This window comes from Aythya fuligula, chromosome 26, assembly GCF_009819795.1.
Source record: "Aythya fuligula isolate bAytFul2 chromosome 26, bAytFul2.pri, whole genome shotgun sequence".
In the NCBI taxonomy this organism is placed as follows: domain Eukaryota; kingdom Metazoa; phylum Chordata; class Aves; order Anseriformes; family Anatidae; genus Aythya; species Aythya fuligula.
Genome location: NC_045584.1, coordinates 4,182,632 through 4,400,125, shown reverse-complemented (window position 1 = coordinate 4,400,125; position 217,494 = coordinate 4,182,632). Strand labels below are relative to the sequence as shown.

At 55.0% G+C, this 217,494-nt stretch overlaps 15 protein-coding genes across 21 annotated transcripts; 7 read left to right on the top strand and 8 right to left on the bottom strand.

Moving 5' to 3' along the window:
* The first annotated feature begins 1,259 nt into the window (after window positions 1–1,259).
* On the top strand, window positions 1,260–2,180 carry C26H19orf71 (chromosome 26 C19orf71 homolog). Its single transcript, XM_032203481.1, has 4 exons — window positions 1,260–1,333; window positions 1,422–1,648; window positions 1,835–1,960; window positions 2,038–2,180. Exons 1-4 carry the CDS (start codon window positions 1,260–1,262, stop codon window positions 2,178–2,180), a joined length of 570 nt encoding a protein of 189 aa, XP_032059372.1.
* Window positions 2,181–8,424: 6,244 nt separating this feature from the next.
* Window positions 8,425–17,204, bottom strand: MFSD12 (major facilitator superfamily domain containing 12). Its single transcript, XM_032203949.1, has 10 exons — window positions 16,877–17,204; window positions 13,110–13,320; window positions 11,888–12,011; window positions 11,449–11,643; window positions 11,270–11,362; window positions 11,074–11,166; window positions 10,222–10,392; window positions 9,942–10,036; window positions 9,452–9,582; window positions 8,425–8,874 (listed from the first exon to the last, which is right to left on the bottom strand). Exons 1-10 carry the CDS (start codon window positions 17,202–17,204, stop codon window positions 8,780–8,782), a joined length of 1,536 nt encoding a protein of 511 aa, XP_032059840.1. The 3' UTR covers window positions 8,425–8,779.
* Window positions 17,205–19,598: 2,394 nt separating this feature from the next.
* Window positions 19,599–25,969, top strand: HMG20B (high mobility group 20B). Its single transcript, XM_032203816.1, has 10 exons — window positions 19,599–19,651; window positions 20,496–20,564; window positions 22,577–22,682; window positions 22,855–23,058; window positions 23,376–23,496; window positions 23,585–23,637; window positions 23,777–23,852; window positions 23,943–24,158; window positions 24,555–24,687; window positions 24,811–25,969. Exons 2-10 carry the CDS (start codon window positions 20,527–20,529, stop codon window positions 24,821–24,823), a joined length of 960 nt encoding a protein of 319 aa, XP_032059707.1. The 5' UTR covers window positions 19,599–19,651; window positions 20,496–20,526; the 3' UTR covers window positions 24,824–25,969.
* On the top strand, window positions 25,242–28,303 carry GIPC3 (GIPC PDZ domain containing family member 3). The gene is given in 8 exon segments (XM_032203948.1): window positions 25,242–25,332; window positions 26,240–26,344; window positions 26,347–26,495; window positions 26,588–26,773; window positions 26,981–27,161; window positions 27,771–27,886; window positions 27,995–28,076; window positions 28,152–28,303. Coding segments are annotated over 8 exon segments (1,062 nt in total).
* A 358-nt stretch (window positions 28,304–28,661) lies between these two features.
* TBXA2R (thromboxane A2 receptor) lies at window positions 28,662–35,210 on the bottom strand. Of its 2 annotated transcripts, none has more exons than XM_032203822.1 (3): window positions 35,118–35,210; window positions 29,677–30,596; window positions 28,662–29,128 (listed from the first exon to the last, which is right to left on the bottom strand). In XM_032203822.1, the coding sequence occupies exons 2-3, from the start codon at window positions 30,499–30,501 to the stop codon at window positions 28,859–28,861; spliced, it is 1,095 nt and encodes a 364-aa protein (XP_032059713.1). In that variant the 5' UTR covers window positions 30,502–30,596; window positions 35,118–35,210; the 3' UTR covers window positions 28,662–28,858. The 2 variants fall into 2 exon arrangements, with proteins under 2 accessions (XP_032059713.1, XP_032059711.1); XM_032203820.1 differs by lacking the exon at window positions 35,118–35,210 and adding an exon at window positions 33,172–33,234.
* A 2,399-nt stretch (window positions 35,211–37,609) lies between these two features.
* CACTIN (cactin, spliceosome C complex subunit) lies at window positions 37,610–42,966 on the bottom strand. The gene is made up of 10 exons (XM_032203819.1): window positions 42,742–42,966; window positions 41,653–42,139; window positions 41,021–41,116; window positions 40,437–40,582; window positions 40,191–40,353; window positions 39,981–40,098; window positions 39,546–39,738; window positions 39,097–39,219; window positions 38,687–38,955; window positions 37,610–38,284 (listed from the first exon to the last, which is right to left on the bottom strand). Exons 1-10 carry the CDS (start codon window positions 42,933–42,935, stop codon window positions 37,794–37,796), a joined length of 2,280 nt encoding a protein of 759 aa, XP_032059710.1. The 5' UTR covers window positions 42,936–42,966; the 3' UTR covers window positions 37,610–37,793.
* Window positions 42,967–46,775: 3,809 nt separating this feature from the next.
* PIP5K1C (phosphatidylinositol-4-phosphate 5-kinase type 1 gamma) lies at window positions 46,776–86,340 on the bottom strand. Of its 4 annotated transcripts, XM_032203831.1 has the most exons (19): window positions 86,192–86,340; window positions 67,539–67,570; window positions 65,156–65,242; window positions 64,687–64,817; window positions 63,949–64,066; window positions 61,873–62,025; window positions 59,463–59,762; window positions 58,768–58,973; window positions 58,011–58,094; window positions 57,424–57,472; window positions 56,324–56,408; window positions 55,858–56,019; window positions 54,783–54,921; window positions 54,458–54,490; window positions 52,110–52,214; window positions 51,697–51,829; window positions 49,869–49,943; window positions 47,557–47,640; window positions 46,776–47,163 (listed from the first exon to the last, which is right to left on the bottom strand). In XM_032203831.1, the coding sequence occupies exons 1-19, from the start codon at window positions 86,286–86,288 to the stop codon at window positions 47,161–47,163; spliced, it is 2,076 nt and encodes a 691-aa protein (XP_032059722.1). In that variant the 5' UTR covers window positions 86,289–86,340; the 3' UTR covers window positions 46,776–47,160. The 4 variants fall into 4 exon arrangements, with proteins under 4 accessions (XP_032059722.1, XP_032059724.1, XP_032059723.1 ...); XM_032203833.1 differs by lacking the exon at window positions 47,557–47,640; XM_032203832.1 differs by lacking the exon at window positions 49,869–49,943.
* A 4,818-nt stretch (window positions 86,341–91,158) lies between these two features.
* Window positions 91,159–97,829, top strand: TJP3 (tight junction protein 3). The gene is made up of 19 exons (XM_032203718.1): window positions 91,159–91,223; window positions 91,302–91,426; window positions 91,582–91,684; window positions 91,919–92,387; window positions 92,621–92,724; window positions 93,345–93,507; window positions 93,597–93,687; window positions 93,939–94,003; window positions 94,111–94,189; window positions 94,326–94,482; window positions 94,700–94,808; window positions 95,267–95,486; window positions 95,759–95,955; window positions 96,057–96,152; window positions 96,437–96,507; window positions 96,638–96,949; window positions 97,093–97,317; window positions 97,546–97,595; window positions 97,714–97,829. The coding sequence occupies exons 1-19, from the start codon at window positions 91,176–91,178 to the stop codon at window positions 97,811–97,813; spliced, it is 2,784 nt and encodes a 927-aa protein (XP_032059609.1). The 5' UTR covers window positions 91,159–91,175; the 3' UTR covers window positions 97,814–97,829.
* Window positions 97,830–98,293: 464 nt separating this feature from the next.
* On the bottom strand, window positions 98,294–104,739 carry APBA3 (amyloid beta precursor protein binding family A member 3). Its single transcript, XM_032203705.1, has 10 exons — window positions 103,825–104,739; window positions 103,446–103,485; window positions 102,863–103,008; window positions 102,663–102,749; window positions 101,943–102,101; window positions 101,428–101,607; window positions 100,979–101,191; window positions 100,367–100,486; window positions 99,434–99,574; window positions 98,294–99,264 (listed from the first exon to the last, which is right to left on the bottom strand). Exons 1-10 carry the CDS (start codon window positions 104,737–104,739, stop codon window positions 99,193–99,195), a joined length of 2,073 nt encoding a protein of 690 aa, XP_032059596.1. The 3' UTR covers window positions 98,294–99,192.
* A 133-nt stretch (window positions 104,740–104,872) lies between these two features.
* MRPL54 (mitochondrial ribosomal protein L54) lies at window positions 104,873–106,587 on the top strand. The gene is made up of 3 exons (XM_032203737.1): window positions 104,873–104,965; window positions 105,930–106,086; window positions 106,308–106,587. The coding sequence occupies exons 1-3, from the start codon at window positions 104,890–104,892 to the stop codon at window positions 106,438–106,440; spliced, it is 366 nt and encodes a 121-aa protein (XP_032059628.1). The 5' UTR covers window positions 104,873–104,889; the 3' UTR covers window positions 106,441–106,587.
* Window positions 106,588–108,336: 1,749 nt separating this feature from the next.
* LOC116499183 (mucosa-associated lymphoid tissue lymphoma translocation protein 1-like) lies at window positions 108,337–113,853 on the top strand. The gene is given in 17 exon segments (XM_032203847.1): window positions 108,337–108,473; window positions 108,673–108,839; window positions 109,358–109,488; window positions 109,589–109,739; window positions 109,868–109,956; window positions 109,958–110,050; window positions 110,535–110,631; window positions 110,866–110,913; window positions 111,001–111,036; window positions 111,253–111,456; window positions 111,609–111,786; window positions 112,038–112,112; window positions 112,529–112,656; window positions 112,734–112,880; window positions 113,100–113,257; window positions 113,352–113,486; window positions 113,581–113,853. Coding segments are annotated over 17 exon segments (2,247 nt in total).
* A 2,983-nt stretch (window positions 113,854–116,836) lies between these two features.
* Window positions 116,837–119,216, bottom strand: RAX2 (retina and anterior neural fold homeobox 2). Its single transcript, XM_032203887.1, has 2 exons — window positions 118,974–119,216; window positions 116,837–117,280 (listed from the first exon to the last, which is right to left on the bottom strand). The coding sequence occupies exons 1-2, from the start codon at window positions 119,214–119,216 to the stop codon at window positions 116,837–116,839; spliced, it is 687 nt and encodes a 228-aa protein (XP_032059778.1).
* Window positions 119,217–126,792: 7,576 nt separating this feature from the next.
* On the bottom strand, window positions 126,793–128,124 carry LOC116499193 (complexin-3-like). The gene is made up of 3 exons (XM_032203860.1): window positions 127,973–128,124; window positions 127,350–127,437; window positions 126,793–127,011 (listed from the first exon to the last, which is right to left on the bottom strand). The coding sequence occupies exons 1-3, from the start codon at window positions 128,122–128,124 to the stop codon at window positions 126,793–126,795; spliced, it is 459 nt and encodes a 152-aa protein (XP_032059751.1).
* Window positions 128,125–129,376: 1,252 nt separating this feature from the next.
* Window positions 129,377–136,335, bottom strand: MATK (megakaryocyte-associated tyrosine kinase). Its single transcript, XM_032203788.1, has 13 exons — window positions 136,243–136,335; window positions 133,511–133,567; window positions 133,193–133,306; window positions 132,929–133,044; window positions 132,432–132,651; window positions 131,240–131,333; window positions 131,075–131,140; window positions 130,823–130,922; window positions 130,629–130,713; window positions 130,433–130,506; window positions 130,150–130,345; window positions 129,667–129,753; window positions 129,377–129,559 (listed from the first exon to the last, which is right to left on the bottom strand). Exons 2-13 carry the CDS (start codon window positions 133,517–133,519, stop codon window positions 129,377–129,379), a joined length of 1,344 nt encoding a protein of 447 aa, XP_032059679.1. The 5' UTR covers window positions 133,520–133,567; window positions 136,243–136,335.
* Window positions 136,336–176,504: 40,169 nt separating this feature from the next.
* On the top strand, window positions 176,505–217,083 carry ELAVL1 (ELAV like RNA binding protein 1). Of its 3 annotated transcripts, none has more exons than XM_032203539.1 (6): window positions 176,505–176,589; window positions 187,534–187,717; window positions 203,541–203,644; window positions 204,485–204,638; window positions 208,075–208,300; window positions 215,689–217,083. In XM_032203539.1, exons 2-6 carry the CDS (start codon window positions 187,546–187,548, stop codon window positions 216,011–216,013), a joined length of 981 nt encoding a protein of 326 aa, XP_032059430.1. In that variant the 5' UTR covers window positions 176,505–176,589; window positions 187,534–187,545; the 3' UTR covers window positions 216,014–217,083. The 3 variants fall into 3 exon arrangements, with proteins under 3 accessions (XP_032059430.1, XP_032059431.1, XP_032059432.1); XM_032203540.1 differs by lacking the exon at window positions 176,505–176,589 and adding an exon at window positions 177,056–177,118; XM_032203541.1 differs by lacking the exon at window positions 176,505–176,589 and adding an exon at window positions 177,311–177,378.
* Window positions 217,084–217,494: the final 411 nt, after the last annotated feature.

Genomic DNA, 217,494 nt, shown 5'->3' with positions numbered 1-217,494 from the left:
GCCTCGCGCTACCTCCACACGTCACAGGTACCCAGGGGCTTGGCTCCCACCTGCACCAACCCTCCAAAGCCACCATCGCATCCGACAGCCTCACCTGCCCCCCAAAATGCAATTTCTGTGTAATTTCTCAGCACGACTGCATTGTGGTTCTCGCAGCAGGAGCGTGGGGCTTGGTTTTCAAACCTGTCTGCTGGCCTCCTGCTGCCTTCCCTGCTGCTTGTTGTACGTTCACTGGCACTGTTCAATGTCACGGTGTGGAGGGCCCACTGCAGAGCACCGAGGAGCTGTTACTGAAGTCAGGTCACTAAGCTGGCAAGTGGCTCGAGGCCACCTGCAGCAGGACGTGGATGTCACGGGTGTCTGTGGGTTGTCACCTGCGGGGCAGCTGCACCTGGGGACGGGGCTGTTGGGGCTGTGTTCTCCTCTGGGAGGCAATCAGCGATGGGGTGGGGGCATCGGAGAGGTGTCAGAGCTGGGAGGGCTCACTGGTTTGTGCCTGGGGGTGGCACTGGGTGAGTGTGGGGCTGTGGCTGGGGGCTTTTGGGGGCTCCCACGCTGCTGCTGGTGGTTGCTGTGCGGTGTCAGCGTCCCCCCCAGGGGAGGGGGCAGCGTGCTCAGCACACGCAGCCCTTGGGCCACCGCTGCTGCTCGTTGCTGCCTGTGCTCCTGCCTCCAGCTGTGCCCCTCTGCTCACAACCTGCGCCTCTTGCTCTGCCTGGTGTGCGTGAGGGGTGCTCGTGGCTGTGTGCGTGACACCGGCGGCTGGGGCGTGCTGAGGGTGTTCCGTGGGCAAAAGAGCAGAGCCTGCGTGCTTGTGTTGTGTGTGTGTGTGGGGTCTGCAAGTGCTGAGCTGCGCGGGCGGGCTGAGCCGAGGGGTCCTCCCCGAGTCTGCGACCTTGTGGCGTTGTTGTGTATAAAGCATCACATGGTGGAAAAAAAATATAGAGCGTTGTAACTTTTCCATGTAAAGCGTTCGAACTGGCATTAAACACATCGTGAATTTACGTCTCTGTGCCTCCGGCTGGTTTTTCACAGGGGAGCAGAGGCTGCCCCGTGCAGGTCTCTGCTCCGTGGCTGCTGCCCAGCTCCTGCCACCCCTGTTTGCTCTCCTGGTGCTGGCCCCGCAGCAAGGAGCAGCCCCGGCCCTTCCCCTGCAGGGCACAAAGGGAGCGAAGGTGCCTCGGCCCCCCTGCCCCACCCCAGCCCCCCGTTGCTTGGCGCTGATTCCAGCACCGCTGCGGCCTCGCCTAGCGCCAGGCATGGAGCTGGGGGCGCACAGACCCTGGGTGCCGCAGAGCACCCTCGAGACCGACTTCCCCCTGCCCCTCTACAGGTGAGCCCCTCACTCCGTGGGACCCCTGTAGGGGCCATACGGGTGGGGGCACGAAGCCCTGATGCCCCCCTTCCCTCGCTGCCCGCAGTGACCAATATGTGACGCTGCGGGGGCCCCGGCAGGCCCCCGTGCTGAGGCAGGCCGTGCGCTGGAAGACCACCCCCATGGGCTGGGACGCCGCGGGGCAGAGCTGGGCCACGGGGCTGAGCGGCTGGGACGCGCCGGGGGACCCCTGGTACAGCCTCACCCGCGGCATCGCCCGGCGCCGATGGCAGCGCGTCCACGTCCCCCGTGAGCTGGAGCCCCTGCCCCCGGGTATGGAGCTGGGGGTGGGGGGGGGACACGTTGGGGGGTGCTGGTGGTGGAGGGAGAAGCCGGGGGGTGACCCAGGAGCATGGGGGGGGAGGAGAAGGGCTGGGGGTGGGCTCCTGGGGGTGCTGTGGGGGTCCTGCTGCAGGGTGGGGGTCCTGCTGCCTGGTCCCAGCTCTGCTCCCCCCCCAGTTTACGCCCAGCACCTGCGGGAGGTGGCGTGGTGGGACCCCATCGTCCCCACTGCCTACCCCGGACCCCGCACCCGCTGGGGAGCCTTCCTCTGGCAGGAGCGACCCGTCCTGGGCAAGGAGTACGGTAAGAGCTGGAGGGGCACCCGGGGGGGGGCACCTCCCAGAGCCCCCCTCCTCACCCCTGTCCCCTCCTCTCCGCAGTTGCCACCCGCAGCCAGAGCTCCGGGGAGCTGGGGGGCAGCCCAGGGTACGTCCCCCTGCTGTCCTCCTGCCGCCCCCCTGGCACCGCCCGCGACGTCCGCACCTGGAGGCTCCTCCAGCACCAGCCCTCCACCCGCCAGTAAAGGGCACGGCGCCTGCGGCTCTCCTGGCTCTTTTTGGGGTCGGGGGGGGCTGAGCGGGGGTCGTCGGGGCCAGGCCTGGGGCTCAGCGCTGGATGCTGCCCCACCCCACCCCAAAACGCCTCCCCGGGGTTAGGGGAGCCTCACAGCCTCCCTGCGCCCATCCCAAGGAATGAGGCAGCCTTGGCACAGGGTGGGGTGAGGGGGGGTCCTGTGGCACAGGCAGCGCCCCCTCACCTCTTTATTAATTAAATAGCTCGGTGCCTTTATCCCCATCAGCCCTGCAATACCCCCCCCCGGGGGGCTGTCCCATGGGGGGAGCTGACTCCAGACACCCCCTGGGTCCTCTCTGCCCCCCAGGCCGCTGCCCCTGCCCCCATGCAGGAAGCTCGGGGGGGTGAGGTGGGGGCAGTGAGATGGAGCCCCACGGCCTGCGGGGGCTCCTGGGGGGGGGCTGGAAGGCGCTCGGGCTTGGAGCCCCCCCCAACTCCTGCTGGTGACGACCAAGTCCCTGCTGGTCTCCTTGCCCCTCCTGGGGGAGGCAGGGTGAGGGGGCTCCCGTTGTGTCATGGAGATGGAGGAGGGGCTGCTGCCCCCCGCCCCCCCCTCACTGGTGCAACAGGTCCAGGTCTGGCCAAGCCCCTGCATCCACCAGCTGCTGCTCCAGCTGCAGGATGCGCAGCCCGATGTACCCCGAGGTCAGCAGCAGGGCCACCATCCTGGGGACAGGGCGGTGTCACAGCCGGGAGGTGGTAGCTGGGGGCCACCAGGGCTGGGGGGTGCAAGGGGGGGCCCTGCCCCAGGACTCACAGCAGCAGGTAGATGAGGATGATGGTGCCGAAGGGGCTCAGTGGTGCAGCAGTTCGGGTGCGGGGCGCTGGGCTGGGATCCCCTGCCAGGACAAGGAGGTGTCGGGGACGGTCCTGGAGCGCCGTGGCCAAATCCGGGCAGCGTCAGGGCCCTGCTCCGGCCACGGCTCCGCCGAGGGCCCCGCTCACCTCTGCCTGCAGCCGCTGCATCCTCTGCTGTCGTTGCTGCCTCCTCCTTGTCTTGGCTCGCCTCCTCTGCACCCAACCAGGAGATGGTCATTGAGTGCCTGGGGTGCAGGTGGGGGCCCTGGGGTCCCCGAGAGGCCCCTGCACTCCCCGGTGGCCCAGGAGAGGCTGTTCGGGTGCCCGAGGGGGGCTGCGAGGGCCTGTCGGGGTGTGGGGGCGGCCGCTCACCCGGCGGCTCCAGGAGGCTGTCAGGCTCCGCAGGGCTCTCCTCCAGGTCCGACTGGCTCGAGGTCTGCAGGAGGACAAGCCCAGGTCGCAGGGCACCACGTGGGGACACAGGAGAGGGTGCCTGTGCTGCCCTGGGCTGGGGGTTTTCACCACAATATCCCCCTAATCCCCCCCAAAATAAGCCTTTCCCAGGTGTCACCACTGCATCCATCCCTGCGGCTGTGCCTCCCTCTGCTGCCGGCCCTTCCTCAGCCTTACCAGGGGCTTCTTCAGGCTTTGCTCGGTGCTGCCGTTGAGGGGAGAGGCCAGGGGGCTCCAGCCGTTGTCCTGGGCAAGGAGAGATGGAGCAGGGCACCGGGGGGGGGCACAGAGCCAGGCCCCCCACCCGGCACAGCGCCTACCTGCAGGTGTTTGCAGAGAGACCTCAGGAGCTGGAAGGTGGCCTCCCGCTGGCGCAGCGACACGAAGAGGAACTGCGGGCGGGGGGGACAGGCGGCAGTGTCCTGGGTCAGCCTCAGGTCCCCCCCCCCGACCTCCCCCCAGCCCCCCCAGCACTCACCTTGTCCCCCTCGGCCGTGCGGATGCTGAGCGCGTTGGGCACCAGCAGCGCCGTGTTGGTCTTCTTGAGGGCGCAGATGGACGTGACGGGGACGATCGCCTGCGGGGAGGGGGCAGCGTCAGGCCCCGCGCCCCCACAGCTGCCCCACGTCCCTGCGGCTGCCCCCACCTTGATGTCCTTGAGCAGCAGGCTGGCGTGGAAGCAGACGTGGCCGGAGGAGACGTAGAGGCGGCCATGGTAGGGCACCTCTCGCTGCCAGGCGCAGGAGAAGCAGGCCAGCAGCGCTTCCCGCCCGGCGATCTCCTCGAAGGCTTTGCGGAAGCTGGAGCTGCGCTTGTTCAGCTGCAGGGGGGGAAGCCGGGACGTGGGGCCGAGCCCTGGCACGGTGGGCACCCCGTGGTCCCCACTCCGACATCGGCCGCCAAACCAGGACAGCGCCCGTGGTGCTGGGGTCCCCTCTCCTCACCCCGGCGCCCCCAGACTCACCGAGGAGGACAGGGACCCGTGCCGGCCTCCAGCCCCTTCAGCCTCCTCCGTCTCCTTACAGGAAGGGTCGTAGGTTTTGGACCTGGCAGGGAGCAGCAGGCAGGGTGAGCCGAGGCCCCTGGTGTCCCCGGGACGTGAGGACACGCAGACGCGAGCAGCACCCACCTGGTGAGTGCGGGGTGCGACCCCGGCTGGGTGCCCGCGCTGCCCCTCTCCTCCAGGCTCTGCCACTGCTTCTCCCCCAGCGCCGCCCTCCTGCTCTTCTTCAGCTTCCCCGACATGAAGGAGGAGCACGGCACGCTGCAGGGTGATGGGGCAGCTGAGGGGCCATCGGTCCCTGCTGGGACCAGGAGAGCAAAACCCACCCCGTGCCTGCACCGTGCTGCGGGTTTGGCTGCGGTTATCTACAGCTGATGATGCACGGGGCGCCCCTTGTCCGTCTGTGCCCCGGTGTCCCCAGGCAGGGCAGGGGACACCGCCTGTCTCCAGGAGCAGGGCAGGTCCCCACACCTCTCTGATTAGCTCCCAGGTCTCACCGGGACATTTCGGGGGGCATCACAGGCATTGCAAGCCCCCTTTGCGGCATCTCTGGATGCCACTGGCCCCTGCTGGCCCCCATGCCCTGGTGTCCCCATCCCCGTGGCCCCACAGGGCAATTATGGCCCCGCTGCCCCGCTCCAGGAACAGCCGCACCCCAGCCTCGCACTCTCCTCATGGCCACAGCACCCCTGCGGACAGCAGCCGGGTCCCCGAGGTGGCCGCAGCACCCCCAGCACCCTGCTCGCAGGCAGGAGCTGGCAGCAGGTGACAGCTCCTGGGTCTTTCCGTGGCTGGCCGAGCTGGCTGAGCAGACAGACACGTGGGGCCGGTGCTGGATCAAAGTGCATGGAGCAAAACCCCCAGACCGGGGCTGCTGCTGCCCACCCCAGGCAGTACCTGGTGGCGGGGAGAGCCGAGCCCTCCCGTCACGTCCCGTCCCGTCCCGCTGCGCCGCAGCCCCTCGCTCGCCCGGCTCCCACGCACGCTCCTTGCTCCTTCCAGACCTGGCCCTCAGCCGCCGTCTCCTCCTCCTCCTCCTCCTCCTCCCAGTGAGGAAGGGCAGGCAGGCGGGGCTGGGACCGGCTGCAGCAGGTTTGCAGGGAGGCGTCGGGGCAAATACCAACTCGGGGCTGCTGGGGCAATTACCACCTGGGGGGAGCTCTGAAGGGTCAGACGGGCACTGCCACCACGATGGCACGGCCATGGGGGCCCCAGCACCTGGTGGGATGCGGGTTGACAGGGGAATGCAGGATCCCAGTGCTGTGCCCATCCCACTGTGCCCACGGGACAAAGATCTCTGCATGCAGAGTCCCTGGGGCGTGCTGGTGCCAGCACTGATGGGGTGACCGCCATCACCACCGTCTGCCCCTGATAACGGGAGCGCCTCGCAGCGCCCACCATGCAGGGGGTGGCCAGGGGCACGGGGCTCCCTCACCCCACAGCTGCCATGCAGCCCACAAAGGGGGCTGGGGCTCGCCAGTTGCCGGTCCCTCTGCGGCCCCGGGAGTGTCCGCGCCACCCCAAAACAATCTGTAAACACAGGGCCAAGGGCAGGGGCTGGGCCGCCCCAAGGACAGCAGGGAAATCCCTTGCCCCTGCCCGCTGCTGACTGGGGCATGTGCCAAGGCCGCCCAGCCCTGGCTCACCCTTGCTCTCTGCCCTGTGCTGACAAAGCCTTTCCCACAGCTCCACGGGGAGCAGTTGTAACCCCAGGGGTAGCACAGCACCAGGGTCCAGCAGCACAGCACCAGGGCACTGCAATCCCCAGCCCTGCACCCCCACGGACCCCCAGGTACAGCACCAAGAGCATCACCAGCCGCCCCGTGCATGCCCCATGCTCACACCCACCCCATCCTTACACACCCCAATGCACATCCCCACTTCGCACGTGTCATTTGTGTGCCCACACCCCCACGTGCACACCCCCTGCACACCCACTGCACGCTCACACCACTCCTCCCAGGGCTCCAAGCACCCCAGGCACCGCCCTCGCAGGGTGTGCAGGTGTCATCGTCATGCACGTGCACAGATCAGAGAATCACAGAATTGTAGGGGTTGGAAGGGACCTCGAAAGATCACTGGGTCCAGCCCCCCTGCCAAAGCAGTTCCCTAGAGCAGGCTGCCCAGGGAGGCGTCCAGACGGGCCTTGAATATCCCCAGAGAAGGAGCCCCCCCAGCCTCCCTGGGCAGCCTGTCCCAGCGCTCCGGCACCCTCCCCGGGAAGAAGTTCTTTGGCGTGTTGGTGCGGAACTGCCTGGGCTCCATTTGGTGGCCACTGCCCCTTGTCCTGTCCCCACAGAGCCCTGAGAAGAGGTTGGCCATGTCCCTCTGTCTGCCACACCTCAAGTATTTACAGACATTGATCAGATCCCATCTCAGCCTTCTCTTCTCAAGGCTGACCAGACCCAGGTCTCTCAGGCTCTCCTCCAGGCCCCGTATCATCTTTGTGGCTGGCGTCTTTCCAGGAGATCCCTGTCTTTTTTGTACCGGGGAGCCCAGAACTGGACCCAGTGCTCCAGGTGAGGCCTGCCCAGGGCAGAGATGGGCGTGCACAGGTGTGCAAGGCACACGCAGCACCTGCAGGCTCACGCCTATGCGCAGTCCCATGCTCACGTACACGCAGCACAGGCCGGCCATGCACACACACACACACATTGCACACGTCTACACCTGCTCACACGCAGCCCCTTGCACACCCTCCAGGCACCGCTGCCCTCCTGGCCCCATGCACGCACAGCCCTGGTGTGCCCGTGGCGCTGGGTGCCAGGGGCTGGGTCCCAGCGGGCACTGGGTGGGCTGGCAGGGGACACACAGCGGGGGGCAGTGGGAGACACTGCGGGGACACCATGGGGACACTGTAGGGGCACCACAGGGACACGATGGGGACACCACGGGGACACGATGGGGACACCACACCCCCTGGCCATGCCCTGGGCCACGTGTGCAGCTCCCAGCCCCAGTGCCTGGGGCTCTTGCTGTTCAACACGGCCACGGCCCCATGGCCCCACCAGCCTCTGCAGGTCCCCGGGGGTCCTGTGGGGTCCTGCCTGCAGCCAGCGCCTGCCCCAGGCTCCAGCCCCCGTGCAAGCCCCTGACACCCATGCCCAGTTCAATTTTGGGCCCCTCACTACAAGGACATCGAGGCCCTGGAGCACATCCAGAGCTGGGCTGAGGCTGGGGAAGGGGCTGGGACACGAGTCCTGCGAGGGAGCTGGGGGTGCTGGGGCTGCAGCAGGCTCAGGGGGCCCTCCCCGCTCCCTGGGGGCTGTGGGGAGCTGGGGCCGGGCTCTGCCCGCAGCAGAGGGAACGGCCTCGGGGGGGGCCCGGCTGGGAGCGGGGAGACATCGCTGGCAGTGCTGGGACAGAGCCCGGGGAGCTGCTGGGGTCACCGGCACTGGGGGTGCTCGAGGAGGGGCTGGGCGAGGTGCTTGGGGACACGGCTCGGGGGCGACACTGCTGGGGGCCGCTGGGGACAGGCAGCCCCGCGCCCCGTCGAGGCCGGGCAGCCCCGCGGGCCGCTCCCCGCCGCGCTGGCACCAGCGGCCGCCGGCCCTCATTGGCTGCCCTGCCTTGGGGGGTGGGCTCCCCGCCGCCGATAACCAATCAGCGCGCTCCAGCGCCGCTGCGCCGCCACCATTTTGTTCGCGGGCGCGGGACGTGGCCGCCATCGTTGTTGAGGGCGGCCATCTTGCGGGCGGCCCTGGGGCACGGGGGGGGGGGGCGGCCACAATCCCCCGACCCCCCCCCGGCCCCCAGGGCACCAAGGGGGGGCTCCCTCCTCCAGAATGTTTTTAAGTCTCACGGTTGTTTGTTTGTTTGTTTGTTTTTTCTTTTGTTGTTGTTGTTGTTTTTGTTTGTTTGTTTGTTTGTGTTTGTTTTTCAAGTTTAATTTTTAAATTTTTTATTCAAGTTTCGAGGTGGGTTGTGTTAGGTTTTTTTGTTTTTTTTTTTTTCCTTCTTTTAAAAAGTGCTCTGCGTACACACTGACCTTCCAAAAGCAGGTTAAAACCAAGGGCTGGGTGCCCCCCGTCCCACAGTGCGGGGGCCGGGCTGCGCCGCCCAGCCCCGGGCCCGTAGTGTTCAACTTGTGCAAATGCCCAGGGACGGCCGAGGGACGCCCTTCACCGCGTCCCCGGCACAGCAGGGGGGTGACAAGTCCTATGTGAGGTGCCCGAGGCGAGGCAGTGCCCGGACCCCACCCTGAGTCCAGCTCCCCTGTTCTGGCGCCGTCCCCATCCTCGGGGTCCGTCCCAGCAGAGCCCGGCCGTCAGCATGGCCGAGGACGCGAGCCCGGCTCAGTTGACCATGCTGCTGGGGCTCCTTTCCTCCGTGCTCTCCGTTTCGTTGTAGGAGATTCTGGCCTCATTCAGGCCCTGCAGGGAGACATCATCTGCAAGGACGAGAGGGATGGGTCAGGAGCCCTCACAGTGCCAGCCCGGTCCTCGGGGGCTCTCCAGCCCCCAGCACGAGGCGCCCTGACACGTCCCAGGGCAGCAGGGGCCCTGCACAACGCTGCCGAGAGCCCCACCCGTGGGGGCTCCGCGTTCTCCCCCCACCCAACACAGAACAAATCTGGACAAGGCGAAGGACGGAGACAGAGCTGACACTGAGCAGCCTGGCAAGGGGCAGCCGGGCCCCTGCGTTTGTCCAGCAGCACGAGCAGCAGCCCCTTCACCCCTTCACCCCTCGCTGACCATGGGGCCAGGGGCAGTGTGGCTGGGCAGGGGGGTGCTGCCCGCCATGGGCACAGCGAGCGGGCACAGCCCCAGCTCTGGGGCCAGGAGCAGCAGAAGCACGAGGAGCTGAGCCTGCCTACCAGGAGGGTCACCCCGCAGCCTGCCACAACCAGGGCCATCTGGAAAGACACTTCTGCTTTAGCCGGGGCTGGCACCGGACCCGGGTCTCCCTGTGCCCCCAGCCCCATGCCTGCCCCTTCCCAGCGCCCCCAGCCCCGCGGCCACACTCACGGAAGCGGACCCGGATGGGCCAGATCATGATGCAGCACAGGGACACGGTGGCAGCCATGGCAATGCCCCCGGTGACCAGCACCATCACCCAGTGGTAGAAGCTGACGCAGGCAGGGCAGCAGAGCTCAGTCCTGCAAGGAGAGGACACGGCTGAGCTCGGTGGCGGGGACCAGCGCGCTCCCCAAGCACCCTGGGGCTGCTGCCACCCTCCCGCTGCCCAAAGCAGTCCCAAATCCTCGCTACCAGGACTGGGACACGGGGGAAGAGCCCAGGGCAGCAGCGTGGACACAGCGATCCCCAGCCCCTTCAGGAGTCTGAGATGCAGAGGGCAGAGGAGAAGGCGAGGAAGGATTTAGGATGAATTGTAGTTTCCACCAGTGCCTCTCAGCAGGGGTGTAAGAGCGTGCCCCCACGGGCTGTTTGCTGCCAGGATCCCAGCGGTCTGTGTGGAGCTGTCCTTAAGTCGTTTGTGCTCTGCAGGGACACTTACGGGCACGGGTGCAGGTTCTGGATCGCCATCACCGCCAGGCCGTTGGCCATCTTGTCCGTGAAGCTCATGGCCCCGTAGACAAACGCGCCGCTGTGCTGCGAGGGGAGAGGAAGGCTCACCCGGTGCCACGCAGCGCAGCGAGCGAGAGCCGTGTGCCCTCTCATGGGCAGAGCCCTCATTACAGCACGGCCCGGGCACGGCTCGGGGCTCTCCGCCTGCCCGGGGACGCGTCTCCTGCCCGCCGGGCTCCCAGCCCTGCCGGGACGGCGGGGCCACGTACCGTGTTGGTGCCGATGAGGTCGGCTGTCATGGACAGGGAGGTGACCAGGATGGTGGCAGAGCCAGCGCCGAGCAGCGCGGCCGCCCCGTAGATCTCCGCTCCCATCGTCCTGGTCAGGGTCACCCAGGAGGCGAAGGCCAGGATCACCAGGATGCCCACGAAGTACGTCAGCTGCTCCGGGATGGCGTGGGGACAGGCAGGGGGGAAGGCAGAGCTCAGCACCCAGCGCTGGCTGTGCCCCAGACCCCGGTGACATCCCACCCGCAGGACATCGGGGCCAGCCATTGCCTGGGCTCACAGGGACGTCCCTGGCTCGCTCCCAGTGGGTTCAGGGCACTGTCCCCACACAGCAAGGGCCTTGCAGCGACCAGCCTGTGCCCGGAGGAGCTGTAGGTGCCTTGCAGGGCATGGGGACAGCCCCAGCCGTGCCCTGCACCCCATGGCAGGAGCAGAAGCTGCAGGTCTGCCGGGGCTGCAGACCCCACACCTCCGGCATGCTCAGGGTGGCTCAGCCAAGTCCCCCCTCGGCCTCTCCTGGGCTCCTCGGGGCTCTCCCAGCCCTGCCGGGGCTGCTCAGGACCAGCTGAGCTTGGGCCAGTGTCACTTTCCCAGACCTCAGCACCCTCAGATGTGCAGGACAGGCCCATGCCACCCCTCGCCCTGCCCTGTGGGACCGGTGCTGCAGCAGGAGGATTCCTGAGGGGTCCCTGCTCTGCAGCCAGGCTCCGGTGTGCCCAGTGCTCTGCTCCCCGGTGGGTTCAGGACCTGCCTTTGGTGCCCAGCCCCTGAGCTCAGGAGCAGGTTGTTACGCCCTGGGTCTAACTCAAACCTCGCCAAGCCCCCAGGACTCACGTTTCGACCTATCCACTTATTCACAGGCTTCATGAGGAAGGAGGACAGGAAGCCGCTGACGTACAGCACCAGGGGGATGGTGGCGATGTATTTCTGTGGGCGACAAGCACGGGGAGAAGATCAGCTCCAGACCACTCACCCAGGACCCCTGCCCGGGTGACCCTGCCGTGCGGGCAGGAACCTGCCCCGTGCCCACCTTGGGCAGCAGCAGCGAGTTGGTCAGGTACATGGCGATGTAGGTCTGGGACAGGTTGACGATGAGCCGGGTGGCCATGTAGAGCACCGCCACCTGCAAGGGGACGGAGAGAGCGGCCCTCAGCCTGCGCCGGCTGGAGGAGGGGGACGGGGCATGGCCGTGGCCCATCGTGCTCCCACCTGGTAGAAGGCAGGCTCCAGCAGCCAGTCCTTCCAGGCCAGCAGCGGGCGCGGGCACCTCGCGGGCTCCTTCTGCAGCAGGGGCGTGCTCTCGGGCTGCGGCAGGGAGCCCAGCGGGTACGGCTTCTCTTTGGTGCCCAGGTGGAAGATGAGGGAGAAGACGGCCCCCAGCCCCACCACGATGAGGGACAGGTTCTAGGGGAGGCAGAGAGGGGGTGAGCATGGCACAGGGTGCCCTCTGCCTGCTCGCCCCTCCCTGCCCCAGGAGTTTGGTGGAATAAAAGGGGGTCCCAGAACCAAGGGGGAGTTGGTGCAGCCCCTGCCCAGTGCAGGAGGTGGCTCTGGGGTGCTGCCACTTCACTCCCTCCAGTGCCTCCCAGTACAGCCACATCCCACGCAGGGAAGGAGGGACCCCAGGGACCGAGCCGTGCCCACCTACCCGAAACACGGGGACATCCTGGATGCCCAGGTGCTCCGTGCGCTCAGGCTGGTCCACCTGCAGGTTCAGCAGCAGCCAGGCCAGGCCGTACACGGTGATGTTGGCCATGACGGTGAAGGCATACCTGGGGGAGATGGCACGGCGGGGTGACACAGAAGGATGAGCACAGTTCCAGCCACGGCAGAGACACCTCCACACACGGCTGCCCACCAACCCAGGCCCGCTGCAGCCAGCTCTGCACCACAGCACCGCTGCGGAGGTGACAACTCCAAGAGCACGCAGGGACAGGCCAGCCCTGGCGGTGCATCAGCCTTACTGGTGCACCTCCCAGCACCCCCAGTCCAAGCAGGGGGCAGGACCAGAAGGAAACCAAGCCCCTCTGGGCCAGCCTGCCCGGCCCCAGCCCACCCCGAGCCGCCTGGCCCAGCACCCCAGCGTGGGGCCCCTTGGCCCTGGGTGACCCGACACCTCCCTGCGTGCTTCCAGCATGGGCGCAGCGCTGAGCCTGTTACCTGACGGAAGGGGAACTTCCTCCCACCGGGGCAGATAACGAAGCCCTGCTCCAGCTGATAAAGTCCCCTTCCTGCAGCCCGGCCCCTCCAGATAAGCAGCGCAGGCTCTGGGGCCGCACGCACAGCCCTGGGGAGGCTGCGGCCTCCGGGACGGCCAGCACAGGGCAGTGCCCGGCCCTCCCCTCCCTGGGGACACCTGGGGACACATTCCTCCTGCGTGAGCATCACCCTCCAGTTCCAAAGGAAAAAGTGCCCTGTGGGCATGAGCTCCTCTGTGCCGATGCACCCTCTGAGGCTGGGGCAGGGGGTTTGGGGACCTGGCACCCCAGTACCAAGGGGGGAAGGGAGCTGGCAGACAGCCCTGCCTCTGCCTGCACCACAGCACAAAGCCCGGCTGGGCTTGGTGGGTCGCTGTGAGTTCTCTCCCATCACCACAGCACGGTGCTGGCTGTGTCACCAGCATCCTCAGCAGCAGCACCTTTGCCCCGGCACCAAAGATTTTAGGCCAGGAACCCAGAAGATCGGTGTCACCTGGATGTGTCCTGCAGGACACCCACATGGCCCCAGCCCCGTCCTGCCAGGTCAAGGGCTCCAGCGTGCCCAAGGTGCCCGTGGCAGAGCAGCACACGGAGCTGTGGCACGCAGGGGACCTGTCACCACGGAGGCAAAGGGACTCGGCTCAGGGGACAGCCAGGGCTGGCCACGCTCACCTGAAAGCCGTGAGCTCCACCTTCTCGTGGTCGCTGGTCACCAGCTCGGGGATGAGGGACAGGTGGGAGATCTGCGTGGCCGCCCAGCCAAACTGGAAGATGACGATGAAGGGGAGGTAGTAGATGAAGGCTGCCCACTGCGGCGTGTTCTCCTTGCAGCCCAGGCAGGGGCTGAAGATGAAGGGGAAGGACACGAGGACGCAGGTGGTGCCTGGGGAGAGAGGGGAGCGGTGAGGGGCTGCGAGCCCAGCGCCCTGCGACCTGATGGCCACAGCTGGCTCCTATCCACGGACAGGGCCTGCCCCAGGGCTGCAGGGGGGGGATCAGCTCCCCCCGGTCGCTGCCCACCTCCAGGCCTGCAGATAACCGGCCCCAAGGCCACGGTGCTGCGCCGCCGCCTGCCTGGGGGTGATAAGGTGCCCTGAGCACCGGGACAGCCCCAGCTCCTGCAGGCACACAGCCTGTCCTGTCCGTCTGTCCCCTCGCCCCTTCTGCTGCAGGGAGCCATGCAGAGCAGCAGTCGGGGGCGTCCCCAGCGGCCCCCAGCACAGCGGGGCAGGAGCAGATCTGTCCCCACGCTGGCGTCAGACGCCGCTGCCCTGATGGGAAGGTCCCGGCTGAGTCAGTGACACCAGAGCCAGGTCCCTGCCTCCACCACAGCCCAGCAGCGTCCCCTTTGCACGCCACGGGGACGCCTGCGTGGAGCAGGCAGGGACAGGCCGGCTTCTCCCTCCTCTTCCAGAAGGTTACGGATCAAATCCAACGAGATGCAGGCCCGGGCGCCGTGCCCTGCTCCGTCCTGTCCTGCGCCGGGCGCTGCCAAACCCACGGCACCCGCTGGCCACAAAACCACAGGAACCCAGGCCAGGGGAACCCGCAGCCGCTTCGCCAGGTCCCCAGGCTCCCCTCTCTGCAGGACTGTGCAAGATCCTTTTCCTGAAGAGAGATTTCTCCTTCCTTCGGCCACAAGGGCAGCTCCTCCCCGGCACTGCCACTTGAGGAGGATGCCCGAGGAGCACGCAGCTGCAGGGGCTGCCAGGAGCAGAGCAGATCCCCTCGCCCCATGCCCAGCAAGGGCAGGCAGCGATCCCAGCACAGCCTGGGTGCCCGTGAGGACCCCAGCAGGGTGCTGGGTGCTGCCCTGCACCAGCCCACCACAGGCTCCAGTGTTCCAGGAGCTCTCCGAGGGACGGGGCTCAGGCACACTGCGGTGTCCCTGTCCCACCCAGGGCAGGGAATGGTCCGAGAAGGTGCAGAACTCAGACCAGAACTAGTGCCCATGTTAAACACCAAAGAACACCCAGGATCACTGAGGCTGTGCCCCCTGCCCAGCCTCAGGCCCCACAGACTCAGGCTCTGCAGTCCCCGAAGGGCTGCGAGGGACTTGCCCACGTCCCCGGGGAGCGCTGGGGCAGGAGCTGCAGTCCCTGGGCCTGGGGTTGCTGCAGCTCCCACATCCGCCCCGACACCCCCGTGTGCCAAAAGCTGTTTGTGTCACGCCTGTGCCTCCATCCCAGAGCTGTCCTGGGGGCCCGGGCTTGTCCCAGCAGGACCACAGGAGCCCCCCAGGGGCCCAGCTCCGCTCCTAGCCCAGACCCAAAGGCCAGGAGCTCACAGTCTCAATACAACCCCAGCGTGCTTGCACCACCCCATCCCCACCTCATTGCTCCTCCGCCCTGCAGCAGACCCATGTGCAGCATCCCCTCCCCAGCAGGGCCACCAAAGACCACCCAGGGCCACCAAAGCAGCCAGCGGGGTGCAGCCACCATCCCCACGGGGGCCACCACGGCCCCACACAGGGCTCCAGGAGCACCCCAGCACCCCGTGCAGGTGGCAGAGATCCAAGCTCTCATCTCGCAGCCCTCCGGGGCAGAGTCACGGGAACGCCGGCTGCAAGTGGGCGAGCGCAGCGCAGCCGCTGCAGGCGGGGGATTTGGGGCAGCCCAGCCAGACTCGCTCAGCAGCAAAGCGAGGAGCTGCTCCCACCCCATGGCTGCAGGGAGCTGCCCCGAAATCCTGCGGGCAGGGTGAGCATCCCGCAGCAAGCCGACTTCTCAGGAGCATCGGCCCCGGCAGCCCCGCCGCCAACCAGCCCAGCACCGCGGAGGGGAGATGGTGCCGATAGCAACTCGTGGTATCTCCCCCCGCAAGGCTGTGGTTTCACGACGTTTCCTCCGATCTGAGCATGGGTTGCTGCCAGATGGGCCACCCCCTCCCACGCGCAGGAGCATCTCCCCACAGCGTGACCCAGGAGCAGGACCAGCAGGGCCAGCCTGGGACCGGGCTGAGCTGCGGTGGGACTGGGAAGGTGGTGGGGTAGCACCCACCTTCCAGGAACAACCCGTGCTTTGGCTGGGGAAACGAAGTTTCAGCCCGTGTCCCCAGCCTCAGCTCGTGTCCCCAGCCTCCCCTGTCCCCCTGAAGCAGGCAGGGCCATGCTGGAGCTCAGCCCCAGGCCCTCGCGGTGCTCCCTGCAGCTGCAGTGGGGCCGGCTGGGGGCAAGCACGGCCCCCGAGCAAGACGTGATTCAGAACTTCCCCTTGGGTGCACCCGGCCGAGGCAGCGCTGCCCATGCCGGAGTCACAGCTCCGGCCACTTCCCTAAATTCAGGGCACAGATCTCACAGATGGTGCGGCAGGGGGTGAAGCTGCCCCCCCTGCACCCCCTTTTCTGGCTCATTTCAGGGCTGGGGGGCCAGGCCAAGCCAACCGCCGGGCAGCCCAGCTGCCTTATCGGGTTGGCAGGGAGAAATTCGGCATCAAGATAACGGCACCCACAGCACAACCGTCCTCTCCCCGCATGGCTCCACGGGCACCCTGGGGTGCTACCAGGAGGTGGAAGCGCCGAGGGTCTCCATCTCCTGCCCACGGAGGTTTCCCCGCTCTCACCGCCCCATTCCCCGTCACCAGCCAGGGCAGCAGGTTCAGGGCAGGCTCCTGCGAGTGCCACGGCTCCGAGGACCCTTCTCCAGGTCTCGCTGTCCCCTCAGGGAGGGCCCCCGACGGCAGCGGGGCAGCCCCAAGCCCTTCAGTGCCTTGCTCACCCAGGATGTGAGCTGGGCACCCGTTAATCATTCACACGGACCTGGTGCTGCCTCCCCCTCGTCCCCACGGGGCCCTTCCACACCCGGAGCAGAGCCCACGCGTGCCCCAACCCGGGGAGCCCCAGCCTGGTCCCCAGCAGCGGGAGCAGCCCCGGTGAGCATCCCGCACCCCAAGGTCACCCATCACTGCTGCTGCACCGGGAACCTCCTGCTTGAGGCAAGCCCCAGGTAAATCCCCGTGCTCGTGGGAAAGCCCAGATTTACCTTTCGGTCTCCTTTTTACCCCTTTGCCTTGGTGCCACCCCCACCCGGGGGGACACGGGGCCACCCCACACCACTGCAGGGGGACGGCACCCGGGCAGGTCAGGGACGTCACACTGCCCCTTCCCCTGCACCCCGTTACCCCCACGGGGCTTCCCCACGCCTGCTCTGCCCCGTTCCCACCTCAGTGCCACGGGGGGGGGTGTTACACCCCCATCTGGGGCACCCCAAAACGGCCCCTCCAGGCAGCTTTGGGGCTGGGGACACTCACCAGCATCGGGGCTCCAGCAGAGCCCCCCTGAACCCCAAAGCTGCCGGGAGCAGCGCCTCGCCCTCCATTTGGGGAAACCCCACCGAGCCCCTGGGGGAAGCACCCCCAGCCCCCCAACCCCTCTCCGAGACCCCCCCCTCGCACAGCCCCCCCCCGGTGGGGTTGTGTTTCCTGCAGCATCCCAGCCCTTACCAGCCAAGTGCCAGGATTTCCTCCGGCCGTAGCGACCGCAGCCGGCCGAGCGATCGGCTTCGTAGCCGAGCAGCGGCGTGCACAGCCCGTCGGCCACCTGCCCGGCCAGCAGCAGGCCACCGGCCAGCCGGTGGCTGTAGCCCAGCACGGCGTGCAGGTAGAGCAGCAGGTAGGTGAACCAGAGCGAGGCGCACAGGTCGTTCAGGAAATGCCCGGCCGCAAAGCTCAGCCGTGCCCGCAACGGCAGCGCCTCCGCCACCGCCACCGCCGCCGCCACCGCTGCCGAGCCGCCCGCCCCGAGCGAGCTCCTCCGCGGGGGCTCCGCCATAGCCGGGCCGCTCACACCGGCCTCGGCCGCCCGCTTATAGCGCCCGCCGGGCCGGGGCGGGGCGGGGATGGAGCCGGGGCGGGACGGGGCCTGCGGCGGGGGGAGCAGCAGCAGTGGCGGCGGTGTCAGTGGTAGCAGTGGTGGTGGCAGTGGCGGTGGTGGCGGTGGTGGCCCCGCTCGGGTCCCCGAGCAGCGCAGGCCGTGTCCCCCCCGTCCCCGCCATCCCCGCTCCCCGGTGCTGCCCCCCCAGCACCAGGCCTGGCCGAGGAATGTCCGGCACCAGTGGTTGGGACCGGGAGCCGTGCAGCTGCTGCGGGGCCCTGCCTGACTTGGTGCAACCCCCCCGTGTTGGGGACGTGCTGGGGATGTGTTGGGGGCACACTGGGGGCACACTGGGGATATACTGGGGGCGCACTGGGGGCACACTGGTCCCCAGTGGGATCCTTGGGGTAAAAGGCTGGGTGCTGTGGGCACGGAGGGGACACGCAGACTGTCCATGATGTCCCTGGGTACAGAGGGGGGGACACACACGCTGCCCGTGATGCCCCCACCACTGCCTTGGGCAAAAAGGGGTGCGAGGGTGTTGGGTCCTGCCCCAGCGCTTCGCCCCCTCTGCGAGTCCGTTTGCACCCCAGCCCCACAGCACCCAGCGCTGTTGCTGTGCCCCTGGGCACCCAAAAAACCTGGGAGCCCCCTGCCCCAACATCAGCCCCCCCTTCCCTAACACTGGCCCCCCCTTCCCTGTGTCCCTGCTATCCTCGCAGCCAGCCACCAGCGGGGACATCCCAGATGTGCCCCCCCCATGGGTCCCCAGGGACAACCCCAAGGGTGCTGTCAGGCCCCCATCACCCCAGCCCCTGGGAGCACCCCCCCATGGGTGCGTGCCCACTGCTGGGGGGGTTTCTCTGCTGCGGGGCCGTTTCTGGGCATTTCTGGGGAGTTTGAGGCTGCTCCAAGCGGGTTCTTGGTGGCTCTGACCCCAAAGGCACAGTGGGACAGAGCTCTGCCTGTGGGGTGGGGGCGAGCATCCGCAGCCCCCCCGGTGCCACCTGCTCTGCCCATGGGGACGCTGAAATCCCGGGAACGAAACCAGGGGCTGGGGGGGCATCGGGGGTAACCCGAGCAGGTCGGGCACCTCCGGGAGAGCTGGGCCAGGGGCTCCCAGACCGTGCGTTTTTGGGGAACCCTTCCTTGGATGTGCCCCCCCCCTGCTGCTGGCAGCACAGGGGTGACGGAGCCCCGGGGCCGGGATGCTGCGGATGAACAATTTGCCAGGTCTTGTGATTCCCACGGCAGCTCCGTGGCGAGGGCCGGGGGTGGTGGGGGCCGCGCATCACCCGCCAGCCCCCGGCCCCCCCCCGTCATGTGAGGGCACGGCAGTGACTCAGGGACGGGGAGGAAGCGAAAATCCAGGCCGATGGGCGAGCAGCCCCGGGGGGGGACGAGCCGGGGGGGTTGCCACAGCTGCCCCCCCCAGCTGGGAACCGGCTGCCCCCTCCTGTGCCTGCGCCCCCCAGCTCTGGGCATCGCCTGCCCTGGGGTTTGGGCACCCCGGACACTGGGTGCTTTGGGCACCCAAGGGTGCTGGGGGGCACCGTGGGCATCGCGTGCTGTGGGGCTCCCAGTCCTGCTCTGCCTCTGCAGCTCCGTGGGGTGTGGGGTGAGGGCAGGGGGTGCCCCAAAGCTGTGTGGGGGGGTGCTGGGGCACTGGTGGTCCTGGGGGTGGGCACTGGGGGGCACTGGGAGCGCTGTGGGGGAGTACTGGGAGCACTGGGAGGGGTGAGTAAGGGGGACATGGGAACCCCCACTCCAGCAGGCACTGGGGGTGCTGGAAGTAGTGGGAGAGGGCGGCTTGGGGCCATTGGGACCCCAAAAGGGAGCACTGTGGGCACTGGGAGGGCTGGGGAGGGGTAACTGGGAGCACTGGGACAGCACTGGGAGCACTGGGAGCAGTGTGGGGGGGTCCTGGGGTCACTGGGACGCCCCTGAGCTGGGCACTGGGGGCACTGGGGGCACTGGGGGCGTTCTGGGGTCTCGGGGCCCCCCCGCGCCGCTTGGCCGGGTGGGCGCTGGGGGGGCACCCGAGGGGGGCCGAGTGCGGTGGGCCCCACTCCTCGACTGGTGCCGTTGCCCCTTTAAGGCGCTGCCCTCCCCTCAACGCTTCCCCGTCCGCACGCCGGCTCCTGATTGGCTGGCCGGCCGGCGGCGCGCGCCGAACCCGGCGCACGCGAGCGCGCAGCGACGGCCCCCGGCCTCGCCCCGCCCCTTCCCCACCTCCTCCCCGTGACGTCAGCAGCTTCCAACCAATCGGCGCGGGGCCGCGCGCCCCCAGGCCCGGCGCGGGGAGCGAATCGGCGGAGCGGAAGCGGGGCGCTCATTTGCATAATAATAGAGGGGCGGGGCCCGGCGAGGAAGGGAGGCCGAGGGGCCCGGCGGGGACAGGGAAGGTGGGGGCGGGGGGGGCCCAAGATGGCGGGGGGGGGACCGGGGGTAACGGGGGGCGGGGGGGGCCTGGAGGTGATGGGGGGGGGCCTGGAAGGGGCCTGGGGGTACTGGGGGGGGTCTGGGTGTGTAGAAAAGGGGATTGGGGGGGGCCTGGGGGTGCTGAGGGGGGCATGGGGGGGTCTGGGGGTGCTGGGGGGGATCTGGGGGGGCCTGGAAGAGGCCTGGGGGTGCTGGGGGGGGTCTGGGGGGGGTCTGGGGGTGCTGGGGGGGGTGGGGGACTTGAAGGGGGGTCTGGAGGGGTTCTAGGGGTACTGGGGGGGGTCTGGGTGTGTAGAAAATGGGATTGGGGGGGGTCTGGGGGTGCTGGAGGGGGTCTGGGGGGCCTGGAAGAGGCCTGGGGGTGCTGGGGGGGTCTGGAGGGAGTTTAGGGGTACTGGGGGGGCTTTGGGTATGTAGGAAAGGGGATTGGGGAGGCCTGGGGGTGCTGGGGGGGTCATGGGGGGGGTCTAGGGGTGCTGGGGGAGGGTCTGGGGGTGTAGGAAGGGGTAATGGGGGGGTCCTGAAGGAGCCTGGGGGTGGTGGTGGGGGCTGGGGTTGTGGGGCAGGGGTCTGTGAGGGTTCAGGGGGTGCTGGGGGGGTGCTGAAGTTGCTGGGGGTGCTGGAGGGGGCCTAAGGGTGCTGGGGGGGGGGCTGGGGATGCTGGGGGGTTGAGGAGGGGCGGCCATGGGGGCCTGGAGGGAAGGAGTTGGGCAAGGGGGGGCTTGGTCCATGGGGTAGGGGGGGGGCTTGCTCTGTGGCTTCGGTGGCCCCCAGGGCCCCGGTGACACCCCCGGTTTTGTCCCTCAGGCTCCTGCTCTGAGCTCCCCCCCCGCTGCCCATGGCCCACAGCACGAAGCAGGCGCCCGCTGGGATGCTGTAAGTGCCCCCCCCCCAGCCCGGCACCCGGCCCCGGGGGGTGACAAACCCCCCAGAAGGGGGATGGGGGTCACGGGGGGGGGGGGGTGACAAGCATCACCATGCCCACCTTGGGGGCCTTTCCTGTAGGGCCTGGGGTAAAAACCCCCAAAATATGCCATGAGTTTTGAGTCATCTCAGCCTCAGCTTGTTTGGGGCGCACCACGTGCGGTCCCTGGGGGGTGATGCCCCCCCCCTGGGCTGTTCCTGCTGTGTCCCGGGGAGCCAGGTCCCGGAGCCGCTGCGGCGCCAGGAGGTGGATGCCCAAGGGAGCCGAGATAAGGGGAGGAATGGTGCCGGGAATAGCTTTACTTTTTAAAGCATCCTCAGGCACGAAAGGAATCCGCGGCGCTGCGTGGGGGAGGCAGAGCTCCCCGTTGGGGGGGTGTCAGCACATTCCCCGCCGCGCTGCGGGATGTTACCGGGCTGCTGGGGCCGGGTGCTGTGTTAGGGCTCATACAGAAGGGCTGGGGCCCGCTGGAACCACAGCAGTTGTTATTTTCTGGGAGGCTGGCGATGTTCTCACAGCTTCCCGTAGCCTCAGTGTGAGCGGCTGGGTCCCGGGGAGGGTCAGCATTAGAAATGGGGTCCCCAGGACTCGCAGGAGGGGGACGGGAATGAATTGTCAGGTGAATTCTGGCTCGTGCAGGGCTCTGTGCGGAGATCTGGGCTCACACCGAGCGTGTGAGGTGAGCGAGGGACGCTGAAAACCAGGGAGCGAGTCCGGATCCGCCGGGCTGTCAGTGCGCAGCCAAATTCCCTTTCCCTTGGGGGGCTGCGCCCAGCCCCTCGCTATTAAACGGATCTTGTGACTGGGATGAAAGCACAGCCCGGCCGTGCCGGCCGCTCCGCTCGCACCCTCTGTGTCTCCCCGTGTCCGGCAGTCCCGGCCGTGCTCTGGTGTGGTCGGCGGCTGTGTGACCGGCTGGGCCGCCGCCAGCAGCGATCGCTGTGATGGGGCCATCAAAGCCGGAGGATCAAAGGGGCGCAGGCGGGACGGGGGCTGCACCGTGGGAAGGAGCCGGGGACAGCCGTAGGAGCCCCGGGGAGAGGCTGTGGTGGGGCTGGGGGGCGGTTCCGAGCCCGGTTTAGTCCGTGCTGGGGCTGCGTGAAGATGTGGCACCGCGCTGGGAAGCTGCCTCGGGGCTCCCAGCCGCTCGTGAGAAACGCTGGGTGCCTCCGGAGGTGGCTCCGTGCACCAAAGGAGCGGTTTTGGCCCCAGCTCGTCTGGTCCCCGCGGGGGTGCTGCCACCAGGAGCTGTCCCTGTGGCGGCTCCCCCCTCACCAAGAAGGATCAGAAGGATCGGCCGCTGTGTGAAGGAGGCTGTAGCGAGGTGGGGGTTGGCCTGTTCTCCCACGTGCCTGGTGACAGGACGAGGGGGAATGGGCTTAAGTTGAGCCAGGGGAGTTTTAGGTTAGATGTTAGGAAGAACTTCTTCACTGAAAGGGTTGTGAGGCACTGGAACAGGCTGCCCAGGGAAGTGGTGGAGTCACCATCCCTGGAAGTCTTCAAAAGACGCTTAGATGTAGAGCTTAGGGATATGGTTTAGTGGAGGGCTGTTAGCGTTAGGTTGGAGGTTGGACTCGATGATCTTGAGGTCTCTTCCAACCTAGAAATTCTGTGATTCTGTGTTCCTCAGGACAACCTGCCGCGCTGTCTGGGTGTCACGTGGGGATGTCCCCGAGTGTTTTTATGGTCACCTTCATTGCTCGCTGCCACCCGGAGCGGTGCTGGCAGCTCCCAGCCTTGCTCAAAATGTCACTGAGGGGCCTTGGGTGGACCTTGGAGCAGATTTTGTGTGCCCGGGGTCGTGTCCTGTCCACCTGGAGCTGGGCTCTGCTGAGCCCTGGGGTCAGGATTGGGTTTGGGCACCGTGCCCGGGTGGGAGCCGGGGGTCTGGCAGTGCTGCAGGGGGGCTGTGATGGATCCAGCGGGTCCCCAGCCCTCTCTGAGGGGCTCTCTGTGTCCGCAGGCACGCCGCAGGCAAGGCTCAGCATGGGAACTTCCTGGTGGCCATCAAGCAGGAGAAGGGGGAGGTGGCACGGGCCAGCGGCGAGAAGCCACACGGCGAGGAGGAGGTGAGCCCTGCTGCGGCCCCAGGGCTTGGGGCTGGTCCCCAGCTCGCCCCATTGTGCTGTGGGACCCGTGGCGTGACCGTGGTCAGGGAAGGGCTGAGACCTTGCCCCGAGGGGTGCGGGTCCTGCCCCGCCGTCGACGCCAGCTTGTCCCTTTCCCTTCTCGGGGTGCCAGCCGGTGAAGAAGAGGGGCTGGCCCAAGGGCAAGAAGAGGAAGAAGATCCTGCCCAATGGCCCCAAGGCCCCCGTGACGGGCTACGTCCGTTTTCTGAACGAGCGCCGCGAGCAGATCCGCACGCAGCACCCTGACCTGCCCTTCCCGGAGATCACCAAGATGCTGGGAGCCGAGTGGAGCAAGCTGCAGCTGTCGGAGAAGCAGGTACCGGGGTGGGGGGGGGCTCATCTTCTGGGGCTGGCAGCTCCCCCCATCCTGGTGGAGCCTCTCTGGAGGCTTCTGCACCTGAACCCCCTCTGCTCGCAGGCTGGGAACGGCCCCATCACACCTCGGTGCACTTGGAAGCCAAAATCTTTGTGCACTCGAGGTCTGGGCACAAAAAGTGTCACAAGGGGGTTACCGGGGGGCCCGTCTCGGTGCTGGGGAGCAGGAGCTGGGCCTCGGGGGGTGGGAAGGGGTCAGCAGCACCACGGGGAGCCCGCTGTGGGGCCGGGCCAGGCTGAGGATGCCTGTGACTGCAGCGGTACCTGGATGAAGCGGAGCGTGAGAAGCAGCAGTACATGAAGGAGCTGCGGGAGTACCAGCAGTCGGAGGCCTACAAGATGTGCACGGAGAAGATCCAGGAGAAGAAGATCAAGAAAGGTGGGCTGAGGGGCCGGCGGCAGCTGCCCTTTGCTCGGGGTGGGTGTCGGGGCGGCTCGTGGAGGGTAACCCCCTGCCTCCTTCCCAGAGGATGCCGGCTCCGTGGCGGTGAACACCCTGCTGAACGGGCACCCGCACAAGGTAAGGTGCTGGCAGCTCCACGGCCCTGTGGGGAAACTGAGGCACGTGGCACTGCGGGGTTTGGCTTCCTGGGTTGAAGCAGAGCTGCAGGAGGCAGCGCGTGGCTGTCCCCTCAGCCCCGTCCCCTCCTGTCCTCCAGGCTGGGGAGTGCAGCGACTCCTTCTCCACCTTCGACGTGCCCATCTTCACCGAAGAGTTCTTGGACCAAAACAAAGGTGAGGGGCTGAGGAAGGGGCTGAGTTTGGGGTATTGGATGGGGTCACCGTTCCCCCCTGACCCTTTTTGACCCCGTTTGTCCCCGGCAGCCCGGGAGGCCGAGCTGCGGCGCCTGCGGAAGATGAACACGGAGTTCGAGGAGCAGAACGCCATCCTGCAGAAACACACGGAGAGCATGAACTGCGCCAAGGAGAAGCTGGAGCAGGAGCTGGCGCAGGAGGAGAGGCAGACCCTGGCCTTGCAGCAGCAGCTCCAGTCCGTGCGCCAGGCCCTCACCACCAGCTTCGCCTCCCTCCCCATCCCTGGTGAGCTCAGGGCAGCCCCGGGGACCGGCCTTGCTGTCCTGGGACACGGTGGCCACGTGGAGGGGGCTGAAGCCAGCGGGGGCTGTAGCAGGGATGTCAGTGGGGTGGTGATAACTGCTCGTCTGGGGGGGGGAGGATCACAGAGCACTTGGGGTTCTCCAGAGAGCGCAGACGTGCCAGGCAGCTCCTCTGTAGCAGGACAGGACAAACTGGGAACTGTCCTCGTCCCTAGATGCTGTCACAGCTTCCTCTGGGGAGGTGTTAGGAAGAGGAACAATCCTGTTGTTCCTGGCTTTGTATCAGTGGGAGCTCAGTGCTGCAGGACCTCGTTCAGGGTCTCGTCCCCAGCACGGTGCACGGGGCTGGGTGGGGACTTACCGGGCTGCTGCCCCGTAGGCACCGGGGAGACGCCGACGCTGAGCACTCTGGACTTCTACATGGCCAAGCTGCACAGCGCCATCGAGAGCAACCCCCTGCAGCACGAGAAGCTGGTGGTTCGCATCAAGGAGATCCTGTCCCGGATAGCCAGGTGAGCAGGACAGGGCAGGCGGCACCTGGCGTGGCTGCAGGGGGGGCTCGGGGCTGTCTCCACGCGGTTTTGGGGAGGAGAAGTCAAACCCAGTCATTTGGCCTCGTTTTCCACCCCCTGCAGCGAACACTTGTGAAGAGGACCAGTCCCTGCTGGAGCCCGGGGCCGGCCGGACCACGGCCCTGTCCCTTGGAGCCCCCACAAGGGACAGTCCCTGCTGCTGGGCCGGCTGCTTCCCCCTCCACATCAGCGGGGGGCGACCCCGGCCCCGCGGCGGTGACATCTCCGAGGACCTTGAGCTTCTGGGGACCAAGCGGTGCCGTGGTTGAGCCCCCAGCACGAGCCCCCCCTGCTCTCCTGTGTGCTCCCCAGCTCCCGCAGCCCCTGGGCATCGCCTGCAGCCCCGGCTCGCTGAGCCCTGGTGCCAGATGCGGCACCACAGCCTGCGGGTGGAGGGCCTGGAGGACAGCAGCCTCTTCCACGGCGACCCCGGGGCTGTGGGGCAGCTGTGACCGGCCCCTAAAGCAGGAGGGCTGACACCCAGCCCCTCCTCGATGGCCTCGCCTCTCTGCGGTGGGGACAGGACCTCCTTCGAGCTGCCCCTCTGCATGTTTGGCTCGGCTCGAGGCTCCTGTCCCCGACGTGGTGAGAGTGGCCAGGAGAGGCAGCCGTGCCCCCTGGGGTGCGTGGGGAGCCCCCGGGGCTCAGTGCCGCATCCCAGCCCCAAAATCAGCCCAGGGACCCCCGGCCTGCCATGGGGGAGGTGACAGGCTTCCTTCCCCTCTCTCTTGTTTTATTTAATCTGCCCTTTTCCCCTCGCTGCTGCCCCTCGGGTGCCTTCAGCCCCTCAGCCCCATGCACCCCGCCTGCCCCCTCTGCTTCCCCCGTGCCTCTGGGGCCAGGCAGGGCAGCCCCTTCCCCACACCCCGGCAAAGGCAAAACTGTGCTGAGGGGGGAGTGGGGCCGGAGCCCCCCCAGCCCTGGGGAGCCCTCGTGGGACCACCGTGACGGCAGCCGCGTCCTCGCCACGCCGTGCCGGGGTCGGACGACCCTGGGGCTGCCAGTCAGAAATCTCAGATTGTGTAATTAGAGAGCGTCTTATTTTCTTACTAGCACTACGTGGATTCGGCCCCGGGTTTAACCCGGGGCAGGGGTCCAACCCCCCCCCCCCCCCTCTTGCCTGCGAGGTCGGTGCTCTGTAGACGAGTCTCCTGGTTGCCATCTCCCGGTGGCTGCTGGGCTCGGGATGGAGATGGGAGTGAATAAACGTGGGAGAAACCAGCGTGGGCTCCGTGTGTTTGTGCTTGGGGGGCGGCTTCAAAGGCCCGGAGCCGCCTGGAGCAGCTTCATCCCCGTGCTCTTGGCTCACAGCCGTGGGGTGTCCTACAAGGGTGATGGCCCTGGCTCATCGCTACCACCCCATCCTGCGCCCCGGGGGGGTGCGGTGGAGCCGTGGTGCTGCTCACCCGATCCCGGGGGCTGACCTGCGCCACCAGATCGGGTTCCTGGCCCCCTGGGGATCGCCTTACGCTGGTGCCCATCTATAATTCAGCGGCAGCAGCGGGATGCAGCGGGTGAGCAAGCACGGCCGGCAGCCCCGGGAGGACGGCCCCATGGAGAACGGCGTGGGGCAGGAGCCGGGGGGCCCCGAGCCGCCCCCAGCCCCGCGGCCCCCGCGCGTCCGCCCCCGCCTGGTGTTCCGCACCCAGCTGGCCCACGGCAGCCCCACGGGCCGCATCGAGGGCTTCACCAACGTCAAGGAGCTCTACGGCAAAATCGCCGAGGTCTTCAGCATCTCGCCCACCGAGGTGAGGCAGTGTGGGGGGGGGGTGTGTCGGGGGGGGTGTTGCTGGCACTGCTGGTGTCCCCAGCCGCGGTGACGATGGGGTGCCGGTGGCAGATCCTCTTCTGCACGCTGAACACGCACAAAGTGGACATGCAGAAGCTGCTGGGGGGGCAGATCGGCCTGGAGGACTTCATCTTCGCCCACGTCCGGGGGGAGACGAAGGAGGTGGAGGTGACCAAGACTGAGGACGCGCTGGGGCTCACCATCACGGACAACGGGGCTGGCTACGCCTTCATCAAGGTGAGGGAGTGTTGGGGAGGGGCTGGGGGGGGGTCTCTGCATCTACCGTGACCCTGGGGGTCCCCCTCTGCATGGTGCATTTTGGGGGCTCCCTGGCTGGCCCCATTGCTAAAGGAAATCGGTGCCAGGAGGTGTGGGACGGGGGCTGTGTCTGTCTGTCCTCCCGATGTCCCCCTCCCCTGTGGTGTCACCGTGTCCCCCCCCCAGCGGATCAAGGAGGGGAGCATCATCAACCGCATCCAGGCCGTGTGCGTGGGCGACAGCATCGAGGCCATCAACGACCACACCATCGTGGGCTGCCGGCACTACGAGGTGGCCCGCATGCTGCGGGAGCTGCCCCGCGCTCAGCCCTTCACCCTGCGCCTGGTGCAGCCCAAAAAGGCCTTTGGTGAGCGGGGAGGGGGGGGCTGCTCTGCATGGAGACCCCCGGGAAGGGGCATCCAGACCCCTCCTGCAATGCGCGTGGGCCGTGCGCTCACCCCATGGTCCCGTGGGTGTGCAGACGCCTGCGGTTGTGTTGTGGCACCCTGAGCAGGGTGCTGGGCTCCTGCAGCCCCCCTCAGGATCCACCCCACTGTTGGGCACCCCTGTGTACCCCTACAAGCACCCCGCACCCTTGCAACCCCCCCAGGGCTATGGGTACCCCTGCAAACACCCCACCTCAGGGCGCACCCCCACACCTGCCTGTGCGCCCCAAGCTGCCCCTGTGATCACGCTGAGTCCTCTGCATGCCCTGCCCTGGGCACCCATGGGCACACCATACACATGTGCATCCCTGATGGGCACCCATGGGTGTCCTTGGCCACACACGGGGCCCTCCTTGTGTGTCCCCTGGGCTGTTTGGGTAGCCTTGGCTGGCCACCCTTGGGTGTTCTTGGTCACCCTTGGCTGTCCATCACCGACGTTCTTGGTTATCTTTGGCTGCCCATCCTTTGTCATCCCTGCCCTTCCACCCCCGGGCACCCTCCCTGCCCCTCGCCCCCACCCCGGGGTGCAGACATGATCGGGCAGAGGACGCGGAGCAGCAGCAAGTGCCCCGCCGAGGGCAGAGTGGCCAGCGGGAAGGAGACGCTGCGGCTGCGGGCACAGGGCCCGGCCACGCTGCAGGAGGGGGTAAGGCACCCCCAGACTCATGGGCAGGCACCGTGCTGGGCTGGGGGGGGGGATGTACCCCCCCTTTGTGTGCACCCTGCACTGGGTGCCCCCCGCTCCCACCCACAGCCCAGCGCCACGGAGGAAGAAGCCGCCCGCCGCGTGGACGACCTGCTGGAGAGCTACATGGGCATCCGCGACAGCGAGCTGGGTGAGCCCCCCGTGCCCTCCCACCCCCCAATTTGCCCCCCCCCCCTTGCTGCTAATCCCCCCCTTCTCCCTGCAGCTGCCACCATGGTGGAGATGGCGAAGCAGAGCCCTGGCACCACCGCGCTCGCCCACGGCCTGGACTCGGTGCTGGGGGAGTTTGCCTTCCCCCCGGAGTTCGTGGCCGAGGTGTGGGCGGCCGTCTGCAGCACCGGGGGGGCGCAGGAGTAGCCGGGGGGGGGCAGTGCCCCCTGTCCAGGTCCCCGCTCTGTGTCCCCCCTGTGCCACTGCCCTGTGTGAGGCTGGCAGTGGCACTTGGGGGTCCCCATCCCGTGACTGTGTGAGCGCTGCCGTGCACCCACCCCGGGCTGGGGGGGGCTGCAGAGCCCACTCCCCACCCATGGGTGCTAGCCCCTGCCTCTGGGTGCCAGCCCCCCCTCTCAACAGGACCCGAGCACCCACAGCAGAGCCCGGAGGAGCGGGGCTGGGGGCACCCAGCAGGCACGGAGAGCTGCACAAGCTGCGCTTTATTGGGGAGGGGTCACACGGGGGGGTGTGGGGGGAGCACCCCCATGCCTCCCACCCCCCCAATACCCCACCGGGCACCGCATCCCCCGGCCTCATGGGGCCCGGCGTGGAGAGCACTCATCAATAAACCACTGCACCCCTGGCTGTGTGCGCCCACCTCCCATGGCTGGGGCGGGGGTCCCGCTCACCCCCATCCCTGTTTCCCCAAAATTACATCAAAATTACATCAAAATTACATCCCCCCCCAAAAAAAAAAAATTACTGCAGCCGGGCCTCCTGGGCGAGCTTGCGGCGCAGCGAGGGGTTGAGGACGGGGTAGAGGGAGAGCAGGGAGGGCCGGGCGCGCAGCCCCGGGTGCACGCGCTGCAGCACGGCGCGGCGGAACAGGATATAGACCCAGGGGTCCAGGATCTGGTTCCAGGTGACCATGCGGATGTAGATGAGCAGCAGCTTCTGCGTCTCCGTGGGCAGCGTCCGGGCGCGCTCCCCGGCCGGCAGCTGCTGCAGGATGGTCTGGATGATGAAGATCTGGGGGGAGAGGGGAGGTGTGAGATGACCCCGGGGGCTCCCCACTGCTCCCTGTAGGGTTTGGGGCAGGACCTGGGGGTCCCGCGTTGGGCACCCGCGGTCTTGGGCACCCGGTGGGACTGCAAGGATGAGGAGGGGAGGGCCGTGGGGTTGCACTGAGGTTGAGGTCCCCAGGTGGAGAGATGGGGAGGGGGCACGTCCAGACCCAGGGTCTCTCCAGAAGGGATGTGGGGGGGACGCCAAGGGCTGGGGCCTCCTCTTGGGGCACTGGGGGAGGGCACCAAGATTGAGGGGCTTCACCAGGAGGGGCTGGGAAGGGGCGCACCAAGAGCTGGGGCCTTGCTGTGAGTGATGGGGGGGGGACACCAGGACCTCACCAGGAGGGACACGAGGGGACAGCTCCCAGAGCCACACCATGAGGGACAAGGAGGGGGGCACCAAAACCGTGTGGCCTCACCACGAGGGACACGGGGGCACCAGGCTGGACATGGGGAGGACACTGAGACCTGGGCCCCCCAAAAGAGCCACGCCAGAAGCCAGGGCCTCACCAGGAGCGGCATCCAGCAGATGGTGGCGATGATCATGATGCCCACCAGCTGCACCATCATCTCCACCTCGCTGTCCCGCCGCCGCTGCACGGACTCGCGGTCGTGGTAGACGCGGCAGAGCGTGACCACGCTGACCGTGTTGAAGATGAAGGAGAGCACCACGGAGAAGATGCCCAGCAGGGCGAAGAGCAGGCAGAAGATGGCGTTGCCGGTGTCGGGCAGGAGGGTGAGGAAGCACCAGGAGCCGGGGTACTGCAGCGTGTAGCGGCCCAGCCCCAGCACCGGCAGCAGCCCCAGCAGGCAGGAGAAGCCCCACACCATCCCCACGATGGACCACGCGCGGCGCTTGGAGATGCTGGTGGAGCGGGAGAAGGGGTGGTTGATGCCGAAGAACCTCTCGCCGGCCATGGTGGCCCCCAGCAGCAGCGGGCACTGCCCGAAGAAGACCATGGAGAAGCCGAGGAAGTTGCAGAGGTGGCAGCCGGGGTCCACCTCGGCCCAGTTGAACTTGATGAAGTGGTAGGGGATGATGACCGAGGCCGTCACCAGCAGCCCCATGAAGTCTGTGACCACCAGCCCGCAGAGGAAGACGAGGAAAGAGGAGCGGGACCGGCTGGTGAGCTTGCGGGAGGAGCTGAGCAGGACGTAGAGGGCGAAGAGGTTGGAGCAGAGGCCGATGAGGCCGAAGGCGGTGGAGAACCAGGGCGAGGCGATGGCTTTCTTCTGCGTCTCGTTGAGGCTGCTGCTGAGGTTCACCACCCCGAAGCAGGTGTCCGGCCGGGCAGCCAGGCTCACGTTGGGGAACTCCGCGTCCCCCCACCCCATCCTGGTCCTTCTGCTGGCTTCAGGCACCCCCCAGGCTCAGCTCCATAGCACGTCCTGCCCCCAGGTCCCGGCACCGGCTCCGATCCCACGTGGCTCTATGGGGACAAAAGCAGTTTTAGGGACAGTTCCCCCCATGGCCAAGACCCCTGCCACCCACCCACAGCCTGTGGATGTGGGGTGCCCCATGGGATACCGTGGTGGGGGCCTGGGTGCTGCCCGGCCCCAGCCCCGCAGCTGGCCGGGATTAACCGTCCCCGGCCGCGAGCCACGGGGCCAGCAGCCACCAGGCCCTAATCCCCTCGTGCTCGTTGTTTGGCGACGCGTGCTGCTGCCAGCTGGGCTCCCTGACGGCTCCGTCCCAGACTGGGGTGTCCCAGCCAGACCCCCCCCAGAGACACCATGGGCATAGGGCTGGGTGCCTGTGCCTGGGACGGATCCTGACCACGGGCAGGGGCGCTGCCAGTGCCCAGCATCACCAGGAACCTTGCAAAACCCCTGCCCCAGCCTCACATTCCTGCAGCGGGGCGGGGAAACTGAGGCACTCATGAGGCGGGGGCTCTGTGCAGCCTCTGGTGCTCCCAGGGCCAGCGTGGTCATGGTCACCGTATCCGTCCCCAGGGGTTCCCAGCCCCGCAGCACCCAGGCGGGCGCCCTCCCTGCTGCACCCCAGCTGTGTGCCGGGCACGGGGCCAGCTCCGCGTGCCGAGCCGGGATCAGGGATATGGCCGCATCCTCCACGCCCGCCGTGGGGCTGGAGCAGGATTAGTTTAAAAGCTTCTCCCCCCTCCCTGCGCCCGTGGCCGCCTGCCCGCGTGGCTCTCGCTCGACCGCAGATGGGACCTTTGCGCCCGGGGACACGCGGCGCACGTGGCACCCACGGGGGGGGGTCACCCCACGATCCTGGGTGTCCCCCCCACCCCAGCACATCCACCCGCAGGTGTGGGGGATGCAGCCAGGTCTCGTGTTCCCCCGTCCTGTCTGCCGGAGCTGTTGGCCCGGTGGTGGCATGGGGACAGGGGAGGGCGCGCTGCCCCGGAGGCCTGCTGGGCTCCAGCCTCTGTCCGGGGAGCATCTGGCAGCTCTCACCATCGCTAATTAGTGCAGCCTGTTTGCAACGGGGTGATCCGGGACAGGGTGGAGCCGCTTCCAGAGAAAGCAGAGACACAGCTGGACCCGACCCCAGCCGGAGGGACGTGGACACTGGGCCCATTCCTCAGGACAGGGATGTCCCCCCCACCCACCTGCCCCGTCCCCAGGCTGCCCGGCACCACCTCCCCCTGCCCGGCCGCCCCTCGGGACCAGGGCACTGCTGAGGCCGCTGCCGCTGGCCCCATGGCTGCGATCCCGTCACCCCCGCATGCACGGTGCCACCGCCACCTGCCCCATCCCCGGCTCTAACCTCAAGCTGGCCCCAACCAGCAGCGGCAGCTCTGGCACCCGCCTGCCCCGCGCAGCCCAGGGAGCCCGGCTCCACGTCAGCCGCTCGGCGCCCCGACCCGCCGCCCCCTTCTTGGCCCTCGGAGGCAAGGCCCGGCCGCGCCGCGCTGATCCCAGGGCTGGGATGGGGCCAGGGATTGCAACACACGGCGTGGGGCGGGCGGTGGGGTTGGGGGTGCCGAGTGGCACCGGCACGGCACGGCAGCACCGCCGCCGGCTCCGCTGCCGTCCCCTGGGGAGGACGCTGGGGTGGTGGCGGTGTCGTGACCCTGTCCCCATCCCCGACCCCGTCCCCGTCGCCATGTGGGGCTGCTGGCAGCGCATGGCGGTGACTCACTGCTGAAGGGTGAGGACGGCCCCAGCTTTTTCCATGAGACAAGAGTGAAAACTTGCCGCTGTTTGTTTGCTCCTGGCCCTGAGGGACCGCAGCAGTAGCCCCAAAGGTGTTGGTCCCCTTGGGACTGAGTCAGGCCCCGGTGGGATGGGGCCGTGTCCCGCACTCCTGGCCCTGGTGAACTCATCCTGGCCCCACGGTGCTGCCGGCTGCTGTGGCAAACCACCTGCCCTGGCCCCACGCAGCCTCGGCACTGCCAGAGCCCAGCAGCTCCCCCCTGAGCCGTGCCTCAGTTTCCCCATCGCTGCCTGCAGGGAGGGCTTGGGGGAGCACTTGGCCGTGTCCCCGCTGCTGTCCTTCCTGCTAACGAGACCGCCCAGCCCTGGCAGCACAGCAGGAGGAATTCAGTCGCTTGGCAGAACAGGGGCTGGGTGGGCACCAGCACCATGAAGCACAAAGCCAGGCTGGTGGCGTGCTGTGGGGGGGCTGCAGGGCCCCCAGGGGCGTGCGGGGTTACATTGTCCCGAGGTCTTGTGGTCATGGGATGTGCCCGGCTGCCGAGCAGCTTTGTAGGGCACCCACAGCCCCAGCACAGCAGGGTCCGAACCCACCCGAAGTGGAAGGAGGCGAGCCCATCACGCCCTGTGGCAGGCCACAGCCCCAATACCGCCAGGATCCGACCCCTGCAACGTGCCAGGATCCGACCCCATCCTGTGGCAGCCTCCACCACGGGGCGGCAGCAATGCCAGCCCGAGCAGCCGGTGCCACCCTGCACAGGGCCGGGCAGCACTTAGAGGGAATCAAATATTAAAGAGCGCCCATTTAGAGCTCGCAGGGCTGTCACCGAGCCGAACCCCACCAGCCCCGGCTGCTCTGCAGAGCAAAGCAGAGGCACTTACGGGAAGGGACTCATGAGCGGGGCAGAGGCTCCTCACTTGCCATCTCCCCCCATCCGGGGTGGCCGTCGCACGAGGAGGCGCCTGTGGAGGAGACACCCTGAGTCCGCGCCTCGGCCCCGCTTTGGGGGTGCTGGAGCCAGCAGGAGCCCCAGCGGGGAGATCCTGGGACAAAATCCCGGAGGAGAGGAGCCGGCTCCTAAATGGGCTGCTGCAGGCTGCGTTGGCAGCCCTGGCGCGGGCACTAATGGGGTTTCTGGCGCCGCGTGAGCCCCTGGGCCGGCGTTTCGCCAGGGATGCGCCGCGTCTCGCCTGGCCTCTGCCGCTTTCTGCCCTCGCCACCTCTGAGGGCAGTGAGGAAAAGGCGTCACCGACAGCACGGGGGGGACGCAGAGGGGTCCTGCTGCTGCCTGGGTCCTGCCCCAGTTCACCACTCCCATGGGTGCTGGGCAGGGTTGGGAATGGGGGCGGGCAGGACAGGGGGCATCCTGCGGGCACACAAAGCAGCGGGTTCCTAAAGCAGGGCCTGGCAGATGGGAGCACGTCCCTGGGCTGAAGGCGCTGCAGCAGCAGGGCTCTGGGACAGGATCATGCTGGGGGGCAGGAGGAGAGGGGGAGCACTGCGACCCCTGAGCTCTGCCCCACTGGGTGCAGTGCTGGGAGCTGCAGGGTCCCTGCTGCGGGTGTTTGACTTTGTCCCGTGTGTGTCCCATCCCTCTCTGCTGGCTGGACCCCTCCAGGGATGGCCCCAAATTTCCGTGCAGTGTCCCCAGCCCGATGTCCCCAGCAGGTGGGCCCACGGGACACGGTTGGGCTCAGCCGTCCCTGCCAGGGCTGGACGTGACCCCAAGGCAGCTGCCCCCGGACTGCTGCTCTCTGGGCAGATCAGCTCAAGGACATCGGCCGAGACGGGAAATGCGTCGGCCACGTCATGGGGATGGGGACCTGGCAGGGCTCCAGGGTCCCTCCCTGGACCCACAGCCATCAAAGTGACCCGCTGCTGGGGGCGCCTGGAGCGGGGACTTCCCCGGGGGCTGTCCGGGAAGGGGATGGCCACGGGGAGCAGGGACACAACCGGCGGCAGCCCCAGCCGGGCACCTGTCCCTGTCCCTGTCCCTGTCCCTGTCCCTGTCCCTGTCCCTGTCCCTGTCCTGTCCCACAGCAGAGGTCCCCAGCTGCAGGTCCCCAACCTGCTCGGAGTCAGGGCTACCTGGGGCTCGTCGCTGTCCCCTGGGGATGCTGAGCACGGTCCCTGTCCCATCTTGCTCCCAACCTGTCCCTGGGAGCAGGGCAGGGGGTGGCAGCTCCCCGGACACCCTTGGGAGCACGAGCTGGGGGCCGGGTGGTGCAGGGAGCCCCCGCCCCAGCATCATAGGGGTGTCAAAGTCCCTCCCCTGCCCCGTCCCATCCCGCCGCACCTCCACCCAGTGACAAACTTGGCGGTGGCAGCGGGGGGTGGGTGGCAGGAGGCAGCGCTGCCCGGCCCCTCGCGGGGTCTTCCCAGGCGGTGCCGTGGGGGGTGTGGGGGGCACCGCTCCCCCCGGCTCATCCAGCCCCGCTGTGTGTGTAAGGCAGCCCGTATCGGCCCGGCCAGCCCCGTGCAGCCCCTCTGTCTGTCCGCCTGCCGTCTGTGCAGCCACCTCAGCCCCTTCATCACCCACCCCAGCCCCCCCGTCCGCCTGTCCCAGCCCTGGGGTCTGTCCATCTCTCCCAGCCCCTCTGTCCGTCCGTCCCAGCCCCTCGGCTGAAGCCCCCCGCTCTGCCCCCCCCGGCCCCTCCGCCCACCCCCTCCGTGTGCTCTCTTTGTCTGATCCCCCCCCTCCGTGCCGCACCCCCGCGACCCCTCCACGGCCCCTTTCCGCCCCCCCCCCCGCCTCGGGGCCGCTCCCAGGACAGGCGGGGGGGGGGGACGCCCCCAGCCCGGCCCCCCCAGTGCCCCCGGGCCCTACCTCGAGGCGATGCGCGGAGGCTGGACGGGGGGGGCGCACCCCGGCTCGGTTCAGTTCATCCCCGCACGGCTCCGTTCAGCCCCGCTCGGCTCAGCCCCGCGGGGGAAGGGCCGGGCTTGGAGCCCCCCCCCCTGCCCCCCCCCCCCCCCCCCCCCCCCCCCCCCCCCGGCCCCCCCCCCCCCCCCCCCCCCCCACGAGCCCCGAACGGGGCCGGACCCGGCACCACCGCCCCCCCCTCCAAGCACCCACGCGTGTCCCCGCGCCCCCCAACCCCGCTCCCCCCCGGCCCTGCCCCGGGGCCGCCCCCGCTGCGCCCCCCGCAGCATCCCCGGTGCTGAGTCAGCGGGGGCTGAGCCCGGCCCGGCCCCCACGCGTGGGACACGGACACGCGTGGACGTGGCCACGGCCTCGCCTGTCCCCACTGCACGGCTGCGGCACCCCCGGCCCCACCGAGCTGCCACCGCCGAGGGGCCACCGGTGCCACCCCCGGGGAATGGGGAGGCTGCGGGATGGATGGGGAGGGGACGGGTTTTTGGGTGTCCCCAGCAGTGTCCCTGCGTGTCCCACATCAGCCCAGCCAGCCAGGGTGTCCCCACATCCCGGGGGTTTGTCTGGGCGCAGTGTCCCCACGCTGTCCCAAACCTGAGGCCGTGTTGTGGCACGAGGGGACGTGACCCCCTCCGCTGTCCCCTCGTGCCCACCCAGCCAGGCCCCCGCGTGCCACCGGGGAGCTCCTCGCAGCGGTGTGTCCGTCCTGCGCCAAAGCCAGCGAGTGACACGGGAGCGTCCCTCGTGCCCACGGTGCTGTCACAGCCCCAGAGCCACGAGGCGTGGAGCTGCGAGGCTCTGCTGGCAGCGGATGCCGCTGGGGTGTGACCCCCACAGCCCGTGCGGGGCGCAGAGGATGTGGGCTTGGGGTGCGGCAGGCAGGGAGCCTCCGGGTGCTGCAGCCACCCGCTGCTGCTGGCTCTGGGAGCAGAAGGAGTTCGGCCCCCACAAAGCCAATATGGGGCTTCACCACGGCACACGACGAGGCAGAGGCGGGCGGTTGGCTCTCAAATACTGGAGAGGTGGGGAAGGGCACTGAGAACTGCCAGGGCAGCAAAAAGCCCTGGGCATCAGCTGGACCCGGCCCCTGGAGGGGCTGCGGTGGCTCCGGCAGTGCCCAGGAGGGGACACGGTGACAATTCAGGGGCAGCCAGAGCAGGACAGAGCGTTTCCCCCCACCACATTGCTCACCCAGGCACCAGCCCTGTCCCACTGCCCCCAGGCTCCCAGGTTGCTCCAGGACCAGCACAGGCACTGTCAGGACTCCGTGCCACCTCAGGGGACATCCAGTGGCAGCAGGAGACCTGAGAACGGCCCCCCCCATGTCCGTGACGGAGAGCGCAGGGGCTGTGCCGGGTGGTTAAGCACAGAGGCCACCTAACCGCTGGTTTTGCTTCTTTTTTTTTTCTATTTTTTTTTTTCTACTTTCTGCTCTGAACCCATCTGTCCCGGCCTTCACACGCTTCCTGTGCTGACCTCAGGATCTCAACACCCCCCCACCAAGCAGCCGCTCCACGGCTTTAAATAACGCACAGGAAGGAGAGGCCGTGGGGACATGTCCCGGCGCTGCTGCCGGCCAGGGGATATCCGGCAGGCTGGGGACACGCGGGGCTGAGGTGATCGGGGTCCATCCCCCCTCAGTCCCGGGGGCAGGCTGGGCTCCTGGCATGCATGGTGCCTGTGGGACGCTCCTGAAAATGAGTTCCCACAGGGCCGGATCCTGCCAGCAGTGCCAGGAGAAGCAGGATAGGGTGAGCTACGGGGGGAATCGCCAGCTGCGAGGCAAAACCCAAGGCCAAGAAGCCCCCGCCTGGTCCCCATGAAGGTCCCGGGAGCCCCATCTCAGCCCTGGGGTACTGGGGAGTGCGTCTGCCCAGGGCAGTAAGCACCACTCAGGGACAGGGGGAGGGACCGTGTGCCACAGAAACCAGATTTTCCCCTGTAAGGAGATGTCCTGGTCACATCTCACACCCCGCTCCTCCTCCCCGCTGGAGGCTGACGCCTTCTGGCCACCAAACCCTTTCATCCTGCAGCCAGGGTCGAGGGAGGTGGCGGTGCTCCCAGGCTGGGGCAGCAGGATGCCAGGCGGGGGAAGGCCAGAAACGGGGCCTGTGGGGGCGGCGCAGGGCCGAGGGAATTCGGCAGTGGTGGGACCGTGGGCAAGGGGCTGTGCTCACAGAGCAAAGGGCACCGCGGCTCCAGCTGGGGAACGTCACGGCTGGACAGGTCTGGCACGAGCAAGGGGAGGGCGTGGGGCTGGAAGAGGCGTTGGGAACCCACAGGGCGGACAGCATGTGGGGCTAGGGGCACAGACAGCCCCCGCCCCCACCACTGCACAGCCCCAGGGGAGCTCCCAGTGCTGGCCCAGGAGGATACTGGCTGCTGGCAGCGTACAGCACAGCCCCAGGGGACAGAGGGACATGGGGTGCTCAGGCAAGGGAGGCCACGGCTTAAACAACCCCAATTTATTTGTGTCAAAGTCTCAGGGTCCCTCGGGATAAAAGCCATGAGGAAAATGGTCAAAAGGCTGCGCTGGGCCAAGCATCGGGCAGGTCCATGGAACAGCGCATGTGGGACAAGGGGACAAGCCCCCTGCCCACCCTCTGTGCTGGCGGGGAGAGCAGCCCCTCATCTGCGGTAACGGTAGCGCTTGAAGTGGAACCAGAGCTGGAAGATGCCGTTGGCAAACTGGCAGCGGAAGCCGTGGCGGTGGGAATACTCCCACTCCCGGTTGACGATCTTGAAGGCGATGTCCTCGTAGGGCGGCCCGGCGTGGAAGCGCAGGATGGCAAAGTCCTTGTTGTCCTGGCAGGCCTCCAGGAAGTATTCGGGCGTAGAGCGCTTGTCGATGAGGTCGGGGTAGAAGATGTTGAACTTGTAGCCCTGCACGATCTTGGGCGGGGGGTTGTCGAAGTCGTAGTGGGTCTGGTTGTACTTGTTCCACTCGAAGCCCGTGTGCACCCGGTTGAAGAAGCGAGGCTTGCGGGGCCGGTACTTGTCAGCCCAGAGGTAAGCCTTGCCCGTGAGGGGCATTTCCACGCTGAACTGCGCCTCGTCCGCGCCCATGCCCTCCTTGGCCTTCCTGAAGAAGATGTCGTCGGTGCTCTCGGTGGCATCACCTGCAGGGAGGAGAGGTGAGGGCTGGCCCCGCAGCGCCGAGCGGGCCCGGGGTGTGTGGGGAAGGGGCAGGAGGGGCCGGGCTGGGGATGTGCTGGACATGGAGACCTGGTGGGTGCTGGGAAATTCATCCAAAATACCCTTCCCACTTGTCTGCAGCTTGAATGGTGTGTTGGGGAGAGGGAGGGAGCTGATTTGGGCACCCACAGGGAACGCCAGCAGTCCGGGCTGCGTCCCCCTTCAGGACCCGGTGAATCCCTCTGCTGGGCCAGCTCTGGGTGCATGCTCCAGCCCCAGCATTTGTCCTTTTCCAAGAGGAGCATCCCCCCCCTCCAGCCCTGCACCCCAGGGCACGCGTGTGCCCCCCGTGCCAGGCGAGGCCACGAGGCCATCGGGGCTCCTACCTGTGACCTGGAGCTGCTGGCGCAGCAGCAGCAGCCGGTGCATGTCCTCCTCAGCCTCCAGCACGTGCGCGTCGAAGGGCAGCTCGTTGGGGCCCAGCAGCCGGGGGCTGTACTTCCCCGCATCGTAGTCGTCCAGGCTCTGCTGGATCAGGTCCTCCTCCATCAACACGGCTTCCCCCTCTGCCTCTCCTTTGACCTCTGCATCCTGCTCAGCCTCTGGCTCTGAGGACGGCCCCGGCTGTACCACAAGGCTCTCCTCTGGGTCCAGCCTGCAGGGAAGACAACGGGGGATGGAGACGGTGCCCTTGGCTCCCCGAGGTTTGTCTGTGGGAGCACGAGGCTGCACCTTCTGTCCTGGGTGCCCGAGGGGGAGGCTGAGGGCTGTGCTCCCCAAGGAGGGGGCTGCATACCTGTCGCTGGGGGAGACCGGCTCCCGCTTGATGATGGGGAAGAGCGGCTCGCTCTCCACGCCCTGCTCCTGCTTCAGCTTGTACAGCTTCTGCCGCAGCACGTCCTGGTGCCGCTCCCGCAGCCTGCGAGGGGTAGATGAGCCATCAGGTCACACCCTGCATGCCCATGGCTGGGACACACACCACTCTGGCCTGAAATTTGTTTTTTTACAGTTCTGGGCTGAATAACCCTCCAGTCAGCTTCCCCCCTGAGGATCTCACCTTAAACATCGCCTTTTGAGAAGGGACTGATTGTCCTGCCCTTCTTCCCACTTGGAAGAAGCAACAGCTTGGAAAAGGCATAATATCCCCACACCGTGACCATGGGTTTGGGCCTCCCCAGCTCTGCTCACGGCAGCTCTGCGCTGTCCCCTTCCACACCTTTGACCCGGCACCGTCCCTGCTCTCACCTGGCCCGAGCCATGTAGGCCTTCAGCTGCTGCAGCAGGCTCTCCCAGTATCCGATGTCGAGGTTGGGCCCTCCTGCCCGGATCTTGCTCTCGATGCCCTGGTACAGCACCTGCAGCTGGTTGTAGGTCTTCCCCTTGAACACGGACTGCACGTCCGAGCTGACGGAGGCGTTGACGCCATCCCGCCGCTCCCCTGCACAGGCAGGCAAGGGCGACCGGTCAGCCTCTGAGCGCTCACACACTCAGGCGCTCCTGGGCTTCACCGAACAGCTGGAGCCCGGCAGGGGACGGCTGCCACATCCACAGCCTCCATCCATCACATCCTCCAGCAGCAACTCTGCAAGCCTGAGAGCCTGCGGCAGACCCCGCGCCGTTCGTTACCCGCTGTTCTCACTCCCCCCAACATCCACGCCAGGCTCTTGGCCTCCTGCTTACCTGGGCCTCCTTTCCCAGAGGCCTCCAGCTTGCGGAGCTTGGCTATTTCATCCTCCGTGATGATGGTCATGTCCCTCCAGAAATCCACGTTCTTGCCCTGCTCCAGCTCCATGTAAACCTGCAGGCAGGGGACAGGAGACATCAGGGACCCGCTCCGTGTCACGGCCTGAGCTCAGCCACAGGCAGGGCGCAGAGGCCACAGAGCGGTACCTGAATGTCCTCCACCAAATCCTCCATGTCAGAGACGGTCAGGCCGTTCAGGAAGGTGTAGGGCTCGTGCATTTCCACAGCCAGATCGTCATCCTCCGCACTGATGTACTTGGCCAGGAGGTCGATGGGTTTCGCCCTCCCGTCCCGAATCCGGATCTTAGACCTGTGTGAGAGGAGAGGCACAGTGAGCGGTGCCTGCCGACCTCTGCTCCCCACCAGCCTGACCCCACGAAGCTGCCCACCCACCGCAGCTTGGCCTGCTGCAGGTGGAAGTTGTCCTCCTGCTCCTCCCAGGTTTTGAAGTGTTCCGCCTCCTTCTCCCGCTGCAGCATCTCCAGCTCCTGCTCACGCATCGCTTTCTCCCTCTCTCGCTCCAGGCGCAGCTGCTTCACCTGCTCAGGGACAGAGCGAGACGTGAGGCTGCCAGCCTCCTGCAGGACACCACCATAACCACACTCACTGAGCTGCCTCAGCCCCCACAATCATCCCGGAGAGCCAGGAGCTCTGCACCAGGAGAGCCAGCACCAGAGCCAGCTGCCCACTGCTCCCTGCCAAACCTTCGGAGGACAGGGGACATGGGCACGACCACGCTGCACTGCAGTGACCTGGCATTTGTCTTCACCAGCACCTCCCGAGCTGGTTTCAGCCCCAAGGAGAAAATCTCACCCCCGAACAGAAGTGAGGGCTGCGTGGCACCCACGTCTTATAGCCATGGGCTCCCCCAGAGAGATCAAGGGAACTTTCAGGATGGGCCGGGAGCAGCTGGAAGAACTGGGCTGTCCATGGGGACCTGTGCCAGGCAGTGGGAGGGAGGGGGCTTCTGCTCCCACCTTCTGCAGCTCCAGACGGTTGTCCTCCTGGATTCGTTTGTTCCTCTCCTTCAGGTCCTTCTCGTCCAGGTGGCTGATCCCCTTTTTCTCCAGCGCCTGAAACAGAGTGGCCAAGAGGAGTCATGAAACCAAGCAGCCTCTACAGCCTCTCAAGTGGCAACAATCACCCATTTGTGCTGCTCTAATGGGCTCTCATCCTGTCAAGACCCCTGACTCCCTCAAATCCTACTCCTGCAGCTTCTCAGCAAAACCCAGGTTCACCCAGGATGTCCACCCCACCTGGTGAGCAGCAACACGAGCAGGGAACACTCCCCAACTCTCAGCTCCCAGGCAGCCCCTCCTGTACCCTGACCCATCTCCGCATCCCACAGCCCTGACTACAAACATTGGTCTTCACAATAACAGACGTGAAGCCCTGCAGAGTTTTTCAGGAACATGCAGCTGCTGCCCTAGATGACAGCACTGCTCTCATGTGGCTCCTTGTAGTGTTTCAGAGATTCCCACCTCAAGCAAAGTCCCTCCTGACACCCCACTGCTCTGTGGACCCCCCACAGCAGCCACAGGAACACAATCTCCTGTAAGCCAGCGTTCAGAGCAGCCTCTTGTGACAGAGGTGTGGACTGGGCGCTCACCTTGCTCCAGATGAAAGTGCCCAGCAGGTTGTTGTCCCCAAAGGGATTGTCGGTGTTGGTGTAACCCATGTACTCCTCTCCCCACCCCATCTTCTCCCGCTTTTTCCTCTCCTTGGCCTCCTTCTTAGCCAGCCGTCGAGCCCGCTTCTCCTCTGGGGTCTCCAAGGCCTTCATGAGCGCAGCCTGCTTCTTCTTCTCCTCCTTCATCCTCAAGCGCTCCTGAAGGCTCAGCTGCTGCCCCGACTCCTCCCGGCCGCGGGAACGCGGTGGGGAGGGAGAGCTGACTGAGGACACGGAGGACTTGGAGCCATCTCTTCTCCTCCGCCTCTCTCTGCTCCGGGCTCGCCTCTTGTCTCGCTCTCGCTCAGAGCCCGAGCTGGAGGAGCGACCCCGGGACCGCGAGCGGTGTTTCTTCTGGCTTTTATGGTGCTGGTCCCTGCTTTTGCTTTTCTTCTTCCATTTGTGTCTCTCATCCTCAGAGTCCGAGCTGCGGGAGGGGGGAAGCCACATTTCAATTGACGATTGCAGGCTCGGTGCAGACGCATTGCCCCAGGAGGGGAGCGCGTTGCCCCACCACGGGCAGGGCACGGCCTGTCCTGAGCCCCAGCAAGACCCAACAGCGGGGCCGAGAAAACCCAAACAGGCTCCGAGCCCGGTACTCGCCCCCCGCACCACACTCCCACAAAGGCTCCGTGCCCTCCCCGGGGGGCTCCGGGGCCGGGTGGGCGCCCGGCGGCTCCTGCCCCCCCTGGGGCCTTCCCTGGGGCCTCCCAGGCCCGGCTGGGCCCGGCCGAGCCCCCGAGCTCGCTGTGTCCGGTGGGAGGCCGCTGGGGGCCGCGGTCACGGCGCCGAGCCCCGGCCGCACCGAGCCGGGCTCCCTCCGGGCCCGGCCGCAGCCAGGCCCCGCTCCCCGCCGCCCCCGGGACAAGGCCGCACCGGGCCCAGGCCCCGGCGCAAGGCCCGGGCCCGGTCCCCCCCGGCAGGGCCCGGTTCCTCCCGCACGGCCCGGTCCCGGTCCCGGTCCCCGACACGGCCCGGCCCTCCCCCAGCAAGGCCCGGCCGCCCCGGGCCCGGTTCCCCCCCGCTCACCCCGAGCTCTGCTCCCGGCGGCGGCGCCCCCCGCTCCGGCTCCGGCTCCGGCTGCGGCGCCTCCGCCTCTCCCCGCTCCCGGAGCGCTCCCGGTCCCGGTCCCGATCCCGATCCCGATCCCGATCCCGATCCCGATCCCGATCCCGGTCCCGGTCCCGGTGCCGCCGGCCGGGGCTGCGCGACCCGGAGCCCATCGGCCCCGCTCCCGGCTGGGCGCAGGCGGCCCCGGGCAGCTCCGCCGCGAGGCCCCGGTGCCAGGCCCGGCCCACGGGAGGGGCGGGCCCGCGATCGGTGTTTGATTTATTTATTTATTTATTTATCTGTTTATTTATTTATTTCCCTCCCCCCTTTTTTTTTTTTTTTTTTTTTTTTTTTTTTTTTTTTTTTTTTTCTCGTTTTTTACCCCAAAATGCCCGCGCGGGGCGGGGCGCGGCAGTGAGGGCGCTGAGACGAGGCAGAGCCGCGCGCTGTGCACAGCACACACAGAAACGCTTTATCACAGAGCCGAGGACAGAAAGCATCAACTTACAGTTCTCTGGAAAAGGGCTCCCCACGAGGAGGAAACGAAAAAAAACCAACCAACCAACAAAAAAAAAAACAACAGAACGAGGAAAAGAAAAAAACCGCTCATGACGTAACCTTTCACCCCCCCAAAAAAAATAATAAAGAAGAGAGCCATGACAACACCCCCGGTCGGCATCCCATTTCGGCCCCCCCTAATTACATACATTCATTACACGGTGCACGCACGGAGCGGACGTGGGAAATGAGCGGGAGCACGAGCATCCGATAGAGGAGACCCGGGGCTAATGTCGACAGCAACAGAGAGAAAATCAGACACGAGCCAGGGCCTGGGGGCCACGGCTTTTGTCCGGCTGGGCAAAGAGCTGGAGGTGACGCTGAGCGGGGAGCGGAGGGTGCTGTGCAGGGCCATGGCACATTTCGGGAGCCCAGCGGGCACCGAGGGTGACCCAGGCCCTGCCACAACGGTGCCAGCCCCGTGCCCGGAGCCAACGTGCACACGTGGCTGAGCCAGGCATCAAGGAGGCGGCGGTGGCTGAAAGCAGAAACAGCCCTGGAGCCCTCGAGTCCTGCGCCCGTGGAGCAGCAGGAGATGCGGTGCCTTTTTCGAGATGTAGGGGTACGCTGGTGACAGCACTAGGCAGCGATCTTCTGGGGCACTAGAGAAAGCCCTAGCAAAAACACACACGACCTGCTCCGCAGGTGAGCTGGGCACACAGCTGAGATGCTCAGGCCAAGGAGGGGCAAGGGCTCTCCTCCCCAGAGAAGGGCTGAGGATCTTTCCTAAGGGCAAGACCCAGTCCTTCCCTTCCTCCGACTCTGCTATGCCCTGCAAAGGCAGCACTGACAAGGCATGGGAAGTGTCCCCCAGTGCCCCAGTGCTCCCCCACTGCAGTGGGCAGGAATAGCACAGAGAGGTGGGTAAGGAGCAAGCTTTGAACCCCAGCGTCCTGTAGCCTTGTGAAGGCTCAGCTGCTCTCCAGCACAGACACCTGCGCAGGAGATGATAGCAGGAAGTGTGCATGGGCCTGGCAAGGAATAGTTTCCATTTGGGATCAGCATCTCCCTAAAAGAAGGCTCTTTTTTCCCCACTCACATTGACAAAGTTGCTCCCATCCCTTTGCTCTCATCTTTTACAGACCTGCTCGCTCCAAAGGGTTCAGCATTGTAGGATTGCACACAGAAGGATTGTCTCAAAAAGCCTGGACACCTGAAGAACGACAACAGTTGGAATGAACGTGCTGCAAAAGGAGATTTGGGCTTCCCCATATCTTCTGGGACCAAGCTAGCTTGAGCCTGCAAAGTTCATTCACCGGGATACTCTATGAAGGTTGGGCTCAGACACTTCCTGCACAGAGGCTAAGCAGCTTTAGAGACCCCTGAAATGCAGGGAAGGAAAGAAGTCCTGATTTCAGTGATGCCTGAACCATCTTTAACAAGATGCTTGATTTTCGTTGGTGGGAAAGGCCTGCTGCAGCTAACCCCAGGAGGTGCCCGTGCAGCTGGGGCTCGGCTGAGCCCAGCCTCCCGGCTCCCTCCCAGGGCTGCGTTCCCCAGCGCAGCGCCCGAGAACGACACCTGAAGATGCAGAAGGGACACGGCCTCCTCCGGCCTCTCCAAGTGCAGCATCGGGCTTCTGGAGGAAACAAAGGCTGAATTTCCAGCATTTTGCAGCCTCACGCTTTCAGCCCAGAGGCACGTTAGTCTGTAGGTATTGCACTACTCCCGGCTCCCCTCTGCCCAACTACTGAGCCCCCCGCAGCGCCGAACACGCAGCCTGCAGCACCCCCCCGGGCTGGCACAGGGAGATGGGGTGGGTTGGGAGCTGTTCCCCAGCCTACTGAAGGGGCTGTCATGGAGCGATGCCACGAGCTGGATGAACAAGCTGTCAAGTAGCGACTGAAAGGGGAGAATGTCTTGAAAGACTTTTGATAGATTATTTGGTAAATACATGGATACATCTAATGGCAGCAGCTTGCAAGACCCCCAGCCTGCACTCCGAGAGCAGCACACCGTACAGCCTTCAGCATCTGCAGGCATGGGGTGAAGTTTGGGTCCCGTACTTCTAGGCAAGAAACAATGTCAATTCACAAAGATCCTCGCCAACTTCATCACCTCGCAGAGGGGAAGAGCTTCCCACCAGCCTGGTTACCTTCTGGGACCTGAATGAACCAGTCCTGAGTGCTGCTGCGAAGACAGATGGAAAGGGACAGAGCCCCAGAAGGAGGGTTCCTCTTCTACACTCCTCTACAAGGAATCCCAAGGACAGCTGAAGATTGTGATGAGAATAAAGAGATTTTGACCCCCTCTCTTGGCATGTAAAGCACACAAACAAGACCTGTCTCCTCCTCGTCTAAAGGGTTCCATTTCTTCTCTCTGGGAGAGGATGGGACTGCTGGAGTTCAAGATGCTACGGTGTCCTGCTGACAGAAGGACGAGCCTAAACCGAGCACTGCCAAGTGACACCAAATCTTGTCTTGGCTACAGCGCGCAGCCCTCAAAGAGCAAACTATCCGTGTCTCAGACATCCGAAGCAGCGATTTCCAACAGCAGACACTGCCACAGACAACGTCCGAGTCACCCAGCTGTCTGTCCAACAGAGTCCATGCACACAACACCGCCCGGCGCACCCGGGTGCTGGAGCCAGGTGCCTGGTTTCTGCCTCCAGCAGGCGTGGACGTGCACGCAGCTCCCTGACTGCCCTGAGGTACGGAGGATACGTGTGAACCCAGTGTCCGCGACCCCCGAGTCACTGGCGGTCGGATACACCCGTGAGCATGCGAGGTGCTAAGTGGCTCCAGTGGGATGCGGGGTCCGGGCGAGCCACGCCGGGGCTGGCAGAGCGGGGACGGTCCCTGGAGGCGCCCAGTCCTCATCTGTCCATGCCTGGCGCGGCCGGCGGGACGAAGCGTGGGCTCCCAAGCACAGAGGGACGGGGTGACAGCAGCGTGAAGGTGAAGGCTGAAGCCGTTGCGACGTCCAGAGAGCCGAGGTGACCACATCAGCGTTGCCAGGAATCGCTTGCTTCCCCCACACAGTGTCACAGATCTAGAGAAGTCACTAGCGATTTTTGAATCCAAGTGAATTGGCATGGCTACTTTGGACTACTGTAACGTGGGAGCAATTCTACTCGATGGCCTTTAATACATGGCATTTACATAGCACCTTTCATCCCAGGCTTTAAGTGCTTTAACGGAAGTGGGAACTGCACACCCATCAGCACAGGGGAACCGAGGCACAGAGTGGTTAAGTGACTTGCCTTAGGTCACTCGGCAAAACCGTGGCAGAGCCTGGACAGCCTCACACCTCCCGACTCCATCAGTTGGTCAGGCCACGCTGCTGCCACTCCGGTCCCTGCCCTCCCCAGCAACGTGCTCCTACCAATTAATTCTCCAGTGAGGTCTCACCCTCCTTTCTGATGCACAAATATATGACAACCAAAAAAAAAAAAAAAAAAAAAAAAAAAGTGCAGTAAACTAAATGTTTAAAAAAGCACATTTGTGCTGTCTCTGTGCAAAGATAAAAGAAATAAATACATGATTAAAAAATTAAAAAGGTTCACAGTATTACACATGGATAGGTAGCTACGGTAGTGCACATCTGGAAAACACTGTGTTACTACCCAGGATTCTCTACACCCAGCTGGATGTCTCCGTTGGGAGCTGTGGGTGAGGTGAGTGGGTGGTTTCTTTGCTGCCCACATCTGGGATAAGTAGAAATAGACGGTTATAGTTTTGCTCCTTTCTGAAATGCAGTGCCCGGGATCCTGCAGTGCAGCAATACTGGTGTCGGCAAGCTCTTCCCCATCCCACTGGAACGGCTGCATCAACGAAAAGGGAACACATCGACCTGCAGAGGGAATCGCTGCTCTCTGGGGCTTCTGTGTCTGCATAGAGATTACTGCAAGAGGCAGAGAAAAGAGAGTCAACACCCGTGCATCCGCCCTGCATCTGGTCTGAGCCCAGCCAAATCCCCAGAGCCACAACGAGCACGAAGAGGGCAACTTGCTTCTTTTGCATCCCAGTAACAACAACGCGTCTGGAGAACTTCAGACCCCCGAGCTTTCACTGCACTCAACCCCTGCCGAGCCGAAGGGGTCTCTGCCAGCGCAGCAGCCCTCACCTGCTGCCACAGAGCTGAGCCGAGCTGCAGCAGGGCTCCGCCGCGGCCATGCAAGAGCCCCATGCTGCACAGAGGCCACAGCAGCTCCCCCTGCAAGGCCAGCTTGCAGAGGGAGCGCAAGGTCCGACCTTGACCCACCGGGCACCCAGCACGTGCTTCTTGTACACTTACTGTATCGCTCTCCTCATCGGAGACAGAGTGGAGCTGAGCGCTATAGTGGAGCGGGGAGTAAACCCAACTCCTCTCGTCTGTCGGCTGCCAGAGTGGCCAGAGACGGCGGGGAGAATGCAAGGAGAGCAGCAGCAGAGCAGGGAGCAAAGGAGAGAAGAGGAAAAAATAAAAGGAGAAAATAAAAGAGTAGGAAACAATACAGTAAGAACAGCTGTCCGCCTGGAGGGAGAGAACTGAGCTCAGTGCTGGGTCTCAGCAGAGGAGCCTTCCTCAGCCTCGGTACCTACCTGCTCCCTACCTTCTGGGACATGGGACAACCTCTCCTCGTGCAGGGACAGATCTGAGTGCTTTGGAAATGCCAGGGAAGCCCCAGCTCCCTGCCACAGCATCACCCTGACCCCAGAGAAACCAGGAGACACGGCAAGCGACTTACCTAGGGGCAGGGACAGAGCTCCTGGTTCCTGCTACCCACTCTCAGCTACCAAACCCCATCTTCTGAGCCCCAGGCGTGCTACAAATTGGCATCTCGAGTGTCCAGGAGGGCTTTTACAGTGGAACCTGACCTGGTTTGCTGTGCCTTCCCCCTTCCCTGCAGGCCAAGCAAGGCAGCAGACGGGTGGGTTGGATCATGGTGGGTGGTGGGCACAGAAAGGAACCAGTTAGTTCCCACTGAGAGCCTTGGAGACAGCAGAGGGGGTGATGAGAACAGGTACAACAAAGGAGGCAAAACACAACTGGATCTTGGGAATAATGTGGGGGAAGGGGATGTGTGTGGTGGGAGCCAGTTAGCACAGCTCTGGGCACCGGTGTGACAAAACGCTTCTGCTTCTGACTCAGCACAGAAATCCTGGCAGGTTCAAGGGCTGGTGACTCCTGGGGGACCCACCTGCACTGCAAAGTGGCTCTGCTGGCTCCAGAGGTGCCCCCGTATCAGGGGTGGAAGCTGGCCCCATGGCCCAGCCTGGGCTTGCAGAGGAAGAGGAATGGAACTGGGTGCTTGAAAGAAGCCTGGGGGGGTCCCGGCCTGGGAACCAAGCGGAACAGTCTACGGTGTGCAAGAAACTACAAGAAGCTAGAGCAGCTTTGAAGCACTGGGCTCCGCATGCTGGACCCCATCAGTAAGTGCAGCTGCGTTAGCAGAGACCGCTGGGAGGAAGGAAGGAAGAGAAAACCTTGCCTGGAGCTTTTTGCAGGGCTCTGCTGAAGGCGCAGCAACGTTCAACGCTGCACCAAGTCTGCCCCACATCCTGTTTTTCACCCATCCTGACCCAACCACATGCTCCAGCCAGCCCCTTTGCGAGCCTTCTGGGAGTCCAGATGCATGCAGGGAGCTGCGAACCCAGCGGGGAGATAAAAAAAAAAATAAAAATAAAAAGTAGGAGCATCCGGCGCTCGGCATTAACCCTGCTGGTGCTGGGCCAGCCGAACCCAGCATGGGGGCAGGAAAAGCTGCCAGGAGGAGCTGGCTGCCTGTTTGCCCACACTGTGCAGCACTTCTCAGTGCCCTCAGCCAAGCTCAGGAGCATGCCCCTGCTTCCCCGTGCACCCTGCCTGATGCCTGCTCCCCTGCCTGGCTCCAAGGCGGCAGGCGCTGCGCCAACCACGCTATGCAAACGCTTGTGCCGAGGCCCTGACAGTGCTGTCACTACCCTCTGAGGAAGACAGCAGCTCTCACACACCCTGAGAAAGGGAATGCCAAAACCCAGAGCAAGCCCTAAACACTGAACTGCCTCGCTGCACCTTCTGGAAGGGAAAGGGAAACTCCCACAGCTCACAGAAACCTGCTTGAGGAGGGAGCCCGTGAGTGATGCCAGCAAGGGCTGGGAGCAGAAACCATCCCTGATCCATCAGTAACTCAAACTCCTTTGGCTTTACGAGTGCTCAGCCTCCCAGCCACCAGAAATAAGACTGGCCACAGGCCTAAGAGGTCAAAACTGGCTTAACAGCAGCTCCAGAGCATCTCAACAGCCTCTCTGGAACCCAGTCTGGCTTCCTGAGCCAAGGGAGCTGTGCCTAATGTCACCTACAAATGGTTTGTCTGCAGGTTTGTCCAAGGGCTGGGTGATGCTGTGGCCCATCCCATGCCAGGAGCTGTGCCTTTGGCCTGCAGAAAAGCAGGGCAGAGTCTTCATTTCTGTCAGATCCTACAGAAATCCATTTCTGCAGTTATGATCTGCCTCCCTGGTTTCTACTGAGCTGGTTCCTAGCAGCCACAGAGGACAGAGCTACAGCATCCAGGGAAAAAGGAGCTGCTGGACCCAGCGTTTCAAAGCTGCAGCTCTGCTCCCCTGTGTGCTAGCACGTTCACTTACAGTCCCAGAGGAAAGCGAGGTGGTTCGGAGTCTGCGCTGTCGGGGAGAGTAAATCCAGTACCTCCCATCTGTGAACTGGATGGCCCCAGGGCAAGTGAAGTGAGAAAGGAAACAGAGGAAAAAAAGATGATGTGAAGGACAGGATGAAAGAGAAAGCAAAAGAAAACCACAACACCAACAAACAAAGCAAAACAACAAACAAAGAAACAACAACAAAAAAGAGAACAAGGGGTTGTGCAACTCCAGGGCTGAACGGATCAGCGGGCAGGGAAGCCGTGCGTGGGAAGAGCGGTGCCCGTGCCTGGGACAGTCTCTGCGCCTTTATTCCCCTGAGGGTGAGCAGGAGGATAAAGCACTCTCCTTTCAGCAGCAGATTTCCAAAGAACAGACCCCAGTCCCCTGGGACTCGACAAATCGTTCTCTGTACGTCGTAACCCCCCGACACGGCTCCTGGGGCAGCCCTGTGGGAGCAGCCGTGGGTGCTGCCTCCCTGGAGCTGCAGTTCAAGTGGTTTTCCAAGAAAAGTGCCTGTGGGAGCCCAGGTCAGCTTTTCCCTTCATCCCAGCAGTGACAAACGCTGCACGGCACACGACACACATTTAATGCAAAACTCAAGGACTCGGATGAGGTATGAGATGCTGATGGGCGGCCAGTCACGCTCTCCGGGAGCACACACTGCACACAAATGGTTTCTTCTCGACAGGGAGGAACCCCTGGGAAGCTGGGGGGAGTCCATGTGCCCACGGCCATGGAGGGAGAGGAGCTGCCCCCTGCTAGGAGACACTTGCCAGCGGAACCGGCAGTATCTGAAAGCAGCTTGCACACAGCTGCCATCCACAGGCAAAGAAAGAGCAGCCAGTGTTAGAGGGAGCTGTTTGCATTTTGAACAGCATGCACAAAAACCCAAACAGACAAGCTTTTAAAATGGAGCCGATTCCTTCTGCAGCTCCCACGAGCCTCCAAATGACTCGGCAATGAGTGAGCAGCTCTGCAGCAGAGTCACGCAAGCCCAGGGAAAGCCAAACGCTGCCTGTTTTAGGTTTGTCTGAAGGAGTTCACAGGGCACAGCTCGTCTCCACTGCTGTGTAACCCACAGCGAGGCAGAGCGGGGCACCTTTTTTAATGAGAAGATGCCAGGACACAGGGAAGAGCTGCCACGGGGCAGACCCTCAGCTCTGCTCTGGGAATCCACGAAGCAGGTACGTGTTGCTAAAATCTCTTCTCCAGCCTGCAGACGCTGCTCAGACATTGCAGAAGCTGGCTGAGGAACACGGCCCCCGGGCTCCACAGCACTCTGCTGCCAACCAGCAACCACCTCACTTACTCCCTGTCTCAGTACTAGATTTCCACTGCACCACCTACTGCATCTGCCTGCGGGGAAAGGAAAAGCCAGAGTTCACCAGAGCCCGAGGTCAGCCCCACTGCAACCGCCTCTGCTCTGGCTCTGGGCAGCTCCGGCACACGTCTGTGTTGCAGCTCCAGCTGAGGGAGCCCCTGCTGCACCTGCGTTCACCTTGGCTTGTCCCAGGAGTGAACACGCTGGCCTAGATAAGCCCTTCAGTGCTCCTGCTTGGAAGTAGAGCAGCACACCTACGGCTACCTCCGCAGCAGCAGCACCTGTTTGAGCCCCACTAGATGCTGCTCTCTGTTCTCCAAGGGCTAGGCTGGTTCCCTGCATTCAAAACCTGTCCAGTGTTAAGATCTGAAGGCACTCGACACAAGGGCAGACTCTACCCTGTGCACCCAACTGCCAAAATAGAGATTATTACAGCCTCGTCCAAACATTTCCCTCACACCCCTCACGGGCCAGGCAGAAAGGGTATCTTACAAAGTATATGTCTGTGACTGGCACATCATCTTCATCCGAGGCCTGGCTGGCCGGTTCGGAGGCCTGGCTGGCCGTCTCCACCTCTATTGTAGCCGTGGATGTTCCAATGGCACAGGCTGAAGAAGCCGCCTCCCTGGAGGGGGGAAGAAATGACAGCACCGAGTCAGCACGGTCAGAAAAGAAGGAACAAGGAAGGCTCGGTGATTTAGTGCAGAGGATAATTTGCTCTAACATCCAGAAAGATCAGGTCAGGTCAGAAGGAGCATCACTCAGCAGCGTCTCACAGCTGTGTGAGAGCCTCGCTCTCCAGGGAAGTCGATGCCCCAACAAGACCAGCCTCTGGCAGAAGCAGCCACAGACAGAAGGCAGCGGGCAGGGCCCTGTGCAGCTGCTGGAAGCTCCAGAGCACTCACTCTTTGTCGTCTTCTTCAGGAGCTACGATCTCAACATCACACTTGGGCTCCAGCTCTACGCTGATCTGCTGAAGCTCCTCTTCAACCCGCACCTCCTCGTGTGACCTGGGAACCAAGGACACAAGGAGCGAGGCTCAGCCAGACCCGAGGCTTGGGGTAACCAAACCTCCCGGGCAAAAGAGTCAGTCCTGTCAGGACTGCAGTGCTCAAAGCCAAAGAGGTGGGAAAAGAGGGCAAGAGGAAAGGGATTAGATAACCAGTGCTGCCTAAAAGATGGCAATGTCAACCTGAGTACAGAGCAAAAAGGAAAAATTGGCCTCTGGGGAAAACCCGTGCCCAGAGTTATCCATCAGCTGCACAAGGGGCAAAGCCTCCAACCTCTTCTGAGGCTCCCGGTGCACTGAAGCTGCTCCGGCTTGCTCTGGGGTTAACATCCTATTTATCTGCACGCTCAGGAGCAGTTTGTGACAGTCTTCAATTTAATACCTCATGCTATTAAAGTAATTGCTTGTGTTAGCAGGGCTGGCTCTACAGCCCTCCTGGGAAGGAGAAGCTGGTGTTTGCCAAGCCAAGGGCACGGGCTGGGGCAGGGAGGAGCTTCAGGTCTACGAGGAGCCCTGGCCAGCTCTGCTCCATCCCTGGCTGGTGCTCGGCCGAGAGCTGCAGCCAGCAGGCAGCACCACTCCATCCGGGTCGGTGCTGCTGTAGGGGTGGATTCACAAACCTGGAGGGAATTCCCCAGCAGATTAGGGTAATCAGAGGCTTGCCACATTCCAGGCTCAAACAAATTGGAGAAGGGCTTTTTCATTTCGACTCAGGAATGTAAATTCCCAGAGATTCATGCTTTAATAACTTTGTTTTCGCACATACACACAAAGGTCCCTGTTCCCCTAGAAAGGATGTTGATACCATCACAAGAAATGGAGAAATTAGGCAAAAAAAAAAAAAAAAAAAAAAAAAGCAAAGAGGGTCACACTTATGTGAGGTGGCTGTAGTTGTGGCAAGATCTACCTCTGACCAAGTCATTAAGCTCCCTGGACAGTCTGGGGACACTCACTTCTAGGACATGATTCACCTGACCCATTTTCTGATCAGCAGTCACATCTTGCAGTGACTCCCTCCATGACGTATTGAGGGAGCCTGGAGTAATTCAGGTGAAGTCACCGCATTTTGCAAAGTGGGTCCTGTCACAGGTGCCTGAATTTAAGTCTCCAATATTCAGCAGTTTCAGACAATGCATTCTGCAGGAGGTGAGATGCCTTACAGGTCCCTGCCACTTGGATGGGTGCTGTAAATCAATAGCAACTTGCCCTCTAGTGACAGGAACTTCCCAATATTCATTAAGAAATACCCCAGAAAAGGACTTTTTCCACAGGCTGCATGGTGTGAAACTCAGCAAATCGCTAAAAACTAGGAGCGAGGGGAGATGTTTGTGGGATGCTGTAAACACCCATCTTCCCAAGTCCCTGCCTTCCTCTGAGGCACCAAACATTGGCTGCACAGAGAGAGGACATCAGTCCGTCCAGCAGCTCCTCTGGCTATGGCGTGTCCCCAGACTGAGTTTGTGATGTGCATTTCAAAACCTGTACCTACAACGCTTACAAGATGTCCTAGAAACCTAGGGCAGAGTGAGCAGCAAGTGTAAGGATCCTCATTCAGGTCCCACTGACACAGGCAACAGGGTTATTTTTACTGGTGCAAAAGCATGCAAGATAATTACACGACGTGAGATTCTAAATCCAGACGCTCTTATGCAGCAGGGAGTTTTGTCCCACCTTGCCCTTGGCTCTGAGCCACCCATCACCACAGGCCAGAAAAAGCCTCAAAGCACCCAGGTTTCTGAGAACACTGAAGTTCACGCAGCCTCCACGCTACATCTCTGGTGGTCTGAAGGTGCTCAGTACCTTGCAAAGTCAGAGCCCTCTCTTATATTCGTGTCCACTTCACCACGGCAGATGCACAAAGGAGGATTTTTCCTGCTTTTAAGACTTGGTTACTGAGAGGGGGGGCGTAAGGGACCATTTTCATTGATTCAAGTGCTGGTTGAGGGGATAAGTTTGGACAACTCAACCAAATTAAGTTGTCCCCTTTCCCATCAAACAACAATATTAAAGATTCCTTGCAGAACACTGGGAGATCTGCTATAGTGAGGATTCTGTTCAAGAAATGGGGATCATCTGATTGCAGGAAGCAATTCGTCACCCTGCAGAAGACCACCCCAAAGTCTTGGGGCTGCCAATATTCACATTCAGCCCTCCAAGAGGCCTTTGCACAAGGACAAAAGTGAGGTGGGACAAACGTGACGTCCCTGTGCAGCAGAGCAACAGGAGACGAGACACTTTTCTCACCTGCCATCCTGCCCTGAGGAGTGTGTGCGCCTCCTGCGGAAAGAAACCAGGATAGTAGTTAGAGGAGGGATTTAAGGCAGAAATCCTACGCTGCCCCCAAATCTAACTCCCTGCCCCATAAGGGAGATGTTCTACTTAACAGCTGACACTTCTCCCAGCAATAATTAATCCCATCAAAGCTGTGTCTGCTTGCTCCCAGGAGAGATTTAATTAAAATTGGTCATTAGCATTCCAGAGCATAGGGCAGCCTACCGAGAGCTGCAGCACGAAGAGGAACGGCAGCCACTCGACACCAGTGGGAGCAGGGGCTGGGCACTGTCCTCACCTGTACCTGGGCTGCTCAGATGTCTCCGAGGGGGATCGCTCAGGAACAGAGAGAGATGTTGAAGAGAGTGTTGTGGCTATGGAGGCCGTGGTAGCTTCTTCAAAGGAAGGAGGTGTGCAGGGGAGCAGGTCTGGCCTGCCTGCTGGCCCAACGCGGACAACAGGAGAGATGTAGGAAGAAAAAGAAGAGGTCAAACATCTACACCATCCCAGCGTGAGGCTGTTCTACCTGCACACCCTCACTGGGACTGGCCACTTGAAGGCTCAGGCAGGCAAGTTTAGCTGGTTCATGAGAGCAACAGCTTATCCCAAAGCATCCTCTAGAGAGAGCCAGTAAGCACCACTCCAGCACGACAGATAGACACTACAGAAAATGTAATGCCAATGAAGATATCTCACTGGTAACCAAAGCTGGATTAAAGGCTTGGATTGCCAGAGATAAATAACCAAGTGAATTAAGAGATGAATTGAGTGCTCACTGCTTTGCATGGATAGCAATCTAACACTTCTGTGCTCCAGAAGCCTGCCTTTCACCACTTGTCTGTAAATCCAGCCCAGATGGAAGTGAAGAAAAGGGCAACGAACCAGACCTATTTACCTTTTTCCTTTTCTCCCCCAAATGCAAGATCTTGCCCCATTCAAACACTGACACTGAAGTCCTGCAGTGCACAGTCCCCTTTTTCTACAGGTGGAAACCTCAACTGATTGCTTTTGGGCTGCAACCACTGCTGCCAGGTGGAAGTGCCAGTTGCAGCCGTGACCCAAGAGACCATTTTTACTGCAGAACCATACAGGGCTGCAAAGAAAGGATTTGGTCTTCTTCAACTCAGAGATGTTGCTTCCCAGTCAACTAACTGCTAGCACTGTGACAAGACAGTATCCTCTTACCTTGTCCCCTGTCCTGGTTAAGTTTAGTACCTGCAAAGCACAGCAAGACAGGGAATGAAGAGCTATCCATCAAGGAGGATGCGTTTGGTGCACAGTGGGGAACACAACGAGAACTGAGGAGCATCCTAAGGAACTGCTAAGGAAGAAGAGGGTAATCACACAGCCATCACCACGGACAAGACTACTACCTTCATCATCAAGGGTGGGGTAACTCCTGGCTGCACGGAGATCGTACTGCGTTTCGTCCTTTTCAGAGGGGAGCTGGCTAGCTGAGAACGCAGCTGTTGGACCAGGCATCTTGACAGCTAGCAAGGCACTACGCCCTTTCTTTGAGGGAGATGACTTCAGAGCTGGACGAGAACAGTGAAAGAGAAGATGAAACTACCACCACCACCACCAAAGGCACCCTGCCATTCACAGGCCTTTGCCCTCCGACACACTGCATGGAGAGCTCCTGGGCAGGAGTTTGGCAGGCCACAGAAACCGTGACACCCAAGGGCTCTGCAGCTCCCCAGCTTTGCTTCATATTACAGCAGAAAAGCCTGCTCAGATTCCTGCCCAGAAACTCTCCATGTGGACGCAAGCAGCGGGATGGAGATAAGGCTCTGACTCTCCCATATCACAAGGACAGCGGTTCCTGGGCCATGTACTTACAGGAATTTTTTCGAAACACCGTGTTGGTCATGAATTTGAAGAATCTCTCTGCATAAAAGCTGGGTCTGTGTACTGACACTGTGTCCTACAAAGGCAAGAAGCAATTGTTTCATTTTAAAATTACCCCTCAAGGCAGAATTTCTATAACAGCCAATGCAATCTTTTTTATTCCAACATTTAGCACTCATAGATCCTTAAAATGGAAAGGCTTAACTGAAATGATCTGATTAATGCTATAAATAAGCCTGAAGCGTTGCCTTTGATTTGATTGCATTTGATTACATTCTCACTGTAATTTTATAATGGATTTTGGTGATTTTATTTCTTTATAGACTTTCTGGATTTTTCAAATATTGACCTGATTACATATATGGAATTTCTTCTGGCTTTGCTGGTTGACATTCAAAGCACACCTGGGTATAATTGCAAATGACACGGACACCAAAATTCAGCCAGAGGTCCCCATACATTTCAAATATTTTGCACTTTTTGTTTTAAATAGTAAAACTGAGCCGTCTCTGCTTCCCATGTTCAACTGTGCTCCTGTGACTTAGCATCCATGCAATTCCTTTGCCTTATATTTTAAGGGAAGGTCGGATATGCAATGCTGAAGAAGAGTTTTTCACAGCTGAGATTGTTCTTCTGTAAACACGCAGCTGGCTGCTGCTAGGGACAAGACAGCAAGGAAATACTGAAAGGGATTTATTAGCAGGCAGCTTACTGAAGTGGAACTGCAGTCAGTCACCAAAGAGCAAACGCAGGGCTCCTCAACTCATACACGAAGGCACATGCCCTGTGCATACAGCTCCTGGTATTGTGGGGAGGAGGAAAATGACAGATGGGAGCAGAGGAGGAAAGCTGGTGGCATGACAGCTAAGCATGAGAGGAGGTGGAGTGAGCAAGAGAACCTGATTGGGAATAAGTGGTACTACACCGCTGTGGAGGCATAAGAGGCAAGAACTATTCCTTTCATCAGCTTCAGCTGTACCAGTTCAGGCACTATAAATAGCGAGGTAATTGGCACCAAGTAGCATAGATGAAGCTGAAGCAGGTAACCCTGCTGAGACCTGGACAACTCCTGCCGCTGTACAGACACTCACCCCATCATGGACAAGGGCCTTCCAGGTATGTTCCAGCTTCTTGATGAACCTAATTTAAGGGGAGAAGCAGAGAGAAAGAAAGAATCAGCTGCAGGCATGTACTCCATGTCTAAGACACCTTTTGTACTCCGCACAAGAGAGATCGCTGAGCTGCTAATGACATCTTCGTCTGGAGAGCAGCTTTCCTCCAGCCAAGAGGTCAGCTGAGCACACTGTCAGCTCGGCAGCTGGGTCAGGACTGCCTGGGAACCCTCCAGGGAAGGAGGCGTGGGGCTGTAAGAGGGGCAGAAAATCACCCTCCACCCTTGGATATATGCTGTCTGTCCCAGGCACTGAGACAGGGAACTTCTTTATGAGCATTTACCTTACCTTACTCTCATTATACCTTTAAAAAATGGCTCTGTGTCACCAGCTGTTTAAAGGACAAGAACAAAATCCACAGCCCCCAACGTGCATCAACAGACAGCTTTAGGTAGCGTGCCTACTCATTATCAAACTCTTCAGGAGAGGAAAATCTTCCTGCTTTCATTCAGCATTAAAATAGATGTTAACACACTTAGAGGATAGATGACTGCAGAGATACCTGCCTGTATGACTGAAGAATATCTATGATTCCTACATGGAGCAGGAGACGCTCTCCTTTGCCATTCACTGCTGGGATTCCTCCCATCCTGCAGGTAAGACAAAACCCCAGTGAGCACGGCCTTAAAACCAGCTGTAACACCCCGAGCGAGACCTGTGGAAGGGCAGGAGGCAGCACTGGAAACAGGACCCTGCGATGTGGTGGTCAGACAACCCAAAACCTGCAGTCCCTTTGTCAGCAAGTCACCTACTGACCCAGAGCTACGGGCTGCTCAGATCACCAAATATCAGCACAGGATCTGTGTTGCATGCCAACACCTCTACCTGGGCCAGAAAGCACCATGTTTTTTTACTTAGCTAGAGAATATTTTATTCTCGGGACCCAAGAGAGCATGAACTGCCTGCCTGTTAGGGCAGCAGATGTTTAAGAATGAACACATTCCCAGTGCCATCCCCACTAATACCAGTCAAAGGTGCAGCACCACCAGCACGAGCACACAACGAAAGCATGCAGGTAGCAGGCAGGCACTGCAATTAAGGATGCTGTTTGAAATGCCGAATATTTCCTGGCTCCACCGTGACTCCACCGAAACCAGAGCAGCTGGTTTCACACGCCACGGCCGCTGGGACAGCTGAAGGCAGCAGGGCCATAACCCCAGGAGAGATGCCCGTATGGCCCACAAGGGCCTCAGTCAGGGATTTCCTGCTCCAGCCTCCACCTCCACCCCTGCAGCAGCACAAGAGGACCAGGTTTTCACCTACGTGTCGTCTGTGTCTATGGACTCCCCCCGGGCAGCCCCCCCCTGGATGGACTCCATGGCTGTGGAGTAAAGTGCCTTCTGCCCCACGGGGCGCTTCTCATCCGACGTGCTGTGGGCTCCCTCGGACTGCCGCTCCCGTTCTTGCTGGTCTATGTTATGAACCCCGAGCAGGAGGCTGTAGTCCATGATTTTAAAACTTTCCAACACCTACAAATTAGTATCGGGTATGAGAATAAAGACAAAACATCAGGCCAGCAGTTCAAACAAAGCACAGACCCCAAAGCATGGAACAGCCCGTCCACGTTTATGCTAACAACTCCGTTGCCAGAGCTTGAACATTTCTGAGCTTGTCTGCATAGAATTTCCACAACCCGAAGGGCTGAGGGCACACAAGTAACATTGCTGTACCAGGTATCTGTTGCACACAGCGTAAGAAAAATGTATTTATTCCCAACAGCCCAGCTACAACTGGCAAGAATGCTGCAATTTTAGGCATCAGGCAGAGGGACACGGGCTTAGTCCTTGGAGACTGTCACAAGATCCAACTCCACTGCTTTGCCTTCAGGGTAAAGAGCAGCAGAGGACTTATCCTGCTTTGGGGTTAGCAGATTAGTAAGGTTCTCAGTCATATGCTCTTCCTCATGCCTGAGAGCCGCAGGCTTTGTTAATCTGCTCCCCAAACTGCCCCCTCCTTACCAGACAGTCTCGCTGCAACGTCTTCACCAACGCACTGAAGGTGTCTGCATCCAACATCAGGCCCTCGGGCATGTCTTGGATGAAGTCTAGGTCTTTGTATGTGGGGCTGGACTTTTCTTTTTCCTTCTTGGATGCCCGGCGCTTATAGGTTGAGCCTTTCAAGTCAAATTTCAGGTGCATTTTCACCACGCGAGGCAGAATGTTGTTCATCACCACCACGCGGATATTTTTGCCCCCTGATTGCACACAGTACAGTCCATAAAACTTTGGCAGCAGCGTCCGTGGATTCTGGTTCAGGTTCTGAAATGGGGTTGGAAAAAGCATCAGCAGGGGTCATTTTGAAGAGGATTCCTGCTGTTTTTGCTGTTTTCAACACAGAGCACATTAGTGGATCTTGGAGCAGACAGACTAGGGGTTCTTCACCTAGAGATTTTCTGAACTTTACATCAGAGCTTACTGCACACATCTGACAAACCCTTGTGTTGCAGTGGCTTTAGGACCTGAAAATACCACTCTGCCTTGAATACAGGGAATGAGATGTTCATCTCTCTCTGGGCAAATAACCAAGTCCGGAAATTCCCTGCTTTCCCCACCAACAGCAGCTAAAAAAGGGAAACCAAACTGGAAGAGAAAAACATAAATAAGTGGGAACTTCAAGTTTAAAAATAACAGCTATCTTCATCTCTTCAGAAGTGTCAGAAATCAAGAGCCGTTCTCTGGCCCAGAATAAACCAGGGACACAGTACTTTTTTTAAATTTTAAACAAAACAACATCAATTTCCTCCTCCTTCTGGAGAGTTGCTTTATAAAAACACAGTTGGCCAGAGAGCACGGATATCCTGCTCTGCTATCATGTCCTTTTTTTAGGCAGCTGCATTATTAGGAACGACATGACAGACACGAATTGCTTGTTCAGCTTTGGGAAGAAATTTGGGAAGGAAACAGAACATCTCCGCATGCTGTGAAGGGAAGGACGGGCCTGACAGATTCTCTGACAGATGGGAGAAGCACAACTGCATTACAATTTCACGCCCCACATCTCACCTCACCTAGCTGGACTCACAAGCGAGCCCTCCTTGTGAGCGTGCTGTTCAGCACAGCGCAAGCTAAAAGCAACAGAAGGAGCCGAGACCGAATGCAAACAGCTCTTGCCCAGCTTGAAAGTGACTCAGGTAAGACCCCTCCGCTTCCTTTTTCACCCAGTCCGTTCACACTGGATGGGTTTCCCAAGAACAGTGTGTGTTAGCACCACAGTAACCACAGACGTGTGAGTGCTACAAGCAGCACGTCCCTCGGCACAGACAGGCACCTCCGTGTAATTCTTTAACCTGGTTGCTAGCCAGGGCAACTGCAGAACTCAGGACCACAGTGCAGCTCCTTTCCCATTTATTTTGTACATTAGACAACAGCAAGGCTTTCCAAAATCGCTCATCCTCTCCAGGAACTTCACTGCCACTTCCAAAATCACGCAGCTGGCTGCCACATACACACCACAACCCAGACCCTGCATCGTTCGAGCAAGTTTTCCCCAATGTGCAGAGCAAGATGAGTCTTTTCAGAAAGAAGAGTGTACAAACACATAAATCAAACCCACTGCAACGCGCACACAGATGGGGCAGCATTAACATCACCTGCCATAAACACGACCTTCTCCTCGGCACCTCCATGGCAAACAAATCCCTGGGTGCTCCTCAGGGAATCGCAGTGCCCTTAGGTATGAAGCTGGATCCTTCAGCACAGCTATGCAGGGAGGCAGCTCCTGGTTTATACGCCTCTCTGGGTGCTGGGCTTTGGTTCTGATTTACTGCTTGTCATCCCATGCGAGTGGGCCTTGGTATGTCAGCTTGCTAGCCCTCAGATTTAGGTTACAGCTACCTGCAGCAGGCTGGGTGTGCTAAGCTGGCTGGTACTGCAGGATTCCTGAGCTTGGTACCGCAGCCAGCAGGAGCCACAACAACTGACAGCTGCTTTCAGAGTAACTGTTCAATGGCACACGTGGGACGTACCTGGGGCAGCAGTGGTTACCCCATAAAACCAAGCTGGTTGCATTACTGCAGTCAGCAACCATCCTCAAAGCCAGGCAGAGGCACGGTGCCAAGCAAACTAAGAGCTAGTGCTGGGAAAAGGGCACCCTTACACGGCTGGGAAACCATTTTCAGGCCAGAAGCTGTCGACAAGCTCACAGTCACCTCCCTCCACCCCCTCCACCCCTCCCAAATTTACCTACAGAGCTTGCAAATAACTGGCAGGATTTGTGCTTCTGGGACTGGCTTTTGTGACTGTTGATGTTGTCAGTGGCACAGGGTGGGCAGGCCTCCAGAAACTGGGGTGGGTGACGTGCCCTGTGCAGCACCTGGGAGAAAAAAGCTGCCGCTACAAACGCAGGTCCAAGGAGCTGAGTGATACCCACCATGTAGTAGCCAGGAAGGAGCTTCTGGAGGAATTCAGCTTCCTTGTGCATCACAGTTTTTATGATGAATTCATCATCGCTGGTGACATAGAAGAGAGAGCCACTGGCACCAGGGTTTGACAGCTCTATCAGAGGCTCGTTACATAATGAATACTAGGGAGGAAAAGGGAAAGAAAAAAGAAAAAAAAAAAAAAGATGACGTTTTTAGCCCCAGCTCATTGCACACCGAGCTCTAGGCCCTTGAGGTCTTTCCCCAGCACACTGCCTCATTGTGAGATTATGGGGTAGCAAAGCTTTAAAGGGAATTATTTTCATTATAGGCTAGGTCTAAGCAGCAAAGCTGATGGACAATTTACAATTAGAGAGTGAGATTACAGTTCAGAGCATCCCAACTGTTCAGAATCAAGCTAATCTGCTGCTTTCAGTAACATCCAGGCTTCATAATGACATCTTATCTTTTCCCATTGTGCATGTACGTGCGTACCACATTTAGGCTTCTTTCAGCACATTACTGCAAGCGCAGACAGAAAGATAGGATTTTAAGAGACATGACAGTCTGCTGAGGGCACCGCGTATCTCCGTGCTGGAGGGAACACGATGCACTGGCTGTTCTCAGCAGCCTCCTCTGCCCTCGTGCTCCCCTGCTACAGATGTGTTTTACAGCCACATCTCACCCCCAATCTGTTGGAAACGCATGAAAAGGATGAGACCAGGTGTCCAAACAAGGAGAGGGATCAGCGCTAAGAACAGCAGGGGGTGCCGCATCGGGAGGACATTGCTAGATAACAGGATGCAAACAGCAGGTCCTCGGTTGAGGACATGCCTAGCAGCTGCAGAGAAATAGAAAGCAGAAGTGTGGACGTGCACTTTGCAGCGAGGGACCAACCCCAGGGTATCTGCGTAGGCTGAGCAGGTTCAGGGCAGCTCGTGTCAGAGCTGCCACAGCAAGAGGTAGGATGGGGAGAGGAAGGTAGGGGTACGTAAGGGCCATAATCAGAGCAATAAATTAAATGCTCATCATTACACACTGAAAACAGCTTTCAGCACTGCTCAGATTAATGATCCAAGACTTTATCAAGTTAATTATCTCATGCATAATTAAAGGCATTTGCTGCTGTGGCAGGCAAGAGAGAATCAGGGGAAACAGAAGCAACAAATCAGAGCTGTGACCTTTGCAACTGAGGCAGGCTCTTTGCCTCACCCGGGTTTTGAGCCACTCATCAAATCAGCCAGCATTATCTCAGATGGCACAGATGGGGAGCGCCGTTACTGTCAAGCCGTGCAATGGCACAGACTTGTTTCTTCTTGTGTGTTTTCAGCTATGGTTACCCCTGCCTACTGCTGAAGTCAGAAAAAAATGGCTATCCGAAGGGGGAGGGCATGCACTCATTTAATGTGTCCTCCTTCCCAGTTCCACAAGTGTCCTGCTCCAAAGAGCGGGGTGTCACAAACATGCAGGGGGACCAAATTCAACCCCAGTGCACTCCAAGCCTCACCAGCCTGTATTACTAGGTAGTTTAGAAAACAGCTCCAAGGAGCTTTCTGAGCACAAGAACAAGCTGTGTTTTATTCCGTCTTCATAAGATGATTAACATAGCTACATTCACATAGTTCTCAAGTGAGTGCACAAGGACAAATTCCCGTCTTTGTCCTCAGAGCCCCAGGGGACATTACAGGGTTGCACCCAGCCGAACACAAACCCCTTTTGCTTGTAAACACAGCAAGTTATTGTCACCACCAGCAAGAGAGGGAACCCCGTAACCCAGCTTAGCAGCACACACTTAAAGCAGATCATTTCCTCTCCCTCCAGTGTGAGCTAACAGCTACCTCTGAGCAAACGAGGGTTTTGGCTGAGTGGTGCTGCTCTTACTGGGACGGTCACTGGATCTCCTCCAAAACAGAACCCCCTAAAGCCACAGCCTGTTCCCACTCCTTGCTGGGATCAGAGAGATTCCTTGGCTCTTCTCTGTCCCTTTTAGGCAAGAGGAGCTGACAGCCTTGATTTAGGGGCAGATTTGCTGTATTGCTCCAGATCATCTCGAATAAAATAAGGAAGACAGAAAAATATATCCATACCAAATAATCATCTGGACGAATCCCAAAGAGTTCTCGGAAGTACCGAAAAGCCACTGGTGCATAGGTTTTGAACCTGAAGTCAGCGTAATGGTGAGCCGGGGTAAGATTACTTCCTTCACTGCACAAAACAGACATAACAGATGAGTGACCCTTTGTATCACCATTCGACAGATGGGTACAGCCACATCGAGGCTGCTGTATATGAAACTGAGCCTTGCAAAAATACCTCTTAGGAACAAAAAAAGAAAAAAAGCCACCCATAACAAAACAGCTTTCTTCTGTGGCAGAACAACAGGAAAGTCGGTTTAAAATTATCTGCCAAAACCTATTTCCAAAGACTGCAAGGAATAGCCGCTTGTAAAGCTGAATGCATTTAACAGGGAACATAGCTTTCATGAGATTTGTTACAGAGAGTTAAAGAGCTCCCAGAATGAGCTTCCCCCTTGAAATTATACCGTGTTTGAGATAAAAATTCTACAGACAGGTAGAAAGAAAGCACACAGCAAGACTAACAAACCCAGCCATACAGCACTGTACCTTACATTGTGCTTCCTTGCAAGTCAGTGTTCTGCGGAATCTAACACTTCCCACTGCTATGTTTGTATGAAATAGATGCATATTTAAAACATTCAGAGCATCCATCTCTGTGATCTAAAGACAGATGGAAGCTCTCTTGAAAAATCAGCGAGAGGAAAAGAAATAAATCATCCGTCCATTTTGTTTCCCTGTCTCCTTTACCTCGGGAAAAAAATGCTCTCCACCACGTAGAAGTCCTGCATCAGGACATCTCTCTCCGGCTTGGAGCTCAGATTGCCGACAGTATATCCAATCCCTAGCTGGATGGCCCCCTTCAGAGTGGATGAAGTGGTCTGGCAGAAAGGAAAGAGCCATCAGTGAGCATTTCCCAGCAGATTAGAACAAAAATATTCCCTGTATTACAATACAGCCAAGTCTGTGACTTCCATTGGGTCATCCTGAGCAGCATACACCGCTAAACAAGTTCAGCTGACTCCTGAATAGGTGAATTCAGAAGGTCTGTAGTTTACAAGACTACACAGTCCAAGGGTGCTGCATAAAAGCTAAATCAGATTGGTAGCTATTAACAAACTAAACCAGGAAAGCTCAGCTGTGCCATTTCTACTCCTGGCCCCAGCTTCTCAGCCTACCACTGACATCGCTACCGCCCTCCCACACCCCAAAACCAAACCTTTTTGTAAGTGGTTTCACCAGAAGCATCAACACCTCGATGGCCTATCTTCTTTCCTTGGCCGGGCTGTCCTGGAAGCGATGGTCCCTGCAACGAAAGGGCACGGTGACTTCCCAGCAGAGCAGGTGACCCGGCTGACACCAACAGGCAGAACAGCACAGGCTGGATCACATCACCACGACCATAAAGGATGGAGCGATCACTACTACTGTGGAAAAATCTGCAACCAGGTCTAATTGGCACTGGCAAGCTTTTAACAAGGCTGTCTGAATTATTTATTCATCCTTCAAGACAGGAGGGGTGAGAATACCCAGCCGCTCCACCCGACACCCTCACTACTAACGGGGCACAGACCCTGAGCCAGGAAAGGTCAGCGTTGCCTCCCAGCTGCCAGGATTCCCCGGTTGCTTGCCTTTGGTTTCTCATCGATTAAAAATAGGGATGTATTAAATCAAACTGCGAGAAGCATATTTTTGAAAAATCCCATGCCCTCAGGTTTCATACCAACGCCTCACACTTGACTTGAGAAATAAAAGGCGGATAACACGGATAACGCAACCCCACTCCTGTGTTCACACGGAGATAATCCATTTAAGCAAGATCTCATTTGTTAACAGTTCAAAGGACAAGCCCACACAGGGTGAACTGCAAAAACAGCTCTTCCTGAAGTTTTGCAGAGTCTACAGAAATGCTGTAGGGCTGCCAGCACTTCAGAGGGAGAAGAAATCTCCTCCTACCCCATCTCCACCTCTACTTCTGAGTCCATCCAGGCCTTTTTTGCTGATCCAGGAGGGAGCAGACGGCAGCTGTACCCTTACCACCTGATGTGACCACGTTTGGTGAGGCTGGACACAGCTCCTGATGCAGCCCCAGGGCTGCGACTTGTTTGCTGTGCCACGGGGCAGTGTCCCACCTGCTGCCCGCTGCCCCAGCACCGCAGAGCCCATCAGATAGCTGCGACGGTCAGCGAGCACCAGAGACTTTTGGGGTTTTGTTACATTACGGAACAGCCAGGCCTTGGATGCACTTTAAGCAGCGTGCAGCGAGACCCAAGGTCATTTCCCAAGTGACAACATTATATCGCTCTCTCTCTAAGCGCTGCACACAGTCATCTCTCAGAACTGATGTCTACAGCAGACAGTGTATAATTTTGTTCAGACTACAGAAGCTCTTTGTGTTTTAGCTTCTAATCAGGAGCTTGCAGCTATTTCTGGACAGGCTGCCTGTACTTCTGCAACTAAGGGGCAGCCTGATTTCTCCTTCAGAGCCTCACTTCCTACTCTGTTCTAAACATTTAGCACAGCCGAGCTCGCATCCAAACACTCCTTCTCCAAGGAGGTGTGATCAGCAGCAAAGATTTCCTTGCAGCTTCGAACCAGGGAGCTGCATCCTCTTACACGCAAGCCCAAGCTGCACTGTCCCACCTCTCCTTGTGGCTCATCACCATCCTCAAAGCATTAACAGAGGTGGGCATTGGTTAGGAAATCACTGCTGTATGAAAATCAGCGACTGAAGTCTTTCACAGCCCCTCACTCTACTTCTACTGCATTTCCAGGGAAAGAAAGAGGGGGGCTATTTGCGTGTTGAAAAAAGCAATTATCTTTTACAGGATTTGAGTTTTCTACTACGCATATTTCTGAGCAGTCAAAAGGAATTAAGTGCCACATTCCTGGCAGCTTAGGGGAAGAGTTTTCTATTCATGTATACTAACGTTCAGCATCTCAGGTGAGAAATATGAAGGGCTATGTCAGAAAATCATATAAAACAAAAACCATTTGAACACGGTGCCCTAAACCACAAGTGTGGGCTTCAGGGAACAGCTTTCAGCCACAGATCCTCCCACCAGATTCCCTGCTGCCAACTGTGAAGAGTTTTGCTCCAGAAGGTACCAGTGATTCAGCAACCTGAGACCTGGAGATGTGCAGAAAATCAGCCCCTCAAGATGCTCCCACCTCGGGGCTCCCTACTTTACAGCCACCTTGCCCCCTCCCAAAAGGGGACGAGACCCAACACAGAGCCCTGGAGGTGCCCAACATGTGGAGTCTCCATCTGGAGACAGGAGGAGCTCCAGGTGCTGGTATGGAAGAAGTGTCCCCAGCCAGATCCAGCCTCTCACAGGCAGATGTCACGGAGCCACGGCCCAAACTGGCCACAGGGAGGGCAAAATCCCTTCCCATTTCTCTGTGGCTGTGGTCACACCAACACACAGACACCAGAGAGCTGCCATTAATTTTCTGTCTCCCAAATAACCTTACCAATACCAAATTCTCAGTAAACTTAAATGTATTTTAAAACCTGGCCCTGTTCAAAAAAGTCATGCGGAGGCATTCTCAAGAGCTCTGCGTTCTCATTTCTCAGCACACGATTTTCAAGAGCATCTCACCTCAGTGATGGCTGCTTTCTTTGGTGCCAGACCTGAGGAGAAAAAGGGAGAGCATTAGTAAAAGTAGTCACATGAGATTAAAACTACTCAGACAATAGCCTAATGCTTTGTTCCTTCAAGCAAGCTGGAAAGCCTTTAAAGCAGCTGCTTTTGCTCGGTTTTCAGTTTCAGTAGCGCAGGAACCTGAAGTTATTGGGTTCACCCAATTTATAGCAGCACAAAGGTGCACCATTTTTCCTAGCAATATTTTTTTCCCTGAGGTTTCAGTACAGAGCTCTTCCTAATCCCTGCTGCACTGCGAGCAACAGGCCCACGCCACGCCGCAGGCGGTTACACACAGTGGCCCAGACACTTACGGAGCTGTTTTCCAGCCTCTCAGAAGGCCCTTGACAAAGCATATCGATAATTGAACCTATTTATAGAACACGAGGTCCAAATATATCACAAAATCAAATCCATCATTTATTTCTACCCCTGCCTTTGGGAGAAGCCACCACTTCTCCATTACAGCGAACGGCAAAAAAAACCAGCATTTTGCCTGAAGCTTTCAGATACGTGACCAGAGCTGGAAGCACCAAGCCATAACCCACAGCCCTCCTCCGACACGAGGCCAGCTTCTGCTCCCCTGCCCCAGCCGTGGCGAGCGCTGCGAGGAGTTTGGTGACCGGGGAGGAAGCAGCGAAGCCACACACGGGTCCTGCGGCTCCAGCCCAAGCCCCTCAGGAACAGGAGCGAGGACCTGGAGCTGCTGAGGAAGGCGAGGAGCTGCCCGCCCAGGAGGAGGTTGTGCAACCTGCAGGCCTGCAGCAGGGGCTTCGTTTTGCAAGAGGCCAGGGAGCAAAACTCGAGAGCTGTGGCCGTGCAGAAGCGGGGCTCTTCATGAGCCCTTGACCGTTCCCCACTTAGGGAGAGGGGTGGGTTACACAAGCGCCTGTCGGCACACGAGCCCTCCAGCTCGAGAGGAATATCTGCTCGAGCTGGGGGCAGTGGGAGGTGTCCAGTCCTTCAGGATAGAGAGCAGGGAAAGCCCTGGAGGAACCAGCCCAAGGCTCTGCTACTTCAGCATCTCCCCAGCTGGCCAAAGAGGATTTAGGATGGTTTAACCGGGGCAACCGCTCGCCCTCCTAAAACACAAGCCGAGATGCTTCAGGGCTTGTTTCCAAAGGAACCTGAGCAAGAAGTGAGGCGTAAGAGAGCACGCTGCTCTGCAGCTGAGAACAGCGATTCGGGTATATTTCAGGAAACATTTCGAGTGGGAAGCAGAATAAAACCAACAAAAACCCCTGGCAGGCACAGGGGAGATGGAATCGCGCTCAGGCAGAAGCGCTGAGGTTATCTCACGGGCCTGGGCAAACTGGGGATGCCCCAATGCAAACAGGGCACGTCCACGGGGTGTTTTCAGCAGTCAGCAATGCAAGCCCCCAGCAATGTGAGCCCCCCGACCCCAGGCTTTGCCTGCCTCTGTCTCTCTGGTGGTGAAATCTCCCATCACCCCGGGACCACACCGTGGCTCAGCTCGGAGAATCGCTGCCGCTGGGCATCGCCAGCTCAGACACTGCACAACGCACGCTTGGGTCCTGAGCTGGAAATTAGATCTTGGGCCTAGGACAAATGATTTTAAGGTCATTCAACACGAAGTCCAGCAAAGGCAGGGGAGCCAGGGCACTGGGAGCTCCCCGCTGAGCAATGCATCAGCTGGGAACGGCGCAGGCTGCTCTGCTCTCCGACTGCCCCACGCTGCTGACGAGCCGCAGTAATCTCTTTTCTGCACTTTGTCACAATTCCAGAGCAGGAGATTATCTTTAATTTTGTGATAATTACCACAAGCTGCTTTCGTTCTCAGCTTGTAAGTGTCTGCTGCTGTACACGTACCAAGTGTGGAATCAACACCGGCGGCGTGCTCGCAGGGAGGGTGCTGGGGCGAGAGCCAGGGGTTGTCAGGAGGAACGATGCTTCAGGTGGCCAAGGGCATCACCAGCAAAACCTCTCCAAAGAGAAAAATCGGCTTTATGAAATCAACCCGTCTAGGCAGAAAATGAAAAAAAATCTTCCGCTGGGTCCTCAGCACACGGTGCTCGGCTGTGCTCGTCTCAAACAAGCTGACAGATGGCCTTGCAAAAACTGATTTAGCTCCAGCTTCGGGGTTATACACAGCCACGAGAGCTGGCGCTCGGGTCTGCGGGGCAGCGGAGCTCTGCCGGGGGAAGTTTCAATACTTAGCAAGCTAATTGAAATGATTCTTATCCGATTTGGTGCAGCTTAACAAGGGGGCACTCAGGAGCGTGAGGAGCAGCTCCAGAAGGAGAAGCTGGGGATGGAAGCGCAGCTCTGGGCGCTGGTGGTGCTTCACGCGCGCCTGCCCTGCTGCCTTCAGCTCCTCTCCTCACCCTCACACCGCTTCTGTTCGACCCCATGCAGACCCACGTGCTGCCCCTCAGAGCTTCAGCTGTAACGCCAGGCCATTCCCATCTGATTTAACACCTGTTTTTTTTCCTTACACCTCTGTCCATGGCCGCAGCTGGGTGTCCATCCCAGCAGGGTGCTCACGCACCGCGGGCAGGGAGGGGACTCCCCAAACCCCTCCGTGCCCCAAACTCTGATTTCTCTGGATTTAGCTCTACCCCTCCAGAAGAACCTGAGCCTCCACAGGATCAGACAACCCGTCCCTCTTCTCGTGCAATGTGTTGTGCCAACAAGTTGTTCAGGCATCTTTAGGCCCCTCGCCCCCGTTTACATCCTCTTGACCTCTCACTCCCAGTAAGCGGCACACGACGGGTGGGCAGGGGCCTCGTGTACATCCACCAGCTTCATCACCCTCAGCAGTGAAGGGTCGGGAGCACAGCGGCTCCTGCATCCCCCAGCCTCTCTAGGTGCTGCCAGCTGGGACACACAAGTGATGCCCGAAGTCAGAAAGTTGAAAATTCACCAATCCTTCAGGCCTAAAAGCAAAGCTTCCCAAAAACCAGAAGATCTGGTCCTTGCTGCCCGTGACCTATACTGAGTTTAAGGTAAAAACATGGGTTTCAAGTTTGACTCATGCGCAGAGAATAAATTAAAAAATAAAGCCAAGTAAACAGTCCCTAGGATCTCTCAAAACCAGCTAAAGCTGGTGATTCCAGCCACTGAAGAAGAATTTCCTAAGGAAGTTTACAAACAACCAAGCAGAGCTCTTATGTAAGACCTGACAGAGCAGACTTCTTTGTAAGACATATGCATAATCACACAAACATTTATAACTTATAAATATTTAATGCTTCAGTATGCACTGGAGAAGCAGTGGGAGCAGACTCGAATAGCTGGTGAAATTATCTGGGCTCCTCTGCCCAGCAGAGAGGCTGCTGCATCTTCAATAAAAGCTTCAGTTGTTTACTGGGAGATACACACGGTGACTGCAACTAAAAACACATCGGGAATAGAAACACCACGCCAGCTCTTCGGCTGGAAGCTGGGAGATTCTGGAGAGCCCCCCCAAATGTCTCCGGAGGTCTGGGTCTGATTTCACACTCATCTGACGAAGAGCAAGAGGGCACGAGCCACCTGAGCAACCCGCTGGGACAAGAGGAGGGGAAGGCTGCCGGCAGGGTGCGAGGATTGATGGTGGGATCGGGCTGGGACCCGCATCCTGCGGGGAGAGGGCTAGGGCACGAGCTGTGCGCGGCGAAGGCTGTGTGCATGGAGCAGATGCGTTGCGGGAGAAAGACGGAGAGACAGGCTGGAAGCAAAACACATCCGTCAGGAGAGACAGCTGTTACTCTCCATAAGGGACTGCTGAGAAAATTGAAGTTCAGGAAACAAAAAAGCGACTCGGAGAAGATGCCAGAAAACTCGACGCGGCTCAGAGCGGCGCCTGAACCGGCACGCAGCCAGCCAGGGTGGTGTGGAAGGAAGGGCAACCCGGCCAGCAGGGAGCAGCCCCTCAACTTCTTGCACCCAAACTGCACGGCTCCGGGTCCCAGCGAGCAGCACTTGGGACCAGGGCGATGAGCAGGGTGGAGGAGAAACCCCAGGAGCAGCAGCAGGGCTCCGCAGTCACCCTGAGAAGGCAGCTGCTTGCAGCCTGCCCGCCCCAGGCACCCAGGGTGACCTGCTCGGGCCTCACACGCTGCCTCCCCGCGTGACAGCACCGGTTGATTGGGATGAGAAGCATCCAGAGGATGCATGAGATGCTCAGAGGAGGTGTGGCGGCTGCTCCCCCTGCGATGCAGGGTCTCTTCCCAAGGAGCTGTACCCGGCTGCTTTCAGAGCCTGCAGTGCGCAGGGTGCTGCTGGAGAGCTTGGAGCAATGAAAAGGAAAATGAAGCAATCTGAGATAAATTCCGCTTGTTGGATGGAGTCTGTAAGAGCTTTAGAAAAGCAACGCAAGCTTTGACACCAACACGAATCCCTCAGGATGGTTTAGACCCCATCCAAAGCCCAACAGTTCTTCACAGGGAGCCGAAACGCTGGCGTTCAGCAGCATCACACTGCGCCAGCATCGAAAGCCGGAGATCAGCAATCCCATCTAATCCCTCCTCGACACCCAGGGCCGGGGTCCTGCGCCTCCCCACACCTCCCTTTGCCGTTTGGAGCCCCCTGGAACCAGCCCCGCTGGGGGGGAAGGATGCTGGCGGTCACACACCGTGCTCTGCTGCACCATCGCCATGCCCCACGCTTTCCCCATGCTCTTTGTCTCGTTTACTTGAGCACAAACTCATCAGGGAAAGGAACAGCAGGGCCTGTACAAATTAAGGGAGAGAGCTTAATGTACCGGGGCAGCAGGACGGGGCCTCGGGGCACTGAGGTGGCACACATAATGTGCTCCCTGCCTCCCTCCCCGGGCACTTCCATAGCTGAGCTCCTCGAGCACCAAAGACACCCAGCCCTTGCTTTTCTCTTTAATAAAAGTTTTTATGCAGAAACTCCTCCTGCCTCAGAAATAACCCATTTACCCCAGAGCAGGAGGCCGGGCACAAGCGGGAGGCAACGTGCTCCTGCCCGGGTGCCGGATGGGATCAGCTCCTCGGGATGCGGAGTGCTGAGCCAGGACGTGCCCTGCCGGAACGTTCCCCTGACAGCTAACCAAAATGTGCTTGCAGCAGGGAAGCCCAATTACAGCGGGGAACGAGCAGGACAAGACAGGGGAAATGAAATTTAAAAGGAACTGATTTGTTTCCTTGTCTCGGATCAGCTGCACGCAGAAAAAAAAGTACAATTTCCGAGCGCCTACCCCGAACCGTGTGACACATCTGACAACAAAGCAAAAACAAAAACCTCATCAAGAGCAGCGCGCACACAACAGCTGACGCCCAACAGCGGAAAAAGGCTGCAGCCGCTCGGCTCCACGCTGTAATTATGCAATCCAGTGGGACGCTCGGGCTCGCATCTGCTGGGTGGGAAAGGTGCAGCCTTATCTGAACGCGGTGTTCCTGCCGCCTTCCACGCCGCCGGTGGCGGGAGGAGCGAGCAGAACGCGCTCCCCGGCACGTCCGGGCGCCCTCCCCGCGGGGCAGCGGGCGAGACGTGCCCAAGGTCGGCAGCCGGCAGCTGCGGCGGGGACGCCGGCCTCTTCCTAGCCCCCGGCTCCGCTCCTTATTGCGGCCTTCAAGCCTGAGTCTGCCTGCCTGAATGCAGAGCAAAGCTTGATTAGGATTAATTACAGGCGGCAAGCGGCGCGCCGGGAAGCGCACCCAGGCCGGAGCCAGCTCCCTGCGCCCCCGACACCCAGCAGCGAAACCACGACGCCAATTTAGAGCCAGCCCATCAGAGGCCGGCACTTTGAAGCCACGTTCCTTCGGGTCGCTCAGCAGAGCTGTGGCATCCAGCAGCCTCGGCTCGGGGCAGGACGAGCCCTGCATCCCCCAGCAGAGGTCCCAGCCGGCAGCGGAGCTGTAGCTTGGAGTGAAAAGGCAAGAGGAGGCAGAACCTCTCTCCTGACGTCCTCCCAAGCTGTGCTGCGGCACAAAAACAGGGACCTGAATGCAGTGCTGGTCCCCGTGCGGCCACCACCAACCACCCTTTGCTGCTTTAGATGTGGTTTTCTACAGCCACAAGGCCCCGGAGAGCCGTTTCCCCACCCAGGCCGCAGGAGCACAAGGCAGCACAGCACAAGGGCTCAGTCCAGAGCTCGCCCCTGTCCCCTGAGCACCATCAGACATCAGCCCAGCAGACACCGAGAGCTCAGGAATTTGGGTTATAGGAGACATCAGTCTGTCCCCCACCTCAGCCCTCAGCCCTTTCTCAGTGCTCCGAGCTGGGAATCCCTCCCAGGCTGTTCATGGCTTGCACCACTTCACAGCACCTCCCTGTCCGTGTTACTTGACAGAGCTTCGTCCCATTGCTCGTTTACTGCCGGGAATTATTTCCAGGCTAAATTAAGAAAGGTATCTCCCTCCCATTTTTTTCCCCACACACCCCATTTTCAGACCTTTTAGAAGAGGTGGAAGTCCATTAATACAGTCACAGCGAGTAAAGAAACCTGCCCCAAAGTTCCCAATCACGGCCCACCCCAAAGCCAGGACACGCAGAAGTTACACAGAGAGCACAGCTTTAAGGCTGCGGGAGCTCGGCACCACAACCAGGAGCAAACCCCAAAAGCCCCAAAAGCAGAGGCAGCCCTGGCCAAAGGGCACACAGCTGCCCGAGGGCCACCCTTCCCGAGCCGTCCTGAAGACGCACCTGGAGTTTTAAGGAGCAGGCTATTTCCTGATCTACTCTGCAGCCAAAGCTGCTCGGCTAAATCCTCTAAGGTTTAATTCCACTCCTGCTAATGTCACTTGACAGAGATTTTCCTGGGGTGCTCAAACTCCGAAGACTAAAAGGGGATTTCAGAACGGGGTCGCGCACAGCGTGCGTCACTGACACAAAGTCCTTCGGGCCGCGGGCACCAGGTGGAGCGAGCCCCCCTTCCCCGGGCACTGCGAGGGACACGGATTCGGTGTCACGGTGCCGAGGACAAGGCCTGGGTGGGAGAGGAAAGGGGAGACACCTGCAATTTCTGCTGGTTTCAGACCCAGGTTTCAAAGGCAGAAGTGGCAGGTCACGGTTCCAGACCTGACTGCTTTCTGAGCTCGGTGTGGGACACAGCCCCACGACAGCACGTCCCCCCGGCAGGGATAACAGGCACGGCCCTCGAGTTGACAAAGATCCTGGAGGTCTCTTCCAACCTAGATGATTTTGTGATTCTGTGAAAAACCCGCAATTCCACAGATGGGATAGGAACAGGGTACCGCTGGCGCGTCTTCACTCCGGGTCTCTGCGTCCGTACAAACCTGAGCTTTTGCTGCTGTAACAAGGAGAACTTCCAAGGGCTCAGGCTGTGTGCAGGTCTCATCCGAGCCCGCCAGGCAGCGAGCGATCAGATTTCTTGGCCTCACACAACACTAACGATGCCGACTCGCGTGTGGCTGAAGGCCAGGTCTGGCTGGCGTTGTGCTGCTCCCCAGCACCACCTCCATCCTCTCTACGTGGCTCCACACAACCCACCCAAGCCCACCAGCAGCCCCGAGGCTGGCCTGCCTTGTAGGGCAAGCTCTGCTCAACCCATCCCAGACACCACAAATCCTTTCCTGCAGGTGGATCCTGGACAGCCAACAGCCCCAGAACGAGGAGGCACCAACGCTCTGGTCCTCACCTCGTGGCTGTGAGCAAACCTCACCGACAGCAGCAGCTCCATCAGACCGCGTCCCCACACCGTGAGGCCAAGGGAAGGCCTCCAGGGAGAAAACTGCTGCTGCAAGGTGCGGGGGACTGCAGGTTAAAAATGAATTTAACTGCTGCTCGCCACCCCATTCTCTTCTCACCTTGTTACGGCCACTTGTGCTCTCTGTGACCGGAGTGTTTTGGTCTGATGCTCCCGCTCTGCTCTAACAAAGGCACCTGAACAGATGGAACAAAACAAGCCACGGCAGGACAAGCTCAAAAGATGAAGTGTGCTGCCAAAATCCCTAACTCCAAGTTTCAGCAACCAGCCTCTTCTCTCCCCGGGAGCCTGGCCGTGGCGTGGCAGCCAGTGACTCAGCTACTCGCTGAAAATAAGTAACCTGGAGAAAATAAAAATCAACAAAGCTTTTGAAAAGACTTCTAGAGCTTGGCATAAATACAAATAGGTGAGACGGGCCTAGAAGGCAAGAAGGAAACCTGCTGCCTGTGCTGGGCTGCAGGGACGTCGCCGTTGCATTACGCTGGAGATCAGGGACAGCCTCCTCTGATGCTGGGAAGCACAACGTGGCCAAGAGGCTCCTCCTGGCACGGGTCTGCAGCTGGCTCACGACCCAGGGCAGGGAAGCAGCTTCTCCAGCCCAGCCAGGAGCATCTGCACTGGGAGGCCAAGCCAGGCACTTGCTGCTGCTGTATAACGACGAGCAGCTCCAGCCTTTTATTTCCTCGTTTGAGAGCAAGATCTCTTCCACCCTAAGCACAGGTACGCACCCTAAGCACAGGCAGAGCAGGAGCTCGCTGAACACAAAGGTGGACGCGGGGAGCATCGGGCTGCAGATGAGCACACCTGGGGAGAGCCCAAGACACACGTGCTGAGAGGACCACGTTCAGCAGGCACAAATCTGAGGTGCAACTGGGAAAACTTCTTGTCTCGCAGGTCCTGAACCGGTCCTGAACCGTGAACAAGTTGATGCTGAGCCCATCTCGGGGCTTCACTCAGCTTCTGCCTGGTACAGGGGAAAACTGGGGCTCCTCTATGGGGAATAGGTATGGAAAACAGAAACTGAAGACAGCAGCATTGAGTGAACCAAAGCCCACCACTTCTGAACCACACGGTTTTGTAAAAAATGTCTTTCAGGAGCTTTAAAACTGCTCACCAAGACTTCAGTAAAGCCTGAAACGAAGCCGTGCACCTGAACCTTAACACCACAACACACATCAGCCACACACACGCTGCTCCCAACTTGGAGGAAGCTGGGACTGCACGGACTGCTCCTGGGTTTGGGGAGAAACCGAGGAGTCAGCCGAGCAAACATCACACGGTGACCCCACAGCACACGGGGGAGGTTTGGGTTCCTGCTCCCAGCTCAGGCGGCAGAGACCTGCAGGAGCTGAGCCGTATGGCAGTGGTGTGTGTTGTGGGGTGGGAGGAAGAAAAAGAAACGGGCAGTGCTGCTGGCTGACAGCTCCTGAACAGCTCTCAGCAGGGAAGGTAAAACCCCAGGTAAGAAGTCCCACCAGTTCAGCTTCTCCTTCCCCAGCTCCCAGCCCAGCAATCTTCTCGCACACCACCAAGCAGCAGGGCTCCTCCGCTGTCATAGCTGAGACTTCCAGGAGTTATTTGCACAAAGCGCAGCAAAATGCAAGTCGAAAGGCTCGGAGCTGATGGATGTCCGTGGGAAGAGCCAAAGGCAGCTCTGAGGAAGCAGAGCCAGCCGGGGGGCACGGCGAGGTCGTTCAACGATGGCCATGGCTGAGCCGAAGGGGTCTGATGCTCCGAGCAGGGACAACGCTTCTCCAGTTCCTCTTTGCTGAGATGTGTGCCTCAGTTTTGCCAGAACTTAAAGGCCAACCATAAGGCAAAGGACATATGGAGACCGCTGTCTTGGCAAGTCAGAGCAACCCAAAGCAGAAGCTCTAATAGAAAACACGAAGTAAGAGGCAGCACTTGCCACTTCTGCCGGTAATCTCTTCGTTTTTCCTTTAGACGAGCAGCTGCCATTCAGGCACGTCTCATCCTGTCCTCCCACAGCCCTTGGAGAGCCCCGCGTTGTTACCAATTCAGTAGTTTTTCACCCCACCTCAGAGAAAATCTGCATTTAAGTTTTGTTTTTATTGGATGGTGCGAAAAACCCACCTCGCCTCTCCAGGTGACATTTTGCTCTGCATGCTGGTCATTCCCAGCCTTCTCCTCCTCCTGGCTTTCAGTTTAGGAAAAAAAAAAAAAAAAAGAAGAAACACTCAGAATAAAATTACTCTTTGGGTTTTCAGTCCTGGGAGCTGGAGAAGCCGTTTGACCTCCCTGAGATCAGTTAGGAGCCCTCAGTCTCTACACTTGCCTTCCCACCAACACGAGAGCAGTTTGCAGGCATCAGTTCCTCCCAAACCAGGCTCTGAGCAGCAGCCAGAGCCCTGCCAAGCAGGGCACGCCATCAGCAGATCATCCCTGGAGGCTCCTCGATTTAACACCAGCCCGTATTGACCACCTCTGGAGCTGGCACACAACGGGCAACCGAGTTCACTGCGTTCCAGGGAAACGGATCCGGGCGCGGCTGTCCAAAAAACACGAGTGCCCTGCCTGGTCTTGGTCTCACTTTACAGACACAGCCCCACCGCTGTCAGGGCTCTGAGGGTTATACATGAGAAACGCCGGGGCTGGGCAGCGAAGGAGCCACAAAAATCAGGTAGCAATTTCAGGGTGCTCGCTCCTTCAGCTTCTCATTTGCTTTAATAAGCATTTCCTGGCATTACCGGGCTGGAAGCCTGGCTCTCGGCGGAGCGTCCCAGATAGTTAATCCACCAGGGACTCCTGCTTAGCACCGAAACGAAAACAAACAGCCAGCCCTCGGAGACCGAGGTGGAGAAAGACCATGTCATCATTTTTCTTCCATCCAAATGAATTTAAACCCGAAGAGATGCCGGCCTGAGCGGAAGTATTCTGGGATTAAAAGCAGCACACGCATCAGAAAAGCACCTTTAAGGAATTAACATTTCAGCTTCTCCCAAGCAGAGGCTTTATAAACTGTTACTAGAAAAATCGAACGCAGCACAATCTGCATCCCCTAGAAAAAGTTATCTTGGGACATAAGTTAGCATTACAGGGAAAAAAGAAAGTAATAAAGGAAGAATAAATGAATAAATGGCTGCTCTTCCAGATTTCAGCCCTGATCACCGAACAAGCAGTCCTTACAAACACGAGAATTATCCCCTGGCAGGTGCTATCTGAGCCCACAGCCCACCAGCACCCACGGGCCCCCCTTTGCCTTATGCCCGGGTCCCACCTGGGCAGTGCTCGCGCTGTCACGCAGCGCACGGCACTCGGCGCCGACAGGCACAGCTTCGAGACGCTCTCATTTTCTGCTGCCTTCGTTCCAGCTTTGAAGTTCGGGCCTGTTTTACATCTCTATAGCTTGCTTCTCTGCCAGCAAACCCTGCGTTTTGTACGCTGCCCCCATCACCACGCGCCCAGACAGATGGCGAGAGCGGCACCGAGGCTGCACGGAGGGAGAGCTGTCGTTTCAGAGCCACTGATTTACCAGGGACATTTTGGGTGGTTTCAGGTATTGCAGCTGCCCTCACAGAGATTCCCGATTGCATCCCTCTTCCTCTTGGCGTGGGGATGCATGGGATGCAGACAAAAAATAGGGCAAAACCCAGGAAACTGGAGGGACCCGAGTTTCACATCAGCCCCCAACCCCAGCGGCTGCCGGTGCAAAGCCTCTCTGGACGCGCTGGGGAAGGTGGTGATTTCAGCCAGCTGCCTCCCTTTGGAAAATGCTGCAATGGGCAATTCTGCCTTGAAAAGTCCACGGAATTTGGTCCATCAGAGAGACTACAGGGAGAGAAGTGCTGCAGCAGCTGTACCCTGCCTGCGCTAGAGGCTTTGGTAACGTTTTGCTTGTGCTGCTGAACGCACCAGCAGGGATCAAGCAAGCATTAAGGTACAGACAAGTTTTCCCTCGCCTTTCAGAGGGGTCAGCAAAACAAAACCGCTTCTGCCTCGTGCCAGAGCCTCCCCTCTGCCCGCAGTTCAGCACCATGAGCTTCACCTTCCCCCTCGCCCCAACGAGGCGCTCTGCAAAAGGAAACCAGGCCACCCAGACGGTGGCAGCGAGAGACTCCAGCTAATCACCTTCATTTTACTTTGCAAACTAGAAACTTGGGTTTCTGGGCCTCACGCCAAGCCCGAAGGCTTTCCTTGAATCCCTCAGATCTTCAGGACCTCGAGTAAAATCCTGATCCAGTGGACATCAGAGGCAAAACCTAAGCAAAGTTTGGCTTCTGCATGGCCAGAAGCTGCCCGGCCTCTGATAAAGCCGTATAGAAACGCACTGAAACCAGGCAGGATCCAAGAGAGGAAGAGCAGCAGTGCCTGACCCCAGACCCACCAGGATCCCACCGTTTGTGCCGACCCACAAGAGAGCAGCAGCACGTGCTGTGTCGGTGAGATCGGCCACTGCAAGCCCCCAGCCCGCCTCAAGCCTTGCAGCCTTCAGAGCTGTGTCTTCGGCTTTGGAAAGACTTCCCCAAATCTTTCCCAACCTACCAGTTACATAAAAATATTTCTCAGACGTTCCAAAAGCTTTGTGAGCTGCACCGACGTGCCAACCTAACGCTCAAGTTTCTCAAATTGATGTAAAGTGACCTTAATTACCTCAGCTCACACGGCCCTGAGTGATGTCTGAAAAACCATGCGGCCCTTCCAAGCCAAACCTTCCTCACCAGCAGGCTGAAAGGAGCAGTTTTGGGAAGATGTTTACGCAGCTCCTTGCACAGTGACTGAGGCGTTACCGTAACTGCACCGCTGCCCAATTCCAACCGGAGAAAAACACGAGTAAGGCGGCAGGAGCTCGGGAGGATGCTATTAACTCGCCCTTCAAACCAAATCTGTTCCACCCACAAGTCAGAAATTCCACCCTAAAAACCATAATTGGGAACACCTTGAAGCCATTTAGCTTAAACACAACTGCTGCTGTTTTGCTCCAGTGGTGGAGAGGTTGTTTTTTTGGTACGAAACCGGCAGAAAAGCCTGCAAAGGTCACAAAACGCTCTGAGGGTAAAAACAGCAAAGCGGGGCTGTGCCAAGCACACATGGCTGGGACTCTGCAGGAAAGGGAGAACAGAGTGAGACAACCACGTTACCTCTGCGCTAAACACGTGGTCTAACAGCAGTGCTGCCCAGCTCCTTGCTCCCCATCCTTCCTGCCCCACCAGACCCCGCGCTCGATGGCACGCACACGGGGTGGGCACCCAGCCCTGGGCAGGGAGGCTGGAAGCAAGCCCACACATCAGGTTTGAACTCACAGGGTGTGACTTCGCAGGCGATGCTATTTTACTGGAGATTCCCCGTGTTTGCCATGCCAGCCCTCAATTCCATCAGGCTGTGTCACCAGCCCCCGCAGATCCAGACCTCAACTCGCTCGGGGCAGCAAAACGAAGCAGCAGCTGAGCACAGCCAACGCCAATGGGGAGAGAAAGGTGGAACTGGCAATGGAAATAGCAGCTTGCCAGGCAGCAAATGAAAGGGAGGAAATGATCCCGGTTAATTCTACTCTTGCAGGATCCTAACACGGTCACAGCAGGGCCTGGCGCATCCCAAGTGCCCGTCCTGAAGGGCAGCACCCGACGTGTGCTGAGCCTGGGGTACGTGGCTGCCAACACCAGCCCTGCAAATGGCTGCGTGAACACAGCTACCTGGGCTCAAGAGCAGATCTCTCTGCCTCCTATGGAAAAAAACAAACAAACAAAACAAACAAAGCAACGAAACAGCTGGGGAGTTACTCTTAAGTACTAAATTCTGTACAGGAGCAGACACCCACCTAACTCAAAGCATCCTCGGAACAAAAGACCCAAAGCAGAAATTTGTAGATGTCTACCATAGCACAGGGACACAGAACAGGTTAAATAAACCAGAAGTTTGACAGAGCTCCATCAGAGGAAGCAGTGCAAGTTTAAAGGACAGGAAAATCCCTGCTTTGCTACGGGGACCCTCAGAGCCAGGTCTGCAGGAGCCAGCGAGCCCCACGCCAGAGCACGGCTCAGCAGCTGCCACCAAGCACAAACCCCGAGCAGCCAGAGCACAGGCAGAAGCCGAATTAAACATCGTGCCCCTGAGCGGCGGGGAGAGATGTAACATCGTGCAGTAAAGTGAGAAGCTGCTTCAGAGCACCGGGGGTTTGGCCGGCACCAAGTTCCCCACGCTTGCAGCGTGCCCATGCCCGACACATCCCCAGGCTCCTCCAGCAGCAGCAGCGAATCTGCCCAGGCTGGAATTGTGACAGTCCCCAGGCTGTGACACCGCTGCCTGTGCCGGAGCAGCTACAGGTGGCAGCACCCCACACGTCCCCTTCCTCCCCACAGCAGTGGCGCCGACCCCGGGCAGGCAGCTGGCTTCCCGCTTCTGTTCTCTCCCTGGGAGCCTTCCCCACCCTCTCCAAGTTTCATAGCAAGCAGCAATTTCCGCAGAGAGAACATGCAGATTCTGCTAATTACAGACGAGAGGAGGGCTGTGCCCCCCCGTTCCTCGCTCCGGATCCCAGCCGTGCAGGCGGTGATTGGGCATTGTGAGGTTCGCTTTCTGCAGCTCCGGATCTGTGCAATTATCCAGGGGCAGTTCTCGTTACAGCCATTTGCATAGTCTGTCAATTGTGTCTCCACGCTGTAAAATAACGCTGCCCGTCCTCAGAATCACAGCCTCTTCCTGGGCACCAGGGAACATTGAAGAGACCCATTCACAATGCACGCTGCCTCTAAGTTTGAGGCATCTGCAACCTTTAAACGGCGCTAGGACAGAGCGGTGGCTTTGCTTTCTTCAAGGAAAGGGGGAAGAGAAGCCAAGGTGCAGGCTGTGACGGCGAGCTGCTGCAGAGGTGCGAGGGGAGCGAGGCACAACACCATGGGACGAGCCGTGAGCCCCAGGGCAACCGAGGGCACCGGGGCCTCCCGATTTCCTCCTCGCCGCTGCAGCACGTGCTCTGACTCAGCCTGGGTTATTCACCACAAGCCAGTGCAAAAACCCACACGTACGCCGGGGAAGCCACAAAAACACACGATGGAAGACAACGACACTTAATTAGGGGTTGACAGCGTCTTCTGCTCAAACACGTGGGTGAGGAGAGACAAAGTGACAGAAATGCTGCTCTGATTGCTTTTAGCTTTTTAATTACAGAAAACGTTTCCCAGAAAAAGTTCTGAGGTTAACTCGGCTACTGGCAAACGCTGAAAGACACGACGAGTGCCAAGCTGCCTAGGAACAAAGCATTTCGGAGACCTACCTAAAGGAGGAAAAACCACAACGTCACCTTTTTGTCAGTGGCTCTTTCAGGGCTGCTCGGAGAGGCCAGCCGCCCCTGCCACAGCCTCCAAAGCGCTCAGAGAGGAGGTGGGAAGCCTGAAAAGCCAGGACACGCTTTCCCTTTCAGCACACAGTGACCCAGGCGGGCAGGTGAGCGATGCTGGGCGCTCTGCTGAGACACTCAGTGCTGATACAGATCAGGACCAAATTCACTTCTCGCAGACCATCGCTTTTAACTTGACCCTCTTCTTCCCTGCGCTTTTGCGCTTCAATTCCAGCATCAAATGGCCTTCTGTTCGGCATCCCTCGCAGTGCCTTGATTTACCTTTCAGCTGGGTTCCCGTTGTGTGATCGCTGTGGAAGCGGCCGCACGCAGGCAGGGGGCATGGCACGCGCCTTCCTTGCAGCATCCTCCCCTCAGGGGACAAGGCGAGCGGCTGCGCCTGTTTGTTGAAGGCAGAGCGGTGCAAGGCAGGCAGCAAACAGGGAGAAGGTGCTGGTGCCAGCAGCACAGCTTTGCCAACGACTTACAGGAAACGACAACGTTGTGCTCCTCTCGGTGCCTGCACCAGGCACGGACGGGTGAGGACGCAGCAAGCGCCGTGCAGGGCTGTCCCCCTGCAGCAGCTCCCAGCTGGGAGCCTGTGCGAACAGCCGGGGCTCTGCGCCTGCACAGGGCTGCCAAAATCAGCTTCTGCCTGGTCTGTGGTCACCCACATCCAGCCTGATGTGACTGAGATCAATCCTGTTCTTCAGCACGTCCACGAAGCGACCCAGCTCGCAGGCCTAGAAGACGACAGCTTGGGAGGCAGCAGAAGGGAAGCGGCTCCGTCAGTTGGGTCACCAAACGAAAACTGAATTTAAAGGAGACTACCAGGCTTTAAAAATAAATAAATAAGAGACCTGGGTTTGGGAAACAGGAAAACCCACCTGGGACTTTTTCTCCTGTTCTGCTGCTATCTGTGAGCTCAAACACAGCCACCCCCCTGCCCTCCCCGACAGCGGGGCGTGCGAACCAGGCTGCTGAAGGTCACCGCCACCCAAACACTCCCAGCCCTCGCCGTGCTAGCAGCTGGCACGCGTTTCCCCTCCAGCTCCACTGCTGATATTCCCCTGCATGGTATAAAAGGTGCAGCGTGCGGGTTAATTGACCCCAGGGAACTCCTGAAGCTCCCCTACGTGCAGATGGCACCAGCCCTGTGCTCCCGGAGCAGGTACAGAGGTGAGGTTGGGCGCGAGGCACCTGCTGGGCCTCCACAGATTAATACGGGGTCGCAGGAACATGCTCGGCAGCCCAAAGAGGGAATAATCGAATGCGACAAAGCCGGGAGCAGCATGTGACGAGAGCAGCTCCCCGCGCCTTCGTCGGGGTAGCGCCCAGCCTCGGCAGACCTATTTCGGGACTCAGCCGGCAGCGTCTGAACGACGTGTTGGTGAAAAAAAAGAGAGCGCTGGAATTCCTGCTTCTGCTTTCCAGGCTGCAGCCACCTTATATGGGAAAACCGTATTTAAGGTTGTGCATCTGGCGAGAGCCCACAACGGTCGTGTCAGCGATCCGCTTCGAAAATCGGTCCCAAACCACGCGCTGGGTGCTCCCAGGGGAGCCCTCCTGGAGACGCTCGGCGAGCCAACCGGGACACGTGGGCAGGCCCAGCGCCTGCTGATTGCAATTAGATCAATCTTACATCGATCGCTCCCCTCCACTGGTTCTCCAGCCTGGCTGGACACCCGACAGGACTGCCCCTCGCACCCCTCCCGGCCCCCACGGTCCCAGCTTCCCTGAACATTCCCAGCCCGGTCACATCTTAAAGGCCAATTAATTTGCTGGAGCAGCCCGAATGCCATTTTTGCTGCTTTCCTCCCCTTGCCTGCAGCTGAGCTGTGACTTATTGACTGTGAAGTAACTGCAGGGTCTCCAGAAGTTCAAGGCACAGGGTGTTTTTCTGCGTGTTTTTGCCTAGCTGACTCCCCCTGTCATCATCTTCGCTAGCACCATTTCACAGGGAAGAGGCACGTGACACCCAACTAAGCTGTGAACCATAATCATGCTGGGGATGATGTTTACATTTGATTTTTCCTCAAGCTGATAAGCTCTCTCCAATTTCCCTCTCCATCACGTTGGTATGGATCGAGCTGCTCGTGCCCCACAGGGTGGAATTCTTCCTTTATCTCTAATCTGCTCACTGGGAAAAAAAAATAAAAATGCTTTCAGCAGCCCTTCAGAAGTCACTTTGTGGTTATCATGGCAAAGAGGGAAGAGCCGTGGTGCTGCTCCTCGTGTCACAACCTGCGCTCTCCTGGCTGGTCTTGGGGGCTCCATCTGCACCCAACGCACCCAGCTGGGGTCTCTGCTGCAGGTACGGGGAGACGGCTGCAGGGCCAGGGCACAGACAGCGCCCTGACATCGCTCCAGCCCCTAAAACAGGGGATCTCGGCCCCGAGGAACACGCTGTAGGCTTCTGCCCAGGCCCTAAGCCGTAAGCGAAGGGCAGGCCGCAACCCACGCAACGGGAAGACAGGAGGAATGGAAAGAAATCGTAAGTCAACTCTTCAGCCCTCCTGGGACGAGGATTTGCAGACCCCAGCTCTGCGAGGAGAGGGGCGGGGGGCAGCCCTGCTGTCAGTTTGCGCTGACAGCTCTCCAGCAAGGCGAACCCCCGGCCTCCAGCCCTGCCAGCACAGGTATCCGGGCAGCGATCCCTCCTCACCCAGCCGCCTGGGGATGAGATATCCCAGCCCCAAGGGGTCCACAGAGCCCCCGACCCCCCCAGCACAGCCCCTTCACACCCCTGCGGCCCCTCAGAGCGAGCGCCTTCAGGAAGGGGCTCAGCGGCCATTTACAGGCGGCAGGTTTTGAAACTCCTTTTTTTCAACCACAACAGTTACAACACCTTCGAAAGCCCCGCGGTGAGGCTCTCAGGACGGGACGGGTCAGCCCTGCACGGCCACCAACGCGCCCGGCTGCTGGCCCTGAAGGTTTTGTTCCTCAGGACACGTCCCGAGGCCTCCACGAGGCCTCCCCAGGCCAAGCGGCTGCAGATCCTCGCCGACCTCCAGCTCCCTGCTGCCGGGGAGGGTCCCCTTCCAAAAACCGCTCGGGGACCCCCCGGGAGCCGCTGTCAGCAGCGGGGCCGGGGCTGAGGGGCCCGGTTTGGCTCCTAAAGGGGTCCCCATCCCCAAAACGAGCCCCCAAAGGCGTCTCCGGCCCCAAAACAAGCTCCTAAGGGGGTCCCCAGCCCCAAAATGAGCTCCCAAAGGGGTCCCCAGCCCCAAAACGAGCTCCCAAAGGGGTCCCCGGCCCCCAGATGAGCTCCTAAGGGGGTCCCCGGCCCCCAAATGAGCCCCAGGGGTGGCGTTGAGGGGGGGGGGGGGCCAGGGCCCGGTGCGAGGCGGCGCCCCCCGCAGCAGCCCCGACCACCGAGAGCCCCCCCCCCCCCGCGGACGGAACCATTCCGGGCCCCCCACTGCAGGGGGCGGCGGCCGGAGCGCACCACGCGGCACTGGGGGGGGGAGAAGGAGGAAGGGGGACAGCGGAACCCCCCCGGTGGGGGGGCAGCGAGGCACCACCCGCACCCGGTGGGGAGGGGAGGGGGGGGGGCTGGGCTGAACCACTGCGGGCTGGGGGGGGGGGAAGGGGAGAAAGGGGAGGCGGACACGGGCCGGGGGGGGGGCTCTGAGGGCTCCGCGCGGGGCCGGCACCCCCCGGCGGGGCAGTGGCCGTTACCTCCTGCCGCGTCCGGGCCCTCCGGGCTGATGGCGCCGGCACCGGCCCCCGCCGCGGCCGAGCCCTCCGCCGCCTCCTCGGGCACCTCCAGCTCCATGGCGGCCGCCGAGGGCGCGGACAGGCCCGGGGCAGGCCGAGGCCGGGCCCGCGCCGCCGCCCCCCCCTTCCTCCTCCTCCTCCTCCTCCTCCTCCGCCGCGCTGCTCCCGGCTCCGGCCGCCGCCGCCGTCGCTGAGCAGCCTGGGAGCGGCGGGGCCCATGGACGGGAGGGCGGAGGGGGCGGGGAGGGGAGGGGAGGGGGGGGGAGGCCGGGGCCCGGCGCTGCGCAGAGCGGCGGGGCCGGAGCGGCGGGGGCCGTGCTGCCCCCTGCGGGCCGGGAGGGCCCGGACGTCGCCATGGCAACGGCGGCGGGGACCCGGGGTGGGCCCGGGGTGGGGGCTCCGTGAGGATGGAGGTGGGGGGGGGGGGCACCGGGCACCGGGGGGAGGCCGGGGGGCGGCAGCGGGGGCCTCGGGGGAGCCCCCGGGGGTGTCCGGGAGGCCTCCGGGACGCGCTGCCCTCCCCACGCCGTGCCCCGGGGCTGCGGAGCTGCTGGGAGGGGAGCGGCGGCGGGGGGGAGGCACCGGGAGCTGCCCCGGCCTCCCCTGGGCGGCTGCGGGCCCGCCGCTGAGGCCCCGCGCTCGGCACCATGGCCCCGGGCTGGTGGCTGGCGGCGGGGGGGTTCCGCAGGGTCTGGGCCCCCCGGGATGCCGGGGGGGAGAAGGGCTCGGAGCTGCCGCAGCACCCCCGGTACAGGGCCCGGGCTGAAGGCTGGTCCCGGAGCAGCGGCGTGGAGCTGGGCTCCGTGGCCGGGATCCCCCCGGGAGGCAGGAGCAAGGAGCCCCGGCCGGCAGCGAGGTGGGGGCACAGGGAAGGGGTCGGGGAGGGAAGGGGGAGGCAGCCCCCGGTGGGCAATCCCCCCCCCCCCCAGGGCTGGGTGTCCCCGCGGGGCTGCTGTCCCTGGTCCTTCGGGTGGCGCTGGGTGAGGATGTTCGGTCCCCAGGGACAGCCCGGGGAGGGTCTGGGGGCTCAGGGTAGTGTGGGTGGCGTGGAGCCCCCCTCACCTCCTTGGAGGGGGCCAGGCTGGGAGGAAGGACCCCCTGCTTGGGCACTGCCACCCCCAGTGACCCCGAGCATCCCGTGTGTCCTGTCCGTGCCCGGGGCTGGGTGAGACACGAGTGGATGTGGCTGAGCCACCAGCCCGGGGGGGGACAGCAGGGACAACCCCCCTACAGCTCCCGCTGTGCCCGCTGGAGCTGCCCAGGGACCCCTTCCCCCTGCCCTCTCCCTCCTGCAGGCAGCGTCTGGCCCACAAAGGGTTACGCAAGGCACCCGGGAGTGACACCGCTGCCACCAGCCCCAGAGCTCAGCTCCTTCCTGGTCGGATCCAGCCTCCGCTGGGGCTGAGCCACCGCTCGGTGAGTCCTGGGGGACGGGGATGGGACCGGGGGTCACCCCTGCCTGGCAGCCCCGGGAGGGACGGGGGCTGGGGACCCTCCTGGGGTCCTGCCCTGAGCACACGGATGGAGCAGGAGGAGAGGCCCCGGGGGTCCCTACGTGCTGGGGGGGGGGGACTTGAGCAGGGCATGGTGCAGAGCCCTCGTTGGGGTGCTGCGGCTCTCACCCTGTGGGCTTGGGGACACGGAGTGGGGACCCTGCCATCAGGCTCTGCGCCCTGGGGCTGGAGGTCGTGCCTCCCTTTCCCGTGCCTCCATCCCACCCGTTTACACCCGGCCGGGGCAGCGCTCCCCAGCACCTGTATGGGGGGGGCAGCAGGATCAGCCCACCGGGACGCAGGTGGGGCTGGGTTTGGGGAGGCGCTGGGGGGCTGCCGGCAGGGCACGGACCCTTCCTGCACAACTGGGGCAGGACGAGGGATGAGTGATTTTGGCAGAACTGGCAGGGACACGGGGAGCCAGCCCCAGGGGAGACCAGAATGGTGCGAGGGGGGTGTGTGGGGCTCCCACGGGGCTCCCACGGGGCTCCCACGGGGCTCCCACGGGGCTCCTGGTGCATCGGGCTGGGTGCATCGGGTTGGGCCACGGTCAGCTCGGCCCAGAAACTGCCTCTCCCGGCGGGGCCATTTCGGGTGCGGGTTGGTTTCTGTTGGAAACCGGCAGAGCCGGCTCCTCCGGCTGCCAGCCTCGGCCTTTGGCTCGGGGCAGGGCCCCCGGGGAAGGCCGAGGGCAGGACCGGGGCTGGCCGTCCCCGCAGGCACTGCCTGGTGAGCTGCTGCTGTCCCCATGCTGTCCCTCTGTCCGCCCCCACCCTGGCCCCACCAAGGCCACGGAGAGCTGCAGGACGCAGGCGTGGGACTGATTCACCGAGTCCCGGTGATGGGACAGAGGCGTGGGGCTGGCGAGGGGACAGCACGGAGCAGGAGCTGTCACCTGCAGGGGGGGACACTGGCTGTCCCATGGCTTGTGGGGTCTGTTGGGACCTGTGGGTGCTGTCTTGTCACCCGTGGGTGTCAGGGGGCCCCGTAAGCACCAACCAGCTGATGCTGGTGATGCAGCTGCCTCTGATCCAGCAGGAAACCTCCCCACCACCACGGCATGGTCCTGTGAGCATGGGGACAGTGTAGGGGGGACAGGACCATGACACCACCGAACCGGGATCCTGCCTGGCCCCAGCCAGCCCCACAGCTACACACGTCCCTGGGTGTCAAGCACCAGCGGCTGGGCACGGGGGCTGGTGTTGGTGGCTGGTGAGGCCGGGTGGTGCGGGACACCCCCCCGGACTCTGCCCTGCGCTCTCAGCCCAGCCAGCCAGCTTGTTCCTGGGCCCGGGTGAATGATTACCCCTGCCTGCTGCGCTGCCGGCTGCCCTGCCATGTTTTGGGGCTGTTTTGGTGCAGCTGGGGCTGCGTGCTTGCCCCTGAGCCCACTGCCAGCCCCACCACCGTGGCTCTAGGCGCTCTCCACGGGTGTCAGCGCTTGCCTCAGGTGCCCCCACCCTGCTGGAACTGCCCTGTGGGGATTTCCAGCGGGGCCGTAGGGTTCCAGCCCTTGGGTGTCAATGCAGCGGGTCTGCTGCGGGGCTCAGAGCAGCTGAGCTGTGATGGGGGCCGGGACAACCCCGCAGCACCCGGGGGGCGTGCGGGTGGCACAGGATGGGGACACACAGGCAGTAGGGCCAGAAATGGGGGCTGCTGCCGTGGCAGAGCTTTAGGGCTGTTGGAGCCCAGGAGAGCTGTCAGGGCAGAGCTGTTGGGCACACGGATCCTGCGCTGCCAACGCTTGGAGAGATCTCCCCCCGCCGAGCTGCCACCACGGGCTGTGCCGAGCCGTGTCCTGGCCGTGCCATGTCAGGGCTGTGCCATACCATGCCATGCCATACCGTGCTGTGCCATGCCGTACCGGGCCATATCGTGCCATACCGTGCTGTGCCATACCGTGCCGTGCCGTGCCGGGGGGGTACCGAGGCTCCGGTTCCCGAGCGCGCCCCGTGCCCGCCCGCCCGGCCCTACCTGGGCACGCCCCGGGGCCGGGTGCGGTGCGGCGGGAGGCGGCCAGGGCCGGGCCATACCGTACAGTACCGTACCGTACCGTACCGTGCCGTACCATACCGTGCCGGGCCGGGCCGGGCCGTGCCGGTGCAGCGGCGCCCCCCGAGGGCCCCTTGCCCTCCCCCGGGACGTTCAGCATGGCCGTGCGGTTCCAGGTGCGCTGCGCGCCCGGGCGGGACCGGGGGAGCCCCGGGGAGGTCACCGCGGCGGGGTCGGGGTCGGGCGGCGGGGACAGCTCCATCCCACCCGGGTCAGCTCCATCCCACCCGGGTCAGCTCCGTCCCACCCGGGTCAGCTCCGTCCCACCCGGGTCAGCTCCGTCCCAAATCGGCTCCGTCCCAAATCGGCTCCATCCCACCCGGCCGCTGGCCGTGGGGAGCTGTGGGGTGGCCGTGGCACCGTGCCGGGCTGCTTGCTGGCCCGGCCCCGTCACGCAGCAGGACGGCAGTGGGGCCTCTCCGTGATTTCCTCATCACGGATAAAACCACGCGCTTCTATCGCCGGTCGCCGTGCCCCCTGCCCTGCCTGGCACTGGGGGACTGTGGGGTGCCCTGGGCACGGTGGAGGCAGCGGGAACCTTGTGCCACGTCCTGCACCCCGAGCAGGAGGCTGGGGCCGGCTGCGGGGCGGCTGCAGCTGATCCATCACGGCATTGCCTGGCGCTTTCAGTTTGTTTTTCCGTATCCAGATGACCCTTGAGATAGAGGTTGTAAAACACAGCTGTGGGAGCCACCGCCCCATGCCAGGTTCTGCAGCTTTGTTTCTGGGGATTTTCCCTGCACGGCGCGCGGATCCTGCGTCTCTTGGGGGCACTGGGAGCTGCTGGAGGGGGATCCTGATCCCATGGCCTGTGCAGGGCAGCGTTTCAGCTGGGATGAACATCCCGATGAGGCTTGTCTGTCAGAAACTCTTGGATTTGGGGAAAACCTGGGGAAAATAAACAAAGGGTGAAGGCAGAGGGTGCCCCTCACCAAAAAAAAAAACAACAAAGGGTGGCTCCAGCTATGGGGAAGGGTCCCCAACCTACCTGCTCTGCCTAAAACCTCTCTTTCCGTGGCCACACGTCCAAGGGGACAGAGCTGGATGTCCCCGTCGTGCACTGGAAGGGGTTTCACTCTGCACAGAGCCAGCTCTGGGTTTTGGGCACGCTCCTGCACAGGGAGTGTCCCAGCCACCGGTCCCAGTGCCCTGGGTGGGTGCCTGGGCACCGCGGGGGGCTCTGTCCCCCTGTGCCCTCATGGTCCCTGGTGCCTGCAGCTCAGCTGATGCTGCAAGCGCTCGCCTCACCTCTGTTGCAGCCCAAAGCGGGACTCGGGAAGGGGCCGGCGGCTGCGGAGAGGAACCGGAGCCAATTCGTGCCCCCGGCCCCTGGGCTGGAGCAGAGGCACCGGTCAGCCTCAGCGCTCACCCCCTCTCGCTTGTGTTGGCAGGTGGCCGCCATGGAGGAGATGGTGATCTGGGAGCAGCACACCGTGACACTCAGCAAGGTGAGTGTGGCCTTGGGATGGCCGCGGGACGGTGGCACGGGGTCAGGGTCTGATCCCCTCCCTGCTCATCCCTGCTAGGACCCTCAACGGGGCTTCGGTTTTGCCGTTTCGGGAGGCCGGGACCGTCCCAACAAGGTGACCGGGGACACCGCGGTGATTGTTTCCGATGTGGTGGCTGGGGGACCAGCGTTCGGCCAGCTCCAGTGAGTTCACAGGGACGTGGGGACACAGGGCGTCCTCACTGGAGGACTGGAGGATGGGGTCCCCCTGGGGCAAAGCTGCCCTTGCTGCCCTGCCAACCCCAACCCGGGCTGAGGGTTGCAGCTGGGGCAGAGCCGTGGCTGTGTTCCCTTCGCAGGAGGAAGGATCAGATTGTGATGGTCAACGGCCTCTCCATGGACAACGCCTCGTCCTCCTTCGCCATCCAGACGCTTAAGACCTGCGGCAAGATCGCCAACATTGTGAGTGTGCCCCGCGGTGGGACCGCTCCGTGCCTGTCCCCAGCTCGCTGTGGCTGTGTCTGGGGTGGGTGGTGGTGCTGGGCAAAGCCCTGCTCCTCTTGCAGCCGCTGCAGCACTGTGCTCTGCTCCCCCGGGGTGCCCAGGGCTCCTGTTCTGGGCTGGGACATTGCTGTAGGAGCATGGGGCAGCGACAGCCTCATTCACCATCCCTTCCTTCTCTGTTTCTGCCTGCAGACGCTGAAGAGACAGAAGAAAATTCACGTTCCCGTGAGCAAGAGTGGCCCTGGGTCCCCCGCGGTGCAGCGGCGCTACGACTCGGATGAGGACGACGGGTTGCGTGGTGGGGATCTGGCCCTGCGCAGCACCCGGCGGCACCGCTCCCGCGATGACCTGGACCACAGCCGGGGCTATGACGGGGACTCGTCCAGCGAGAGGAGCTCTGGTCACCACCGGGACGAGCGCCGCCAGCACAAGTCGGTGTCCCGCAGCCGGAGACGAAGCCAGGACAGCGGCCACTGGAGGCAGAGCCCCGACAGCGGCTCGGATCGCAGGGGCTACAGCCGGCGCCGCTCCGCCAACGGCTTCGGCCATGAAGGGGACACCAATGGGCTGGAGCTGGTGTCGGGGTTCAAGCGGCTGCCACACCAGGATGTGCTGATGAAGCCCATCACGTCAGTCCTGGTGAAGAAGAAGGAGAGTGAAGGTAGGGCCTTCCTGACCCCTCTGTCCCTGGGTCATCACCTGAGCAGTGGCCACGTGCTCTGGGGGCACTGAGCCCGCCTGGCCTGCCCCCAAAGGGTGGCAGAGCTCAGCTCTGGGGCTTGCAGATGCCCAGTGGGAGCTGGGGTGGGCTTGTGGGGATGGTGGCAGGAGGAGCCCCCGGCGGGTCCTGCTTCTGCCCGGCTCCAGCGCTGTCACGGGCTCTCTGTGGTGCAGAGTACGGCCTGAAGCTGGGAAGTCAGCTCTTCATCAAGCACATCGTGGAGAGCGGGCTGGCGGCGAAGGGCAGCTCCTTGCAGGAGGGAGACCTGATCCTGAAGGTGCGGGGTCCCAAGGGGAGCACGGCGCTCGCGGAGGGACTTGTTTCCCCTGGGTTGGGTGTCTTGTCCCTGAGCAGTGTCTCTGCGGGGGACAAGGTGAGGGCATGCTGCTCTTGGCCAGCTGCGAAGGACAGCTCCTGGGCTGGAAGCAGCTCCGTCTGGTGCCCGCATCCTGCCCCAGTTGTTCCCTAGGGCCAGGTCCCCAGGATGCTGAGGTGGTTTGGTTAAAGCAGTGGTGTTCAGCTGGGGATGGCAGCTCATCCTGCTGCCACAGTGGGGTCACCAGCCTCCTCCTGTCCCTGTGGCGCTGGTCCTGTGCTGCATGTGGGTGTCAGGTGCTCAGGGCGTGCCAGGTGAAACGGTGCTTAAGGAATTTGGGGAGGATAGAACAGAGGGATGGAGGTGCTTTGTTTGCACACACAGGCCAGGCAAACCAGTGGCCACTGGGAACCAGAGCCAAAGTGACTCTGGAGCAAACAAAAGCTGGGGCTGGGGCCAGCAGGGATGGGAAGGGACCTGGGGATACAGTGGTGGGAGTGTCCCCGTAACAAGCGGGGTTTTCCTGGGAACAGCTTGCCCAGGAGCGAGTGCACTGAGGCCTTCTTGCTCTGCCCCTCCAGATCAACGGGGTGGCCAGCGAGGACATGTCCCTGGCCGACACGCAGCAGCTCATTGAGCGGACAGAGGGGACCCTGACCCTGCTCGTCCTCCGGGACCACCGGCAGTTCCTGGTCAACATCCCTGACATGGAAGACATCCAGAGTGACAGCTCCCGGATGGACGGTAAGGGGACAGGGTGACAGCACCAGGGTCCCAACGCTCAGCGTGAGGACCGGATGGTCACCAGTGTGTCTCCCCTTCGGTTGCTGCAGATATCTCTGACATTGAGTCTGACCTGTCCCATCCGCCATCCCCCCAGACCTCCCCACGACTTCCAGCTGCTGCCAGGATGAATTCACCACCGTAAGCCCTGCCTTGCCCCTGTCCCTGCATCCCCATGAGCCCCTCTTTCCCCCACTGACCACCAGACCCCCCATTCTCTCTGCCCATCTGGAGTGGCTTTTTCTCCTCCATCCTGGAGCCAGCTCACCATTTTGGTCCCCAGCTTGCCCCGCTGTCCCTGCTGCCTGCTCAGCACTGCAGGCTCTGCCTACTTGTGCTGATCCAGCACCCACCTCCGTGGCCACCCTAAATCCTGCCTGACTCTGTTCCAGAGAGAGGAGACGAGCGAGTAAGAATGCCGCAACCAACACGAACACACACGATGTTCTGGGCCATGGTGGGTGAGCTTGGATCAGGCTGGGGGGAGCCGAGGGCACTGAGCGGGCTCTGGGCTGTCCAAGCACAGCCACTGCCACCTCCTGGACGTGTCCTCCTTCCCTGCAGATGTGCTGGAAGCTGTGGAGGGGGACGGCCACCACAGCCCCCGCACCAGCCCCGCTGCCCAAGCTGCCTGCAAGAACGGGTGCGTCTGCAGGGGCTGGTGGGGAAGGGCTGGGCAGATGGGAGCTGCGCGAGGGCAGGGTTGGGGTCTCGGAATCAGCGACCACCGGCGTGTCCCTGCCTCACTGCCGGGCTCACTGCAGCCTCCCCCGTGGCAGGTACAGCCCCGACACCAGGATCGTGCAGTTCGTGAAGGCCAAGAGCGTGGGGCTGCGGCTGGCTGGCGGGAACGACGTGGGCATCTTCGTGTCGGGCGTGCAGGAGGGGAGCCCGGCCGACTGCCAGGGCATCCAGGAAGGGGACCAGATCCTGCAGGTACCCAGTCCTGTCCCCAGCACTGTGCTGGCACCCCGCAGGGTGCAGGCGCCACCCAGAGGGGCTGTCCCCAGGGTCACCCGGGGCTTGTGGCAGGCACTTGGGTGGCAGGGACCCTCTCCCACCCTGCCCTGGGCACTGCAGTCCCCAAGACCCTGCTGGAACCCCATCCCTCTGTCCTACCGGTGGGTCATGTCTGAGCGTTTTTCCACGGCAGGCGAACGACACCAGTTTCCAGAACCTGACCCGTGAGGAGGCCGTGCAGTATCTCTTGAAGCTGCCGCCGGGTGAGGACATCACGCTGCGGATCCAGAGCAAGCAGGACAGTGAGTGACAGCTGGTGTCATCCCGGGCTTCTCTCTCTCCATCCTCTGTCTTCTCTGAGCAAGCATCAGAGCCGCTCGATGCCCCACAGCTCTTTCTGCCCCACAGGGTGGTCCTTTTTCCCCACACCCTTCTCCTCCTTCTGAGAGGTGATGGGAGGGGACCGGGCCATCCTGGTGTGCAGTTTGTGCCATGGCATCCAGGAGCACGGGGCTGTCTGGCACCATGGCTCAGCCCAGAGGGGCCAGCGTGTGCTGGGGGGTCGGGTCCCGCTGTCCCCAGCATGCCCAAGAGCACCACACGCAGATAAGGTGCCTCCACTGCCCTCTTTGGCATCAAGGGCTGCTGTGGAGGATCCCGGCCAGCCCAGCTTGTACCTAAATCCCTCCAGCACCTTCCTGTACCCCTAATTCCTCCTCAACCTCCTCTTCCCTGATGGTCCTTTTCACCCGGGCTCCAGTTTTCAGAAAGATGATCTCGTCCAACGTGGGTGACTCGTTCTACATCCGGACACATTTTGACTATGAGAAGGACACGCCGTCAGGGCTCAGCTTTACCCGTGGGGACATCTTCCACGTGCTGGACACCATATACCGGGGCAAGCTGGGGAACTGGCTGGCCGTGCGCGTGGGCAGGGACCTGCAGGAGCAGGACAAGGGCATCATCCCCAACCAGAGCAGGTAGGCACAGAGCCAGAAACGGGCCTAGGGTGAGCAGGGGGCAGGGGATGAGGGGGATGTGGATGGTGGCCCCAAGTAAGAGGCAGGGCAAGGGTGGATGGAGTGGTGGTGGGAAGCACTAGCTGGTGAAAAACCTTCTTGGTGCCCAGGGCAGGTTGGCTTGGTTGATGCTCTGCTTGTCTGAGGTCCTGGAGGGAAGGGGCCTCCACAGCCCCATGCAGCCAGGCTACCGAGTAAATCCAGTCAGAATTCTGAGCCCTTTCCCCTCCCAGGGCCGAGCAGATCGCCAGCCTGGAGTCAGTGCTGAAAGCCTCATCCGGCACCAACCCCTCAGGGGCACGGGCCGAGTTCTGGAAGCTACGAGGCCTGCGGGGAGCCAAGAAGATGCTGCGGAAGAGCCGGGAGGATCTGTCTGCCCTCACGAAGCAGGGCCACTACCCCCCGTACGAGAAGGTGGTTCTGAAGGAAGGTGGGCACAGCACTGAGTCAGCCAGACCCCGCCAGGGGTCATCAGACCTGGGGCTTCCCGTGCTCCCAGTCTCCCTGAGCCGCTCTGTGTTCACCCCACAGCCAGCTTCAAGCGGCCGGTGGTGATCCTGGGCCCCATCGCGGACATCGCCATGCAGAAGCTGAGCACGGAGCTGCCGGCGCTGTTTGAGATTGCCCGTGAGTGCCCTCCACACCGGGGTGAATTGTGCTCAGCAGCTGGGCCCTTGGTGCTGGCGGCTGTGGGAGCTCTTTACTGATGGTTCAGATCCTGCCTCGTTGCCCCCTCGTGACACCCCAACTCCCTCCTGGACTCAAGCACCCTCTCCCCACGCAGCGTGGGGCAAGCTGGCTGCAGACATCCCCCTTGGAGGGTCAGAGCCCCATGGCCAGACCCCATCTGGGACTGCAGGGGATGTCACAGCTGCCCCAGCTGCTCTCACGCCCGTCTCCTTGTCCTGCAGCAAGCGTGCCCCGAGACGGGACATCATCCAAGGTCATCAAGTTGGATTCGGTGCGGCAAATTGCAGAAAAGGTGAGAGCCTGGGGGATCTTCCCCACATCCCAGGGGCCGGGTGGGCCAGGGCCAGGCAGGGGGAGCCCTCAGGGAGCCCCCTGCCTCCAGCACTGCCCTCAGTGGGCTGAGTGCTGGTGCCCTGCCCCAGGACAAGCACGCCCTGCTGGACATCACCCCCTTGGCTGTGGAGCGCCTCAACTACGTGCAGTACTACCCCGTGGTGGTGTTTTGTGAGCCCGAGAGCCGGCAGGGCATCAAGGCCATGCGCCAGTGGCTGGCGCCCGAATCCAGGAAGAGCTCCCGGCGCCTCTACGCCCAGGCCACCAAGATGAAGAAGTACTGCAGCCACCTCTTCACTGCCACCATCAGCCTCAGCGGCAGCGGCAACGCCTGGTACGAGCAGATCAAGGACATCATCAGGACGCAGCAGAGCCAGCCTGTTTGGACGGCAGCAGAGCAGGTACGGGGCAGGGGGTCCCTCGGGGCAAGACTCAGCCTTGCAGGGGGGCAGGCAGGTGGGTAACGGTGCCAGGGCCCTGTGGGGCTGCACGTCCATCCTCTCCATGCCCAGGGTCCCAGGTCTCCTTCATCCCCTCCCCACAGGTGGACGTGGCTCTGGAGGACAGCCTGGACCTGCTGAACCCACCAAGCAGGGCGGCCTCGGGCTACCTGACCTGTGACAGCCACGCCAACAGCGACTACGACGACACGGATGGCGAGGCGGGTGCCTACACCGACGGCGAGGCAGAGGATGCCTACGACCAGCCCGCCCTGGCCCGCTCCTCGGAGCCGGCGCAGACGTACCCCAGCCATGGGCTGAGCGAGCAGGTGGGCGCCCCAAACCTGCAGCAGGGGCTGGTGGGGCAGGGGGGGCCAGAACCCACCCGTGGGGCTGAATTCCTATCTTACTGTGGTACTGGCGGGAGAAGGGCTGTCGCCTCCAGCTCTGCAGGGTCTTTGGTGCCTTGGAATGTTTTCCTGTGGGGAAACAGCCCAGCCCCGTGCTGGGCACAAATCATGCCTGGCCACCTCTGATGCCTGTCTCTTTTTACACAGGTGACAGAGCAGCACCCGCAGGGACAGTGGACGCAGCACAGCAGCATCAGGTACCCCATGCCCCAGGGGGGGGATCGGTGCCAGCTCTGCGCAGCCTGGTCCTGCACGGCGGTGACCGTCTCTGCTGACCAAGTCACAGAGGCATCACCGCAGCTCCTTGTCCCCCAGGGAGTACGAGCACGAGGCTGTGAGGAAGAGATTCACACGAGCCAGAGATGACTCGGACCAGGACGAAGGCTACGAGTGGGGCCCTGCTACGGACGTGTAGTGGAGCAGGCTCAGCGCCTGCCCGGGACCCCCCCACGCTGCCGGGCCAGCCTCTGCCCTGCTGGGCAGCCAGGGCCCCTTGGGCCACCCCTGCCACAGCCCCAGGCCACCGGGGCCGGGTGGCAGCCCCAGCAGTGCCACGCAGCATCCCGCAGCTGGGCCAGGTTGCGCCTGCGCCCATCACCAGCCACCACCACCAAGTGCCTCCTTCCCCCTTTCATCTGCAGCTGAAATAAAGGGGACGTTTTGAGTACGACGGGCTGTTTCTGCGTGTACTGCGTGGCAGCCTGCAGGGGAGGTGTACAGCAGGGCAGCCTTGCTGGCATCTGCACACCTCTGTGGTCAGAGCCCCCTGATCCCTGTCCCCAGCGGGTGCAGGACCAGCCTGGGGGCAGCGGGCTCACGGCTGCATCCCCCAGCCCGAGCTTCCTCCACTGCAGCCCAGCCACTGCTCCTGAAACACAGCCTCCAACGTGCCCCCAAACTTTTATTTTTACATCAACCACGCACACAGGCAAAGTCACGTCAGGCTGCCTCAGCCGAAGGATCCCAGCTATCCCCTTGTGAAGGACACGGCCCCACGGAGCACTCAGCTGCAGGCTGGCCCTCGGGGCTCATGTCCCCACGCTCCCTGGGACGTGGCAGTGCCGTGTTCCCTTTTGCTGCGCTGAGGAGCAGCCCCGAGGCTGGGACCCAGCTGTGCATGCAGAGCAGATAAAGGCAGCACTGGAGAGGCAGAGGTAGTTTCCCAGCTTGGTGCAACAGAGAGGTTGTTTGTGCCCCACCAGGCCCCTGGCAAAGCCCGGGAGGGGCAGTGGGTGCTGAGGGTGCTGCTGCCCTTAAGGCTGAGCCTGGGAGCTGCCGGCTCTCCCTTGGGTGCTGGCGTGAGCCCACACCCTGGTGTGCAGGGGCAGCGCTGCTCAGGGCCCCAAGCTGTGCTCAAACTCCATCCCCACCTAGGGAAAGGCACCAGCGGCAAGTGTAAGAGCACGATCTGCAGTGACTGGAGGGGGTGGCCCCTTCACAGCGGGTCCCTTCTCCCCTGCCAGCACCGAGCCAAGGCGAGGGACCCTGAGGAGCAGGGGGATGGTGCCGTGCAGGCACTGTGAGGCAGGGAGGGGTGAGCAGAGGCAGAGAGGGAGTCACGGGCCTGAGCTGGGCACCACAGGCCCTAACACTGCTCGAGCTGGGCATCGGCCCCCCGTCTCCCACTGAGTCCTGAGTAAAACCAAAGAGGTGCAGGATTAGGCCCTGCGGGGGGCCAGAGGGTTCTGATGAGAGCCCTGGGGCAGGAGGCAGAGCCTGTCCCACCCTGGAGGCCCCGGGCTCGCTCCTGCCTGGCCCCAGGCACACGCAGCAACAGCCGGGCACGGCCACTGCTCAGAGGAACACGGGCTGCTCCTGCCCCGTCAGCAAGCGGTACGTGGAGGCCGGCATGGTCTTGATGTGGACCTAGGCAGAGACACGTGGATCAGCTGGGAGATGCCAGCCCCAGGCGGGAGGCTGCTGGGGCAGAGCCCCGAGCCCAGCCCACAGCGTCTGCAGGGAGCAGAGGGGCAGTCACAGCCCCCCCCCCCAGCCACAAGGACCTCGGTGGTCCCCCAGCTGGGGTCTGCCTTACCTCGCTGACGGCCTGCGTGAGGATCTGGATGATCTTCTCGTGCGGCGTGGCCACCACGCTCTGCCCGTTGATCTCGATGATGCGGTGCCCCACACGGATGCCGCCTTTCTCTGCGATGCCCCCGCGCATCAGGCTGCAGATCTGGGGAGCAGGGAGTGCTGCTGAGATCAGAGCCGTGCTTGTACCCCGGGGAATGCACCACAACCACCCCAAATCCCCTCCTCCAGCAACAGCTCTGGGCTTGGGGCTGTCTCCTCCAGCCTGAGGGCCTGCAAACGAGCACAGGGACGGCTCCTGGCACTGCTGTGGCAGGATTCGTGCTGAGCAGCATGGCAAGAATGCTCCACAGGCTTTAGGCCCCCTGGCCTGCACAGAGCTCCTCTCCCCACATCCACACGTTGAACCTCATGCTCCTGTCCCTGGCTGCAGCTCCTGCATGCTGGTGGGGTAACCATGTCTCAGTACGAGCAGGAGCATGAGCTGGTGGGAAATGCAACCACGTCTCTGCTGCCCACCCACCCCATCCTCTCCTGCTGATCCTGGAAACGCTCCTCTCTGCCTTCCCGGGGCGTTTCAAACACAGCCACCGTGCAGCTCAGAGCAGGGAGTGGCCAGGGCACCGGGGACGGTGACAAATGTCACAAAGGACACGTCAAGGTAGTCAGGAAGAAAGCACCACCCCCAAAGCAAACAGCTAAGGAGCTCCAAGGAGACAAACCCAAACAGCAGCGCCGCAGGAGAGCTACAAGGAGCCTTTCACCTCGGCACTGCAGACACCCTTGAAACCTCAGCCCCAGCAGAGGCAGGGAGCATCGGTGCCGCGTGCTCGTCCACGCAGACACAGCCAGAGCCACGCGTCCCCCTGCCAGATGGGCAGCACAAGCCCTCGGCTGACCCTGGCCTGGCTCAGCTGCTGTCCCTGCCAGCACTCACCACGCCGTTCTCAACGCAGAAGCCCAGCTGGTACTTGGAGTCGGGGCGCCGGATGACAGCCGTGGTGACGGGGGGACAGTGCACTATGTTCAGTGTCACCTCCGTCTGGTGCTTCAGCTCCTGGAAGATGGGATGGGGACGTGTCAGACTTCAGAAAGCCATTTGGAGGGGCTGAGAGGGGCGACGCGGCCACGTTGCTCATGGGGTGCTGAGGATTAGCACCCTGTTTGCAATGGGGAAACTGAGGCACGCACAAGAATACTGCCGTGCTCAAATCCTGGGAGAGGAACTTACAAACCAGCCCAAGACATCCCACTCTGTCCCTGAGACCACGCTGCTTCCAGCTCAGGAGGCTGAAGGCGCAACAGGATTCCCCCAGGGTATTTGGCCACCTCCCCACCTCCCTGGGCAGGGCCCTGCCCACACCCTGCTGCAGGTTCAGCCCCAGCTTTGTCACCGCCTCGTCACATCTCCACCTGCCAAACGTGCTCCTACCACCCATCCATCCCCTCCCCGGGAGCATTTGGGGGGAACACCCCAATATCAGACACCGTGGACGCGTTCAGGCCGGTCCCCGGCTCTGCCCTGGCAGCGGGAGCACCCCGGGCTCACCCGGATGATGCTCTGGCAGGTGGTGAGGGGCAGCCCCACCAGGCTCGTCCCGTTGACGGACATGAGGCGGTCCCCGATGCTCAGCTCGCCCGAGCGCTCCGCAGGGCCCCCGTGCATGAGGTTGGCGACCACCACCGTGGGCAGGATGGAGCCCCAGCCCGACTCCACGATGGCGATGCCCAGGATCTCCCCCTTCTGCTTCCGGATGCAGACCTGTGGGGGTGGACACGGGGAGGTGGTGGTCACGAGAAGAGGGGTGCTGGGTCACGGGGCACGTGTCACAGCCCCAGCACGGGGGTCCTGGGCTCCAAGCGAGCTGCGAGGGGGCCCCGTTCTGTAGGGAGCACCTCAGCTGCTCAGGGAGCCACGGTGAGGTGCCACAGAGAGATGCCAGCAGGCACCGTGCTGATACCCCAACTCTGTCTTCACCCCTCCAAAGCAGCTCTTACGTCCTTGCAGTTCTCCTGCCGGGAGAAGTGGGTCAGCTCTGCATTGTACTGCTCCTGGTCCTCAAGGGCACGGCTGTACTGGCGAGGGCTCAGCTCACTCGGGTCGATGCTGTTGGCCTCCAGGAAGCGCTGGTAAGCCACACCAAATGCCTGCCCGATGGCCTGAGCGATGATCTGGGCCTGGGGATAGAGAGGGATCGTTCGTGCCCACAGCTTGGGGCCATGGCCTCATGCCAAACTGGGCCCAGCAGCTGCCAGCACCATTCTGCCCAGTGCAGCCGAGGTTTGGGAGCTGCAGAGCATCCTGGCTCCTGCCCCGCACCTTTTTGTGGTGCCAATCCCATTCTTTTCTCACCGGGACCCTCTACATGGGGGGGGTGCCCAGGCTCCCTCCTCCTCTCTCTGACTGCATCAGAAGCCCCCGGTGCAGACACCAAGCACCCGGTCACTACGGCAGGATGGGGACCAGGACCCCAACACCACCCTGCCCTCCCGGGGGTCTCGCTTCCACTCACATCGGCCGAGTGGAAGACGTGGCAGATCATCTTGTAGAGCCGCTTCTCCTCCGCCGCCTCCGCTCGCCGAGGCAGCTTGCGGCGTGCCATGAGCACCACAAGGGAGCCGATGTCGGCAATGTAGGAGATGGTCTGCAGGGAGTGATCCATCATGGCCTCCTGGCAAGGGGGACACAGCAGAGACCTTCAGCCCTCCCCTCTGGGCAGCCCACGGGCCCGCCAGGCACCGCTCCACGTCAGAAGGATTTGGGTGAGGTCTGGTTCAGCCCCCACACTGCTGAAACGTGGCTCAAGAGCCTGGGAGAAACCCATGTATTTGCTAAAAGCTACAAACAGCTCCTTCAACCGAGGACTCGTTTGTGTCTCCAGGTGTAGTCACGGGACCACACAGCCCTTCGGCCTCTTACTGTAAGGCAGAAAATAATCCTACAGCAAAGAGCTGCAGAGACTTTAACACCAGCTCCCCTGGAGCTCAGTTTGCTCCCGCGAGGCGTAGTTTGCATGAGAAGCCTCGTGCAGCCAGGCAGCCAGCCGAGGGATGCACGGCACGCGTGTGTGGGATGGCTGTGGAGTGACACGTCTCCTCCCAGCTGCACGGCCTCGCCCGTGGGCCATCCCTGTGCATGACCCCACCGGCATGGGCAGGCAGAGGAGATCCCAAGGAGGATGGGAAGGTCTCAGCAGCCCCGGGGCCACGTGGGCATTCCCGTTTCTTCTCACCTGTGTGTCAGCCGTGAGCACCTTGATCCTCTGCGTGGAGACAAACAGATCCACCTCCGTCATGGGTTGGGACTCCCCCTCCGGTGCCTGCAAAGTGCCCCAGTGAGGTCCCTGCCCCACAGCTGGGATTCCCCCTGTTCACAGCCCCGGCCTGAGCATTGCCCTGCACCCACAAGAGGCCAGGCTGTGTCCCCACACACCTTGATCCTGTCCACAGCCTCCTGCGCCTGCGCCATGCGGACGCTGGTGGGGGGGTTCCTCTCGGAGACCAGCTGCGTGGAGCCCAGGTACTTTGCCCCAAAAATCACACCGTCCAGCAGATCCTCTGGGTCGCAGGGGCCTGGAACTGAGATATTGCGAGGGATAAAGCAGGGGCTGGTTCCCTCCTGACTCTGAAGGCTGGGGGCTGCCAGCTGCCCCTGTATGTTTGCTGTGCTCCTACACATGGCGAAGTGGCTCAAGTGCCTGGGAGATGGGCTCCTGGCACCACAGGGGGACCAACGCTGACCCCAGGCCTGCCTCCTCCTTCACTGGGCACCACCCCAGATCCTTGAAGCACCCCATTGACACAGCAGAAGGTGAGCTGTGAGCAAACCAGCCACCCAAAGTCTGCAGCCATATGCTCCAAAACGTGGCAACAGCGCCTCTGCCCAAGGGGCCCCTTCTCCTGGGCACAGAGCCGAGCGCTTCTTCCCCAGCTGGGACCCGCAGCCACCCCTGTGTTCACATCAGTGCAGGAGGTGATGCCTCAGGACTCCTGGTTCAAGCAGATCTCCTACTCACCATCTTTGAAGGCTGGACAGGAGGAAGGGGATTCCTTGTTCTGCAAAGCAACAAGAGAGGGGGGTGAGACCCTGACTGGGAGCCTGGGGAGCACCAGGAGAGCATGGGCACAGGGTCCTGGGGCTGAGGGACCTGTTCAGACCCACCGGCTTCCTCCCCAGGGCATGCACGCCTCAGGCAGGTATGAACGTCCTGCACATTCAGCAGGAGCCAGAGCTGACACTGAGGGATTGTCCAGGCACCCCAGCAACGTAAGGCTCCGCAAGCCCCAAAGAAAAGCCCTCCCTTGCTCCCCTCTGCCACCTCCCAAAATCCCACGAGGAGGCAGAGCCTGGGGGCACATCCCGGCTTGCTGCCACCCCGTGGGCCATGCACTCACAGTCACGCTGCCTTGGGGCAGCTGCTCTTTCTCCGGGGCCGCAGCAGGAGACAGGGCCGCCCAGGCCGGCTCTGGCGAACTGTCCCGGTTGCCCTCGCAGGTGGGGTCAACCTCGCCGAGCCCCTCTCCATAAAACCATCCACCTGCAGGTCCCCCCTGCGAGCCGCCCGGCCCTCCGGGCTCCACCACCGCCGCCACCGGTTCCTCGGGAGCCTGCAGCATCTCCAGGCTGGTCCCGGCCAGCACGTCGGAGCGGGCCAGGGGCGTCTCGGCGCCAGCTTCGGGCAACCCCCCCTCGTAGCTCAGGAGGCTGAGCAGATCCTCCCGGTCGGCCTCGGCGAAGAGCAGCCCGTGGCAGGGCCGGGAGCAGGCCGAGTGCTGGGAGCAGCAGGGCCGCGTCGCCAGGCCCCTGCCCGTGGCCACGTGCAGCGGGCACGGCCGGCACCCGCCCCGACACCCCGCGGAGCCCCGTGGGTGCCGCTCGCCCACCGCCGGGGCCGTGCCGGGGCTCGAGGCCAACGGCGGGTCCGGGGCGTCGCGGAGGCTGGGGTCGAGGGTCTCGAGCTGTGCCAGCAGCCCCTGCATCTCCGCCGCCTCCGCGTCCTCGGGGGCTTCGTCCAGCTCCATGTCCCCGCTGCTGGGGGCGCGGGGCGGCCCCGCTCCCCGAGGGGCTCCCCCCACGCCGGGCTCCTCCGCCTCCTCTCCCCGGTCACGTCCCGAGGCCTCGCCGGTGCCGGTGCCGGTGCCCGGGGCTGCTTCACCCCCTCGCCGACCCCCGGCGGTGCCGGTGCCGGTACCGGGGGGCTCCACGCCGGGCCCCGGGGCTGCGGGCTGCCCCCCCGGCCCTTCCTCCGTGTCCATGGCCGGCGGCTCGGGGGCCGAGGGCTCAGCCTGGAAGTCCATGCTGCTCTCCATGGCGGCTGGGGGGGGGGACGGGGGCCGGGGAGCGGGGCACGGAGGGGCCCTGGGGTGGCGCTGCCCCGGGCCCGGAGCGGAACGGAGCGGGCCCGGCCGGGGCGGAGCGGGACGAGGCCGCCGCCATTTCCGGGCCCGCCCCCCCCCGCCATGGCCGCGCGGCTGCTGCTGAGGGCGGCCAGCGCCGTGCGGCACGGCCCGGCCCGGGGGTACGCCAAGAAACCGGGTGAGGGCCCCGCACCGCGCCCCGGCCCCAACCCCAACCCCAACCCCAACCCCAACCCCAACCCCAACCCCGTCCTCCTCCTATCCCGGCCCGGTCCCGGTGTCTGTGCCCGGTCCCAGTGCCCCAGCCCCGTGTCCCAGCTCTGCCCCATGCCGGCGTCCCAGCCCTGTCCTGGTGTCCTGGCCCCATCTCCCAGCCCTGTTCCAGTGTCCTTGCCCCGTGTCCCAGTCTTGTCCCATTCCAATGTCCCATCCTCCTCCCATCCTGTCCCGGTGTCCCAGTCCCACATCCCAGCCCCATCCCAGTGTCACAGCCCCATATCCCAGCCCTGTTCCAGTGTCCTGGCCCCATGTCCCATCCTCATCCCGTCCTGACCCCATCTCCTAGCCCTGTCCTGGTGTCCTGGCCGTGTCCCAGTCCTGTCCTGTCCCACTGTCCCATCCTCCTCCCATCCCGTCCCAGTGTCCCGTCCCCATGTCCCAGCCCTGTTCCGGTGTCCTTGCCCTAAGTCCCATCCTCATCCCATCCTGATGCTATCTCCCAGCCCTATTCCAATGTCCTGGCACCATATCCCAGCCCTGTTCCAGTGTCCTGGCCCCGTGTCCCATCCTTGTCCCATCCTAGCTTTGTGTCCCGGCCCCATGTCCCATTCCCATCCCGTCCTGACCCCGTCTCCCAGCCTTGTTCCAGTGTCCTGGCCCCATGTCCCAGCCCTGTCCCAATGTCCCAGCCCCATATCCCATCCCCATCCCCATGTCCCGGCCCCACATCCCATCCCCATGTCCCGGCCCCACATCCCATCCCCATCCCAATGTCCCAGTCCCATGTCCTATCCTCATCCCAGTCCTGGCCCCCAGTCCTCCATCCCCTCACCCCGTGGCCTCCTCCTCTTGCTCTTGCCCCAGCCCCACTCCTCAGCCCCATGCCCGTGTCCCCCTGCCTGACCGTGCCCCTGTCCCCACAGGCGGAAAGGTGAAGGGTAAGAGCGTGCCGAAGGAGGAGCTGAAGGGGCCAGAGGTGTGCACAGACCCCGTCAAGCTGGCCACCTATGCTGTGGGCGTCAACTACCACAAGGACAGCCCCGACGTGGCCCTGAAGCCCGACTCCGAGTACCCCGACTGGTAAGTGGGGCCTCCCTGAGATGCCTGGCCCCAAAAGCCCATCCCGAGGACACCATTGGGATGGGAACTGCTCTCCTCCTTGGAGCTGGGGGCTCGGGGACTTGCCCTGGTAGCGGTGGATGTGGTGGGTGAGGGATCCGTGCCCTGATCGCACGCTACTGCCCCTCCATCCTCCTTTCTCCTCCTGGTTGCAAACTCACATCCTCTGCGTTCGCCCCCAGGCTTTTCCAGATCCACCTGGGCCCCCCCAAGAAGCTGGAGGAGATGGACCCCGACTCCATCGAGTACTGGAGGCGCCTGCGGAAGTACAACACGTGGCAGCGCAACCGGCTGAAGAAGGGCAAGAAGCTGTAGGTGCTGCAGACCTCGCGGCACCGCAGCTGCCCCGGGTGCCGCACGGACGGCACTGGGACCAGCTCCCGTTGTTGGTCTCTTATTCTTGCTGTGAACTGGGAATAAATCTCTGGCGAGGCTGATGCCTCTTACTGAAGCTGTGGCAAACCCACGTCCTCTGCAAGCTCAGTGTGGGCCTCCCCTCCTGCCCAGGGTTGGTGGAGGATCGAGGCCCTGAATTCTTGGTGTTTTTGCTGAAGCAGAAGCTCTGTTTATTGTTCACAGAAGGAGCCCAAGCTGCCAAATCCTTCCCGCTCCCTCTGTCAGTCTGCGCTGCAGTGTTGGGGAATACAGGCAGTGCTGGGAGGGCGGTGGCGTGGGGTGGGAGCGACTCCACCGGTGTCACCGTGTCCCCCAGGAGGGAGGTGTCGGGGGGCAGCCAGCACCCCTGGGGACGAGAGGAGGGAGGTCAGGGTCTGGGGGTGCTGGTGGGTGCAGCGAGCAAGTTATGGGGACACCGCAGCCCCTTCTGCAGTGGGAGGGCTCACAGCACCATCCCCACCCTGTGTTCTCGCCTCCTCCTCTGTCTCAGCATCCCGAGGGAGCAGGGTGGGCTGGGGGGCGCAGCGGAGGGGGGCACATCCGTCCTGCTCAGCCGAGCCCCTTCCCCTTGGGGAAGTCGTAGCTTCCAGCCTGCCCTTCCAGCAGGGTCTGCAGCCACATCTTCCCCAAGCACCGGGGGCTTTGCTGCCCCCTCCCCACGCGTCCTCAGCCTGGCAGAGTCCAGCATCTCCCCGCAGCCCCAGTCCTGCCTGTTTGGTGCTGCAGGGACAGGACGGGCAGTGGGGCCGCTGCCACCCCGGTACGGGGCCGTGCCCAGCTCCCCGCAGCTGTGACGCCCACGCTGTGCAGCACAGGAAGCGGTGGAGGAAAGCAGAAGTGCCATGCCGTGGTGCTGGGGGGGGGGAGCTTTTGTTTTTAACCTTCATTTCCTCTGCGTGGGGCTTGGTGCGCGCTGAGCTCAGAGCTGACGGCTCCAGGCAGGCTCCTCCGGCAGGAGCTGCCCCGAGGCTGGGGCCAGGCCGTGCCAGAGGTGAGTGCCCTGCGCCTTCCAGGCCCTGTCCTCTCCGTGCCCACCCCGGTGCTTGTCCCCATGTCCCCCGTGGCCCCGTGCAGAGCCGGGCAGATCATGCACAAGGGGCAGGGTGGTTGGTGCTGCGCTCCCTTGGCTGCCAAAGCCCCGTGTCCCCGTGTGTGGTGCCCAATTCCTGCCCCCAGGGCTCGGATTCTGTGCTCCACTCCCCTTGTCGTCCCCCGGGGCTCCTCTTGGTGGCCCAGCAGGGTTCAGGCCACCTCCAGAGCAACCACCACGGGGTGACAGTGAGGGGGCTGCCCCCCACCCCTGAGGTGCAGACGCCATGCGCTGTCTGTGCGGGAAGGAGCGGGGTGCCCAGGCTGTGCCGTGCCTTGTCCCGGCCCTGCTCAGCCTGCCACGATGGGCCCATCCTCCGTGTCCCCTAAAGGGACAGGAAGGTGGCAGGGGACATCATCCCCCTTTTCCAGTTCCTTGGACCCCATCCTGCCAAGGTCCCAGGGGCTGCCCCACTGCGGCCCTGGCCCCTTGCCCAGCACCAGGGGTGGAGCAGGGTCCCCGTGCCACTGTCACAGCTCTCGTCCTCTGGGCTCAGAGGGGGATCTTGGGGCAATCTTGGCTGGTGGCCGGATCCTGCAGACCCCGGGATGGGGCTGGGAGGTGACACAACACCAGCGGGCTGGCACCAGTGCTCTCCATCCCCGTGCCAGTGTTGCTGCACTGGGCCACCAGCCAGCAGCTCCTGAGGGTGCCCAGTGGGGCACGGGCACTGTCACTTCATCACCCGCTCATGTCCCATCCTCTCCACACCCTCAGGGGACGGGATGGGGGACTGGAGCTTGCCCATCAGCTCGCTGGGCGAGGAGGTGGTGGCCCGGCTCTGCGAGCTCCTGGACAACGCCAGCCGGGGCTGGCGCAAGCTGGCCGAGGTGGCCGGGGCGGAGAAACGCTTCAAGTGCAGGTAGGAGCAGGATGGACCCTGCAGCGGGCACAGCTGGGCCTCCGTGTCCTGCTGGGTGACCAAACGCAGAGACGGGGCAGGAGATGGGGCAGGGCTGAGCGGGGGGCACCCCCTGCCCCGCTGTGTCCCCGTTTTCCCATGTTGAGCCCCGGCCGTCCCGGGGGAGGCCGTGGTGCTGAGCCCTGCGGGCGCTCCGCAGCGAGGAGGAGCTGGAGGTGTGCTCGCTGAAGGTGCTGGAGCCCCGCGGCAGCCCCACGCAGTGCCTCCTGCAGCTCCTGGCCGAGCGCGACTGCAGCCTCAAGTACCTGCTGGGCTGCCTGGACAGGATGGGGCACACGCAGGCCTGCCAGGTCCTCAGCAGTGCCGGTAGGGACGGCATGGGGGGCATGGGGAGGGTCACCAGGGGAAGGGGGCTCAGCAGGGAGGTGAGGGGCAACTCTTCCTTGGGATGGGATGGGATGGGATGGGATGGGATGGGATGGGATGGGATGGGATGGGATGGGATGGGATGGGATGGGATGGGGTAGGGAAGGATGGATGGGACCTTGTGTGATGAGGTGGGGCAGGAGGGGCTGGGAGGGGACAGGCTGTGATGGGATGAGGTGTGATGGGTTGGGACGGCATGGGGTGGGCTGTAGTGGAGCAGAGGGGATGGTATGGGGTGCCACAGGGTATGGTGGGACAGGAATGGTGCAGAACGCCAAGTGACAGGACAGGCTGGGGTGGCGTTGAATGGGACGAGGCAGGATGAGATGGTCGGGGTGGGACGGAGCAGGCTGCAGGGGGACGGGGCACAACGGGACAGGACAGGACAGGGCCGGGTGTGACGGGGTGGTGCGGGATGGGGCTCTCAGCCAGCCCGGGCTCTTCTCCCTCTCCCGCAGTCCATGACATGATCCGCATCACGGTGCAGCCGGAGTCACAGGTGGTGGCGGAGGGTGCACGGGTGTCCCTCACCTGCTGGGCCACCGGCCCGCCGGGGCTCACCTACCAGTGGTTCTGCGGGAAGCAGGAGGTGAGTCCCACATCGCCACGTCAAGCTGGTGGCCCAGGTCCCCTCCCTGGCCTAGCCCCCACCCTGAACCCCTGTCCAAGCCCCCCACCTCATCCTGTAGGTGCCTGGAGCCACGGCCCCAGAGCTGGTGATCGACATGGCCGCCCCGCCGGGCCCACCCCGGTGGTTCATCTGCCGCGTGAACTGCGGGGCCGCCTTCGCCTTCTCCAGGTGGGCCCACATCCAGGTGGAGAGGAGCAGCAGCCCCAGCTCAGGTGGGCCCCCAGCTCCCTGTGCTGGCACCCACGAGGCGTCACTCGCCTGCGGGACCAGGGGGGCTCGCACAGGGCGTCACTTGGAGCCCGGGGGGCCCCTGGCAGACCTGCTGCCTGTCCCCTCCCCAGCCAGCGGTTACTGCCCCACCATGGCGGGGCTGCAGATCCTGCGGCAGCCGCAGCCGTGCTGCCTGGCTGAGGGGGACACGCTGCTGCTGGAGTGCAGAGCCATCGGCAACCCGCCGCCGCAGTACCAGTGGTTCAGGAACCGGCGTCCCGTGGAGGGTGCACGGGCACCGCAGCTCCAGGTACCGTGGGGCCCCTTGCCTGGTGCAGCACGGCACGGCATGGCATGGAGCAGTGCTGCATGGCACGGCACAGCATGGTGGCACGGTGCAGTGCACAATGGTGCAGCACAGCACAGAGTAGCACAGCACGGCACAAAGCAGCACTGTGTGGCACGGTGCAGTGCAGCATGGCATGGCATGGCATGGCACGGCATGGCATGGTGCACTGCAGCCCGGCACAGCATGGCACACTGTGGTGCAGTGCAGAATGGCACGGCACAGCGTGGTGCAGCACTGCATGGCACGGTGCAGTGCTGAGAGGAGCAGCACAATGCAGCACGGCACAGCGTGGTGCGGTGCAGCTTGGCATGGTGCAGAGCAGCACAGCGTGGTGCAGTGCAGTGCAGAATGGCACGGCACAGCGTGGTGCAGCACAGCACGGCGTGGTGCAGCATGGCACAGCGTGGCGTGGTCGCCCTAGCTCCTCTCTCCATCCCGGCGCCAGGTGCAGCTGGTGACGACGGCCGAGCGAGGCAGCTACTCCTGCCGCGTGTTCAACCTCTTCCATGAGGTGTGGAGCCAGGAGGTGGACGTGGAGATCGGTGAGTGGAGGGGGGCAACCTCCATGTCCCCTGCCCCCACCCCGTGTCTTTGTCCTGGCTCTTCTCACCCCCACAACGCCCTCCCATGGGCTCTCTGCTTCCTCACATTTTGGGGGGCTTCAGCACTGCGCTGTCTGGGTGCTACAAAATGGGGTTCCCTCCAGCCCCATAGCCCCCGTGTGCCCCTGCTCCCTCTCTCCTGACACCCCCCCCCCCCCCTTTGTGCTGCCCCAGGCCCACGGCTCTTCGCCTCTGGAGGCTCCTGGCAGGATGGGGACAGAGGTAGGTACAGGTGGCGTGGCTCTGTCCCTGCTGCTCTGCTCAGGGCACCGCACTCAGGGCCATGCCACCACGCTTCTCTCTTTCCAGCCCCCCCAGAGCCCGGCAGTCCTGACCAGCTGTACGGTAAGAGCCCATCCATGAGGGGTTGGGGACCCTGTGGGGCTGTGGCCATCCCCATTGTCACCCCCAAGGCCTGCTTTGCTTGGCCAGGCTCGATCATGGGTGCACCACCCTGGGGAGAGAGGCAGGGGCTGGTGTGCATGGTGACACCGGGAGCATCGGGAGGGGTGGCAGGGACAGCAGGAGCATCCTGAGCGTGCCCCTCTCCTGTCCCGGCAGCCACGGACAAGGTGGCCCTGCTGATCGGCAACATGCACTACCTGCACCACAAGCACCTGAGGGCGCCCATGGTGGACGTGCACGCGCTGAGCTCCCTCCTGCGCCAGCTTGACTTCAAGGTGGTCTCGCTGCTGGACCTGGGCAAGGACGAGATGCAGATGGCTGTCAACGAGTTCCTCCTGCTCCTCGACAAGGGCGTCTACGGTGGGGCAGCTTCGGGGGGCACTGGGGAGGGGCTTGCACTAGTGGGGTTTGGGGGCGGCGGGGTGAGAAGCCTGGGGTGAGGACTGGGGAGGGCCCAGAGGCTTGGGGATGTGCATGGAGGGACGTGACCCGCTGCTGTCCCCTCCCGCCAGGTTTGCTTTACTACGCCGGGCATGGCTACGAAAATTTTGGCAACAGCTTCATGGTGCCCATCGACGCCCCCAGTTCCTACACCTCCGCCCACTGCCTGTGCGTGCAGCGGGTGCTACGGTGCATGCAGCAGCGGCACACCGGCCTCAACATCTTCCTGCTCGACATGTGCCGCAAGAGGTGACCGAGCCCCCCCGGCACAGAGCGGGTCCTGGCACCGGGTGCCTGTCACCCATGGGTGCTGGATCCTAGGGGAGCAGAGCGAGGTGTCCCCCGTGCCCCAGCTGTGGCGTTGTGTGGATGCCCCGGGTGTCACTGCTCCAGTTTAACCCCACTGTGGTCAGGGTCTGGGGTGCCTCGGGTGGATTTGGGGGGCTGCACCCCCCAAGGGTTCTCACGGCACCCAGCCCTGCCCAACTGCTCTCTTACAGGAACCTCAACGACGACACCATCCCGCAGGTCGGGGCGCTGCAGGTGACGGCCAACATCGTCTTCGGCTACGCCACGTGGGTCCCCTTCCCACCGCCCTGGTGCTGCCCCCGTCTTCCTCGCTCCAGGGCCAGCGGGACACATCCTGCCTGGGCCTGGAGCGGGGCTGGGGCTCAGCCCCATTTGTACCACATCTTGCTTCAGGCTGCCGGCTCCCCCTGGTCGATGCTGGAGGTGCTGGGAGTCACAGCCCCCAGTCCCCTACGGGGATGGGGGATGCTCGCAGCCCTGCTCAGCTCTGGGCAGTGCCCGAGGGGGTCAAAGCACTGAGGCTCCTCAGGGATTTGGGCTGAGGATGCTTTAAGCATCCAGGATCTGGCCACAGCGCTGTGGCTGAGCTTCCCCAGGGCTCAGTGGGGGCTGGTTTTTGGAGCAGCCCCCCATGAATGGAGGGGTCCCATGGATGAAGCCCATCCCTGCCCCATCCCCGCAGGTGCGCAGATGCCGAAGCCTATGAGCTGAGCCAGGGCGAGCTCTCCAATGGCGTCTTCGTCAGCTTCCTCAAGCGCTGGCTGCTGGATGACGAGAAGATCACAGTGCTGCTGGACAAGGTGGCCGAGGGTGAGTGGCGAGCAGCGGGGACCCTGGGGACGGGAGCGTCCCCCACCGACCCCCCTGTCCCTCTCGTCCCCCCGCAGACATGGGCACCCTGGAGATCACGCGGGGCCGCCAGGCGCTGGAGCTCCGCAGCAACCTCTCGGAGAGGAGAGCACTGACAGACCCCATCCGCGCCCCGGGCCGGGACGAGACCTCCGCCAGGAACCTGCAGTGGGCCAAGGCCCACGGTGAGCACCGCGGCCACTGCACCCAGTGCTGGCACCTGTGGGGACATGGAGGGGACGGCCCCGAGATGTGGGGCGAGGTGGCAGGCAGCAAATTCAGTGCCCAGCGGGTTTCTCTGGTGCAGCACCACCAGCCCTGAGCTTTGCACCAGGGCTGCCCCGAGGGTCACCGCTGTGGTGGTGACCGAGGAGGTGCCAGCCCTGTGCTCGCTGTCCCGGCAGTGCTCCCGGAGAGCCGCCACCTGCACTTCAGCTGCGGCATCACCGTCCAGCTGGGCTTCGCTGCCGAGTTCTCCAACATCATGATCATCTACACCCGCATCCTGGCTGCCCCCAGGGACATCACCGAGTGCGTGGCCAAGCTCACCGACATCCCCGAGGTGGGGCAGGGCGCTGACGCCCTCGGCAGGGTGGTGACGGGGGGGGGTCCCAGTGGGCTGTGGGTTTTTCAAGGTCGCACATCGCCCACGGCAGGAGCTGGACGTGGACCTCAAGTGCACCAACAGGGAGAGCCCCGAGGAGGTGGGCAGCCCCTTGTCACCCTCCTGGAGCCCCGGCTGCCCCTCCTGCTGCCTCTACAGCCGCCTCTGCGGCCTGCAGAAACTGCGGGTAAGGCTCACGCTGCGTGTTAAGGGGTAGGGGGGGGGATGACGCCACCTCTCCCAATGCTGCGGGTGGGTGCCCACGCTGCCGTGCCCCGCAGCAGGAGCTGGCCTTCACCGTGTGCCTGCAGTACCGCTACCGCGGCATGGACGACTTCGTGGAGGAGCGGCGGGCAGTGAGCGTGGGCAAGCCGCTCATCGCCAAGCTCAACCTGCGCCTCGGCCCTGCCGCCGCCTCGCAGCCCCCCTCGCAGAGCTCCCTTAGCCCCCTCTCCAGCTCGCCCCCGGGGAGCTGGGGGGTGGCGGGGGGCTGCTGGGGAAACACCCCCGAGGAGAACCTGAGCCCCAAGGGGCCAGGCTCACACAGCCTGTAGATGGGCATGCGGCCCCCGCTCTACACCTCATGCCCCGTCTGGCCTGGAGGGGACAGAGGGGATGGGGACGGAGCTGGGTGCTGAGGGGCTGAGCCCTGTCCTGCCCTGCACCAGGGATGTGGGGCTCACTGCTTGGCACCTTGGGGGGGGGCAGCACAGTGCAGGGCACTGCCCCCTGCCCCGGACAGGGACAGCCCCACGGATGGCACATCGCCACCCCACAGCTGTACAGGGAATGCCAGCCCCAGCCCCATGGCACTGCCAGCCCCACATCGAGGACACGGCCCCATATAGAGGACACGGCCCCAAATCCCCAGCTGTACCACTGCCACCCCCAGAGACAGGACGCTGTCCCTGGCATGGCAGTGCCACCCCTGTCCCCCCCAGGGCTCCCCGTGGCCGTGCCCACTTGGCGTGGCGGTGGCATTGCCCCTTGCTCCATGGGGCGAGGAGGGGATGGAGGCAGGGGGCTCAGTGAGGCGTCGCACTGGGGCAGGGTTGGGCTCGTTCAGGCCTAGGAGAAATAGAGAGAAATAAGCAGATTAGGGGGCAAATCCTGAGGGGAGGATTAGGGGGGAGCAAAGGGCTCCTGCTTGGCTGGGAGGCAGCTCTGGGGCCATGGGAGACCCACCTGGCCCCCCAGTGCTCCCAGTGGGACACTGAGTGCCAGCACTGGCCAGGCCTTGAAAGATTTCAGGGTATGGATGAAATCTGGGGGGGGGGGGAAATTGCCATCTGCTTTTTTTTTTTTTTTTTTTTTTTTTCCATAATGTACGAGATGGGGGCACAGGGTGTACGCGTGCTTTGCTCGGCCCCATGTGCCAGCATCTGCAAATGTCTCCTTTGGGTCTCAAATGGGGGAAAACACCAATAAAACAGTGAAAGCAAGATGGCTCAGCACTTCTCATGGCTCTTCGTGTTCAGGAGGCTTTCTTGGCCAGAAACATTGCCCGTTTCTGCACTAATGAGAGCGATGAGGCTCACCACGGTGACACCCAGCACCGCCGGGCACCATGCCTGGCCCCGCACAGCATCGCCACCAGCCACGTGCAAATTAGCTCATTTACATAATTTGTATAACGCCCTGCGCCTCGACAGCACAGAGGAGACGCGTCCTCACCCAGGCACACCGAGGCCGGCCTCGCCCCGATGCACCCACGCTTTCGGGTGGCGGTGGGGGCCCCCCTGACCCAATTAGTCTCGGATTGGGGAGGGGGCAGCCCCCTTCTGAGCCCCCTCCCCGCGCCAGCCAGCTTTTGTTGGTGCTCGTAGGGCCGAGGGGAGCCCGGCTGTCCCGGCGGGGCCGGCGCCAGCCTCTGCCATTATGTCATGCGAAAACCGCAGCCCCCATTCAGCGCGACCCGTCCCCCAGATCAAACCCCATTACTTCCGCGGCCGTTGCTTCATTATCTCCCGGGCCCAGTATGCCTCTGCCTGCGGCCGGTTAATCTAAGCCCGGTCCCATTAGCTGGGCTGGGGAAGCCGGGGGAGCATCGATTATGCGTTTAATGGGTTGTTAAAGGTTTAATTATCACTAACGAAGCAGACGAGCAGCAGCAGCCGGGGGACGGGGACAAGGAGCCGGGTCCCCTCGGGGTCAGCGCCTTGCCTGGCCCAGTGTCACCGCCGCTGCTCTCACCTGACCCCAGTGCCACCAGGGCTGTGGGGATGTCAGCGCTGTCCCTGGGGCTCCCGAGGGGCTGGGACCCTCCGGGGCCAGGCTGGGGGCTGGGGGTGCTGGTGCTGAGCGGGGTCTGCTCCCTTCTGGGCCTTGGAGACAAGGTGGGGACACAGTGTGGTGGTAGTTGTTGGTTCTGTAGCAAGAAATATTTCTGGGGAAACGTCCCCTCTCGGTCTTGCTTTCCCAGGAGCGTCCCCTCTGCCTCCATGGGTGACAGCACGTCTGTTTGCCTGGACCAGCCCCTGCCTGTCCCAGCCATGAGCCTCCTAAAGCCATCCTGAGCTGCCCGGTGACGGTGACACCGGCCACATGCCCTCCCCAGTGCCACTGCGAGGCCCAGCTGGGGACACGGCACATGGCCACGCTGCAGTCCCTGCTCCCACCTGGCACTGTGGCCCCCCCAGGGACCCCACAGGGACAGTGCAGCCCCACTGCCCCCCTCCCGGCGGGCCCCACTGGGGGCCGTGGGGCCGCCCCCTCCCCGGCAATTATGGCAGCTTTGTGCCTCCACCGCCGGCCCCGCTGGAGAGCAATTAGGGCGGCGCAGCGTGGAGTGACGGCGGAGCAGATTCCCCCTGACAAGCAGCCGGGACGCGGAGCCAGGCGGCGGGGCCGGATCCGGTCAGCCGGTGGGGACCGAGCCCTGCGTGCGCTGGCTGGGTGCAGGACGGAGGATTTTCCCTGCAGATGCCGAGTGTGGGCGAGGGAAAAGCCGATTTCCCTGGAAAGCTCCTTCCTGCATCCCGGCTGGAGGCAGTGCCCGACTGGAGCGCGACGCACCCGTTCAGCTCATCTCTTTACTGGCCATACACCCGTCTCTCGGCGCGCAACCAGCGTTGTGCCCCGACGCAGCTAACCCCCCCCCACCCCCCCCCGACATTCCCTACGAAACTAGAGCCTTTCTGTTCATTTGTGTTCAAATCTGCAGCATAAAAAAAAAAAAAAACAACCAACAAACAAACCCAACATTAACGATAAAGGGCAGGGCTGCGGAGCCCCGGGATGGGGTCTTCTGTGCACGGCTGCACGAGGGAGGCTGAGCGGGACGTGGGTGGCTGCTGGGGTGCTCCCCACGTTGGGGGGGGTCCCGCCAGCACCCTGCCTCGCTGCCCTGTGCCCACGGTTGCTGGCGCAGGGGGGGTGCAGCCACAGCCCAGCATCTCTGCCCCGTCCCTGCCCCGCACTGGCTTTGGTCCTGCTGAGCACCCCGCCGTCACCCCCGGTGTCACACGGCCTGGGGACGGGAGCCTTGGGGAGGGGGGGTGGGCAGTGGAGGGGCCGGGGAGGCGGGGGGAGCGTTCATCAAATGGGCTGCCAGGTTTTGTCAATGGTCTGAATGTGCTCCTTGGCTTTCATGCGGAGCGAGGCGATGCTGGAGCTCCTCTGGTCGACGTCCTCCAGCGGGTACTTGTCCACAAAGGGGGGGCCGCACTGGTAGGGCGCGGGGGCCATGGGCTGCATGCCTTGCGCCATCCCCGGGGGGGTGTTGAGGAAGGAGTGCCCGCCGTAGGGGGGCTGCAGGGCCTGGGGGGCCCCCATGAAGCCGGGGATGCTGTGCACCGGGGTGGCGCTGGAGATGGGCGACGTCAGCCACGGGTCGAGCGGGAGGGAGTTGCTCATGGGCCCCACGTTGGCTGTCATGGGCGGCCGGTTGAAGGACAGCATGGGGGTGTCGTGGAGCTTCATGGAGCTGGCCTCCATCTTCTCCTGACGCCTCCACTTGGCTCGCCGGTTCTGGAACCAGACCTGCCAGGGGACAGTGAGAGTGACCCCGGGGTGCATGCCCCATGCCCGGCCTGGCCCTTGCAGCGTGCCCCACGGGGAGTGCCCCACGTGCTGTGTCCCTTGTAGGGTGCCCAAAATGCTGTGGCCACGTGTGGGATGCCCCATGTGGCATGTCCCATACAAGGTGCCCCATGTGGCATGTCTCATATAGCGTACCCATGTGGCATGCCTTATTTAAGGTGCCCCGTGTCCCACGTCCCATGTCAGGTGCCCCATGTGGCACACCCCATGCAAGGTTCCCCCCATGCTGTGTCCCGTGTAGGGTGCCCCGTGTGCTCCGTCCCGTGCGAGGTGCCCCCCGTGCTGTGCCCCGTGCGGGGTGCCCCATGCAGGGTGCCCCGTTGTGCTGTATCCCACGCGGGGTGCCCCATGCAGGGTGCCCCACACAGGGTGCTCCAGGTGGGACGCCCCCCCGTGCCGTGTCCCATGCGGGGTGTCCCCAGCAGGGTGCCCTCGTGCTGTGTCCCCCGTGGCTCCAGCAGTCCCTGTCACACCACGCACCTCTGCTAAACCTCTCCTGCAAACCCCAGGAACCGAACCCATCTCTGGCGTGGGACGGGAGCGGTGGCCCCGTGCAGCCCCTGCTCTTGCTGTGCCGTGGGGGTGCTCCCATTGGCCCTGCAGCACTGCACAGTGCCGGTACAACGCTGTGTGGTGTTCAAAAGCCACTCGGTAAAAGCTTTTAGAAGCTGAATTGCACTAAAACCCATCCGGACCTGGGAGGAGCTTCTGCTTAGAGCACTGGTCCCCACTTCCCAAGTCCCGAGCAGCATGGGACACAGCCCATCCTGCCTCATAGTGCAAAGAGGCAGCAGGTGTCAGCCCCTGGGCTGAGAAGGGGACAGCTCCTACTGGGATCTACTGGTGCAAAATGGTCGCTGCTCAGGCAGCTCAGCACAGGCGTCCCCGTGGTGTGGAGCTCCAAGGAAAAGGCCACATTGTCTTGGATTTGCTCGATGTGCAAAAAGGAATGGAGTCGAGGCCTGGAAAACTCAGTTCACGTGTCAGTGGATTGCTCTTCTGGCCATCTCACAGTTTTTCTGTCACTTCTGATCGTTTTGGTTTCCTCTGCCCTTTCTCGGGCTTTCAGGCCCGGAGGCAGGAGGCAGGGCACCCTCACTGCCCGCGCTCGCAGCAGGGGCTGCTCCAGGCTGAGCCCCCCTCCAGGGCAGGGTTTTGTGCTGCAGCCTGGGAAGCCAGAACTTCCCATGCCCCATGCTCTGAAAAGCCTAAAACCCCCAAATCAATGAGAATTTTGAGCTTTCCCTGGCTCTGAGGAGCTGCAAGTGGTCACAAGCTGCTGAGGGTTTTCTCCTTGCCCATGGGACCAGCTGAACCCACACAAGCATCCCTCACCTCCCTGTGCAGTGGGGGAAAATCTCCAAAACCCATCTCCCCGGCCCCAAACTGAGCGTGGGGACACACTATTTGAACTGGGGAGCCCCTGGGGAGCAGGACGCAGCCAAAACCCCCAGCCCCAAGACCTGACACTTGGAGCAACGCAGGACAAGTGGCACGGCCCCGTGCGCCCACCCCACGGCTGTGCCACGGCCCCTGTCTTGAGCAACGGGGAAACTGAGGCACGGAGCTGGGCACCGAGCAAAGCCCTCCAGCACCCAGGGGACACGTCGGGGCCAGCAGGTGCTTTCCCTACCTGCACGCGGACCTCCGGCAGATTGACCTTCATGGCCAGCTCCTCGCGGCTGTAGACGTCGGGGTAGTGGGATTTCTCGAAGGCGCGCTCCAGCTCGTGCAGCTGGTAGGTGGTGAAGGTGGTGCGGTTCCGCCGGTGCTTCTTCTTGGGCTGCTCCTCCTCGGTGGCAGCCGGAGGGGTCCCCTCACCGTCCCCCGGCTTCCGCAGCTCGCCCAGGTCCCCTTCGCACTTATTCAGGAACATCTCGGCGCCTGCGAGGGGACGGAGGGGTTGGGGAGGGTGGGGACATCGCAACCCCCCTTCCATGCATCCCGGCTGGGACAGAGGGACAAGCGGATGGACAGGAGGATGGGCCAGCCCCGTGATACCTGCGTGGGGATTTTATGGAGCCACCAGCTCTGAAAACCAATGCAACCCCCTCCCTGCCTGGCCTGGAGGTGACCAGAGCTGGCCAGGTCCCCCTGCCAGCCCCACTCCTCTGCTCCGTGCCTCGAGACCAGCCCCACATCACTGCAGGAACCCGTTCTAGACCCCAAACAGTGCAAGAGCAGCCCAGCACCGTCCCCCAGCTAATAGCCTTTTTTCTGCATGTTTATAAGCGTTTTCAACCCTTACAATATCGCATCTTTAAGCTTTTTATCCAGCTTCTGAAATCTTCCTGTGGTATTCACCAGGGATTAAGGGCCCCTTTCCACCGTGGGGATGTGGTCAGACATGGGAATCAGGCAAAAAGCCATAATCCTGGGGTGTTTCTGTGAGAGGAAGGTATTCAGCCCTGCATCACCCCAAAAATTCAGCAAACACCCAAGCAGGCACAAGGAGGGAGGGGGAAAATCAATTAATTGACTAAGGGAATAACTGGGGATCCCGGGTGGGCAGCTGGTGGAAGGAGCTGGGGGCTGCTGGCACTATGCACACGCAGGGGGTCTGCGTGCACCGTGCATGGATTGTGTGTGTGTGTGTGTGTGTGTGTGTGTGTGTGTGCAGCCTGCAGCGAGGCTGCAGCGTGCAGTGCATCGGCAGCACGCACTGCAGGCAGGTGTAGATGCTGGGGGTGTGTGTGCAGGGTGTGTGTGCATGTGTGTGTGGGGGTTGTGCTGCACACACACTGCATGCAGAGTGCACCGCATGTGCCCAGTGTGCAGTGTCCACGTGCCACGGGTGCAGCGTGCAAAGGCTGCACGTGCAGTGCACAGCTCACAGGGTGTGCAAGGAGCGCAGTGCATGCACGTGTGGGCACAGCATGAACCAGTGCACAGTGTGTGCATGCAGCGTATGCAGTGTCTGTGCACAGTGCTTGCAGTGCCTTTGTGCTCAGTGCACACAGTGCATGCAGTGAGCACATGTGCAGAGCATGCAGCACGTGTTGTGCAGTGCATACTGTGCACACAGGTGTGCAGCAAGTGCAGTGTCAGTGTGTGCAGCATGTGTCCAACGTGTGCCATGCATGCCCAGGGTCTGTGTGTGCTGCCCAGTGCACACCATGCTCAGAGCACACACCGTGCACGTGTAGCGTTCGCACTGCACAATGTGGGCAGTGCCCCTCTATGCAGTGTGTGTAACACGTGCAGCGTGCTCACAGGGGCTGCGTGCACTGCCCAAGGCATTTGCAGCATGCTCAGAGCATGCAGTGTGTGTGTGCAATGTGTGCACTGTGTGCAGCACCTGTGTCCACAGCACATATAAGGCATGCAGTGCATGCACAGGGGCTGTGTGTGCAGTGTTTGCAGTGCATGGCATTGCCAGTGTGTTGCATGTGCAGTGCATGCAGTAAATGCACAGGGTCTGCATGCAGCACATGCCACATGGGGTGAGACCCCATGGCCCCACGCAGAGTGCCCCATCACCCCGAGGTCTCTGGCTGGGTCTGGGTCTGGCCACACTGCCCCAGGCAGCACTGCCTTCGTGGGACCCAGGCCACTGAGTGCTGCAGCTCTGGGGTGCTCTGCTGGGTGCTGGGATGAGCGGGGCCCCAATGTCACCATACAAGGGTTGTGGAGTGTCCTGGGGCTGGGGACACAGGGAGGGGACAGGACCCCCGCCGCCATCCCGCTCATGCTCACCCGCTTCTCATTTGCGCAGCTCCGCACCTGCAAGGAGAGGGGAGAGGGGTGAGCACCTGCAGCCCCCCCAGGACCCCACAGAGAGGTGCAGGGTTAGGGTGAGCTGGGCAATGGGGGCTGGGGACAACTGAGATGGGGCCGCGGGGGACACAGCGATGAGCTGCATGGTGGCAGCGAAGGGCCGAGGCTGGAGGCAGCCCCAAACACCCTCTAACCCCACCCAAAAGCAAAGGAGGCCACGGAGGAAAACAAAACAAAACAAAACAAAAAAACAGGAAGAAGAGGAAAACAAATCCTTGGAGTGGGAGTGGGAATCAAGGGCGATAAGAGAAGAACGGAAAAAACAACAGAGCCAAACAAAAGCAGAAGTGACAAACATGGGAATTACAGAAAATCACAACCATCTGAGGGGGATGGCAGCACTGCAGCCTGTGGGTGCCCCGTGGCTGCCCCCGCCCCGCCTCATCCTTGTTGGCATCACACCACGGCCCCCCAGCACCGCTCCCCGGCTGTGTCACCCTGACGGGTGCCCGATGTCCCTGCTGAAAGAGCAGGCGGCTCCCCCCCCGGCCCTGTCCATGCGCCCCCATGGCCAAGCCAGAAGACCCTGGTTTTGCTGCTGGCCCCAAAACCCAGCAGCTAAAGGGGACCCCGCAGCCCCCGTCCCCCAGGTGCACACCCAGCTGGGCGGCAGGGCGGCTCGCCCAGGATTTTGGGGACCACAGGGCTTCCCGCAGCCGTGGTCCCGGCGGCAGCAGTCTGGGGGTTTTCAGCTGTAAAAAATTGCACTGGGCAGTGCCAAGGCGGTGTTTCTCTGCTTTCTGCCTGCACCCGCCATGGCCTCAAGCCGGAGCGGAGCTGTCTGCTCCTCATCACAGACACCAGAACAGCAAACAGCAACAGCGACAAGCCCCGAACCGGGCAGTAATGACCCCAAACTGGGCAAAACCCAGCTCTCCCACTGCCAGAAAGACTCGGCGAGATGAATAAAGCACCAAACCCCTCTGTTCAGGCGGTGCTGGGGGCCGTGGGTGCTGCAGCCTGCCTGAGGCCGCCCCGCTTTGCCCCGGCTCCCGTTCCCCTTCTGAGCCCCTTTGGGTGCCGGTGGGCACCGGGGTCGGGGCCGGACCCTGAGGGCAGTCAGCACAGCGTGGGCCGGCAGCGCGGAGCCCACCAGGAGCGGTGGCACTCGGTGCCCTGACACCGAAGAGCAACCAGGGGTGCAAGGAGACGGTTTTGGGGCACCCAGCGCCCACCCCCACACCCCCGGGGCAGGGCCCAGGATCCGGCCCTGGCCGCAGGCGCACCCCAGGGCCGGCCCGTTCCTCTTTGGAGCATCTTCCCCCGGCGCTTTCTCCCGAATTCGAATAAAACGGTGTTACCTGCTGGGCCCAACTTGGCTTTTCCAGGAGTATTTAACTTTGTCAGCCCCTCCTGGGAACCAAACAAGCGGCTCAACCTCACCAATCTTGCAGCTTGGCAGCCAAAGTTGCCTCTAGTCTTCTTATTTGTCACAGAACCGCCGTGCTAAGGCTCGGGAGAATCTTTATTTAGTGTTGCAGATGTCACCAAGGCCCCGCAGATTGGAAATGAGTCCAAAGGATTAAGACGAGGTTATTAATTGGAGGCCTTCCCCTCTAAGAATGATTGACAGTTACTTTCTGGACAAGTAATTGCTCTAAATGTCCCCCCAGCGCCCGGCGGGCCGGGGGGGCCGCGGGCGCACAAAGCCCCGCGCTGCCTTCCCCGCTCGGATTGTCTCCCCACAAAGGCGTCCTGCTGGAGTTTTCCTTGTAATCCCCTCATTATGGGAGAGGAAAAAGAATTAGAAACACGGGGCGAGGAGAAGAAAGGCAGAGGATGGGGGGGGAGGAGGGAGAGAAACAATTTCCTTTGGCTCTGCCAGCACCGCAGCCCAGGGATGGGCCTGGGGGCTGCAGCCCGCGCCCGGCCCTGCTGTGGTGGGGACACTCCAGTGGCCGTGTCCCCCCAAGAGGGGACGGAGACACGGGGGAGGCCCTGGGGGCCGTGTGTGTGGCCCCCATGGGTTCCTTGAGATGCTGCATGCTTGGGTCCTGGGTGGGGACGGGCGATGGGGACCAGGCATGGGGACAGGTGTGACATCCAGCCATGGCACTGGGAGTGGGGAGAGATGTATGGGGACCAGCACCGGGGGGCGAGCACCATGGGCAGCCACGGGGAGTGGGCGTGGGGGACCAGGGGGAGGCCAGGTGTGGGGACCAGCTACGGGGACCACCATGAACATCAACACAGCCATGGGGACCAGCCATGGGGCCAGCTTTGGGCACCAGCAGTGGGACTGTCCATGAATGTCACACCAGCTATGGGACCATCCACGGGTGTCACATCAGCCATGGGGACCAGCTATGGGCACCAGCTATGGGACCATCCATGGATGGCACATCAGCCATGGGGACCAAGCACAGGGACAAGCCATAGACGTCGTGCAGTGCACAGGGACTGGCTGTGGGGACCAGGCACGGGGACAGGGCATGGGGACCCACTCTGGGGCTATCCGTAGGGTTGGCCATGGGCTGGGGGGGGGGGGGGAGGGCAGAAACACCATCTCTCAGTGTCCCCCTGTGTCCCCTGGGGATGCCAATCAGGCTGTGAGACCCCAGTTGAGGTTCCCCGTCAGGCTGTGAGCATTGTGACCAGGTCCCCTCCCTGCCACCCAGGTCCTCGGGGTGCTCAGTGCTGCCTGAGGTCAGCCCCTTCCCCGTGCTGCCCACCCGGCCTCTGCAGGGTTTTGCCCTTCTCGTCCTCCGCACACTTTTACTTTCTCCCAACAGCCTCTTCCTTCCAGCTGTGAGCACTGCAGCTCTCGGCCGCCGTCTCGGCTTCCTCCCACTCCCTTCCTCTCCTCGGCCCAGTTCCCCTTTCGGATGCCAAATGTAACCACAAGGTTTTCAGTCAGCCCTGGTGCTGGTCCCGCATGCCCCCCCTGTGCCAGCCCATGGAGCTGCCCCCGGTGGGACACTGCCACCACCATTGCGTCCAGGTTTGGACCCTAAAGCCATCTCTGTGCCACTTCCCTTCACCCTCCTGCCCTGTCTGACAGCATCTGGGGACAGCGTGACACTCTTGTTGGGGCAGCGTGCTACCAGCGTGGGGACAGCGTGCCACCACCACAGGGACAGGCTGACAGCACCACGGGGACAGCGTGGCACTGCACTGGGGACATGTGGCCCCCTGGGGACAGGGTGACACTGCCGCACCGGGTGGTGCCACGAGGACCCCTCTGCTGCCTGCTCCTGCGTGGGGGGTTCCAGCTCCAGGAGCGCCCCTGAGTGCTGCTGGAGGGTGGTGGGGACGTCCCCAGGTCAAGGGGACATGGGTGCAAAGGGGCCCCTCTAGCCCCTTGTGCCAGTGTGCCCTCGCGTGGGCCACCATGGTGGCAGCGAAAGGACCCCAGTCCCCTGCTTTGGTGGCCCACGGTGGCTTCCTGACACAGACATGGGGACATGACATGCGGAGCTGTCCCAGGAGCACCCCACCAGGGTGACCTGCATGTGCGGACCCGCATGGAGCTTCTCAGAGATACCCAACGCTCCGAAAGCCCCAAAGGGACCCAAAGTGCGCCAAGCCCCCTGAGCCCCCTGTGCCCGAAGGTGCCCCACCAGGACCACCCGTGGGCTGGTTGGAGGCGCGGGCACAGCCGCCCCAGCTGCCCGGATTTGGATTTACCCACCAGGGCCGTGTGCGCGGAGCCGGCCCCGCTAAACCGCCTTAAGGTGTTGGCTCACACGGGCGGGGGAGGCCAGCAGGCTGATTTGACAAATGATTATAATTGCCTTTTAGGAGCAGATAGCAAATTGATTTGCTTCCTCGTCCAAGGCCCGTAATCGCTTCATCACTTTAAAATATTAATGCTATACTTCTTTGCTAGTTTCCCAATTACCCTAATTGAAGGCAAATTGGTTAAGAAGGTGCAATGCAGAGTATCAGGGGGTTTAGTTCACTCAAATGACAGTTTTAAACCTCCCTAATCCTATTAGCGGGCAAAGCTGCTAACGCTTAGAGACGCTGCGTCAGCTTACCGGGGCGGTGGGGCCGGGGCGGGGGTCGGGGCCGGGGGCCGCCGGCCGCACGTGACCAGCTCTGCCGGGGATTTGTCACTTTTTTAGTTCATTAAGAGGCCTGGGGCGGGCGGGTGGGCGGCAGGGGTGACCCAAAAGGGTGCCGAGGCACAGGTGGCGGTGTGGGGACAGCGGGGGGGCAGGACGATTAGCTGGGGAGACCTGGCAGAGGGTCCTGACCTGGATCCCAGCCGGCACTGGGAGCCCTGTGCAGCCCCGCTGGGAGCACTGGGAGCTGGGCTGGGGATGGGGCCAGGCTGCCTGGAGACCTTGGTGCCGCCGTCCCAGAGGGAGCAGGGACATGGGGTGGGAACCTGAGCTGGCTGGGGGCTGCTGGGGAGACATGGCCCCGTCCCAATCAACACAAGTTGATTTTTATGCCTGAATGAGAGACGCTGCGAATCCTGCAGAGTAGCTGGATGGTGGGGACAACAGGGACAGGAGGGGTGGCGGGGACAGTAGTGACAACAGGATGGTGGGGACAGCAGGGACGGCAGTGCCACGGCCACGCCTGGATGCTCCAGCAGACACCAGCCCCTCGCACCAGGACCCGAGGGGCCGAGCACCACGCGCCCGGGGACCCCCCACGCCACCGGGGTAGCCGAGACCCGCGGCACTCGCAGCCACCGGGCTCCGCGCCGCGCCGCCCACCCCACCGGCACCGGATTCAGCCCCGCCACTGTGGGCAGCCTGCGGCAGCGCTGTCCCCGTGGGCATTTCCGGAGCAGATGGCCCCAGCGTGGGGAGGACGGAGGCAGCTCAGCGCGTCCTTTCTTTCATGCACACACAGCGTGACTCCTGGGCTGGCTCCGGCAGGGCGGTGGCGTTCGGGGCCAGTGCTGCTGGTGGTACATTTTGCAAGGGTTCAGCTAGCTTAGTCCTCGGGGACAGGCGATTCAGGCAGATTAGACCTCACTAAAATAGGCAGGTATTAGTGATCTCAGCAGCCTGCAGCCTTCCGGCGCGGGTGCCCGCGTGGCGGCGTTTAAGCCCGCGCTGCTGCTGAGCCCGGCAGTGGGGAGCCCCTGGGGTGGGCAGGAGGCAGCGGGGACCCTGTGCCCGGGGATGCCCTGGTGGGGACACCGGGTCCTGCTGGTTCCTGCTGGGGGCAGCTGTGCCTGGGGGCTGCTGCAGGAGCTGGGGACAGATCCTGCAGGTTGGGGTTGTGGTGACCAAGGGTAATGATGTGCTGGGCATGGGGCTGTGTCCGGCATGGGGACACAGCGGGCTGAAGGGGTGTCCCTGCCCTGCCCACCCTTGGGGTAGCCCTGGGGATGGTGGCACTGTGCAGGTGGGGGTCACACAGACAGCATTGTATGGCACAAGCATCAGACCGGTCCTGCAAAATACCACTTTTATTGATCCAAACAGTGTGGGCAACCCCAGGGCTGGTGAAAGATGTGGCAGGAGCATTGGGGACCACTGCCTGCCCTGGCTGGGGGGTGGCACCTGGGACACTGGAGCTTGGCCAGTGTGGCAGGAGGGGACCCAGGTGTCCCTGCCCAGTGCCCCAAAAAGCCCCATGGAATGATTTGGGGGAGGAAAACCCCAAATGCAGGCAGCACAGTGGGGCACATGGCACGCAGCACCGGGCACCCGCAATGCCCACATCCCGCCCGCTCCCTGGAGCTGAGCCCAATTCTGTCAGTGCCAGCGCTACATCAGGGAGCATTTCTCCTTCACCTCATCCACGGTGCCCAGCGCCCGGCCCCGCAGTGCCGGCAGATCGATCTCCCGCAGCTTGGTCAGGAAGGCGAAGGCCCCTTCCTCTTCCTCCTCCTCCTCCTCCTCCTCGCTGCGCACCATGGCGGCCAGCTCCTGCGGCAGCTCCACCGTGCCGCCCGCCACGTGCAGCTGGGCATCGTCCCGCTCGTCCTGCACACGGGTGGGAGAGGTTGTGGCCAAGGATGGACCGGGTGCCACCGGCCTCGGGGGGGGGACAGGGAGGAGCAGGGTCCCTTTGGGATACCCAGGAGTGGGGATGCTGGGGGACACCGGGGGTGCTGGGGCTGCCCAGTCCCACACTGGGACTCCTGGGCACACACGTGTGCGGGCGGACGGGCGGATGGACGGAGACAGCAGCTGTTTGCTGCCCTCTTCAGGAATCATCTCCCATCCCAGGGGACCAGGGTGGTGGGGGAGGACAGCAGCCACCCAGCCCAGGGCTATCGGGGAGGGTAGGGGGGCTCAGGGCACCCCGTGTGTGTCCCTACCTGGGCCAGGTGGTACTTGTCCCGCAGGTGCATGCGCACGGCCGCCCGTTCTGCCTTCTTGTGTGCGAAGGCCTTGTCCCGCTCGATCCTGCATGGTGGGTGCCACGCTGTCAGCCCTGCCCCAGCCAAACTCCCCCCATCACCCTGCACCCTGGCCCTGCGGCATCGCTGCACCCGTCCAAAGGCACAAAGGTCCACGTGAGGCAGACATTGAGGGCCACATCCTGCCCCTCCAGCCCGTTGGTGACACTTGTGGCAGGGACTTGCTGCCCCTGTGACCTCTCGCTTCCCTGATGCTGTCCCAATTGAGGCCCCTAAATCACCCAGATCTGGGGAGGGGGTCCGTGCTGTGCCCATTGACCCATGGTGCCATGGGTGCTGGGGTGAGGGTGGCACCAGGCACCTACCCCTGGTCACCTGCAGTGTGCCGAGCCCCTGTGCCAGCACCCATGGGGACTTCCTGCACCATTGGGACCTCTCGTACTGCAGGGATCGCTGAGCACCCACTCTGCTCCCATCCCCTGCCTCCCTGTCCCTATCCCATCCAGGCAGGGGACAACCCGTGGTGGGTGACACCCTGGTCCCAGCGCGTGGGGGACCCCACAGCCCCAGCAAAGCCTTACTTCTCCTCCAGCAGCTGCCGCTGGTACTCCTCAAACTCCTCGCGGGACATGCCATTGGGCAGAGTGGCCGCTTTGGTGTCCTTGGGGGGTGCCTGGGGCTCCTCCTCTCCCCCCCGCAGGTTCTTCAGGGCTGTTGTGAAGAAGGAGGCCATGGGTGGGAGGCTGCGGTGCCCTGTGCCCCGTGGTGCCCAGCCGGGTCCTGCCCGGGGCCGGTGTCTGCAAGGTCAGCAGGACCCAGGGGCGCTGCGGATCAGGGCTGGATTAAGGCATTAGGAGGGGAAGGCACAGCCACCGGGGTGGGAAGACCTTCTTGTGCCTCTCGCTGCACCCAAGGGTGCTGGGGACCCGTACCTCGCTGAGATACCCCATTGCACGGGCTCTGATGGAAGGTTCAGACCCTGCCTGGCACCATGGGCACCCGGAGCCACTCAGCTCAGCGGGGTGAGAGGTGCAAGAAGTCGGCGCAGAGGACACAGAAGAGGATTAGCCGAAAAACTCAATCAAGGGTTGAAGGACTGGGAGGGAAACGAGGAAGCAGGCGGGCGCACACATACGCGCAGCCCTGTGGCCCCGTTAATCCCTGCTCCACCAAGACATCAAGATTGCCTGCGAGCCAGCGCGGCTGGGGGCTTCCCACCACTGGAGGACGAGTCCAGCTCCCATAATCTATATGCAGCAATTCCCATACAGACTCTGATTAAAAGAATAATCCCCGGCTGCATGCAGAGCCCCGAGCAGAGCGGGGCCGGGCTGCACGTGGGGGTCTCCGAGGGCCGAAGCTCCTGCCCACCCTTCCCCGTGCTTTGGTGCACTCAGCCCCATGTAAGAGAGAGCACTAATTTGAGACTGGAGACTTAAAGATGCTGTTGAACTAATTTCTCTGGTTTAATAAAAAAAAAAAAAAAAAAAAAAAAACCAAAACACACACACACACAAAAAAAAAAAAAAAAAAAAAAAAAAATCCAGGCGGTTGAGCTGGCTGTGTTTGGTGCCTTCATTTTGTGCCGGCGTGGGGCTCTGCCGGGGTTGGGGTTTCATTTTCCAGCAGGCTGGGATGTCCCGTCCTGTCCCATCACCTGAGGGGGGGGTCAAAGGGACCCCAGAGGGGGCCATGGGCACAGCACCCCCGTGGGGCCGCACTCTGCAGCCTGGCAGGTTGGGGTCCCTGCCGCCGCTCCAGGTGGCCCCAAGTGTGGCTGGATGAAAGCCCCATACGGTGACGGTGGGAGGTTGTTGCATCCTCTTCGGCCACCCCAGGGGAGGAGGGCACCCTGCTACACCACTGTCCCATCTTCTCTGGAAGAAAGCAGCACGCAGGTTGCCTGGCCGCTCATTTCCATGCTGCTCCCTACCCCGATGGGTCTGGGGGGCGCCTGGCCACGGGTTCTGGGACCAGGACGCAGGTTAAACGTCCCTTAGGTGCTTCAGCTCCTTCTGCAGCTTCTCTGTGAGTTTCTTGAAGGACGGCCGCTTGCCTGGCTCCATCTCCCAGCAGCTCTTCATCAGCGCGTAGATGGCAGGCGGGCAGCCCTCGGGGGGGTCCATGCGGTACCCCTCCTCCAGCAGCTCTGTCACCTCCTTCAGGCTCTAGGGATGAAGGAGGGAGCTGGGACCCCAGTAGCCAGGGGGAGCTGGGATGTCCCCCTCCCATCTATCCCCTGGGGACACGACCCAGAGTGTCCCTTAGCACTCACCAGCTTGGGGTAGGGTGCTCGGCCGAAGGAGAACACTTCCCACAGGAGGATCCCGTAGCTCCACACATCCGACTTGGAGGAGAATTTCTGCCACGGCACGAGGGGGGGAGGCTGCAGCTGGGTGGGGGCTGTGCTGGGCTCCCCAGGGCTGTGCCCTCACCTCCTGCTGCACCCGGGGCTGTCCTCCCCTCATCGGGCTGTGACCTCCCGGCCTGGCCCTCCTTCACCACCAGGACTCCAGCTCCAACCCGGCTGTCCCAGCCCGCCACATCCCATAGGAGATGCCCTAAATCCTCCCCACGCCCCAGGATCAGGACAAAAGCCAAATTTTGGGAGACATGGGGCTGGTGGCACCAGGAGCTGCCGTGGGGCAGGGATAAATTGGTGGGAGACAGTGGGTGGGTATGGGAAGGGGGACCCAATGGGATGAGCTGCTTTAGGACACCCCACACCACCCCCAGACCCCTTCCCTCCATCACTCACATTGTGCTTCAGGGCCTCGGGAGCCGTCCACTTCACGGGCAGCAACGTGTTGTCCGTGCCCTTGGGATTGACCCGGGCTAAGCCGAAATCGCTCACTTTGGCCACGTGCTCCTCGGAGATGAGGATGTTGCGGGCAGCCAGGTCCCTGTGCACCAGCTTCTTGGACTCCAGGTAGTCCATGCCTTGGGCCACGTCCCTGTGGTGGCGAGGCAGTGTCACCGCGTGCCTCCCAGTGGGATGCAGAGTGCTGGTCCCAGCGGTGGGGAGGGCAGGGGGCACTTACAGAGAGAACTGGAGGAGCTGCTGGGGAGAGACTTGCGCGCGGCCCCGTGTGCGCAAGAAGTTCACCAGGTTGCCCTGACGGAGGAGGAGAAACACCTAAGAGCTGCCCGGTATCCACCCAGTGCAGCCCCAGACCAGGGATTTTGTCCAAAAAACTGAGCAGCGATGAGTCCCGCTGGCCGAGGACACGCTCTCACCTTGCTCATGAACTCCATGACGATGTAGAGGCCGTTGTGCAGGATGACGCCGAGCAAACGCACCAGGTTTTTGTGCCGGACCTTCCTGAAAGGAGGCGACCGTGGTCAAGGGGGTGCTTGTTTGTGCCTGGGTCGTGGGGCAGGGCCTGGCCATACCCCCGCAGTGTCCCCTCAGTCTCCCCCCAGGCACTCACGTCATGGCAGCAGTTTCAGCGAGGAAGGCCTGGGCGGTCACATCACACTTGATGTTCTTCACAGCCACCTTCTGCCCCATGTACTCGCCCTCCAGGACATCTGGGAGGGGACATGGGGCATGTGTCATGGGGCTGAGCCCTTGGCTGCATATCTCACCCCCCAGGCTGAGACCCCAAAAGCCCCAGGACAGTGCCCAGGAAGGACACTGGGGGATGTCCTTCAGGGATCTCTGTCTCCATCTTCTCACCTACCTCCAAACTCGCCTTGCCCGATGCGGTCTCCCAGCGTGAGGTGCTGCAGGTTCAGCAACCAGCCGGCTGAGAACAGGCGCAAGGACAGGTCAACAAGGCCACCAGAGGGGCCGTGCCACCTCCTTCCTCAAAACCCAGACCTGATCCTCTCCCACCATCCCCTACCTTTGGCCAGCTCCTCCTCGGCTGACTTCATCCCTGTCTTTGGTTTGGGCTTCACCAGCTTGGTGCAGATGGCTCCCTGCTCCTTTGTGTAGTGCTGCAGAAGGAGGGACAGACGGGGCTGGGGCAGGTGGTGGGTGCAGAGCCAGGAAATGGCTTTGGGGTGCTCCATGGGCCCCTGCCACCAAAGCTACCACCTCCATCTAGCCCAGAGGTGCCCACAGCCCCTCCTGCTCAGGCTGCGTGAAATCCTGCTTTTCCCCCAGCACTGCAGTTCCCAGCCTGCATCTCAGCCCTGGTCTCCATGGGGAGACACCATGACCAGGCGAGGATTTGGGATGCTACCGGCGAGCCGGGCAGCAGATGATGGGGCTGAACCCTGCGGGAGCTACGGCCCGGCCCTGGGGGGAGCAACATGTCCGAGTTGGGTTTGCAGAGGTGAAGCGGAAACAGCAGCACGGCCGTAGTGGTTACAGAGCGAGGCTGGGGCAGCTGGGCGGGGAAAGGGCTGGTCTGAAAGCAGAAGTTGTGTCTAAATGAGGAAAATATATGGCAGTACAAAACCCCAGAAATGAGGCATGGAACAGTTATGAGACAGGGCAGAGGCAGATCTTGAGGAAGAGCCTGCTGAAAGCATGAGCTGGTGATAAACTCAGTGACAGCAGGAAGCCTGGGAGTCCCACAGGGCGAGCGGGTGAAGGGAGAGCTCAGGGGAGAGAACTGCAGCAAAACGCCTCTGAGCCTCAGCACTGCTCAGGCCTCAGCCAGAGTGTGGGGGCAGAGGCTGCCAGGAGCTTTGTTTTCCAAAATGCCCCAAGCTCTGCTGCTGCACGAAGCACCAGAGGAGCAGGGACAGGGGACACACCACCCTGGGCAGGGCACGCTGTGGGCACAGCTGGTTTGTGGCCCCCAGGGCATCCCGGATCCATCCATTGCACCCCAAACTGAGCGGGGAACTGGGAGAACGTCCCGGGGTGGAGAGCTGCACTGAACAAAACCCAGCAAAGAACACAGGCAGCAGCAGTGAGCTCCCAAGTACCACGGGACGAGGTGACCACACTGTCACATGGATGGCAGCGCTGGCACGAGGTGGGTCAGGGATCACCCCACAGGTTCTCCATCACCATGTGCTGGGCTGGCTGGACCGGCCCTGGAGCCCCCCAGTGCAGCTCACTGACTGGGGGGGGACTCTCACCTCGATCATGTCGATGAGGTTGTAGAAGCGCTGCTGGCTGTCGATGCTCAGCATGTTCTCCTCGTGCACCACGCGGTAGTGGATCACCTCCTTGCCAAAGCTCACGCACAGCACGTAGTCGCCGGGGTGCCGGATGGACTCGCGCACCAGGAAGAGCCCGTCCTCGGCAGGCTGCAGCTCCTGCACCGCCTCCACCCCTGAGATCTTCCCGTGGAACCAGCTGGGGACAGGGGACGTGGGGACAGAGACCATGGGAACAGGGGACATGGGGACAGGACACCAGCAGCAAGACAGAAAGAGCAGAGACCCCACCAAGGCTGTGCCAAGCCCATTGCACAACCCCCCTCCCCATCAGGCCCATCCGTGCTGGGTGCGCACACCTCTGTGAAGCCAGCTGTTGCCCCAGCAAATCCCCCCACGGCCAGGGCTGAGGGCTGCTCTGTCCCCACGCACATCAGACCCCTCTCTGCCACCCCCGGGCCCCTCGCTGTACTCACGGCATGAGGCTGAGCTTGTGGTCGGCACGGATGGCACCGCGCTCCCGCAGCACACTACCCGCCAGCAGCCCCTCCTGCCCGCTCTCGTTGTGCCTGGCACGGTACCAGCCCTTGCCCTGGGGAGGAGAGGGTCTCAGGGCAGGGGGAGGCAGGGGGCACCTCAGGGAAGGTGGTGCCGGCTCTGGCAGCTCAGCCGATGGCCCTGGGGTCCCCTCCCCTCCGTCGCATGGCCACGGCTGGCCCCCACGCGCCCCTCGGGTTCACCTCCACGGCCTCGATGATGGTGACCACATCCCCCTTGCGGAAGGCCAGCTCGCCGGCCTTGGGCTTGTTATGGTCGTGCTTGGTGACGCACTGCGTCCCTGGGGGCCAGTGTTTCTGCAGGGGAGGAAGTGGCATCAGCAAGGGCAGCGAGAGCAGGGGCAGCGAGGCCTGTCCCCCTCCACCTCCCATGGACATCGGGGCCAGCCCTGGGGACCCCCTGCTCCCTGGTCAGAATGACTGCACTGGGGACATAGGACCTTGGTGCCCCAAGGTCCCCACAGTCAGGAGCTGTCCCCTGCAGCTGGCAGCCCCACTCACCCCAGACATGCTCGGCCGTCAGTGCATCAGGGACTCCCCGTCCTCTGCCGCTGTCACCTGTGGAGAGGAAACCAAGCAGGGCTGTGGAGGGATAGGGCCAAGCCCATAGCCTGCACCATCCCAGGCCACCGCCGCTGTCCCCACCTCCACCAAGGGCCTTTATGGCCCAGGGCAGCCCTGCACCATGGGAGTGGGCTGCAAAACCACAGCGTGTGCTCTGGGGACTCTCCTGCCCCAAACCCAGGTGGGAACAGGAGGCAGGTGTCCTGCTCCCTGCCCCTTCTCCCTGCCTCGCGAAGCAGAGAGGTGCTTCACCGCCCACCGGCACTGCGAGGCCATCAGAGCGACAGCAGGAAGATGCGGTTTTACCAGAAACTGGCAATTTCACCTCCTGTTTCTGCAGCTCCCACTCATCAGGGCCACGAGATCCGGGCCTGGGAGAGGCACAGGGGACCCACAGACATGGGATGTGGCAGTGCTGATGTGGGGGCTGCCTGCCTGAGGGGTGAGGCTGGTGGGCAAGGCTGGGATGAGGTGGGACTGTCACATCTGCTGGCCCCGGGATGATCACACAAGGTCCCCATGGTCCCCTGCCACCAATCTGTCCCCCTGGGAGCCCCTAGTGCCTGTGGGCACATTGGGCAGAGACCCTCAGTCGTGTCCAGTCCCCAGGGAAAGCCCCAGGCAGTGAAAGCAGAGCCTGGAGGCAGCACGGATGGCTGAAGGGGACAGAGCAGTGCCACAGGACAGACCATGGCACTGGTTTGTGACACCGAGCCTGCATCCTGGGTGGCATGACCCAGGCTGCCATGTGTCCCCAGACCATAGCACCATCCCTCAATCCATCAGGGTCCTCATAATAAAGCATAGCAAAGCGCCCTTTCTCCAGATCCATCATGCTGGTAGAAATTTCTCTCCATCGCTGTAAGGCAGATGTTTTCATTCCTTTTCTAAGAGAAGGTGGGATTCCTCAGCACACAAATGACTCACATGCTTCAGGCTCTACCAAGGATGCCACCTGATAAGACCACATCCCACGTAGGCAAAGCTGCTTCATGCCCACCTTGCTCCTTCCTACCCAAGAACCAGAAAGCACGGAACTGTCCCAGCAGCGCCACGCTTCTCTGCTTCCAAGACCTCAGAGGAGCCAGAGAGGCGTTGGCTTCCCGAGAAGAGAAATATCTGAGGAGGGGGAAAAGATTTTTGTGGTGCTCACTTGACATGAGAGCACGGGCAAGGTGGGTCTGGGACCAGCAGCACCTGCACCTCCTGAGCAAACCCAGAGCTGGCCCTGTGGGAACCTCCAGCCAGGGCAGGATGATGCCTCCCCGGCTCTGCCGGCCTGGGGGAGGCGTGGGGCTTGCTCAGCACCTTGCAGCAGCGATGTCACCCTCCGCTCTATTCCTCTTTCGGAGGGTGAGTCATGGTCACTCCTCTGCACCACCACTGGCAATCCCCAGCCTGATGCTGTGACGACAAGGATCTGAGGACTCGCTGTGCCCGTCCCCATCCCGAACAACAAAAGAAAGGGACAGCTGCAGCTGTGGCAAGCCTAATATTAGCAGGCAGCAGTTTTATCTGCCCCAGAAGCCATCTTTAGCTATCAGAGACCTCCCCTTGTCCTGCCCATCCATGCCACACATTATTATCCTGCTGGACTAAAGCCTTTGAGCAGAGGTGCAAAGAAGGTGGCTGCTCCCTGGAGGGCTTAGCCAAAGCCCGAGGTGCTGGGATGTAGCTGAGCTCAAGTGTAACACGTCCAGGGTGGGTGAGGACCTCCTGGGCAAGGAACTGAAGGACGGGCTCCGCTCCATACCCCTTGCCACAATGCAACCGGCACAGGGACGTGCCAGCAGGCATGACAGTGGCTCCGACAGTTGTCCTTCATTTTCTGCTGCTCCAGGACAGCCCCAGCTGGTGCAGCCCTGCCCATGGGTGCAGATGGTGCTTGAAGGGTGGGGTGCTCTGCTTGGGGCGCCCGAAGGCTCCACTTCTCCTCTCCCCCACTGGCACTGGGCAGCCTGCGAGGCTCGGGGTGCCCAACCCATGCCAGCCAGCACCTCCACCCAGCAACCTGGGGCACGCCGGTGAGTCACGATCCTCTGGTGCCACTCACACGCCTCATACTGGAGCAACTGTTTGTTCGTGGAGATGTCCAGCCCGTCAAGTTCCCACCACCAGAATGAGCATTCCCACAAGCACGGTGCATGGGCAGAAAGCCTAGGAGAATACATTTGCCCCCCTCTATTTTTTTTTTCTTGTTGTTGTTCTACACTTTTTTTAACCAGTTAACCTAAGCATTTGCAACAAAGATGAGAAACACAAAAGCCCAGTGGGGTTCCTGACCCCAAAACAGATTTCAAGCTTGTTTCCAGTGCTCAGAGTTACTCTAGCTGGAGGAAGAGCTGCCACAATGCGACAGCACAGAGGTGGAATGGGCGACATACACGCTGGCAGATTGCACCTCTGTACTGCAATGTGAACCGGACATATTGCACACACCCCTCTGAAACACGGGCCGGAGAGGTTCCATTTTACCAACACCTGGCTGCACTAAGGGTCACCAAGACAAGTGGTAGATGTAGATCACCTGTTGAAAAACGGGCGACACATGGCCATTTTCCCCACCGACTGCAGTCCTCGTAACACAACATCCATCCCTCCCCACCGGCAGAGCAGACACGGCAACGCATCACCTGCTCTCAGCAACTCCAGCAGTCCCTTGCACTTACCTCCCAGCCACGTCCATGCAGGGCCTTGGTGGCAGCGATGCCTTGGAGCTGCTCGCAGCTAAGTCTGGACTCAAATTCCCAAATTCCTGGAGAATAAACTCCCTTTCACACGGAGCAGCAAAGCTTTATTTTCAAGGGCATAGTCCCAGAAAGAGACACTGCGTTATTTCCTGATTTCTCTTCTGGTTAGGGCTGCAGAAGTAACATCCTGGAGGTCCTAGTGCCTGCCTCCTGCACAGTCAAACATTAATCAGAGCTGACTCATTATTTGACAATGCTTAAAACAACTTCTACCCTTTGATGGCACAAATCCACACCCTTGCTAGAAATGATCATCAGAACTTATACCCTGCAGCACTGCGTAGCTCTCACAGAAAATTAATGTTCCACTATGCAAATGAGAGACCTGCTGCTACCGCTGGAAGCTGCCACCAGTGCATCCACCCAAGCTGCAGGTGCTCGTGGTGCCAGCAGCTCTCTGGGGAGACTCAGGAGTGGACGTGGTGGGACCAGGGACCCTGGAGCCTAATTCTGTCTCAGTACCAATTTCCGTCAGATTTAGGGGAGGCTGCTCCAGGAGAATGACTGTGCCTTGTTGCTCTACTAGGGATAAAAATGCACAGACACATGGCAGGCTGGGAGGGGCAGTTGTACAACCCAGAAGGAGCTTTAAATGAACACCACTGTCAAAGGGCAGTGGCTTATCTACATCCTCCAGCATCCAGAACTAGGGGAGAGGAAGCAATTGCCTCTGTAGCTCATCAGAGAGACCAGTTTCATACTTATGTTCAACATTTCTAATTTTCAGGGCCAAATGGTGAGAAAGAAGAAAATGCAGTTTCAGGCAAACACATTCCATTCAAGTTTTTATTTTATTTTTATTTATTTATTAATAAAAATTATGCTTACGCCTTTTAAAATACTGGCAGTTCAAGGAAAAAGGCAGTGTAGAAGTAAGAAAACTATTTGTTTAAAGAATGACCCCAAGGAATTTCATTTCTTTGGGTACAATTCCCAGTACAGCTGAGAAGTCCTTCCAAATGAGCCAACAGTTTAAGCTCCTGGTTATATTTTTCCACCAACAAACTGCTTCCTCAAACCACTGGGACAGATGTGTTCATAGGATTCTTAGGGTGTGTTTCCCAAGAAACACTCCTTGCACTCCCAAGGAGTGTTTCCCAGGAAGCACTCCTTGCATTATTCTCTGGAGTTGTATGGATGGATCCTTAGATGCCAGGTCTGTTCAAGCTAGAGAGTAAACACGTGTGCATCCTCACCATCCCTGTGTCACACTGCTGCGTCTCAGTGTCAGATCTCCTGGGGTCTAAGCACTACTCTTGGCAACAAACAGAGGTGTTTTGTACTTCTGTTTTTTGTCACATCCAGTCATTGTTACAGACGTGACCACAGACCAAGAACTCAGCATCACACAGAGGGAACAATGTGATCAGACGTAATAAATGGGCCCTCCCTGTCCTGCTGTGTGGGCCACAAAGACTCCCACTGCTTCTGCTGGAGCTGGACTCATCTCCCATTTTCTTTCTCAGGTATCTACCAGCCATCAAGTGCCTCAGTCTTTAATAGTAATGCTCTAAACCACCTTTCTCCCTTCTCTGATGCAGCAGTTCAGTTATCTGTGCTGCACAGCCCTGTTTAGTCCCATACGGCTGAATCACTGGTGTTCCCAGGTACCTCTAACACAGCCGACAGCAAGCCAAAGCAGAAAGAGTGTGTTAAAACTTCCAGAGCTGCTGAGTTACCTTGCAACAGTATGGGAAAAAGTTCTTCTCACATGCTGGGCTGAGGCTTTAACCACTTCTCAGTCTTCCTCTTGGTATCCTTTCTGTGGGTGAGTCCCACACGCGATGTCCTGCACAACAAGCTGCTGAGTGATGTCGTTCCTGGCAGGACTGAAGGAGCAGCAATACAAAGGGCAAAAGTTATCCGAGGAAGCAGAGGAAGGACATGCAGCAAGATTTGTTAGGAACAGCAACACATTTTATACAGAAAAAGCAACTGCTTTCCCAGCACAGATTTGGACATTAGCAGACTGCAGCCTGTGGGCTCTTCTTTGCCTGTCCATCTATCCTCAGTCTGTGCTGAAAATACAGTTGAATTCACCAGAAATGTGACGTAGCCTGAGAAATCTGCCCTGCACTTGAAGCCTTTAAGAATGAAGTTGGAAAATGGCAGCACATGTGACAAAAACAGATAACTCTTCCCTACCTGGCCTCTGTGATAATTCAGGGGGATTCATTTTACCTCTCCTTGCAGTGTCTAAAGCCAAACATCCCAGTACCCTTTGTCTCCTTCCACAGCCAAAGGAAAATGGGTACCTCCAGAGTGCAAGTCGGCTGACCTGGTTTCCCGTGCTGACCTCGAGTAAGCCAAGTGTGTTGGGCTTACGTGGCAGGGGGCTGGTGAGGGGGGCTGCAGGGTAGCCTCTGTGAGCAGAGCTCAGCACCTGCCCAAGGTCAGATCAGAGCCAGCTCCTGCCAGCTCCAAAAGGGACCTGCTGCTGGACAGAGTCAAGGCACGAGCAATGCTGGTTGTGCCTCTGGGAGAGCAATTTGCAGAAAGGGGAAAAATGCTTAACAGCAGCTGGGAGAGAGGTGTGAGGAATGAGAGCGGAGTCCGCAGCCACCAAGGTCAGTGGAGGGGAGCAGGAGGTGCTCCAGGCAGGCAGCAGCAGTTCCCCAGCGGCCTGTGGAGAGGCCCCTGGTGGAGTAGGCTGTCCCCCTGCACCCATGGGTCCCACATGGAGCAGATCTCCACGCTGCAGCCTGTGGAGGAGCCCCCGGTGGAGCAGGTGGATGTGGCCTGGAGGAGGCTGTGGCCCATGGAGAGCCCCCGCAGGAGCAGGCCCCGGGCCGGAGCTGCAGCCCGTGAAGAGGAGCCCACGCAGGAGCAGGGGTCTGGGGGGAGCTGCTGCCCGTGGGGGACCTGTGCTGGAGCAGTTTGCTCCTGGGGGATGGACCCCGTGGGACGGAGCCGTGTGGGAGCAGTTCTTGAAGAGCTGCTGCCTGTGGGCAGCCCCCACAGGATCCATTCGGGAAGGACGGCATCCCATGGGAGGGACCCCATGTGGAGCAGGGGCAGGGAGTGACCATGAAGGAGAGGCAGAGATGAAGCATTATGGACTGACCACAGCCCCCATTCCCCTGTGCCACTTGGGGGGAGGATGTAGAAGTGTGTGGACGGGGGAAGTTGTCTTTAGTTTGCTTTTAATCCTTACTGCTCTAGTCAGTTAGCAACAAGCAATAAGTTACAATGATCTCCCTTATGCTGAGTCTGTTTTGCCCATGACAGTAATAGTTGAGTCCTTACCTCAGACCATAGGATTTTTTTCCATCACATTTTCTTCGCATCTTTTTGAGGAGAAGGAGTGAGAGTGCAGCATGATGGTGCTGAGCTGCTCCTCAGTGTTAAACCATCACCCCGATATTGAGGAAGGCTGCTTGCTCATAAGGGCAGCATAGAATGCTATCAGGGTCTTTGAGATTCAGCCTCCAGCATTTAGAGACAACACCACTGAGATCAAATGCCTCTTTTCATAGCTAAGATTTCTATTCAGCACAATGGTGCTGTTGGGTCAGCTGTACGGAGGATCATTTGGAAGGCTATTTCACCCTGGCTGTCAGCAGGAGCTTTGAATTATTCCTTACCCTGCTCCAAGCAGCTGCAGAGAACATGGGATCCAGGTGCTGCAATACACCCGAATACCCCTCACTGCATCACCAGGAGCCAGAATGACGCTTCCAAGAGGGATGCCCCTTCTTGCCCAGCAGCCCCAAGGAACAGCATGGACAGCAGAGATGTGGCCACTAAACTGTTACAGGTCAAAGACTTTTGCACAAATCTGTGTCCCAGTGAGAAAGCAGATTCAACGTGCTCAAGGGACAAGTGTAAGTTATGTTGCTACAGCTGCCGCCTCCGTCCGTTAACCCAAACCACGCTGTGGTGGCAGCTGTTTCACACAGCAGGCTTCAGTCCACGCTTATTGTGATTGTTGTGGGACACAACAAACAACACTTACAAAGATCACCCACAGCTGAGTTCTTGGTCTTTGCAGGAATCCATGCCACGCTGGATCAGGACTGTCGCATCAATTAAGCCTTGGCAATTTGGTATCATAGTGTGGCTTTCAACTCTGGCAGCACTTGTGGCAGTGTCTGATTGATGGTTTTACTTTCTACTTTCTGAGTGAAGGTTTTTGGAGTGGAAGCTTTTGGGATGGGCTGGACTGTGTGGAACTTCAGGTTGGTGATGGCAAAGTTGAGAGCCTCTGGGTAAGGATTAAAGGATGAACAAATAAAGGGGATGTCGTTGTGGGAGTCTATTACAGACCACTCGGCCAGGATGACAACGCTGATGAATTATTCTTTGCAGAACTAAGAGATGCCTCAAGATCAACTCCCCTTGTCCTTATGGGGGACTTCAACTTGCCAGACGTCAACTGGGATCACCACGAGCAAGTCCATGAGGTTCATAAAGCACCTAGATGATAACTTCTTGGTGCAGGTGCTAAGGAAGCCAACTAGGAAAGGTGCCCTCCTAGATCTGTTGCTGGAGAACAGAGAGGATCATGTGGGGGATGTGGCAATTGGCAGCCATAGTGACCATGAAGTGGTTGAGTTTAAAATTTTTGGTGACAGAAGTAAAACTGCCACCAAAACTTCATCCCTGGATATGGGGAAAGCAGACTTCAGGCTGCTCAGGGAACTAGTTAGCAAGGTCCCCCGAGAAACTGCTTTTGAAGGCACTGGACATACAAGTCCATGGGTCCAGATGGGATTCATGCCAGGGTGCTTAAAGAGCTGGCTGACATCACTGCGGGACCTCTCTCAATTATTTTGCAATGATCTTGGGAATCTGGAGAGGTCCCAGTAGACTGGAAGCTGGCAAATGTTGTGCCAATTTTCAGGAAAGGCAATGAAGAAGACTCTGGCAATTACAGGCCTGTCAGTCTCAGTGCCTGGTAAAATTATGGAGATTATCCTTGAAGTTATTGAAGCACACCTGGGGGACAATGCAGTCATTGGTCCCAGCCAGCGTGGGTTTATGAGGGGTAGGTCCTGTTTAACACATTTGATTTCCTTTTATAAGATCACCCATCTAGTTGATCAAGGGAAACCAGCTGATGTGATCTTTTTGGATTTCAGTAAAGCTTTTGACACAGCTTCCCATAGGATCCTACTGGACAAAATGTTCAGCATACAGCTAAACAAAAACATCATACGATGGGTGAGCAATTGGCTGACAGGCAGGGCTCAAAGGGTTGTGGTAAATGGGGCCACATCAGGCTGGCAGATGATCACCAGTGGGGTCCCCCAAGGCTTCATTTTAGGGCCAGTCATCTTCAGTGTTTTTATAAACTATTCGGATGTAGGACTAGAAGGTGTTTTGAGCAAATTTGCCAATGATACTAAACTTGGAGAAGTTGTTGACTCCATTAAGGGTGGAAAGGCCTTGCAGAGAGATCTGGACAGATTAGAGAGCTGGGCAATCACCAAGCACATGAAGTTTAACAAGAGCAAGTGCTGGGTCCTGCACCTGGAATGGGGCAACCCTGGCTATACATATAGACTGGGTGACAAGATGCTGGAGAGCAGGCTTGCAGAGAGGGATCTGGGGGTTGTGGTTGACAGCAAGTTGAATATGAGCCAGCAGGGTGATCTGGCAGCCAGGAGGACCAACCATACCCTGGGGTGCATCAAGCACGGCATCGCTAGTCGGTCACAGGAAGTGATTGTCCTGCTCTGCTCTGCGCTGGTGCGGCCTCACCTCAAGCACTGTGTGCAGTTCTGGGCACCACAGTACAAGAAAAACATTAAACTGCTGGAGAGCGTCCAGAGAAGGGTGACGAAGATGGTGAAGGACCTAGAGGGGAAGACGTATGAGGTGCGGCTGAGGGCACTGGGCCTGTTCAGCCCGGAGAAGAGGAGGCTGGGGGGGGACCTCATTGCGGTCTACAACTTCCTCACGAGGTGCAGTGGAGAGGCAGGTGACCTATTCTCTGTAATTGCCAGTGACAGGACCCATGGGAATGGTGTCAAGCTGAGGCAGGGGAGATTTAGGCTGGACAGCAGGAAGAGGTTCTTCACTGAGAGGGTGGTCACACACTGGAACAGGCTCCCTGTGGAAGCAGTCACTGCACCAAGCCTGTGGAGTTTAAGAAGCATCTGGGCTGTGCACTTAGTCACATGATCTAAAATTTTGGGTAGACCTGTGTGGTGCCAGGGGTTGGAGTCGATGGTCCTTATGAGTCCCTTTCAACTCAGGATATTCTACGATTCTATGTACTATTTCATCCTCTTTTGATTATACTTATATCTGACTAAGGTCAGATTGCTCTAGATGAAAGGCTAGAAATCACTCACATTTCAACACCTGAAACTCTTTCCGATTACCAGAAGTAGACAAGATAACCATACAGCAAAAGGAAGATAAGAACTTCAGCGTGAGGTCACAGCAACACTAACCGCACGGCAGGATGGCAACAGCTGCAGCACAGCCAGGTAGCTGCGAGCAGTTTCCATTTCAGAACACACTGCGCTGTACTAGTGAAATACAACAACGCCTCTAGTTTAAACATCTGTGGAAGTACTGAAAATGCATCCCTCTTCAAACATATGTTTTTAAATTGCTTATAACTGTTACCCCAGGATATTTAAATGGTGCCTGCTTTACACCCAAAACAAAGATACCTAAGAAACAGATTAATTTGACAATAAACAATCCAGATTTCTTTTTCCAAGAAGTCTTAAAAAGCAGAGGTCCAAAATTCTCTAAAAATCTGAAAGAATGTGAAAATCAATTTGAAAGCAAAGTTTAAGTGATGAATGCGTGTGAAGCTGAAATCTGTGACAATCCAGTGGCTAACTGGCAACACCACATCGAAAAACAAAGGTGTGTAGCTCTGTTTTTCACCATTGTGCCCTGTTTCCAGTTAATGTTATGACAACATTAAAGCCATGTTATAGGCTGTCATCTGCACTTTTGCTTGGCTAGCTTTGCCAAAACCACCAAAAAGGCCCTACACAAGTTACTTATCACTGTGCGATCGATCCCACACCCACCCCACTGCTCCCAGATAGTAGGCCCTAAAGTGTAAGATCCTCTCTTCAAAAGGGGTGGGGGAACATGCGTAACAAATTGGGAGTTTCAGACACTTCAGACCAGGCTAGAAACTGCCTCCAGTTTGAGGCTTGAAATCTACAGTAATAAAGCAAATGCACAAAGAACCCACAACAGCCTTGTACTTCCTTTTGTATGCCACACTGCATACTGGGTCTGGCTGGGATGTTAACGTTCCCTGCAGCAGCCCATGCAGGGCTGTGCTCTGCACCTGTAGCTACAACAGCAGTGGTCTCACACTAGTGTTGGGTCTGCTGCTGAGCAGTGCTGGCACAGCATTAGGACCCTCTCCAACCCTCCCGGAGTCAGCAGGCCGGGGGTGGGCAAAAGGTGAGAAAGGAACATCCCCCAGGGCAGCTGACCTAACCCAGCCAAAAGGATATTCCACACCCTATGATGTCACACTCAGCAATAAAAGGTGGAAAAAGGAAGAAGAGGGGAGGGTGGGCTCTCGTTGTGAAAACGTCAGTCCTCCCAAACACCGACTATGTGCATTGAGGCCCTGCTTCGAGGACGTGGTCAAGCATCACTCATTTGTGGAAAGTAGAGAATAATTTCTTTCCTCTGCACTTCCACACAGCCTTTATTTGTTGTGTGGTGTTTGTTTGTTTGTTTTTTATCCTTCCCTTTAGTTAAATTGTTTAATTAATAATAATTTTTCCTTAATAATTATTTTTCCCTTTAATTATATTATCCTTATCTCAACCCACAAGTTGTTCTTTCCTTTACTTCTTCCCCTCCTCTTTTGAGGGTAGGGTGAGAAAGTGGTTGTGGTGGAGTTCAGCTGCCTAGCAAGGTAAAACCACCATACACTGATAAAGATGAATACCCCCGTACCCCTCCCCCTTATTTATTTATTTTAAAGTATGTGCCTGTTTACCTATTTTGCTATGGGAAGTTTCTGGTGTGAGGGAGGGGGAGGAGAAGGAGACATAACAGAAGGCAAGGAACTGTTGCTATAGGCAACTTCACTATTATAGCATAGTGCAATTTCTGTAGTGATTGTAGTACAATTTAAAATTATCTACAGTATATGATTTCAACAAAAAGTTATCAAAATTATCCAATATGACACTAAAACAGGACCTCTTTATATAGAAAAATTGGAACTACATGAGCACTTCTATATATGCAGTAGCATTATTAGGCAGCTTCTTCCTCTTTTTGCTCCTTCTTTGCACTTCCGTCACCCTCTGTTGCTTTTGACGTCTGTTCTTTTATTGCACGCAATAAATGTACTTATGGGAGATAGCAAGAAGTTCATTCCAAGTACTTTTCACTACCCCCCCCCCCCCCCCTTTTTTTTTTTCCTGCAAGGCAGCATTTTTAAAACATGTTAGGAGAAGAAAGAGATAAAATGGTAACAACCCAAATGGAATAAAGACAGTTGTATGAAGAAAATACACAGAAATATGCAGTTCTCCACACACACACTGGAAGCTAGAATTTTAAGTTATTTAGAAGATCATCATCATCCACGGCAATTAGGCTTATATTGTAAAAAGCTACTCAACACTCACCTGAAGCTAAGGTAGCCAGCTACTTTGAAAACAAGAAATTAAAAATTTGGTGTCGGAGCTGAAGTTGCTGAAGTTCTATTGAGAATATAACAAGCTTTTGACAAAAATGTTACAGCCAGAAATTGATGTTTCAAATGAGGTTTCCTTTTGTTTGTTTGCTTTAGGGGGTGGGGGTAGGTTAAAACAATGAGTTTAATTGTAAGCTGTAGTTTTCTACAGAAACAGTTTCCTTTATGCCATGAGGAGAAAAGTAAGTTTAATTGCCTCCAACCTCTTGAGTTTCTTCATTTTGTAGAAGTAGTTAGGAATGAAGTAGGAAATGCTGTAACAGACCACAGCAAACAAGTAACAGAGCTAAGGAATAGGTAGGACAGAGAGATGCAAGCTCAGTGACTGTACTGGTAAAACAGTTCCACATACTATCCAGTAATGCAAATTTTTTATTCACACTTCTGTAACAAGCCACGGAAGTTTCAGGCAAGGCTCACTACAGGAACTAAACTAGTCTAGTACTCAAATCTCTTCCACTACATTTAACATGAATAACTGTAGGATCTTAATGTTTGCTTATTCCATCTTGGTCAAGAAAATAAATGCTTCACTGCAAAGAAACAGCACGATCACGGAAATTTTAAATGTTAATGAAGAAGTAATTATATGTAAATGATCCACCTATCTACCAAACCAAGAATAACTGAGTAGACAGAATGGAAGAGGGCTTGAGTTACACACTGCACAATCCCACGTGTTACATTAAGTTCTATGGTTTTCTACACACGGAACACAAATTGTGACAGAGGACAGAATGGCAGATAGGAACACTTAAAACAAGTAACTTATTTAAAGACAACTGGACCCTCATTTGAAGTACTCGTTCACAAATATATTCATAAATAAAATGCAGATCACATCTCTCAGTACTTTGAAAAAGTTATTTGCAGTTGTGGTCTCCAGTATACCACTGCCAGGTACCTTGGCTCAGGTGTCCTCCTCAACTGTTATTAACTGCTCTTCTTTTCTACTGGTGCACAGGCAGTGCACATCATCTTACTGCCAACTGGTCATATTCTTCAAAGCATCCAACTTATCTGTTTAAGGGACATGCTGCAGCCCAGGTTCATCTGATAGTGTAAGATACGAGGAAAAAAAGACATCACAAAAGTAAACATATTGCACTCAGGTTTTTAACAGCAAAGCTGAAGGAACAAAGAAGTTTTAAAACAGTTTAATTACTTCTGGCATTTTGCTTTACCCTTAGGTAAGACAATGTGACAAACTGATGAAGCTTTAGCTACTCTGGAATGAGCACAGTTACAGCATTGGAGACTTCCCTTAAAAAGCTTTTCTATAAATAACGATGCAAGTATTCAGAAAATCAGGATGAGCTTTGTAAAAGCCAAGTGCAAACGCCTGGGGGCCTGAAATGCATCTCTGACAAATTCAGGTGTTTGTCTTTCCTTATGAATCAGAAAGTGAAGACAGGTCTCTCCTTCCTGAAGAAAGCGTTGCTATCAGTATTATTTTAATAGAGCAACTCAGCAGTGCAGCAGACACAAACTGTGGCACTTAGCAACACTGCTGTAAGAAAACAAACAAGAGGAGGCAGAACTGAGGAACAACGTTCATGACACAAGTTGCTTTGCCAAGGGTTCCCGTGAGTCTTCTGGGTACTGATGTGATGACACCATGTGATTACACGGATTAGTGGTAGACTCGGCCGTGCTCAGTTAACAGTTGGAATTGATGATGTTAGAGGTCTTTTCCAAGCTAAATGATTCTATACCCACCATCCAACGGCATTCCTGACGCACCACCTTCAAGAAGATGCTGCATGGCATTGCCAGGATCTAACAGGCTCAGTGCCCTGTTTAAAGCTTTTTTTTTTTTTTCTTTTTGTAAAAAGTCCCACTGCCTATGGAGAGGATAAGTGCGATCCATTAGAGGGAATAAAAACAAGCAAAAATAGCCTTTAACCAAACCTTACTGCTTCTCTAGACACACTCCCTTTCTCAGGACAGCAGTGATTATTTCAGCACTTTGAAATTAGACCTGTAAAACCACCAGGAACATATCAACTTCTGTGATTATTTTTATTGTGCAAATAGCCCAGTAAGAAGTTATTTTGTTACTTTATCATCAAAACAGCCAAACAAAAACAAATATTATGAAATGCAGTAATGACAAATAGAGCTTCTTATGGATGAATTTAAAGTGAATGAAGAGCTCAGTTCAGGGCTTCTTTCTAAAAATGTTAAAAGATCTGAGATAACCGAATGTATGCAGAATTTTATGGCTGCCTGGTAATCTTAACTGCAGTAAATGCACAAGATGTTTTCCCTCATAAGCACAAAGAACAGCAGAATATATCACCTCTGTCATTTAGATTTGGGTTGAGGTGGTCGCCATGGATATTTCTGTTATTTACTGGCACTTTTCCATCATTTATATGTGAGACTGTTTCAGTTGTATGGGTCTACGCAAGAATAGATCTTTTTCCCCACCTCCTATGCCATTTTTTATTTTTGTGGTAGGATTCTAACACTACTGTCTGAATACTATTAATTAAATGCTGAATGCTATTAATAAAAGCTTTACAGAAGTTATTCTAGGCATTGCCAATTTTCAAACTTCCAGTGTAGCACGAGCATGGCTTAGCCATTCCAAACAAGAGAAAACTTGAGCTTAATGAATGAAACCACCATAACTGATACTGGAGGTTCAGTTTTACTGGAAAAAAAATAAATATATATTTGTTACATGCTTAGTAGCCTTTTTGGCCACCCACAAGACTACAGACATTGTATTATAACCAGTTACCCGAAGTGGTGGTTCCCATATCTCTGTGCTATAGCAAAGCCACTGTGTTAACACAGTTTGAGAAGTACCTGTATAACTCAATGCAGAAGTGGAAAATTCTGATTTAACATTATTTCTGTTAGCTAGTCACATGGACTAGCTATACTTCTCTATAACACTCTATTCTTTACACTTTCTACACAGGAAGGCTCTCTCATCTTGAGATCTAACTAACTAGCCAAAGTTAGAGCAGATACACCCCACTGTGCGAAGGGGGGCACCTCACCTAATTTTACTTATTTACATACCTTTCTCCTTTACAGTTGAAGAGGAAGACTTGCAATTCAGCAGGTCTGCTCTTGAAGTCAACCTTAGAAAGAAATTAACCACACCCCAGAAATGCTGACTTTTTTCCATAGACTATGAGTTCCTCAAACAGCCTGCTCACGTTTTGAATTTCTTACCATCCTTCTAAGCAAGATACTTTATCTAGGGCTACAAAAAATAAAAAAGCAAGGATAGATGTATAATAGATCTTGCATCCTACTGAAGTCTGTGATCTTTAGCTTGGATTTACTACTATTTCCAGTTTACTAGTGTGATTTACTAACTGGTTTTGTACTTCACTACAGCCCCTCAGATAATGAGCATTGCTGCTCCTTAATGTTACATCACATCTTTCTTTTAACTGCTGTTATGACATGACAGAGAAGGTTTATGTCTTCACACCATCCAGAAGAGCCCCTCAGGTAGGTACATGCTGGTAAAGGTCTTTGCAGAACTTCAATGACAATCACATTTAACTGCAGACCTTTAGCCTTTATGGGGAAAAGAGAAAAGTCACCAGTAAATATAAAAACAAACACAAACAAATAAGTTGTTTTGCAAGCACAAAGCCCACAGATGTTAATAATGACTTTGATCTTAAGCAACTATAATATTATATGAACAGCATTTCGTGGAATTTTTCTTCAATGAGAAAAAAGATGCAATACAGCACTGTTCCTTGGTGACAGAAAATACGAAGGGGATGAAACAACTGATCTACACAGTCACCCTGATTTGCACGGTGAAGTGATGGCTACTCAATTACGCTCAGTATCTGAGCAGCTGCAGAATAAGCAGAAATATTTATGGATTCAGGGATAGCAGAAGTACATACTGTCTCAATAGTCTGTTCAAGCCCTTTTGTTTTTGCTGAGACTGAATTAGTGTAGCAAGTACTTACAACTTCCTTAAGAAATTACCACCTGACTTGAAAACCTGCATTTGAAAGTTATTTTTTTTGGATTATCAAAGGAGAGTTCTTGTTAGCCATTTTCTGAGAAACAGAAAAACAGCTACACAATCTTCACAGCCTGAAAGATGAAAAAAAAGATCTTTTGGACTTCAAAGACAGCTTTAGGAAAACTTAAGAAAAATAGTAACAAAACAAACAAAAACAATGGCCCTGATTGTGTCCTAGAAATATTCTGGCCACAGTATAGTAGCTTCAGGCCAGATTGTGCAGGTACAAGGTACAACTACTGAGAGCTCAGTAAAAAAAAAAAAAAAAAAAAAAAAAAAACCCACACCACAGAATACTCAGTGACCAGAGTTACACTTTAACAAGCACGGTCAATTTGGCAGTATAAAGCCATATCTTCTTTTGTCCTGCTCTGGCATGTTTTCCTTCAACAGCGAGACAGATCAATGCTGCAGAATAAACACCATGCTTCAACTAAATGCACTGGCTTGGAAGGCATTCACACTGCAAACATTTAAGACAATGAATAGCAGCCTGCAAGTCTAAGTGTTTCTGCTAATTTGAAGTATCACTCAGATCAGGCTGAAAGACTTTTGCTACCTCTAGGAAAAACACAATTTTCTTTGCATCTTAATCTAATTTTTATGATCCAAAATAGTACAGGAAATAGCCTAAGCATACACTTAAAATTTTGTTTATGATATAACAGTTGCTACCAAACTAGCACCAAATTGATCTATGAGATCTGCAGTCATGGAGTACAGATGCTGTGAGCACTGTGATCACTGACAGTATCTCTCACTAAGTCAGCAACACAGCTTTTCAAAAGTCATTGGCTCTTGAACTACAGCATCAGAATCCCTATTTAACAGATTGTTAATAATTAAGATTGCTTTAAAACGTCCCACGGAGGAAGCTGTTAGGGTGAAAGTATTAGGCCACAAGTTTTAGGAGTATTTTAGGTTTGAGATGCAGTCACTGTGACAAGTATTTTCACATAAGCATCCAGATAACATCCATTTCTATCAACACAGCAACTTTTAATGTATAACAATTATCAAATTTATTTGTCATATTAATGCTTTTTGTCTACTCTGAACAATAATTTCCTTACTTCTGTTAGGAGTTAGGAGTAGTATTTTCTTGCACAGGAGCAGAGGTCACTGAAATGCTGACCTGCATTGTTGGCTCATTGCAAGAAGAGGTAACTATACTTGCTCCTTCAGCATCAGATGAAATTTCATATTTGTCCTCTGTTAGTAACTGGAAAGTAACCATTAAAAAAAAATCAGCCTGTTTCTCTCATGCTTATGCATCAAAACCCATCTTCAAAAAAACTACCTACAGCATGCTCTTGCTCTCCAGCATGTCATTCCTTTAATTGGAAAATTTTCTGTTCAAGAAGAGATTGCTTAATCCACATGAATGCAGTGGCACTTATTTTCCACTTTCTACTTCTGATGTATTGGCCTCTATGAGCCATGTCAAAAGGGCAGAGACCTTACTTTTCATTACATTTCTGTACACAGCCTGGCAAAACTTTATTTTAAAGAGGAAAGCATAACTCATTCTATGCTCTAGATGACCATTTTTCCTATTTTAGGATAATGAAAAACTGAACCAAACAAAACTGCTCCATAGGCAGCCTGAGATATCCTGTTAAGAGGAAAGTTCACATTTCTGGGCAGATAACAGGATAATAGGAACATCCCTGTGTCCTCAGAGGGGAAAAAACAAGATACTCTTGCAATTTACAACTTCAGAATTCAGGGCTCAGTTTCTACATTTCTTTGAAGATAAGCCATGGGAAAAACCCTTCCCGGCAGCCCTGAATCTACTTTGTATCAAATCACAAGCAACTCCAAGCCATCTGAAAAACAAAACAAAACTTATCTATTATTAATGTGCTCAAGTGAGACTGGGCTGTATTTCTGATGACAGGAGGACAATGAAACCTCCATATGGTGTCCCGAGTCTGCATTATTCATTTGAAGAATGTAATGACAATTGCCATCTAGGTAACGTGCTATGAAGACAACTACGAAGCTTACACTTTGTTTGTCCTTTTAAATGTTTCTACTCAATATAAAAGCATAGTTTTCAGTCACAGCTAATGCTGTTCTATGGACTATTTTCATAGGAATTGAAGAGACAAGTTTAATACTTCCCTGTGGAAATGGACAGATGTTGCAGCATTTTATTTACAAATCAGACATTTTAAGTCTGTATACCTAGCATCAGCAATACAGCGAAGTGTTTAAGAACTATGAATACAAATACAGTTTTTCCTGAAGTTGTACACAAAAGCACACCAGGAAAAATAAAAGACCTTAGCTACCTAATGTTATTTTTTTCCTTCCTTTTAGTGGTGTAGCACCACTCCTCATTCCCTTGGGTGTTCTACATATAGCCCGACACTGCAGCTTTTCCACCAGTCTCACTTTGCCATTACCTCATGGTAACTTTATAAAGAAGTTAACAAAAACGCATTACCTTTTGTCTTCATTTTCTTCCCCTTTCTCCAAATCTTGCAAAAGTGCACATTCCAAATGAGGAATGTATCTGGATTGACTACAGTTCTGTAGAGTGGGTGCTACAGCGGTTTGTCATATGACATGAGTCATCAGATGAGTGGACTTATCTTGTAGACTGAGGAAAAAAAAAGAAATGTAATGGTTATTTGGGTATCAAAGGTATCCTAGCAGGTGTGGTATCTGTGATAGTTCTATGTCATAAGGTTTGCATGAACACAACTGTGGTAAAGCAATTTCAGCAAGGAAGTTTGAGCAAGCAATGGAGATTTTTTTTGCATGTCTCATTACAGATTACCTAGGCTGCATGAAGAGGAAAAAGGAAGTGGAGTTCAGCAGTTACGTAATCACTAATTTCTACACAACTTTGTATCCTATATGTCTTAAAAATTGTTTGAAGTTAATGTCTTGAGTCATAGTACTACCATCAACATATAGATGGACAGACTTGCACAGTCTGGAAGGAAGGTTTTGCAATCAGTTTAAACTGGCAGTGTGCCATATATTCTGTAATCCAGCTTTCAACAAAGGCCCATGAAAGCTGGTGCCAGCAGCAAGTAGACAGACAGGCAGCACTGCTTCATTCAGCAGTACCTTATGACAGTTCAAGTTGCTTATGAAAATACAGCAAAAAAGTTCATAAAAATCGACAAATAAGACTTTTTGATATTATGACAGTTGTGTACTGCAACAAAAGCAGCCTTCAAATATAAACTCGGTCTATCTTATTGACTGCTTGTTGAGTATTCTCTTTTACAAAAAGCACTGATCTCTAGGGAAAGACACAGCATAGACACATGCAGCAAGAGCTTCATTTCTCTAAATGTCTTTCTCAAGAAATGAAGAAGAAAAAACTTCCCAGGCAGACTGAAACAAACTGAAAAGCCACTCAAGTTCCCTGAGAAAACCATACTGCTGTATATTGTACACCAGCTGTCTGAGCTGATTGTACTGCCCAGCTGTAGAATTGATGATGCCAAAGAAATCACACTTGGAGAAAGGGGTTTAAAACTGCTCTTTGATTATACTCTGTCCTGGGAGTGCTTGGCAGCAAGTTTCATGCATGCTGCAGTGCCAAGAGATGAAGGAGCAGGTGAATGCCTCAGGCAAGCCTGCTGATTAGAAGTCAGGGACTGCTTGGCTCCAATGCAGCCAAAGCCACCACTTCCCAAACCAGTTCCAGTAGGGAGCCAGAACACACAACTTTGCAGCACTTTCGATGCAGAGGTGGTGGCATTAGCAAGGATATTCTCAATGCTACAAGACCTATCTTGCCACTAACATCATATGCTGATTATAAAGGCCTAGGGCTTCCCGATCGGTATGACATGATCAACAGAAGATAAAAGAGAAGACAATTACTTTCTACAGGCTGTCCTGGTTTTGCTGGGGATAGAGTTAATTTTCTTCCTAGTAGCTGGTATGGTGCTGTGTTTTGGATTTAAGATGAGAATAATGCTGGTAATACGCTGATGTTTTAGAACCATTAAGGTTGGAAAAGACCTCCAAAATCACCTAGTCCAGCTGTCCACCTACTAAACCAGGTCCCTAAGCACCACATCCAACCTTTCCTTAAAGCTGTTGCATTTCAGCACTTACACAGAAGCAAAGACTTCTCAGCTTCTCATGCTGCCTTGCCAGTGAGAAGTCTAGGGGAGCACAAGAGTCTGGGAGGGGACACAGCCAGGACAGCTGACCCCAACTGGGCAAAGGGATATCCCATACCACGTGGCATTATGCTCAGCAATAAAATCACGGGGAGTTTACTGGGAGGCTGCCATTGCTTAGGAACTGGCTAGGCATTGCTCAGCTGGTGGTGAGCAACTGCGTTTTGTATCACTTGTTTTTTAGGAAAACAAAACCAAAACTTTATTACACTGTACTTGCCTCAATCCTTAAGTTCTTGCACTTTTACGTTTTTCAATTCCCTCCCTCATACCACTGTGGGAGTGTGAACAAGTGCCTGTGTGGTACTTAATTGATGGGTTAAATGATAACATAGGCCTTCAAGCAACTCCGGAGTATGAAGAACTATTACTTCTGTCCGAAACTTTAAAAAAACATCAGTGGTGCCAGTATTGCGCTGGAACACCTCTTTAAGAGGCTACTACATCTGAAATCCATTTGGGAAGACCGAACATAAATCTCATGGGTTGTACAGGGTCAAAAATAAGCATCACAACCCAGAAGTAAGTAAAACATGGGTATGTAGAAAGCCATTACCTCGTGTAGCACTAAGAACTAGGCTGTTACAATTAACTGAAACTGCAGAGGACACAACACGTACATTCTAAAATGCCACTCAAGATGGAGGACATGCTTTGCCCACACTGTAAAGATATAAGCCTTTTGTCTTGTGTCACAACAAAGACACCTAGTGTCAGAACGCATATGAAGACTCATACTCCAGAGGGCTATATGAAATAAGGATCTCATTAGTACAGGGAATATTGATTACTCATACCCTACCAAGCAGTCCAGCACTTCAAAATATATACAAGATGAAAAACTAACTAGTATTACATAAAATCAAGACAGAATAGACCTCTGTACTTTTTTCACTCTAAAGTCCTGGTGACAATTCTGTATAGATGGAGAAATACAAAGTTAAACTTTTCAGTAGCTAGGAAAACTGGTGTATTCTGTTCTTGAAAACTCTAAGTAGTACTAGTACAGATACATTTTTAAGAAAGACAGTCAATGGTCACCCACCAGGAAAGGTAACAGCATGTCAGGTCTGCCCATGGGAAGCTACTGCCCTTCCCATCGTAACTCTCTTCTCCACCTCTATCTGCAGTACAGGTCTTCTTTGAAGAACCTAATAGATGTACAAAAAAAAGTAAAAGTTACACAGTTCCGTTAAATACAGTTTGAAAAATGTAAAGCTAGTCCCAGTCTCAAAGGAGCTGTCCTCTGGTCAGCTAAACACCAGACTGTTTGCAAACAACATTTAATCGCTATTCATGCTCTGGTCAACAAGAAAGCAGAGGAAGATGTAGGAACACACCTAAACTATGCATGCTGATTTCCAGCCTGAAGTAGCTGTGTATTACCCAGGCAAGTGCCAAGCGTGGTAACAGAAGTGTCTATTGATCAGAGTACAGCACTGTGATTCATAAGTCAAACTTGATCGGAAAGTAAACACAAACTTTCCTCTTTTGATTGCTGTACACAAAATGACTCACATTGAAACTGGTGCCCTTAGTGATTTCTCAGGATAATCATTTGCTGTTCTGCCACTAGAACTCATCTTTGGACTCATCAGCCATCATCTTACCGGCACTTTTGGAAAACGTATGGAAAGCATTCGTTCCTTTGCTGCATTACAGCTCGTTGTGATTTAACCCAGCAGGTAACTAAGCACCACGCAGACATTCACTGATCTCCCATCCCCTTTGGGACGGGGGAGAGAATTTAAAAGAAAAATGCGAGAATTCATGGGCTGAGGTAAGGACAGTTTAATAAGAAAAAGAGAAAGGAAGACAAACAAACAAAAAAATACACAACCCAAGCGATGCAAAATGCAACTGCTCACCATCACTGACTGATGCCCTGCCAGACCCTGAGCAGCCACACCAGTCATCCCATCCAGCCATCCCATATTGTTCAGCATGACACCACGTGGTGTGGGATATCCTTTTGGCCAATTGGGGTCAGCTGTCCTGGCTATGTCTCCTCCTCTTGTGCCAGTGAGGAGGCTGGGGGAGCAGCACCATAAGCTGAAAAGTCTTCTGTGTAAGCTCTGCAATGCAACAAATGAAACAGTGTGTTACCAGCATTATCCTCATCTTAAATCCAAAACACAGCACCATACCAGCTACTAAATTAACTCCAGCCCAGCCAAAACCACAACACAGCTATAGATTCCCCTCTTCATTTAAGAAGCCCAGGTGATAACAGCTGGACAATACATTTAATTATGCTGTCTGTTCCCTCCACTGACTATGTAAGAACATCTCTCTCATACACGAAGACACAAGTAGCACGTGTTGAAGCACTGTGTGTTCAATTACAAAGAACTGAATAACAGCCACTATGGACAAGCCAACACATCACCTTCTTCATTTAGAAGGAATAGTCCTAGAGCAATAAAACTTAAAACAATGATAACAAAAATATGTATACTTCTCTCAAGGGATATGGCTTTGCAGCAGGCCTACGAAGGAGCCATTCACCTCCTCTTTTTCAGACATGACCAAAGCATTTTGTGCATTACTTCTAGTCTCTGGAAGAAGAAGGTAGAATATTTTCTTAAATTATTTTAAAAATATATAATAATTATAAATATTTTTTTAAAATGGAAATGGGCAACCATTTGGCAAATCTGAATTCAGGGACACTGAAAAGAAACAAATTTGTAACCAACTTAAAATCCACCCAGGTCAAGAATACCTACATTAGACAAAAAAAAAAAAAAAAGAGCTAAATAAGTGAAAGATAATTTCAACTTCAAACTAAAAAATAAAAAAGAACAAAAGCAATTCCAACAGAACCCCAGGAAAAGCCATTTTTGTATGGGTGACTTGCCTGATTCCTATGTGTCTGTGCTGCTTTCCCTCACTGTCTCTGTATCAGAATCTTTTGGTTTTGCTTTTTCATCATCTCCTCATATATTAGATCTGGAACCTTTTTTTCTAAAAGTAAATCATAAATCTCTTTAGAAAAGCCTCCAGAGCTATCATATAAATGGACTAACAATATGAAAAAAGACGTCTCCTACTGCAATAAAGAATAAAACTGATGTTCAAGCTTGAACTTTTGGATATAAGAAAAAGGAAGTTCTAGATGTGCTCTTAGTCCTTTAAATACAGCAGCTGCATATTCTCAGTTGGGTATGTAGGGTAAGCATGTCCAAAAGAGGCGTCAGACAGACCCCAGGCCCTGGTGGCACATAAGCTCTGTAAAGTATTTAACTAGATTGTTGCCTTCATTCAAGCTGAAGGAGACAAAACTTTCTAAACAGTGGTTGGACAAAAGATGGTGTGTTCCCCAGCTGCGTTCCATGCAAGAAATCCTTAAAAGCAAGGGAAAAGGAAAGATAGGAAGCTAGTTCTACCAAAACCTATTAGCCAGTTTTATCATGAGACAGCTGGAATATAACATACTTCAATGAACACACTAACTGATTGAGTCCATCTGTATTCTTGGGGTGTACAAGGAATTCATCCTGGTGAAATAAAAAGAGCTCAGAGTTGTTTTGAAGATCTCTAAGACATTTCATTTCAGTTTTTGAAACAAGACAATATTTGCCAGTTAAGCATTGACAAAATGCAGAAAATCCACTTGAGTCACCCACTAAATATTCATGGAATGCTAAAATTCTCTCATTCTCCTCATCAAATTAAATCAGATAGAAGTCTTGATAATATGATCTATCGAGTGCACAAAACACAGGATTCTTTTTTTTTTTTTTTTTTTTTGACAACAAGGGAAGGAATTGCTATCCGATAGTTTAGTTTACCCTACTCTTTTCTACATTTGATAAAACATTACATTTTACATTCAAAAAGTAATGCATTGGCTAGTGGTCTCCTTTGGTATTCTGGGCACTGCTAACCAGAATCACTTTGGCTCAGCATAACAAGACGACATCTCCATTCATACCTGGTATTGCAGTCTGTTCCTCTCCACTGCTTAACATGCATATCCTCAGTACTGAAGCCATCAAAACTGCACTCAGAGCTCACAATGAAGTCAAATATTTTTCCTTCATTATTTCCTGTATGAAAAAACATGTTGTTCAGGGTCTCTACCCAGGACAGTAAGAACTATTTTGCATTTAGGAGTTTTTCAGCGGAATGTATTTTTAAAAGATACATGTACTTATTCTCTATTAAAATTGTGCCAACCCACTGTGTAATTTACAGCAGCTACTTCAATAGCATTGTTACACTGCTATTTAAGACAAGAAAGGAGCACAATATCCCCTTAAGTTGCAAAGGGCTCTAGAAGGACTGAAAACCTCACATGGAAATTTAACTAGAGTATGGTCAGTTCACATGCAGTGACAAGACAGTACCTGTCACCGTAATGAAATTAAATAGCATGGAATAAATTCAACAAGCAATGGTCATGTGTTGCTGAGAAAGCAATGTTGAAAATACATTAAAATAGTATGTCTGAAATTAAAAACCTCACATAGCAATTTACCTTGAGAGAAAAGATGTTAACATCTTCTACATGGTCTTGTAAAACAGGTTGTGAATCCAGCAGCTCTCCAGGTACATCTTCAGAAACAACTGTAGCTCTGCTTCTGGTTTCATCATCTTCTGTTCCTTGTTCCCTGTATTTCAGCAGTGCATGAAGAAAATGGATTAGTAGTCCACTTTGTTACTATTTAGGAAGACATTCTTAACAGCATTTAAGTTAAAAATTCATCATGCTATTGGCAGTTACTTGTCCCCAACATAACCTCCCCCAATTTGTCACTGTAGCAATTATTATAGTATCTGACTGTAGAGGATTAAATTTATCACTGAGCTTTACACTCCTAATGCAACACAAAACCAACATTTATGCTAAAAGATTTGCATCTTTACTTAAATACAGACAACTCTGAATGACCGACCACATGAGCCACTCATAAGTATGTAATCTTGTCTTTCACTAGGCCAGGTGAAAAACTTGAAAACACTCAGATATTTTCATAGTCATAGCTTAGATGAGACAAAGAACTAACACCGAAGATGGCTGAAAACTTGAAGGAGGTTTTTAGAGGTATTGGCTTGAACAGTCATAAACAAGTTTTGATTCTGCTGTGTTTAGTTGTTCTTGTGTGTGTGTGTTTTTGTTTTTAAGTGATAGAGTTATTTCCCTGTTAACTGTAAAATCACTTCAATATAAGTTTAGAGAAAAAATAAAATAAATGTTTCTGTATCATTTTATTTTATTTACAACAGTAAAGCTTTCTCTGTGTACTTTGCAGTTTTAGAGGAGGGATGTTTGGCAAAGCTGAGCAACACACATGCTCAGATCACATTTGGCTATCCCAAGAGTTCATTCAGTGCAGCAAACTGACTTAAAGCACATCTGTATCACAATTTCCCTTTCAGAAATATTTCTTAAAGATCTTTTACTTGCTACACGCATGCTCTGTTGCATTCTTAACATCAAAACCTATCTTGCCTTCTGAAGGTTCCCCGGATATGTGCTACACATGCACCTGCTCCTGTGCAAGGGACATCACAGAGCTCACATTGAAGCTGTTTTTGAACCCTGCAGGGGCTCCTGTTTCCTTGGTTTCCTGTCTTCTGAACAGCTTCTTTCTTTCTGTGCTTTTGTCATTCTAAGCGCTCCCGGTAAGTCTGCAATCAAACAGGGCAACACTTTCATTTTGCTTTCAAAGGCAGTACTGTTTTTTCCTACAGATACACTAAATGTCTTCTGAAAACAAATGGAAAATTTCCAGAAAGTCAAATTTAAAAAAAGAATAAAAAAAAAAACTCACTTCAGAGTCCCATCCAAACCCACAATATATAAAATGCTCACAAGTGCTAACAGCTTGATGAATCGCCCTTTACTGACTCACACTGCAATAGGAACTCACATGCAACCTAATCATCTCAGGCTCCTTAAACAATCAGTCTGCTTGGATGTAAGACTTAAATACAACTAAACATATCTGTCTAGTTCAATTAAAATGATTAGCTTTTTGTTGACTGTGGAGCACATCTAACACAGCTGATTTAGATTCAGGTTACTATACTGTAGGCATGTGCACTTGGTTAGATGTGTGTCACCTCACCGAATACAGAGAGCTAAGGTCCCTTTTGGAAGGCACTGACTAAGAATCATAACTGCTGTGGACAAAAGTTCAAAGAAGTCAGGCAGTTACAGGCATATCACATGCTTGCTTCTGAAAATCTGTAGGAGTTTTGAGTGTGGTAACTTCTTGGTTGGTATGTATACTCTTTGTAAGACATTACAGTACTCCGCAAGAATTTGTTTCACTTCACTAAACAGAAGTAAAGTGAGAGACCACAGCTGTGCTCAGAAGTCCAGTGGTGACATCACCTTAAATAACCTTGGACATTGTGCTTCTGACTAATAAGCTAATGAATTAATAAAAACATGATCCTGGCCACCAGATTAGATCTTTAAAAAAATCCACAAAACTACTCAGCAAATTTTCTCACTTATTCAAAATTCAACTCATCCGAATTTAGAAAAAAAAAATAAAATAAAAAAAAACAGTTGGGCTTAACTGGATAAACCTTAACCTTGGAAAAACATCAACATTCTTCACATTAGCAAACAGTGAGATGGGACGGACACTTCATCCTGGTAAGGGTGGAGTAGGGAGGGAGGTGGTTTCCCAGCTTTTATTAAGGTTAAAATTTAGTGCTAACCACTGATCCACCATAAGATCCACACATTCTTTAATGGGAACAGCTAGCTCTGATTTCAGACATTAAATTAACATATTGGTAACTATCTGCAGGACAAAAAGCACCCTAGACCTATTCACAAGCTTTCATATAAATTAGTCAGGAAAAGATGTTTAGCATATCAATAAAACACACTTTCTTCCTAAAACAGTAAAAGGTTGTCTAAGAAACATCTTAAGAATACAAGTTGTTAGTTAGATACATTAGACAGGACTATTGGAAGTTGACTGTGCCGAGGTTCTGGGCTACCAGATACCTGTCTCAGTAAATAACCATACAAGTTGTTTGATTTCACAGATAAATGCTTAAACAAAAACAAACAGAAAAAAAAACAACCAACCAAGAAAACCACAATGATCCCATAGATTTCACCTTGAACTTCATGCTGTACCTACTTTCCTGGAGGCTTTTTCATGTTATCAACGTGATAATCTCATGTTCTGAATAACGTAAACTGAGGTTTGTGAAAACCAGGGGCAGTGCTTTGTATTCAGCTTCTGAATTCAGACTTTAATTCTAAGCCTTATCTTCCCATCTCAGAGAAGGAAAAGACCAAACAAAATCCAAATATGTATGACAAATCTGGACGAATTTTTAAGAGGCTCAAACTAACCTCTCTAGCTCTTCTGAGGATAAATGATGGCACACATCATGATTCTGATTGATAAAGGGTAAAAGGTGAAAGCTTCTGGAATACATCCTACATCCTTCTTTACCTTCATAAGCTCAAGATAATGTCTTTAGTTAATCATCTGCCAAATCACCAAAACATCAGATACATCGATGAGATTGCATTGCAATGAGAGCCACATAGACTTGTGCTTGTTTAGTTTCATCAGGTGGTCTCAGACCTGCTCTTCACTTACAGCAGGTGGGACTTTGCTCCCCCAGCCTCCATCTGCAGGTTCAGGGAAACAAGAGACTTAGGAAGCCTGACTGGCAGTGAAGACTGAGGCAAAGAAGTTGTTGAGTATCTCAGCCTTCTCCATGTCTGTCATTACCAGTTCACCCTCCTCATCCAGCAGAGGGGGTACATTCTCCTTGGCCTTTCTTTCCGAGCAATGTATCTAACGAATCCCTTCCTCTTACTCTTTGCATCCCTTGCCAAGCTCAGTTTCATCCACGTCATGACTTTCCTTATCCCACCCCTGCACATCCAGACTGCATCCCTGTATTCTTCCCAAACTATGTGTCCCTGCTTCCACTGCCTATGCCTGATCACTGAGTCCAACTCCTGGCTCATACAGGACCACCTAAAAATCAGACCATGTGTCTGAGAGAGTAGTCCAAATGCTTCCAGCGGGCTCGGTGCTGTGACCACTGCCCTGGGGAGCCTGCTCAGTGCCTGACCACCCTCTCAGTGCAGAACCTTTCCCTAACCCCCAGCCGGACCCTGCCCTGTCCCAGCTCCATGCTGTTCCTTCAGGTCCTGTTGCCATCCCCAGAGAGCAGAGCTCAGCGCCTGCCCCTCTGCTCCCCTCGTGAGGGAGCTGCAGGCTGCAAGGAGGCCTCCCCTCAGCCTCCTGTTCTTTGGGCTGAACAAACCAAGGGACCTCAGCTGCTCCTCATACGTCTTGCCCTGCAGACCCTTCACGCTCTTTGTAGCCCTCCTTTGGGCACTCTCTAGTAGTTTTATGTCCTTATATTGTGGCACCCAAACCTGCCACAAAAGTACTCAAGATGAGTCTGCACCAGTGCAGAGCAGAGCTTTTTCCTCCTAAACTGATTTTTATCATTATCATTTTGCAAATTCTCCAGGTTATGATTTTGTTCAATTTCATAGTTAAGTGAACAGAATAAGGAAAAGTTGTTTTGCTTTTTCTGCTTCCACTTTCCTAGTACTAAGCAGACCAGGAACAGCCACTGCCAAGTACAGTACTGTGGCCACAGCTCCTTTGGTGCTGAACCAGCTTACCACAGGCAAGCACATCCATTGAGGCACCATTTCAACACAGCAGGTGTTTCTTCCATGGCATAAAAATCAGGCTGCAGATTAGAGTAAAAAGGCTTGAGAACTGAACAAAGTTAACCAGCACCAGGAACAAACCTGGACAAGCTGAGAAAAGCTTCAGAAAAAGGGGAGCTGAGTACAAGATCGGGATAGAGAGGCTGCTCTACTGCATTTTGTATTTGAACATCATCCTCTTATTAAAATTTAAGGTAGCTGCTTCTATAGATGAGAGGGACCTACTTAGCAGTAAGTCTGCTGAAGTCCAGAAGTGAGAAGTGCTTCTTCAAGCAGCATGTAGTTAACCCACAAAATTTGCTGCCAGAGGAGGTCAGAAAGCTAAGTGTTGAATCAGATAATTCAGCCAATAGTAAGTTTGTGTTTCAACAAATACAACTAAATGCAATTACTTTCAACTGTCAAGTATTGCCGTTGAAGCCAAGAATAAACCCTCCCCTCACACCATGACCACCAAATGATTAAGCGAAAGTCTGTGTGACTTCAAGCTTGTCCTAAAGCTTCCAATATCATTGCTGGAAGCAAGGCACCTAATGTGATGCCTCATTAAGGCTGAATAACTTATATTTTAAAATGCTTGATGTAAGAATTCCTGCTGTATTTTTTCCTAGGGGCTAAATTTTAAACATTACTTCCTGTACAGTCACTGTAATTTATTTTATTATTTCATATTTCATCAATATTAAGGGAAAATGTTTGTCGGAAAAGAAAGTTTCAGAACACACTCTCTTCACCTCCAATTACCTGCAACATCTGTTTTCAAGTTCATAGATTTCTAGCAATCTTGACTTGAAAAATCTGAAAAGCTGAGTGAAACTTCATTAAAAATTAGTTATTTTTATCCATTTGTTCTCTGAAGCGTTCAGTAGATTTTTAAAACATGGGAAAATTGAATCAAAGATAAGCAACTAAAAAAACAGATGCTCTTCTCTCAGATAAATTTGACACACACCATACTTTGAGAAAAGTATGATGCATTTATCATCAAAATATTTACATTTTATCTGGAGAAGAAAGCTTTTATCAGCACTTAAATATCAGAAGAAAAAAAATAAGGATTAGCAAAATATAAGCCAGTTTTTAGCACTCCTTGCTTCCTCAACAAGATAATGTTACCCAACAATTTCAGATATGAATACACAGTTCAATATTTTAAGTTTCTAAATATATAAATATGTCCAGGAGGTTGAGGAATATGTTTTACAGGCTCACAAACTGTTTACCTATTCCACCCCCACAAAACAAAAAAGAAATCGATGATGGAGTCACCCATTGAAAAGGTGAAATACTGATTCTGTGATAGTTTCATTTTGATTTCTCACATGCAATGCTGTAAAAATATCACTTTATCTAGTATAGTTTCAAGGAATTCATGAAGAATGTTTATGATGATATGAACTGTAGATTATACTTTCTCAACAGATAAATAAATATTACTTATGCATTCAAGCTACTTCAACAGCTACAAGTAGTGGCCTCAGTTGTTTTTTGTTTGTTTGTTTTAACTCTTGTATTTGAAAACAAATTCTAAATCTACCTATACTACAAGAACTTTAAAAATAAAACATACATACAGAAGACACGACTGCTGGATTCCAGAAGCACTCACTTGGTGGGAGTATGAATCTCTGGCAGGATGTTGCAGCTGAACAGGCAGGTGCTGGCTGGTAGTACTGCTTGCTCTCACAGTTGCTTGCAGATGTTTGTTGTTTGTAACTGTAATTATAATGCATATGGAATTCCAACAGAGCAAAAAGATTAAGAAAACACTGTGGTAAAAAATAATTTATAAATAACTGATTTGACAGACGGCAGACAATTCACATATTTGATATCTTAATAGTAGATAATGAGGTTATTTATAGAAAAAAAACATTTAAGGGCATTTTGGTGGTATTGGCAGGGAATGATGTGGGAGCAGGAAGCAGGCTAATTGTGCTTTCTCTAGGAGAGCTCAGCTGGAGGTGCAGGGGAAACAGCAGGAATCACTGACAGTAACTCACTACAAGAAGGCAGTTTTAATTCTCTCCTTTGAGAGGTTTCATTCCAATTACAACACAGTGCTCAGTTTGAGTCACACCAAGATTAGGGTATGCTGCAAATTTCTAAAGCAAGATACAAGACCTCATTAAAAAAATACAAAATCCCATGCTCTTGCTAGTACGACAAATACACATTCAAGCTGTATATTCATGCAATGGGGAAGAAAAGAGTAAGATTTAATTATTTTGACACTCTATAAACATCTAGAAAACTGATAAATAAGAAACATCTCTTACCATTCAAAAGGAGCAGATGACATGCTAAAGTCTAGAAGCATTTATCTGAAATTCACCAGAAAGTCAAAGCTGATTCATTAATAGCAATATCCAGAAATACTTGTTAAGGACTGGGACACATTGTATAGGGGAAAAAATCATGTCCCTCAAGAAATAAGTCTTAGGTCAGTACAACGTGCAATAACTTTTTAGTCATCCATTTACCCTGACAGATGCCTGGGGTATGCAGGCTTCCCACCAGTGGCAGGTCAAAACAAAGTCCCTGGTACTGTGACTGTCTGTTGGCCACCATCCAGAGGACATGCAAGCTATCAAGTCTGTCTGCTCTCACTGGTCAGAGAGAAACAGGCACCTTCAAAAGATAACTCGTCACAGCTATTGCTTTCTGTTGCCTACAGAGGGAGTCCAGACCAGCTTACACAGAAGGCAGAGACAACTTCTGGAAAATGAATCCCATACAGAAAAGAAAATCACGCAACAGTGATAAAGCAACTGCATTAAATCTATCAGAAAGGTTACTATCTGGCAATAAGACCATTCAGGATTATATAGTGCATTATCCTGTCTCCAGTGGTGCCCACAAGCAAATGCCAAGGGAGAGGTAGTACAGAATACTCCCTTGCAACTCTTTCTGCTTCAATTATCAGCTTTGTGAACATCCCAAGCCTGACATAACTTGTCCTTTGGTTACTCTCAAAACACCTTTCAGATATTTGCCCAGTCTCCTTTTTTTTCCCCCCTTTATCTTTTTGCAGACACAACATCCTTGAGCAAGAACTTTCCCTGACCTAACATGCACTGCAAGAACCATCACCTCCTTTTGTTTGCTTTGAAGCTAACTCCTAACAGCTTCAATTGTAAACCTGAGCTTGCATAGCACTGGAAGAGACAGTGAACAGCCAGTTCCTATCCAGCTGCTTCTTGCCACTTCAGATCCAGTAAACATCTAGTATCCGCTTTAAACCATCTCTCCCAGGCTGAGGAGTCCCAGCCCACTCAGTCATTCTTGCTATGGAAGCTATGCCATGCTTTAGATCACCTCTGTCACTAGCCTCAGGCCCTTTCCAAGTCCTATCATATCCTTTCCAAGACAATAGGAACAGAGAATTGCATACAATCAGTATCCAAGCAAAGGGCAAAGCCACTGCCATTATTTGAAACAGGAGCATAAAGTTGTCTTCTGTTTGCTATTTTTGTTCTTACTCTTTAATATTTAATAAACTCCTGCTGAACACTATAAAACTCCAAATTTTTGCTCCTGAGTAGCCGTCACAGTCTATTACATTGTGGAAACGCAAGAACAATTTACAAAAGTAAAAACTGGGGGAAAACTAGCTATTCAGACACGTACTGGGGCTTCCTATAATTCCTCATTGTTCTGCCCTACCTAACTTAAATCCTTCCCAACTTTTTGGGGTGCCTGAGACCTGGCACTGCCAGCTGGGCGAAGGAAGGGATTGTCCTGCACCGCTCTGCCTGCTGCGGCCTCGCCTCAAGCGCCACACACAGGTTTGGGTGCCACAGTATAAGGACATAAAGCTATCAGAGAGCTTCTGAAGGAGGACTATGAAAATGGTGAAGGGTCTGGAGGGCACGATGTGTGAGGAATGGCTAAGTTCCTGTGGTTTGTTCAGCCCAGAGCAGGGCAGGCTGAGGGGAGGCCTCATGGCAGCCTGCAGCTCCCTCATGAGGGGAGCAGAGGGGCGGGCGCTGAGCTCTGCTCTGGGGACAGCGACAGGACCCGATAGGACAGCATGGAGCTGGGACAGGGCAGGGTCCGGCTGGGGGTTAGGGAAAGGTTCTGCACTGAGAGGGTGGTCAGGCACTGAGCAGGCTCCCCAGGACAGTGGTCACAGCACCGAGCCTGCTGGAGTTCAGGAAGCATTTGGACTATTCTCTCAGACACGTGGTCTGATTTTTAGGTGGTCCTGGGTGAAGCCAGTAGATGGTCTCAAGTATCCTTGTGGATTCCTTCCAACCCCGGATATTCAGTGCTTCTTTTTCAGTTCAGAAACTTAGTTTTCCTTTTATTCTACTTGTTATAACTCAGCTTTGCATTCCTCACAGCAAAAGCTGAACTAGATGATAAATAAGTATATCAAATGCTAACGATAGAATGGGTCAACATAGACCATGGTCTGTGTTGATGCTCAGCCTAGGAAGTTTGCTATACTCTCAAAGCTTCAGAAGTTGACCTTTCTTCTTCAAGATGCCCAGTCTACTACTCCATCAGAGCAACCAACCTGCATACCGTGCAGATAAGTCTTTTTCAGGCGGAAAATAGAACCACTGACATATCTACATAGATTAAAAGGTGTTGATGAATCTATTCTTCCTTGATGCCAAAGCACTATACCTATAAAAATAAATCACCAAAAAGCTCCTGTGAGCTCCATTGTCTGCTGAAGTGTGTTCAGTATATAGATTAAAAAAATAAATCAAAGCAACTCCCTGGTTAAGCAAACTCTCAACCAGCCTACTAGTTCAAAGCCACCAGTCTGAACAAAAGATGTTTTTTTTCTCAGAAAGCATTAGAGATATATGTCTATAATAAATCACATGAGATGTAAAGACAATGACTCACTTCATTATCTTTAAAGCATGAGAACGGAATACTCTAGTGAGACAAAAGTCCCTACAAAATGCTGATATCAGCTGCACTTTGCTCTCTCGTAGTAGTCTCAGCAAGGTAGGAACAATAAAGAGATTATGACAAACTACTGCAGAAACAGTAATGCAGAGATTATATGATTTTAGACTGAATTTCTACATTATACATGCTCACTTTATAGTTATAAAAAAAGCTCCCTTTAAGAAGCAGGTCTGCAAATTCAGCCTATGTCTCAAAATTAAATGTGGTACAGAATCAAGGAACAAATACTCCAGCAAAACAAATTCTGAGTGCCAAAAAGACAAAAGTAACCTATTGGGATGTAGTAATAATTTCTGCTGACAAATCATAGCGGTTAAAGTTAAATACATTCTAAAACTGACACTTTACTATGAGTAAGAAAAAAAGTTGTAAGATCTTAATATGTTGATACTGTGCCAAACAGAAAATTCTTATTTTAATTCACCTGGAGCACTCACTGCCTACAGGCCACCTCAAAAATAAGAGGCCACATCCCTTTTTTCCTGATGCAGCCTGAATCTTCATTGCGAATAGGTATGTTTTATCTGCTCTATCTGGCCGTCTAATAGCCACTGATGAATCACAGAATTTTCTAGGTTGGAAGAGACCTCAAGGTCATCGAGTCCAACCTCCAACCTAACGCTAACAGCCCTCCACTAAACCATATCCCTAAGCTTTACATCTAAGCGTCTTTTGAAGACCTCCAGGGATGGTGACTCCACCACTTCCCTGGGCAGCCTGTTCCAATGCCTCACAACCCTTTCAGTGAAGAAGTTCTTCCTAACATCTAACCTAAAACTCCCCTGGCTCAACTTAAGCCCATTCCCCCTCGTCCTGTCACCAGGCACGTGGGAGAACAGGCCAACCCCCACCTCGCTACAGCCTCCCTTGAGGTACCTAAAAAGAGCGATAAGGTCACCCCTGAGCCTCCTCTTCTCCAGGCTGAACAAGCCCAGCTCCCTCAGCCGCTCCTCGTAGGACTTGTTCTCCAGGCCCCTCACCAGCTTTGTCGCCCTTCTCTGCAACCGCTCAAGCACCTCGATGTCCTTCTTGTAGCGAGGGGCCCAAAACTGAACACAGTACTCGAGGTGCGGCCTCACCAGAGCTGAGTACAGGGGGACGATCACCTCCCTAGCCCTGCTGGTTACGCTGTTCCTGATACAAGCCAGGATGCCGTTGGCCTTCTTGGCCACCTGAGCACACTGCTGGCTCATATTCAGCCGACTATCCACCATCACTCCCAGGTCCTTCTCTGCCTGGCAGCTTTCCAACCATTCCTCTCCCAGCCTGTAGCTCTGCTTGGGGTTATTGCGCCCCAGGTGCAGGACCCGGCACTTGGCCTTGTTAAACTTCATGCAGTTGACCTCAGCCCATCGGTGCAGCCTATCCAGATCCTCCTGCAGAGCTTTCCTACCCTCAAGCAGATCGACACACGCACCTAACTTGGTGTCATCTGCGAACTTACTGAGGGTGCACTCGATGCCCTCGTCCAGATCATCGATGAAGATATTAAAGAGGACTACAACCAACTCCTCCTAAAAGGATCAAAAATCCTGGCTTGAATCCAGGAAATAAATGTAGGTGATGGAAGCTCAGAAACACATCCATAATCTGGTATGCACACACACCGTACAGTCACTGACTGAAATCCAGTGCTGATGGCAAGACTTGAGAATTACTTGCATGAGCATAGACCCAAAGCTCAGCTTTATTAGTCCTGATGCACTGCCTAGTACTTCCAGTTACCTGAGGAGGAATATTCAGAGGTAAAATTAAAGTTCCATTAAACTGCTGCATGGCAGAGGATGCTCAAGAACTGGGTTTTCTTTTCATTACCCTGTTACCTGAAATCAATATTTAAGTGCTGAAATGAAGTGCATGGGCATGAAGAAAACTGAAGGTAGTGATGACCAAGACTCTTCAATTAGAGACTAGACACACGGAGAATAAAGAATCTTAAACATTACTGTCTCCACTGTGCATTTTCGATAAACAAATACTGTGAATACAGGTTGCCAACTAAAAACTCCCAGATACTAAATCATGGCCCCTTCCTGAAAGCTTGGTGTTTTGACAGTCTGGGGAATGATTTTCTATTAAGCACATCCTCAGCCATAGTCCTGCCCTGACTGTGCCTGATAGAGTCCAGGGGCAAAGGCTGCAAGCGGCCTGTCAGCCTGTGCTATGAGTATGAGAGATGCCAATGCAGGACTTTGCTGCGCACCATAGCTCACTCCACTGGTTGCATGTGATTAAAGTGTGGCTGGCTGAGCACTGTAAAACAACAACAAAACCCCCAAAGTTTTATTTAGCAGACCCAGCTTCCATGCACAGAATCTACTGATACCACATTTTAATACCGCCCTGCAGGTCAGTCTGCTTATGAAGACTGAGTAATGCTGCACTTCAGGTCTGTGTTATAAAATTAAGGCCATGACTGATTAGAAGCCAAGCGAAGATATAGTCATGTGAAAAATGTGAATATGCCAATCAGTAAACAAACAGCTGTTGACTTCATAGTAACTAAGGATTAATGTCACTCAAAACTGCCAAAGGGCTTCTGCCCGGCATGACAAGCCCAACATTATTTTATTAGTTAACAAATCAATGCGGAATTTCTGTAGGTATTTCAATCACAATAAAAGCTGCTCCTTTCCTTTGTCTGTGTGGTCAAAGCAGCAGTAGCTCAGGCCCCATGAGTTACCATAGCTGATGCTGTTCTCTCATGAAAAAAAAGAAAAAGCCGGACCTACATCATGGCCTTTATTTCAGTTTATTATCAGATTGAGCTCTTGAAACAAGCTACAGCACTGAAGTGGAGGCACCTTCTAGACTACAGGTGAACACTTAAAAGTTTAAAAAAATTTAGTAATGCATAGGTGAACATGTCGTAACTTTTATCAAACATAAATTATTTAGTCACAGACTTTGCTATACATTGTTTTCGGTCATACCTGAGTGCTTGTACATGATGGCAGATATGCCTGAACCGAAACCGCATATGAATTTTCCTCAGTTCAGTTTTGACTCCAGTACTTTTCATTATCTTTAAGATGTTCCTGGGAAAATTCTTTGAAAGATAGGGCTTGGGTTGTTACTATGCCTACAATACATGTCATACTCGAAAACGAATAAACAACTGTCAGACACACAACTGGATAACCACACATCTGTCCGTCAGTTAACTGATCAAAGTGCCAGCAATCTCCACAGACAGATCTTGCACGTCACTCTATAACGTATTAAGTGAAAGGATTATCTAAAGCACTTATCTCCTTTTGCATTTTCAAGATATGTTCACGGATAAAAGCCGATCAAGACTACAGGTTGCTTTGCCAAGTATTTGTCACAGACTGGTGCGCTTAGTTCAACAATTACCTTGTTCTTCTTAGCTAGGATTCTGATCTAATTTGTTGCTTAAGCTTCCTCCAAACTTGGTCCCTGTAGCAACTCATGTTACTACCACACCAAATCCAACCAGGCTTTGATGTTTTGAACTTTCACTTACAAGAACAGGTACAAGCAAGCCTTCCTCCATAAAACCCTGTCTCTTTACAGTCTCTCCGAGAATTTGAAATATATCCTTGAAGTACAAAGACACTCAAAGTCTGATAACACAGTAATTCTGTAGCGCTTTATTGCTTCCATGGTGGTGATAAGAGACAGTGCCATAAATGTTCAAGCCAACCAATTACTTCAGAAAACCTGGGAGATGCCTTAGCCATTATGGTGTTCATATCACCACATTTTCCATATTAAGACCATCAGGAATACATGCTCTGGAAATTATAAACTTCTGTCAGTGAAGGGAAACATTCATGTCAAACATTAAAAGCACAGCATGCTATGTTATTATTGTTGGTGCTAGTCCAAATAGTTTTAGTTTGGCAGCACTATCAACGGGCTTTCCATTGCTGATGTATGCAAACCAAACCTATGGTTTCAGTAAGGCAGTTATATCACTGTACACATCTGAACAGGTCAGTACATCTATCCCTATGCGTTTGTTTTTGTGGCAACAAATACTTAATCTCAGGGATAAGAAGCTATTCTCAAATAACCATTCTTAAAGTACCTATCGAGCTCTTCATAACTCCCTACTACAAGTTCACACACAGCCACTTGAGCAGTATGCTTTGCTAAACGCTTCAAAATACACAGAAAATTGGTGACTTTGGGGAAATAAAAACAACGTAAACAGAATGTTTACTGTGCATTTATTATTTCTTATAATCATCATGAAGTTTAAAGGACTGGAAGATAAGAAACGTAGTTAATATTGTCTTAATGACAAATGTAAAGTCTTCACACCAGCTGAGACTACAGAATGTGGTTGGTAAGCTCAGCCTAACTTTCTGGGCTAAGCAAGGCTACAGGATGCAATGAGGTCAGGCATGGGCCACGGCTAGTAAGCAACATGCAGTGGTGATATATTCTATTACAAAAACACTTCATCCTTTACTCCTGTACACCAGAAATTGAGCACATGAAAGCATGCTACTGTGAAAGCAAGTTACTGTGATTTAAGAAGGGATCTGAAGTGCCAATATTTAAACACATAAACAGATTTGTCAAAAAGTATTCCATGTACTTCCCAGACACAAGCTTCTCTGTTTAGTCTGATATATGCAGTATGATTAACAATAAAAACTGTTATGCTTTTAGATTTGAATTGCAATAGAAAATTAACAGATCACTACACAAACAGAAGTATGCTACAGATAAGCACTGCATCAGCTTAAGTAATTTCAATATTCACAACCAGTATGAAACTATACACAACCACAAGCTTCATAAATAATGAGCAAAGAATAAAGACAATTACTGGCAACCAGAAAGCTTCCATTTAGCTTCCCTCCACTTTATTTCACTGTAGAAGGATCTTATTGTCTACTAAACTTTACAGGACAAGAGTTCAAAAGCTAGGCTAATAAATAGCGTGACTACTGTTCAACAAATGGGGGGGGGGGCTTACAAAGGCTAATTTTCATATATGCATGAATAAAGTGGCAGAGAAAAATCAGCTTCATTAAGATTTTATAACAGCATTTATTTTAAGTTATATTGTAACTTAAAATGAGACATCACAATTAACCACAAGGAAGGTAACTGCTATGGGAGCGAAACACTGGATACAACTTCATCCTTCTGCAAGCAACCAGCAGAAGGAGCTTCTGAAAAGGATGAAGCACTATGAACAACTGATATTACTAGGCCAGATCCCTGGGGAGGAAATTACCCTCAAGAGCAAAGCTGAAAGCAGAGAGCTCATCAGAGCCCCAGCATACCAGAAACAGTGAGCACAGAGAAATGCCACAAACAAAACCCAAAAGGTATTCCTGGGAAGGATGCTGACAGCAGAGCAGCACAGGAGCCCTCAAGCGTGCCTGATGAGATCACCGTGTTGGACCACAAACCAAAAGGAGAGTAAAGCAGGGCATTAGGTAACCCACACCTTGGGGCAACGCCAGGGCATTTGCTGGAAGGGGGAGCAAGGAGAGAGCACAAGGCTGGTGGCTGAGACCTGAGGAAAGAAAGCAACAGGAAAGAGCAAAGGCGGCAGCGTGAACAGCAGGCAGAAATCAGAAAGCAACGCGAGACCCCAGAGGAAGGGAAGGAACACGAAAAATGAAGACACCAGGAGGAGCGCAGCAGGACACCTTTCACCTCGACACCACTTCACGAGGGAAGGGCAGAACCCCAGGGCAGCTGGAGCGCTCCTACAGGGGGACAAAGCCCTGCGGGGGGACAAAGCCCTGCAAAGCCCCGAGGCCAGAGCAGGAGCAGCAGCAGGAGGAGGAGCAGAAACCCAGCCCCCTGCGGGCCGCCCAGCCCCGGGCCGCGCCGCCGCCATTTTACCCACCCCGAGGGCCGGGCCGGGGGCGCCGCGGCCGGGCGGGGCCGGCCCCGGAGGCGGAGAGGGGCGGGCGGCAGCAGCGGGGCGGCGGGGCCGGGGCCGTGCCCGCAGCCCGTTACCTGGCGGCCGCCGCCGAGCCCCGCCAGGCCCCGCGGCGCTGCCGGCCGCCATTTTAGGCGAGGAGCCGGGGCTGCGGCGCTGGTGGCTGCTCGGAGCGAGCCCCGAGTGAGGCGGGGGTCACAGGCGGCGGATCCAGCCTGTGGCTGTGGCCATAGCGTACTGGAAGCAAACCCTCTTGCAGTCAGGGAGAAGATAAGCCAGTTTTGTGAAAATCGTGGTGATTTTTTTTTTTTTTTTCACAGCACTGAAAACAACATTAAAAAGGGGAGTTAAAGAGCTGCCTAAAGAGTCTGTAGAGGCTGACTGAGAAGGCTGTCAGAGCCTTTCACTGGTAACGGCTGGTCTGGAGCTACCTTCCAGGTCACAGAATCACAGAATGGTTTTGGGCCTCTTGTCCCCCAGTCTGTACAAATCCCAGGATATAGAATCCGTCACTTGCTCTTAAATTTTATACTGTTGCTGATTGGCCAGCCCTCTGGTTTATCAAGATCTTTCTGCAAGGCCTTTCTACCGTTGCAGTCAACAGTGCCGCCTAATTTCATATCACAGAACCATGGAGTGGTTTGGGTTGGAAGGGACCTCGAAGCCCACGCTGTCCCACCCCTGCCATGGGCATGACCCCCCCAGCAGCCCAGGCTGCCCCCAGCCCCATCCAGCCTGGCCTTGGGTGCTGCCAGGGATGGGGCACCCACAGCTCCTCGGGGCAGCCTCAGCCAGGGCCTCACTGCCCTCGGGGAAGAATTTCTTCCTAACAGCTCATCTGAACCTACCCTCTTTTAGTTTAAGTCCATTACCCCTTCTCCTGTCACCACATCCCCTGACAAAAGAGTCCTCCCCAGCTTTCCTGCAGCCCCTTTAGGTACTGGCAGGCTGCTGTAAGTTCTCCCTGAAGCCTTCTCTTCTCCAGGCTGAACACCCCCAGGTCTCCCAGCCTGTCATAGCAGAGCTGCTCCAGCTCCTGAGCATCCCTGTGGCCTCCTCTGGACTCGCTCTAATACATCCACAGCCTTGTGCTGGGGCTCCAGAGCTGGACACAGTGCTCCAGATGGGCTCTCATGAGCACAAGGTCACAATGTCATGAAGTCCTTACAATGCTGGCAGCTGAAAGAGTGTGCCAGGACAGCTGCTGCTTCTCAGACATCTTCCGTGTATGGCTGCTGATCACTGGTTTTAAATTAGGAGAGCATACTTGAGTTCAGTTGGCCTGCTGCTCCCACCTGTTAAGCATTCTTACCTTCCATAATACATTCACATTGTCAGATGGCTCTGCAACTATCTTTCTCCTTCCATAAACTGAAGTTTCTAGCAGGTTATAATATGGCCAGTTATAATAATCATTTGTCCTTTTGGCAGCCAATTCAATAACTCACTTTGCACTGATCATTTTCCTGCCATATTTAAGAAACGTATTGACAAATGGCTTCCAGTATTACCATTTGCATTGAACTTTTTTCAAGTTTCATACATCAACAAGCAGCATGACTCAACATACCTGTGAAGAGCCTGCTGTCACTTATGTTGTATCATCATAAGATGATTTCACCAGGACACCTAGCTTCACATTTCTAAAATTCTAAATTAACATGAAGCCTTCTGCTTCTGACTGATGTGTTTTCACATGAGTTGAAACACTGCAATGGAAATTAATATATTTCAGTAAAATGAGATAATTCCTTTAAAACTGGCTTACAGTTTAGTGGGATAACACCTTCTAATTGTCATCACAGTTTTAATAACAAAATGTTTATATTGATAAATCAAATGATGAGATTGAAATGTGCTGTTGTGAAATAGAGGCATCAAAGCTCTGTGCAGCAACGTCTTGTGTCCATGGCCCTATTTTTTAGAGATCTGAGATCCATCTTAGGCCCAAGAATGAGTTTGCTTAATTAAAACCTGTGTGATAGAAGAAAAAATATATAATTTGCAGTAACTGAAAGCTGCCGTTGATGTGAATGACAAAATTGAGATATTGTGGCTGGCATACATAGCAGCATGAGCAAATAACAGATGTACAAACATCTTTAATGTTTTATGGGGCCTTGAAGGATATTTCCAGACCTGTCAGGCTTGGAGTTTACATGTGAGGATTCCCCATCTGGCACTGAAAGCTACGAAAAAGAAAAAAAAAAAAAAGAAAATGGCAATGTCTCTAACATCATTTAGTCACTAACCTCCTTGATGGACTCTTGATGCTGAGTGTTACCTTCTGTTTGATACTGTGCTGTTCAGGTCATACTGTATGGAAGATGAGGAGCCTATATATAGAGGCCAATATAACAAGACCACTTGAAAGTGAAATCCAATCTGAAATGGATTTCTGGGCAGATAAAACAGATACCATCAGTACAACACTGTTGGGAATTTACTATAAGGGGCCTTGCAGAGGCCAAGTGAAGGTAGGTGGAGAAAAGATATTTGCCTTTTTATTATGTAAATTTCCATGTGTCCCAGTGTAATTATTACTTTTCTACTCAGGCTTTGCTGCTATATTGCAAGTTTCTGTCCTCCAGGTGGATATTATTGCTCTTACACTGGAAAAGGCTCATTAACATGTTTTTTAGTTATACTACTCAACTAAATAAAGCTCAAATTATGAGTTGTCTATGAATGGCAAATAACATCACCTATTTTAATGTAGCAATGTTCTGATGTTACTTTTTGAAATTTTTTTTGGCCAAAGCCAAGTATCTTGACATGTATACAGGATTTACTAAGTCTTGCAAGCTTACAAGTATGTCACACACAAAATATACTGCTTTGTACTACGGATCTTATTGCACAATGCTGTGTTACTGACAAAAGACATTTGTTTCCTGCAGAATGGTCAAATTTTACACTTACAGACTCCAGCACAGCAGAAAAGGGTAGATAGAAAGGGATGCCCTTTCCTATCAAAAATACACTGGCAGTGGATGGATGGAAAATATGTGACAAGTGGGGCCCCTAAGGCCACTGCAGGACTTAGAGCATGGGAAAGAGCTGACCATCGTAGCTCCTGCTGCAGATCATCACTAGCATTTCACTTGCACAGGAACAGCTCACATCCGAGCTGCTCACAAACGCTCCTTTGTGCTCCTGCTCAGCGAGGCTCTCCCATGTGTCTGCGCTACAGCTGGCTCCCCACGTCCGTGCGGCGGAAGCCTTCAGCTGACCACAAGCACCACAGCGCCTGGGGCTGTCCTGCTGGAGCTTCTACTCAAGCCCTTGCGCTTCCCCGTGGACATGAGCAGTGCGGATGGCCTCGTCCCCAGACCACAGCGGGGACAAGCCCCCCTCGCTGCTCCTAGGCCCATTTCAGCTCCTAGGCCCATTTTCTGCCCCTGGCTCCCCGCTCTGCCTCCGAAGGCCCCAGCCCAGCAGGCCGCGGCCCAGCTCCGCTCCCGGCCCTTTCCGGAGCCATCCCCGCGGGGCCCCGCCGCCTTCCCGCGGCCCCACCGCCCGGCCGCTCCCCTCAGGCTCCAATCGGAGCGGGCCGAGCCCCCTGCCCACCGCCCAAGGAGGCTTCCTGGAACCCCCCAACCCCGGAACCGCGTTCGAAGGGGAACCCCCGGGTGCCCACCGGCCCGCACCCCCCGCCACAGCCGGCCGGGCCCCAGGCCCCGCTCCCCGCCGCAGGCCGCGGCCGCCTCACGCGTAGCGCCCCCCCCCCCCCGCCATAGCCCGCCGCGAGCGGCCGCCCCCGGCCGAGCTCTTGACGGACGTCCCAACGAGCCAATGAGAGGCGGGGCACGTGCGCCAGGCAGCCAACGGGGCTCGGCGGGCGGGACTTGGCGGCTCGCAGGGGGGCGTGGCCGGCGGCGCTGCGAGCGGCTCTCGTTGTGCGCGCTGCGGAGCCGTTACCCCGCCGCTGCACGGCCCTGCCGAGCCCCGCAGGTGAGGCCGGGCTCGGCCGCGGGGCAGCGGCCGCGGGGTTCCCGGGGGAGGGTTCGGCGGAGAGAGCGGAGCGGGCAGGGCCCGGTCGGGAGAGGGCGCGGGGCGGCGGGGAGGAGAAGGCCGCGGCGGCGAGGCCTGGGCCTGCAGGGGGAGAGCTGAGGCCTGCGGGAGGCAGGGAGGGGCCCGGCCGCGGGGGGGCGCGGGGCTGCGGCCGGCGGGGGAGGAGCGGGAGGGCCGCGGGGCCGCCGCGGGGGGAGCCGGCCCCGGGGCTGCGGCTGGGCTGGGCTGAGCCCCCCCCCCCCCCCCACAACCTCCCCTCAGGGGGTTCCGTCTCCCACCTCGGCCGCGAGCGGCGCGGCCCCGCCGAGCGGGGGGGAGTGGGGGGGGTTCCCGGGGGGCGGCTCTCGGCGCCGAGCCGCTGGGGGAGGCCGCGGGGAGCTCTCGGGGCCGGAAGAAGTCGGGGCCGGAGCAGCGGCCCGCTATTGTTAGCGCCGGGGGAGGCTGCCCCGCGCTGCGGCGCTGGGAAGAGGCAGGAGCGCGGCGGGGGAGGAACGGGCGGAGGGGAGGCCTCGGAGAAAGGGGGAAGGGGCGGCCCCGGGGGAGCGGTTCGTGGGGCAGGGGGTGCTGGGGGACGCGGTACGAAGCGCTGGGGAGCGGGGGGGCACTGCCGGGAGCCAGGCAGGGGCCTTGGGCCGAGGCGTGCTGAGGAAGGAAGCGGAGCTGGTGGCACAGAGCGCGGCTGCTTGGCTCCTGTAGCCCGCGCGATGGGGCAGCTGTGGAACAACAAAGGTGGGAAGAAGTGGGGAAGGTGGAGATTCGTCGCGATTACAAATTGTGGTTGGTTTTCTTGGCATAACCGGTTACTTCTCAGGGTCTCTGCGTTTCTGTTCCTTTTTCCTGGTATGCCATGAAAGTGGATATTGACTGCTCGTATTGCTCTGCTCTTACCTTTTCGAGTTCAAGGACTGTTCCCGTGTACTCATGTTTTTAAGCACTTGCCTTTCCAGGTCTTTGTGAACAGTTCACAGGCTCATGTATCTCTCTGTAAAACTGGGGCCCTGCATCTGTTCCAAAGACTTTATCAAGCTCATGTGATCGATGTGCTTCCTTAGATTCCCAGTATCTCCGGGTGTACATCTGTTTTGCATGATAAAGTCTAGGTTCCTGAGCTTGAGTCTGCAGCATGATCCATTGCTCTGTGACCGGCCTAGTTTCTGTTCTGAAGCAGTATAACTGTATTTATTTGTACAATGATGTGGATGAGTCTGTGGTTTGATGATCCGTAGTGTTCGATGCTCCTGACGTACAGAACTCTGACCTGCCCCAGCAGCAGGCTCAGCACTTGGTTCGGTTGGAATAAGAGCAGGAAGTCTTAAGCTGATACTGGGGTTAAATATATTGCTTAGTGAGTTTACGGCCTTAACTTATTCAGCCCTGGCGTGAGTGGTTCTGCAGCACCAGATAAAGGTGGTTATATGTGGCTTTGCTATGTGAGCTGTCTTAGGCAGTGCCAGGTTTGTGGGAGCAGTGCTAGTACTGAGCAGGCTAAAGGGAAGTGCAAATGTTGTGTGGGGCATCTTTCTGAGCTTTAATCACTTCTGTTGACTGCAGCCAGTGTTCGGTGCTGACATTAGCTTACCATGAAATGGGATCGGAGCCCTTAATTCAAGTACTTTTTATCTTTGCTGGTTCGTGCATGTTCTGACACTTTTTCCCCCTGGAAAAACTCCTTGTCTTGACCCATCGGGGCATATCATTATGTTTTCCGAATCCATTTTTTTTATAAGCTGTTACGCCTGCCTGTTTTCTTTCCTGAAGCACTGGTCTCTGCCACGCTTCTTATTTGTTACGAGCACTCTGTGAACAGTAAAATGTTAAATTGTAAAACAACAACGACAAAAAAACAAACAAACAAAACAAAACAAAAAGCTAACAGTAAAACATTATTAGATGTTGCACAGAGTATGTGTATTGTGGATCAGCCACCTGTAAGGATGGCAGATTCAGTTGCAGAAAACTCAAGCCTGCTGTATTTACAGACTTGAGAAAGAGATGCTCAGAGGAGCTGCTCTTTTTGTGCTTCCAAGTACTTTCTCTAAAGCACGGAAGGCAGCTGTGGGAGATTCCCATCGATGTAAACGTTTAGGAAGAGTGATGTAGTCCCAGCATAGGAGAGGTGTTAAATTCTGCCTTCTGCTTAGAATGGGTAAGGGCACTTCTACTTTTTGATGTGCGGCTCTGTGATCTAGGCACCTGCAAGCTTCAAACTGCTGGCCTAAATGATCCATGTGATTATACAACATTGTTTTATGTAGGTGATGTGTGCAAAAATAGACTGTAAGCTTCTTTTGGTTGTTTTTTTGGGGCGTAGGGTGGAAATAAACTATGCTTAGAAGGCAGACATTCTTTGTGTATGTGATTTTTGCTTTTTTTGTTTGTTTTTCCGTGTTAGTAGCAGTGGCATAGTAAGTATAAATTACAATGTTCCTCTCGCCCACTGCTTCCATTGCTGCCTTGTAGGAGTGCAGCAGCGAGTTCTGGTGTCTCATCAAGCCTTCAGAGATGGATTTCCAGCTGCTTGTGTTGTGCTGGTGAGCCAGCAGGATGCCATCTCCTCCTCTTGGTACTTCATTTGCCATCCTATCCCATCAAAGTGAAAGTACCAGCTGCTAATCCAAGGATGGATCAGTGTGGGGGACAGCTGTTCTCAAAATGCGTCTGGAATCTGTAGTTTTTATGTCCTCCCCTCACCTACTGCAAATGTCCTGTGCATAGGGAAGGAGTTGTTCACGAATGTTTTCTCTCCAGCACAGTTTTTGTCTCTAGATGGTTTTTGGACAGTCAAACAACGTGGCAGCATCTGTAACAAGGAAGATGGCAGCATATTTTTATTTTTTCCTATGTTTGTAGTAAACAGGTAAGATCATCTCAGCTGGAAAAAGTTGTCCAGCTGAGTCTTCCCTGCTGAAGAACTGCGTTATGTTGACTGTCAGCATCTCTGTCCCAGTGACACAACAGCCGCGGAAGGTGTTGACGTGAAGCCCTGAGCAGAGCTCTGAGCCTGCTCTCTCTGACAAGGCTTACTGTTAACCTTGAAAGACGGGGAACTCTCAGATCGAGCTGCAGTTGTTTCATATCTGAGCTGCACAATTTCCAACTGGCCCTTGTTTGTACATATCAAGCAGAGATGATGTCGGGAGGCCCCAGTCCTCCCTTTCATGTTAAAGCAGCAGAGAGTGGTAATTATGGCCAGTCCTTATCTGATTTCTGACAGCATCCTAACTATGATTAATTTTACTCCTGTGAATTGAGTTAGTTCATCAGATTGGTGGCAAAATGAGGTCACTCCTCAGAAGAATGCAGCTTATTTTTTGTCCTCAAATGCGTACGTCTCTGGATGTCACTCAAAGCACTGCCAAAAACATTTAACAGTCAGTGTATGGACATGAATAAAAAAACTTAAAAGTTTTTTTTTAGGCAAATCTGATTGTCAAAGAATATGCAGAACTATTTTTTTAATATTTAAATTACGATAGTTGGAATTTGTTACCTAGTAATACACTTGTAATAATATAAGTGTATGTCCAAACTTGCAAAAAAGAGCTTAAAATATGTTGTACTAGAAACCATTGATAGAGCAAATGGAAATGAAATCTGTTGAAATGCAGTAATAGATTTTGGTAATAGCCACTTCAGCTTGTGTAGAGAGAATATTTTGTCAGAACTGAGAAAAATGTTGGAATTTTAAAAACAGTCAAGCTAAGAGGGGGGAGGAAGTGTCTTCATTCCAAGATCGTGAAGGGGGTGAGAAATCAGTAAAAGAGATCTATTAACAGTGAGGAGTCTGCAGGACTGGCAAGCCGACGCAGTTCAATTGCCAGATTAACAAAAAGAGCTTACATGTTAGTGTGAAAGGAACAAAAGGAAGATACCCCGACAAGTTCAATTTATGTGGCTTAACACTCAGAGTTTCAGTGTAAAAGAACCTTCCTGGATAGGTTAAAAGGCAAACTTTCTTTTTTAAAAAAAAAAAAAAGTGAGCTGTGCTAGCATATCTCAGTAGGCTGTGTGGGTTTTCTTCTGGGGAGAAGAGAAATGAAGTACAAATGCCGAGTAATTCAAACTGAAAACAAAATTTAAATTTGTCCTGTTTGCCAGTTTGAAGCATTAGCCATGAGGGAGAGGAATTCAGAGACAGCTACGCAGTGGGGAGCACCGTGGACAAGAAAGAGAAATAGGGTAACAGCACGGTTTGTGGGAAGGACGGACACCTCGCTTTCTGCTTTTGAGTTCCCATGTGCTCTCAAACGCTGTGCCTTGAGGTTCAGGAAAATGGCAGTTCCAAGGAAGTGCAGGACTCGTGCTCAGGAAATGCGGTAGCTGCCAGTCGGCCGGAGCACTGCAGGCAAGATGTGACGTCCACGTTCCTCCTTCCTGGCCGTGGGCTTGTTTGGGTAACGGCATTGGGCATCTCTCAAATGTGGGTGCTCTACTCCATATCTAAATGAATTTATTTGTAAGAAAATTCATCACCCGTCTTTGCAAGTATATTAAAATAATCTGATAAAAGACTTAAGAGAGATTTTGGAGCGTGACCTGTATTGTACACGCACGTACTGGGGTAATCTTTTGTGTTTAGTTACCAGGTTAAATTGAAGCTTTTTCCCCACGTTTTCTTCTTGAATTGAAGAGAGAAGCTTGGGCCTTGGCTTTTGGTGTTGAGTCAAGGCTGAAGTCCTCAGCTGTTTGGAGTAATAGCGTGTGAACACCAGGCAGGTGGAACGGCGCTGGCCTGGCGCTGCGCTGCCACTGACGCGCTCAGGTGTCCGTGTGGGGTGCAGTGTGGAGAGCTCTTGGGGATAGGAGAGGAATTTGTGTAGAGAGTAGAAAAGGGTTTCTTGGAGATTGCGGGTAAAGAATCTTTGGTATTCATAAAACCAAAGGATCTAGATCAAGAAATGGGGAGAGGTATTCTGGCTGTGGAGCATTGAAAACTTTTTTTTTTTTTTTTTTTTCTGGAGGCATGTAGGCCTGGTGGAGTTTTTCTATTGGATTTGTTTGGCACTTTCATTGACATAGTAGTGTCCTTTTTGTTCTATTTCGGGTGCGATCTCCAAGGAAGACAGTTCAGTGGCTTCAAAATTGAGTGGTAGAGCAGTGTCTAGCCAGATAGCTGAGTTTGTTATCTGCATCTGAGTCACCCATGGCTTACAGGGGGGAGGTAAGGCAACGAATACCATCCATGAGCTGAAGAAACATGGGGAAGTCTCTTTGTATAGCCCTAAAGTTCTTCTGGAAGCACCCGTTCAAGATCCTTGAAGTCAATCAGTATATTTAAGAATAAACCCTTGAGACTGAAGTCTGAGCTCTCAAGACAGCCGACCATCAGACCTCTGCCAGCACCGTTCGTCTTGGTGCAGGCACCAGTGTTAACCCCAGCAAGGGCCTGACTTCTCTGCTGCACTGTACCTGCTGGGCTGAGGTGTTGGGTCAGGGACCTGTGTCAGCACCCTTGGATCTGAGTGTCTTTCAGGTGTGTTTTGGGAACTGCTGTGCCTGATGGGATCCATTCCCAGTTACCTAGGGAAGGTGCCACGAACCCTGTGCCCCGGTACTGTACTGCGTTTGCCTGGCTCCCTTTGGCCAAGTGTCAGATCCTGGTGTAGCCTTCGTGCTTCTGATATCAGAGACGAGTATGTTCAAAGAGCTCTGACCTTGGGTTCAGCACCGCTGCTGTTAGCTCTCACCTGTGCACCTGCAGTGCTGCACAGCCTTCGCTTTCTGGAGAGCTACGTTGTGGGAGTGAGAATTGCTCGGTTGCTGGAGTGATAAGGCTTGCTGCCTGGATTTAATGAAAGTGCCAGCTGCTGGCGTGAAGGAGCACAGAACTCATTGCTCAGGGGAGAATTTTAGGTCTTCCGATGTTCTGCAGTACCTAATAACATTCACGTTATCATCTGTAATCTGTAGAGGTGTCTGCATTCAGGTTTGTGAGCCCAGTGATCGTTGAACGCCTTTGCAGACCCATAGACAAGGGGAAGGTACAGCGAGCCTCTCAACTGTGCATCTTCAGGATCAGGCATCTTGAGAATATTCCTACGTAGGCCTTCCTTGTAGGACTGCCTTCTTAGCAAACATCTTGCAGTGAAAGACTTAATAGCTCTGAATCACAGGATTTGCGATGCAGACACCGAGTTCCATTTGGAAAAAGCTGCTCTTGGTCTGTTGCCAGAGCTATTTGTGTCACTTTTCTTTTAAACCTTCTGGGATCTTCTGCACCTTTGAGAAGGTGATCGTCAGGGTCATTGCAATGTTTCCAGGAAAAAAAAAAAAAAGAATATGCTGGAGAGCTTTTCAGTCTGGTCATGAGAAGGCAGACCTGGCTGTGGATGAATGAGCAGTCTTTGAAGCAGATAATGAAGTGCTGGGCTATGTGAATTTGAGCACATCCAAAATTAAAGGAAGATTAAGACATGGTGCATATGGCTCCTGTTGCAACCTTGACCTCCTAAATTTGAGGGAAAACAAGCATTTATAAGGCTGCGTTATTTTACACAGATTTTAATTAAATAAATAAATTTAGGAACTCCATTACGGTGGAACTTAGTCTTACAGTTTCCTTTTGGGGGGGGGCATGGAACTGAAGGTGTTTTTAGGGAAGGCTGCTGGGTGCCTTGGCAGTCTCACCACAGGTAGCCTTCCCAAGGGGAACTGGTAAGCCTGAAGATCCTTCCTGAGGTAAGCCTTCTTTCCTTCCCCGTCCCACAGCTGAGAGCGTAAGCGCGTTCACGCTTCTGGCTTGTGTCAACAAGGACTGACAACCATCAGGTAATGGTTACAGGCTGAGGTTGGGCTCTGGGCCTGGTTCTAATCTTACATCTCTGTTGACATTACTTGATTGTTCTTGCTTTGAATAAGGAACGTTGGGAGGTTGCCTGTGTTTCTTTTCTCAATGTGAGAAGAAACAAAGAAAAATTTCTTCTTCAGTGGGAGCGGAATTAAAAACTTGATTTCTGACGTAGCATTTCTCACTTCCTCCACACCGACCATTTTATATGGCTTTTTGGGAATTCTTTTCAGTATGCAAAGGTAAATAATTCTTCAGGGGCTGTTTGTATTCACACTGACATGAGATCTGTTCACCGCCAGCGCAGGGAGCAATTTCCAGCTGGCTTCCAGGATGGCCAGGAGGTATTTGGTGAGAGGTTAGGAAGGAAGGAGCATCTCATCAGCCCTCTGCTCCTTCTCCTCCTCTCTACTATGCCGTTATCACTTCTGCATGTTTTGTTCTTGGTATCCCACAAAAACATTTGCCAGGCCTTTATGCAAGGGCTTCCCGGAAGTTTTTTTTTCTGATGTCTAAGGAGCAGCAGATGGAAGGCTTCCTTCCCAGGCCTTACTGCTTCTGAATCGACAATGCTCTGGGTACGCCGTGTTTATCACAGGGCACATAGCTGCTAAGGATTGCAGGCAGTGGTAAAATGATTTAAAGTTGATAGCCAGTTGCCAAACTCCTGTGAGTTTTGCTTAGTGCCAGAGCCTGGTAGCTTGCCACCGTGGTGTGCTGGGGAGTTCCCTCTGCTCGGTATCTGACTGGGGTGCCTCCTGCTGTAGGCAGCAGGTACCTGGGAGGAAAAGGAAGGTAGATTTAAGTTGCTGTGTATTTTAATGATTTCCAAATGCAGCAACTTCGTAAACTTGTCGGGAGGAGAATCTTGGCAGCAGGAAGGATTTGTTGTATCTCGGGCAGATTTGGTGGGGTGTGAAGGAAACGCTGAACCTTCATACTCAAAGCTAGAAAAATCTCATCTCTGCTTCTTTACTTATTAAATACTCTTACCTGTAGTGTTTCGCTTTCATATTCAACCTGTTGGTGTGTTGTGTGCCTAGGGCTTGAATTTCGGGCAGGACGAAGGCAAACAAAGTTGCCTCCCATTACAACAATTTTGAAAGCACTGAAGTCATGTGGTTTTATAGCTCCTGTGTTGGGCGAAGAAGGGTCAGGTGTTGGAGTGTCATTTAGCAGAATAGGAAACTGGTTTTGGGGCTTGTGCTCAGGCAGTTCTGGCAGAGCAGGAAGGGAACCTGTATGTAATGATATAATTTCACAGTACAGCTGAGACAACCGGACGGCTAGAAATCATCGGAAGGGGGGAGGCTCTTCCCCTGCCTTTAGCTTTACAGCTCTCCTCCTGCTCTCCTATCCTCTGGCATTAGCTCTGCTGTTTATCTTGTGAGGAAAGCAGATTAAAATTGCTGACACAGAAGAAATGCTTCCCTCCTGGTGCAGTTTTCCACAGCTTTAGTGATAGGGCTGGGTCGTGCTGTGGGCAGAGGGGCTGCCCTTGCTCACACAGCCCTGGGGGCAGAAGGCTGATCAGCGGGGTGGGCGGTGAGTTTCCGAGCTGCCGGCTGTCAGGTTGCTTCAAACTGTACTGCGAAAAAGCAGGGACTCAATTTCAGTGTATATTGTGTTAAATCTCAAATTAACATAACTTTAATAGCCGTTTATTCTAAAAACGGTGCACTCTGTTTTTTACCATTAAATAGCCTGACTTTGATAAGAAGAAAGCATGAAATAAATGCCAGACATGACTTAACAGCTATTGGAGAAGGGACTGGGAATCCCTCCCTAAAGATAGTATTCCCGATCTGAATTTGGGATTTTTGCCTCTTTCTGATTCTCCATGATTCTCCATCGAGCTGACAGCAGCAGTGCGGGTGCTGGACGTGGTTGAACTTCAGCAGGCCACGATGCGTGAAACAAAACAGCGCGTCGTGGCTGCTCAGGCCCTTAGCGAGCAGGGGCTGGAGCTTCACTGCAATCTGCGAGCCACTAATAAATCCATGGCTGTGTGGCAGCGTTAAGTCACCTTACCTGAGAAGCGTGTGCGTTCATATGAGCGCTTCTAGCCCAGCTTAATACCTAACTAAGTTGGCAAACACGGCCGGCACTGACACGTGGTGCTGCGAGGCTTGCTGACTCACTGCACCAGGACGGGCCAGGAGCTTTTGCATCCGCTGAGCCGGTGCTTCATGTCGTAAAATGTCCCTTTCAGGTGGGGTTGGCTGTTCCTTGGGTAATGTGAGTGCTATGGAGGGGATGCTTGCCTCAGACGACCTTGTCAGCTGGGTTCTCAAGGAAGCAGTTGCTTTTGTACAGCATCTTGTGTGGTTCTTTTGGCCAACTGAGCACATTGCGGCTCTATTAAGTCAATACAAAGCTCATCTTTGAGCCTGTGGTGATGAATTTCTCTGCAGTAGCGCTGTGAGTTCTGGTGAGCGGCAGATTTTGTGTTGAACTTGGAAGATTTGCGCTAATTCTTCAGGAGGGAGCTACAGTCGTGAGGCTGCTGCCGAGTTCCTGGTGCTTAGATTTGTCATCGGGCTGGCTGCTCACTGTTTCTTTTGGACATTAACGAACTGCTATGCTTAACGCTTGGATCTCTTGGTGTAGCATTCATTTACTTACATTCTGGAAACACTGTGGTATAAATCTGAATTTTCAGAGGTGGAAAACGGAGTATAGCGAGCAGAGGCTATTAGCCAAGCAAGTGCTGCTAATTTGGCGTTGGTATTTTGCTAATGGTGCTCCTGTAGCGAGCACTTGGACTAAATGCCTTTATTGTAAAATCCATATCGCCCTTATTAGCGGAGTCTGGACTGGAAGCATGTTCATACTTCAGCATTATGGCAACTGTGTGGTGTATCTTGACGTCTGTGTGCTGCTGCTGGGTCTGGATGTTTGGATTCTGTGGCAGAACGCACAAATGGGGCTGCCCTGAAAGAGGAGCGCTGAGCCGAGCATCAGGAAGCCCTGAATTCACCACGGGTTTCGAGCAGTTTTAGAATTCCACGTGCTGTCTGTTCTTAAGAGCTGTTAACCAAAACTACATTGTTTTGGAGCAAGAATTGTGCAGCGCTCTCAGGCAGAGGGGATGAAAAAATGGCTGAGAACCCGAGTCTAGAACCGTCGGGCGACCAAGCTTCCTGGTGCCAGTGGCTTCCAGCATGAACGTGCCTGTCTGGGCTTCCCGAATCTGCCAGGCATCACCTTTTTTCTGCTCCAGGAATACGGCTTAAGTATCCTGATTTTGAATTTTTCAAAGCAGCTGCAAAAGCACTTTTAAATGTCTAGTATTTTGGCAGGCCGTGAAGAACGAGCAGCTGGGTTCTGTTGGGAGTTGGAGCTGTAGATGTTCTGTGGATCCGAAACTTCAGCCTCCAGCCCCTGCTGATGGCTGAGTAAGGCAGGGGCTGTCTTCATGGGATGGGATGTCAGGGTGTTTTTTCAAGGCTTTCTTTAAAAAGGTGCAAAAATAGAAACTATGAAATACACAGCATGCACTGGAGTTAATGTTCCGGTACAGATGAGTCTGTTTCATGTGTGCAATTAAGTGCTCACCAAAAGACAGCCATTTAATAATAAGTGTCTTAAAATGTGTGTAAAGGAGAAAACATCTAGAAGACAAACGGCCGGTGGCTGAAATGCTGAACTGCATCTAGTGGGTCTGGCTGCTGTTCGTTTCTGTGTAAGAGTTTTGGGCAGAAAGCTGGAATTAAGGTTAGCGGTTTTAATTCTGTCAAGTCAAGTGCTCTGAAATGGGGAACCTGATTATTAACTGTTGTGAGTGCTTTGCTGTTTGCAGGAATGTGTACAAAATCTGTCACAGTGCTTTCTGTCTACATTAAAAAAAAAAAAAAAGACTTGAGCTCTTTAATGGTACGTGGTTTTCTAAAATGCCATGCTTGCTAACTTGAAAGAATGAATTGTTCTGGGGTTTTCAACAGAAAATGTTTTGTTTTACAAGTGAAAAAAATATGTACAGTTGAAACAGTTGCTTGTTGTCAGTTTTCTAAAACATTCAAGCTTATTTCAGGTGGAGAAAGTTTGGCTTATTCAAACAAAGTTTTGGAACTTATTTGTGATTTTTCTCTTTGCAGATATATTATAAAATGTCTAATGGTTATGAAGATCACATGGCTGAAGATTGCAGGGATGATATTGGTAGAACAAATTTAATTGTGAACTACCTCCCTCAGAACATGACGCAAGATGAGTTGCGGAGTCTATTTAGCAGTATTGGCGAAGTCGAATCTGCAAAACTTATTCGGGACAAAGTTGCAGGTATAATATAAAAATAATGTGTTTTTTTAACTTTGTGGTAAAGTGCTCAACCAAATGCCTGAAAGCAATTTAATGTAGAGTATCTAATTTTTGCAAGTGTGTGTAACTACTGATGTGAAGACATACAACTAGAGTGATGTTATGCATAACACTCACTATCTAGTCTTATTTAGGATACTTCAGGCTAAATCCATAGGTTTTTGTAAAAGGTTAAAGGTTACAATAAAATTCCTACGTTTCAGCATCAGTATGCATATCTGCAGGCTGAACTTGGTCCCTAACTTACTCACTTTTCCTACAGTCTGAGCTTTTTTGGCACTAATTTACTTCCTTGCATATCAGAAAAAAATATGCAAGTAAATTGATTCTATTTTAATCAGTAAAAAGATGTGTGGTATGCGCCTGAAATTGTTGTAGGCCTTATCATTCTTCAGGAGTTTAACTCTTAAGTTCTTTAAATAGGATTGTTAGTAGTAGCTTTAGAAAAAAACGAGGAATGAAATATTTAGTTTGTGAAATATGTTTACTTAGAAACAGACAAGTGCTGGCAGAGCAGCTGGTTTCATAAGCTGGATCTGTTTACTTGCAGGAGTTTTTTATCTGCTCTGTCAGGATGTTTTAATCCTTGTCCTGTTAAAATCTTTGTTTACAAATTCTGGTTATTCTCGCTCAGAATTCACGGAATCTTTAATTTAGTGGGAGATAACAATCATTATTGCTGTAAATAAAAGTATTTGTGCTGCTCACTAGTTGTGCATGCTTGTTTGTTCTTGGCACGCAGATGACTGCCTTACGGAATTTTCTGCTGCATGTGCTCAATCTTGTATTTCAGATTCTAGCAGTACTGATTTAAATTGTTATTTAACTCATGCCAAACAAGCCTGAAACTACTTCACCGTAAAAACTGCAAGAAAGCTGATAAAATGCGTGAAAATTCGTTGTGTTATTCTAACTGACATTATTTTATATGTTTCATAGTAGAAATGAGAACTGAATAACGAAAACCTTAGAATGTACTTTCAGCATGGCTTCTCCAATGTCTGTCTTCTCACCTGAAAGAAATCTCGAGACCTAGCTTCATGTGATAGTGCCCTACCAAAATCTGTACTTATGGACTGTATGAGTAAATTTGTCATGAAATAGTTCCACAAAATAGTGTTTTATTTGAATACTGAGCTATCCAAGTACTTAGCCTAGGTGTTGTCATACAGTTTGCAATGCTTAGACGTAGAGGTTTGCTTTGGAGGCTACTTTTGCAAGGAAATAAGACCATTTGTTTTACTGATAGCAAGTCATTCACTAAATGACATAGGTAATCCACACCACACCACAGGCTTTTAAATAAATGCAAAATCTTCTGTATGGGTTGTGAGGATATTTTAAATGGGAAGCAAAGCATGTTAGCTGAAGTCTCAGAGTTTATTTAAGACTGTTCCCTTACTCTGGTAAAGTCTTGTTAACTTTAAATTACCCATCTCTGTCAAGTTCCAAGTTAAAGACCAAAATAGGTGCTCCTGTGCTTCAGGTTTTTCTTAACAACCCTCAAAGAATCAGAAGTAAGTCTTAGTTTGCATGCAGTCCTTGAGTGCTTGCATACAAAACCTTCACTCTTTAAAGTGATTGAAAGTGTTTAAGTCTGCATGGCTTATGTTAGTTAGGCCACTTCTTTTGTTGCCTCCCTAATTTTTCATTCACGTGCAACGCTGTTAGCCACAATTCCAGGTCATCTTCATGCTTGTTGATTGTTTTAGAATACCAGTGAATAAGAATCAGCTTCTTCAGGAACCTTCTAAAGATACCACTTCACTTTTTTTTTTTTTTTTTCCCCTTCATGTTTGCCTTACAATCTGTATATATCTGTGTTGTAAAACTCTACCAATCAGCCCCTGAAAAGAGCAGTCTTGCAGCAGAGTTCTGCTTTCCTCATGCCAGCAATTGCATTTGTATGGACCCCACTGAGACTCATGGTAGACAAGCAGGAAATCAGAACTGCAGCAAAATCTGTTTAGCTCCATGGCTCTGTTTTCTCTGAGGGCAGATAAATTGTAATATTGGCACATAAGAGGCAGTGGAGCTGTGTGGGCAGGACAGGAGGGAGGTAACCTCTCTTTTCATGGCAAAGTTTTAAATCGGTTTAGTTGCTTTATTGGCTGTATTTGTAGAATTAAAATCAATGTTTGATAACACTTCTTTTTTTATGCATGAGGTTGTCTTTATAAAATTAAGAGTAACTCTTTGAAATTGCTACAATTTTTATCCTTTACTTTGCTGTTGATAAACACCAAAGGAATTGAAAGTAGCAGTAAATTTACTAAAATAGTAAATGTAGTAAATTTACTACAGTAAATTGTAGTGTCAATTTACATCCCTTACTATGAATTTCCTGCACTGTGTACACGTGGCTTATAGGAGTTGGCAAAAGTATGACTATACGCTTGCTTTGTTGTTCAAGCCATAACTTCTTATTTTATTTCTGCAGTGGCAGTAAAGAGATGTTTGTGCACAGTAGATGAACGTTAGACAGGGTGCAAGGCTCCCATTGCAGTTTCAGCTCCTCCTGATCATGCTGGTGAGATAAGGTGCTGGTGTCTACGTCCTCCAGTTTGTGTGCTGAATTCCTCAGCATTTCCAGACGTGGCTTTGCTTAAGTTACGAAGAGCCAGTCAGTAATCAGCATCTCTACTCTCAGGTGCAACAAGCAAATCTTGGACTGTAGCTCTCTTGCTCACTGTACTTGTATTAATTGTGATCGTCCAGGATTTTCATACAAAGATGTCTGTAGAACTCATGTTGGATATTGTTCTTTGTCAGGTTTCAAGACTAGCACCAGCTGGGAGCCCCAGGGAAACATTAGAAGGTCACTTCTCAATATGGTATTGCACAGTGTCAAGTCTGAGATTTTACTTTTCATCTTTGTTGTGTCTCCTGGCCTTTTTTATTTATTGCTGAGGCTTGTGAGTAGCCATTGGCTCCGTTCAGCTGAAGACCACCCTGTGTGTGGTTCTGGCTCATGAGGCCGCGAGCAAGGAAAAAAGTGCTGGGGTTTGTCTGATCTTTCTGCACTGACGATACTGGAGCCCTCTAGCACTGACTTCAGACATCCTGGTCCCAAACTTGTGCTCGTACTGATCTCCTGCCCAGCAATGTGCAGATCCCTGTGGGATCTGTTTAGTGCTTGTAGCACTTGTGACCCTCCTCTGAGTATCTGGTAACAATTTTGCTGTGTACACCTCTGTCTGGTTAGGAGAGGGAGGCATCCAGGTTCTTGAGGCTTCTTATTCCATCCCTCACATCTCTTAAACTGCTTGAGGAGGAAATAAGATTCCTACTGGAGGAAATACACGACGTAATCCTTAAGAGTGTGCCAGAAACTCCATACCAATCAGCTACCAAAATGCGGCCACCTCTGTGCAGACACTGGAAGGAAACAGTGGGCTTCCTCGTGGCAATCCGTTTGCTTCTGCAAGTTTGAGGTCTGATGGAGCTCACTGATGTTGACCTCGATCAGCAGCAATAAAGGATGAAGGTAGCACTCCATCACTGCTGAAAAATGTGGAGTAGATGGGACATTTTGTGATGACTTGTCACGATTGCGTACAGAAATCAAGTCCCTCTCAAAGAATACTGTCATCTTAGCTCACTTGGACTGCAAGTGTACGTGACCTGTTGCTTATAGGATCAAAACAATCACTTGATAGCTGGAATTATAGGAACTGATGTGCATGCATCTTTTCACTGCCTTTTCCCTTGCATAAGATCTTATCTGGAAGACCCTTTCATAGAAAATACGCAACCTAAACCAGAAATAAATGGTGCCCCTAAGCTTTTAAAGCATAAAGGGGAGGAGGGCTTAATTCAGCAGCCTTCAGATGCTGAAAGGCGGTAAGTAGCTCCAGCTCACGTGGTGGGGAGATTGCTCATTTTGCTAGTGCAGTGGCTTCCAGTCTACTAACAGAACTCTTAATTATTCTTGTCTTGTGGAAAGTGTTCAAGTATTCTCTTTGGCTGAAATTGTTCTCTTTTGCATGGAAAACAACTACGGTATTGTGTAGTTTTTGCTGTTAACTGTGGAATTGAAATGCATCATTATCCTGGATTTTTTTTCTAGCTTTTTAATCACATTTACTGGTATGCAATTTCTTTAAGTGCACATTCCAGAACACCTAGCAACAGCGGTTAACTTAATGAGAAGTGCAAACAGTTTGCAGATAAATAGGCCAAATACTTAAGAAGTTAACACCCTTCTAGTTTTGTCGGCTTCACTTGGTTTCCTTTATCATCAGGTTGGCCATGTAAACTACCTCGGAGGTAATAACTGAGTTCTAGCAAGGGTATGGGGATATCCCTAATACAAACACTGCCTGACTTCAAGTGTGTTCAGAGCACAGCAGAAGCAGCAGCGGGTGCAGCAGTTTCTGGGCTCTGCTTCTGAATGTTCGGGGAACTTTGTGGGTTGTCAAAGGACTGGTGGGAACCCTTTGAGGAACTTGAATGTGTGAAGCTGCCAGGGAAGGACAGCTGGAGGAGACCTTGGCTTCCAGCAGCTCTGAGCTCTGTCAGCTGTCCTCGATAAGAGGTGTAGGGTTGGAGCTTTTGTTCCAGACGACCCCTGGTTGGGTCCAGCCTGGAGCACAGCTCCCAGAGCACTGCAGACAGATAAAGCAGCATGGATCGGGGTAGGGACTGTATTGGGACCAACCTGTGTGCTCGGCAGTGGGGTGATGTGCTGTGTGTTCTCCAGCAGTCGCTGGAGCAGCCATCCCTGCAGGTTACAGAGGCCTGGACTGTAAAAGAGCTACAGAGCGAGGGTACAGCTCAGCAGGTCTTGGGCTGCAGGGGGTGCCTGGTGCCTCTTACATAGGCTGGCTGGGAGAGATGGTCTTAGAGCTGCTGGAGGACTGGTGTCACCATGTAAAGGACCTGTGGGTGGATTGAAATCCAGTCTCTGAGGTTGGTGATCTTCAGCACAAGTCCAGGTGAAGGCCAGTCACTATGGAAGTACCAAGATGTTCGGTGATGGGGGCAGTCCTGTTAAAAATTTGATAGAGCCCACCCACAGCGTGTCTGCAGGTTGTACAACGCTGGGAGGAGCAGCTGATACTGCATGCTGCCATTCGGAGGGACCTTGGTTATGTTTTCTGTAAGCATTACATCTGGGCTGGCATAATAGAGGGTGACTTCTGCTGCCTTCACGTTACTGGTATCCTTGCTCTCTGGAGAAATTGAGGGGTGTAAGTATATTCATGCTCAGTATCCCTCCTCACCTTACGTAGGCACGTAGGGTCACCAAGGCCAACACAAGTTAGCTGTGCTCCCCGTTGTATGAAATATTCCGCTTCTCAAGAGCAGACATCTTCAATTCGTTTGCTTTTCTTCTTTTCCCCCACCAAACCACAAAAAATAAGCCGTATTGCAAAATCTTTAATTGTACTCTAATGTTTCTTAATATGTTTTTATGTGGAGTTACTGTTCTGCATCACATTACAGCACTTGAATTCTCTTCCAGTGGAGAAGCAGAATAAGGATTTAGTTCATCTTAACCTACGATTGTATTGACTCTGAACACTTGGCGGGGTTTTCTACTATAATGTTTACAGGAACAAAATGTCATTAGAAAAGTTTATTCTTAAATGGAGAAGGGGGACTTTTTTCAGGCCATGGCTTATCGAGTAGTCAGGCTTTCATTCTAACCACTGACGAACAAAATCTGTCCTAAAGTTTTAAAGAAATCAGATTTTACGGTAAGTGGGCAAGGCATTTTTTTTCCCCTAAGACTTCCTCAGGAAATCAGGCCCAGAATTGTGCATGAACACCACAGGCTGGTATTTTCTGTGTTCACTTTACAAATCCTTTTCACTTCACAGCATCTTGGATGTGACTGCAGTTCATCTGGAAGAAGAGCCCTGGAGCAACTTAAATTAAATCTCAATAGAAAAATGTCATGGAAATGAGAGAAAGGAGAAAATATAAAAAGAATACATAGAAGAGATGGATGTGTGGAAGGGCTTCATTAAATTAAAGCAACATCTAATATTAAATCTTCTGTTTTCAGGATTTAAAGCTGGCACTATTACTGCAAATGGTCAAAATTTTAAATATTGTGGTGTTAGTGATATCCCTGGAAGCTGTCTCTTTGTTCATTTGATCCAGGTTAAGACCAGACTTACGTCAAGTTTGCGTTGTAGTTTTTGACTTCTTTGTTTGAAGCGTCTGTTTGTATTGCTTGGAGTAATCTTTGTTTCAAGGCAAATTCCATTTATTTTGCAAATGGAGGAGAGGCCACGTTGCTGTAATTCCAGACGTTATCCTGAGCTGTTTGAAGGTCAGGCTTTCGGAACCTGCTAAACACTGTTTTGCCCCTAGACTCCCATAAATGTGACTGTTTGTCTTAAGTTTTAAGTCTTAAGTAGAAGCAGGAATTGGCTCAGATAGAAACTATAATGAAGCTGAGATTGGTCACTGTGGAAGAAAAGTACTGAGCTGTTGTGTTGACACTGACCATAGGAGCTTATAAAGGGTAAAAATCTTGGAAATAGTTGTGTAGAACCTGAGCTTTTGCCTTTGTGCCCTAAGGGGTATGCTTACAGGTAGCATCGATCCAACCACTTCAGTCTTACAACAGGGCAGTGCTTTGCAGATGGCAGAAGTTAGGCACTGCACCAGGCTGTCCAGCTGGCTGGAGCTTTGCCCTCGGCCTGACAACAACCTGATTCCGTGGGATTTCTGCAGTGCTCTGGGTGTCTGTATGACCAACGGTAGTTTTGGACAGCATTTATGATTAAACTGGAGATGAAGCAGAAGAGTTAAAATTCGGAATGATTAATTGTAGCTTGAAGGAGTTACTCTGGTTAATAAAATACTTATTTCCTTTATCAAAATTCTGAGTACAAGACTAGAATATTTTGTTGGGCAATGTGAATGTGCCCTTCAGGAATAAGGTGCTATTCTAGTACCTGTGCTAAAGCTGCTATACCTCTTAGTTCTGACATGAGCAGCATGTTTTCCAGTTTTCTGGGACTTAATGTGGTCACTGTGGTATAAATGGGCCAGAACAGGTGCATTTCAAGCAACTTAGGAGAATCACTGATGAAGCTAGTTGTAAGGACCTTGCTGAAGAAAGGAAGATGAGACCTGGGGGGACTGGATCAGGTGAAGTTTGGGATCAGGCTGTGGCCTTTTAGCTTCAGATTGATTTCAGAGAGGCTGAGACGCATCATCTGTATCTTTGCTGAAGGTCTCAAGTGAAGGTCTCGGGTGTTCACTGTGTTCTCATGGGTACGGTGTGAGCTTGGTGCTGTGATGAGTTTTGGTCAGCATGGATTTGCAATGGAGAACGATGCCCTTCTGCTGTTACTTCTGAAAGCTGGTGATTGAATACTTGAATTAAATGTTTGCTTGCTTCCAAAAAACGGGTTTTGACAGAAGTCCTTCAAGAAGCTGCTCCCCCCTCCTCCAGTCTTTGTAAGGATGCTTCGTGGTATGGAAACAAAACCTTTGTGGTATGGAAAACAAAAACTCCAAAGCCAAGTCAGGCAGAGCCTGCAGGGCTGGCACGTTCCTTACTGAGGCTGGTATCTTGAATATTAAAATGAGGAAGGGGTTAAAAGCTGGTGCAGAGGTAACTAGGGCTGAAGGACATCAGGAGGAGTTGGAAAGTAGCATAATCCCCTGAGGCTAGGGGACAAAAAAAATGTCAAAAAAAAAAAAATGGAAACCTTTGGAAATTCACTCAATTGAAAACAGAACAGGAGTGGGTGCTTCCAGAAATGTGTGACAGAATAACTAGTCTGCTGCAAATTGGCAGGATTGGAGTTCCTAGCCGTGGAGTGGTCTTGGTAAGTCCAGGCCTTGGTTTCAGGACTGAAATAAACTCAGAATTTGGAAGTGATTCTGTGAATGGGAGATGGTCTTGTGAGGGAGAATAAAGGTGGGATTCCTTACCTTCTGTAGACCTTTCATAAATCCTTAGGTGTGTTACGTCCCTACTGAGGTGAAGTATGCATATGGACTGTCGGCACAAAAAGGCCTTTGGTGGAACTGGAAAGGCCCCAAGGCCACGTTAACCCCAGGGTTCCTCGTTCTGTCCTTGGGACCATAGCTGGGTGGCCACCTACATCCAGCATCCTGCTTGGAGCAGAGTGAGCTGTAAGGTCAGGCCGGGTTACTCTAGGTCTGGCTTTGAAAACATCCAAGCTTGGAAATCCATCCCTGTGAGCATCACAGTGGTCCTTAGCTGAGCTCGCCTCAGGTCATTGATGTATTTCCTGTATTTGGGCGCAGGAATTACTGTGAGCGGTATTTCAGATGTTGTCTAGTGAGTGTTGAGTGAGGGGGGATGATCCTTTCCCTTTCCTTCATGCTTCCTTCTGCTTAGCACGATGCAGGGTGCCCTTAACCTTCTGTGTCCTAGTGCACTGCTGGCTCGTGCTCGCCATGCTCTGTACCATGACTCCATCGAGCACAGTATGGAAAGCTTGCTGAAGATGAAGGGAACGGCAGCCAACGCTCTTCCCTTGTCCACAAATCCAGTCCTCCTGTCCAAAGGCAGTCAGGTTGGGCAGGCATGGTTTGTCCCTGGGATGTTCATGCTGACCCAACCATGCTTCTCAGAAACGTGTCCCTGGAGGACTCGCTCCGTGGTTTTCCTGGAACCATAGTGAGGCCAACCAGCCTGTGGTGACCTGGGCTGTTCTTTGGGCTCTCTTGAAGGTGGACTTAGCTCTTGTCCATCTGCAGTTGCTGGGGACCTTGTCCAGTTCCCATGACCTTTCAAAGTTACTCTTCCCTCCGATTTTCTTTTTTTTCCTTTTTTTTTTTTTTTTTTTGGCTTTCCTTGCAAGTCTCAACTTAAGTTCAGTTTTGGCTTCCCTGAAACCAAATGGACTGTTTCTAAATTTCTTTCTTTGCAGGTTGTCCTTCTTCATCTCCTGCATGCTGCTTGTTTGCCTTGGAGCTCTGCCACAAATTCCCTTGTTAGCCAGGCTGCTCTGCTGACATGTCTACTTGTTTTCCTGAGTTCTAGGTTGGTCTATTCTGGTAGGTTTGAACCCAACAGTGTTCCCAGTCCTTAGCATCCAATACCATCTTCCAGACCCAGTGAGATTGATGAGATTTTGGTATGTCTTCAAACACTGGTTTCTGATTAAGCCATCTCTCGTGCTTGGGCTTTGACACCTTCTGTGGCAGCCGGGCTGCATTTCTGCTGGGTATTTGCCAGCCACGTGGGAGAAATAGTGTTGGGTGATCAAAGGGGTGTGGATGGATTGATGAGGGCAAGTCCTGCAGCCTGAGCTATTTGTGTCTCCCCTGCTTGCTTCAAGACATTATTTGCACCTCAGCATCATGTCCAAGCTGAGGAGTTGAAGAAATGTCTCTGTTGGGTTCCTCAAAGGAGTTCTTAGAAGGGCTGTGGAGCTACCAAATAATGCTCACCGGTAAGTGGGTGGCATCAAATTTGAGTAATGGGGGAAGACGTAGTGGTGAAAAAGATGCAGTAGTTTGTCTGTGCTCGTATATGGGAACATGTGGTGACCTAGCTCTGAAGTAATTGTCAGCATATCCACTGCCTATGGGCAGCTTTGCATTTCTGGTTTGTGTTGAAGCTGCCGAGGGGTCAGGGATTCCTCCAACAAAAACCAGTAACCCTTATTAGCAGCATCCCTGGCTAGTGAACACTGAAGTTGGAAGGCAATGTTTTGCCCTTAGGGATAAGCATTTCTAAAGCAAAAACACTGGTTTTAGTCACTGGCAGGTTATTTCAGGTCTTTTTGGCAGTCCTGTGCTTTGTTCGCTCTATAGATGACAGCTTTTAGAATGAGTTGGATCAGGATGAAGCTGTGTAGTGTGTGTTGTGCTGAGGCATGCTCCCACGGAGTCGGCAAATGGTGGCTGGTCAACTCTCACTGCTTGCTTGGGTTTGAATTCCTCTTTTAATTACGAGCTTTTTAATTCTTTAATTAACCAATTTAGTAAGCAGTTACCACAAACACTTGAGGAAATAAAGAAACTCGGTAATTACAGCAGTAATTCCTCCATGTAAAAATCTATGCGTGATTGGGAAGGAGGCTGGAAATGAGGATGAGCAAGGAAGCTTTGCTGTAATGTGAACTTCATGTGCCTTTGTTGCATGCTCTGATGTGGTTTCTCTTCCACTCAAACCATTTCATCAGTGGTGTTGCCGGAACTGCTGTTCAATTAAGCCCCTGATTTGCTAGGCTGGAGAGTAACACAAAAGCCATGGCTATTGTTACTCACCGGGGTCAGTTGGTATGGACGCTGCAGGAGTTTAAATAAAACTTCGTTGCGTGTGGTCAGGTCTGGAGGCTGATGCTTTAACCCTGCCTCAATCTGACATCCAGTTGCTGTTGAAATGACAGTACCTTTTGACAGAAGGTTATTGAGAGACTGGAAGCTGGTCTGTATCTTTCCCATTAAATCAGTAGCTCGTTCCATTGGCACCTAAAATGTTGCTTTGCTTTTATTAAGATTTTTTTTCTAGGTATGCTGTAACAGGCTGCGTTTGAAATACTGTACGCATCTTTTAGACAGAAGTTCAAAACCACAGTTACTTCAAATTATCAGTGCTATGCTCTGGGTTGGTTCAGTCTTCCTTCCTCTATTTCAACACCTGACAGGATACTCTCATCTCTATTAATAGCAAGGATAAGAGACAGTAGTCCACCAAAATTTTAATTATCTTTATTTTGCTGTGGATCAGCTTATTAGCACCTTCCATTCTTGAGCTTTGTTCTTGGCGAGCTTTGTTCTTGGCGTTCCAATTGAAGTGTTGTGTTTTTTTCCCCATAATGAAAGGGTTGGAAATTCCCGAAGCCTGTTTTATTTTCTTGTTAGCACAGGTGTACATAAAAGTGTCAAAACTGACAGCAGTCTGTTATAACTTAACAGAATCTGTTATAACAACACCGTTCAGAAACAGTGGCCTGACTCCAGGTTTAAGGTCCTGTGGCTTCAGGCGGTTCCTTGTCTCCGGGGCCTTTCCAGGTAGGAGGAGGTAAGGTGCTCGGGTGCAAAGCCTGCAAACTGTGGCAATACCCTGTAAAGTACAGACGTGTACCTCTTAGCATCTGTCTTTTAAGTGAATCTTAACGGCAGAAGTCAGCCAAGTAAAAACAAGCACTGCCACGTGAGGTTGTAGCATTTAAGAGCAGCTTCAGAGCTCGTTGTGTTGTGCCGGTGTCCAGCGGGTACCTTTTGTGTGCAAAGGACATAAAACTGGGGGAAGAAGCAGATGGAAGATGTATCATACCTGATCCCTTTTATATTGAAACCCCTTCTAGTTTCTGCAGTGTTCAGAGAGAATCTGTTAGCTTTGTTTTGAAATGGCTTATTTTTAATTTTTAGGAATTGAATTTCTAGAACTGAATGCCTTTTTAGGTTGACCTAACAAAGCAGAGGAATGCACTGCTGCAGAGGGAAGCCCAGCTGCTATTTTCTGTCACCACATTTAGAGTTGCTAGCACATTGCTCTTTCACAGCAGGAGCTGGCACGTGTACCTAGTGCAGGGCAGTGCAATGTGCACAGCACCGCTTGTCCTGGGGGTGAGGATAACCTTGTGGTCACCCGCTCTGCAATCCTACCTTGCTCTACCTCTACGTTAGCAGGACTTCTTTCCTGAAGCTTGATGCAGGTGTGCTCATGTTTTTCTGTAGTTGATGTGTGTGTAAGTGTACTGAAGCAAGCTCGTGCAGTGCACTTTTAGCTGTTCACATCCTCTGAAGCTGCGGAGCCACTGCTGAGAGTTGTGCATTTCAGCCCACTGATGTCTGCATTCAGACAAGGCAGTGCTCGATGCGTTCGTGCATATTTCAGCTTACCACTCACAGCATGTTTTGCAGCAGCAAACAAAAAACCTGACTGTTCCCAAGACACCCCGTGCTCCTCAGTGACGTCTTGGGAGCATCTCTTCCATCCTCCTGCGTTGTTTACTGGGCTTTTTATTTATTTATGTAATCTCACAAGACTGCATGGGTTAGCAAGAATTTCTCAGTTCAGAAAACAAATTCAGAACTGAAATGCCTTGGTGCCAAAGGTGTAGTGGGGCCAGGTTTACGTCTCGGCTTCCTTGAGGAGGGCAGGATGGGGGGAATCCGGGGCTGCTGCTTTGAGGGGCAGCCGCTGTGCAGTGGGGAGGAAGACAAGCACCAGCTCTGTTCTTGTACTGGGCTCCAGTGAAACCGGAGTTGTCAGCCCATAGCAGGAGGGGAATGAGAAATGACCTAGGGACTGAAGGCGTGTGTCTGAGGCAGCAGGGAGAGGAAGCAAGGACATGGACAGAAACCCAAGTGACGCACAGAAAGAAAATGAGTGCCCTCTTTCATGAAAGGGCTTCTTATCATGGGAACAAAACTAGATTCTTTATCCTGAAGGAGTATGGCAGTTTGTTTAAAATGAGATTTCTTGATCACTTTGTTAATTTATTCATCCAGATAAGGGCCTACTTGTTTGCTTTTTTTTGGTCTCTTGAGTAGATTTACATTTTATGTATAAGGAAAAATGTTTTTTTTTGTATTACTATCCACTAAAAATAGATTGAGAAATGTTATGGAATAGCTTTCTTTTGCACAATAGGTTTCTAGGAGGCTGTTAATGTTCTGGTAAAGCAAATAACGTCGCCTTGCCTGAGACAAACACTTGACATAAATCATTATGTTGTGTAAATGCCAGTCCCTTGTTTTTTCTGGCATACCCTGAAGGAAGCTAGTTCGTGCTCTTAGGAGGTGGGAATGCATTGCACAATTACGAAGCAGACGGTGTTCCTGAGGAGCGATGTGTTGAGGTACGCAACGTGCCCCTCGAGATCTGGAATGTGCCTCTTGGTGTCGTGGGTGAGATCCAGCCTGGTTAGAGATCAAAAACAAGACCCGAATGGCAGGAGATGGCTGAGGCTGATAAGTTGGTAGCTGGAGTCAGTTTTGTGTAGGCTAGCTTTTCTAACACTTCAGGACTGTAAAATCACATTCCACTGATGTCATTTAAAGGTGGTAAGTATAGAGGAAGAGGGGAGGGTCAGTATCCTAGCCCTTGTAGGGGATGATGATAGGTAATAGGTGCTTTCTTATCTGGTGACTAAGAAGTTAGTGAGACTGTAACCACTGGGGATATGAGAAATTTACTGCTGTAATCCTGCCATCTGCTAGATGCCTTCTCAGCCCCTGCTGTTTTATCTACGTTTGTTTGTTAACCCCATTCCATCCCTGCCCTCTTTTCCCAGGGCATTCAAACTCTGATAGAAATAGCCACCTTTATAAAATGGGAAGTGGAAAAGAACAATTTTGGCTCAGGTGAAACCAAGACAGAAGGTTGAGGGGGTTATGGTCCCTGAGTGCGTATTTTGGGAACCAGACAGTTGAAAGTGTGAGCATGTGTAAGTGAAAGGATGGTACTTGCACAAGAACAAGTGGGTATAAGTGAGGTAGGGATAAACTCAGGCCAACTTTTCTAAAAGGAGAGCATTAGAGGAGGGATTTCCAGATCGTGCTTTCAATCAGAGTCCTCGGGACAAAAACCTAACTGCTCATGTGAAGCTCCCTTTTTAGGGAAGGGGAATATGGACAGCGTGTGATTGCAAGGGCTTGACCCAGATCCTGTGGTCCTCTTTCAGTTCTGCGTATCTATGAACACGTATATATGGGATAAAAACAAAACTAAGTAGCTTAATCTTCCGTGTCACTGATCTCAAACGGTGCATAAACGTACAGGCTGTCTGAGGCTCTGCACGAGAGGGTCTGCCTGCTCTGTTCTCTGGGGACTTACCCAGGAAAATGGGGAAGGACGTTCACTACTGCTGGCCAGAACACTGAGCCCCTGGGCTCTGTGACCCAGAGCACTAAGGACAGCTTAACAAATCCACGCTGCACGGGCTCCTGCCTTTGCCCTGCCAAGAGAGGGTGGCTAGGTCTGCTATTTCCCTGATCTTTAAGGGCCTGTCTCCAAAATCTTTACTAGGACCTCACTAGCCAGGCTAACCACACTTTATCTAAATGATTGACCATCTCTGTGGTTTTACAGCCGTATCTCTCTTTTACCTACGTGCTTTTTTGTTGTTTTCTTAATAATGTGCATTTTCTGTTCTACTAGCCACTGTCATCTGTAGCTCTTTGAAAGGTAAAGGTACAGAAGATGTTGTCAAAGGTCTTTCATTCTATTTGTTTCCTATGTAGAATTAAATTGTACTTGGCTATCAAAGATTAATTTGCTCTTGCAATTGTACAGAAGTGCCTGGTATTATAGAAGCTTGGTCTGTGCTAGTGGCGATGTTTTAATGCCTTGTCAAAGAACAGGATGTCGTTCCTCTAGGAGGCGTGAACGTAAAGTGGATCTGGCTTCTTTTAAGAGCTTTAGCAGGCTGTAAAAATTAACTGGGACTGTTTATACAACAAGTGTATTAAGAAACAGGCTGCGACATTATTTGGGTTTCGATGAGTTAGTGGTATATTACATTTCACAACAAAGCAGGTGAACTCGGGACATGCCAGGCAGTTGTGCTGTTCCAGCTGCACTCCGTCTGCCCCATGTGCTGTTGGTAACAACGTGCAGAAGGTTATTTGGAGCCTCCTTCCGTCCTGTGCTGCTTATAGGCTGGTAGGTCTCAATACCCACAAGGTATTATAAGCTACCAGGATATTGATTGAAGTCTTCAGAGGGGGTTAATCTTCAGTTACTCTGAGATTTCGTGCTAGGATGTCACCACGACTCATCTTTGTAGATCTGGTGTTCTGAAATGTCTGGAAGGCGTAAGGAAACTGCCTTGGCAGCTGGGACTGTTGTGGAGCCGTGCCATGTAATCAAAAAGGGCTGTATTTCAGAAGAGAATGCTTTACTCTAATGTTTAGCCACATTTTCTACTGTTCTCAAGCCTATCAGTGGAGCTGTAAATAAGATAGCAGTAGTATAGTATTACAGTAAAATAGCACGTTCTCCTCTGCACACTTAAAAGTTTTCTCTCACGCATTCTGTAGGTCGGACTAGGAGGAGTCTGAAAAAGGAACATCTCTTGGATGGGAGGTGCCAAGACAGTCTGAAAGGATTTTAGTTATTTTTAGGCCTGCAGTGATAAGATAGCCTCTAACAGTTGGGAAACTGCAACCTGGAGTGACTTTATGTACTGTTATAACTGATAGGAGCATTTGTGGAGGTTGAATATACGGAAGCAGAACAAACAAATATCCAATTAAGTGTCCTTTGCCTTAAATGTTTTAAAGTTATGCTATTACTATTTATTTTTTTTTAGTAAGACTTAAGGTAAACTTAAAGTACATGAAGTATCTGCATTGAAGATAATTTTTTCACTTTTCAGCTTTATCCTGTGCTTGGGATGCTTACTGCTTATTAGCTATATGAATGTATGAAGAAATAAAAACCCTTCCTGTGGTCTCCAGGAGTTGAAATAGCTACACAGAAACGTGTAGTATGATGACTTCATACCCAGGGGTTCATCAATTCACATTTTTTGCTTTCTGTTCTTTGTATACAAGAGCTTGTATTTGTGAACTTGGCTTAAATTCATGTCTTTGTTATATCGACGTTAAGTTCATGAGACAAGAGTCAGTACAAGAGTTCAGATCTGATTTTTCTACTGCTGATGAACGGTCTGCAGCCATCTGAGATAAACTGTTCTTGAGGATGTTTGAAGGAGCCTTGAGTTGTTTCTCGAGGTTGGCGTGCATCATCTGAAAGTTCTGTGGCATAATAAGTATTTACTGGATGGATTATGTTCATTTTTTCTTGCTTTCACTTCCTTCAGTTTTGGTAGTGATAACCTTCTTGTGTAAGGATTAATTTAAAAACTGTTCTTCTGTGTAGGACACAGCTTAGGCTATGGCTTTGTGAACTACGTTACTGCAAAAGATGCTGAACGAGCAATAAACACGCTGAATGGCCTCAGACTTCAGTCAAAAACTATCAAGGTAGGATGTAGAGATTTTTCAGCTTTCTGTGAAAATGACACTATAATAAACTTACAGTCTGTTTAGAGTGCTTGTTCGTTCTGGTGGTGAGTTCTGTGTGCTGTCCAGCTGCAAGACAGACTGACTGTGGGAGCAGAGTAGTGAAATGAGCTGTTAAGTCACTTGGGTTTTGTAACAGCTTGGTATTTAAAGATTGCTTTTGTTGTTGTTGTTTGTTTTTGTTTTTTGTTCCCACCATTATAGTACAAGTAGCCAAGATCAAAAGCCTAACAATGACTTGGAATGAATTCTTATGTCTCAAAGTCAATCTGTTTTAAATTGTTAATACACATGCACTCCTTCTTGGATATAATGGTACTTTATGCCCAGGAAACCATGCCTGCTTAAATCATTTTTGTAACTTTCTCTATTAGCAGAAATTAAGGTAGAAAGCTGCACTGCAGCTGATAAATTTTCTGACTCAAAAAATAGACTGACTGCACAAGTTCTTGGTGTGAGCTGTGGTAACTGATAGGTCCACTATTGAATTCCGAACTTTGGACAGGGATTCTTCAACATAACGGGTATGTTGGAAACACTGGTCTATTGCTGGCTTTTTATAGCAGTGCTGTTTTTTTGTTTATCTGTCGGATGAACCTAAGAGCAGTGGAGTTGTATAGCAGCATGACTTTTCTTTCCCTTCTGGTAATTTTCCTCTACCCATTTACCTCTTCTGAACTACAATAAAAAATGCCTGCGTTGTTTAGTGAGGAATAAATACAAGCGACTTATGACAAAATAAGCTACTCTTTCAATTTAAACCCTGAATGTATCCTTATTTAATTATTAACCTTTTTTAAGGTTTCCTATGCTCGTCCAAGTTCTGAAGTTATCAAGGATGCTAATTTATATATTAGTGGACTACCGAGGTCAATGACGCAAAAAGATGTAGAAGATATGTTTTCACGTTTTGGACGCATCATCAACTCACGTGTGCTTGTGGATCAAACCACAGGTGAGTTCTGTTGCACTAGCTAGACAAAACTGTACTGTATGGCATGTTTTGTCTCTCTTCAGGGACTAGCAGCTCTTAAACTAGTTTAACTGTCACAAACTAACCATGGCATCCGGTATTAACCACTGAAATAATTTTAATGAGCTGTCCTTTTCTAATGTGGGGTTGGTTTGTTTGTTTTTTTCACACAGAATGACTTACATTGCTTCCTTTGCTAGGTTACAGTCTAAACCTCATAATGTATTCCATGCTTTTATTATCTGTTCTATCAAGCTAAAATGTTGATTTGCCAAATTTCCTCTTGCTCTGACACTTCGTGTGAGTATAGTGCAGTGTGTGCCTGGGCAATCTGCTTGTAATTTGCAGGTATTAAGTTTACTTTACAAAAGTGCAGCTGCTACTCACAGGTGAATTCCAGGCTATAGTCAAATATTTAAAAAGAAAAATACCAGTGTGTTTTGTCTTTCACATCAACTTGGAATTCACTCATACAGTTTCTTGATATTTTAAAAATGTTTGAGGTGTCTTATCCTCTGGCTACTGCTAACCAGAAGAATAAGCTTCATATATGAATTACTACCTTCTTGAATTTTCTGAATGCATTGTGCTTTAAAAAAAAACAAACAAACTCTGAAGTAAAAAGAAGTTGCTTAGTTAATCACTCACCTCAGGAGAAAACCAATGTGTTTTTTTGTTTTCTTTGTTTTACTTTTTCACAAAGGATTTCCTTTATAATGTTAATTCTGACTTGGTGCTACAATGTGTTTTGACAGTTTTAATTTCTTATGTAATTATTTGAAACAGCTATGCTGTGGAGTATGACTTATCCTGCAACCTCAGGTCTTCTGAGTTGTTTTTTTCCAGCAGCTCATTTGTCATGTATGAATTTTGAATTATGAATTATGCATGTGCTATATTAGTGCAATGATAAATGTGGAATTACTAGAATTAGATTAACGTTTATACACAGTAGTATGTACTTTCATGTACATTAGTTGAGCAGCAGCTTTCAAGCTGTGTGAGGAGCAGCAGCTTTGATACTCTGAAGAATCCACTGTAATTTAGAGTAGGTCATCAGCAACTTTTGGTGAGATTCGTCTGACTAAATGTCAAAGTCTACAACATAAATATCTCCATTGGAATTGGTTTCCTGTGTAGGCACCTACTCCTTAGTGTTTTGATTTGATCAGGTGGATTGCACTGTAAATGTGGTTGCATGTAAAAGTCTGAGGTGACTAAAGGGGGTCTGGGTACCAACACTGCAGGCACTTCAAGACTGGATGAGGGAATCTGATCCTTCCTATTCTAGAGAAGAACTCATTTTGGCATCCATATGGCTCTGTCTCTCTGAGCTAGTTACCTGGATTAGAACTATAAGTAGAAGCAAGAAAAAGGCTTTAGGAGCTTACTAAACTTACTCATAAAAGTCTCCAAAAGAGTCACCATTCTGTGGTTGCCAGTGGAGTGGAGATAGCTAGCGTCTCTGACAGGGCTATAAAATGAGATGACAGAAGTCATACAATCAGAATATTTCCAGGAATAAATACAGCTTTTATCGAGTGTGCTGGGGCATGATGCTGTCTAATTCCCTCAGCTCACAGGATATACATCTTGCTTGCAGAACCTTAATTATGTATTGTTTGAAGAACGTATTCTGTTTACACTGTGAAGCTCAGTTATGCATGCAGAGCCTAGGTTTCCTTTCCCTTCAAGAACGAAGCCATGCCTTGGCTTTAAAAATTTGCATTTCATATCTGGAACTGGGCCCAACTGGGACAAAGTTTCCTTTGTGCTTTCAGACATTCCTTCAGCAGAGATTGTCCTCCAGCTTTTGAGACTTAATACTGTATTTTAAATGAAAACTGATAAATCAAGTGAGAAGTGCTAAGATGAACAGCATGGAAGTGGAGAAGCAACCATATGCCAGGTTTTGGGGTAGCCCTTGCTGACTGGGGGTGCTGCTGCCATCCTGTACTTCTGCAGCACAGGGCACAGAAAGACTTGTACTGCAGCTCATCATCTGACCAGCTCTGATTTGAACTGGTCTGGTCCAGTCTCCTGTTTTAAAAGTAATCACCAAGAACTCCAGGTAGACTGCTTTCCAGGTGACGTTAGGAATACCACTTGCACAGGTGGTGCTAGCCACAGGGTGGCTTCTGCAAATGCATCTTCCACCATTGTTCTGCAGATGTTCTCTTCAGAAAGTGCAGTGACTTAGGAAGCAGGCTTTTTCTGTGTGACTGCATACCTGACATCGTTGAGTAAATGAGACGAGTTGTTGTTTCTGGAAGTTCTCCCAGTGCCCCAAAAGAAAACATGCCCCTAGAAGGGTCTATAGGAAGGGCATTGTAGAGGATGGGTTCCCTTCAGCATGCTTGCCGTATGACCAGGGTTTTGTCCTGCTGTATTTCCTTCTCTAAAATTGCAGGAAGTAATGTCCAATTGCCTTGGAAACAACTTCGTAATTTATAAGTTGAAGTAACTTTTGAAGCTTTCTTTGAAGATAGCTCTGTGTGAGCCTCTAGTAGAGGCAATATGAAAATATTTGATACAGCCCTTTCTGAAGTACAGCTGGCAAAATCCTGGAATTATTCTATCCGTAATATCATCTGCTTTGGAATGAAATTTAAACAGAATGTACCCTTTTCACTTCCCTGTGGTAAGCAGTATTTCCAGATTAGTCACAGATGAGAAGGGGAAGTAAGGGGGAAGATCTGATAAGGCGTAACTTCTACCTTGATCAAAAAGATAACAAAATCTAATGGCCAGTGGTGGGAAATAGAAACAAGATGCAAGTGTAATTGCTTCAATATAATTACGGAGGGAATAGGTAATTCTTACTCAGTACTTAATGAATTAAAAATAAGGTATGCACTAGCTAGAAGTAATGAGTATAATGTAGCCAAAATTGTGATCTTTTTGTTACAGAAGGTTAAATTACTTTATTAGTTATACCTTCATGCCATAGTCTGTGAACTGGAGTGCATGTTAGCCTTGGAAAGCTGAAAATGTTTTGAAAATTTTGTTTGCAAATGCTTTTTAGTGATACAGTAATCAAAGCTAAGGGGTTTTGTGATTCATTTTCTTTCAGTGGGATTCTTCTTGAGGGTGTATTAATTTAAAATGTTTTTTGGGGTTAATGGAAATGGCATTTGATGTTGGTTTTCTTGGAATATTACCGTATTGGATTTTTATTTTAGTACATTATAAGTGTTAGTCACTCTAGTAATTATAGTTGAAATGAATGTGTTCATTTGTCTTTTGTTTCTTAATTTTGTGCTTTATTCTCTAGCTGCTGAAGAACCGTTAGTAAACGCAGAGAACTTGAAAGCTGTGACCGTAGAAACTTTTAACCATTTTGTTTTTACATTCAAAATTATTTTGAGTTTATCCTGAACTTCACTTTTTTTTTTTTTTTTATTGGTTTGGTTAAAAGGTTTGTCCAGAGGGGTCGCATTTATCCGGTTTGACAAAAGGTCAGAAGCAGAAGAGGCAATTACAAATTTCAATGGTCACAAACCCCCAGGTTCCTCCGAACCCATTACAGTGAAGTTTGCAGCCAATCCTAACCAGAACAAAAATGTGGCACTGTTATCGCAGCTGTGTCATTCACCAGCTAGACGGTTTGGAGGGCCAGTTCATCACCAGGCGCAAAGATTCAGGTAGGTTAGGAAGAATAATGCATTTAAGGCTGTACTGCTATTCCCGTGTCCATCTGGGAAACTGTACTCTTGCAGCTGTGCAGTAATCTCTTCGTTGCAGCATGTGTGATTGAATACATAGTGCACTACGTGTCCTGCAGTGTTATGTAAATAAATCGTTGAATTAAAAGATGTTTAAAGTAAAATCTTACTTGTAAAACTTGCATTAAAGCTAATTACATGAAGGTACATACACTAAGGTGTGCATTTCTACAATTCGGTGTGTAGTGAGATAATAAAGTAGCATGTTCCAGATGGGTGTTCACAGATGCCTGTCTCAACAGATCCCCATTCTGTAGTCCATCTATCTGAATGTAGATACGATTTGGCAACTTAATTAAAGCTCTGAACCATTGGTTCCAGCAGGGGGGTGTCATACTAAGTTAAGAAAACTTTCTGATTAAGATTCTGTGGGTTTTCTACCTCCATCTCGAGCTGTGTGGTGTTGTTTCCTTAAGTCCTTGTAAGTTCAGGAAGATTATTGGGTAATTGCAGCATACTGTCTGCTTCCAGAGCTGTGAAAGATATTGTGCATTTTGCCTTAGAGATTTGCCTTAGTTGCTTTGAATTTGACTTGCCTTAGTTGCCTAAAGGAGGATGTTGATAGCCGGACTGTGCTCTGGAATATGCATTATATTTACTATCTTGCAAACAAGTAATTGTCTTCCTTTAATGATATGTGTTCATGGAAATTTTCTGAGAGTAGTCTTGCCCTGTTGAGAATTCACACTTTTTTTCTCCTCAGAGAGACCTGGTTAGCTCAGCAAAATCTGGACTAAAATGCTCAAGAAATCCTCTGCAGTACTTCTGTTCCAGTATTGCTGTGATTACAGCAGAGCTGTGCATTCTAAGAACAGCTAGGCATAATGTGGCTCCAGTGAGAATAAGTACTTCACAGGCAGCTGTTGTCTTACAGGAAAAATAAGAAAAAAAAAACAAAAAAACTATTACTGTAGGGGGTGATTGAACCCTGGAATAGGTTGCCTGGAGAGCCTGGAGTGCATCCTTGGAGATGCTCAAAACCCGTCCAGCACAACCTGCTGTGGGTGCCCCTTGCCTCGAGTTTACCAGGGGACCTCCAGAGGTCCGGGCCCTCTTCAAGCGTTCTGAGATTCTCTTCTACTGTAGCACAAGCAAGTTGAATGCAGGCAGCTCCTCAAATAAGAGTGTTTTACTGAAGCACTCACCTAGATCTCTGCACTCAAACCTGCCAAGCCACACCAATTAATGAAATTAAGCATTATTGGCAGTTAGGCGAACTGTTCCAAAATTTGCACATCTATCTGCTGTGTTGGCTAGAGGCTTCATGGTCCTAGGAAAATCTTGAGGTTTGTCTCACGTTTTCAATCCTTACTATAATTGGGATGTATTCATCATCATCCTTCCCCTTAAGTTTTACAGCAGAATTAAGGTGCATCAGGATAAGCAGCGCAGATGGTATCTTTATTTTGAATGTGAATGCTAATAACTTTAATTCTGTCGTGTAATGGACACTTAGTAAAAATGGCTATTGTTTGTTTATAGTTCAGGTGAAACTAAGTTGTAATGACCGAGTTGTTCATCGGTCTTTGTGCCATTAAGAACAGTATTAATTTTATTAGTGTGCTTTTGCTAAGTTTTCACAGGCAAGGGTTTTCACAAGTGTTTTTTCCCAAGAGTAAAGAAAACATGGTGTTCCTGTTCCATCGCCTCTTTGGTAGCTCAGACTGTTCCCAGGGCTCATCCGTCAACATGTTCTGGTCACCTTCTGCTCCCAGCTGTAAGCTTGCTGGTGGAGATTTTTCAGTACCGCAGGTTGGCAGAGGTAATAGTAGAGCAATTCTGGGTTAAGGAATACATTATGTAGGAGTTCTGTAGGAATACATTATGGAGACGAGGTTAAGCTTCAGTAGTTGACTTCAAGACGAGAACTGTCCGTTTCTCTTAATGTCTTGTCACAGACTTGCAAGAACTGAAATGCTTCCTCCCCTCAGTCACACGTGCATGCGCAGACACATGCCCAACACAGCCACCATTCCACAGCCCTGGTTCTCACCTTTGGTGCTAACTGCAAGTCTTTTCTAGTGAGCTTTCCTTAAAGGATGCTGAACTTACTGAGTTGTAACTATTCATACTGTGGTAAAACTTAGGAACCTTGCCTTGGGCCAGGGCTCGTTTGTTTTCTGGAGTGAACAAAGTACGGTGAAAGGATAAGCTGCTTCCAGAGAGCTCAGACTGTATAAATTGCACTCGTGTTCGCTGCCACATAGAGGCTGAATACTTTAAACTGGCATTTTGATTACACTCCATCTTGTTCCATCATACCTCTGTAAATCCAGGATTAAGCCTTTTGTATCTCTAATTTGTAATTATTAATTTCCTACAGATATCACTCAGACCCTCTGCTTAATGGTCTCTTAATCCTTTCTAGTTCCTGTGGTATTTATGGCTTATGGCTCACATCAGGAACTGGTCTTAGTGTCCTGTCCTGCTGACATGCTGAGTTGGCCTCCTAATTCTGGTACGTGGTCCAAAAACCTCTGTTTCCATCCAGAACAGATGATGCTGCAACATGGAACTGTGCTTGGAGGGCAGATGAAAACATCTGGGCCAAGGGTTTGAGTCTAAGCTTTCCTTAATTAAGCAGAGCAGAGGATCCCTAGGTGTTGAACACTGCTGAAGTTAACGACTGAATTTTGAAAATCTTGACCAAGGCCCCTAGTTGTCTGATGTTTTCACAGTTCACTGGGGTTTTATGCTAGAAGAAGGGAAAGAAAACAAACTGAACAACAAAAAAAATCTTGAAAATATTCCCAGTTTAGCTTTTTTTTTTTTTTTTTTTTTTTAATTTAAGACTTGTTCAGAGTTGGAGCCAGTTCTCTCTTCTGGAATAGGAATACTTCTGTTGATATCAAAGCCTGTGAATTAACTCCAGGATGCCTGAAGGGGAATTGCTATTCCTTGATAATCCTTTAATCAATAGGAAATATAATGAGTCTACATTGTTTAGCCCCATATTGTTAGACAATATAGAGGATTTTGTAGGTGTAAGGACCTTAAACCAGAGAGGTAGAACAGTTAGGAGTTCTGGTTCTGATGGCTAGGTAGCATTTACATCCAGTTCACAAACTCCTTGAAAACTATTAAGTTGGCATCAGTGCTTGGACGGCTCCCAAGCATCTATTTTGTTTCACTTCAGTGAAGTTATCTTCACATTTTCAATGGTAATCCAATTTGTAGCTTGGATGCATCTTACATGGACTGGGGACCGCACAGAAGAGGACTTTGTCCAGAGTAGTGTTTTATCAAAGCTCTAGAAGAATGTGATGCTGAAAGCCCTTATTTCAATTGGTGTTGCTCTTTGAAATTTGGCTGTTGGGTTAAATACATGGTTACTTCAGGCTTCAAGTTCGTATCAATTAATTTTCAACAAGACCTGTTTTGTACACAGTAGATCTTCCTATCTGTATTGGGATATAAAAAAAAAAGTTGAGGGAAAACAGTGGAAGTGACCGGTATCAGTTTGGTTTAACTCCTGTTATTTGTGGAATGATTCAACAGGAAAAAAAAATGCCAAGCTTATGTTAAAGGGCAACTTAGCAGTAATGAAATTTTTAATATTAGCCTAACTACCGTTATATAAGCAGTGGGATTTCTCCCACCTGTGATGCTGTATATAGTTGTTCTCAGACTGCAGTGAGAAGAATTCAGCAAAAAGAATTTATAGGACTTCCGTAGAACTAAAAATAAATTTTTAGTTTAAGAACGTCACTTCTGAGATAATGTGCTCTAGCATGTTTAAAACGATTCCTAAAATGTATTAAATGAGTTAGTGTCTTTCATAAGAGTAGAGCAAAGGGGCATTCATATCAATGAGAAGCTTACAAAGTAAAAGCTTACAAAAAAAAAATATTAACGCTGCGTTGATGCTTAATGTCTCAAGTTGGTAGAAGTTTGACTTAAAAGAACCGGCCATAGATAACGTCTTTTACAGATGCTCTGGGAAGGTTGGAAAAACAATACGAGGGAGATGATACAAAAATATAACAAAAATGAGGATACCAGCAAAAATTGAAAGGCTGAGGTTATCCAAATAACAATATTAATGAAGTATTTTTAATTTTCTTTGAAGTGTCTTGCATCTGTGTGAGCTTAAGTATTATCTATTTAAGTCAGGCTTAGTCTTTTCAACATCCTTAATAAGATGACCCTTGGAAAGGTATACTTAAAATTGCTGTGTCAAAAAACCTTCTTCCTGTAGGGCAATGAGGTACTGTGTGTCCACTGCTATTTGCCAGGCTGGGTCCGGGCTGTTATCCCAGGCTGCTGCGAGATCTCCTGGCTCCTGTATTGTCAGGCTGTTAGTCCAGGGTAAGCAGAGACATAGCAGGTCAGCTGAATCACAGCAGGAGCTATACTCCTTGTGTGAGCGTTGGCACCAGTGGCAGAGGTCTGTGACACTATGCGATTCTGCTGGCTGGATGCAAGTCTAGATTTAGACTTCTTTATAGGTCTAGTCCTGTAGCACGCTTACTGACACTTCTGCAAGTTCTTTTGATGGTTGCTTTTTAACCAACCAGAAACTCCTGTGAAAGGTGTTTTTTTATTTATTTATTTTTTTTTAAGTATATTTGCAAAGTATAGTTTTGTTTTAGAGTCACGTTAGATCTGGTTAAGAGAGATTGTGTTGTGGTATTTCCTATGGTGGTGTTGTTTGGTGCCTTTTTTTTTTTTTTTTTCAAGTGCCTTTTCAAGTCTTTTAGGGGTGTCTCTACCTTGTTTTTTTTAATAAACCTGAAACAATTTTGCAAGTCAAAAGCTGAAAGAGGAGAATGTTTGAAAATTAATGGAAAATTAGTGTCTTCAAAGAACAGAGGAACTTGCTAGTTTAAATCATTTTGCATGTAGTAGGTATTTTAGATTTGTCTGCCTGCTTTCTACCCCAAAACACTTCTGCTACAGTTGTCTTCAGTTCTTGATAACCTGTTGATCTGGTCTTGTGGGCAGAGCGCGAGGCTTCATAGTGGGCAGGTTCAGCCCTACACTGTCTGCTGGAACCAACATCACGCAGTTCTGAGCTTAGTGATTTTTCTGCTCCCTGTACATGTGAACAAGAACCCAAGATTGGTGATCTGTTGAGATGAACGTTTTGCAGATATGAATTAACATAAATAAATTGTTACTCAAACAGAAAGATGTTACAGAGCTGAAGGTGTCTGGGGAAAAAAAAAAACAAGTGTGTAAAGCATGCAAACACAGGAACATCTTCACATAAAAGCAAAACGAACACTCGGTAGATAAGATGTCACAATCATCAAATCACATGGGTTAGCACATTTCATTCACATTCTGATACTCTTAACTGCTTTTTCAGTTTTACTATAGTACAAGGATTCCCAAACTTGGATTTGCTCGGGGCTGGCCAACAGTGGCAGCAGCAGTGAGTATGTGCAGCATGAGCTCAGGTGTGTCCGCACTGTGCTCTAGAAACACCAGCACCAGGCAGGGAGCTGAGCTGCAGCCTGGCTGAGCCGTGGCAGCTCTCCTGGCCCCAGGCAGCCAGCAGAAGCTACAGTGCAAAGGAGGGGAAGGTGTCTGTACCAGCAGGCTCCCTCTGGGTACAGGAGGGTCTGCTCGCTCAGGTGTCCAAAGAAGTGAGCTCTCCTGGAGCACCGGGGAGCCTGGGCTGGGGGAGATGATGACCTAGTGGTTCTCTTGTATGGGTGCACCCACCTAAGCACCACACTGACTGTGAGCTGACTTCCCTGCCTCTATGTGTGTGCTGCTGCAGCTCTGCTCCCCTTCCTTCTCATTCACGTTGCCTTGAGCCCTCTCCTCTCTGTAAAGGCAAGAGCAGCTCCTGTCTTTATGCAGGGCAAGAAGAAGTCAGTGGGGAAGTGCTTGGCACTGAAAGTGGTGTTCACTGCCCAGATATCCATTCCCTGTTTTCTCCAGGTCAGCAGAGAATCAGGATCTGCCACCGCCATGTTCTTGGCAGAGAGCAGCACGTGTACCGCATTTAAGTGGTTTGCATATCACGAGTGGTACACCACAGTTTGGGAACCCCTGGTATAGTATAATTATATTTCTACAATCATGTGACCTCACATTTTTAAATAATACACGAGCAAAAGGGATCCAGCTGAGGTTTTCTACTTTAAATTCCACATGATTTTTGTGACCCTTGAGTGCTTAGCTGTGCAACCATAATATTGCATTGAAATGTTCTAAAGCTTTGAATTTCTAGGATGGAGTCCAGGAATAGAAGATGAAAGGAGAATTAGATACGTGGGTTATAGGAGAAAAGAAAAGAACACAAAGCAAGACATAAAAAGGAAAATTATTTGCTTTTTGTTAATCAGAATTACTGCTGGGCTACTAAGCTGGGGGCTAGATTTAGGAAGAGCGGGTAGGTGATTTTAAAAAGTCCAATTCAGTAAAGTCAGATGAGTTTTCAGAGTACGAAGTTGGTGTCAACTGAATAAGAAGAAAACCAGAAATACTTGAATTTTAAAACTGTACACTTTAAAGTGGTTCACTCTTTTTATATTTGAAAGCTACCACAGTTAGATCATCTGCATAACTGGTGTTAAGGAATAATAAACCAAAATTTAAATTCTGTAGCTAGAAATGTGGGGCATCCCAGCTACCGAGAATTGACTGAGGAAGTGCTAATGTTTCCTTGGCTACCTAATAGCTGAGAGTGTGCATGCCTGTGGCTTCCTCGGTAACCTGCTGGTATTGGGAGTGTTTGCCTGCACCTGCTGCCTTATGGTGGAGAAGGGAGTAGGTTTTCTTCTGTTCCACAGAAAGAAACTGAAATTAATACACACACAAACTCTATTCCTAAGCGAAACCCAAAGAAAACCCTTAACTTAGGAGTTCCCAATGTGCTATTGTAGAGGCAAGAAAAGGAGGCTTATTGGATGCAACCCCCTTGAGCAAAAGAAATGGGAGAGGGTGGCTTGAAGCAAGCTGGGGCCTCTGGGGAGGTGTTGCCTGTTACTTCACATTTGAGCAATTCTGCATTGATGCCACGGAACGCTCTTAACAGCCTAGCTGAGCTTCAGAGATCAATCTAGGTCCCCTGTGAAGGTGATTACATAAACTTGCCTTGCAACTGTTCTGTGGCCTGCCTATTTCTAATTATAGTTCCCTATTGATAAAGAAAAGTACTTGGAATACTTAACTTTTTTTTTTTTCCTGGCAGCGGTCAATTTGGTTTATTGTTAATTTGAATGGGTAAACATTTTTCTGGCAGTTTTGATGTCCATGTAGAAAATATTCATTCTCAGTTGCTTCCCATTCAAGTTAATTTGCTTAATTGAATTGAACTTTTTACATGAAATATTGTGCTTTTTATTTGCTAGGTTCTCTCCTATGGGTGTAGATCACATGAGTGGGCTTTCTGGTGTAAATGTTCCAGGAAACGCATCTTCTGGCTGGTGTATCTTCATCTACAACCTTGGTCAAGATGCTGATGAGGGAATCCTCTGGCAGATGTTTGGCCCCTTTGGTGCGGTTACCAATGTGAAAGTTATTCGAGATTTCAACACCAACAAGTGCAAAGGTTTTGGTTTTGTGACCATGACAAACTATGAAGAAGCTGCAATGGCCATAGCAAGTCTTAATGGCTACCGCCTGGGGGACAAAATCTTACAGGTTTCCTTCAAAACCAACAAGTCCCACAAATAACTTGCTCGTGCTTTTTGTATGGAATAGATAATTGAGTGACAGAAGTTGAAACATTTTTGTTAGTGTAAAACTCATTTTGCGCCAATTTTCACAAGTGTTTGTCTTAGTCTAAATGAGAAGTGAAAAAGGTTTTATATTCTGGGATGCAACTGACATGTTCAAATGTTTGAAATCCCACAATGTTAGACCAATTTTAAGTTACTTTAAGTTATTTCATTTAAAACATGTTAAAAAAAAATCCCCTGAAATCTTAAGTAGATTGCATTTAACTAGACCCTCTGGATGGTGGTAAAATTGAAGCATGCTTTCACTTATGAGACTAACATTTGTTCCATTGAATGTTGTCTGCAAAAACTGGAATCTTTTTAAAGCTATCAGGCTGAATTAATTAATTTTTCTTGTTTTCATGTTGTTGTTTTTCCTACCCGTTCCCCTGACCTTCTTTATCCCAGACTCACTAGTATGGAAGAAAAGTTGAGAAATACTAATGTTTTAGTTGACAGTAAATTTGCTTTATCAATTAATATTCATTGCTACATATAGTTGAGGATTAGGCTTTATAAAGTCAAGGTCTTGTAAGTAGTAGCATGCCAGCATAACTTTTAACACCATTGATGAGGTAAGTTGCACACTGAGCAGTGGCCAAGTTGTCAAATTCAAAGGTTTTAGAAACATTACTTTTAAAGCCCACTTTCTAATAGGAATGGACCAAAGAGTTTCAAAGAAACTCCGGGAAGATTTCAGAGTCAAAATGAAACTCCAAAAAAGTGTGAATATATGTTGCTACTTTATCAAACTGAATCTCTTCTGTCCAAATATTTAATGCATGGTGCACTACTTACTGGTACATTATAATGCAGCAAGATACTCATTTTCAAAGATCATTATAGTCTGAATTCCTTTGGTAGTTCTGTTTTGTAAAGAAAAAACATTTATAAACATTTGAGCATTGTATTTCTCGCATCCCTTCTAATGAGTGCTAGATTTTTCTATTTTAATAGGATTTTGTTTTGACAACTAGCTTTACTTATTGAACACTCAGCAGAAAAGTACTTACGACTTGCAAGTTAGATATTAACAAAAAAACCCTTTGATTTGTAGATTTAAAGATTAATCCCCCAAGTTTTCTGCAGACTGCCTTGAAACTTTGAGTTGTTCTGTTTCTGTTAATTTTCTTTTGCTTTTTTGTGTTTTTTGTTTGTTTTTACTTTTGCATTTAAGAACATTAAATTTGATTTTGTTTTGCTCAAATTTTGTTTTGTTTTTTATTTTCTGTTATTTTTTTGCTAAGTATTGCACAAAGTGTCCAGCTTTCAAAGGGTGTTGTTTTAAAGAACTGTAGTCCTTCTTTAAAGAGTCTTAAGTTACTCCTTTGACAGATGAGTAGAAGAAAAAGGTTTGTGAAACGAGAGCACTACAATAACCCTGTCACATAGAAACTACGTGCCACAGGCTGATGTAACCCTACAGGTGTTCTTTAG

Bases quoted from the DNA above. Each gene is read 5' to 3' on its own strand.
- C26H19orf71 (XM_032203481.1), top strand. From the start codon at position 1,260: ATGGAGCTGGGGGCGCACAGACCCTGGGTGCCGCAGAGCACCCTCGAG. The intron at 1,649-1,834 runs GTATGGAGCTGG...CTCCCCCCCCAG, and splicing joins GCTGGAGCCCCTGCCCCCGG to TTTACGCCCAGCACCTGCGG. The intron at 1,961-2,037 runs GTAAGAGCTGGA...TCCTCTCCGCAG, and splicing joins CGTCCTGGGCAAGGAGTACG to TTGCCACCCGCAGCCAGAGC.
- MFSD12 (XM_032203949.1), bottom strand. From the start codon at position 17,204: ATGGCGGAGCCCCCGCGGAGGAGCTCGCTCGGGGCGGGCGGCTCGGCA. The intron at 12,012-13,109 runs GTGAGCGTGGCC...CATCTCCCCCAG, and splicing joins GTGGAGCTCACGGCTTTCAG to GTATGCCTTCACCGTCATGG. The intron at 10,037-10,221 runs GTACGTGGCCCC...CTCCCCTCGCAG, and splicing joins ACCTCATCGGCACCAACACG to CACAGCGGCGCGTTTGTCTA.
- HMG20B (XM_032203816.1), top strand. From the start codon at position 20,527: ATGGCCCACAGCACGAAGCAGGCGCCCGCTGGGATGCT. The intron at 20,565-22,576 runs GTAAGTGCCCCC...CTGTGTCCGCAG, and splicing joins CAGGCGCCCGCTGGGATGCT to GCACGCCGCAGGCAAGGCTC. The intron at 23,853-23,942 runs GTGAGGGGCTGA...TGTCCCCGGCAG, and splicing joins GTTCTTGGACCAAAACAAAG to CCCGGGAGGCCGAGCTGCGG.
- TBXA2R (XM_032203822.1), bottom strand. From the start codon at position 30,501: ATGGGGTGGGGGGACGCGGAGTTCCCCAACGTGAGCCTGGCTGCCCGG. The intron at 29,129-29,676 runs GTGAGGCCCTGG...CTCTCCCCCCAG, and splicing joins TCTGCTGGATGCCGCTCCTG to ATCTTCATCATCCAGACCAT.
- CACTIN (XM_032203819.1), bottom strand. From the start codon at position 42,935: ATGGGCTCCGGGTCGCGCAGCCCCGGCCGGCGGCACCGGGACCGGGAC. The intron at 40,099-40,190 runs GTACCGCTCTGT...CCCTGCCTGCAG, and splicing joins ATTTGGTGGAGGACATTCAG to GTTTACATGGAGCTGGAGCA. The intron at 39,739-39,980 runs GTAAGCAGGAGG...CTGCCTGTGCAG, and splicing joins CTCTGGGAAAGGAGGCCCAG to GGGAGCGGCGGGATGGCGTC.
- PIP5K1C (XM_032203831.1), bottom strand. From the start codon at position 86,288: ATGGAGCTGGAGGTGCCCGAGGAGGCGGCGGAGGGCTCGGCCGCGGCG. The intron at 58,095-58,767 runs GTAGGTGAAAAC...TCTTACCTGCAG, and splicing joins TCCATAGACACAGACGACAC to GATGGGAGGAATCCCAGCAG. The intron at 56,409-57,423 runs GTGAGTGTCTGT...TTGCCTTTGTAG, and splicing joins AGGCCCTTGTCCATGATGGG to GACACAGTGTCAGTACACAG.
- TJP3 (XM_032203718.1), top strand. From the start codon at position 91,176: ATGGAGGAGATGGTGATCTGGGAGCAGCACACCGTGACACTCAGCAAG. The intron at 91,685-91,918 runs GTGAGTGTGCCC...TTCTGCCTGCAG, and splicing joins GCGGCAAGATCGCCAACATT to ACGCTGAAGAGACAGAAGAA. The intron at 94,004-94,110 runs GTGGGTGAGCTT...CCTTCCCTGCAG, and splicing joins ACACGATGTTCTGGGCCATG to ATGTGCTGGAAGCTGTGGAG.
- APBA3 (XM_032203705.1), bottom strand. From the start codon at position 104,739: ATGGAGAGCAGCATGGACTTCCAGGCTGAGCCCTCGGCCCCCGAGCCG. The intron at 102,102-102,662 runs GTGAGAAGAAAC...CCCCCTTGCCAG, and splicing joins TGCTCACGGCTGACACACAG to GAGGCCATGATGGATCACTC. The intron at 101,192-101,427 runs GTAAGAGCTGCT...CCACCCCCACAG, and splicing joins GGCAGGAGAACTGCAAGGAC to GTCTGCATCCGGAAGCAGAA.
- MRPL54 (XM_032203737.1), top strand. From the start codon at position 104,890: ATGGCCGCGCGGCTGCTGCTGAGGGCGGCCAGCGCCGTGCGGCACGGC. The intron at 104,966-105,929 runs GTGAGGGCCCCG...CTGTCCCCACAG, and splicing joins GGGGTACGCCAAGAAACCGG to GCGGAAAGGTGAAGGGTAAG. The intron at 106,087-106,307 runs GTAAGTGGGGCC...GTTCGCCCCCAG, and splicing joins GACTCCGAGTACCCCGACTG to GCTTTTCCAGATCCACCTGG.
- RAX2 (XM_032203887.1), bottom strand. From the start codon at position 119,216: ATGTTCCTGAATAAGTGCGAAGGGGACCTGGGCGAGCTGCGGAAGCCG. The intron at 117,281-118,973 runs GTAGGGAAAGCA...GTCCCCTGGCAG, and splicing joins TGCCGGAGGTCCGCGTGCAG to GTCTGGTTCCAGAACCGGCG.
- LOC116499193 (XM_032203860.1), bottom strand. From the start codon at position 128,124: ATGGCCTCCTTCTTCACAACAGCCCTGAAGAACCTGCGGGGGGGAGAG. The intron at 127,438-127,972 runs GTAAGGCTTTGC...CCCACCATGCAG, and splicing joins CGGCAGCTGCTGGAGGAGAA to GATCGAGCGGGACAAGGCCT. The intron at 127,012-127,349 runs GTAGGGACACAC...ACCCGTGTGCAG, and splicing joins ACAAGTACCACCTGGCCCAG to GACGAGCGGGACGATGCCCA.
- MATK (XM_032203788.1), bottom strand. The intron at 132,652-132,928 runs GTGAGTACAGCG...CCCTGTCCCCAG, and splicing joins CACAAGCTCAGCCTCATGCC to CTGGTTCCACGGGAAGATCT. The intron at 130,346-130,432 runs GTAAGTGCCCCC...TCGCCACCACAG, and splicing joins CAGCTCCTCCAGTTCTCTCT to GGACGTGGCCCAAGGCATGG.
- ELAVL1 (XM_032203539.1), top strand. From the start codon at position 187,546: ATGTCTAATGGTTATGAAGATCACATGGCTGAAGATTGCAGGGATGAT. The intron at 203,645-204,484 runs GTAGGATGTAGA...ACCTTTTTTAAG, and splicing joins TTCAGTCAAAAACTATCAAG to GTTTCCTATGCTCGTCCAAG. The intron at 208,301-215,688 runs GTAGGTTAGGAA...TTTATTTGCTAG, and splicing joins CACCAGGCGCAAAGATTCAG to GTTCTCTCCTATGGGTGTAG.